Genomic DNA, 262,198 nt, shown 5'->3' on the forward strand with positions numbered 1-262,198 from the left:
GCAAAAGGACCGTGGAGTTGATGGAGAAGTCATAGCTAACAGGACCACCTCAGGGCTGTGTGCAGAAATGAGGACTGTACTCTCTACCTCTGTTCCCTGCTTATGCATGTCCTTTAGTTCAATTCTCTCAGCTCTACTTTAGTAATGTAAATAGCACGGAGTGGTGGTGCTGGTGAATTCAACATTTAGGTCGTGGAATTGTAGCATATCCACATTACGCTGGGATGATGACTGAGCAAGAGAAAGAGGAGACATCACTGGGAGAAGATTAACTGTAAACAGAGGCCCCATGACTTCAGCTCTGAGTATGACGGTGGAAGGTGTGTATATGCTGTCTCTGTCCGGTTACCTCTTGGTTTTATGTGGAGTGATCAAGTCATGGCAGGAGGGAGCATTTTTGGAATCGTATGAATGGAAGAAGGCTGTGTGGAAATGAAAGAGCAGCCGGTGATTATTGTCTATATTATTTTTCTGTCTACCTAACATCCCCTCCTTTGGGACCTGCCGAAAATCATGAGGCTTCACTACCCCAGACCACAGGAGTCGTTGAGGTAGAAACACAGCAGAGGGCCAGACATCAGCATCCAGTCAAGCCCCCGAGTATTGACATCCTGGCTTGTCGTGGAGCCTCCACCTTTTCAGACTTCAATACCTTGCCCTGAATCCTTCAGATTCTTTGGTTGAACCAAATGTGGCTTATGAACTTGGCCTCCGGGTTCCCAGGCAGTTTTCAGGAAGGATTTGAAGGGCAGCTCTTAGGTTTGCAGTAAAACTACCCAAACCGGGGACTTGTGGTCAGTCATGTCTCGAAGACAGAATGGATACCGGTCTCTGAGCACTCCCACCCCTACCCTGGGGACGAGGATTCTAGACAGAGGCTGCCTGCGTTGCTGGAGTGGGAAGCGGACGCCGGTAGTCATCAGGGTGCGAGCACCAGTTTGAGAGTGGAGGCAGTGAGGGAACTGTGTCCAGGGCAGGGGTCAAGGGTCACATCAGAGAGCCCAGGCTGTGGACCAGCCACAGGGAAGTGCAGGGCCCGGAAGCTGCCTCTGTGCCTGTAGAGTCGGAAGTCTGGTCCTATCGAGAGAGGACCTGGAGGAAAGGAAGGGGGAAATGATAGAGAAAGGTAGAAAAGGAATTCTGTTGATCTGGTGTCAGAGAGGAGCTCTGTCCCACGTGGTGCTCTCAGAGAACTACATCTTAGGAAAGCCTGAGGTAAAGGACGCGTCCTGTTGCACTCGGGGACTGTCAGCAGAGCTCCAGAGACAGCCCGTAACTGTCCAACGTAGCCTTCGGCAGACGTTGCCAGAGATACTCAGCTCGTGAGAGTGGGTCACGGAGGAGAACAGGCCATCAGTCCGAGGATGCTGGACTTTCGCTGCCTGTCTCCTTCTTCTGGCTGTGGGACGGGAGAAACAGCCCTGCCGTGAATCGGGGGAAAGGATTTGAAAAGTGAAAGACAAACCCAACGGCCTGTGCTCCTTGCAAGTGAAAATTTTTAACTGGACCTGTTGAGAAATATGCATGATTGATCTTGCTCTGTTAAGGGGTATACCCCAGCGTGTGCTGAGGAGAAAGTCGTATTTATTAGTGACATCTCCCCATTGAGTCCCGCTTGCTTTATTGGAGCCCCTGTGATAAGGAATGCTTTGATGTTTCGTTCCTGCTTCTCCTTCTGGTTAGAATTCACGTCCGCTCTAGGTGCCTCTGAGCTCCGCCTGAGCCTCCGTGAGTGTGTGCCAAGCAAGAACTTGGGAGGATCGACTGAGGTTGCAGAAATGGACTGCCCAGCCCTGCTTTCCCCAAATTCCAGCCCCCGTCGCGCCCACTTAGAGAGGGAATTTTACACGAAAATTTCAAAGGCGGCCTCACTCTTCAAGTAATAAAGATACGACTGAAAACGAATCATGACAGTGAATGTCTGGTATCAGTGGGCAGGATGATATGGTTTGCAGTATTTCGTCACTCGGGCACTATCCTTCTCTGTGCCTGGCTCCTCTCCTGCAACTCGGAGGTGATAACGGTCCGCATCTCTGAGTTGCTGTGAGGAGCACGTGAAATGATGTGTAGAAAGTGCTTAGGCCCCGGCCTGGCTTTTCGTCACAGTGCAATCACGTTCCCAGGTATCACTATGTCTCTACAACCAGGTGGAGTGTGTGAGTGCACGTGTGCACTCAGTCTCTCTCTCTCTCTCTCTCTCTCTCTCTCTGTCTCTGGTTCAATCGCTCGAGCTGGTGGTGAGGGGGCTTGACATCTATTAAAGTCATTCCACCCGGGTAAATTATTTCTCCTTATTTTTAATGGCTACATAGTGTTCTAGTCTATCAATGTACGTTTTTTCTTCAGCCAAGCTCCTAGCGTTGGACATTTAGTTTATTTCCGCTGTCTTGCTGTTATGACCAACACTAAAATGTGGGACCCTTGGATGATCACCATGGGGTATTTGTTGAGTGTTTCAGTTTTGAAAAGTTAATCACAATCTTTGTTTTGTTTTCACCTTATTGCTCACGCAAAGTTCCCTAGAGTTAGGAAGATCTGGGCTACCTGCAGATTACTGGCCATTTTTACTTTTAAAGCATTTCCTTATGGTCTATGATTTGCTTAGAAAGTACGGAAATCATATCTCGTGATACCTCAGGAACATTTTAGGACCTACATACACTATTAGACAGATAGGAAGGCAGAAGCCATCTGGCCTCATGTGCCACTCCCTAAAGTCCCCTCCCCCAATTTCCTTCTAATTCGAATTCCTTTTCCGTAAGCTTTAATTTTGATCAAAGGAATACACGCATAGATAGTTTTTAAAAGATCAAATAGTACACAAGGGCTTGTAGTGAAAGCAGTGAATTCCTGCCCCTCCTCTGCTCTCTCGGTTCCCCATCCCAGAGGCCAAAACTACACATGTCTTTTGAGCGGTTGCCTCCATTTTTCTCAATCATATGCTTTTATGAGTACTTCTTGACTTGTGACAGGAGGCATTTTCTGCTGCCTTCCTGCTGTCCCCTTGGCTCTCCACCCCCCTTGATACGCTGTGCCTTTTCTCACTTGGGGGGACCGCCATCCATCCAGGCAGCAGCTCCATCAAACTGGCAGTAGCCCCTGACTCCTTGACTGCCCGTCCTTCACATGGCTGCCACTGCACCTTCACCGCACGCCCTGTTGGCCCGTGTTTCCATTTAATCTTCACGGCACCTGGAGGAGCTCCAGCACTCCTTCACCCCCACCTCGACTCTAACAGCCTCCTTATGACTATATTGCCTCCCTTTTTCAGATGACTCTGTTTGGATCCACTCTGCACACTGACACCCAAATGATACATTTCTAAAGCAAATGGAATCTGTTACTCAAGGCCTTAAATTCTTAATGAAGCCTTCCACATCCCACCCAGGGTTGTGTGCTCTGCACTGCCTTTCCCCTCATCTTACATCCTGAACTCCCTTCTCCAATCAGACCACGATGTGCATTCTACCCTGAGGAGGCCATGTTGTTTCCGACCCCTGCTCCCGTGCACCTGCTCCTCCCTGGACCTTGAAACAGCCTCCTCTCTCTCCTGTGTAGCACGTCAACTCTGGGGCAGGACACGGTTCAGCCTGGTGCTTCGTCTCCTGACAGACTGGCCCGAGGGACGCAACCAAATCTCCCAGAACCGTTTGCCAATTTCTCTATCAGAACACCACTGACATTGAGTCTTCTGGCAAAACCAGTCAGCAGACAAGGGAGTTTGTGAATTCCTCCAGCGGGAGTATATCTGGAGATCTGCCAGTGAAAACCACTATTTCACTATCTACATGTGTACTTACAGAATACCCCTACATACCATGCTACATAAAGAGCTATCTGATCTTATTCTATAGAAGAAATTTGTGGTAACTTTGGAGAGGAGAGATGATATATGTATACACATATGTGTGCATATATATCTAAACACTTAGGACGATTAGATTTATCAATTAGCATGCAGAAATGGCCATACATGAAAGTGATAAAGATGTGGAACTAACAATGGGAGAATTAGAAAGTGCCTGGAAGATGTGAACCTGGAACCTGGAAGGTGCTTTCCGTGGTCATTAGAAAATGCAGAGTCATACGAGCTGCTTTAGTGGGGGAATGGCGCAGGTAAGAGTGCAGGTTTGCTTTGAAACATGAAGGATGATGATAACAAAATGACAACTATAGTTAGGTGAGAGCTTGGTATGTACCAGGCACCAAGAAAGGGCTTTGCATTAACTCAACGCATCTTAGAACAGCCCAGTGAGACGGTTCTTATTGGCTCACTGCTTTAACTCATGAAGAAATAGAGGCACAATAATCATGTCACGTTACCCATCTGATGAGAGGAAGAGCTGGTGTATGAATCCAGGGAGCAAAGGTGCAGCCCGCATACAGATCCAGTAGCCAAAATGAGTAGTCGGTGAGTAGCGAATGCCGAATCTTCCCAGACAGGCAGGAGCCCAGGGCATTGGCCTGGGATGAAGTGTGAGTGGGACTGGAAAGATTGGTGGCATAAAAATCAAGAGGGCATGGGTGATCCGAGAAGCAGGACCTGTGTGGTATTGGCCATCCTGTGGCAAGCACTGAGAGAGCCCAGCATGTGTCCATCCACAGAACCAGTCACAGAGATAAGCCTTAGTGCCAGGTGTTGAGAGAGCTGGCAGATCCTGGAGACAGGAGTCACATCAGGAGCTGGAGTTTCCCCTCTCTTCCCTCCACATGGCTTCAGTGATGGCTGAGAAAGCCTGCCACAGCTCTCCTGCCCTCTGGAGCTTCCTCAGAGTGTGACCCACGATCCCAGCTCTGGAAGAGGTCAGCTATCAGCTTTCTGTGCGCTGACAAACGACCAGCTTGACTCTAGCGGATAAGACCCCCATCGCGGCCAGTGGCTGTGTTCTGAGCACTGCCCAGATATCTGGCCGTCTGTTTCTGGTGTGTCCTTTCCTCATCCACAGTTTGGAACTCATGTTAACTTTTTGGATTTTGCCCTTTCTTCAGAGATCTACTTGAGGACTGGGAAGCCCTCTCTAACAGCAGCAGCGGATGCGAAATTCAAGGTATATTAGTCAGAGATATGCAGAGGAACAGCAAGAATAGGAGTATGATAAGTTATGGGAAAGGAGACTTGTTATGAGGATTTTGGTCACGCATCTGTGGAGGCTGAGAAGTCCCAGAGTCTCTCGTGTGCCAGCGGGAAACCCAGGAAAGCTGGCGGCATAGTTTAGTCCCGGTCTGAAGGCCAGAGAAGCAGGGGAGCCGATGGGATCAATCCCAGGCCAAGGGCAGGAGAAGATGAGATGAGATGTTCCACCTCGAGCAGTGAGGCGGGCAAAAAGGAGGCATGTCTGCCTTCGTCCACCTTTTGTTGTATTCAGGCCTCAATGGATTGGATAATGCCCACGCACCTGGGGAGGGCAATCTTCCTTACTGCGGCCACCTCCTCAAATGCCAACCTCCTCCCGCAACACCCTCCCAGACACAAGCAGAAGCCATGTTTAATCTGAGCATCCCGTGGCCAGTCAAGGTCACATAGAAAAGCCACCACTGTGGTGGGTAGGGCAACACCGTGGACTATGGCATGACACTGTTCCCACACCTTCGCCGCCTCCCCACCCCCACCACGCCGAAAATGACTTTTTCTGTGGGCAGGATAGGGTTCGCGTTATTGTGTCCTTCCCAGAGGCACTGTCCACTCTGAGCGTGCAGTCCATCGAGCCTCATCCCGTGGCTATGTGGTCCACCAACCAAGGGAGAGTGCAGGTGAGTTGATCATTCAAGGTAGTCAGTGCTAGCGGGGCCGCGCCCCTCTTTTCGTCCAACTCTCAAATTGAGAGCAGCTGCAAAAATTCCTCAGCAGATGGCCTCCTGAAAAGAAAGGGGTTTCCACTCTCACCTTCATAATCAGGAAGCTTAGTGACCTGGCAGCAGAGAAATGAAGTGCCCTTAACTTTCATCCTACAGCGACACAAGAAAGAACTCTGCTTGGGGTTGGGAGTGGGAACGTGAAACCAGAGGAGGACTCAGAGAGGTAGTGCCTTATGCCTGGGCCTTGGCGAGTGGGCAAGAGTTCCAGAGGTAGAAAGGTAGGAAAGGATATGAAAATCCTGAAAGGGGTGGTTGGGAGTTGTTTGAATTCACTGATGGGACCAATCCTGGGAGGCTGCTATGAGTCACTCTGTTGCTGGTTTTTCCCTGCTCTTCCCAAACGTGTGCAACAGTAACCGTCTTGCCAAGATTGCGAGTGCCAACTTGGGGTCCTTCACACTGTGCCCAGCAAGTACTCCGCGATCCCAGAGATGGCAGGATTCCCCTGAATCGCCGCTCGGAGGTGTCTTCATGTCCATGTCGAAGAGCAAAGGGAAATTCACATCGACCGCTGGGGATGGGAGGAGTGAAGCATGGAAGGCTTCCTGGAAGAGGATGGCACGGAGCTAGGCTTGAAGAGCCTGAGTGATCAAGATTTCCAAAGTCTGAGAAGACGGGAAACTAAGGAAAAGATACGTGAAAAGCCTCGAAGCAGAGCTAGGCGTTGAGGGATGGACATAGAAGAAGAAAGAAAGAACAAGAAGAGCCAAGATTTCAGTCAATAAGCAGAGCCTTGGGACATGAGCGGGGTTTGCGCTCTTGGAGCTGGAGCGAGTGGCCAGTCTCCCTGTCAATCGTCGCAGACCCGCCAATGACGACGTGTGAAGGCGGGGCCAAAGGAACGCTGTCCAGGGAAGCGAAACGCTTGACCGGGCTCTTTAAAATGTGGATTGTGCAGCGCGGCTTCCGTGGACCGTTTCCCTCCAGGATGGGGGAACATGGCGGCTCCGTCTCCTGCTGTCCCCAAAGTGTAAGTTCCCTTGACTTCCTACTTGGCTGTCTGTCGGGTGATTGGAGGGAAGCGGGGGGACGGTGTGTGCTCAGCTCCTCTGACAGGCAGTGTGCCCCGGGCGGGCTTCTGGGTGGACGGCAGAGAAGGCCCCTTAGCGGCGTCCGGGCCCCCGGTGGAGCTTGCGGCACAACCTGATGGAAGGCTCAGCTCGTCTGCTCGTGGCGATGTGGGCCTTGACCCCCCTGTTGGTGGTCTTCAGGACTGGAGGTGTCTGCAGCTTGGAGAGGAGGAAGGGGCTGGGGCGGAGGGCCGAGTGGCCGTGGGTCCAGGACGGGCCGTGGCCGTTGGCGGCCAGGGAGCGGGTGTGGCCTTTGGTTGTCCAGTGTCGCGGGCTGGAGGCTGGCCCCGGGTCTTTGTGGAAATCTGGGTCCTGTCCGTTTCCGTGAGCCCTTTCGTCAGGGTCGGGATCTCGGTGATTTTCGACTCGGACAGAGGGAGGTGACGCGCTCAGGGAGCGTGTGTGCGAGGGTGACAGCTGGTGGCCCATGGCCGCCTGTGAGCGCAGACTTGGGTTTCCCTGCCCAGCGTGAGTGCGCGTTTCCTTTCATTGGTTGCTCCCATTTCGGGATGCTCTTCTTCCCGTGCGGCTGAAAAAGAACGACACCCTGATAACGTCGGGGGAAAGAGTGAACAGCCGGCCTGCTCAGCTCGGGCTTGGCTTGTTCCCTGACCCCGCGAGTCCCCTTCAGTCAGCACTGCACGCTGTTTTACGTATTTCTGCAAAGCCCTTCTGGACCTAATGTCATCGCGCTGAGTGGAGAGTGGCCCAGACGCTGTCAGTGTGTTTGCATGCAAAGTGTAGTGTTCCCTACGCTTTTCCAGTGTGAAACCCAGCGGTGTGATGGGCGAGCCCTTGTTGCTTCGAGTCCCTGAGGGGCATCACGGCCCCGGGGCTTCTATTGCTGGTTTCATTCTGTAATCTCGTCCGTCCGTAGCGCGGGGTGTTTTTGTCTTCCTCGTGATTTTGCGGCCATTTGCATGTGTTTCATGTGGATTTCAGCTGGGTTTCCTAAGCATTCTTCAAACGATAGTCTCTTCCGTGTGCCCTTTGGGAAGTGATTTGTGCGGCTGAGCACCAGAAGTGTTCCAGTCTGTGTGAAGGCCCCTTAGCCACTCTTGTCAGCCAGGACTGGACCCTGCTGGGCACTGAATTTTGCATGCCCTTCCTCATGCGTTTAATGAGGAGGTCCTGGCCCTCCCCCATAAACGTCCTTTAAACGGTTTCGGGGAAATTTTAATTTACAGAGCTGGAATGTACCCTCTGATAGAGTGTCGTAAGTTTATAATAGAATTGCGTGTTTGACCTGATTTATATTGTTCTATTCTGGTGTTTCTCCGTCTTCCTAACTTTTCTTAAAAACTCAACGTTCTGAGGTCCTCTCCACGTACAGGGCCGAACTTTCAGTTGGCTGAGTCCTTGTTGTTTTACGACAGCGAATGCTCTTAACCGTATGTTGACGTGCGTCCCTGGCCCGGGGTGGGATTGTGTTTTACGGAACAATGGCGTTTGGGGTCATTTTATTCTGTTAAAGGAACGTCCTGATCCTTTTCGTAAGCTTCGTGTTAAAGTTTTTCATGTCACCTTCGACTGACAAATGAGGACACGATGGTCCTAATTGTGTCTGTGCGTTTTGCTTTACGACACTTAGCGGCTTCAAGCGGTCCGCTAACCTAATCTTGCATTTTATTTACTGTTAAGGGTTTTTCATACCATTAAAGTTTTGAAATTTTAGCCTTTAGGTTTCTTATTTCACAGCTCTAATAAAAATTAAGAAAGGTTTGTTTTCAATGTTAAAAATTCACACGTTGTCGATCTGGCTGAGCGGTGCTGTTTTACGACACTGAATTCCCGGAAGTGCGCCTCACTGGTCAACACTGGAAGTCATTTGGGTTCTTCGGGGACTTCATTTCCAGCAATCATTGTGTGTTGCGTGTCGCGTTATTCGATTGGGTTCTGTCCTGAGTCTTTTCATGCGTTTCCTGCTAAAATCGTGGGGCATTTTCCACTTACAGAGGTGGAAATTCACCTCCAGAATGAGTGCTGTTAAGAGGGAATGGCCCTTGCAGGTCATCGGGCATGCTTTTGTCTATTACTGGAGGGCAATAATTGTGCATTTATTCCGTTGTCATTTCTTTAAATGTTGGCCTGGTTCCTCCTTCCCTCGTGTTGTCGCAGAGAAGAAACGTTTTGTGTAGTTTCTGTGTCCAGAAAAGCAGGATAGGCCAATTCATGTCCTGACCGGTCTGCCCCAGGACCACTGCTATCCCATCTGTTTGAGGTCCTGGGCCAGACTGCGAGTGCCATTGCCCCACCCCCACGTCAAAGGGTGCTGTCCTTGCCTCTTTGCACACAAGTGCTGACTGTGCCTTAGTGGCTCAAAGTGCTACAATGTCGCGTTAAGAAATCGACAGTGCCCGTGTGTTTATCCTCATGCCTCCATCCTGCGACATCCACTGTGTATTCAAGGGGAGAATTAAATTAAAGGAACATTGTTGTTTTCCTCAAAATCCTGAGGACACTATTGCCTGGCAGTAACCTCAGAATTGTCAAGGAAAACAACTACTTCCTCTACGTAATGGTGATGGTTGAGTTGGCTTATGAGCCTTCTTGCAGGTTGATTCTTGATACTGACTTGAATTATGTATGTTAGCTCATGTAGAGATGATTTAATGACTTGAATATTGGTGGGGCATTGGTGTTCTCTAAATCCACCTTGATCACATTTAGAAATGGGACAGATGTATTGCTGGTATTTGCTTTACTGGTTGTATTGCTGGTCTTCCTTTATCTGTGCGGTTGGTACTGACAGGAATAACAATTTCCGGAATTGGGACACTCACTCACCTCGCCGGTGAGTCCTGCCTTTTCAGGCAGAGCCCCAGACCTGGATCAATACCTACGTGTGGAATGAAGGTGCTTTTAATCCGTGCCCATTGCCCATAGTACAGTAGGACGTATTGCAAATTAAGAGCAAATTCCCCAATCTGTGTATTTCCAGATGTCCAGTTTTTTCTGTTGTTTTGTCCTCAAAGACCTATGTTCGATATCGGATGGTAGTAACGTTATGTACTATATGAAATTCTTCATGAAATTGTTCTGAATTCAGTTAGCTCATGCCTAGTTTTAGCAGTCTTTGAACTTAATCTTTTACCAATTACTGAGACCAATATAACGACCCAGTTGTCTAATGTGCATCTCATGGTCTATTAAGTAGAAGACAGAACCCATGTGAATGAATTGTTACCCGTAATCTTGCGTGGCATGTAAGTGTCAGTAATTGGGAACACAGCGAGAGCAGGCACACATTCCAAAGGTTTGTTCCCATCCTTTTATGTGTGAGTCAGTTCCCTTATTACTGAAGAGAAAAAATGGAGTTGGGAGACCCCTCCCCCCCGCCCACCCCCCCCCCCCCCCACCCCTGGCTTCTAGCAAGTCACTGGTCACACCTGTCAACATAATGTTGAGTGAATCCCATCCGTGTTTGAGTAAAGCGGGATGAACCCTGGTTCACTTGAAGGGGCAATGAGGCCTCTAAAGCAGTGGCCTTATCTTGTGGTTTGACTCATGGAGCGCCTGTCTCACAGTGTCTTTCACTCTTTTGGCCTACCTCACACAAGGTGCGTGAGTGGGTCCTCTGGCCTCACCGACCATTTTCAGAAATTTCTCAGGATAAGGGAAAGAACAAGTTCGCCTGAGCCTCTTGACTTATATGAGTTGGCAAGTAAACTGTTTTTCCTGCAGTTGTGCTGGGCTGTCCACCCAAAGTCAAGTCTCCTTGCAGATTTCTACCATCACCATCCCCTTCAGGACCTGTGATGGCAAAGTCCAGTCCAGGTCATCCTGTGGGCCTGTACGGAGAAGAGAGTGGAACTGGAACCAACAGTCAAGAGCAGGCAGACAAGTAAGTGCCATCTCGTGTGATCGGAGGCCACAGGTGTTGGGAGGAGAGTAGCACTGATCTCCTGTTAGCTGTAGCGCTATTTCAGATGGTGTGGAAATCCCTTCCCTGAGTGTCTAAGAGGGGAATTTCCGGGAACGTCGGGGGCACTCCCTGGGCACTGCTTATGAACCCCATGGCTGAGATGCTAGGTCTACCACCAATTCTTGACTAGTCAGTGGCATCTTTTTCCAGTCCCTATTGGTGTTCCTCTGTTTCCTGTGGGTGCCACTGTTACAGCCACCTTGACTTTATTAGACTGTCAGATTTCAAAAAGAACCGATGTTGACATTTTCACGTCAAGGTTTTGATCTGTCTTATCCTTTGGAAAACCTTTGCCAGCCCAGGCAGAAGCAGGATGGACTAGATGGGACGGTCAAACACAACCTTCAGGAATCCAAAGATTGTGGGAGATTGCTCATGTGCTTTTTATCTCGGGTGTGAGATCGTGGATTTGGATGTAATTTAAGACCGGGTCTAAGTGGGAAACGGGGGAGAAGGTGAGACCCGTCCACCACGTGGGTGCCAGACAATGGCAATCTGCCAGTCTACCCCGGTTGTGGGTAGGTGAGCATTTATATAGCAGTGGCCCTGCAGGCATAGTCTAGCAATTGAAGTAATGAATAGGTCCGTACTTGTTCACGCGCTTACCCCTCCGTACATTGTTGGCCACTTTGTTGCCTAGCAGATGTTGCTGAGACCAGACGTTGTGTTTCGTGGACAATAGAGTTCTGGTATCTGAGTGAGAAAGACCCTTGGCCCTCTCTAGCTCTCATATTTGAGCTTGAGTTTCCACAGATGGAGACGGGGAGCACACCTTGCTATCAGGTATGTTGTGAGAATCAAGTGTGATGATCCTTGTAAGTGCTCGGCATGCAGCGGGTCCTGAAGGAAGTAGCTGAGCACTTCCAGAATCCATAGATTAGAGCAGACCCTTGTGGCTTGGTTGAGGTCCTCTCCCTCCCTGTGAGCCCCCGCTTCCACTTCAGTTCTTGAGACCTTTGCCATCATTTCAACGAAATGTTTTGTTTCCTTTCACAGGACCAGCAAATTTCCTCAGCGATTGCTTCAATCTCTCTAGAAACCAACTTCTCTACTTCTCCTGTGATGCCAGGGGAAAGCCGGGCAATTCGGACTTTGCCTTCTCTGAGCTGCAGTCTTTCTGGCCAACGTGGACACCTTTCGTCAAAGCTGACGTGGCTCAGCACCAAGTTCAGGCTGGAGGCTTCTTGTTCACTGGCAGTGCCACCAAGATCTCCTCTGTTCCCTGTCTGTATAAAGTCACTTGTTTTCTGGGGGGTGGTTAATTTGTTGAAACTTAAGTGAAGAGTTTGGGTAATTGGGAGGGAGTTCTTGATACAAATCTGCACTAGGTAAGGTGCGTTCCAAGACGCTTCTGCCCTTTAGTCTCATGGATGGCTCTGGTTCCCGGTTCCTCTATTGCTTTATTGGCACAGGTTTCATCCAGAAGGTCGCATCACAGAAGCTGAAGTTCACTCACCAAGGGTGAAAACAATCCACATTTCTTTGTGAGTAGAGACTAAAGTATGTTGCCTTTATGCAGCCCACTGACACTTCAAAGTCATTATTGATCCTTCTGATTGGTTGGATCACATAAGATTTGCAGAAGATAGGGGTCATTATGTTGTCTGCCCAGTGAAAACCTGAGACCTGAGATACTTAGAAATACCTGTGCTCAAGCCCATGTTCCTTCACCAAGTGACATGACGGTGACCATCACTGGCCTGGTTGCTAGTCAAAAACTCAACTTGTGAAACTTAACCGTAACTGCGATGCCTTCTTCCCCTTCCACATACACTAGGGCCCACTGCCCAGGACATTCATTTGAGGTCACTTCACGGCGGGAGGGGTGCGAAAGACCTAGATGAATGGTTTCAGGGTCAATCTGCTGAGTATTGGCACTTAAAAACAAGTGACGGCTTTGAGGATTCCAAAAGAGTGACTCTAATTGATGACATTCTCAAAATCAAGACTCTCGGGGAAAGAGAAGCTGACCCTCCTCAGACTGTAAGGTGGGATCGGGTTCTCTCCCAGGAGTTCGTTCTGAGGCGAGCCATGTCACTCACCCAGTGAGACATGTACTCATGAATGTCTGCTCACTCCTGGGAATGTTAATGTGCTGTAGCTTTTGGTGTGAAGCATTCCATGTCAAAGTCGCGTTTGGCGTATGTATTTTTTCATTCCTCTTGTTGCTGTGGGGGTTGGAAAGAGAAGGGATTATATTGGACCCCTTAAGGGTAGGCTCCTGAAATGGAGTGTATTCCTTGTTCTACTGGTTCCCTGTTCTGTGCAAAATGGCTATGGCGGAATAATATTCCATTGTATGTATGTACCACATTTTCTTTACCCACTGATCTGTTGATGGACACTGAGCCTGTTCCGTGTGTCGGCTGTCGTGAAGAGCGCGCCATTGAACACCGGGGTGCAGACACGGCTTTGAGACAGTGATTTCGTTTCCATTGGCTGTACACCCAGGGGTGGGATTGCCGGATCATGGGGTGGCTCTCCTTTTACTTCTTGAGGAACTTGCATACTGTTTTCCATTGTGGCTGAAGCAGTTTACATGGGGGAACACTTCTTGAACTAAAGAGATTTCATGACTGGTTCTCCAGCCACTTCTGATTGTCTGTTCTCTTGAGGAGAAGAATGATGGAGGTTGGAGGCTCACGTGGGGAAGGGGGTTCTGTGATCAGGAAAGATGGAAGGACTAACTCCTTGCTTCTGGTGCTTGAAGCCTAGAGCTGGGAAGGGGGCTGGACAGAGTGTCCTCTGTAGAGCTGCTCTCAGAGCAGGAGGACAAAGCAGAGAGGAGGATATGCTCCCTCAGTGTCAAAGGCGTGTTGGCCTTTGTATGTTCCAGAGTGCCTCCTGCCCGCTTGCCCATCCCTGGCACTACCAGGGATCAGCATGGCTGGAGGATAATAGATAACAATGCAGATGGTTGAGTGTGACATGAGAACATACGGCCCTCTGGCCAAGATGAAATTTTGATGATGGGGACTGTTGCTGACTTGTGCAATAGGAGTATTTTGGACTTTGCTGCTGAGGAATGCTTTGCTGTTTCTGCCTGATTCTGTGCACTGACTTAGCCTGTGAATAATGGCTCGAGGAACATTGGCTCTTTGCCCTCCTACGTTGTTGTGTAGAACATTAACATGAGGGAGTCTTCTGAGAGAGAACTGCTGTTGTCTCTGGGGAATAATCGCTCTTGGTTGAGGTGCCCAGTCACTCTTTCGTATTGTTGACGAGCTGTGTCCCCGTGGAGAGAATGATGAAAGCGAGCTGCTCTTGCTGCTGTTATATTTCCACAGACCACGCGGACACTTCTTCCTTCCACCATCACATGACTCAATTGCCTTTTTCAAGTCCCTCAAAAAGCGCATGCCGGCAATGGCCGAACGTGGGGTGTGGGAAATTCTGGGTCCCTGGGGAGAAATTGGCCATGGGCCGCGGTCAGGCTTGCGTGCTCTGACATGAAGGTGCTGAACAGAATGTCGTCCACCATGCAGGGCGATGGCATCTTAGGAGTCATTAGGGATGCTGAATTTCTGGATGGGAGTTGGGCTGGAGCTTTAGCCAAGCGTTTCCATGTGAGCTGTCGGCACTCTTCCGCTGAGTACACTCTGCACATTGGTAGGAAGAGGAGAGTCACTGGGCCCTGTCCATGAACAGTAGATGAGGCCGTGGACATTTAGATCCTCATGGATGTGCGCAGATGAGCCTGGATATCCAGGAATGTGCCTGGTGAGCTCTCCAGGCTGGAGGATTTTGCCCACCTATTCTTCATTGCTGAATAGGACAGCATGTAGTCAGTGGCTCTGGTTGTCCCTTCCCCTGTTTCTGTGAGAAGGTTTTGCTGCTTGGTGGTCTGCCCCTCTGCCCTTCTGGTCCTCTCACAGGGGTGGTGATGTTGCCTCGAGGGGACCTTGTCTGCACTCTCAGGGAAGTGGGTGCTGTCCACAACGGTGAGGGGCGTTGGCACAGTGTTGGGTGCTGCAGCTATGGAGGGGCAAGAGGGTGAGGACAGTCGCAATCAGAGGAGAGGAGACCCCCTCTGTTTTTCCTATTTCAGGCTTTTGATTTCTCCCCATTGGTGGAGTCTGGGGCTGGCACAGAAGTACCTAGCGGAGATATGATGACACTCTGAGGGTAGGAGGAAAACTTGAGAGTGTGGAGGACAAGGGACTTTGGTGCGACAGTCGTGAAGGGCATGGTGGGCGCATGGCTGTGTCTCGTGTCCCCTATGTGCCTTCTCCCACACCACCTTAGGGTCAGCATAGCGGTGGGACAGGAGGTCACAGTGGGCACTGATGGACATGCTGTGAGAAAATATGGCTCCCTTGTCAAGTTAAGACGTTTATTCTGCCAACAGGGTTTTACTTTCCATCTTCCCAGGGAACTGAGTGTTTGTCTGCAGGTGGAGTCAGAGGGTTGATCTCTGTGTGTTGTGACACACAGCAGGTGGCATGACACTTGGTAGGAGGAGAGGACTCAGATGGTTGTCTCTGGTGAATAATCGCTCTTGGTTGAGGTGCCCAGTCACTCTTTCGTATTGTTGAGCTGTGTCCCCATGGAGAGAATGATGAAAGCGAGCCGCTGTTGTTGCTGTGATATTTCCACAGACCACGCAGACACTTCTTCCTTCCACCATCACATGACTCAATTGCCTTTTTTAAGTCCCCCAAAAAGCGCATTCCGGCAATGGCCGAACGTGGGGTGTGGGAAATTCTGGGTCCCTGGGGAGAAATTGGCCATGGGCCGTGGTCAGGCTTGCGTGCTCTGACATGAAGGTGCTGAACAGAATGTCGTCCACCATGCAGGGCGATGGCATCTTAGGAGTCATTAGGGATGCTGAATTTCTGGATGGGAGTTGGGCTGGAGCTTTAGCCAAGCGTTTCCATGTGAGCTGTCGGCACTCTTCCGCTGAGTACACTCTGCACATTGGTAGGAAGAGGAGAGTCACTGGGCCCTGTCCATGAACAGTAGATGAGGCCGTGGACATTTAGATCCTCATGGATGTGCGCAGATGAGCCTGGATATCCAGGAATGTGCCTGGTGAGCTCTCCAGGCTGGAGGATTTTGCCCACCTATTCTTCATTGCTGAATAGGACAGCATGTAGTCAGTGGCTCTGGTTGTCCCTTCCCCTGTTTCTGTGAGAAGGTTTTGCTGCTTGGTGGTCTGCCCCTCTGCCCTTCTGGTCCTCTCACAGGGGTGGTGATGTTGCCTCGAGGGGACCTTGTCTGCACTCTCAGGGAAGTGGGTGCTGTCCACAACGGTGAGGGGCGTTGGCACAGTGTTGGGTGCTGCAGCTATGGAGGGGCAAGAGGGTGAGGACAGTCGCAATCAGAGGAGAGGAGACCCCCTCTGTTTTTCCTATTTCAGGCTTTTGATTTCTCCCCATTGGTGAAGTCTGGGGCTGGCACAGAAGTACCTAGCGGAGATATGATGACACTCTGAGGGTAGGAGGAAAACTTGAGAGTGTGGAGGACAAGGGACTTTGGTGCGACAGTCGTGAAGGGCATGGTGGGCGCATGGCTGTGTCTCGTGTCCCCTATGTGCCTTCTCCCACACCACCTTAGGGTCAGCATAGCGGTGGGACAGGAGGTCACAGTGGGCACTGATGGACATGCTGTGAGAAAATATGGCTCCCTTGTCAAGTTAAGACGTTTATTCTGCCAACAGGGTTTTACTTTCCATCTTCCCAGGGAACTGAGTGTTTGTCTGCAGGTGGAGTCAGAGGGTTGATCTCTGTGTGTTGTGACACACAGCAGGTGGCATGACACTTGGTAGGAGGAGAGGACTCAGATGGTTGTCTCTGGTGAATAATCGCTCTTGGTTGAGGTGCCCAGTCACTCTTTCGTATTGTTGAGCTGTGTCCCCATGGAGAGAATGATGAAAGCGAGCCGCTGTTGTTGCTGTGATATTTCCACAGACCACGCAGACACTTCTTCCTTCCACCATCACATGACTCAATTGCCTTTTTTAAGTCCCCCAAAAAGCGCATTCCGGCAATGGCCGAACGTGGGGTGTGGGAAATTCTGGGTCCCTGGGGAGAAATTGGCCATGGGCCGCGGTCAGGCTTGCGTGCTCTGACATGAAGGTGCTGAACAGAATGTCGTCCACCATGCAGGGCGATGGCATCTTAGGAGTCATTAGGGATGCTGAATTTCTGGATGGGAGTTGGGCTGGAGCTTTAGCCAAGCGTTTCCATGTGAGCTGTCGGCACTCTTCCGCTGAGTACACTCTGCACATTGGTAGGAAGAGGAGAGTCACTGGGCCCTGTCCATGAACAGTAGATGAGGCCGTGGACATTTAGATCCTCATGGATGTGCGCAGATGAGCCTGGATATCCAGGAATGTGCCTGGTGAGCTCTCCAGGCTGGAGGATTTTGCCCACCTATTCTTCATTGCTGAATAGGACAGCATGTAGTCAGTGGTTCTGGTTGTCCCTTCCCCTGTTTCTGTGAGAAGGTTTTGCTGCTTGGTGGTCTGCCCCTCTGCCCTTCTGGTCCTCTCACAGGGGTGGTGATGTTGCCTCGAGGGGACCTTGTCTGCACTCTCAGGGAAGTGGGTGATGTCCGCAACGGTGAGGGGCGTTGGCACAGTGTTGGGTGCTGCAGCTATGGAGGGGCAAGAGGGTGAGGACAGTCGCAATCAGAGGAGAGGAGACCCCCTCTGTTTTTCCTATTTCAGGCTTTTGATTTCTCCCCATTGGTGAAGTCTGGGGCTGGCACAGAAGTACCTAGCGGAGATATGATGACACTCTGAGGGTAGGAGGAAAACTTGAGAGTGTGGAGGACAAGGGACTTTGGTGCGACAGTCGTGAAGGGCATGGTGGGCGCATGGCTGTGTCTCGTGTCCCCTATGTGCCTTCTCCCACACCACCTTAGGGTCAGCATAGCGGTGGGACAGGAGGTCACAGTGGGCACTGATGGACATGCTGTGAGAAAATATGGCTCCCTTGTCAAGTTAAGACGTTTATTCTGCCAACAGGGTTTTACTTTCCATCTTCCCAGGGAACTGAGTGTTTGTCTGCAGGTGGAGTCAGAGGGTTGATCTCTGTGTGTTGTGACACACAGCAGGTGGCATGACACTTGGTAGGAGGAGAGGACTCAGATGGTTGTCTCTGGTGAATAATCGCTCTTGGTTGAGGTGCCCAGTCACTCTTTCGTATTGTTGAGCTGTGTCCCCATGGAGAGAATGATGAAAGCGAGCCGCTGTTGTTGCTGTGATATTTCCACAGACCACGCAGACACTTCTTCCTTCCACCATCACATGACTCAATTGCCTTTTTTAAGTCCCCCAAAAAGCGCATTCCGGCAATGGCCGAACGTGGGGTGTGGGAAATTCTGGGTCCCTGGGGAGAAATTGGCCATGGGCCGCGGTCAGGCTTGCGTGCTCTGACATGAAGGTGCTGAACAGAATGTCGTCCACCATGCAGGGCGATGGCATCTTAGGAGTCATTAGGGATGCTGAATTTCTGGATGGGAGTTGGGCTGGAGCTTTAGCCAAGCTTTTCCATGTGAGCTGTCGGCACTCTTCCACTGAGTACACTCTGCACATTGGTAGGAAGAGGAGAGTCACTGGGCCCTGTCCATGAACAGTAGATGAGGCCGTGGACATTTAGATCCTCATGGATGTGCGCAGATGAGCCTGGATATCCAGGAATGTGCCTGGTGAGCTCTCCAGGCTGGAGGATTTTGCCCACCTATTCTTCATTGCTGAATAGGACAGCATGTAGTCAGTGGCTCTGGTTGTCCCTTCCCCTGTTTCTGTGAGAAGGTTTTGCTGCTTGGTGGTCTGCCCCTCTGCCCTTCTGGTCCTCTCACAGGGGTGGTGATGTTGCCTCGAGGGGACCTTGTCTGCACTCTCAGGGAAGTGGGTGCTGTCCACAATGGTGAGGGGCGTTGGCACAGTGTTGGGTGCTGCAGCTATGGAGGGGCAAGAGGGTGAGGACAGTCGCAATCAGAGGAGAGGAGACCCCCTCTGTTTTTCCTATTTCAGGCTTTTGATTTCTCCTCATTGGTGGAGTCTGGGGCTGGCACAGAAGTACCTAGCGGAGATATGATGACACTCTGAGGGTAGGAGGAAAACTTGAGAGTGTGGAGGACAAGGGACTTTGGTGCGACAGTCGTGAAGGGCATGGTGGGCGCATGGCTGTGTCTCGTGTCCCCTATGTGCCTTCTCCCACACCACCTTAGGGTCAGCATAGCGGTGGGACAGGAGGTCACAGTGGGCACTGATGGACATGCTGTGAGAAAATATGGCTCCCTTGTCAAGTTAAGACGTTTATTCTGCCAACAGGGTTTTACTTTCCATCTTCCCAGGGAACTGAGTGTTTGTCTGCAGGTGGAGTCAGAGGGTTGATCTCTGTGTGTTGTGACACACAGCAGGTGGCATGACACTTGGTAGGAGGAGAGGACTCAGATGGTTGTCTCTGGTGAATAATCGCTCTTGGTTGAGGTGCCCAGTCACTCTTTCGTATTGTTGAGCTGTGTCCCCATGGAGAGAATGATGAAAGCGAGCCGCTGTTGTTGCTGTGATATTTCCACAGACCACGCAGACACTTCTTCCTTCCACCATCACATGACTCAATTGCCTTTTTTAAGTCCCCCAAAAAGCGCATTCCGGCAATGGCCGAACGTGGGGTGTGGGAAATTCTGGGTCCCTGGGGAGAAATTGGCCATGGGCCGCGGTCAGGCTTGCGTGCTCTGACATGAAGGTGCTGAACAGAATGTCGTCCACCATGCAGGGCGATGGCATCTTAGGAGTCATTAGGGATGCTGAATTTCTGGATGGGAGTTGGGCTGGAGCTTTAGCCAAGCGTTTCCATGTGAGCTGTCGGCACTCTTCCGCTGAGTACACTCTGCACATTGGTAGGAAGAGGAGAGTCACTGGGCCCTGTCCATGAACAGTAGATGAGGCCGTGGACATTTAGATCCTCATGGATGTGCGCAGATGAGTCTGGATATCCAGGAATGTGCCTGGTGAGCTCTCCAGGCTGGAGGATTTTGCCCACCTATTCTTCATTGCTGAATAGGACAGCATGTAGTCAGTGGCTCTGGTTGTCCCTTCCCCTGTTTCTGTGAGAAGGTTTTGCTGCTTGGTGGTCTGCCCCTCTGCCCTTCTGGTCCTCTCACAGGGGTGGTGATGTTGCCTCGAGGGGACCTTGTCTGCACTCTCAGGGAAGTGGGTGCTGTCCACAACGGTGAGGGGCGTTGGCACAGTGTTGGGTGCTGCAGCTATGGAGGGGCAAGAGGGTGAGGACAGTCGCAATCAGAGGAGAGGAGACCCCCTCTGTTTTTCCTATTTCAGGCTTTTGATTTCTCCCCATTGGTGAAGTCTGGGGCTGGCACAGAAGTACCTAGCGGAGATATGATGACACTCTGAGGGTAGGAGGAAAACTTGAGAGTGTGGAGGACAAGGGACTTTGGTGCGACAGTCGTGAAGGGCATGGTGGGCGCATGGCTGTGTCTCGTGTCCCCTATGTGCCTTCTCCCACACCACCTTAGGGTCAGCATAGCGGTGGGACAGGAGGTCACAGTGGGCACTGATGGACATGCTGTGAGAAAATATGGCTCCCTTGTCAAGTTAAGACGTTTATTCTGCCAACAGGGTTTTACTTTCCATCTTCCCAGGGAACTGAGTGTTTGTCTGCAGGTGGAGTCAGAGGGTTGATCTCTGTGTGTTGTGACACACAGCAGGTGGCATGACACTTGGTAGGAGGAGAGGACTCAGGTGGTTGTCTCTGGTGAATAATTGCTCTTGGTTGAGGTGCCCAGTCACTCTTTCGTATTGTTGAGCTGTGTCCCCATGGAGAGAATGATGAAAGCGAGCCGCTGTTGTTGCTGTGATATTTCCACAGACCACGCAGACACTTCTTCCTTCCACCATCACATGACTCAATTGCCTTTTTTAAGTCCCCCAAAAAGCGCATTCCGGCAATGGCCGAACGTGGGGTGTGGGAAATTCTGGGTCCCTGGGGAGAAATTGGCCATGGGCCGCGGTCAGGCTTGCGTGCTCTGACATGAAGGTGCTGAACAGAATGTCGTCCACCATGCAGGGCGATGGCATCTTAGGAGTCATTAGGGATGCTGAATTTCTGGATGGGAGTTGGGCTGGAGCTTTAGCCAAGCGTTTCCATGTGAGCTGTCGGCACTCTTCCGCTGAGTACACTCTGCACATTGGTAGGAAGAGGAGAGTCACTGGGCCCTGTCCATGAACAGTAGATGAGGCCGTGGACATTTAGATCCTCATGGATGTGCGCAGATGAGCCTGGATATCCAGGAATGTGCCTGGTGAGCTCTCCAGGCTGGAGGATTTTGCCCACCTATTCTTCATTGCTGAATAGGACAGCATGTAGTCAGTGGCTCTGGTTGTCCCTTCCCCTGTTTCTGTGAGAAGGTTTTGCTGCTTGGTGGTCTGCCCCTCTGCCCTTCTGGTCCTCTCACAGGGGTGGTGATGTTGCCTCGAGGGGACCTTGTCTGCACTCTCAGGGAAGTGGGTGCTGTCCGCAACGGTGAGGGGCGTCGGCACAGTGTTGGGTGCTGCAGCTATGGAGGGGCAAGCGGATGTGGACAGTTGCAGTTTGAGAAGAGGACGCCTCCTCTGGTTTTCCTATATTTCGCTGTTGATTTCTCTCCATTGCTGAAGTCTGAGGCGGGCACATAAGTGCCGAGTGGAGATATAAGCACACTGTGAGAGTAGAATGAAAAATTGAGAGTGTGAAGGAAAAGGGACTTTGGTGTGACAGCTGTGATGGGCATCGTGGGTTCAGGGCTGTGTCTCGTGTCCCCTACATACATTCTCCCGCACTACCTTTGGGTCATCTTATCTGTGGGCCAGAAGGTCACAGTGGACACTGATGGACGTGATATGAGATAATATGGCTCCCTTGTCCAGTTAAGATGTTTATTGTGGTGACAACTGTCATTTTCCGTTTTCCCAGCGAACTGAGTTTGTCTGCAGGTGAAGTCAGAGGGTTGATCTCTGTGTGTTGTGACACACAAGAGGTGACATGACACTTGGTAGGAGGAGAGGACTCTGATCCTGTTTTATGGATAGTTCGTGTGCTGTCCTCTCAAAAGGGTGGAAAGAATGTGCAAATGTGGGCACTCCCGTACCATTTGAATGATCTCCTCTGGACCCCGCGGGATTCGAGTTTGCCCTCTCAGTCCATCGTGCTGACTCCAGGAGCACAGTGTGTGGATTCCCGAGGGTGGCCGGTCAGGCCAGCTCCACGTTTATATTTGCCTTGGCCTTCTGAGCTTCCCTTGCCTCTCCTTCATGCGCAGACCTACCGTGCTGCTTCTTCTCCACTTCAGAGAACAGCCGTGGGCGCTGTGCAGTGAATCCTGAGGGGAGTCACTGCCTTTCTCAGTGTCCCCCAGCAGTCAGACACAGCGGCCTTCCAGAGGGCCGAAAGGCCCGTAGTCGAGCCAGCTCTCGGATCAACTGGGGGACTATTGTCGTGGGGGCGTTGCTGAGCTGCCGTGTGTGAAATATGGTTAAAGCCGGGGACCGCGCAGCTGGGCCACTTCTCCAGAGCCCAGGAGAGATGGGCTGGGTACTGAAAGATTTGCTACGTGTGTCCATTCTATGTTGTCTTCTTATTACACAAAATAATAATAATAATGGTAATTATTATTATTATTATTATTATTATTAGAGGGTGGACGGAAACTTTGGAGGGGATGGGTCTGTTTATGGCACAGGTTTTGGTAATGGTTCACAGATGTCTACCTATTTCCACAGTCTTTAAATCATATACATTAAATATGTACAGCTCTTTTGGGTCATTCTTTCCTTCATCCCTCAAGAAAGTGGTTTCAGAAAATAATATTAAAGGCCCTCCCGTGACTACAGATGAGCGCTCCCTCTCAAATGTCTTTAGCTTTAGGACTGAAGGGAAGACTGCTTCTCCATGGTTAAAGGGGTAACGGCGTTGACTGCGTGTGGATTCTTTTGGGCCTTGGATTTTCCACTTATGTGGAGCCTTAGCATTGGCCGTGTGTAAGGATAACTTTTAGTTCACAGGGTGTTGACTTTCCTAGACTCACAGCAGTTCTCCAGAACCCATGAACTTCACCTGAAGGACTTCGACTCAGAGATGGGGCCTGTGACATCAGCTACTTCTCATGTGACCAGAAATTGATGTTGGGGTACTGTGACTTTGGCATTAGGTTGGACTTTGGGTTGTTTTCCTTGTTTACAACATGTGCTTTTGTGCTTACTCAAGAAATCTTTTGAAATACTGTACATGTGGAGACGTGTCCAGCTGTGTGTGTCCTGTCCGTGTATTCTACAGGGTGAGCGCCGAGGTCTCAGGCTGAGTAGCCTTTCCAGTAGGAGCCTTTTCTCGGAGACCTTCCCTCACCCTCTGTTTACTGTGTGACTGAGTTCCCTGGCCATACCAACTCGGTGTGATACTTTTCTGCTATCCTCATTGCTGTGTCTTTACAATGTGTTTGCTGCTTGTGTTTCTTGCATTTTAAAGAACCCTTGTGTTCTCCCAATAAAATTCACTTGTTTCAGAAGATTCCACTTGTCGATTGTTTTCTTCACAGTCAACACCCTCAGGTCAAGGGAGCTGCGGCTGTGCCATGTGCATCATCACTTGCACCGGGGCAGAGCTCTGTGCCATAGATCCTGAGGCATCAAGGACAGGGGCCTGGTGGCAGGGGAAGGGGCTCTCCAGGCCCTGATGGAAGTTCTCCCCTTTGTTAAGCTGGCCCCTGTGTTTAGAGACGTACTCCCCTACAGGTGGTGGGTAATCTAATGCCTCCCCTTATGGGGTGATCCTTTGAGCCACTTCTTGAAGGCCATCAGCACAGATGTGGGGACTGTGGAGTAAGGGTGGGAGGTCTTCTGATAGGTCCAGGGGTAAGGCGGGGTAGGGTAGTCAGCATGCTTCTAGAGAAGGTCCGTTCAGAAGTGGTTGGGTCTTTGGGTCTGGTTCTCTTCCTGGGATTTCATACACGTCTTGGGCTGCAGGTGTCAGCAAGTGTTCTTGCCATCCAGTCTACAGGGACCCAAGCTGCAATGTCCCATTTGTAACGGGAGTTCATCGTTACGCAAAGTTCAAATCACTTCTCTTTGTCCTCACTGCAACTGAACCTTTATCGATATCCCTTTTCTTACCCTCTCTGGTGTCACCGAATGAGTCTCACGTTCGAATGTGACCATTTCCCCTTTTGGCCTTAGTTCAGGTTAGCGGGTATGACGCTACCAGAGACATTGGCTTTTCCTCTTTGCCAAAGACCAGCAAATCACATTGCTGCTCTGATGGCGAGGTTCCCGGTTGACACCAGGAGTTCATTTCCTCAGAGGGGGGTCCGGGTTGGTGAGGGCGGGGCCGTGGGCGGTAGCCAGCAACTGCGCAGTCTCTGCCCACAAAGTGTGTGGGCGCTCCAGCGCAGGCGCAGTAGGTACCCAAGGCAGTGGACGAGCGAGACGCGGGCGTGGCTCTAATGCCTGTTGGTGGAGGCCGGTCCAGAATCGCGGGAGGCGTGGCCAGAATCGGAGGGGAGGTGCTGAGGGTTTTCAGGAGGGGCCGTGGATGAGGACTGGGTCACAGGAGAAGACGTCAGGCCACTGGGCTCCATATGCATGGTGAAGGCGGGGGCTGCAGGGAGTGAAGAGGGGAGGATCCAAGTGCTCAGGCGCTGAGGCGTCCGCGTGGTGCCCCCCGTCCCTGTCCACCACCCACCTGTACTTCTGACATCCTCAGTCAACGTTGGCCTCCGGATGCCCCTTCTGGGAGGTTTTGCGAACACATTTTCCTGCTCATTCATGCGTCTGTCAGCCCAAGTTTTTTGGCCCACAGGCCACAGATACTGCCTCCAAGATTATTGGGAAGGCCCCAAACATCAGCCCACATAATTCACAGCAGCACATTCAACGAAGAATGCACCATGGCCAGGGAACGTCAGGGGAGTTCAATGCTAAGAAATGTATTCACTCACTGCGTTCAGAGAGAGAAAGAGGATATCATGCAATCACCTCCATAGATGTTGAAAAGATGAAAATCAGAGGAGTTATTGTTTGACCAGAGGCGTTTGCTTTTAATCGATCGCCAACACCAGAAAATGGAGTTACCACTCTGATCCTTCCATCACTTTGTCTAACTTCATGTACCATTTAGTCAGGGCAATGACACTCACTTCAGTTTCTTAAGTCCTGTGTTTTTATGAGATAATGGTGCAGGTCAACCCCGTGGATTCCCACAACAGCTCGGCCCAAAGCCGATTTGGCACCTGTTGTTCCGCTTTAAAATACGTAGTTGAATAATGACTTCAGAGTTGGAATTCACGAATTAATGTATCTTTCATGTATTGGCACATTTAAGGGAAACATTTGCGCTGAGTTTATAGGCTTCCTTTTGAAAATAAATAGAATTATTTAGTATTTGTTAAGGGTTTATTTACTAAGCCTTTGGTTGCTTTTTCTTATTCCCAAACTGCTGTTTCCTTGTCTCCCCCATCTCGACAAGTGGTAGTTCTTTCCTTCCTATTGTCCAAGCCAAACACCGTGGTGACCTCCTCAATGACCACGTTTCCTCATGGCCCACATTAGCTCCGTCAGCAAATCCTCGGCTCTACGTTCAACAGCAACCAGAATGTGCCCGGGTCATTGCACCTCCGCTGTCACTGCCCTTGTCTGAGCCTCCATTACCACTCTCCCGGATTATTCTAATGGCCCCGTCAGTAGTGTCTCTTCTTCCTCCTTGCTCTATGCAGTCAGATCTTGTACATATCTTTGGTTGAACATCTGTACACATTTGTGCGGGGTAAAGAACTTGGGGTTCCCATTGCTGGGTCACAAGGGATGCTTATGTTTCGCTTTGGTAGATGCTGCCCAGGGTTATTCCCCATACGGGGGGGAGGAATTTGCACTCCCTGCAGCGGTGCTGCTTCATTGTAAAGGCAAGGCAAGGCGAGGAATTGTGTGAGGAAGGAAACCCGGCCACAACCCCGCCCCGTGAATGCACCACGTGGATTCCTTGTTGCACACTCCTTTTCAGTGGGGACATACCTGCTTTGTGTCATTGGAATGACAGAGTAGCTCCTAGAAAGTGTATGTGAGTAGATGCTGGTGGCAGACCATGAGTGGGATATGGCACTGCTGGTGAGCCCACACGACAGAGGAGAAGAGCCCCTGTGGGCCAAGAAGAGCCAGGGCTGCCAATGGTGGGATGTGAGGGCAGGGCTGCCTGGGGTGGGATGTGAGGGCAGGGCTGCCTGGGGTGGGATGTGAGGGCAGGGCTGCCTGGGGTGGGATGTGAGGGCCGTGCCTCCTGTGCTGGGATGTGAGGGCAGGTCTACCCTGGTGGGACGTAGGGGCAGGTCTGCCTCTGTTGGGATGTGCAGACAGGGCTGCCTCTGGTGGCATGTGAGGGCATGGCCTGGGCTGAGCACCATGGGTGCTCCTTCCTTCACCTCACCTCGGTCTACTCATGCATGCCTTGATGCGACCGAATTCCAGGGAGGCAGGGAGCAGGCAGGGAGTAGGAGTTTACCCCCATCCTTCTCTTCCTAAGTCTTCCTCGCTGTGGTCCCTGCTCTCCCTGCTGGAACAGGGTGCTCCAGCCAGCCTTCGACTCGAGAAGTCTCCCGGTGGAGACAGGTGTCCGTCTCCTATACCTGCCCCCACACTGGCTGCCTGTGCCCTGGAGAAAGGGTATTAGGGTCAGAAGACACAAATGGAAGCTATTGGATCTCCCCTCGGACACACACTTGACTCATCTGCCACAGTTTGACCTCCCCGCCCTGCAACTCTGCTCTCTGCTGGTTAGAGGTTCTGGTCCCCTAGGAAGAAACCCATCCCGTATGGGAGGAAATATTGGTTCCACTATACTTGAAGCCGCTCTTAGCTGCTGGAGCCTCTCAAAACAGGTGCTTGTGGTGTTTACGCTATAGAATGAGGCCGAGGAGGAATACGGATGAGACTCAGGGGGTCCCCTCAGGTGGCTTCTTATCCTCCAGTCCTGAGTAGGTCCCGACAGAGTACTGCAACCCCAGAAAGGAGCACCAAGGACTCAGACCCCAGGAGTGAAGGACTGAGCCTCCCCAGAGGGTAAGGCAAAAGGACCGTGGAGTTGATGGAGAAGTCATAGCTAACAGGACCACCTCAGGGCTGTGTGCAGAAATGAGGACTGTACTCTCTACCTCTGTTCCCTGCTTATGCACGTCCTTTAGTTCAATTCTCTCAGCTCTACTTTAGTAATGTAAATAGCACGGAGTGGTGGTGCTGGTGAATTCAACATTTAGGTCGTGGAATTGTAGCATATCCACATTACGCTGGGATGATGACTGAGCAAGAGAAAGAGGAGACATCACTGGGAGAAGATTAACTGTAAACAGAGGCCCCATGACTTCAGCTCTGAGTATGACGGTGGAAGGTGTGTATATGCTGTCTCTGTCCGGTTACCTCTTGGTTTTATGTGGAGTGATCAAGTCATGGCAGGAGGGAGCATTTTTGGAATCGTATGAATGGAAGAAGGCTGTGTGGAAATGAAAGAGCAGCCGGTGATTATTGTCTATATTATTTTTCTGTCTACCTAACATCCCCTCCTTTGGGACCTGCCGAAAATCATGAGGCTTCACTACCCCAGACCACAGGAGTCGTTGAGGTAGAAACACAGCAGAGGGCCAGACATCAGCATCCAGTCAAGCCCCCGAGTATTGACATCCTGGCTTGTCGTGGAGCCTCCACCTTTTCAGACTTCAATACCTTGCCCTGAATCCTTCAGATTCTTTGGTTGAACCAAATGTGGCTTATGAACTTGGCCTCCGGGTTCCCAGGCAGTTTTCAGGAAGGATTTGAAGGGCAGCTCTTAGGTTTGCAGTAAAACTACCCAAACCGGGGACTTGTGGTCAGTCATGTCTCGAAGACAGAATGGATACCGGTCTCTGAGCACTCCCACCCCTACCCTGGGGACGAGGATTCTAGACAGAGGCTGCCTGCGTTGCTGGAGTGGGAAGCGGACGCCGGTAGTCATCAGGGTGCGAGCACCAGTTTGAGAGTGGAGGCAGTGAGGGAACTGTGTCCAGGGCAGGGGTCAAGGGTCACATCAGAGAGCCCAGGCTGTGGACCAGCCACAGGGAAGTGCAGGGCCCGGAAGCTGCCTCTGTGCCTGTAGAGTCGGAAGTCTGGTCCTATCGAGAGAGGACCTGGAGGAAAGGAAGGGGGAAATGATAGAGAAAGGTAGAAAAGGAATTCTGTTGATCTGGTGTCAGAGAGGAGCTCTGTCCCACGTGGTGCTCTCAGAGAACTACATCTTAGGAAAGCCTGAGGTAAAGGACGCGTCCTGTTGCACTCGGGGACTGTCAGCAGAGCTCCAGAGACAGCCCGTAACTGTCCAACGTAGCCTTCGGCAGACGTTGCCAGAGATACTCAGCTCGTGAGAGTGGGTCACGGAGGAGAACAGGCCATCAGTCCGAGGATGCTGGACTTTCGCTGCCTGTCTCCTTCTTCTGGCTGTGGGACGGGAGAAACAGCCCTGCCGTGAATCGGGGGAAAGGATTTGAAAAGTGAAAGACAAACCCAACGGCCTGTGCTCCTTGCAAGTGAAAATTTTTAACTGGACCTGTTGAGAAATATGCATGATTGATCTTGCTCTGTTAAGGGGTATACCCCAGCGTGTGCTGAGGAGAAAGTCGTATTTATTAGTGACATCTCCCCATTGAGTCCCGCTTGCTTTATTGGAGCCCCTGTGATAAGGAATGCTTTGATGTTTCGTTCCTGCTTCTCCTTCTGGTTAGAATTCACGTCCGCTCTAGGTGCCTCTGAGCTCCGCCTGAGCCTCCGTGAGTGTGTGCCAAGCAAGAACTTGGGAGGATCGACTGAGGTTGCAGAAATGGACTGCCCAGCCCTGCTTTCCCCAAATTCCAGCCCCCGTCGCGCCCACTTAGAGAGGGAATTTTACACGAAAATTTCAAAGGCGGCCTCACTCTTCAAGTAATAAAGATACGACTGAAAACGAATCATGACAGTGAATGTCTGGTATCAGTGGGCAGGATGATATGGTTTGCAGTATTTCGTCACTCGGGCACTATCCTTCTCTGTGCCTGGCTCCTCTCCTGCAACTCGGAGGTGATAACGGTCCGCATCTCTGAGTTGCTGTGAGGAGCACGTGAAATGATGTGTAGAAAGTGCTTAGGCCCCGGCCTGGCTTTTCGTCACAGTGCAATCACGTTCCCAGGTATCACTATGTCTCTACAACCAGGTGGAGTGTGTGAGTGCACGTGTGCACTCAGTCTCTCTCTCTCTCTCTCTCTCTCTCTCTCTGTCTCTGGTTCAATCGCTCGAGCTGGTGGTGAGGGGGCTTGACATCTATTAAAGTCATTCCACCCGGGTAAATTATTTCTCCTTATTTTTAATGGCTACATAGTGTTCTAGTCTATCAATGTACGTTTTTTCTTCAGCCAAGCTCCTAGCGTTGGACATTTAGTTTATTTCCGCTGTCTTGCTGTTATGACCAACACTAAAATGTGGGACCCTTGGATGATCACCATGGGGTATTTGTTGAGTGTTTCAGTTTTGAAAAGTTAATCACAATCTTTGTTTTGTTTTCACCTTATTGCTCACGCAAAGTTCCCTAGAGTTAGGAAGATCTGGGCTACCTGCAGATTACTGGCCATTTTTACTTTTAAAGCATTTCCTTATGGTCTATGATTTGCTTAGAAAGTACGGAAATCATATCTCGTGATACCTCAGGAACATTTTAGGACCTACATACACTATTAGACAGATAGGAAGGCAGAAGCCATCTGGCCTCATGTGCCACTCCCTAAAGTCCCCTCCCCCAATTTCCTTCTAATTCGAATTCCTTTTCCGTAAGCTTTAATTTTGATCAAAGGAATACACGCATAGATAGTTTTTAAAAGATCAAATAGTACACAAGGGCTTGTAGTGAAAGCAGTGAATTCCTGCCCCTCCTCTGCTCTCTCGGTTCCCCATCCCAGAGGCCAAAACTACACATGTCTTTTGAGCGGTTGCCTCCATTTTTCTCAATCATATGCTTTTATGAGTACTTCTTGACTTGTGACAGGAGGCATTTTCTGCTGCCTTCCTGCTGTCCCCTTGGCTCTCCACCCCCCTTGATACGCTGTGCCTTTTCTCACTTGGGGGGACCGCCATCCATCCAGGCAGCAGCTCCATCAAACTGGCAGTAGCCCCTGACTCCTTGACTGCCCGTCCTTCACATGGCTGCCACTGCACCTTCACCGCACGCCCTGTTGGCCCGTGTTTCCATTTAATCTTCACGGCACCTGGAGGAGCTCCAGCACTCCTTCACCCCCACCTCGACTCTAACAGCCTCCTTATGACTATATTGCCTCCCTTTTTCAGATGACTCTGTTTGGATCCACTCTGCACACTGACACCCAAATGATACATTTCTAAAGCAAATGGAATCTGTTACTCAAGGCCTTAAATTCTTAATGAAGCCTTCCACATCCCACCCAGGGTTGTGTGCTCTGCACTGCCTTTCCCCTCATCTTACATCCTGAACTCCCTTCTCCAATCAGACCACGATGTGCATTCTACCCTGAGGAGGCCATGTTGTTTCCGACCCCTGCTCCCGTGCACCTGCTCCTCCCTGGACCTTGAAACAGCCTCCTCTCTCTCCTGTGTAGCACGTCAACTCTGGGGCAGGACACGGTTCAGCCTGGTGCTTCGTCTCCTGACAGACTGGCCCGAGGGACGCAACCAAATCTCCCAGAACCGTTTGCCAATTTCTCTATCAGAACACCACTGACATTGAGTCTTCTGGCAAAACCAGTCAGCAGACAAGGGAGTTTGTGAATTCCTCCAGCGGGAGTATATCTGGAGATCTGCCAGTGAAAACCACTATTTCACTATCTACATGTGTACTTACAGAATACCCCTACATACCATGCTACATAAAGAGCTATCTGATCTTATTCTATAGAAGAAATTTGTGGTAACTTTGGAGAGGAGAGATGATATATGTATACACATATGTGTGCATATATATCTAAACACTTAGGACGATTAGATTTATCAATTAGCATGCAGAAATGGCCATACATGAAAGTGATAAAGATGTGGAACTAACAATGGGAGAATTAGAAAGTGCCTGGAAGATGTGAACCTGGAACCTGGAAGGTGCTTTCCGTGGTCATTAGAAAATGCAGAGTCATACGAGCTGCTTTAGTGGGGGAATGGCGCAGGTAAGAGTGCAGGTTTGCTTTGAAACATGAAGGATGATGATAACAAAATGACAACTATAGTTAGGTGAGAGCTTGGTATGTACCAGGCACCAAGAAAGGGCTTTGCATTAACTCAACGCATCTTAGAACAGCCCAGTGAGACGGTTCTTATTGGCTCACTGCTTTAACTCATGAAGAAATAGAGGCACAATAATCATGTCACGTTACCCATCTGATGAGAGGAAGAGCTGGTGTATGAATCCAGGGAGCAAAGGTGCAGCCCGCATACAGATCCAGTAGCCAAAATGAGTAGTCGGTGAGTAGCGAATGCCGAATCTTCCCAGACAGGCAGGAGCCCAGGGCATTGGCCTGGGATGAAGTGTGAGTGGGACTGGAAAGATTGGTGGCATAAAAATCAAGAGGGCATGGGTGATCCGAGAAGCAGGACCTGTGTGGTATTGGCCATCCTGTGGCAAGCACTGAGAGAGCCCAGCATGTGTCCATCCACAGAACCAGTCACAGAGATAAGCCTTAGTGCCAGGTGTTGAGAGAGCTGGCAGATCCTGGAGACAGGAGTCACATCAGGAGCTGGAGTTTCCCCTCTCTTCCCTCCACATGGCTTCAGTGATGGCTGAGAAAGCCTGCCACAGCTCTCCTGCCCTCTGGAGCTTCCTCAGAGTGTGACCCACGATCCCAGCTCTGGAAGAGGTCAGCTATCAGCTTTCTGTGCGCTGACAAACGACCAGCTTGACTCTAGCGGATAAGACCCCCATCGCGGCCAGTGGCTGTGTTCTGAGCACTGCCCAGATATCTGGCCGTCTGTTTCTGGTGTGTCCTTTCCTCATCCACAGTTTGGAACTCATGTTAACTTTTTGGATTTTGCCCTTTCTTCAGAGATCTACTTGAGGACTGGGAAGCCCTCTCTAACAGCAGCAGCGGATGCGAAATTCAAGGTATATTAGTCAGAGATATGCAGAGGAACAGCAAGAATAGGAGTATGATAAGTTATGGGAAAGGAGACTTGTTATGAGGATTTTGGTCACGCATCTGTGGAGGCTGAGAAGTCCCAGAGTCTCTCGTGTGCCAGCGGGAAACCCAGGAAAGCTGGCGGCATAGTTTAGTCCCGGTCTGAAGGCCAGAGAAGCAGGGGAGCCGATGGGATCAATCCCAGGCCAAGGGCAGGAGAAGATGAGATGAGATGTTCCACCTCGAGCAGTGAGGCGGGCAAAAAGGAGGCATGTCTGCCTTCGTCCACCTTTTGTTGTATTCAGGCCTCAATGGATTGGATAATGCCCACGCACCTGGGGAGGGCAATCTTCCTTACTGCGGCCACCTCCTCAAATGCCAACCTCCTCCCGCAACACCCTCCCAGACACAAGCAGAAGCCATGTTTAATCTGAGCATCCCGTGGCCAGTCAAGGTCACATAGAAAAGCCACCACTGTGGTGGGTAGGGCAACACCGTGGACTATGGCATGACACTGTTCCCACACCTTCGCCGCCTCCCCACCCCCACCACGCCGAAAATGACTTTTTCTGTGGGCAGGATAGGGTTCGCGTTATTGTGTCCTTCCCAGAGGCACTGTCCACTCTGAGCGTGCAGTCCATCGAGCCTCATCCCGTGGCTATGTGGTCCACCAACCAAGGGAGAGTGCAGGTGAGTTGATCATTCAAGGTAGTCAGTGCTAGCGGGGCCGCGCCCCTCTTTTCGTCCAACTCTCAAATTGAGAGCAGCTGCAAAAATTCCTCAGCAGATGGCCTCCTGAAAAGAAAGGGGTTTCCACTCTCACCTTCATAATCAGGAAGCTTAGTGACCTGGCAGCAGAGAAATGAAGTGCCCTTAACTTTCATCCTACAGCGACACAAGAAAGAACTCTGCTTGGGGTTGGGAGTGGGAACGTGAAACCAGAGGAGGACTCAGAGAGGTAGTGCCTTATGCCTGGGCCTTGGCGAGTGGGCAAGAGTTCCAGAGGTAGAAAGGTAGGAAAGGATATGAAAATCCTGAAAGGGGTGGTTGGGAGTTGTTTGAATTCACTGATGGGACCAATCCTGGGAGGCTGCTATGAGTCACTCTGTTGCTGGTTTTTCCCTGCTCTTCCCAAACGTGTGCAACAGTAACCGTCTTGCCAAGATTGCGAGTGCCAACTTGGGGTCCTTCACACTGTGCCCAGCAAGTACTCCGCGATCCCAGAGATGGCAGGATTCCCCTGAATCGCCGCTCGGAGGTGTCTTCATGTCCATGTCGAAGAGCAAAGGGAAATTCACATCGACCGCTGGGGATGGGAGGAGTGAAGCATGGAAGGCTTCCTGGAAGAGGATGGCACGGAGCTAGGCTTGAAGAGCCTGAGTGATCAAGATTTCCAAAGTCTGAGAAGACGGGAAACTAAGGAAAAGATACGTGAAAAGCCTCGAAGCAGAGCTAGGCGTTGAGGGATGGACATAGAAGAAGAAAGAAAGAACAAGAAGAGCCAAGATTTCAGTCAATAAGCAGAGCCTTGGGACATGAGCGGGGTTTGCGCTCTTGGAGCTGGAGCGAGTGGCCAGTCTCCCTGTCAATCGTCGCAGACCCGCCAATGACGACGTGTGAAGGCGGGGCCAAAGGAACGCTGTCCAGGGAAGCGAAATGCTTGACCGGGCTCTTTAAAATGTGGATTGTGCAGCGCGGCTTCCGTGGACCGTTTCCCTCCAGGATGGGGGAACATGGCGGCTCCGTCTCCTGCTGTCCCCAAAGTGTAAGTTCCCTTGACTTCCTACTTGGCTGTCTGTCGGGTGATTGGAGGGAAGCGGGGGGACGGTGTGTGCTCAGCTCCTCTGACAGGCAGTGTGCCCCGGGCGGGCTTCTGGGTGGACGGCAGAGAAGGCCCCTTAGCGGCGTCCGGGCCCCCGGTGGAGCTTGCGGCACAACCTGATGGAAGGCTCAGCTCGTCTGCTCGTGGCGATGTGGGCCTTGACCCCCCTGTTGGTGGTCTTCAGGACTGGAGGTGTCTGCAGCTTGGAGAGGAGGAAGGGGCTGGGGCGGAGGGCCGAGTGGCCGTGGGTCCAGGACGGGCCGTGGCCGTTGGCGGCCAGGGAGCGGGTGTGGCCTTTGGTTGTCCAGTGTCGCGGGCTGGAGGCTGGCCCCGGGTCTTTGTGGAAATCTGGGTCCTGTCCGTTTCCGTGAGCCCTTTCGTCAGGGTCGGGATCTCGGTGATTTTCGACTCGGACAGAGGGAGGTGACGCGCTCAGGGAGCGTGTGTGCGAGGGTGACAGCTGGTGGCCCATGGCCGCCTGTGAGCGCAGACTTGGGTTTCCCTGCCCAGCGTGAGTGCGCGTTTCCTTTCATTGGTTGCTCCCATTTCGGGATGCTCTTCTTCCCGTGCGGCTGAAAAAGAACGACACCCTGATAACGTCGGGGGAAAGAGTGAACAGCCGGCCTGCTCAGCTCGGGCTTGGCTTGTTCCCTGACCCCGCGAGTCCCCTTCAGTCAGCACTGCACGCTGTTTTACGTATTTCTGCAAAGCCCTTCTGGACCTAATGTCATCGCGCTGAGTGGAGAGTGGCCCAGACGCTGTCAGTGTGTTTGCATGCAAAGTGTAGTGTTCCCTACGCTTTTCCAGTGTGAAACCCAGCGGTGTGATGGGCGAGCCCTTGTTGCTTCGAGTCCCTGAGGGGCATCACGGCCCCGGGGCTTCTATTGCTGGTTTCATTCTGTAATCTCGTCCGTCCGTAGCGCGGGGTGTTTTTGTCTTCCTCGTGATTTTGCGGCCATTTGCATGTGTTTCATGTGGATTTCAGCTGGGTTTCCTAAGCATTCTTCAAACGATAGTCTCTTCCGTGTGCCCTTTGGGAAGTGATTTGTGCGGCTGAGCACCAGAAGTGTTCCAGTCTGTGTGAAGGCCCCTTAGCCACTCTTGTCAGCCAGGACTGGACCCTGCTGGGCACTGAATTTTGCATGCCCTTCCTCATGCGTTTAATGAGGAGGTCCTGGCCCTCCCCCATAAACGTCCTTTAAACGGTTTCGGGGAAATTTTAATTTACAGAGCTGGAATGTACCCTCTGATAGAGTGTCGTAAGTTTATAATAGAATTGCGTGTTTGACCTGATTTATATTGTTCTATTCTGGTGTTTCTCCGTCTTCCTAACTTTTCTTAAAAACTCAACGTTCTGAGGTCCTCTCCACGTACAGGGCCGAACTTTCAGTTGGCTGAGTCCTTGTTGTTTTACGACAGCGAATGCTCTTAACCGTATGTTGACGTGCGTCCCTGGCCCGGGGTGGGATTGTGTTTTACGGAACAATGGCGTTTGGGGTCATTTTATTCTGTTAAAGGAACGTCCTGATCCTTTTCGTAAGCTTCGTGTTAAAGTTTTTCATGTCACCTTCGACTGACAAATGAGGACACAATGGTCCTAATTGTGTCTGTGCGTTTTGCTTTACGACACTTAGCGGCTTCAAGCGGTCCGCTAACCTAATCTTGCATTTTATTTACTGTTAAGGGTTTTTCATACCATTAAAGTTTTGAAATTTTAGCCTTTAGGTTTCTTATTTCATAGCTCTAATAAAAATTAAGAAAGGTTTGTTTTCAATGTTAAAAATTCACACGTTGTCGATCTGGCTGAGCGGTGCTGTTTTACGACACTGAATTCCCGGAAGTGCGCCTCACTGGTCAACACTGGAAGTCATTTGGGTTCTTCGGGGACTTCATTTCCAGCAATCATTGTGTGTTGCGTGTCGCGTTATTCGATTGGGTTCTGTCCTGAGTCTTTTCATGCGTTTCCTGCTAAAATCGTGGGGCATTTTCCACTTACAGAGGTGGAAATTCACCTCCAGAATGAGTGCTGTTAAGAGGGAATGGCCCTTGCAGGTCATCGGGCATGCTTTTGTCTATTACTGGAGGGCAATAATTGTGCATTTATTCCGTTGTCATTTCTTTAAATGTTGGCCTGGTTCCTCCTTCCCTCGTGTTGTCGCAGAGAAGAAACGTTTTGTGTAGTTTCTGTGTCCAGAAAAGCAGGATAGGCCAATTCATGTCCTGACCGGTCTGCCCCAGGACCACTGCTGTCCCATCTGTTTGAGGTCCTGGGCCAGACTGCGAGTGCCATTGCCCCACCCCCACGTCAAAGGGTGCTGTCCTTGCCTCTTTGCACACAAGTGCTGACTGTGCCTTAGTGGCTCAAAGTGCTACAATGTCGCGTTAAGAAATCGACAGTGCCCGTGTGTTTATCCTCATGCCTCCATCCTGCGACATCCACTGTGTATTCAAGGGGAGAATTAAATTAAAGGAACATTGTTGTTTTCCTCAAAATCCTGAGGACACTATTGCCTGGCAGTAACCTCAGAATTGTCAAGGAAAACAACTACTTCCTCTACGTAATGGTGATGGTTGAGTTGGCTTATGAGCCTTCTTGCAGGTTGATTCTTGATACTGACTTGAATTATGTATGTTAGCTCATGTAGAGATGATTTAATGACTTGAATATTGGTGGGGCATTGGTGTTCTCTAAATCCACCTTGATCACATTTAGAAATGGGACAGATGTATTGCTGGTATTTGCTTTACTGGTTGTATTGCTGGTCTTCCTTTATCTGCGCGGTTGGTACTGGCAGGAATACCAATTTCCGGAATTGGGACACTCACTCACCTCGCCGGTGAGTCCTGCCTTTTCAGGCAGAGCCCCAGACCTGGATCAATACCTACGTGTGGAATGAAGGTGCTTTTAATCCGTGCCCATTGCCCATAGTACAGTAGGACGTATTGCAAATTAAGAGCAAATTCCCCAATCTGTGTATTTCCAGATGTCCAGTTTTTTCTGTTGTTTTGTCCTCAAAGACCTATGTTCGATATCGGATGGTAGTAACGTTATGTACTATATGAAATTCTTCATGAAATTGTTCTGAATTCAGTTAGCTCATGCCTAGTTTTAGCAGTCTTTGAACTTAATCTTTTACCAATTACTGAGACCAATATAACGACCCAGTTGTCTAATGTGCATCTCATGGTCTATTAAGTAGAAGACAGAACCCATGTGAATGAATTGTTACCCGTAATCTTGCGTGGCATGTAAGTGTCAGTAATTGGGAACACAGTGAGAGCAGGCACACATTCCAAAGGTTTGTTCCCATCCTTTTATGTGTGAGTCAGTTCCCTTATTACTGAAGAGAAAAAATGGAGTTGGGAGACCCCTCCCCCCCGCCCACCCCCCCCACCCCCGGCTTCTAGCAAGTCACTGGTCACACCTGTCAACATAATGTTGAGTGAATCCCATCCGTGTTTGAGTAAAGCGGGATGAACCCTGGTTCACTTGAAGGGGCAATGAGGCCTCTAAAGCAGTGGCCTTATCTTGTGGTTTGACTCATGGAGCGCCTGTCTCACAGTGTCTTTCACTCTTTTGGCCTACCTCACACAAGGTGCGTGAGTGGGTCCTCTGGCCTCACCGACCATTTTCAGAAATTTCTCAGGAAAAGGGAAAGAACAAGTTCGCCTGAGCCTCTTGACTTATATGAGTTGGCAAGTAAACTGTTTTTCCTGCAGTTGTGCTGGGCTGTCCACCCAAAGTCAAGTCTCCTTGCAGATTTCTACCATCACCATCCCCTTCAGGACCTGTGATGGCAAAGTCCAGTCCAGGTCATCCTGTGGGCCTGTACGGAGAAGAGAGTGGAACTGGAACCAACAGTCAAGAGCAGGCAGACAAGTAAGTGCCATCTCGTGTGATCGGAGGCCACAGGTGTTGGGAGGAGGGTAGCACTGATCTCCTGTTAGCTGTAGCGCTATTTCAGATGGTGTGGAAATCCCTTCCCTGAGTGTCTAAGAGGGGAATTTCCGGGAACGTCGGGGGCACTCCCTGGGCACTGCTTATGAACCCCATGGCTGAGATGCTAGGTCTACCACCAATTCTTGACTAGTCAGTGGCATCTTTTTCCAGTCCCTATTGGTGTTCCTCTGTTTCCTGTGGGTGCCACTGTTACAGCCACCTTGACTTTATTAGACTGTCAGATTTCAAAAAGAACCGATGTTGACATTTTCACGTCAAGGTTTTGATCTGTCTTATCCTTTGGAAAACCTTTGCCAGCCCAGGCAGAAGCAGGATGGACTAGATGGGACGGTCAAACACAACCTTCAGGAATCCAAAGATTGTGGGAGATTGCTCATGTGCTTTTTATCTCGGGTGTGAGATCGTGGATTTGGATGTAATTTAAGACCGGGTCTAAGTGGGAAACGGGGGAGAAGGTGAGACCCGTCCACCACGTGGGTGCCAGACAATGGCAATCTGCCAGTCTACCCCGGTTGTGGGTAGGTGAGCATTTATATAGCAGTGGCCCTGCAGGCATAGTCTAGCAATTGAAGTAATGAATAGGTCCGTACTTGTTCACGCGCTTACCCCTCCGTACATTGTTGGCCACTTTGTTGCCTAGCAGATGTTGCTGAGACCAGACGTTGTGTTTCGTGGACAATAGAGTTCTGGTATCTGAGTGAGAAAGACCCTTGGCCCTCTCTAGCTCTCATATTTGAGCTTGAGTTTCCACAGATGGAGACGGGGAGCACACCTTGCTATCAGGTATGTTGTGAGAATCAAGTGTGATGATCCTTGTAAGTGCTCGGCATGCAGCGGGTCCTGAAGGAAGTAGCTGAGCACTTCCAGAATCCATAGATTAGAGCAGACCCTTGTGGCTTGGTTGAGGTCCTCTCCCTCCCTGTGAGCCCCCGCTTCCACTTCAGTTCTTGAGACCTTTGCCATCATTTCAACGAAATGTTTTGTTTCCTTTCACAGGACCAGCAAATTTCCTCAGCGATTGCTTCAATCTCTCTAGAAACCAACTTCTCTACTTCTCCTGTGATGCCAGGGGAAAGCCGGGCAATTCGGACTTTGCCTTCTCTGAGCTGCAGTCTTTCTGGCCAACGTGGACACCTTTCGTCAAAGCTGACGTGGCTCAGCACCAAGTTCAGGCTGGAGGCTTCTTGTTCACTGGCAGTGCCACCAAGATCTCCTCTGTTCCCTGTCTGTATAAAGTCACTTGTTTTCTGGGGGGTGGTTAATTTGTTGAAACTTAAGTGAAGAGTTTGGGTAATTGGGAGGGAGTTCTTGATACAAATCTGCACTAGGTAAGGTGCGTTCCAAGACGCTTCTGCCCTTTAGTCTCATGGATGGCTCTGGTTCCCGGTTCCTCTATTGCTTTATTGGCACAGGTTTCATCCAGAAGGTCGCATCACAGAAGCTGAAGTTCACTCACCAAGGGTGAAAACAATCCACATTTCTTTGTGAGTAGAGACTAAAGTATGTTGCCTTTATGCAGCCCACTGACACTTCAAAGTCATTATTGATCCTTCTGATTGGTTGGATCACATAAGATTTGCAGAAGATAGGGGTCATTATGTTGTCTGCCCAGTGAAAACCTGAGACCTGAGATACTTAGAAATACCTGTGCTCAAGCCCATGTTCCTTCACCAAGTGACATGACGGTGACCATCACTGGCCTGGTTGCTAGTCAAAAACTCAACTTGTGAAACTTAACCGTAACTGCGATGCCTTCTTCCCCTTCCACATACACTAGGGCCCACTGCCCAGGACATTCATTTGAGGTCACTTCACGGCGGGAGGGGTGCGAAAGACCTAGATGAATGGTTTCAGGGTCAATCTGCTGAGTATTGGCACTTAAAAACAAGTGACGGCTTTGAGGATTCCAAAAGAGTGACTCTAATTGATGACATTCTCAAAATCAAGACTCTCGGGGAAAGAGAAGCTGACCCTCCTCAGACTGTAAGGTGGGATCGGGTTCTCTCCCAGGAGTTCGTTCTGAGGCGAGCCATGTCACTCACCCAGTGAGACATGTACTCATGAATGTCTGCTCACTCCTGGGAATGTTAATGTGCTGTAGCTTTTGGTGTGAAGCATTCCATGTCAAAGTCGCGTTTGGCGTATGTATTTTTTCATTCCTCTTGTTGCTGTGGGGGTTGGAAAGAGAAGGGATTATATTGGACCCCTTAAGGGTAGGCTCCTGAAATGGAGTGTATTCCTTGTTCTACTGGTTCCCTGTTCTGTGCAAAATGGCTATGGCGGAATAATATTCCATTGTATGTATGTACCACATTTTCTTTACCCACTGATCTGTTGATGGACACTGAGCCTGTTCCGTGTGTCGGCTGTCGTGAAGAGCGCGCCATTGAACACCGGGGTGCAGACACGGCTTTGAGACAGTGATTTCGTTTCCGTTGGCTGTACACCCAGGGGTGGGATTGCCGGATCATGGGGTGGCTCTCCTTTTACTTCTTGAGGAACTTGCATACTGTTTTCCATTGTGGCTGAAGCAGTTTACATGGGGGAACACTTCTTGAACTAAAGAGATTTCATGACTGGTTCTCCAGCCACTTCTGATTGTCTGTTCTCTTGAGGAGAAGAATGATGGAGGTTGGAGGCTCACGTGGGGAAGGGGGTTCTGTGATCAGGAAAGATGGAAGGACTAACTCCTTGCTTCCGGTGCTTGAAGCCTAGAGCTGGGAAGGGGGCTGGACAGAGTGTCCTCTGTAGAGCTGCTCTCAGAGCAGGAGGACAAAGCAGAGAGGAGGATATGCTCCCTCAGTGTCAAAGGCGTGTTGGCCTTTGTATGTTCCAGAGTGCCTCCTGCCCGCTTGCCCATCCCTGGCACTACCAGGGATCAGCATGGCTGGAGGATAATAGATAACAATGCAGATGGTTGAGTGTGACATGAGAACATACGGCCCTCTGGCCAAGATGAAATTTTGATGATGGGGACTGTTGCTGACTTGTGCAATAGGAGTATTTTGGACTTTGCTGCTGAGGAATGCTTTGCTGTTTCTGCCTGATTCTGTGCACTGACTTAGCCTGTGAATAATGGCTCGAGGAACATTGGCTCTTTGCCCTCCTACGTTGTTGTGTAGAACATTAACATGAGGGAGTCTTCTGAGAGAGAACTGCTGTTGTCTCTGGGGAATAATCGCTCTTGGTTGAGGTGCCCAGTCACTCTTTCGTATTGTTGACGAGCTGTGTCCCCGTGGAGAGAATGATGAAAGCGAGCTGCTCTTGCTGCTGTTATATTTCCACAGACCACGCAGACACTTCTTCCTTCCACCATCACATGACTCAATTGCCTTTTTCAAGTCCCTCAAAAAGCGCGTGCCGGCAATGGCCGAACGTGGGGTGTGGGAAATTCTGGGTCCCTGGGGAGAAATTGGCCGTGGCCCGCGGTCAGGCTTGCGTGCTCTGACATGAAGGTGCTGAACAGAATGTCGTCCACCATGCAGGGCGATGGCATCTTAGGAGTCATTAGGGATGCTGAATTTCTGGATGGGAGTTGGGCTGGAGCTTTAGCCAAGCGTTTCCATGTGAGCTGTCGGCACTCTTCCGCTGAGTACACTCTGCACATTGGTAGGAAGAGGAGAGTCACTGGGCCCTGTCCATGAACAGTAGATGAGGCCGTGGACATTTAGATCCTCATGGATGTGCGCAGATGAGCCTGGATATCCAGGAATGTGCCTGGTGAGCTCTCCAGGCTGGAGGATTTTGCCCACCTATTCTTCATTGCTGAATAGGACAGCATGTAGTCAGTGGCTCTGGTTGTCCCTTCCCCTGTTTCTGTGAGAAGGTTTTGCTGCTTGGTGGTCTGCCCCTCTGCCCTTCTGGTCCTCTCACAGGGGTGGTGATGTTGCCTCGAGGGGACCTTGTCTGCACTCTCAGGGAAGTGGGTGCTGTCCGCAACGGTGAGGGGCGTCGGCACAGTGTTGGGTGCTGCAGCTATGGAGGGGCAAGCGGATGTGGACAGTTGCAGTTTGAGAAGAGGACGCCTCCTCTGGTTTTCCTATATTTCGCTGTTGATTTCTCTCCATTGCTGAAGTCTGAGGCGGGCACATAAGTGCCGAGTGGAGATATAAGCACACTGTGAGAGTAGAATGAAAAATTGAGAGTGTGAAGGAAAAGGGACTTTGGTGTGACAGCTGTGATGGGCATCGTGGGTTCAGGGCTGTGTCTCGTGTCCCCTACATACATTCTCCTGCACTACCTTTGGGTCATCTTATCTGTGGGCCAGAAGGTCACAGTAGACACTGATGGACGTGATATGAGATAATATGGCTCCCTTGTCCAGTTAAGATGTTTATTGTGGTGACAACTGTCATTTTCCGTTTTCCCAGCGAACTGAGTTTGTCTGCAGGTGAAGTCAGAGGGTTGATCTCTGTGTGTTGTGACACACAAGAGGTGACATGACACTTGGTAGGAGGAGAGGACTCTGATCCTGTTTTATGGATAGTTCGTGTGCTGTCCTCTCAAAAGGGTGGAAAGAATGTGCAAATGTGGGCACTCCCGTACCATTTGAATGATCTCCTCTGGACCCCGCGGGATTCGAGTTTGCCCTCTCAGTCCATCGTGCTGACTCCAGGAGCACAGTGTGTGGATTCCCGAGGGTGGCCGGTCAGGCCAGCTCCACGTTTATATTTGCCTTGGCCTTCTGAGCTTCCCTTGCCTCTCCTTCATGCGCAGACCTACCGTGCTGCTTCTTCTCCACTTCAGAGAACAGCCGTGGGCGCTGTGCAGTGAATCCTGAGGGGAGTCACTGCCTTTCTCAGTGTCCCCCAGCAGTCAGACACAGCGGCCTTCCAGAGGGCCGAAAGGCCCGTAGTCGAGCCAGCTCTCGGATCAACTGGGGGACTATTGTCGTGGGGGCGTTGCTGAGCTGCCGTGTGTGAAATATGGTTAAAGCCGGGGACCGCGCAGCTGGGCCACTTCTCCAGAGCCCAGGAGAGATGGGCTGGGTACTGAAAGATTTGCTACGTGTGTCCATTCTATGTTGTCTTCTTATTACACAAAATAATAATAATAATGGTAATTATTATTATTATTATTATTATTAGAGGGTGGACGGAAACTTTGGAGGGGATGGGTCTGTTTATGGCACAGGTTTTGGTAATGGTTCACAGATGTCTACCTATTTCCACAGTCTTTAAATCATATACATTAAATATGTACAGCTCTTTTGGGTCATTCTTTCCTTCATCCCTCAAGAAAGTGGTTTCAGAAAATAATATTAAAGGCCCTCCCGTGACTACAGATGAGCGCTCCCTCTCAAATGTCTTTAGCTTTAGGACTGAAGGGAAGACTGCTTCTCCATGGTTAAAGGGGTAACGGCGTTGACTGCGTGTGGATTCTTTTGGGCCTTGGATTTTCCACTTATGTGGAGCCTTAGCATTGGCCGTGTGTAAGGATAACTTTTAGTTCACAGGGTGTTGACTTTCCTAGACTCACAGCAGTTCTCCAGAACCCATGAACTTCACCTGAAGGACTTCGACTCAGAGATGGGGCCTGTGACATCAGCTACTTCTCATGTGACCAGAAATTGATGTTGGGGTACTGTGACTTTGGCATTAGGTTGGACTTTGGGTTGTTTTCCTTGTTTACAACATGTGCTTTTGTGCTTACTCAAGAAATCTTTTGAAATACTGTACATGTGGAGACGTGTCCAGCTGTGTGTGTCCTGTCCGTGTATTCTACAGGGTGAGCGCCGAGGTCTCAGGCTGAGTAGCCTTTCCAGTAGGAGCCTTTTCTCGGAGACCTTCCCTCACCCTCTGTTTACTGTGTGACTGAGTTCCCTGGCCATACCAACTCGGTGTGATACTTTTCTGCTATCCTCATTGCTGTGTCTTTACAATGTGTTTGCTGCTTGTGTTTCTTGCATTTTAAAGAACCCTTGTGTTCTCCCAATAAAATTCACTTGTTTCAGAAGATTCCACTTGTCGATTGTTTTCTTCACAGTCAACACCCTCAGGTCAAGGGAGCTGCGGCTGTGCCATGTGCATCATCACTTGCACCGGGGCAGAGCTCTGTGCCATAGATCCTGAGGCATCAAGGACAGGGGCCTGGTGGCAGGGGAAGGGGCTCTCCAGGCCCTGATGGAAGTTCTCCCCTTTGTTAAGCTGGCCCCTGTGTTTAGAGACGTACTCCCCTACAGGTGGTGGGTAATCTAATGCCTCCCCTTATGGGGTGATCCTTTGAGCCACTTCTTGAAGGCCATCAGCACAGATGTGGGGACTGTGGAGTAAGGGTGGGAGGTCTTCTGATAGGTCCAGGGGTAAGGCGGGGTAGGGTAGTCAGCATGCTTCTAGAGAAGGTCCGTTCAGAAGTGGTTGGGTCTTTGGGTCTGGTTCTCTTCCTGGGATTTCATACACGTCTTGGGCTGCAGGTGTCAGCAAGTGTTCTTGCCATCCAGTCTACAGGGACCCAAGCTGCAATGTCCCATTTGTAACGGGAGTTCATCGTTACGCAAAGTTCAAATCACTTCTCTTTGTCCTCACTGCAACTGAACCTTTATCGATATCCCTTTTCTTACCCTCTCTGGTGTCACCGAATGAGTCTCACGTTCGAATGTGACCATTTCCCCTTTTGGCCTTAGTTCAGGTTAGCGGGTATGACGCTACCAGAGACATTGGCTTTTCCTCTTTGCCAAAGACCAGCAAATCACATTGCTGCTCTGATGGCGAGGTTCCCGGTTGACACCAGGAGTTCATTTCCTCAGAGGGGGGTCCGGGTTGGTGAGGGCGGGGCCGTGGGCGGTAGCCAGCAACTGCGCAGTCTCTGCCCACAAAGTGTGTGGGCGCTCCAGCGCAGGCGCAGTAGGTACCCAAGGCAGTGGACGAGCGAGACGCGGGCGTGGCTCTAATGCCTGTTGGTGGAGGCCGGTCCAGAATCGCGGGAGGCGTGGCCAGAATCGGAGGGGAGGTGCTGAGGGTTTTCAGGAGGGGCCGTGGATGAGGACTGGGTCACAGGAGAAGACGTCAGGCCACTGGGCTCCATATGCATGGTGAAGGCGGGGGCTGCAGGGAGTGAAGAGGGGAGGATCCAAGTGCTCAGGCGCTGAGGCGTCCGCGTGGTGCCCCCCGTCCCTGTCCACCACCCACCTGTACTTCTGACATCCTCAGTCAACGTTGGCCTCCGGATGCCCCTTCTGGGAGGTTTTGCGAACACATTTTCCTGCTCATTCATGCGTCTGTCAGCCCAAGTTTTTTGGCCCACAGGCCACAGATACTGCCTCCAAGATTATTGGGAAGGCCCCAAACATCAGCCCACATAATTCACAGCAGCACATTCAACGAAGAATGCACCATGGCCAGGGAACGTCAGGGGAGTTCAATGCTAAGAAATGTATTCACTCACTGCGTTCAGAGAGAGAAAGAGGATATCATGCAATCACCTCCATAGATGTTGAAAAGATGAAAATCAGAGGAGTTATTGTTTGACCAGAGGCGTTTGCTTTTAATCGATCGCCAACACCAGAAAATGGAGTTACCACTCTGATCCTTCCATCACTTTGTCTAACTTCATGTACCATTTAGTCAGGGCAATGACACTCACTTCAGTTTCTTAAGTCCTGTGTTTTTATGAGATAATGGTGCAGGTCAACCCCGTGGATTCCCACAACAGCTCGGCCCAAAGCCGATTTGGCACCTGTTGTTCCGCTTTAAAATACGTAGTTGAATAATGACTTCAGAGTTGGAATTCACGAATTAATGTATCTTTCATGTATTGGCACATTTAAGGGAAACATTTGCGCTGAGTTTATAGGCTTCCTTTTGAAAATAAATAGAATTATTTAGTATTTGTTAAGGGTTTATTTACTAAGCCTTTGGTTGCTTTTTCTTATTCCCAAACTGCTGTTTCCTTGTCTCCCCCATCTCGACAAGTGGTAGTTCTTTCCTTCCTATTGTCCAAGCCAAACACCGTGGTGACCTCCTCAATGACCACGTTTCCTCATGGCCCACATTAGCTCCGTCAGCAAATCCTCGGCTCTACGTTCAACAGCAACCAGAATGTGCCCGGGTCATTGCACCTCCGCTGTCACTGCCCTTGTCTGAGCCTCCATTACCACTCTCCTGGATTATTCTAATGGCCCCGTCAGTAGTGTCTCTTCTTCCTCCTTGCTCTATGCAGTCAGATCTTGTACATATCTTTGGTTGAACATCTGTACACATTTGTGCGGGGTAAAGAACTTGGGGTTCCCATTGCTGGGTCACAAGGGATGCTTATGTTTCGCTTTGGTAGATGCTGCCCAGGGTTATTCCCCATACGGGGGGGAGGAATTTGCACTCCCTGCAGCGGTGCTGCTTCATTGTAAAGGCAAGGCAAGGCGAGGAATTGTGTGAGGAAGGAAACCCGGCCACAACCCCGCCCCGTGAATGCACCACGTGGATTCCTTGTTGCACACTCCTTTTCAGTGGGGACATACCTGCTTTGTGTCATTGGAATGACAGAGTAGCTCCTAGAAAGTGTATGTGAGTAGATGCTGGTGGCAGACCATGAGTGGGATATGGCACTGCTGGTGAGCCCACACGACAGAGGAGAAGAGCCCCTGTGGGCCAAGAAGAGCCAGGGCTGCCAATGGTGGGATGTGAGGGCAGGGCTGCCTGGGGTGGGATGTGAGGGCAGGGCTGCCTGGGGTGGGATGTGAGGGCAGGGCTGCCTGGGGTGGGATGTGAGGGCCGTGCCTCCTGTGCTGGGATGTGAGGGCAGGTCTACCCTGGTGGGACGTAGGGGCAGGTCTGCCTCTGTTGGGATGTGCAGACAGGGCTGCCTCTGGTGGCATGTGAGGGCATGGCCTGGGCTGAGCACCATGGGTGCTCCTTCCTTCACCTCACCTCGGTCTACTCATGCATGCCTTGATGCGACCGAATTCCAGGGAGGCAGGGAGCAGGCAGGGAGTAGGAGTTTACCCCCATCCTTCTCTTCCTAAGTCTTCCTCGCTGTGGTCCCTGCTCTCCCTGCTGGAACAGGGTGCTCCAGCCAGCCTTCGACTCGAGAAGTCTCCCGGTGGAGACAGGTGTCCGTCTCCTATACCTGCCCCCACACTGGCTGCCTGTGCCCTGGAGAAAGGGTATTAGGGTCAGAAGACACAAATGGAAGCTATTGGATCTCCCCTCGGACACACACTTGACTCATCTGCCACAGTTTGACCTCCCCGCCCTGCAACTCTGCTCTCTGCTGGTTAGAGGTTCTGGTCCCCTAGGAAGAAACCCATCCCGTATGGGAGGAAATATTGGTTCCACTATACTTGAAGCCGCTCTTAGCTGCTGGAGCCTCTCAAAACAGGTGCTTGTGGTGTTTACGCTATAGAATGAGGCCGAGGAGGAATACGGATGAGACTCAGGGGGTCCCCTCAGGTGGCTTCTTATCCTCCAGTCCTGAGTAGGTCCCGACAGAGTACTGCAACCCCAGAAAGGAGCACCAAGGACTCAGACCCCAGGAGTGAAGGACTGAGCCTCCCCAGAGGGTAAGGCAAAAGGACCGTGGAGTTGATGGAGAAGTCATAGCTAACAGGACCACCTCAGGGCTGTGTGCAGAAATGAGGACTGTACTCTCTACCTCTGTTCCCTGCTTATGCACGTCCTTTAGTTCAATTCTCTCAGCTCTACTTTAGTAATGTAAATAGCACGGAGCGGTGGTGCTGGTGAATTCAACATTTAGGTCGTGGAATTGTAGCATATCCACATTACGCTGGGATGATGACTGAGCAAGAGAAAGAGGAGACATCACTGGGAGAAGATTAACTGTAAACAGAGGCCCCATGACTTCAGCTCTGAGTATGACGGTGGAAGGTGTGTATATGCTGTCTCTGTCCGGTTACCTCTTGGTTTTATGTGGAGTGATCAAGTCATGGCAGGAGGGAGCATTTTTGGAATCGTATGAATGGAAGAAGGCTGTGTGGAAATGAAAGAGCAGCCGGTGATTATTGTCTATATTATTTTTCTGTCTACCTAACATCCCCTCCTTTGGGACCTGCCGAAAATCATGAGGCTTCACTACCCCAGACCACAGGAGTCGTTGAGGTAGAAACACAGCAGAGGGCCAGACATCAGCATCCAGTCAAGCCCCCGAGTATTGACATCCTGGCTTGTCGTGGAGCCTCCACCTTTTCAGACTTCAATACCTTGCCCTGAATCCTTCAGATTCTTTGGTTGAACCAAATGTGGCTTATGAACTTGGCCTCCGGGTTCCCAGGCAGTTTTCAGGAAGGATTTGAAGGGCAGCTCTTAGGTTTGCAGTAAAACTACCCAAACCGGGGACTTGTGGTCAGTCATGTCTCGAAGACAGAATGGATACCGGTCTCTGAGCACTCCCACCCCTACCCTGGGGACGAGGATTCTAGACAGAGGCTGCCTGCGTTGCTGGAGTGGGAAGCGGACGCCGGTAGTCATCAGGGTGCGAGCACCAGTTTGAGAGTGGAGGCAGTGAGGGAACTGTGTCCAGGGCAGGGGTCAAGGGTCACATCAGAGAGCCCAGGCTGTGGACCAGCCACAGGGAAGTGCAGGGCCCGGAAGCTGCCTCTGTGCCTGTAGAGTCGGAAGTCTGGTCCTATCGAGAGAGGACCTGGAGGAAAGGAAGGGGGAAATGATAGAGAAAGGTAGAAAAGGAATTCTGTTGATCTGGTGTCAGAGAGGAGCTCTGTCCCACGTGGTGCTCTCAGAGAACTACATCTTAGGAAAGCCTGAGGTAAAGGACGCGTCCTGTTGCACTCGGGGACTGTCAGCAGAGCTCCAGAGACAGCCCGTAACTGTCCAACGTAGCCTTCGGCAGACGTTGCCAGAGATACTCAGCTCGTGAGAGTGGGTCACGGAGGAGAACAGGCCATCAGTCCGAGGATGCTGGACTTTCGCTGCCTGTCTCCTTCTTCTGGCTGTGGGACGGGAGAAACAGCCCTGCCGTGAATCGGGGGAAAGGATTTGAAAAGTGAAAGACAAACCCAACGGCCTGTGCTCCTTGCAAGTGAAAATTTTTAACTGGACCTGTTGAGAAATATGCATGATTGATCTTGCTCTGTTAAGGGGTATACCCCAGCGTGTGCTGAGGAGAAAGTCGTATTTATTAGTGACATCTCCCCATTGAGTCCCGCTTGCTTTATTGGAGCCCCTGTGATAAGGAATGCTTTGATGTTTCGTTCCTGCTTCTCCTTCTGGTTAGAATTCACGTCCGCTCTAGGTGCCTCTGAGCTCCGCCTGAGCCTCCGTGAGTGTGTGCCAAGCAAGAACTTGGGAGGATCGACTGAGGTTGCAGAAATGGACTGCCCAGCCCTGCTTTCCCCAAATTCCAGCCCCCGTCGCGCCCACTTAGAGAGGGAATTTTACACGAAAATTTCAAAGGCGGCCTCACTCTTCAAGTAATAAAGATACGACTGAAAACGAATCATGACAGTGAATGTCTGGTATCAGTGGGCAGGATGATATGGTTTGCAGTATTTCGTCACTCGGGCACTATCCTTCTCTGTGCCTGGCTCCTCTCCTGCAACTCGGAGGTGATAACGGTCCGCATCTCTGAGTTGCTGTGAGGAGCACGTGAAATGATGTGTAGAAAGTGCTTAGGCCCCGGCCTGGCTTTTCGTCACAGTGCAATCACGTTCCCAGGTATCACTATGTCTCTACAACCAGGTGGAGTGTGTGAGTGCACGTGTGCACTCAGTCTCTCTCTCTCTCTCTCTCTCTGTCTCTGGTTCAATCGCTCGAGCTGGTGGTGAGGGGGCTTGACATCTATTAAAGTCATTCCACCCGGGTAAATTATTTCTCCTTATTTTTAATGGCTACATAGTGTTCTAGTCTATCAATGTACGTTTTTTCTTCAGCCAAGCTCCTAGCGTTGGACATTTAGTTTATTTCCGCTGTCTTGCTGTTATGACCAACACTAAAATGTGGGACCCTTGGATGATCACCATGGGGTATTTGTTGAGTGTTTCAGTTTTGAAAAGTTAATCACAATCTTTGTTTTGTTTTCACCTTATTGCTCACGCAAAGTTCCCTAGAGTTAGGAAGATCTGGGCTACCTGCAGATTACTGGCCATTTTTACTTTTAAAGCATTTCCTTATGGTCTATGATTTGCTTAGAAAGTACGGAAATCATATCTCGTGATACCTCAGGAACATTTTAGGACCTACATACACTATTAGACAGATAGGAAGGCAGAAGCCATCTGGCCTCATGTGCCACTCCCTAAAGTCCCCTCCCCCAATTTCCTTCTAATTCGAATTCCTTTTCCGTAAGCTTTAATTTTGATCAAAGGAATACACGCATAGATAGTTTTTAAAAGATCAAATAGTACACAAGGGCTTGTAGTGAAAGCAGTGAATTCCTGCCCCTCCTCTGCTCTCTCGGTTCCCCATCCCAGAGGCCAAAACTACACATGTCTTTTGAGCGGTTGCCTCCATTTTTCTCAATCATATGCTTTTATGAGTACTTCTTGACTTGTGACAGGAGGCATTTTCTGCTGCCTTCCTGCTGTCCCCTTGGCTCTCCACCCCCCTTGATACGCTGTGCCTTTTCTCACTTGGGGGGACCGCCATCCATCCAGGCAGCAGCTCCATCAAACTGGCAGTAGCCCCTGACTCCTTGACTGCCCGTCCTTCACATGGCTGCCACTGCACCTTCACCGCACGCCCTGTTGGCCCGTGTTTCCATTTAATCTTCACGGCACCTGGAGGAGCTCCAGCACTCCTTCACCCCCACCTCGACTCTAACAGCCTCCTTATGACTATATTGCCTCCCTTTTTCAGATGACTCTGTTTGGATCCACTCTGCACACTGACACCCAAATGATACATTTCTAAAGCAAATGGAATCTGTTACTCAAGGCCTTAAATTCTTAATGAAGCCTTCCACATCCCACCCAGGGTTGTGTGCTCTGCACTGCCTTTCCCCTCATCTTACATCCTGAACTCCCTTCTCCAATCAGACCACGATGTGCATTCTACCCTGAGGAGGCCATGTTGTTTCCGACCCCTGCTCCCGTGCACCTGCTCCTCCCTGGACCTTGAAACAGCCTCCTCTCTCTCCTGTGTAGCACGTCAACTCTGGGGCAGGACACGGTTCAGCCTGGTGCTTCGTCTCCTGACAGACTGGCCCGAGGGACGCAACCAAATCTCCCAGAACCGTTTGCCAATTTCTCTATCAGAACACCACTGACATTGAGTCTTCTGGCAAAACCAGTCAGCAGACAAGGGAGTTTGTGAATTCCTCCAGCGGGAGTATATCTGGAGATCTGCCAGTGAAAACCACTATTTCACTATCTACATGTGTACTTACAGAATACCCCTACATACCATGCTACATAAAGAGCTATCTGATCTTATTCTATAGAAGAAATTTGTGGTAACTTTGGAGAGGAGAGATGATATATGTATACACATATGTGTGCATATATATCTAAACACTTAGGACGATTAGATTTATCAATTAGCATGCAGAAATGGCCATACATGAAAGTGATAAAGATGTGGAACTAACAATGGGAGAATTAGAAAGTGCCTGGAAGATGTGAACCTGGAACCTGGAAGGTGCTTTCCGTGGTCATTAGAAAATGCAGAGTCATACGAGCTGCTTTAGTGGGGGAATGGCGCAGGTAAGAGTGCAGGTTTGCTTTGAAACATGAAGGATGATGATAACAAAATGACAACTATAGTTAGGTGAGAGCTTGGTATGTACCAGGCACCAAGAAAGGGCTTTGCATTAACTCAACGCATCTTAGAACAGCCCAGTGAGACGGTTCTTATTGGCTCACTGCTTTAACTCATGAAGAAATAGAGGCACAATAATCATGTCACGTTACCCATCTGATGAGAGGAAGAGCTGGTGTATGAATCCAGGGAGCAAAGGTGCAGCCCGCATACAGATCCAGTAGCCAAAATGAGTAGTCGGTGAGTAGCGAATGCCGAATCTTCCCAGACAGGCAGGAGCCCAGGGCATTGGCCTGGGATGAAGTGTGAGTGGGACTGGAAAGATTGGTGGCATAAAAATCAAGAGGGCATGGGTGATCCGAGAAGCAGGACCTGTGTGGTATTGGCCATCCTGTGGCAAGCACTGAGAGAGCCCAGCATGTGTCCATCCACAGAACCAGTCACAGAGATAAGCCTTAGTGCCAGGTGTTGAGAGAGCTGGCAGATCCTGGAGACAGGAGTCACATCAGGAGCTGGAGTTTCCCCTCTCTTCCCTCCACATGGCTTCAGTGATGGCTGAGAAAGCCTGCCACAGCTCTCCTGCCCTCTGGAGCTTCCTCAGAGTGTGACCCACGATCCCAGCTCTGGAAGAGGTCAGCTATCAGCTTTCTGTGCGCTGACAAACGACCAGCTTGACTCTAGCGGATAAGACCCCCATCGCGGCCAGTGGCTGTGTTCTGAGCACTGCCCAGATATCTGGCCGTCTGTTTCTGGTGTGTCCTTTCCTCATCCACAGTTTGGAACTCATGTTAACTTTTTGGATTTTGCCCTTTCTTCAGAGATCTACTTGAGGACTGGGAAGCCCTCTCTAACAGCAGCAGCGGATGCGAAATTCAAGGTATATTAGTCAGAGATATGCAGAGGAACAGCAAGAATAGGAGTATGATAAGTTATGGGAAAGGAGACTTGTTATGAGGATTTTGGTCACGCATCTGTGGAGGCTGAGAAGTCCCAGAGTCTCTCGTGTGCCAGCGGGAAACCCAGGAAAGCTGGCGGCATAGTTTAGTCCCGGTCTGAAGGCCAGAGAAGCAGGGGAGCCGATGGGATCAATCCCAGGCCAAGGGCAGGAGAAGATGAGATGAGATGTTCCACCTCGAGCAGTGAGGCGGGCAAAAAGGAGGCATGTCTGCCTTCGTCCACCTTTTGTTGTATTCAGGCCTCAATGGATTGGATAATGCCCACGCACCTGGGGAGGGCAATCTTCCTTACTGCGGCCACCTCCTCAAATGCCAACCTCCTCCCGCAACACCCTCCCAGACACAAGCAGAAGCCATGTTTAATCTGAGCATCCCGTGGCCAGTCAAGGTCACATAGAAAAGCCACCACTGTGGTGGGTAGGGCAACACCGTGGACTATGGCATGACACTGTTCCCACACCTTCGCCGCCTCCCCACCCCCACCACGCCGAAAATGACTTTTTCTGTGGGCAGGATAGGGTTCGCGTTATTGTGTCCTTCCCAGAGGCACTGTCCACTCTGAGCGTGCAGTCCATCGAGCCTCATCCCGTGGCTATGTGGTCCACCAACCAAGGGAGAGTGCAGGTGAGTTGATCATTCAAGGTAGTCAGTGCTAGCGGGGCCGCGCCCCTCTTTTCGTCCAACTCTCAAATTGAGAGCAGCTGCAAAAATTCCTCAGCAGATGGCCTCCTGAAAAGAAAGGGGTTTCCACTCTCACCTTCATAATCAGGAAGCTTAGTGACCTGGCAGCAGAGAAATGAAGTGCCCTTAACTTTCATCCTACAGCGACACAAGAAAGAACTCTGCTTGGGGTTGGGAGTGGGAACGTGAAACCAGAGGAGGACTCAGAGAGGTAGTGCCTTATGCCTGGGCCTTGGCGAGTGGGCAAGAGTTCCAGAGGTAGAAAGGTAGGAAAGGATATGAAAATCCTGAAAGGGGTGGTTGGGAGTTGTTTGAATTCACTGATGGGACCAATCCTGGGAGGCTGCTATGAGTCACTCTGTTGCTGGTTTTTCCCTGCTCTTCCCAAACGTGTGCAACAGTAACCGTCTTGCCAAGATTGCGAGTGCCAACTTGGGGTCCTTCACACTGTGCCCAGCAAGTACTCCGCGATCCCAGAGATGGCAGGATTCCCCTGAATCGCCGCTCGGAGGTGTCTTCATGTCCATGTCGAAGAGCAAAGGGAAATTCACATCGACCGCTGGGGATGGGAGGAGTGAAGCATGGAAGGCTTCCTGGAAGAGGATGGCACGGAGCTAGGCTTGAAGAGCCTGAGTGATCAAGATTTCCAAAGTCTGAGAAGACGGGAAACTAAGGAAAAGATACGTGAAAAGCCTCGAAGCAGAGCTAGGCGTTGAGGGATGGACATAGAAGAAGAAAGAAAGAACAAGAAGAGCCAAGATTTCAGTCAATAAGCAGAGCCTTGGGACATGAGCGGGGTTTGCGCTCTTGGAGCTGGAGCGAGTGGCCAGTCTCCCTGTCAATCGTCGCAGACCCGCCAATGACGACGTGTGAAGGCGGGGCCAAAGGAACGCTGTCCAGGGAAGCGAAACGCTTGACCGGGCTCTTTAAAATGTGGATTGTGCAGCGCGGCTTCCGTGGACCGTTTCCCTCCAGGATGGGGGAACATGGCGGCTCCGTCTCCTGCTGTCCCCAAAGTGTAAGTTCCCTTGACTTCCTACTTGGCTGTCTGTCGGGTGATTGGAGGGAAGCGGGGGGACGGTGTGTGCTCAGCTCCTCTGACAGGCAGTGTGCCCCGGGCGGGCTTCTGGGTGGACGGCAGAGAAGGCCCCTTAGCGGCGTCCGGGCCCCCGGTGGAGCTTGCGGCACAACCTGATGGAAGGCTCAGCTCGTCTGCTCGTGGCGATGTGGGCCTTGACCCCCCTGTTGGTGGTCTTCAGGACTGGAGGTGTCTGCAGCTTGGAGAGGAGGAAGGGGCTGGGGCGGAGGGCCGAGTGGCCGTGGGTCCAGGACGGGCCGTGGCCGTTGGCGGCCAGGGAGCGGGTGTGGCCTTTGGTTGTCCAGTGTCGCGGGCTGGAGGCTGGCCCCGGGTCTTTGTGGAAATCTGGGTCCTGTCCGTTTCCGTGAGCCCTTTCGTCAGGGTCGGGATCTCGGTGATTTTCGACTCGGACAGAGGGAGGTGACGCGCTCAGGGAGCGTGTGTGCGAGGGTGACAGCTGGTGGCCCATGGCCGCCTGTGAGCGCAGACTTGGGTTTCCCTGCCCAGCGTGAGTGCGCGTTTCCTTTCATTGGTTGCTCCCATTTCGGGATGCTCTTCTTCCCGTGCGGCTGAAAAAGAACGACACCCTGATAACGTCGGGGGAAAGAGTGAACAGCCGGCCTGCTCAGCTCGGGCTTGGCTTGTTCCCTGACCCCGCGAGTCCCCTTCAGTCAGCACTGCACGCTGTTTTACGTATTTCTGCAAAGCCCTTCTGGACCTAATGTCATCGCGCTGAGTGGAGAGTGGCCCAGACGCTGTCAGTGTGTTTGCATGCAAAGTGTAGTGTTCCCTACGCTTTTCCAGTGTGAAACCCAGCGGTGTGATGGGCGAGCCCTTGTTGCTTCGAGTCCCTGAGGGGCATCACGGCCCCGGGGCTTCTATTGCTGGTTTCATTCTGTAATCTCGTCCGTCCGTAGCGCGGGGTGTTTTTGTCTTCCTCGTGATTTTGCGGCCATTTGCATGTGTTTCATGTGGATTTCAGCTGGGTTTCCTAAGCATTCTTCAAACGATAGTCTCTTCCGTGTGCCCTTTGGGAAGTGATTTGTGCGGCTGAGCACCAGAAGTGTTCCAGTCTGTGTGAAGGCCCCTTAGCCACTCTTGTCAGCCAGGACTGGACCCTGCTGGGCACTGAATTTTGCATGCCCTTCCTCATGCGTTTAATGAGGAGGTCCTGGCCCTCCCCCATAAACGTCCTTTAAACGGTTTCGGGGAAATTTTAATTTACAGAGCTGGAATGTACCCTCTGATAGAGTGTCGTAAGTTTATAATAGAATTGCGTGTTTGACCTGATTTATATTGTTCTATTCTGGTGTTTCTCCGTCTTCCTAACTTTTCTTAAAAACTCAACGTTCTGAGGTCCTCTCCACGTACAGGGCCGAACTTTCAGTTGGCTGAGTCCTTGTTGTTTTACGACAGCGAATGCTCTTAACCGTATGTTGACGTGCGTCCCTGGCCCGGGGTGGGATTGTGTTTTACGGAACAATGGCGTTTGGGGTCATTTTATTCTGTTAAAGGAACGTCCTGATCCTTTTCGTAAGCTTCGTGTTAAAGTTTTTCATGTCACCTTCGACTGACAAATGAGGACACGATGGTCCTAATTGTGTCTGTGCGTTTTGCTTTACGACACTTAGCGGCTTCAAGCGGTCCGCTAACCTAATCTTGCATTTTATTTACTGTTAAGGGTTTTTCATACCATTAAAGTTTTGAAATTTTAGCCTTTAGGTTTCTTATTTCATAGCTCTAATAAAAATTAAGAAAGGTTTGTTTTCAATGTTAAAAATTCACACGTTGTCGATCTGGCTGAGCGGTGCTGTTTTACGACACTGAATTCCCGGAAGTGCGCCTCACTGGTCAACACTGGAAGTCATTTGGGTTCTTCGGGGACTTCATTTCCAGCAATCATTGTGTGTTGCGTGTCGCGTTATTCGATTGGGTTCTGTCCTGAGTCTTTTCATGCGTTTCCTGCTAAAATCGTGGGGCATTTTCCACTTACAGAGGTGGAAATTCACCTCCAGAATGAGTGCTGTTAAGAGGGAATGGCCCTTGCAGGTCATCGGGCATGCTTTTGTCTATTACTGGAGGGCAATAATTGTGCATTTATTCCGTTGTCATTTCTTTAAATGTTGGCCTGGTTCCTCCTTCCCTCGTGTTGTCGCAGAGAAGAAACGTTTTGTGTAGTTTCTGTGTCCAGAAAAGCAGGATAGGCCAATTCATGTCCTGACCGGTCTGCCCCAGGACCACTGCTGTCCCATCTGTTTGAGGTCCTGGGCCAGACTGCGAGTGCCATTGCCCCACCCCCACGTCAAAGGGTGCTGTCCTTGCCTCTTTGCACACAAGTGCTGACTGTGCCTTAGTGGCTCAAAGTGCTACAATGTCGCGTTAAGAAATCGACAGTGCCCGTGTGTTTATCCTCATGCCTCCATCCTGCGACATCCACTGTGTATTCAAGGGGAGAATTAAATTAAAGGAACATTGTTGTTTTCCTCAAAATCCTGAGGACACTATTGCCTGGCAGTAACCTCAGAATTGTCAAGGAAAACAACTACTTCCTCTACGTAATGGTGATGGTTGAGTTGGCTTATGAGCCTTCTTGCAGGTTGATTCTTGATACTGACTTGAATTATGTATGTTAGCTCATGTAGAGATGATTTAATGACTTGAATATTGGTGGGGCATTGGTGTTCTCTAAATCCACCTTGATCACATTTAGAAATGGGACAGATGTATTGCTGGTATTTGCTTTACTGGTTGTATTGCTGGTCTTCCTTTATCTGCGCGGTTGGTACTGGCAGGAATACCAATTTCCGGAATTGGGACACTCACTCACCTCGCCGGTGAGTCCTGCCTTTTCAGGCAGAGCCCCAGACCTGGATCAATACCTACGTGTGGAATGAAGGTGCTTTTAATCCGTGCCCATTGCCCATAGTACAGTAGGACGTATTGCAAATTAAGAGCAAATTCCCCAATCTGTGTATTTCCAGATGTCCAGTTTTTTCTGTTGTTTTGTCCTCAAAGACCTATGTTCGATATCGGATGGTAGTAACGTTATGTACTATATGAAATTCTTCATGAAATTGTTCTGAATTCAGTTAGCTCATGCCTAGTTTTAGCAGTCTTTGAACTTAATCTTTTACCAATTACTGAGACCAATATAACGACCCAGTTGTCTAATGTGCATCTCATGGTCTATTAAGTAGAAGACAGAACCCATGTGAATGAATTGTTACCCGTAATCTTGCGTGGCATGTAAGTGTCAGTAATTGGGAACACAGTGAGAGCAGGCACACATTCCAAAGGTTTGTTCCCATCCTTTTATGTGTGAGTCAGTTCCCTTATTACTGAAGAGAAAAAATGGAGTTGGGAGACCCCTCCCCCCCGCCCACCCCCCCCACCCCCGGCTTCTAGCAAGTCACTGGTCACACCTGTCAACATAATGTTGAGTGAATCCCATCCGTGTTTGAGTAAAGCGGGATGAACCCTGGTTCACTTGAAGGGGCAATGAGGCCTCTAAAGCAGTGGCCTTATCTTGTGGTTTGACTCATGGAGCGCCTGTCTCACAGTGTCTTTCACTCTTTTGGCCTACCTCACACAAGGTGCGTGAGTGGGTCCTCTGGCCTCACCGACCATTTTCAGAAATTTCTCAGGAAAAGGGAAAGAACAAGTTCGCCTGAGCCTCTTGACTTATATGAGTTGGCAAGTAAACTGTTTTTCCTGCAGTTGTGCTGGGCTGTCCACCCAAAGTCAAGTCTCCTTGCAGATTTCTACCATCACCATCCCCTTCAGGACCTGTGATGGCAAAGTCCAGTCCAGGTCATCCTGTGGGCCTGTACGGAGAAGAGAGTGGAACTGGAACCAACAGTCAAGAGCAGGCAGACAAGTAAGTGCCATCTCGTGTGATCGGAGGCCACAGGTGTTGGGAGGAGGGTAGCACTGATCTCCTGTTAGCTGTAGCGCTATTTCAGATGGTGTGGAAATCCCTTCCCTGAGTGTCTAAGAGGGGAATTTCCGGGAACGTCGGGGGCACTCCCTGGGCACTGCTTATGAACCCCATGGCTGAGATGCTAGGTCTACCACCAATTCTTGACTAGTCAGTGGCATCTTTTTCCAGTCCCTATTGGTGTTCCTCTGTTTCCTGTGGGTGCCACTGTTACAGCCACCTTGACTTTATTAGACTGTCAGATTTCAAAAAGAACCGATGTTGACATTTTCACGTCAAGGTTTTGATCTGTCTTATCCTTTGGAAAACCTTTGCCAGCCCAGGCAGAAGCAGGATGGACTAGATGGGACGGTCAAACACAACCTTCAGGAATCCAAAGATTGTGGGAGATTGCTCATGTGCTTTTTATCTCGGGTGTGAGATCGTGGATTTGGATGTAATTTAAGACCGGGTCTAAGTGGGAAACGGGGGAGAAGGTGAGACCCGTCCACCACGTGGGTGCCAGACAATGGCAATCTGCCAGTCTACCCCGGTTGTGGGTAGGTGAGCATTTATATAGCAGTGGCCCTGCAGGCATAGTCTAGCAATTGAAGTAATGAATAGGTCCGTACTTGTTCACGCGCTTACCCCTCCGTACATTGTTGGCCACTTTGTTGCCTAGCAGATGTTGCTGAGACCAGACGTTGTGTTTCGTGGACAATAGAGTTCTGGTATCTGAGTGAGAAAGACCCTTGGCCCTCTCTAGCTCTCATATTTGAGCTTGAGTTTCCACAGATGGAGACGGGGAGCACACCTTGCTATCAGGTATGTTGTGAGAATCAAGTGTGATGATCCTTGTAAGTGCTCGGCATGCAGCGGGTCCTGAAGGAAGTAGCTGAGCACTTCCAGAATCCATAGATTAGAGCAGACCCTTGTGGCTTGGTTGAGGTCCTCTCCCTCCCTGTGAGCCCCCGCTTCCACTTCAGTTCTTGAGACCTTTGCCATCATTTCAACGAAATGTTTTGTTTCCTTTCACAGGACCAGCAAATTTCCTCAGCGATTGCTTCAATCTCTCTAGAAACCAACTTCTCTACTTCTCCTGTGATGCCAGGGGAAAGCCGGGCAATTCGGACTTTGCCTTCTCTGAGCTGCAGTCTTTCTGGCCAACGTGGACACCTTTCGTCAAAGCTGACGTGGCTCAGCACCAAGTTCAGGCTGGAGGCTTCTTGTTCACTGGCAGTGCCACCAAGATCTCCTCTGTTCCCTGTCTGTATAAAGTCACTTGTTTTCTGGGGGGTGGTTAATTTGTTGAAACTTAAGTGAAGAGTTTGGGTAATTGGGAGGGAGTTCTTGATACAAATCTGCACTAGGTAAGGTGCGTTCCAAGACGCTTCTGCCCTTTAGTCTCATGGATGGCTCTGGTTCCCGGTTCCTCTATTGCTTTATTGGCACAGGTTTCATCCAGAAGGTCGCATCACAGAAGCTGAAGTTCACTCACCAAGGGTGAAAACAATCCACATTTCTTTGTGAGTAGAGACTAAAGTATGTTGCCTTTATGCAGCCCACTGACACTTCAAAGTCATTATTGATCCTTCTGATTGGTTGGATCACATAAGATTTGCAGAAGATAGGGGTCATTATGTTGTCTGCCCAGTGAAAACCTGAGACCTGAGATACTTAGAAATACCTGTGCTCAAGCCCATGTTCCTTCACCAAGTGACATGACGGTGACCATCACTGGCCTGGTTGCTAGTCAAAAACTCAACTTGTGAAACTTAACCGTAACTGCGATGCCTTCTTCCCCTTCCACATACACTAGGGCCCACTGCCCAGGACATTCATTTGAGGTCACTTCACGGCGGGAGGGGTGCGAAAGACCTAGATGAATGGTTTCAGGGTCAATCTGCTGAGTATTGGCACTTAAAAACAAGTGACGGCTTTGAGGATTCCAAAAGAGTGACTCTAATTGATGACATTCTCAAAATCAAGACTCTCGGGGAAAGAGAAGCTGACCCTCCTCAGACTGTAAGGTGGGATCGGGTTCTCTCCCAGGAGTTCGTTCTGAGGCGAGCCATGTCACTCACCCAGTGAGACATGTACTCATGAATGTCTGCTCACTCCTGGGAATGTTAATGTGCTGTAGCTTTTGGTGTGAAGCATTCCATGTCAAAGTCGCGTTTGGCGTATGTATTTTTTCATTCCTCTTGTTGCTGTGGGGGTTGGAAAGAGAAGGGATTATATTGGACCCCTTAAGGGTAGGCTCCTGAAATGGAGTGTATTCCTTGTTCTACTGGTTCCCTGTTCTGTGCAAAATGGCTATGGCGGAATAATATTCCATTGTATGTATGTACCACATTTTCTTTACCCACTGATCTGTTGATGGACACTGAGCCTGTTCCGTGTGTCGGCTGTCGTGAAGAGCGCGCCATTGAACACCGGGGTGCAGACACGGCTTTGAGACAGTGATTTCGTTTCCGTTGGCTGTACACCCAGGGGTGGGATTGCCGGATCATGGGGTGGCTCTCCTTTTACTTCTTGAGGAACTTGCATACTGTTTTCCATTGTGGCTGAAGCAGTTTACATGGGGGAACACTTCTTGAACTAAAGAGATTTCATGACTGGTTCTCCAGCCACTTCTGATTGTCTGTTCTCTTGAGGAGAAGAATGATGGAGGTTGGAGGCTCACGTGGGGAAGGGGGTTCTGTGATCAGGAAAGATGGAAGGACTAACTCCTTGCTTCCGGTGCTTGAAGCCTAGAGCTGGGAAGGGGGCTGGACAGAGTGTCCTCTGTAGAGCTGCTCTCAGAGCAGGAGGACAAAGCAGAGAGGAGGATATGCTCCCTCAGTGTCAAAGGCGTGTTGGCCTTTGTATGTTCCAGAGTGCCTCCTGCCCGCTTGCCCATCCCTGGCACTACCAGGGATCAGCATGGCTGGAGGATAATAGATAACAATGCAGATGGTTGAGTGTGACATGAGAACATACGGCCCTCTGGCCAAGATGAAATTTTGATGATGGGGACTGTTGCTGACTTGTGCAATAGGAGTATTTTGGACTTTGCTGCTGAGGAATGCTTTGCTGTTTCTGCCTGATTCTGTGCACTGACTTAGCCTGTGAATAATGGCTCGAGGAACATTGGCTCTTTGCCCTCCTACGTTGTTGTGTAGAACATTAACATGAGGGAGTCTTCTGAGAGAGAACTGCTGTTGTCTCTGGGGAATAATCGCTCTTGGTTGAGGTGCCCAGTCACTCTTTCGTATTGTTGACGAGCTGTGTCCCCGTGGAGAGAATGATGAAAGCGAGCTGCTCTTGCTGCTGTTATATTTCCACAGACCACGCAGACACTTCTTCCTTCCACCATCACATGACTCAATTGCCTTTTTCAAGTCCCTCAAAAAGCGCATGCCGGCAATGGCCGAACGTGGGGTGTGGGAAATTCTGGGTCCCTGGGGAGAAATTGGCCATGGGCCGCGGTCAGGCTTGCGTGCTCTGACATGAAGGTGCTGAACAGAATGTCGTCCACCATGCAGGGCGATGGCATCTTAGGAGTCATTAGGGATGCTGAATTTCTGGATGGGAGTTGGGCTGGAGCTTTAGCCAAGCGTTTCCATGTGAGCTGTCGGCACTCTTCCGCTGAGTACACTCTGCACATTGGTAGGAAGAGGAGAGTCACTGGGCCCTGTCCATGAACAGTAGATGAGGCCGTGGACATTTAGATCCTCATGGATGTGCGCAGATGAGCCTGGATATCCAGGAATGTGCCTGGTGAGCTCTCCAGGCTGCAGGATTTTGCCCACCTATTCTTCATTGCTGAATAGGACAGCATGTAGTCAGTGGCTCTGGTTGTCCCTTCCCCTGTTTCTGTGAGAAGGTTTTGCTGCTTGGTGGTCTGCCCCTCTGCCCTTCTGGTCCTCTCACAGGGGTGGTGATGTTGCCTCGAGGGGACCTTGTCTGCACTCTCAGGGAAGTGGGTGCTGTCCACAACGGTGAGGGGCGTCGGCACAGTGTTGGGTGCTGCAGCTATGGAGGGGCAAGAGGGTGAGGACAGTCGCAATCAGAGGAGAGGAGACCCCCTCTGTTTTTCCTATTTCAGGCTTTTGATTTCTCCCCATTGGTGAAGTCTGGGGCTGGCACAGAAGTACCTAGCGGAGATATGATGACACTCTGAGGGTAGGAGGAAAACTTGAGAGTGTGGAGGACAAGGGACTTTGGTGCGACAGTCGCGAAGGGCATGGTGGGCGCATGGCTGTGTCTCGTGTCCCCTATGTGCCTTCTCCCACACCACCTTAGGGTCAGCATAGCGGTGGGACAGGAGGTCACAGTGGGCACTGATGGACATGCTGTGAGAAAATATGGCTCCCTTGTCAAGTTAAGACGTTTATTCTGCCAACAGGGTTTTACTTTCCATCTTCCCAGGGAACTGAGTGTTTGTCTGCAGGTGGAGTCAGAGGGTTGATCTCTGTGTGTTGTGACACACAGCAGGTGGCATGACACTTGGTAGGAGGAGAGGACTCAGATGGTTGTCTCTGGTGAATAATCGCTCTTGGTTGAGGTGCCCAGTCACTCTTTCGTATTGTTGAGCTGTGTCCCCATGGAGAGAATGATGAAAGCGAGCCACTGTTGTTGCTGTGATATTTCCACAGACCACGCAGACACTTCTTCCTTCCACCATCACATGACTCAATTGCCTTTTTTAAGTCCCCCAAAAAGCGCATTCCGGCAATGGCCGAACGTGGGGTGTGGGAAATTCTGGGTCCCTGGGGAGAAATTGGCCATGGGCCGCGGTCAGGCTTGCGTGCTCTGACATGAAGGTGCTGAATAGAATGTCGTCCACCATGCAGGGCGATGGCATCTTAGGAGTCATTAGGGATGCTGAATTTCTGGATGGGAGTTGGGCTGGAGCTTTAGCCAAGCGTTTCCATGTGAGCTGTCGGCACTCTTCCGCTGAGTACACTCTGCACATTGGTAGGAAGAGGAGAGTCACTGGGCCCTGTCCATGAACAGTAGATGAGGCCGTGGACATTTAGATCCTCATGGATGTGCGCAGATGAGCCTGGATATCCAGGAATGTGCCTGGTGAGCTCTCCAGGCTGGAGGATTTTGCCCACCTATTCTTCATTGCTGAATAGGACAGCATGTAGTCAGTGGCTCTGGTTGTCCCTTCCCCTGTTTCTGTGAGAAGGTTTTGCTGCTTGGTGGTCTGCCCCTCTGCCCTTCTGGTCCTCTCACAGGGGTGGTGATGTTGCCTCGAGGGGACCTTGTCTGCACTCTCAGGGAAGTGGGTGCTGTCCGCAACGGTGAGGGGCGTCGGCACAGTGTTGGGTGCTGCAGCTATGGAGGGGCAAGCGGATGTGGACAGTTGCAGTTTGAGAAGAGGACGCCTCCTCTGGTTTTCCTATATTTCGCTGTTGATTTCTCTCCATTGCTGAAGTCTGAGGCGGGCACATAAGTGCCGAGTGGAGATATAAGCACACTGTGAGAGTAGAATGAAAAATTGAGAGTGTGAAGGAAAAGGGACTTTGGTGTGACAGCTGTGATGGGCATCGTGGGTTCAGGGCTGTGTCTCGTGTCCCCTACATACATTCTCCCGCACTACCTTTGGGTCATCTTATCTGTGGGCCAGAAGGTCACAGTGGACACTGATGGACGTGATATGAGATAATATGGCTCCCTTGTCCAGTTAAGATGTTTATTGTGGTGACAACTGTCATTTTCCGTTTTCCCAGCGAACTGAGTTTGTCTGCAGGTGAAGTCAGAGGGTTGATCTCTGTGTGTTGTGACACACAAGAGGTGACATGACACTTGGTAGGAGGAGAGGACTCTGATCCTGTTTTATGGATAGTTCGTGTGCTGTCCTCTCAAAAGGGTGGAAAGAATGTGCAAATGTGGGCACTCCCGTACCATTTGAATGATCTCCTCTGGACCCCGCGGGATTCGAGTTTGCCCTCTCAGTCCATCGTGCTGACTCCAGGAGCACAGTGTGTGGATTCCCGAGGGTGGCCGGTCAGGCCAGCTCCACGTTTATATTTGCCTTGGCCTTCTGAGCTTCCCTTGCCTCTCCTTCATGCGCAGACCTACCGTGCTGCTTCTTCTCCACTTCAGAGAACAGCCGTGGGCGCTGTGCAGTGAATCCTGAGGGGAGTCACTGCCTTTCTCAGTGTCCCCCAGCAGTCAGACACAGCGGCCTTCCAGAGGGCCGAAAGGCCCGTAGTCGAGCCAGCTCTCGGATCAACTGGGGGACTATTGTCGTGGGGGCGTTGCTGAGCTGCCGTGTGTGAAATATGGTTAAAGCCGGGGACCGCGCAGCTGGGCCACTTCTCCAGAGCCCAGGAGAGATGGGCTGGGTACTGAAAGATTTGCTACGTGTGTCCATTCTATGTTGTCTTCTTATTACACAAAATAATAATAATAATGGTAATTATTATTATTATTATTATTATTATTAGAGGGTGGACGGAAACTTTGGAGGGGATGGGTCTGTTTATGGCACAGGTTTTGGTAATGGTTCACAGATGTCTACCTATTTCCACAGTCTTTAAATCATATACATTAAATATGTACAGCTCTTTTGGGTCATTCTTTCCTTCATCCCTCAAGAAAGTGGTTTCAGAAAATAATATTAAAGGCCCTCCCGTGACTACAGATGAGCGCTCCCTCTCAAATGTCTTTAGCTTTAGGACTGAAGGGAAGACTGCTTCTCCATGGTTAAAGGGGTAACGGCGTTGACTGCGTGTGGATTCTTTTGGGCCTTGGATTTTCCACTTATGTGGAGCCTTAGCATTGGCCGTGTGTAAGGATAACTTTTAGTTCACAGGGTGTTGACTTTCCTAGACTCACAGCAGTTCTCCAGAACCCATGAACTTCACCTGAAGGACTTCGACTCAGAGATGGGGCCTGTGACATCAGCTACTTCTCATGTGACCAGAAATTGATGTTGGGGTACTGTGACTTTGGCATTAGGTTGGACTTTGGGTTGTTTTCCTTGTTTACAACATGTGCTTTTGTGCTTACTCAAGAAATCTTTTGAAATACTGTACATGTGGAGACGTGTCCAGCTGTGTGTGTCCTGTCCGTGTATTCTACAGGGTGAGCGCCGAGGTCTCAGGCTGAGTAGCCTTTCCAGTAGGAGCCTTTTCTCGGAGACCTTCCCTCACCCTCTGTTTACTGTGTGACTGAGTTCCCTGGCCATACCAACTCGGTGTGATACTTTTCTGCTATCCTCATTGCTGTGTCTTTACAATGTGTTTGCTGCTTGTGTTTCTTGCATTTTAAAGAACCCTTGTGTTCTCCCAATAAAATTCACTTGTTTCAGAAGATTCCACTTGTCGATTGTTTTCTTCACAGTCAACACCCTCAGGTCAAGGGAGCTGCGGCTGTGCCATGTGCATCATCACTTGCACCGGGGCAGAGCTCTGTGCCATAGATCCTGAGGCATCAAGGACAGGGGCCTGGTGGCAGGGGAAGGGGCTCTCCAGGCCCTGATGGAAGTTCTCCCCTTTGTTAAGCTGGCCCCTGTGTTTAGAGACGTACTCCCCTACAGGTGGTGGGTAATCTAATGCCTCCCCTTATGGGGTGATCCTTTGAGCCACTTCTTGAAGGCCATCAGCACAGATGTGGGGACTGTGGAGTAAGGGTGGGAGGTCTTCTGATAGGTCCAGGGGTAAGGCGGGGTAGGGTAGTCAGCATGCTTCTAGAGAAGGTCCGTTCAGAAGTGGTTGGGTCTTTGGGTCTGGTTCTCTTCCTGGGATTTCATACACGTCTTGGGCTGCAGGTGTCAGCAAGTGTTCTTGCCATCCAGTCTACAGGGACCCAAGCTGCAATGTCCCATTTGTAACGGGAGTTCATCGTTACGCAAAGTTCAAATCACTTCTCTTTGTCCTCACTGCAACTGAACCTTTATCGATATCCCTTTTCTTACCCTCTCTGGTGTCACCGAATGAGTCTCACGTTCGAATGTGACCATTTCCCCTTTTGGCCTTAGTTCAGGTTAGCGGGTATGACGCTACCAGAGACATTGGCTTTTCCTCTTTGCCAAAGACCAGCAAATCACATTGCTGCTCTGATGGCGAGGTTCCCGGTTGACACCAGGAGTTCATTTCCTCAGAGGGGGGTCCGGGTTGGTGAGGGCGGGGCCGTGGGCGGTAGCCAGCAACTGCGCAGTCTCTGCCCACAAAGTGTGTGGGCGCTCCAGCGCAGGCGCAGTAGGTACCCAAGGCAGTGGACGAGCGAGACGCGGGCGTGGCTCTAATGCCTGTTGGTGGAGGCCGGTCCAGAATCGCGGGAGGCGTGGCCAGAATCGGAGGGGAGGTGCTGAGGGTTTTCAGGAGGGGCCGTGGATGAGGACTGGGTCACAGGAGAAGACGTCAGGCCACTGGGCTCCATATGCATGGTGAAGGCGGGGGCTGCAGGGAGTGAAGAGGGGAGGATCCAAGTGCTCAGGCGCTGAGGCGTCCGCGTGGTGCCCCCCGTCCCTGTCCACCACCCACCTGTACTTCTGACATCCTCAGTCAACGTTGGCCTCCGGATGCCCCTTCTGGGAGGTTTTGCGAACACATTTTCCTGCTCATTCATGCGTCTGTCAGCCCAAGTTTTTTGGCCCACAGGCCACAGATACTGCCTCCAAGATTATTGGGAAGGCCCCAAACATCAGCCCACATAATTCACAGCAGCACATTCAACGAAGAATGCACCATGGCCAGGGAACGTCAGGGGAGTTCAATGCTAAGAAATGTATTCACTCACTGCGTTCAGAGAGAGAAAGAGGATATCATGCAATCACCTCCATAGATGTTGAAAAGATGAAAATCAGAGGAGTTATTGTTTGACCAGAGGCGTTTGCTTTTAATCGATCGCCAACACCAGAAAATGGAGTTACCACTCTGATCCTTCCATCACTTTGTCTAACTTCATGTACCATTTAGTCAGGGCAATGACACTCACTTCAGTTTCTTAAGTCCTGTGTTTTTATGAGATAATGGTGCAGGTCAACCCCGTGGATTCCCACAACAGCTCGGCCCAAAGCCGATTTGGCACCTGTTGTTCCGCTTTAAAATACGTAGTTGAATAATGACTTCAGAGTTGGAATTCACGAATTAATGTATCTTTCATGTATTGGCACATTTAAGGGAAACATTTGCGCTGAGTTTATAGGCTTCCTTTTGAAAATAAATAGAATTATTTAGTATTTGTTAAGGGTTTATTTACTAAGCCTTTGGTTGCTTTTTCTTATTCCCAAACTGCTGTTTCCTTGTCTCCCCCATCTCGACAAGTGGTAGTTCTTTCCTTCCTATTGTCCAAGCCAAACACCGTGGTGACCTCCTCAATGACCACGTTTCCTCATGGCCCACATTAGCTCCGTCAGCAAATCCTCGGCTCTACGTTCAACAGCAACCAGAATGTGCCCGGGTCATTGCACCTCCGCTGTCACTGCCCTTGTCTGAGCCTCCATTACCACTCTCCCGGATTATTCTAATGGCCCCGTCAGTAGTGTCTCTTCTTCCTCCTTGCTCTATGCAGTCAGATCTTGTACATATCTTTGGTTGAACATCTGTACACATTTGTGCGGGGTAAAGAACTTGGGGTTCCCATTGCTGGGTCACAAGGGATGCTTATGTTTCGCTTTGGTAGATGCTGCCCAGGGTTATTCCCCATACGGGGGGGAGGAATTTGCACTCCCTGCAGCGGTGCTGCTTCATTGTAAAGGCAAGGCAAGGCGAGGAATTGTGTGAGGAAGGAAACCCGGCCACAACCCCGCCCCGTGAATGCACCACGTGGATTCCTTGTTGCACACTCCTTTTCAGTGGGGACATACCTGCTTTGTGTCATTGGAATGACAGAGTAGCTCCTAGAAAGTGTATGTGAGTAGATGCTGGTGGCAGACCATGAGTGGGATATGGCACTGCTGGTGAGCCCACACGACAGAGGAGAAGAGCCCCTGTGGGCCAAGAAGAGCCAGGGCTGCCAATGGTGGGATGTGAGGGCAGGGCTGCCTGGGGTGGGATGTGAGGGCAGGGCTGCCTGGGGTGGGATGTGAGGGCAGGGCTGCCTGGGGTGGGATGTGAGGGCCGTGCCTCCTGTGCTGGGATGTGAGGGCAGGTCTACCTCTGGTGGGACGTAGGGGCAGGTCTGCCTCTGTTGGGATGTGCAGACAGGGCTGCCTCTGGTGGCATGTGAGGGCATGGCCTGGGCTGAGCACCATGGGTGCTCCTTCCTTCACCTCACCTCGGTCTACTCATGCATGCCTTGATGCGACCGAATTCCAGGGAGGCAGGGAGCAGGCAGGGAGTAGGAGTTTACCCCCATCCTTCTCTTCCTAAGTCTTCCTCGCTGTGGTCCCTGCTCTCCCTGCTGGAACAGGGTGCTCCAGCCAGCCTTCGACTCGAGAAGTCTCCCGGTGGAGACAGGTGTCCGTCTCCTATACCTGCCCCCACACTGGCTGCCTGTGCCCTGGAGAAAGGGTATTAGGGTCAGAAGACACAAATGGAAGCTATTGGATCTCCCCTCGGACACACACTTGACTCATCTGCCACAGTTTGACCTCCCCGCCCTGCAACTCTGCTCTCTGCTGGTTAGAGGTTCTGGTCCCCTAGGAAGAAACCCATCCCGTATGGGAGGAAATATTGGTTCCACTATACTTGAAGCCGCTCTTAGCTGCTGGAGCCTCTCAAAACAGGTGCTTGTGGTGTTTACGCTATAGAATGAGGCCGAGGAGGAATACGGATGAGACTCAGGGGGTCCCCTCAGGTGGCTTCTTATCCTCCAGTCCTGAGTAGGTCCCGACAGAGTACTGCAACCCCAGAAAGGAGCACCAAGGACTCAGACCCCAGGAGTGAAGGACTGAGCCTCCCCAGAGGGTAAGGCAAAAGGACCGTGGAGTTGATGGAGAAGTCATAGCTAACAGGACCACCTCAGGGCTGTGTGCAGAAATGAGGACTGTACTCTCTACCTCTGTTCCCTGCCTATGCACGTCCTTTAGTTCAATTCTCTCAGCTCTACTTTAGTAATGTAAATAGCACGGAGTGGTGGTGCTGGTGAATTCAACATTTAGGTCGTGGAATTGTAGCATATCCACATTACGCTGGGATGATGACTGAGCAAGAGAAAGAGGAGACATCACTGGGAGAAGATTAACTGTAAACAGAGGCCCCATGACTTCAGCTCTGAGTATGACGGTGGAAGGTGTGTATATGCTGTCTCTGTCCGGTTACCTCTTGGTTTTATGTGGAGTGATCAAGTCATGGCAGGAGGGAGCATTTTTGGAATCGTATGAATGGAAGAAGGCTGTGTGGAAATGAAAGAGCAGCCGGTGATTATTGTCTATATTATTTTTCTGTCTACCTAACATCCCCTCCTTTGGGACCTGCCGAAAATCATGAGGCTTCACTACCCCAGACCACAGGAGTCGTTGAGGTAGAAACACAGCAGAGGGCCAGACATCAGCATCCAGTCAAGCCCCCGAGTATTGACATCCTGGCTTGTCGTGGAGCCTCCACCTTTTCAGACTTCAATACCTTGCCCTGAATCCTTCAGATTCTTTGGTTGAACCAAATGTGGCTTATGAACTTGGCCTCCGGGTTCCCAGGCAGTTTTCAGGAAGGATTTGAAGGGCAGCTCTTAGGTTTGCAGTAAAACTACCCAAACCGGGGACTTGTGGTCAGTCATGTCTCGAAGACAGAATGGATACCGGTCTCTGAGCACTCCCACCCCTACCCTGGGGACGAGGATTCTAGACAGAGGCTGCCTGCGTTGCTGGAGTGGGAAGCGGACGCCGGTAGTCATCAGGGTGCGAGCACCAGTTTGAGAGTGGAGGCAGTGAGGGAACTGTGTCCAGGGCAGGGGTCAAGGGTCACATCAGAGAGCCCAGGCTGTGGACCAGCCACAGGGAAGTGCAGGGCCCGGAAGCTGCCTCTGTGCCTGTAGAGTCGGAAGTCTGGTCCTATCGAGAGAGGACCTGGAGGAAAGGAAGGGGGAAATGATAGAGAAAGGTAGAAAAGGAATTCTGTTGATCTGGTGTCAGAGAGGAGCTCTGTCCCACGTGGTGCTCTCAGAGAACTACATCTTAGGAAAGCCTGAGGTAAAGGACGCGTCCTGTTGCACTCGGGGACTGTCAGCAGAGCTCCAGAGACAGCCCGTAACTGTCCAACGTAGCCTTCGGCAGACGTTGCCAGAGATACTCAGCTCGTGAGAGTGGGTCACGGAGGAGAACAGGCCATCAGTCCGAGGATGCTGGACTTTCGCTGCCTGTCTCCTTCTTCTGGCTGTGGGACGGGAGAAACAGCCCTGCCGTGAATCGGGGGAAAGGATTTGAAAAGTGAAAGACAAACCCAACGGCCTGTGCTCCTTGCAAGTGAAAATTTTTAACTGGACCTGTTGAGAAATATGCATGATTGATCTTGCTCTGTTAAGGGGTATACCCCAGCGTGTGCTGAGGAGAAAGTCGTATTTATTAGTGACATCTCCCCATTGAGTCCCGCTTGCTTTATTGGAGCCCCTGTGATAAGGAATGCTTTGATGTTTCGTTCCTGCTTCTCCTTCTGGTTAGAATTCACGTCCGCTCTAGGTGCCTCTGAGCTCCGCCTGAGCCTCCGTGAGTGTGTGCCAAGCAAGAACTTGGGAGGATCGACTGAGGTTGCAGAAATGGACTGCCCAGCCCTGCTTTCCCCAAATTCCAGCCCCCGTCGCGCCCACTTAGAGAGGGAATTTTACACGAAAATTTCAAAGGCGGCCTCACTCTTCAAGTAATAAAGATACGACTGAAAACGAATCATGACAGTGAATGTCTGGTATCAGTGGGCAGGATGATATGGTTTGCAGTATTTCGTCACTCGGGCACTATCCTTCTCTGTGCCTGGCTCCTCTCCTGCAACTCGGAGGTGATAACGGTCCGCATCTCTGAGTTGCTGTGAGGATCACGTGAAATGATGTGTAGAAAGTGCTTAGGCCCCGGCCTGGCTTTTCGTCACAGTGCAATCACGTTCCCAGGTATCACTATGTCTCTACAACCAGGTGGAGTGTGTGAGTGCACGTGTGCACTCAGTCTCTCTCTCTCTCTCTCTCTCTCTCTCTGTCTCTGGTTCAATCGCTCGAGCTGGTGGTGAGGGGGCTTGACATCTATTAAAGTCATTCCACCCGGGTAAATTATTTCTCCTTATTTTTAATGGCTACATAGTGTTCTAGTCTATCAATGTACGTTTTTTCTTCAGCCAAGCTCCTAGCGTTGGACATGTAGTTTATTTCCGCTGTCTTGCTGTTATGACCAACACTAAAATGTGGGACCCTTGGATGATCACCATGGGGTATTTGTTGAGTGTTTCAGTTTTGAAAAGTTAATCACAATCTTTGTTTTGTTTTCACCTTATTGCTCACGCAAAGTTCCCTAGAGTTAGGAAGATCTGGGCTACCTGCAGATTACTGGCCATTTTTACTTTTAAAGCATTTCCTTATGGTCTATGATTTGCTTAGAAAGTACGGAAATCATATCTCGTGATACCTCAGGAACATTTTAGGACCTACATACACTATTAGACAGATAGGAAGGCAGAAGCCATCTGGCCTCATGTGCCACTCCCTAAAGTCCCCTCCCCCAATTTCCTTCTAATTCGAATTCCTTTTCCGTAAGCTTTAATTTTGATCAAAGGAATACACGCATAGATAGTTTTTAAAAGATCAAATAGTACACAAGGGCTTGTAGTGAAAGCAGTGAATTCCTGCCCCTCCTCTGCTCTCTCGGTTCCCCATCCCAGAGGCCAAAACTACACATGTCTTTTGAGCGGTTGCCTCCATTTTTCTCAATCATATGCTTTTATGAGTACTTCTTGACTTGTGACAGGAGGCATTTTCTGCTGCCTTCCTGCTGTCCCCTTGGCTCTCCACCCCCCTTGATACGCTGTGCCTTTTCTCACTTGGGGGGACCGCCATCCATCCAGGCAGCAGCTCCATCAAACTGGCAGTAGCCCCTGACTCCTTGACTGCCCGTCCTTCACATGGCTGCCACTGCACCTTCACCGCACGCCCTGTTGGCCCGTGTTTCCATTTAATCTTCACGGCACCTGGAGGAGCTCCAGCACTCCTTCACCCCCACCTCGACTCTAACAGCCTCCTTATGACTATATTGCCTCCCTTTTTCAGATGACTCTGTTTGGATCCACTCTGCACACTGACACCCAAATGATACATTTCTAAAGCAAATGGAATCTGTTACTCAAGGCCTTAAATTCTTAATGAAGCCTTCCACATCCCACCCAGGGTTGTGTGCTCTGCACTGCCTTTCCCCTCATCTTACATCCTGAACTCCCTTCTCCAATCAGACCACGATGTGCATTCTACCCTGAGGAGGCCATGTTGTTTCCGACCCCTGCTCCCGTGCACCTGCTCCTCCCTGGACCTTGAAACAGCCTCCTCTCTCTCCTGTGTAGCACGTCAACTCTGGGGCAGGACACGGTTCAGCCTGGTGCTTCGTCTCCTGACAGACTGGCCCGAGGGACGCAACCAAATCTCCCAGAACCGTTTGCCAATTTCTCTATCAGAACACCACTGACATTGAGTCTTCTGGCAAAACCAGTCAGCAGACAAGGGAGTTTGTGAATTCCTCCAGCGGGAGTATATCTGGAGATCTGCCAGTGAAAACCACTATTTCACTATCTACATGTGTACTTACAGAATACCCCTACATACCATGCTACATAAAGAGCTATCTGATCTTATTCTATAGAAGAAATTTGTGGTAACTTTGGAGAGGAGAGATGATATATGTATACACATATGTGTGCATATATATCTAAACACTTAGGACGATTAGATTTATCAATTAGCATGCAGAAATGGCCATACATGAAAGTGATAAAGATGTGGAACTAACAATGGGAGAATTAGAAAGTGCCTGGAAGATGTGAACCTGGAACCTGGAAGGTGCTTTCCGTGGTCATTAGAAAATGCAGAGTCATACGAGCTGCTTTAGTGGGGGAATGGCGCAGGTAAGAGTGCAGGTTTGCTTTGAAACATGAAGGATGATGATAACAAAATGACAACTATAGTTAGGTGAGAGCTTGGTATGTACCAGGCACCAAGAAAGGGCTTTGCATTAACTCAACGCATCTTAGAACAGCCCAGTGAGACGGTTCTTATTGGCTCACTGCTTTAACTCATGAAGAAATAGAGGCACAATAATCATGTCACGTTACCCATCTGATGAGAGGAAGAGCTGGTGTATGAATCCAGGGAGCAAAGGTGCAGCCCGCATACAGATCCAGTAGCCAAAATGAGTAGTCGGTGAGTAGCGAATGCCGAATCTTCCCAGACAGGCAGGAGCCCAGGGCATTGGCCTGGGATGAAGTGTGAGTGGGACTGGAAAGATTGGTGGCATAAAAATCAAGAGGGCATGGGTGATCCGAGAAGCAGGACCTGTGTGGTATTGGCCATCCTGTGGCAAGCACTGAGAGAGCCCAGCATGTGTCCATCCACAGAACCAGTCACAGAGATAAGCCTTAGTGCCAGGTGTTGAGAGAGCTGGCAGATCCTGGAGACAGGAGTCACATCAGGAGCTGGAGTTTCCCCTCTCTTCCCTCCACATGGCTTCAGTGATGGCTGAGAAAGCCTGCCACAGCTCTCCTGCCCTCTGGAGCTTCCTCAGAGTGTGACCCACGATCCCAGCTCTGGAAGAGGTCAGCTATCAGCTTTCTGTGCGCTGACAAACGACCAGCTTGACTCTAGCGGATAAGACCCCCATCGCGGCCAGTGGCTGTGTTCTGAGCACTGCCCAGATATCTGGCCGTCTGTTTCTGGTGTGTCCTTTCCTCATCCACAGTTTGGAACTCATGTTAACTTTTTGGATTTTGCCCTTTCTTCAGAGATCTACTTGAGGACTGGGAAGCCCTCTCTAACAGCAGCAGCGGATGCGAAATTCAAGGTATATTAGTCAGAGATATGCAGAGGAACAGCAAGAATAGGAGTATGATAAGTTATGGGAAAGGAGACTTGTTATGAGGATTTTGGTCACGCATCTGTGGAGGCTGAGAAGTCCCAGAGTCTCTCGTGTGCCAGCGGGAAACCCAGGAAAGCTGGCGGCATAGTTTAGTCCCGGTCTGAAGGCCAGAGAAGCAGGGGAGCCGATGGGATCAATCCCAGGCCAAGGGCAGGAGAAGATGAGATGAGATGTTCCACCTCGAGCAGTGAGGCGGGCAAAAAGGAGGCATGTCTGCCTTCGTCCACCTTTTGTTGTATTCAGGCCTCAATGGATTGGATAATGCCCACGCACCTGGGGAGGGCAATCTTCCTTACTGCGGCCACCTCCTCAAATGCCAACCTCCTCCCGCAACACCCTCCCAGACACAAGCAGAAGCCATGTTTAATCTGAGCATCCCGTGGCCAGTCAAGGTCACATAGAAAAGCCACCACTGTGGTGGGTAGGGCAACACCGTGGACTATGGCATGACACTGTTCCCACACCTTCGCCGCCTCCCCACCCCCACCACGCCGAAAATGACTTTTTCTGTGGGCAGGATAGGGTTCGCGTTATTGTGTCCTTCCCAGAGGCACTGTCCACTCTGAGCGTGCAGTCCATCGAGCCTCATCCCGTGGCTATGTGGTCCACCAACCAAGGGAGAGTGCAGGTGAGTTGATCATTCAAGGTAGTCAGTGCTAGCGGGGCCGCGCCCCTCTTTTCGTCCAACTCTCAAATTGAGAGCAGCTGCAAAAATTCCTCAGCAGATGGCCTCCTGAAAAGAAAGGGGTTTCCACTCTCACCTTCATAATCAGGAAGCTTAGTGACCTGGCAGCAGAGAAATGAAGTGCCCTTAACTTTCATCCTACAGCGACACAAGAAAGAACTCTGCTTGGGGTTGGGAGTGGGAACGTGAAACCAGAGGAGGACTCAGAGAGGTAGTGCCTTATGCCTGGGCCTTGGCGAGTGGGCAAGAGTTCCAGAGGTAGAAAGGTAGGAAAGGATATGAAAATCCTGAAAGGGGTGGTTGGGAGTTGTTTGAATTCACTGATGGGACCAATCCTGGGAGGCTGCTATGAGTCACTCTGTTGCTGGTTTTTCCCTGCTCTTCCCAAACGTGTGCAACAGTAACCGTCTTGCCAAGATTGCGAGTGCCAACTTGGGGTCCTTCACACTGTGCCCAGCAAGTACTCCGCGATCCCAGAGATGGCAGGATTCCCCTGAATCGCCGCTCGGAGGTGTCTTCATGTCCATGTCGAAGAGCAAAGGGAAATTCACATCGACCGCTGGGGATGGGAGGAGTGAAGCATGGAAGGCTTCCTGGAAGAGGATGGCACGGAGCTAGGCTTGAAGAGCCTGAGTGATCAAGATTTCCAAAGTCTGAGAAGACGGGAAACTAAGGAAAAGATACGTGAAAAGCCTCGAAGCAGAGCTAGGCGTTGAGGGATGGACATAGAAGAAGAAAGAAAGAACAAGAAGAGCCAAGATTTCAGTCAATAAGCAGAGCCTTGGGACATGAGCGGGGTTTGCGCTCTTGGAGCTGGAGCGAGTGGCCAGTCTCCCTGTCAATCGTCGCAGACCCGCCAATGACGACGTGTGAAGGCGGGGCCAAAGGAACGCTGTCCAGGGAAGCGAAACGCTTGACCGGGCTCTTTAAAATGTGGATTGTGCAGCGCGGCTTCCGTGGACCGTTTCCCTCCAGGATGGGGGAACATGGCGGCTCCGTCTCCTGCTGTCCCCAAAGTGTAAGTTCCCTTGACTTCCTACTTGGCTGTCTGTCGGGTGATTGGAGGGAAGCGGGGGGACGGTGTGTGCTCAGCTCCTCTGACAGGCAGTGTGCCCCGGGCGGGCTTCTGGGTGGACGGCAGAGAAGGCCCCTTAGCGGCGTCCGGGCCCCCGGTGGAGCTTGCGGCACAACCTGATGGAAGGCTCAGCTCGTCTGCTCGTGGCGATGTGGGCCTTGACCCCCCTGTTGGTGGTCTTCAGGACTGGAGGTGTCTGCAGCTTGGAGAGGAGGAAGGGGCTGGGGCGGAGGGCCGAGTGGCCGTGGGTCCAGGACGGGCCGTGGCCGTTGGCGGCCAGGGAGCGGGTGTGGCCTTTGGTTGTCCAGTGTCGCGGGCTGGAGGCTGGCCCCGGGTCTTTGTGGAAATCTGGGTCCTGTCCGTTTCCGTGAGCCCTTTCGTCAGGGTCGGGATCTCGGTGATTTTCGACTCGGACAGAGGGAGGTGACGCGCTCAGGGAGCGTGTGTGCGAGGGTGACAGCTGGTGGCCCATGGCCGCCTGTGAGCGCAGACTTGGGTTTCCCTGCCCAGCGTGAGTGCGCGTTTCCTTTCATTGGTTGCTCCCATTTCGGGATGCTCTTCTTCCCGTGCGGCTGAAAAAGAACGACACCCTGATAACGTCGGGGGAAAGAGTGAACAGCCGGCCTGCTCAGCTCGGGCTTGGCTTGTTCCCTGACCCCGCGAGTCCCCTTCAGTCAGCACTGCACGCTGTTTTACGTATTTCTGCAAAGCCCTTCTGGACCTAATGTCATCGCGCTGAGTGGAGAGTGGCCCAGACGCTGTCAGTGTGTTTGCATGCAAAGTGTAGTGTTCCCTACGCTTTTCCAGTGTGAAACCCAGCGGTGTGATGGGCGAGCCCTTGTTGCTTCGAGTCCCTGAGGGGCATCACGGCCCCGGGGCTTCTATTGCTGGTTTCATTCTGTAATCTCGTCCGTCCGTAGCGCGGGGTGTTTTTGTCTTCCTCGTGATTTTGCGGCCATTTGCATGTGTTTCATGTGGATTTCAGCTGGGTTTCCTAAGCATTCTTCAAACGATAGTCTCTTCCGTGTGCCCTTTGGGAAGTGATTTGTGCGGCTGAGCACCAGAAGTGTTCCAGTCTGTGTGAAGGCCCCTTAGCCACTCTTGTCAGCCAGGACTGGACCCTGCTGGGCACTGAATTTTGCATGCCCTTCCTCATGCGTTTAATGAGGAGGTCCTGGCCCTCCCCCATAAACGTCCTTTAAACGGTTTCGGGGAAATTTTAATTTACAGAGCTGGAATGTACCCTCTGATAGAGTGTCGTAAGTTTATAATAGAATTGCGTGTTTGACCTGATTTATATTGTTCTATTCTGGTGTTTCTCCGTCTTCCTAACTTTTCTTAAAAACTCAACGTTCTGAGGTCCTCTCCACGTACAGGGCCGAACTTTCAGTTGGCTGAGTCCTTGTTGTTTTACGACAGCGAATGCTCTTAACCGTATGTTGACGTGCGTCCCTGGCCCGGGGTGGGATTGTGTTTTACGGAACAATGGCGTTTGGGGTCATTTTATTCTGTTAAAGGAACGTCCTGATCCTTTTCGTAAGCTTCGTGTTAAAGTTTTTCATGTCACCTTCGACTGACAAATGAGGACACGATGGTCCTAATTGTGTCTGTGCGTTTTGCTTTACGACACTTAGCGGCTTCAAGCGGTCCGCTAACCTAATCTTGCATTTTATTTACTGTTAAGGGTTTTTCATACCATTAAAGTTTTGAAATTTTAGCCTTTAGGTTTCTTATTTCATAGCTCTAATAAAAATTAAGAAAGGTTTGTTTTCAATGTTAAAAATTCACACGTTGTCGATCTGGCTGAGCGGTGCTGTTTTACGACACTGAATTCCCGGAAGTGTGCCTCACTGGTCAACACTGGAAGTCATTTGGGTTCTTCGGGGACTTCATTTCCAGCAATCATTGTGTGTTGCGTGTCGCGTTATTCGATTGGGTTCTGTCCTGAGTCTTTTCATGCGTTTCCTGCTAAAATCGTGGGGCATTTTCCACTTACAGAGGTGGAAATTCACCTCCAGAATGAGTGCTGTTAAGAGGGAATGGCCCTTGCAGGTCATCGGGCATGCTTTTGTCTATTACTGGAGGGCAATAATTGTGCATTTATTCCGTTGTCATTTCTTTAAATGTTGGCCTGGTTCCTCCTTCCCTCGTGTTGTCGCAGAGAAGAAACGTTTTGTGTAGTTTCTGTGTCCAGAAAAGCAGGATAGGCCAATTCATGTCCTGACCGGTCTGCCCCAGGACCACTGCTGTCCCATCTGTTTGAGGTCCTGGGCCAGACTGCGAGTGCCATTGCCCCACCCCCACGTCAAAGGGTGCTGTCCTTGCCTCTTTGCACACAAGTGCTGACTGTGCCTTAGTGGCTCAAAGTGCTACAATGTCGCGTTAAGAAATCGACAGTGCCCGTGTGTTTATCCTCATGCCTCCATCCTGCGACATCCACTGTGTATTCAAGGGGAGAATTAAATTAAAGGAACATTGTTGTTTTCCTCAAAATCCTGAGGACACTATTGCCTGGCAGTAACCTCAGAATTGTCAAGGAAAACAACTACTTCCTCTACGTAATGGTGATGGTTGAGTTGGCTTATGAGCCTTCTTGCAGGTTGATTCTTGATACTGACTTGAATTATGTATGTTAGCTCATGTAGAGATGATTTAATGACTTGAATATTGGTGGGGCATTGGTGTTCTCTAAATCCACCTTGATCACATTTAGAAATGGGACAGATGTATTGCTGGTATTTGCTTTACTGGTTGTATTGCTGGTCTTCCTTTATCTGCGCGGTTGGTACTGGCAGGAATACCAATTTCCGGAATTGGGACACTCACTCACCTCGCCGGTGAGTCCTGCCTTTTCAGGCAGAGCCCCAGACCTGGATCAATACCTACGTGTGGAATGAAGGTGCTTTTAATCCGTGCCCATTGCCCATAGTACAGTAGGACGTATTGCAAATTAAGAGCAAATTCCCCAATCTGTGTATTTCCAGATGTCCAGTTTTTTCTGTTGTTTTGTCCTCAAAGACCTATGTTCGATATCGGATGGTAGTAACGTTATGTACTATATGAAATTCTTCATGAAATTGTTCTGAATTCAGTTAGCTCATGCCTAGTTTTAGCAGTCTTTGAACTTAATCTTTTACCAATTACTGAGACCAATATAACGACCCAGTTGTCTAATGTGCATCTCATGGTCTATTAAGTAGAAGACAGAACCCATGTGAATGAATTGTTACCCGTAATCTTGCGTGGCATGTAAGTGTCAGTAATTGGGAACACAGTGAGAGCAGGCACACATTCCAAAGGTTTGTTCCCATCCTTTTATGTGTGAGTCAGTTCCCTTATTACTGAAGAGAAAAAATGGAGTTGGGAGACCCCTCCCCCCCGCCCACCCCCCCCACCCCCGGCTTCTAGCAAGTCACTGGTCACACCTGTCAACATAATGTTGAGTGAATCCCATCCGTGTTTGAGTAAAGCGGGATGAACCCTGGTTCACTTGAAGGGGCAATGAGGCCTCTAAAGCAGTGGCCTTATCTTGTGGTTTGACTCATGGAGCGCCTGTCTCACAGTGTCTTTCACTCTTTTGGCCTACCTCACACAAGGTGCGTGAGTGGGTCCTCTGGCCTCACCGACCATTTTCAGAAATTTCTCAGGAAAAGGGAAAGAACAAGTTCGCCTGAGCCTCTTGACTTATATGAGTTGGCAAGTAAACTGTTTTTCCTGCAGTTGTGCTGGGCTGTCCACCCAAAGTCAAGTCTCCTTGCAGATTTCTACCATCACCATCCCCTTCAGGACCTGTGATGGCAAAGTCCAGTCCAGGTCATCCTGTGGGCCTGTACGGAGAAGAGAGTGGAACTGGAACCAACAGTCAAGAGCAGGCAGACAAGTAAGTGCCATCTCGTGTGATCGGAGGCCACAGGTGTTGGGAGGAGGGTAGCACTGATCTCCTGTTAGCTGTAGCGCTATTTCAGATGGTGTGGAAATCCCTTCCCTGAGTGTCTAAGAGGGGAATTTCCGGGAACGTCGGGGGCACTCCCTGGGCACTGCTTATGAACCCCATGGCTGAGATGCTAGGTCTACCACCAATTCTTGACTAGTCAGTGGCATCTTTTTCCAGTCCCTATTGGTGTTCCTCTGTTTCCTGTGGGTGCCACTGTTACAGCCACCTTGACTTTATTAGACTGTCAGATTTCAAAAAGAACCGATGTTGACATTTTCACGTCAAGGTTTTGATCTGTCTTATCCTTTGGAAAACCTTTGCCAGCCCAGGCAGAAGCAGGATGGACTAGATGGGACGGTCAAACACAACCTTCAGGAATCCAAAGATTGTGGGAGATTGCTCATGTGCTTTTTATCTCGGGTGTGAGATCGTGGATTTGGATGTAATTTAAGACCGGGTCTAAGTGGGAAACGGGGGAGAAGGTGAGACCCGTCCACCACGTGGGTGCCAGACAATGGCAATCTGCCAGTCTACCCCGGTTGTGGGTAGGTGAGCATTTATATAGCAGTGGCCCTGCAGGCATAGTCTAGCAATTGAAGTAATGAATAGGTCCGTACTTGTTCACGCGCTTACCCCTCCGTACATTGTTGGCCACTTTGTTGCCTAGCAGATGTTGCTGAGACCAGACGTTGTGTTTCGTGGACAATAGAGTTCTGGTATCTGAGTGAGAAAGACCCTTGGCCCTCTCTAGCTCTCATATTTGAGCTTGAGTTTCCACAGATGGAGACGGGGAGCACACCTTGCTATCAGGTATGTTGTGAGAATCAAGTGTGATGATCCTTGTAAGTGCTCGGCATGCAGCGGGTCCTGAAGGAAGTAGCTGAGCACTTCCAGAATCCATAGATTAGAGCAGACCCTTGTGGCTTGGTTGAGGTCCTCTCCCTCCCTGTGAGCCCCCGCTTCCACTTCAGTTCTTGAGACCTTTGCCATCATTTCAACGAAATGTTTTGTTTCCTTTCACAGGACCAGCAAATTTCCTCAGCGATTGCTTCAATCTCTCTAGAAACCAACTTCTCTACTTCTCCTGTGATGCCAGGGGAAAGCCGGGCAATTCGGACTTTGCCTTCTCTGAGCTGCAGTCTTTCTGGCCAACGTGGACACCTTTCGTCAAAGCTGACGTGGCTCAGCACCAAGTTCAGGCTGGAGGCTTCTTGTTCACTGGCAGTGCCACCAAGATCTCCTCTGTTCCCTGTCTGTATAAAGTCACTTGTTTTCTGGGGGGTGGTTAATTTGTTGAAACTTAAGTGAAGAGTTTGGGTAATTGGGAGGGAGTTCTTGATACAAATCTGCACTAGGTAAGGTGCGTTCCAAGACGCTTCTGCCCTTTAGTCTCATGGATGGCTCTGGTTCCCGGTTCCTCTATTGCTTTATTGGCACAGGTTTCATCCAGAAGGTCGCATCACAGAAGCTGAAGTTCACTCACCAAGGGTGAAAACAATCCACATTTCTTTGTGAGTAGAGACTAAAGTATGTTGCCTTTATGCAGCCCACTGACACTTCAAAGTCATTATTGATCCTTCTGATTGGTTGGATCACATAAGATTTGCAGAAGATAGGGGTCATTATGTTGTCTGCCCAGTGAAAACCTGAGACCTGAGATACTTAGAAATACCTGTGCTCAAGCCCATGTTCCTTCACCAAGTGACATGACGGTGACCATCACTGGCCTGGTTGCTAGTCAAAAACTCAACTTGTGAAACTTAACCGTAACTGCGATGCCTTCTTCCCCTTCCACATACACTAGGGCCCACTGCCCAGGACATTCATTTGAGGTCACTTCACGGCGGGAGGGGTGCGAAAGACCTAGATGAATGGTTTCAGGGTCAATCTGCTGAGTATTGGCACTTAAAAACAAGTGACGGCTTTGAGGATTCCAAAAGAGTGACTCTAATTGATGACATTCTCAAAATCAAGACTCTCGGGGAAAGAGAAGCTGACCCTCCTCAGACTGTAAGGTGGGATCGGGTTCTCTCCCAGGAGTTCGTTCTGAGGCGAGCCATGTCACTCACCCAGTGAGACATGTACTCATGAATGTCTGCTCACTCCTGGGAATGTTAATGTGCTGTAGCTTTTGGTGTGAAGCATTCCATGTCAAAGTCGCGTTTGGCGTATGTATTTTTTCATTCCTCTTGTTGCTGTGGGGGTTGGAAAGAGAAGGGATTATATTGGACCCCTTAAGGGTAGGCTCCTGAAATGGAGTGTATTCCTTGTTCTACTGGTTCCCTGTTCTGTGCAAAATGGCTATGGCGGAATAATATTCCATTGTATGTATGTACCACATTTTCTTTACCCACTGATCTGTTGATGGACACTGAGCCTGTTCCGTGTGTCGGCTGTCGTGAAGAGCGCGCCATTGAACACCGGGGTGCAGACACGGCTTTGAGACAGTGATTTCGTTTCCGTTGGCTGTACACCCAGGGGTGGGATTGCCGGATCATGGGGTGGCTCTCCTTTTACTTCTTGAGGAACTTGCATACTGTTTTCCATTGTGGCTGAAGCAGTTTACATGGGGGAACACTTCTTGAACTAAAGAGATTTCATGACTGGTTCTCCAGCCACTTCTGATTGTCTGTTCTCTTGAGGAGAAGAATGATGGAGGTTGGAGGCTCACGTGGGGAAGGGGGTTCTGTGATCAGGAAAGATGGAAGGACTAACTCCTTGCTTCCGGTGCTTGAAGCCTAGAGCTGGGAAGGGGGCTGGACAGAGTGTCCTCTGTAGAGCTGCTCTCAGAGCAGGAGGACAAAGCAGAGAGGAGGATATGCTCCCTCAGTGTCAAAGGCGTGTTGGCCTTTGTATGTTCCAGAGTGCCTCCTGCCCGCTTGCCCATCCCTGGCACTACCAGGGATCAGCATGGCTGGAGGATAATAGATAACAATGCAGATGGTTGAGTGTGACATGAGAACATACGGCCCTCTGGCCAAGATGAAATTTTGATGATGGGGACTGTTGCTGACTTGTGCAATAGGAGTATTTTGGACTTTGCTGCTGAGGAATGCTTTGCTGTTTCTGCCTGATTCTGTGCACTGACTTAGCCTGTGAATAATGGCTCGAGGAACATTGGCTCTTTGCCCTCCTACGTTGTTGTGTAGAACATTAACATGAGGGAGTCTTCTGAGAGAGAACTGCTGTTGTCTCTGGGGAATAATCGCTCTTGGTTGAGGTGCCCAGTCACTCTTTCGTATTGTTGACGAGCTGTGTCCCCGTGGAGAGAATGATGAAAGCGAGCTGCTCTTGCTGCTGTTATATTTCCACAGACCACGCAGACACTTCTTCCTTCCACCATCACATGACTCAATTGCCTTTTTCAAGTCCCTCAAAAAGCGCATGCCGGCAATGGCCGAACGTGGGGTGTGGGAAATTCTGGGTCCCTGGGGAGAAATTGGCCATGGGCCGCGGTCAGGCTTGCGTGCTCTGACATGAAGGTGCTGAACAGAATGTCGTCCACCATGCAGGGCGATGGCATCTTAGGAGTCATTAGGGATGCTGAATTTCTGGATGGGAGTTGGGCTGGAGCTTTAGCCAAGCGTTTCCATGTGAGCTGTCGGCACTCTTCCGCTGAGTACACTCTGCACATTGGTAGGAAGAGGAGAGTCACTGGGCCCTGTCCATGAACAGTAGATGAGGCCGTGGACATTTAGATCCTCATGGATGTGCGCAGATGAGCCTGGATATCCAGGAATGTGCCTGGTGAGCTCTCCAGGCTGCAGGATTTTGCCCACCTATTCTTCATTGCTGAATAGGACAGCATGTAGTCAGTGGCTCTGGTTGTCCCTTCCCCTGTTTCTGTGAGAAGGTTTTGCTGCTTGGTGGTCTGCCCCTCTGCCCTTCTGGTCCTCTCACAGGGGTGGTGATGTTGCCTCGAGGGGACCTTGTCTGCACTCTCAGGGAAGTGGGTGCTGTCCACAACGGTGAGGGGCGTCGGCACAGTGTTGGGTGCTGCAGCTATGGAGGGGCAAGAGGGTGAGGACAGTCGCAATCAGAGGAGAGGAGACCCCCTCTGTTTTTCCTATTTCAGGCTTTTGATTTCTCCCCATTGGTGAAGTCTGGGGCTGGCACAGAAGTACCTAGCGGAGATATGATGACACTCTGAGGGTAGGAGGAAAACTTGAGAGTGTGGAGGACAAGGGACTTTGGTGCGACAGTCGCGAAGGGCATGGTGGGCGCATGGCTGTGTCTCGTGTCCCCTATGTGCCTTCTCCCACACCACCTTAGGGTCAGCATAGCGGTGGGACAGGAGGTCACAGTGGGCACTGATGGACATGCTGTGAGAAAATATGGCTCCCTTGTCAAGTTAAGACGTTTATTCTGCCAACAGGGTTTTACTTTCCATCTTCCCAGGGAACTGAGTGTTTGTCTGCAGGTGGAGTCAGAGGGTTGATCTCTGTGTGTTGTGACACACAGCAGGTGGCATGACACTTGGTAGGAGGAGAGGACTCAGATGGTTGTCTCTGGTGAATAATCGCTCTTGGTTGAGGTGCCCAGTCACTCTTTCGTATTGTTGAGCTGTGTCCCCATGGAGAGAATGATGAAAGCGAGCCACTGTTGTTGCTGTGATATTTCCACAGACCACGCAGACACTTCTTCCTTCCACCATCACATGACTCAATTGCCTTTTTTAAGTCCCCCAAAAAGCGCATTCCGGCAATGGCCGAACGTGGGGTGTGGGAAATTCTGGGTCCCTGGGGAGAAATTGGCCATGGGCCGCGGTCAGGCTTGCGTGCTCTGACATGAAGGTGCTGAATAGAATGTCGTCCACCATGCAGGGCGATGGCATCTTAGGAGTCATTAGGGATGCTGAATTTCTGGATGGGAGTTGGGCTGGAGCTTTAGCCAAGCGTTTCCATGTGAGCTGTCGGCACTCTTCCGCTGAGTACACTCTGCACATTGGTAGGAAGAGGAGAGTCACTGGGCCCTGTCCATGAACAGTAGATGAGGCCGTGGACATTTAGATCCTCATGGATGTGCGCAGATGAGCCTGGATATCCAGGAATGTGCCTGGTGAGCTCTCCAGGCTGGAGGATTTTGCCCACCTATTCTTCATTGCTGAATAGGACAGCATGTAGTCAGTGGCTCTGGTTGTCCCTTCCCCTGTTTCTGTGAGAAGGTTTTGCTGCTTGGTGGTCTGCCCCTCTGCCCTTCTGGTCCTCTCACAGGGGTGGTGATGTTGCCTCGAGGGGACCTTGTCTGCACTCTCAGGGAAGTGGGTGCTGTCCGCAACGGTGAGGGGCGTCGGCACAGTGTTGGGTGCTGCAGCTATGGAGGGGCAAGCGGATGTGGACAGTTGCAGTTTGAGAAGAGGACGCCTCCTCTGGTTTTCCTATATTTCGCTGTTGATTTCTCTCCATTGCTGAAGTCTGAGGCGGGCACATAAGTGCCGAGTGGAGATATAAGCACACTGTGAGAGTAGAATGAAAAATTGAGAGTGTGAAGGAAAAGGGACTTTGGTGTGACAGCTGTGATGGGCATCGTGGGTTCAGGGCTGTGTCTCGTGTCCCCTACATACATTCTCCCGCACTACCTTTGGGTCATCTTATCTGTGGGCCAGAAGGTCACAGTGGACACTGATGGACGTGATATGAGATAATATGGCTCCCTTGTCCAGTTAAGATGTTTATTGTGGTGACAACTGTCATTTTCCGTTTTCCCAGCGAACTGAGTTTGTCTGCAGGTGAAGTCAGAGGGTTGATCTCTGTGTGTTGTGACACACAAGAGGTGACATGACACTTGGTAGGAGGAGAGGACTCTGATCCTGTTTTATGGATAGTTCGTGTGCTGTCCTCTCAAAAGGGTGGAAAGAATGTGCAAATGTGGGCACTCCCGTACCATTTGAATGATCTCCTCTGGACCCCGCGGGATTCGAGTTTGCCCTCTCAGTCCATCGTGCTGACTCCAGGAGCACAGTGTGTGGATTCCCGAGGGTGGCCGGTCAGGCCAGCTCCACGTTTATATTTGCCTTGGCCTTCTGAGCTTCCCTTGCCTCTCCTTCATGCGCAGACCTACCGTGCTGCTTCTTCTCCACTTCAGAGAACAGCCGTGGGCGCTGTGCAGTGAATCCTGAGGGGAGTCACTGCCTTTCTCAGTGTCCCCCAGCAGTCAGACACAGCGGCCTTCCAGAGGGCCGAAAGGCCCGTAGTCGAGCCAGCTCTCGGATCAACTGGGGGACTATTGTCGTGGGGGCGTTGCTGAGCTGCCGTGTGTGAAATATGGTTAAAGCCGGGGACCGCGCAGCTGGGCCACTTCTCCAGAGCCCAGGAGAGATGGGCTGGGTACTGAAAGATTTGCTACGTGTGTCCATTCTATGTTGTCTTCTTATTACACAAAATAATAATAATAATGGTAATTATTATTATTATTATTATTATTATTAGAGGGTGGACGGAAACTTTGGAGGGGATGGGTCTGTTTATGGCACAGGTTTTGGTAATGGTTCACAGATGTCTACCTATTTCCACAGTCTTTAAATCATATACATTAAATATGTACAGCTCTTTTGGGTCATTCTTTCCTTCATCCCTCAAGAAAGTGGTTTCAGAAAATAATATTAAAGGCCCTCCCGTGACTACAGATGAGCGCTCCCTCTCAAATGTCTTTAGCTTTAGGACTGAAGGGAAGACTGCTTCTCCATGGTTAAAGGGGTAACGGCGTTGACTGCGTGTGGATTCTTTTGGGCCTTGGATTTTCCACTTATGTGGAGCCTTAGCATTGGCCGTGTGTAAGGATAACTTTTAGTTCACAGGGTGTTGACTTTCCTAGACTCACAGCAGTTCTCCAGAACCCATGAACTTCACCTGAAGGACTTCGACTCAGAGATGGGGCCTGTGACATCAGCTACTTCTCATGTGACCAGAAATTGATGTTGGGGTACTGTGACTTTGGCATTAGGTTGGACTTTGGGTTGTTTTCCTTGTTTACAACATGTGCTTTTGTGCTTACTCAAGAAATCTTTTGAAATACTGTACATGTGGAGACGTGTCCAGCTGTGTGTGTCCTGTCCGTGTATTCTACAGGGTGAGCGCCGAGGTCTCAGGCTGAGTAGCCTTTCCAGTAGGAGCCTTTTCTCGGAGACCTTCCCTCACCCTCTGTTTACTGTGTGACTGAGTTCCCTGGCCATACCAACTCGGTGTGATACTTTTCTGCTATCCTCATTGCTGTGTCTTTACAATGTGTTTGCTGCTTGTGTTTCTTGCATTTTAAAGAACCCTTGTGTTCTCCCAATAAAATTCACTTGTTTCAGAAGATTCCACTTGTCGATTGTTTTCTTCACAGTCAACACCCTCAGGTCAAGGGAGCTGCGGCTGTGCCATGTGCATCATCACTTGCACCGGGGCAGAGCTCTGTGCCATAGATCCTGAGGCATCAAGGACAGGGGCCTGGTGGCAGGGGAAGGGGCTCTCCAGGCCCTGATGGAAGTTCTCCCCTTTGTTAAGCTGGCCCCTGTGTTTAGAGACGTACTCCCCTACAGGTGGTGGGTAATCTAATGCCTCCCCTTATGGGGTGATCCTTTGAGCCACTTCTTGAAGGCCATCAGCACAGATGTGGGGACTGTGGAGTAAGGGTGGGAGGTCTTCTGATAGGTCCAGGGGTAAGGCGGGGTAGGGTAGTCAGCATGCTTCTAGAGAAGGTCCGTTCAGAAGTGGTTGGGTCTTTGGGTCTGGTTCTCTTCCTGGGATTTCATACACGTCTTGGGCTGCAGGTGTCAGCAAGTGTTCTTGCCATCCAGTCTACAGGGACCCAAGCTGCAATGTCCCATTTGTAACGGGAGTTCATCGTTACGCAAAGTTCAAATCACTTCTCTTTGTCCTCACTGCAACTGAACCTTTATCGATATCCCTTTTCTTACCCTCTCTGGTGTCACCGAATGAGTCTCACGTTCGAATGTGACCATTTCCCCTTTTGGCCTTAGTTCAGGTTAGCGGGTATGACGCTACCAGAGACATTGGCTTTTCCTCTTTGCCAAAGACCAGCAAATCACATTGCTGCTCTGATGGCGAGGTTCCCGGTTGACACCAGGAGTTCATTTCCTCAGAGGGGGGTCCGGGTTGGTGAGGGCGGGGCCGTGGGCGGTAGCCAGCAACTGCGCAGTCTCTGCCCACAAAGTGTGTGGGCGCTCCAGCGCAGGCGCAGTAGGTACCCAAGGCAGTGGATGAGCGAGACGCGGGCGTGGCTCTAATGCCTGTTGGTGGAGGCCGGTCCAGAATCGCGGGAGGCGTGGCCAGAATCGGAGGGGAGGTGCTGAGGGTTTTCAGGAGGGGCCGTGGATGAGGACTGGGTCACAGGAGAAGACGTCAGGCCACTGGGCTCCATATGCATGGTGAAGGCGGGGGCTGCAGGGAGTGAAGAGGGGAGGATCCAAGTGCTCAGGCGCTGAGGCGTCCGCGTGGTGCCCCCCGTCCCTGTCCACCACCCACCTGTACTTCTGACATCCTCAGTCAACGTTGGCCTCCGGATGCCCCTTCTGGGAGGTTTTGCGAACACATTTTCCTGCTCATTCATGCGTCTGTCAGCCCAAGTTTTTTGGCCCACAGGCCACAGATACTGCCTCCAAGATTATTGGGAAGGCCCCAAACATCAGCCCACATAATTCACAGCAGCACATTCAACGAAGAATGCACCATGGCCAGGGAACGTCAGGGGAGTTCAATGCTAAGAAATGTATTCACTCACTGCGTTCAGAGAGAGAAAGAGGATATCATGCAATCACCTCCATAGATGTTGAAAAGATGAAAATCAGAGGAGTTATTGTTTGACCAGAGGCGTTTGCTTTTAATCGATCGCCAACACCAGAAAATGGAGTTACCACTCTGATCCTTCCATCACTTTGTCTAACTTCATGTACCATTTAGTCAGGGCAATGACACTCACTTCAGTTTCTTAAGTCCTGTGTTTTTATGAGATAATGGTGCAGGTCAACCCCGTGGATTCCCACAACAGCTCGGCCCAAAGCCGATTTGGCACCTGTTGTTCCGCTTTAAAATACGTAGTTGAATAATGACTTCAGAGTTGGAATTCACGAATTAATGTATCTTTCATGTATTGGCACATTTAAGGGAAACATTTGCGCTGAGTTTATAGGCTTCCTTTTGAAAATAAATAGAATTATTTAGTATTTGTTAAGGGTTTATTTACTAAGCCTTTGGTTGCTTTTTCTTATTCCCAAACTGCTGTTTCCTTGTCTCCCCCATCTCGACAAGTGGTAGTTCTTTCCTTCCTATTGTCCAAGCCAAACACCGTGGTGACCTCCTCAATGACCACGTTTCCTCATGGCCCACATTAGCTCCGTCAGCAAATCCTCGGCTCTACGTTCAACAGCAACCAGAATGTGCCCGGGTCATTGCACCTCCGCTGTCACTGCCCTTGTCTGAGCCTCCATTACCACTCTCCCGGATTATTCTAATGGCCCCGTCAGTAGTGTCTCTTCTTCCTCCTTGCTCTATGCAGTCAGATCTTGTACATATCTTTGGTTGAACATCTGTACACATTTGTGCGGGGTAAAGAACTTGGGGTTCCCATTGCTGGGTCACAAGGGATGCTTATGTTTCGCTTTGGTAGATGCTGCCCAGGGTTATTCCCCATACGGGGGGGAGGAATTTGCACTCCCTGCAGCGGTGCTGCTTCATTGTAAAGGCAAGGCAAGGCGAGGAATTGTGTGAGGAAGGAAACCCGGCCACAACCCCGCCCCGTGAATGCACCACGTGGATTCCTTGTTGCACACTCCTTTTCAGTGGGGACATACCTGCTTTGTGTCATTGGAATGACAGAGTAGCTCCTAGAAAGTGTATGTGAGTAGATGCTGGTGGCAGACCATGAGTGGGATATGGCACTGCTGGTGAGCCCACACGACAGAGGAGAAGAGCCCCTGTGGGCCAAGAAGAGCCAGGGCTGCCAATGGTGGGATGTGAGGGCAGGGCTGCCTGGGGTGGGATGTGAGGGCAGGGCTGCCTGGGGTGGGATGTGAGGGCAGGGCTGCCTGGGGTGGGATGTGAGGGCCGTGCCTCCTGTGCTGGGATGTGAGGGCAGGTCTACCTCTGGTGGGACGTAGGGGCAGGTCTGCCTCTGTTGGGATGTGCAGACAGGGCTGCCTCTGGTGGCATGTGAGGGCATGGCCTGGGCTGAGCACCATGGGTGCTCCTTCCTTCACCTCACCTCGGTCTACTCATGCATGCCTTGATGCGACCGAATTCCAGGGAGGCAGGGAGCAGGCAGGGAGTAGGAGTTTACCCCCATCCTTCTCTTCCTAAGTCTTCCTCGCTGTGGTCCCTGCTCTCCCTGCTGGAACAGGGTGCTCCAGCCAGCCTTCGACTCGAGAAGTCTCCCGGTGGAGACAGGTGTCCGTCTCCTATACCTGCCCCCACACTGGCTGCCTGTGCCCTGGAGAAAGGGTATTAGGGTCAGAAGACACAAATGGAAGCTATTGGATCTCCCCTCGGACACACACTTGACTCATCTGCCACAGTTTGACCTCCCCGCCCTGCAACTCTGCTCTCTGCTGGTTAGAGGTTCTGGTCCCCTAGGAAGAAACCCATCCCGTATGGGAGGAAATATTGGTTCCACTATACTTGAAGCCGCTCTTAGCTGCTGGAGCCTCTCAAAACAGGTGCTTGTGGTGTTTACGCTATAGAATGAGGCCGAGGAGGAATACGGATGAGACTCAGGGGGTCCCCTCAGGTGGCTTCTTATCCTCCAGTCCTGAGTAGGTCCCGACAGAGTACTGCAACCCCAGAAAGGAGCACCAAGGACTCAGACCCCAGGAGTGAAGGACTGAGCCTCCCCAGAGGGTAAGGCAAAAGGACCGTGGAGTTGATGGAGAAGTCATAGCTAACAGGACCACCTCAGGGCTGTGTGCAGAAATGAGGACTGTACTCTCTACCTCTGTTCCCTGCCTATGCACGTCCTTTAGTTCAATTCTCTCAGCTCTACTTTAGTAATGTAAATAGCACGGAGTGGTGGTGCTGGTGAATTCAACATTTAGGTCGTGGAATTGTAGCATATCCACATTACGCTGGGATGATGACTGAGCAAGAGAAAGAGGAGACATCACTGGGAGAAGATTAACTGTAAACAGAGGCCCCATGACTTCAGCTCTGAGTATGACGGTGGAAGGTGTGTATATGCTGTCTCTGTCCGGTTACCTCTTGGTTTTATGTGGAGTGATCAAGTCATGGCAGGAGGGAGCATTTTTGGAATCGTATGAATGGAAGAAGGCTGTGTGGAAATGAAAGAGCAGCCGGTGATTATTGTCTATATTATTTTTCTGTCTACCTAACATCCCCTCCTTTGGGACCTGCCGAAAATCATGAGGCTTCACTACCCCAGACCACAGGAGTCGTTGAGGTAGAAACACAGCAGAGGGCCAGACATCAGCATCCAGTCAAGCCCCCGAGTATTGACATCCTGGCTTGTCGTGGAGCCTCCACCTTTTCAGACTTCAATACCTTGCCCTGAATCCTTCAGATTCTTTGGTTGAACCAAATGTGGCTTATGAACTTGGCCTCCGGGTTCCCAGGCAGTTTTCAGGAAGGATTTGAAGGGCAGCTCTTAGGTTTGCAGTAAAACTACCCAAACCGGGGACTTGTGGTCAGTCATGTCTCGAAGACAGAATGGATACCGGTCTCTGAGCACTCCCACCCCTACCCTGGGGACGAGGATTCTAGACAGAGGCTGCCTGCGTTGCTGGAGTGGGAAGCGGACGCCGGTAGTCATCAGGGTGCGAGCACCAGTTTGAGAGTGGAGGCAGTGAGGGAACTGTGTCCAGGGCAGGGGTCAAGGGTCACATCAGAGAGCCCAGGCTGTGGACCAGCCACAGGGAAGTGCAGGGCCCGGAAGCTGCCTCTGTGCCTGTAGAGTCGGAAGTCTGGTCCTATCGAGAGAGGACCTGGAGGAAAGGAAGGGGGAAATGATAGAGAAAGGTAGAAAAGGAATTCTGTTGATCTGGTGTCAGAGAGGAGCTCTGTCCCACGTGGTGCTCTCAGAGAACTACATCTTAGGAAAGCCTGAGGTAAAGGACGCGTCCTGTTGCACTCGGGGACTGTCAGCAGAGCTCCAGAGACAGCCCGTAACTGTCCAACGTAGCCTTCGGCAGACGTTGCCAGAGATACTCAGCTCGTGAGAGTGGGTCACGGAGGAGAACAGGCCATCAGTCCGAGGATGCTGGACTTTCGCTGCCTGTCTCCTTCTTCTGGCTGTGGGACGGGAGAAACAGCCCTGCCGTGAATCGGGGGAAAGGATTTGAAAAGTGAAAGACAAACCCAACGGCCTGTGCTCCTTGCAAGTGAAAATTTTTAACTGGACCTGTTGAGAAATATGCATGATTGATCTTGCTCTGTTAAGGGGTATACCCCAGCATGTGCTGAGGAGAAAGTCGTATTTATTAGTGACATCTCCCCATTGAGTCCCGCTTGCTTTATTGGAGCCCCTGTGATAAGGAATGCTTTGATGTTTCGTTCCTGCTTCTCCTTCTGGTTAGAATTCACGTCCGCTCTAGGTGCCTCTGAGCTCCGCCTGAGCCTCCGTGAGTGTGTGCCAAGCAAGAACTTGGGAGGATCGACTGAGGTTGCAGAAATGGACTGCCCAGCCCTGCTTTCCCCAAATTCCAGCCCCCGTCGCGCCCACTTAGAGAGGGAATTTTACACGAAAATTTCAAAGGCGGCCTCACTCTTCAAGTAATAAAGATACGACTGAAAACGAATCATGACAGTGAATGTCTGGTATCAGTGGGCAGGATGATATGGTTTGCAGTATTTCGTCACTCGGGCACTATCCTTCTCTGTGCCTGGCTCCTCTCCTGCAACTCGGAGGTGATAACGGTCCGCATCTCTGAGTTGCTGTGAGGATCACGTGAAATGATGTGTAGAAAGTGCTTAGGCCCCGGCCTGGCTTTTCGTCACAGTGCAATCACGTTCCCAGGTATCACTATGTCTCTACAACCAGGTGGAGTGTGTGAGTGCACGTGTGCACTCAGTCTCTCTCTCTCTCTCTCTCTCTCTCTCTGTCTCTGGTTCAATCGCTCGAGCTGGTGGTGAGGGGGCTTGACATCTATTAAAGTCATTCCACCCGGGTAAATTATTTCTCCTTATTTTTAATGGCTACATAGTGTTCTAGTCTATCAATGTACGTTTTTTCTTCAGCCAAGCTCCTAGCGTTGGACATTTAGTTTATTTCCGCTGTCTTGCTGTTATGACCAACACTAAAATGTGGGACCCTTGGATGATCACCATGGGGTATTTGTTGAGTGTTTCAGTTTTGAAAAGTTAATCACAATCTTTGTTTTGTTTTCACCTTATTGCTCACGCAAAGTTCCCTAGAGTTAGGAAGATCTGGGCTACCTGCAGATTACTGGCCATTTTTACTTTTAAAGCATTTCCTTATGGTCTATGATTTGCTTAGAAAGTACGGAAATCATATCTCGTGATACCTCAGGAACATTTTAGGACCTACATACACTATTAGACAGATAGGAAGGCAGAAGCCATCTGGCCTCATGTGCCACTCCCTAAAGTCCCCTCCCCCAATTTCCTTCTAATTCGAATTCCTTTTCCGTAAGCTTTAATTTTGATCAAAGGAATACACGCATAGATAGTTTTTAAAAGATCAAATAGTACACAAGGGCTTGTAGTGAAAGCAGTGAATTCCTGCCCCTCCTCTGCTCTCTCGGTTCCCCATCCCAGAGGCCAAAACTACACATGTCTTTTGAGCGGTTGCCTCCATTTTTCTCAATCATATGCTTTTATGAGTACTTCTTGACTTGTGACAGGAGGCATTTTCTGCTGCCTTCCTGCTGTCCCCTTGGCTCTCCACCCCCCTTGATACGCTGTGCCTTTTCTCACTTGGGGGGACCGCCATCCATCCAGGCAGCAGCTCCATCAAACTGGCAGTAGCCCCTGACTCCTTGACTGCCCGTCCTTCACATGGCTGCCACTGCACCTTCACCGCACGCCCTGTTGGCCCGTGTTTCCATTTAATCTTCACGGCACCTGGAGGAGCTCCAGCACTCCTTCACCCCCACCTCGACTCTAACAGCCTCCTTATGACTATATTGCCTCCCTTTTTCAGATGACTCTGTTTGGATCCACTCTGCACACTGACACCCAAATGATACATTTCTAAAGCAAATGGAATCTGTTACTCAAGGCCTTAAATTCTTAATGAAGCCTTCCACATCCCACCCAGGGTTGTGTGCTCTGCACTGCCTTTCCCCTCATCTTACATCCTGAACTCCCTTCTCCAATCAGACCACGATGTGCATTCTACCCTGAGGAGGCCATGTTGTTTCCGACCCCTGCTCCCGTGCACCTGCTCCTCCCTGGACCTTGAAACAGCCTCCTCTCTCTCCTGTGTAGCACGTCAACTCTGGGGCAGGACACGGTTCAGCCTGGTGCTTCGTCTCCTGACAGACTGGCCCGAGGGACGCAACCAAATCTCCCAGAACCGTTTGCCAATTTCTCTATCAGAACACCACTGACATTGAGTCTTCTGGCAAAACCAGTCAGCAGACAAGGGAGTTTGTGAATTCCTCCAGCGGGAGTATATCTGGAGATCTGCCAGTGAAAACCACTATTTCACTATCTACATGTGTACTTACAGAATACCCCTACATACCATGCTACATAAAGAGCTATCTGATCTTATTCTATAGAAGAAATTTGTGGTAACTTTGGAGAGGAGAGATGATATATGTATACACATATGTGTGCATATATATCTAAACACTTAGGACGATTAGATTTATCAATTAGCATGCAGAAATGGCCATACATGAAAGTGATAAAGATGTGGAACTAACAATGGGAGAATTAGAAAGTGCCTGGAAGATGTGAACCTGGAACCTGGAAGGTGCTTTCCGTGGTCATTAGAAAATGCAGAGTCATACGAGCTGCTTTAGTGGGGGAATGGCGCAGGTAAGAGTGCAGGTTTGCTTTGAAACATGAAGGATGATGATAACAAAATGACAACTATAGTTAGGTGAGAGCTTGGTATGTACCAGGCACCAAGAAAGGGCTTTGCATTAACTCAACGCATCTTAGAACAGCCCAGTGAGACGGTTCTTATTGGCTCACTGCTTTAACTCATGAAGAAATAGAGGCACAATAATCATGTCACGTTACCCATCTGATGAGAGGAAGAGCTGGTGTATGAATCCAGGGAGCAAAGGTGCAGCCCGCATACAGATCCAGTAGCCAAAATGAGTAGTCGGTGAGTAGCGAATGCCGAATCTTCCCAGACAGGCAGGAGCCCAGGGCATTGGCCTGGGATGAAGTGTGAGTGGGACTGGAAAGATTGGTGGCATAAAAATCAAGAGGGCATGGGTGATCCGAGAAGCAGGACCTGTGTGGTATTGGCCATCCTGTGGCAAGCACTGAGAGAGCCCAGCATGTGTCCATCCACAGAACCAGTCACAGAGATAAGCCTTAGTGCCAGGTGTTGAGAGAGCTGGCAGATCCTGGAGACAGGAGTCACATCAGGAGCTGGAGTTTCCCCTCTCTTCCCTCCACATGGCTTCAGTGATGGCTGAGAAAGCCTGCCACAGCTCTCCTGCCCTCTGGAGCTTCCTCAGAGTGTGACCCACGATCCCAGCTCTGGAAGAGGTCAGCTATCAGCTTTCTGTGCGCTGACAAACGACCAGCTTGACTCTAGCGGATAAGACCCCCATCGCGGCCAGTGGCTGTGTTCTGAGCACTGCCCAGATATCTGGCCGTCTGTTTCTGGTGTGTCCTTTCCTCATCCACAGTTTGGAACTCATGTTAACTTTTTGGATTTTGCCCTTTCTTCAGAGATCTACTTGAGGACTGGGAAGCCCTCTCTAACAGCAGCAGCGGATGCGAAATTCAAGGTATATTAGTCAGAGATATGCAGAGGAACAGCAAGAATAGGAGTATGATAAGTTATGGGAAAGGAGACTTGTTATGAGGATTTTGGTCACGCATCTGTGGAGGCTGAGAAGTCCCAGAGTCTCTCGTGTGCCAGCGGGAAACCCAGGAAAGCTGGCGGCATAGTTTAGTCCCGGTCTGAAGGCCAGAGAAGCAGGGGAGCCGATGGGATCAATCCCAGGCCAAGGGCAGGAGAAGATGAGATGAGATGTTCCACCTCGAGCAGTGAGGCGGGCAAAAAGGAGGCATGTCTGCCTTCGTCCACCTTTTGTTGTATTCAGGCCTCAATGGATTGGATAATGCCCACGCACCTGGGGAGGGCAATCTTCCTTACTGCGGCCACCTCCTCAAATGCCAACCTCCTCCCGCAACACCCTCCCAGACACAAGCAGAAGCCATGTTTAATCTGAGCATCCCGTGGCCAGTCAAGGTCACATAGAAAAGCCACCACTGTGGTGGGTAGGGCAACACCGTGGACTATGGCATGACACTGTTCCCACACCTTCGCCGCCTCCCCACCCCCACCACGCCGAAAATGACTTTTTCTGTGGGCAGGATAGGGTTCGCGTTATTGTGTCCTTCCCAGAGGCACTGTCCACTCTGAGCGTGCAGTCCATCGAGCCTCATCCCGTGGCTATGTGGTCCACCAACCAAGGGAGAGTGCAGGTGAGTTGATCATTCAAGGTAGTCAGTGCTAGCGGGGCCGCGCCCCTCTTTTCGTCCAACTCTCAAATTGAGAGCAGCTGCAAAAATTCCTCAGCAGATGGCCTCCTGAAAAGAAAGGGGTTTCCACTCTCACCTTCATAATCAGGAAGCTTAGTGACCTGGCAGCAGAGAAATGAAGTGCCCTTAACTTTCATCCTACAGCGACACAAGAAAGAACTCTGCTTGGGGTTGGGAGTGGGAACGTGAAACCAGAGGAGGACTCAGAGAGGTAGTGCCTTATGCCTGGGCCTTGGCGAGTGGGCAAGAGTTCCAGAGGTAGAAAGGTAGGAAAGGATATGAAAATCCTGAAAGGGGTGGTTGGGAGTTGTTTGAATTCACTGATGGGACCAATCCTGGGAGGCTGCTATGAGTCACTCTGTTGCTGGTTTTTCCCTGCTCTTCCCAAACGTGTGCAACAGTAACCGTCTTGCCAAGATTGCGAGTGCCAACTTGGGGTCCTTCACACTGTGCCCAGCAAGTACTCCGCGATCCCAGAGATGGCAGGATTCCCCTGAATCGCCGCTCGGAGGTGTCTTCATGTCCATGTCGAAGAGCAAAGGGAAATTCACATCGACCGCTGGGGATGGGAGGAGTGAAGCATGGAAGGCTTCCTGGAAGAGGATGGCACGGAGCTAGGCTTGAAGAGCCTGAGTGATCAAGATTTCCAAAGTCTGAGAAGACGGGAAACTAAGGAAAAGATACGTGAAAAGCCTCGAAGCAGAGCTAGGCGTTGAGGGATGGACATAGAAGAAGAAAGAAAGAACAAGAAGAGCCAAGATTTCAGTCAATAAGCAGAGCCTTGGGACATGAGCGGGGTTTGCGCTCTTGGAGCTGGAGCGAGTGGCCAGTCTCCCTGTCAATCGTCGCAGACCCGCCAATGACGACGTGTGAAGGCGGGGCCAAAGGAACGCTGTCCAGGGAAGCGAAACGCTTGACCGGGCTCTTTAAAATGTGGATTGTGCAGCGCGGCTTCCGTGGACCGTTTCCCTCCAGGATGGGGGAACATGGCGGCTCCGTCTCCTGCTGTCCCCAAAGTGTAAGTTCCCTTGACTTCCTACTTGGCTGTCTGTCGGGTGATTGGAGGGAAGCGGGGGGACGGTGTGTGCTCAGCTCCTCTGACAGGCAGTGTGCCCCGGGCGGGCTTCTGGGTGGACGGCAGAGAAGGCCCCTTAGCGGCGTCCGGGCCCCCGGTGGAGCTTGCGGCACAACCTGATGGAAGGCTCAGCTCGTCTGCTCGTGGCGATGTGGGCCTTGACCCCCCTGTTGGTGGTCTTCAGGACTGGAGGTGTCTGCAGCTTGGAGAGGAGGAAGGGGCTGGGGCGGAGGGCCGAGTGGCCGTGGGTCCAGGACGGGCCGTGGCCGTTGGCGGCCAGGGAGCGGGTGTGGCCTTTGGTTGTCCAGTGTCGCGGGCTGGAGGCTGGCCCCGGGTCTTTGTGGAAATCTGGGTCCTGTCCGTTTCCGTGAGCCCTTTCGTCAGGGTCGGGATCTCGGTGATTTTCGACTCGGACAGAGGGAGGTGACGCGCTCAGGGAGCGTGTGTGCGAGGGTGACAGCTGGTGGCCCATGGCCGCCTGTGAGCGCAGACTTGGGTTTCCCTGCCCAGCGTGAGTGCGCGTTTCCTTTCATTGGTTGCTCCCATTTCGGGATGCTCTTCTTCCCGTGCGGCTGAAAAAGAACGACACCCTGATAACGTCGGGGGAAAGAGTGAACAGCCGGCCTGCTCAGCTCGGGCTTGGCTTGTTCCCTGACCCCGCGAGTCCCCTTCAGTCAGCACTGCACGCTGTTTTACGTATTTCTGCAAAGCCCTTCTGGACCTAATGTCATCGCGCTGAGTGGAGAGTGGCCCAGACGCTGTCAGTGTGTTTGCATGCAAAGTGTAGTGTTCCCTACGCTTTTCCAGTGTGAAACCCAGCGGTGTGATGGGCGAGCCCTTGTTGCTTCGAGTCCCTGAGGGGCATCACGGCCCCGGGGCTTCTATTGCTGGTTTCATTCTGTAATCTCGTCCGTCCGTAGCGCGGGGTGTTTTTGTCTTCCTCGTGATTTTGCGGCCATTTGCATGTGTTTCATGTGGATTTCAGCTGGGTTTCCTAAGCATTCTTCAAACGATAGTCTCTTCCGTGTGCCCTTTGGGAAGTGATTTGTGCGGCTGAGCACCAGAAGTGTTCCAGTCTGTGTGAAGGCCCCTTAGCCACTCTTGTCAGCCAGGACTGGACCCTGCTGGGCACTGAATTTTGCATGCCCTTCCTCATGCGTTTAATGAGGAGGTCCTGGCCCTCCCCCATAAACGTCCTTTAAACGGTTTCGGGGAAATTTTAATTTACAGAGCTGGAATGTACCCTCTGATAGAGTGTCGTAAGTTTATAATAGAATTGCGTGTTTGACCTGATTTATATTGTTCTATTCTGGTGTTTCTCCGTCTTCCTAACTTTTCTTAAAAACTCAACGTTCTGAGGTCCTCTCCACGTACAGGGCCGAACTTTCAGTTGGCTGAGTCCTTGTTGTTTTACGACAGCGAATGCTCTTAACCGTATGTTGACGTGCGTCCCTGGCCCGGGGTGGGATTGTGTTTTACGGAACAATGGCGTTTGGGGTCATTTTATTCTGTTAAAGGAACGTCCTGATCCTTTTCGTAAGCTTCGTGTTAAAGTTTTTCATGTCACCTTCGACTGACAAATGAGGACACGATGGTCCTAATTGTGTCTGTGCGTTTTGCTTTACGACACTTAGCGGCTTCAAGCGGTCCGCTAACCTAATCTTGCATTTTATTTACTGTTAAGGGTTTTTCATACCATTAAAGTTTTGAAATTTTAGCCTTTAGGTTTCTTATTTCATAGCTCTAATAAAAATTAAGAAAGGTTTGTTTTCAATGTTAAAAATTCACACGTTGTCGATCTGGCTGAGCGGTGCTGTTTTACGACACTGAATTCCCGGAAGTGCGCCTCACTGGTCAACACTGGAAGTCATTTGGGTTCTTCGGGGACTTCATTTCCAGCAATCATTGTGTGTTGCGTGTCGCGTTATTCGATTGGGTTCTGTCCTGAGTCTTTTCATGCGTTTCCTGCTAAAATCGTGGGGCATTTTCCACTTACAGAGGTGGAAATTCACCTCCAGAATGAGTGCTGTTAAGAGGGAATGGCCCTTGCAGGTCATCGGGCATGCTTTTGTCTATTACTGGAGGGCAATAATTGTGCATTTATTCCGTTGTCATTTCTTTAAATGTTGGCCTGGTTCCTCCTTCCCTCGTGTTGTCGCAGAGAAGAAACGTTTTGTGTAGTTTCTGTGTCCAGAAAAGCAGGATAGGCCAATTCATGTCCTGACCGGTCTGCCCCAGGACCACTGCTGTCCCATCTGTTTGAGGTCCTGGGCCAGACTGCGAGTGCCATTGCCCCACCCCCACGTCAAAGGGTGCTGTCCTTGCCTCTTTGCACACAAGTGCTGACTGTGCCTTAGTGGCTCAAAGTGCTACAATGTCGCGTTAAGAAATCGACAGTGCCCGTGTGTTTATCCTCATGCCTCCATCCTGCGACATCCACTGTGTATTCAAGGGGAGAATTAAATTAAAGGAACATTGTTGTTTTCCTCAAAATCCTGAGGACACTATTGCCTGGCAGTAACCTCAGAATTGTCAAGGAAAACAACTACTTCCTCTACGTAATGGTGATGGTTGAGTTGGCTTATGAGCCTTCTTGCAGGTTGATTCTTGATACTGACTTGAATTATGTATGTTAGCTCATGTAGAGATGATTTAATGACTTGAATATTGGTGGGGCATTGGTGTTCTCTAAATCCACCTTGATCACATTTAGAAATGGGACAGATGTATTGCTGGTATTTGCTTTACTGGTTGTATTGCTGGTCTTCCTTTATCTGCGCGGTTGGTACTGGCAGGAATACCAATTTCCGGAATTGGGACACTCACTCACCTCGCCGGTGAGTCCTGCCTTTTCAGGCAGAGCCCCAGACCTGGATCAATACCTACGTGTGGAATGAAGGTGCTTTTAATCCGTGCCCATTGCCCATAGTACAGTAGGACGTATTGCAAATTAAGAGCAAATTCCCCAATCTGTGTATTTCCAGATGTCCAGTTTTTTCTGTTGTTTTGTCCTCAAAGACCTATGTTCGATATCGGATGGTAGTAACGTTATGTACTATATGAAATTCTTCATGAAATTGTTCTGAATTCAGTTAGCTCATGCCTAGTTTTAGCAGTCTTTGAACTTAATCTTTTACCAATTACTGAGACCAATATAACGACCCAGTTGTCTAATGTGCATCTCATGGTCTATTAAGTAGAAGACAGAACCCATGTGAATGAATTGTTACCCGTAATCTTGCGTGGCATGTAAGTGTCAGTAATTGGGAACACAGTGAGAGCAGGCACACATTCCAAAGGTTTGTTCCCATCCTTTTATGTGTGAGTCAGTTCCCTTATTACTGAAGAGAAAAAATGGAGTTGGGAGACCCCTCCCCCCCGCCCACCCCCCCCACCCCCGGCTTCTAGCAAGTCACTGGTCACACCTGTCAACATAATGTTGAGTGAATCCCATCCGTGTTTGAGTAAAGCGGGATGAACCCTGGTTCACTTGAAGGGGCAATGAGGCCTCTAAAGCAGTGGCCTTATCTTGTGGTTTGACTCATGGAGCGCCTGTCTCACAGTGTCTTTCACTCTTTTGGCCTACCTCACACAAGGTGCGTGAGTGGGTCCTCTGGCCTCACCGACCATTTTCAGAAATTTCTCAGGAAAAGGGAAAGAACAAGTTCGCCTGAGCCTCTTGACTTATATGAGTTGGCAAGTAAACTGTTTTTCCTGCAGTTGTGCTGGGCTGTCCACCCAAAGTCAAGTCTCCTTGCAGATTTCTACCATCACCATCCCCTTCAGGACCTGTGATGGCAAAGTCCAGTCCAGGTCATCCTGTGGGCCTGTACGGAGAAGAGAGTGGAACTGGAACCAACAGTCAAGAGCAGGCAGACAAGTAAGTGCCATCTCGTGTGATCGGAGGCCACAGGTGTTGGGAGGAGGGTAGCACTGATCTCCTGTTAGCTGTAGCGCTATTTCAGATGGTGTGGAAATCCCTTCCCTGAGTGTCTAAGAGGGGAATTTCCGGGAACGTCGGGGGCACTCCCTGGGCACTGCTTATGAACCCCATGGCTGAGATGCTAGGTCTACCACCAATTCTTGACTAGTCAGTGGCATCTTTTTCCAGTCCCTATTGGTGTTCCTCTGTTTCCTGTGGGTGCCACTGTTACAGCCACCTTGACTTTATTAGACTGTCAGATTTCAAAAAGAACCGATGTTGACATTTTCACGTCAAGGTTTTGATCTGTCTTATCCTTTGGAAAACCTTTGCCAGCCCAGGCAGAAGCAGGATGGACTAGATGGGACGGTCAAACACAACCTTCAGGAATCCAAAGATTGTGGGAGATTGCTCATGTGCTTTTTATCTCGGGTGTGAGATCGTGGATTTGGATGTAATTTAAGACCGGGTCTAAGTGGGAAACGGGGGAGAAGGTGAGACCCGTCCACCACGTGGGTGCCAGACAATGGCAATCTGCCAGTCTACCCCGGTTGTGGGTAGGTGAGCATTTATATAGCAGTGGCCCTGCAGGCATAGTCTAGCAATTGAAGTAATGAATAGGTCCGTACTTGTTCACGCGCTTACCCCTCCGTACATTGTTGGCCACTTTGTTGCCTAGCAGATGTTGCTGAGACCAGACGTTGTGTTTCGTGGACAATAGAGTTCTGGTATCTGAGTGAGAAAGACCCTTGGCCCTCTCTAGCTCTCATATTTGAGCTTGAGTTTCCACAGATGGAGACGGGGAGCACACCTTGCTATCAGGTATGTTGTGAGAATCAAGTGTGATGATCCTTGTAAGTGCTCGGCATGCAGCGGGTCCTGAAGGAAGTAGCTGAGCACTTCCAGAATCCATAGATTAGAGCAGACCCTTGTGGCTTGGTTGAGGTCCTCTCCCTCCCTGTGAGCCCCCGCTTCCACTTCAGTTCTTGAGACCTTTGCCATCATTTCAACGAAATGTTTTGTTTCCTTTCACAGGACCAGCAAATTTCCTCAGCGATTGCTTCAATCTCTCTAGAAACCAACTTCTCTACTTCTCCTGTGATGCCAGGGGAAAGCCGGGCAATTCGGACTTTGCCTTCTCTGAGCTGCAGTCTTTCTGGCCAACGTGGACACCTTTCGTCAAAGCTGACGTGGCTCAGCACCAAGTTCAGGCTGGAGGCTTCTTGTTCACTGGCAGTGCCACCAAGATCTCCTCTGTTCCCTGTCTGTATAAAGTCACTTGTTTTCTGGGGGGTGGTTAATTTGTTGAAACTTAAGTGAAGAGTTTGGGTAATTGGGAGGGAGTTCTTGATACAAATCTGCACTAGGTAAGGTGCGTTCCAAGACGCTTCTGCCCTTTAGTCTCATGGATGGCTCTGGTTCCCGGTTCCTCTATTGCTTTATTGGCACAGGTTTCATCCAGAAGGTCGCATCACAGAAGCTGAAGTTCACTCACCAAGGGTGAAAACAATCCACATTTCTTTGTGAGTAGAGACTAAAGTATGTTGCCTTTATGCAGCCCACTGACACTTCAAAGTCATTATTGATCCTTCTGATTGGTTGGATCACATAAGATTTGCAGAAGATAGGGGTCATTATGTTGTCTGCCCAGTGAAAACCTGAGACCTGAGATACTTAGAAATACCTGTGCTCAAGCCCATGTTCCTTCACCAAGTGACATGACGGTGACCATCACTGGCCTGGTTGCTAGTCAAAAACTCAACTTGTGAAACTTAACCGTAACTGCGATGCCTTCTTCCCCTTCCACATACACTAGGGCCCACTGCCCAGGACATTCATTTGAGGTCACTTCACGGCGGGAGGGGTGCGAAAGACCTAGATGAATGGTTTCAGGGTCAATCTGCTGAGTATTGGCACTTAAAAACAAGTGACGGCTTTGAGGATTCCAAAAGAGTGACTCTAATTGATGACATTCTCAAAATCAAGACTCTCGGGGAAAGAGAAGCTGACCCTCCTCAGACTGTAAGGTGGGATCGGGTTCTCTCCCAGGAGTTCGTTCTGAGGCGAGCCATGTCACTCACCCAGTGAGACATGTACTCATGAATGTCTGCTCACTCCTGGGAATGTTAATGTGCTGTAGCTTTTGGTGTGAAGCATTCCATGTCAAAGTCGCGTTTGGCGTATGTATTTTTTCATTCCTCTTGTTGCTGTGGGGGTTGGAAAGAGAAGGGATTATATTGGACCCCTTAAGGGTAGGCTCCTGAAATGGAGTGTATTCCTTGTTCTACTGGTTCCCTGTTCTGTGCAAAATGGCTATGGCGGAATAATATTCCATTGTATGTATGTACCACATTTTCTTTACCCACTGATCTGTTGATGGACACTGAGCCTGTTCCGTGTGTCGGCTGTCGTGAAGAGCGCGCCATTGAACACCGGGGTGCAGACACGGCTTTGAGACAGTGATTTCGTTTCCGTTGGCTGTACACCCAGGGGTGGGATTGCCGGATCATGGGGTGGCTCTCCTTTTACTTCTTGAGGAACTTGCATACTGTTTTCCATTGTGGCTGAAGCAGTTTACATGGGGGAACACTTCTTGAACTAAAGAGATTTCATGACTGGTTCTCCAGCCACTTCTGATTGTCTGTTCTCTTGAGGAGAAGAATGATGGAGGTTGGAGGCTCACGTGGGGAAGGGGGTTCTGTGATCAGGAAAGATGGAAGGACTAACTCCTTGCTTCCGGTGCTTGAAGCCTAGAGCTGGGAAGGGGGCTGGACAGAGTGTCCTCTGTAGAGCTGCTCTCAGAGCAGGAGGACAAAGCAGAGAGGAGGATATGCTCCCTCAGTGTCAAAGGCGTGTTGGCCTTTGTATGTTCCAGAGTGCCTCCTGCCCGCTTGCCCATCCCTGGCACTACCAGGGATCAGCATGGCTGGAGGATAATAGATAACAATGCAGATGGTTGAGTGTGACATGAGAACATACGGCCCTCTGGCCAAGATGAAATTTTGATGATGGGGACTGTTGCTGACTTGTGCAATAGGAGTATTTTGGACTTTGCTGCTGAGGAATGCTTTGCTGTTTCTGCCTGATTCTGTGCACTGACTTAGCCTGTGAATAATGGCTCGAGGAACATTGGCTCTTTGCCCTCCTACGTTGTTGTGTAGAACATTAACATGAGGGAGTCTTCTGAGAGAGAACTGCTGTTGTCTCTGGGGAATAATCGCTCTTGGTTGAGGTGCCCAGTCACTCTTTCGTATTGTTGACGAGCTGTGTCCCCGTGGAGAGAATGATGAAAGCGAGCTGCTCTTGCTGCTGTTATATTTCCACAGACCACGCAGACACTTCTTCCTTCCACCATCACATGACTCAATTGCCTTTTTCAAGTCCCTCAAAAAGCGCATGCCGGCAATGGCCGAACGTGGGGTGTGGGAAATTCTGGGTCCCTGGGGAGAAATTGGCCATGGGCCGCGGTCAGGCTTGCGTGCTCTGACATGAAGGTGCTGAACAGAATGTCGTCCACCATGCAGGGCGATGGCATCTTAGGAGTCATTAGGGATGCTGAATTTCTGGATGGGAGTTGGGCTGGAGCTTTAGCCAAGCGTTTCCATGTGAGCTGTCGGCACTCTTCCGCTGAGTACACTCTGCACATTGGTAGGAAGAGGAGAGTCACTGGGCCCTGTCCATGAACAGTAGATGAGGCCGTGGACATTTAGATCCTCATGGATGTGCGCAGATGAGCCTGGATATCCAGGAATGTGCCTGGTGAGCTCTCCAGGCTGCAGGATTTTGCCCACCTATTCTTCATTGCTGAATAGGACAGCATGTAGTCAGTGGCTCTGGTTGTCCCTTCCCCTGTTTCTGTGAGAAGGTTTTGCTGCTTGGTGGTCTGCCCCTCTGCCCTTCTGGTCCTCTCACAGGGGTGGTGATGTTGCCTCGAGGGGACCTTGTCTGCACTCTCAGGGAAGTGGGTGCTGTCCACAACGGTGAGGGGCGTCGGCACAGTGTTGGGTGCTGCAGCTATGGAGGGGCAAGAGGGTGAGGACAGTCGCAATCAGAGGAGAGGAGACCCCCTCTGTTTTTCCTATTTCAGGCTTTTGATTTCTCCCCATTGGTGAAGTCTGGGGCTGGCACAGAAGTACCTAGCGGAGATATGATGACACTCTGAGGGTAGGAGGAAAACTTGAGAGTGTGGAGGACAAGGGACTTTGGTGCGACAGTCGTGAAGGGCATGGTGGGCGCATGGCTGTGTCTCGTGTCCCCTATGTGCCTTCTCCCACACCACCTTAGGGTCAGCATAGCGGTGGGACAGGAGGTCACAGTGGGCACTGATGGACATGCTGTGAGAAAATATGGCTCCCTTGTCAAGTTAAGACGTTTATTCTGCCAACAGGGTTTTACTTTCCATCTTCCCAGGGAACTGAGTGTTTGTCTGCAGGTGGAGTCAGAGGGTTGATCTCTGTGTGTTGTGACACACAGCAGGTGGCATGACACTTGGTAGGAGGAGAGGACTCAGATGGTTGTCTCTGGTGAATAATCGCTCTTGGTTGAGGTGCCCAGTCACTCTTTCGTATTGTTGAGCTGTGTCCCCATGGAGAGAATGATGAAAGCGAGCCACTGTTGTTGCTGTGATATTTCCACAGACCACGCAGACACTTCTTCCTTCCACCATCACATGACTCAATTGCCTTTTTTAAGTCCCCCAAAAAGCGCATTCCGGCAATGGCCGAACGTGGGGTGTGGGAAATTCTGGGTCCCTGGGGAGAAATTGGCCATGGGCCGCGGTCAGGCTTGCGTGCTCTGACATGAAGGTGCTGAATAGAATGTCGTCCACCATGCAGGGCGATGGCATCTTAGGAGTCATTAGGGATGCTGAATTTCTGGATGGGAGTTGGGCTGGAGCTTTAGCCAAGCGTTTCCATGTGAGCTGTCGGCACTCTTCCGCTGAGTACACTCTGCACATTGGTAGGAAGAGGAGAGTCACTGGGCCCTGTCCATGAACAGTAGATGAGGCCGTGGACATTTAGATCCTCATGGATGTGCGCAGATGAGCCTGGATATCCAGGAATGTGCCTGGTGAGCTCTCCAGGCTGGAGGATTTTGCCCACCTATTCTTCATTGCTGAATAGGACAGCATGTAGTCAGTGGCTCTGGTTGTCCCTTCCCCTGTTTCTGTGAGAAGGTTTTGCTGCTTGGTGGTCTGCCCCTCTGCCCTTCTGGTCCTCTCACAGGGGTGGTGATGTTGCCTCGAGGGGACCTTGTCTGCACTCTCAGGGAAGTGGGTGCTGTCCGCAACGGTGAGGGGCGTCGGCACAGTGTTGGGTGCTGCAGCTATGGAGGGGCAAGCGGATGTGGACAGTTGCAGTTTGAGAAGAGGACGCCTCCTCTGGTTTTCCTATATTTCGCTGTTGATTTCTCTCCATTGCTGAAGTCTGAGGCGGGCACATAAGTGCCGAGTGGAGATATAAGCACACTGTGAGAGTAGAATGAAAAATTGAGAGTGTGAAGGAAAAGGGACTTTGGTGTGACAGCTGTGATGGGCATCGTGGGTTCAGGGCTGTGTCTCGTGTCCCCTACATACATTCTCCCGCACTACCTTTGGGTCATCTTATCTGTGGGCCAGAAGGTCACAGTGGACACTGATGGACGTGATATGAGATAATATGGCTCCCTTGTCCAGTTAAGATGTTTATTGTGGTGACAACTGTCATTTTCCGTTTTCCCAGCGAACTGAGTTTGTCTGCAGGTGAAGTCAGAGGGTTGATCTCTGTGTGTTGTGACACACAAGAGGTGACATGACACTTGGTAGGAGGAGAGGACTCTGATCCTGTTTTATGGATAGTTCGTGTGCTGTCCTCTCAAAAGGGTGGAAAGAATGTGCAAATGTGGGCACTCCCGTACCATTTGAATGATCTCCTCTGGACCCCGCGGGATTCGAGTTTGCCCTCTCAGTCCATCGTGCTGACTCCAGGAGCACAGTGTGTGGATTCCCGAGGGTGGCCGGTCAGGCCAGCTCCACGTTTATATTTGCCTTGGCCTTCTGAGCTTCCCTTGCCTCTCCTTCATGCGCAGACCTACCGTGCTGCTTCTTCTCCACTTCAGAGAACAGCCGTGGGCGCTGTGCAGTGAATCCTGAGGGGAGTCACTGCCTTTCTCAGTGTCCCCCAGCAGTCAGACACAGCGGCCTTCCAGAGGGCCGAAAGGCCCGTAGTCGAGCCAGCTCTCGGATCAACTGGGGGACTATTGTCGTGGGGGCGTTGCTGAGCTGCCGTGTGTGAAATATGGTTAAAGCCGGGGACCGCGCAGCTGGGCCACTTCTCCAGAGCCCAGGAGAGATGGGCTGGGTACTGAAAGATTTGCTACGTGTGTCCATTCTATGTTGTCTTCTTATTACACAAAATAATAATAATAATGGTAATTATTATTATTATTATTATTATTATTAGAGGGTGGACGGAAACTTTGGAGGGGATGGGTCTGTTTATGGCACAGGTTTTGGTAATGGTTCACAGATGTCTACCTATTTCCACAGTCTTTAAATCATATACATTAAATATGTACAGCTCTTTTGGGTCATTCTTTCCTTCATCCCTCAAGAAAGTGGTTTCAGAAAATAATATTAAAGGCCCTCCCGTGACTACAGATGAGCGCTCCCTCTCAAATGTCTTTAGCTTTAGGACTGAAGGGAAGACTGCTTCTCCATGGTTAAAGGGGTAACGGCGTTGACTGCGTGTGGATTCTTTTGGGCCTTGGATTTTCCACTTATGTGGAGCCTTAGCATTGGCCGTGTGTAAGGATAACTTTTAGTTCACAGGGTGTTGACTTTCCTAGACTCACAGCAGTTCTCCAGAACCCATGAACTTCACCTGAAGGACTTCGACTCAGAGATGGGGCCTGTGACATCAGCTACTTCTCATGTGACCAGAAATTGATGTTGGGGTACTGTGACTTTGGCATTAGGTTGGACTTTGGGTTGTTTTCCTTGTTTACAACATGTGCTTTTGTGCTTACTCAAGAAATCTTTTGAAATACTGTACATGTGGAGACGTGTCCAGCTGTGTGTGTCCTGTCCGTGTATTCTACAGGGTGAGCGCCGAGGTCTCAGGCTGAGTAGCCTTTCCAGTAGGAGCCTTTTCTCGGAGACCTTCCCTCACCCTCTGTTTACTGTGTGACTGAGTTCCCTGGCCATACCAACTCGGTGTGATACTTTTCTGCTATCCTCATTGCTGTGTCTTTACAATGTGTTTGCTGCTTGTGTTTCTTGCATTTTAAAGAACCCTTGTGTTCTCCCAATAAAATTCACTTGTTTCAGAAGATTCCACTTGTCGATTGTTTTCTTCACAGTCAACACCCTCAGGTCAAGGGAGCTGCGGCTGTGCCATGTGCATCATCACTTGCACCGGGGCAGAGCTCTGTGCCATAGATCCTGAGGCATCAAGGACAGGGGCCTGGTGGCAGGGGAAGGGGCTCTCCAGGCCCTGATGGAAGTTCTCCCCTTTGTTAAGCTGGCCCCTGTGTTTAGAGACGTACTCCCCTACAGGTGGTGGGTAATCTAATGCCTCCCCTTATGGGGTGATCCTTTGAGCCACTTCTTGAAGGCCATCAGCACAGATGTGGGGACTGTGGAGTAAGGGTGGGAGGTCTTCTGATAGGTCCAGGGGTAAGGCGGGGTAGGGTAGTCAGCATGCTTCTAGAGAAGGTCCGTTCAGAAGTGGTTGGGTCTTTGGGTCTGGTTCTCTTCCTGGGATTTCATACACGTCTTGGGCTGCAGGTGTCAGCAAGTGTTCTTGCCATCCAGTCTACAGGGACCCAAGCTGCAATGTCCCATTTGTAACGGGAGTTCATCGTTACGCAAAGTTCAAATCACTTCTCTTTGTCCTCACTGCAACTGAACCTTTATCGATATCCCTTTTCTTACCCTCTCTGGTGTCACCGAATGAGTCTCACGTTCGAATGTGACCATTTCCCCTTTTGGCCTTAGTTCAGGTTAGCGGGTATGACGCTACCAGAGACATTGGCTTTTCCTCTTTGCCAAAGACCAGCAAATCACATTGCTGCTCTGATGGCGAGGTTCCCGGTTGACACCAGGAGTTCATTTCCTCAGAGGGGGGTCCGGGTTGGTGAGGGCGGGGCCGTGGGCGGTAGCCAGCAACTGCGCAGTCTCTGCCCACAAAGTGTGTGGGCGCTCCAGCGCAGGCGCAGTAGGTACCCAAGGCAGTGGACGAGCGAGACGCGGGCGTGGCTCTAATGCCTGTTGGTGGAGGCCGGTCCAGAATCGCGGGAGGCGTGGCCAGAATCGGAGGGGAGGTGCTGAGGGTTTTCAGGAGGGGCCGTGGATGAGGACTGGGTCACAGGAGAAGACGTCAGGCCACTGGGCTCCATATGCATGGTGAAGGCGGGGGCTGCAGGGAGTGAAGAGGGGAGGATCCAAGTGCTCAGGCGCTGAGGCGTCCGCGTGGTGCCCCCCGTCCCTGTCCACCACCCACCTGTACTTCTGACATCCTCAGTCAACGTTGGCCTCCGGATGCCCCTTCTGGGAGGTTTTGCGAACACATTTTCCTGCTCATTCATGCGTCTGTCAGCCCAAGTTTTTTGGCCCACAGGCCACAGATACTGCCTCCAAGATTATTGGGAAGGCCCCAAACATCAGCCCACATAATTCACAGCAGCACATTCAACGAAGAATGCACCATGGCCAGGGAACGTCAGGGGAGTTCAATGCTAAGAAATGTATTCACTCACTGCGTTCAGAGAGAGAAAGAGGATATCATGCAATCACCTCCATAGATGTTGAAAAGATGAAAATCAGAGGAGTTATTGTTTGACCAGAGGCGTTTGCTTTTAATCGATCGCCAACACCAGAAAATGGAGTTACCACTCTGATCCTTCCATCACTTTGTCTAACTTCATGTACCATTTAGTCAGGGCAATGACACTCACTTCAGTTTCTTAAGTCCTGTGTTTTTATGAGATAATGGTGCAGGTCAACCCCGTGGATTCCCACAACAGCTCGGCCCAAAGCCGATTTGGCACCTGTTGTTCCGCTTTAAAATACGTAGTTGAATAATGACTTCAGAGTTGGAATTCACGAATTAATGTATCTTTCATGTATTGGCACATTTAAGGGAAACATTTGCGCTGAGTTTATAGGCTTCCTTTTGAAAATAAATAGAATTATTTAGTATTTGTTAAGGGTTTATTTACTAAGCCTTTGGTTGCTTTTTCTTATTCCCAAACTGCTGTTTCCTTGTCTCCCCCATCTCGACAAGTGGTAGTTCTTTCCTTCCTATTGTCCAAGCCAAACACCGTGGTGACCTCCTCAATGACCACGTTTCCTCATGGCCCACATTAGCTCCGTCAGCAAATCCTCGGCTCTACGTTCAACAGCAACCAGAATGTGCCCGGGTCATTGCACCTCCGCTGTCACTGCCCTTGTCTGAGCCTCCATTACCACTCTCCCGGATTATTCTAATGGCCCCGTCAGTAGTGTCTCTTCTTCCTCCTTGCTCTATGCAGTCAGATCTTGTACATATCTTTGGTTGAACATCTGTACACATTTGTGCGGGGTAAAGAACTTGGGGTTCCCATTGCTGGGTCACAAGGGATGCTTATGTTTCGCTTTGGTAGATGCTGCCCAGGGTTATTCCCCATACGGGGGGGAGGAATTTGCACTCCCTGCAGCGGTGCTGCTTCATTGTAAAGGCAAGGCAAGGCGAGGAATTGTGTGAGGAAGGAAACCCGGCCACAACCCCGCCCCGTGAATGCACCACGTGGATTCCTTGTTGCACACTCCTTTTCAGTGGGGACATACCTGCTTTGTGTCATTGGAATGACAGAGTAGCTCCTAGAAAGTGTATGTGAGTAGATGCTGGTGGCAGACCATGAGTGGGATATGGCACTGCTGGTGAGCCCACACGACAGAGGAGAAGAGCCCCTGTGGGCCAAGAAGAGCCAGGGCTGCCAATGGTGGGATGTGAGGGCAGGGCTGCCTGGGGTGGGATGTGAGGGCAGGGCTGCCTGGGGTGGGATGTGAGGGCAGGGCTGCCTGGGGTGGGATGTGAGGGCCGTGCCTCCTGTGCTGGGATGTGAGGGCAGGTCTACCTCTGGTGGGACGTAGGGGCAGGTCTGCCTCTGTTGGGATGTGCAGACAGGGCTGCCTCTGGTGGCATGTGAGGGCATGGCCTGGGCTGAGCACCATGGGTGCTCCTTCCTTCACCTCACCTCGGTCTACTCATGCATGCCTTGATGCGACCGAATTCCAGGGAGGCAGGGAGCAGGCAGGGAGTAGGAGTTTACCCCCATCCTTCTCTTCCTAAGTCTTCCTCGCTGTGGTCCCTGCTCTCCCTGCTGGAACAGGGTGCTCCAGCCAGCCTTCGACTCGAGAAGTCTCCCGGTGGAGACAGGTGTCCGTCTCCTATACCTGCCCCCACACTGGCTGCCTGTGCCCTGGAGAAAGGGTATTAGGGTCAGAAGACACAAATGGAAGCTATTGGATCTCCCCTCGGACACACACTTGACTCATCTGCCACAGTTTGACCTCCCCGCCCTGCAACTCTGCTCTCTGCTGGTTAGAGGTTCTGGTCCCCTAGGAAGAAACCCATCCCGTATGGGAGGAAATATTGGTTCCACTATACTTGAAGCCGCTCTTAGCTGCTGGAGCCTCTCAAAACAGGTGCTTGTGGTGTTTACGCTATAGAATGAGGCCGAGGAGGAATACGGATGAGACTCAGGGGGTCCCCTCAGGTGGCTTCTTATCCTCCAGTCCTGAGTAGGTCCCGACAGAGTACTGCAACCCCAGAAAGGAGCACCAAGGACTCAGACCCCAGGAGTGAAGGACTGAGCCTCCCCAGAGGGTAAGGCAAAAGGACCGTGGAGTTGATGGAGAAGTCATAGCTAACAGGACCACCTCAGGGCTGTGTGCAGAAATGAGGACTGTACTCTCTACCTCTGTTCCCTGCCTATGCACGTCCTTTAGTTCAATTCTCTCAGCTCTACTTTAGTAATGTAAATAGCACGGAGTGGTGGTGCTGGTGAATTCAACATTTAGGTCGTGGAATTGTAGCATATCCACATTACGCTGGGATGATGACTGAGCAAGAGAAAGAGGAGACATCACTGGGAGAAGATTAACTGTAAACAGAGGCCCCATGACTTCAGCTCTGAGTATGACGGTGGAAGGTGTGTATATGCTGTCTCTGTCCGGTTACCTCTTGGTTTTATGTGGAGTGATCAAGTCATGGCAGGAGGGAGCATTTTTGGAATCGTATGAATGGAAGAAGGCTGTGTGGAAATGAAAGAGCAGCCGGTGATTATTGTCTATATTATTTTTCTGTCTACCTAACATCCCCTCCTTTGGGACCTGCCGAAAATCATGAGGCTTCACTACCCCAGACCACAGGAGTCGTTGAGGTAGAAACACAGCAGAGGGCCAGACATCAGCATCCAGTCAAGCCCCCGAGTATTGACATCCTGGCTTGTCGTGGAGCCTCCACCTTTTCAGACTTCAATACCTTGCCCTGAATCCTTCAGATTCTTTGGTTGAACCAAATGTGGCTTATGAACTTGGCCTCCGGGTTCCCAGGCAGTTTTCAGGAAGGATTTGAAGGGCAGCTCTTAGGTTTGCAGTAAAACTACCCAAACCGGGGACTTGTGGTCAGTCATGTCTCGAAGACAGAATGGATACCGGTCTCTGAGCACTCCCACCCCTACCCTGGGGACGAGGATTCTAGACAGAGGCTGCCTGCGTTGCTGGAGTGGGAAGCGGACGCCGGTAGTCATCAGGGTGCGAGCACCAGTTTGAGAGTGGAGGCAGTGAGGGAACTGTGTCCAGGGCAGGGGTCAAGGGTCACATCAGAGAGCCCAGGCTGTGGACCAGCCACAGGGAAGTGCAGGGCCCGGAAGCTGCCTCTGTGCCTGTAGAGTCGGAAGTCTGGTCCTATCGAGAGAGGACCTGGAGGAAAGGAAGGGGGAAATGATAGAGAAAGGTAGAAAAGGAATTCTGTTGATCTGGTGTCAGAGAGGAGCTCTGTCCCACGTGGTGCTCTCAGAGAACTACATCTTAGGAAAGCCTGAGGTAAAGGACGCGTCCTGTTGCACTCGGGGACTGTCAGCAGAGCTCCAGAGACAGCCCGTAACTGTCCAACGTAGCCTTCGGCAGACGTTGCCAGAGATACTCAGCTCGTGAGAGTGGGTCACGGAGGAGAACAGGCCATCAGTCCGAGGATGCTGGACTTTCGCTGCCTGTCTCCTTCTTCTGGCTGTGGGACGGGAGAAACAGCCCTGCCGTGAATCGGGGGAAAGGATTTGAAAAGTGAAAGACAAACCCAACGGCCTGTGCTCCTTGCAAGTGAAAATTTTTAACTGGACCTGTTGAGAAATATGCATGATTGATCTTGCTCTGTTAAGGGGTATACCCCAGCGTGTGCTGAGGAGAAAGTCGTATTTATTAGTGACATCTCCCCATTGAGTCCCGCTTGCTTTATTGGAGCCCCTGTGATAAGGAATGCTTTGATGTTTCGTTCCTGCTTCTCCTTCTGGTTAGAATTCACGTCCGCTCTAGGTGCCTCTGAGCTCCGCCTGAGCCTCCGTGAGTGTGTGCCAAGCAAGAACTTGGGAGGATCGACTGAGGTTGCAGAAATGGACTGCCCAGCCCTGCTTTCCCCAAATTCCAGCCCCCGTCGCGCCCACTTAGAGAGGGAATTTTACACGAAAATTTCAAAGGCGGCCTCACTCTTCAAGTAATAAAGATACGACTGAAAACGAATCATGACAGTGAATGTCTGGTATCAGTGGGCAGGATGATATGGTTTGCAGTATTTCGTCACTCGGGCACTATCCTTCTCTGTGCCTGGCTCCTCTCCTGCAACTCGGAGGTGATAACGGTCCGCATCTCTGAGTTGCTGTGAGGATCACGTGAAATGATGTGTAGAAAGTGCTTAGGCCCCGGCCTGGCTTTTCGTCACAGTGCAATCACGTTCCCAGGTATCACTATGTCTCTACAACCAGGTGGAGTGTGTGAGTGCACGTGTGCACTCAGTCTCTCTCTCTCTCTCTCTCTCTCTCTCTGTCTCTGGTTCAATCGCTCGAGCTGGTGGTGAGGGGGCTTGACATCTATTAAAGTCATTCCACCCGGGTAAATTATTTCTCCTTATTTTTAATGGCTACATAGTGTTCTAGTCTATCAATGTACGTTTTTTCTTCAGCCAAGCTCCTAGCGTTGGACATTTAGTTTATTTCCGCTGTCTTGCTGTTATGACCAACACTAAAATGTGGGACCCTTGGATGATCACCATGGGGTATTTGTTGAGTGTTTCAGTTTTGAAAAGTTAATCACAATCTTTGTTTTGTTTTCACCTTATTGCTCACGCAAAGTTCCCTAGAGTTAGGAAGATCTGGGCTACCTGCAGATTACTGGCCATTTTTACTTTTAAAGCATTTCCTTATGGTCTATGATTTGCTTAGAAAGTACGGAAATCATATCTCGTGATACCTCAGGAACATTTTAGGACCTACATACACTATTAGACAGATAGGAAGGCAGAAGCCATCTGGCCTCATGTGCCACTCCCTAAAGTCCCCTCCCCCAATTTCCTTCTAATTCGAATTCCTTTTCCGTAAGCTTTAATTTTGATCAAAGGAATACACGCATAGATAGTTTTTAAAAGATCAAATAGTACACAAGGGCTTGTAGTGAAAGCAGTGAATTCCTGCCCCTCCTCTGCTCTCTCGGTTCCCCATCCCAGAGGCCAAAACTACACATGTCTTTTGAGCGGTTGCCTCCATTTTTCTCAATCATATGCTTTTATGAGTACTTCTTGACTTGTGACAGGAGGCATTTTCTGCTGCCTTCCTGCTGTCCCCTTGGCTCTCCACCCCCCTTGATACGCTGTGCCTTTTCTCACTTGGGGGGACCGCCATCCATCCAGGCAGCAGCTCCATCAAACTGGCAGTAGCCCCTGACTCCTTGACTGCCCGTCCTTCACATGGCTGCCACTGCACCTTCACCGCACGCCCTGTTGGCCCGTGTTTCCATTTAATCTTCACGGCACCTGGAGGAGCTCCAGCACTCCTTCACCCCCACCTCGACTCTAACAGCCTCCTTATGACTATATTGCCTCCCTTTTTCAGATGACTCTGTTTGGATCCACTCTGCACACTGACACCCAAATGATACATTTCTAAAGCAAATGGAATCTGTTACTCAAGGCCTTAAATTCTTAATGAAGCCTTCCACATCCCACCCAGGGTTGTGTGCTCTGCACTGCCTTTCCCCTCATCTTACATCCTGAACTCCCTTCTCCAATCAGACCACGATGTGCATTCTACCCTGAGGAGGCCATGTTGTTTCCGACCCCTGCTCCCGTGCACCTGCTCCTCCCTGGACCTTGAAACAGCCTCCTCTCTCTCCTGTGTAGCACGTCAACTCTGGGGCAGGACACGGTTCAGCCTGGTGCTTCGTCTCCTGACAGACTGGCCCGAGGGACGCAACCAAATCTCCCAGAACCGTTTGCCAATTTCTCTATCAGAACACCACTGACATTGAGTCTTCTGGCAAAACCAGTCAGCAGACAAGGGAGTTTGTGAATTCCTCCAGCGGGAGTATATCTGGAGATCTGCCAGTGAAAACCACTATTTCACTATCTACATGTGTACTTACAGAATACCCCTACATACCATGCTACATAAAGAGCTATCTGATCTTATTCTATAGAAGAAATTTGTGGTAACTTTGGAGAGGAGAGATGATATATGTATACACATATGTGTGCATATATATCTAAACACTTAGGACGATTAGATTTATCAATTAGCATGCAGAAATGGCCATACATGAAAGTGATAAAGATGTGGAACTAACAATGGGAGAATTAGAAAGTGCCTGGAAGATGTGAACCTGGAACCTGGAAGGTGCTTTCCGTGGTCATTAGAAAATGCAGAGTCATACGAGCTGCTTTAGTGGGGGAATGGCGCAGGTAAGAGTGCAGGTTTGCTTTGAAACATGAAGGATGATGATAACAAAATGACAACTATAGTTAGGTGAGAGCTTGGTATGTACCAGGCACCAAGAAAGGGCTTTGCATTAACTCAACGCATCTTAGAACAGCCCAGTGAGACGGTTCTTATTGGCTCACTGCTTTAACTCATGAAGAAATAGAGGCACAATAATCATGTCACGTTACCCATCTGATGAGAGGAAGAGCTGGTGTATGAATCCAGGGAGCAAAGGTGCAGCCCGCATACAGATCCAGTAGCCAAAATGAGTAGTCGGTGAGTAGCGAATGCCGAATCTTCCCAGACAGGCAGGAGCCCAGGGCATTGGCCTGGGATGAAGTGTGAGTGGGACTGGAAAGATTGGTGGCATAAAAATCAAGAGGGCATGGGTGATCCGAGAAGCAGGACCTGTGTGGTATTGGCCATCCTGTGGCAAGCACTGAGAGAGCCCAGCATGTGTCCATCCACAGAACCAGTCACAGAGATAAGCCTTAGTGCCAGGTGTTGAGAGAGCTGGCAGATCCTGGAGACAGGAGTCACATCAGGAGCTGGAGTTTCCCCTCTCTTCCCTCCACATGGCTTCAGTGATGGCTGAGAAAGCCTGCCACAGCTCTCCTGCCCTCTGGAGCTTCCTCAGAGTGTGACCCACGATCCCAGCTCTGGAAGAGGTCAGCTATCAGCTTTCTGTGCGCTGACAAACGACCAGCTTGACTCTAGCGGATAAGACCCCCATCGCGGCCAGTGGCTGTGTTCTGAGCACTGCCCAGATATCTGGCCGTCTGTTTCTGGTGTGTCCTTTCCTCATCCACAGTTTGGAACTCATGTTAACTTTTTGGATTTTGCCCTTTCTTCAGAGATCTACTTGAGGACTGGGAAGCCCTCTCTAACAGCAGCAGCGGATGCGAAATTCAAGGTATATTAGTCAGAGATATGCAGAGGAACAGCAAGAATAGGAGTATGATAAGTTATGGGAAAGGAGACTTGTTATGAGGATTTTGGTCACGCATCTGTGGAGGCTGAGAAGTCCCAGAGTCTCTCGTGTGCCAGCGGGAAACCCAGGAAAGCTGGCGGCATAGTTTAGTCCCGGTCTGAAGGCCAGAGAAGCAGGGGAGCCGATGGGATCAATCCCAGGCCAAGGGCAGGAGAAGATGAGATGAGATGTTCCACCTCGAGCAGTGAGGCGGGCAAAAAGGAGGCATGTCTGCCTTCGTCCACCTTTTGTTGTATTCAGGCCTCAATGGATTGGATAATGCCCACGCACCTGGGGAGGGCAATCTTCCTTACTGCGGCCACCTCCTCAAATGCCAACCTCCTCCCGCAACACCCTCCCAGACACAAGCAGAAGCCATGTTTAATCTGAGCATCCCGTGGCCAGTCAAGGTCACATAGAAAAGCCACCACTGTGGTGGGTAGGGCAACACCGTGGACTATGGCATGACACTGTTCCCACACCTTCGCCGCCTCCCCACCCCCACCACGCCGAAAATGACTTTTTCTGTGGGCAGGATAGGGTTCGCGTTATTGTGTCCTTCCCAGAGGCACTGTCCACTCTGAGCGTGCAGTCCATCGAGCCTCATCCCGTGGCTATGTGGTCCACCAACCAAGGGAGAGTGCAGGTGAGTTGATCATTCAAGGTAGTCAGTGCTAGCGGGGCCGCGCCCCTCTTTTCGTCCAACTCTCAAATTGAGAGCAGCTGCAAAAATTCCTCAGCAGATGGCCTCCTGAAAAGAAAGGGGTTTCCACTCTCACCTTCATAATCAGGAAGCTTAGTGACCTGGCAGCAGAGAAATGAAGTGCCCTTAACTTTCATCCTACAGCGACACAAGAAAGAACTCTGCTTGGGGTTGGGAGTGGGAACGTGAAACCAGAGGAGGACTCAGAGAGGTAGTGCCTTATGCCTGGGCCTTGGCGAGTGGGCAAGAGTTCCAGAGGTAGAAAGGTAGGAAAGGATATGAAAATCCTGAAAGGGGTGGTTGGGAGTTGTTTGAATTCACTGATGGGACCAATCCTGGGAGGCTGCTATGAGTCACTCTGTTGCTGGTTTTTCCCTGCTCTTCCCAAACGTGTGCAACAGTAACCGTCTTGCCAAGATTGCGAGTGCCAACTTGGGGTCCTTCACACTGTGCCCAGCAAGTACTCCGCGATCCCAGAGATGGCAGGATTCCCCTGAATCGCCGCTCGGAGGTGTCTTCATGTCCATGTCGAAGAGCAAAGGGAAATTCACATCGACCGCTGGGGATGGGAGGAGTGAAGCATGGAAGGCTTCCTGGAAGAGGATGGCACGGAGCTAGGCTTGAAGAGCCTGAGTGATCAAGATTTCCAAAGTCTGAGAAGACGGGAAACTAAGGAAAAGATACGTGAAAAGCCTCGAAGCAGAGCTAGGCGTTGAGGGATGGACATAGAAGAAGAAAGAAAGAACAAGAAGAGCCAAGATTTCAGTCAATAAGCAGAGCCTTGGGACATGAGCGGGGTTTGCGCTCTTGGAGCTGGAGCGAGTGGCCAGTCTCCCTGTCAATCGTCGCAGACCCGCCAATGACGACGTGTGAAGGCGGGGCCAAAGGAACGCTGTCCAGGGAAGCGAAACGCTTGACCGGGCTCTTTAAAATGTGGATTGTGCAGCGCGGCTTCCGTGGACCGTTTCCCTCCAGGATGGGGGAACATGGCGGCTCCGTCTCCTGCTGTCCCCAAAGTGTAAGTTCCCTTGACTTCCTACTTGGCTGTCTGTCGGGTGATTGGAGGGAAGCGGGGGGACGGTGTGTGCTCAGCTCCTCTGACAGGCAGTGTGCCCCGGGCGGGCTTCTGGGTGGACGGCAGAGAAGGCCCCTTAGCGGCGTCCGGGCCCCCGGTGGAGCTTGCGGCACAACCTGATGGAAGGCTCAGCTCGTCTGCTCGTGGCGATGTGGGCCTTGACCCCCCTGTTGGTGGTCTTCAGGACTGGAGGTGTCTGCAGCTTGGAGAGGAGGAAGGGGCTGGGGCGGAGGGCCGAGTGGCCGTGGGTCCAGGACGGGCCGTGGCCGTTGGTGGCCAGGGAGCGGGTGTGGCCTTTGGTTGTCCAGTGTCGCGGGCTGGAGGCTGGCCCCGGGTCTTTGTGGAAATCTGGGTCCTGTCCGTTTCCGTGAGCCCTTTCGTCAGGGTCGGGATCTCGGTGATTTTCGACTCGGACAGAGGGAGGTGACGCGCTCAGGGAGCGTGTGTGCGAGGGTGACAGCTGGTGGCCCATGGCCGCCTGTGAGCGCAGACTTGGGTTTCCCTGCCCAGCGTGAGTGCGCGTTTCCTTTCATTGGTTGCTCCCATTTCGGGATGCTCTTCTTCCCGTGCGGCTGAAAAAGAACGACACCCTGATAACGTCGGGGGAAAGAGTGAACAGCCGGCCTGCTCAGCTCGGGCTTGGCTTGTTCCCTGACCCCGCGAGTCCCCTTCAGTCAGCACTGCACGCTGTTTTACGTATTTCTGCAAAGCCCTTCTGGACCTAATGTCATCGCGCTGAGTGGAGAGTGGCCCAGACGCTGTCAGTGTGTTTGCATGCAAAGTGTAGTGTTCCCTACGCTTTTCCAGTGTGAAACCCAGCGGTGTGATGGGCGAGCCCTTGTTGCTTCGAGTCCCTGAGGGGCATCACGGCCCCGGGGCTTCTATTGCTGGTTTCATTCTGTAATCTCGTCCGTCCGTAGCGCGGGGTGTTTTTGTCTTCCTCGTGATTTTGCGGCCATTTGCATGTGTTTCATGTGGATTTCAGCTGGGTTTCCTAAGCATTCTTCAAACGATAGTCTCTTCCGTGTGCCCTTTGGGAAGTGATTTGTGCGGCTGAGCACCAGAAGTGTTCCAGTCTGTGTGAAGGCCCCTTAGCCACTCTTGTCAGCCAGGACTGGACCCTGCTGGGCACTGAATTTTGCATGCCCTTCCTCATGCGTTTAATGAGGAGGTCCTGGCCCTCCCCCATAAACGTCCTTTAAACGGTTTCGGGGAAATTTTAATTTACAGAGCTGGAATGTACCCTCTGATAGAGTGTCGTAAGTTTATAATAGAATTGCGTGTTTGACCTGATTTATATTGTTCTATTCTGGTGTTTCTCCGTCTTCCTAACTTTTCTTAAAAACTCAACGTTCTGAGGTCCTCTCCACGTACAGGGCCGAACTTTCAGTTGGCTGAGTCCTTGTTGTTTTACGACAGCGAATGCTCTTAACCGTATGTTGACGTGCGTCCCTGGCCCGGGGTGGGATTGTGTTTTACGGAACAATGGCGTTTGGGGTCATTTTATTCTGTTAAAGGAACGTCCTGATCCTTTTCGTAAGCTTCGTGTTAAAGTTTTTCATGTCACCTTCGACTGACAAATGAGGACACGATGGTCCTAATTGTGTCTGTGCGTTTTGCTTTACGACACTTAGCGGCTTCAAGCGGTCCGCTAACCTAATCTTGCATTTTATTTACTGTTAAGGGTTTTTCATACCATTAAAGTTTTGAAATTTTAGCCTTTAGGTTTCTTATTTCATAGCTCTAATAAAAATTAAGAAAGGTTTGTTTTCAATGTTAAAAATTCACACGTTGTCGATCTGGCTGAGCGGTGCTGTTTTACGACACTGAATTCCCGGAAGTGCGCCTCACTGGTCAACACTGGAAGTCATTTGGGTTCTTCGGGGACTTCATTTCCAGCAATCATTGTGTGTTGCGTGTCGCGTTATTCGATTGGGTTCTGTCCTGAGTCTTTTCATGCGTTTCCTGCTAAAATCGTGGGGCATTTTCCACTTACAGAGGTGGAAATTCACCTCCAGAATGAGTGCTGTTAAGAGGGAATGGCCCTTGCAGGTCATCGGGCATGCTTTTGTCTATTACTGGAGGGCAATAATTGTGCATTTATTCCGTTGTCATTTCTTTAAATGTTGGCCTGGTTCCTCCTTCCCTCGTGTTGTCGCAGAGAAGAAACGTTTTGTGTAGTTTCTGTGTCCAGAAAAGCAGGATAGGCCAATTCATGTCCTGACCGGTCTGCCCCAGGACCACTGCTGTCCCATCTGTTTGAGGTCCTGGGCCAGACTGCGAGTGCCATTGCCCCACCCCCACGTCAAAGGGTGCTGTCCTTGCCTCTTTGCACACAAGTGCTGACTGTGCCTTAGTGGCTCAAAGTGCTACAATGTCGCGTTAAGAAATCGACAGTGCCCGTGTGTTTATCCTCATGCCTCCATCCTGCGACATCCACTGTGTATTCAAGGGGAGAATTAAATTAAAGGAACATTGTTGTTTTCCTCAAAATCCTGAGGACACTATTGCCTGGCAGTAACCTCAGAATTGTCAAGGAAAACAACTACTTCCTCTACGTAATGGTGATGGTTGAGTTGGCTTATGAGCCTTCTTGCAGGTTGATTCTTGATACTGACTTGAATTATGTATGTTAGCTCATGTAGAGATGATTTAATGACTTGAATATTGGTGGGGCATTGGTGTTCTCTAAATCCACCTTGATCACATTTAGAAATGGGACAGATGTATTGCTGGTATTTGCTTTACTGGTTGTATTGCTGGTCTTCCTTTATCTGCGCGGTTGGTACTGGCAGGAATACCAATTTCCGGAATTGGGACACTCACTCACCTCGCCGGTGAGTCCTGCCTTTTCAGGCAGAGCCCCAGACCTGGATCAATACCTACGTGTGGAATGAAGGTGCTTTTAATCCGTGCCCATTGCCCATAGTACAGTAGGACGTATTGCAAATTTAGAGCAAATTCCCCAATCTGTGTATTTCCAGATGTCCAGTTTTTTCTGTTGTTTTGTCCTCAAAGACCTATGTTCGATATCGGATGGTAGTAACGTTATGTACTATATGAAATTCTTCATGAAATTGTTCTGAATTCAGTTAGCTCATGCCTAGTTTTAGCAGTCTTTGAACTTAATCTTTTACCAATTACTGAGACCAATATAACGACCCAGTTGTCTAATGTGCATCTCATGGTCTATTAAGTAGAAGACAGAACCCATGTGAATGAATTGTTACCCGTAATCTTGCGTGGCATGTAAGTGTCAGTAATTGGGAACACAGTGAGAGCAGGCACACATTCCAAAGGTTTGTTCCCATCCTTTTATGTGTGAGTCAGTTCCCTTATTACTGAAGAGAAAAAATGGAGTTGGGAGACCCCTCCCCCCCGCCCATCCCCCCCACCCCCGGCTTCTAGCAAGTCACTGGTCACACCTGTCAACATAATGTTGAGTGAATCCCATCCGTGTTTGAGTAAAGCGGGATGAACCCTGGTTCACTTGAAGGGGCAATGAGGCCTCTAAAGCAGTGGCCTTATCTTGTGGTTTGACTCATGGAGCGCCTGTCTCACAGTGTCTTTCACTCTTTTGGCCTACCTCACACAAGGTGCGTGAGTGGGTCCTCTGGCCTCACCGACCATTTTCAGAAATTTCTCAGGAAAAGGGAAAGAACAAGTTCGCCTGAGCCTCTTGACTTATATGAGTTGGCAAGTAAACTGTTTTTCCTGCAGTTGTGCTGGGCTGTCCACCCAAAGTCAAGTCTCCTTGCAGATTTCTACCATCACCATCCCCTTCAGGACCTGTGATGGCAAAGTCCAGTCCAGGTCATCCTGTGGGCCTGTACGGAGAAGAGAGTGGAACTGGAACCAACAGTCAAGAGCAGGCAGACAAGTAAGTGCCATCTCGTGTGATCGGAGGCCACAGGTGTTGGGAGGAGGGTAGCACTGATCTCCTGTTAGCTGTAGCGCTATTTCAGATGGTGTGGAAATCCCTTCCCTGAGTGTCTAAGAGGGGAATTTCCGGGAACGTCGGGGGCACTCCCTGGGCACTGCTTATGAACCCCATGGCTGAGATGCTAGGTCTACCACCAATTCTTGACTAGTCAGTGGCATCTTTTTCCAGTCCCTATTGGTGTTCCTCTGTTTCCTGTGGGTGCCACTGTTACAGCCACCTTGACTTTATTAGACTGTCAGATTTCAAAAAGAACCGATGTTGACATTTTCACGTCAAGGTTTTGATCTGTCTTATCCTTTGGAAAACCTTTGCCAGCCCAGGCAGAAGCAGGATGGACTAGATGGGACGGTCAAACACAACCTTCAGGAATCCAAAGATTGTGGGAGATTGCTCATGTGCTTTTTATCTCGGGTGTGAGATCGTGGATTTGGATGTAATTTAAGACCGGGTCTAAGTGGGAAACGGGGGAGAAGGTGAGACCCGTCCACCACGTGGGTGCCAGACAATGGCAATCTGCCAGTCTACCCCGGTTGTGGGTAGGTGAGCATTTATATAGCAGTGGCCCTGCAGGCATAGTCTAGCAATTGAAGTAATGAATAGGTCCGTACTTGTTCACGCGCTTACCCCTCCGTACATTGTTGGCCACTTTGTTGCCTAGCAGATGTTGCTGAGACCAGACGTTGTGTTTCGTGGACAATAGAGTTCTGGTATCTGAGTGAGAAAGACCCTTGGCCCTCTCTAGCTCTCATATTTGAGCTTGAGTTTCCACAGATGGAGACGGGGAGCACACCTTGCTATCAGGTATGTTGTGAGAATCAAGTGTGATGATCCTTGTAAGTGCTCGGCATGCAGCGGGTCCTGAAGGAAGTAGCTGAGCACTTCCAGAATCCATAGATTAGAGCAGACCCTTGTGGCTTGGTTGAGGTCCTCTCCCTCCCTGTGAGCCCCCGCTTCCACTTCAGTTCTTGAGACCTTTGCCATCATTTCAACGAAATGTTTTGTTTCCTTTCACAGGACCAGCAAATTTCCTCAGCGATTGCTTCAATCTCTCTAGAAACCAACTTCTCTACTTCTCCTGTGATGCCAGGGGAAAGCCGGGCAATTCGGACTTTGCCTTCTCTGAGCTGCAGTCTTTCTGGCCAACGTGGACACCTTTCGTCAAAGCTGACGTGGCTCAGCACCAAGTTCAGGCTGGAGGCTTCTTGTTCACTGGCAGTGCCACCAAGATCTCCTCTGTTCCCTGTCTGTATAAAGTCACTTGTTTTCTGGGGGGTGGTTAATTTGTTGAAACTTAAGTGAAGAGTTTGGGTAATTGGGAGGGAGTTCTTGATACAAATCTGCACTAGGTAAGGTGCGTTCCAAGACGCTTCTGCCCTTTAGTCTCATGGATGGCTCTGGTTCCCGGTTCCTCTATTGCTTTATTGGCACAGGTTTCATCCAGAAGGTCGCATCACAGAAGCTGAAGTTCACTCACCAAGGGTGAAAACAATCCACATTTCTTTGTGAGTAGAGACTAAAGTATGTTGCCTTTATGCAGCCCACTGACACTTCAAAGTCATTATTGATCCTTCTGATTGGTTGGATCACATAAGATTTGCAGAAGATAGGGGTCATTATGTTGTCTGCCCAGTGAAAACCTGAGACCTGAGATACTTAGAAATACCTGTGCTCAAGCCCATGTTCCTTCACCAAGTGACATGACGGTGACCATCACTGGCCTGGTTGCTAGTCAAAAACTCAACTTGTGAAACTTAACCGTAACTGCGATGCCTTCTTCCCCTTCCACATACACTAGGGCCCACTGCCCAGGACATTCATTTGAGGTCACTTCACGGCGGGAGGGGTGCGAAAGACCTAGATGAATGGTTTCAGGGTCAATCTGCTGAGTATTGGCACTTAAAAACAAGTGACGGCTTTGAGGATTCCAAAAGAGTGACTCTAATTGATGACATTCTCAAAATCAAGACTCTCGGGGAAAGAGAAGCTGACCCTCCTCAGACTGTAAGGTGGGATCGGGTTCTCTCCCAGGAGTTCGTTCTGAGGCGAGCCATGTCACTCACCCAGTGAGACATGTACTCATGAATGTCTGCTCACTCCTGGGAATGTTAATGTGCTGTAGCTTTTGGTGTGAAGCATTCCATGTCAAAGTCGCGTTTGGCGTATGTATTTTTTCATTCCTCTTGTTGCTGTGGGGGTTGGAAAGAGAAGGGATTATATTGGACCCCTTAAGGGTAGGCTCCTGAAATGGAGTGTATTCCTTGTTCTACTGGTTCCCTGTTCTGTGCAAAATGGCTATGGCGGAATAATATTCCATTGTATGTATGTACCACATTTTCTTTACCCACTGATCTGTTGATGGACACTGAGCCTGTTCCGTGTGTCGGCTGTCGTGAAGAGCGCGCCATTGAACACCGGGGTGCAGACACGGCTTTGAGACAGTGATTTCGTTTCCGTTGGCTGTACACCCAGGGGTGGGATTGCCGGATCATGGGGTGGCTCTCCTTTTACTTCTTGAGGAACTTGCATACTGTTTTCCATTGTGGCTGAAGCAGTTTACATGGGGGAACACTTCTTGAACTAAAGAGATTTCATGACTGGTTCTCCAGCCACTTCTGATTGTCTGTTCTCTTGAGGAGAAGAATGATGGAGGTTGGAGGCTCACGTGGGGAAGGGGGTTCTGTGATCAGGAAAGATGGAAGGACTAACTCCTTGCTTCCGGTGCTTGAAGCCTAGAGCTGGGAAGGGGGCTGGACAGAGTGTCCTCTGTAGAGCTGCTCTCAGAGCAGGAGGACAAAGCAGAGAGGAGGATATGCTCCCTCAGTGTCAAAGGCGTGTTGGCCTTTGTATGTTCCAGAGTGCCTCCTGCCCGCTTGCCCATCCCTGGCACTACCAGGGATCAGCATGGCTGGAGGATAATAGATAACAATGCAGATGGTTGAGTGTGACATGAGAACATATGGCCCTCTGGCCAAGATGAAATTTTGATGATGGGGACTGTTGCTGACTTGTGCAATAGGAGTATTTTGGACTTTGCTGCTGAGGAATGCTTTGCTGTTTCTGCCTGATTCTGTGCACTGACTTAGCCTGTGAATAATGGCTCGAGGAACATTGGCTCTTTGCCCTCCTACGTTGTTGTGTAGAACATTAACATGAGGGAGTCTTCTGAGAGAGAACTGCTGTTGTCTCTGGGGAATAATCGCTCTTGGTTGAGGTGCCCAGTCACTCTTTCGTATTGTTGACGAGCTGTGTCCCCGTGGAGAGAATGATGAAAGCGAGCTGCTCTTGCTGCTGTTATATTTCCACAGACCACGCAGACACTTCTTCCTTCCACCATCACATGACTCAATTGCCTTTTTCAAGTCCCTCAAAAAGCGCGTGCCGGCAATGGCCGAACGTGGGGTGTGGGAAATTCTGGCTCCCTGGGGAGAAATTGGCCGTGGCCCGCAGTCAGGCTTGCGTGCTCTGACATGAAGGTGCTGAACAGAATGTCGTCCACCATGCAGGGCGATGGCATCTTAGGAGTCATTAGGGATGCTGAATTTCTGGATGGGAGTTGGGCTGGAGCTTTAGCCAAGCGTTTCCATGTGAGCTGTCGGCACTCTTCCGCTGAGTACACTCTGCACATTGGTAGGAAGAGGAGAGTCACTGGGCCCTGTCCATGAACAGTAGATGAGGCCGTGGACATTTAGATCCTCATGGATGTGCGCAGATGAGCCTGGATATCCAGGAATGTGCCTGGTGAGCTCTCCAGGCTGGAGGATTTTGCCCACCTATTCTTCATTGCTGAATAGGACAGCATGTAGTCAGTGGCTCTGGTTGTCCCTTCCCCTGTTTCTGTGAGAAGGTTTTGCTGCTTGGTGGTCTGCCCCTCTGCCCTTCTGGTCCTCTCACAGGGGTGGTGATGTTGCCTCGAGGGGACCTTGTCTGCACTCTCAGGGAAGTGGGTGCTGTCCACAACGGTGAGGGGCGTCGGCACAGTGTTGGGTGCTGCAGCTATGGAGGGGCAAGCGGATGTGGACAGTTGCAGTTTGAGAAGAGGACGCCTCCTCTGGTTTTCCTATATTTCGCTGTTGATTTCTCTCCATTGCTGAAGTCTGAGGCGGGCACATAAGTGCCGAGTGGAGATATAAGCACACTGTGAGAGTAGAATGAAAAATTGAGACTGTGAAGGAAAAGGGACTTTGGTGTGACAGCTGTGATGGGCATCGTGGGTTCAGGGCTGTGTCTCGTGTCCCCTACATACATTCTCCCGCACTACCTTTGGGTCATCTTATCTGTGGGCCAGAAGGTCACAGTGGACACTGATGGACGTGATATGAGATAATATGGCTCCCTTGTCCAGTTAAGATGTTTATTGTGGTGACAACTGTCATTTTCCGTTTTCCCAGCGAACTGAGTTTGTCTGCAGGTGAAGTCAGAGGGTTGATCTCTGTGTGTTGTGACACACAAGAGGTGACATGACACTTGGTAGGAGGAGAGGACTCTGATCCTGTTTTATGGATAGTTCGTGTGCTGTCCTCTCAAAAGGGTGGAAAGAATGTGCAAATGTGGGCACTCCCGTACCATTTGAATGATCTCCTCTGGACCCCGCGGGATTCGAGTTTGCCCTCTCAGTCCATCGTGCTGACTCCAGGAGCACAGTGTGTGGATTCCCGAGGGTGGCCGGTCAGGCCAGCTCCACGTTTATATTTGCCTTGGCCTTCTGAGCTTCCCTTGCCTCTCCTTCATGCGCAGACCTACCGTGCTGCTTCTTCTCCACTTCAGAGAACAGCCGTGGGCGCTGTGCAGTGAATCCTGAGGGGAGTCACTGCCTTTCTCAGTGTCCCCCAGCAGTCAGACACAGCGGCCTTCCAGAGGGCCGAAAGGCCCGTAGTCGAGCCAGCTCTCGGATCAACTGGGGGACTATTGTTGTGGGGGGGTTGCTGAGGTGCCGTGTGTGAAATATGGTTAAAGCCGGAGACCACGCAGCTGGGCCACTTCTCCAGAGCCCAGAAGAGATGGGCTGGGTACTGAAAGATTTGCTATATGGGTAAATGCTATGTTGTGTTCTTATCACCCTTAACAATATTTAATATTATTAAGTATTAATAAGTACTTGGAATGAAAGTAATGGAGAAAGTAGGTGAAGTAAATCTCTGGAGAGGATAGAAATGTTTATGGCATAGAATGTGGTCATGGTTCCCAGATGTATACTTAACTCCAAACTCATTAAGTTGTATACCTTTAATATGTACTGTGTCTTGTATGTCAGTCACACTTTCATACCTCAGTAAAGTTGTTTAAAATAATAATAATAAAGACCCGTGCATGATTATATATGAGTGCTCACCCCGAGGACTTTTTAAATTTTAGAACTGCAGGGAAGATTGCTTCTACATGGATAAATAGGTAATACAGTCTACTGTGTCTCTATTCTTATTTTGCCTTGAATTTTCCACTTATATGTAGCATTGGCATTGGCCGTGTATAAGGACAACCTTTAGTCCATACGGTGTTGAATTTCATGGACTGAGGTGAACTGCAGAAGGTTGACTCCAGGAGTGGCCCTGTGACACCAACTATTCATCATGTGACCAGAAATTGACGTCAGAGTACTGTGACTTTGGGATTAGCTTGGGCTTTGGGTTGTTTTCCTTGTTTACAATATGTGCTTTTGTGCTTACTCAAGAAATCTTTTGAAGTATTTTTCATATGTGGATGTGTCCAAATATGTCTGTCTTGTATGTGTATTCTACAGGGTGATGGCCGAGGTCTCTGGCTGATTGGTCTCTCCAGGAGGCACCTTTTCTCTAAGACCTTCCCTCACCCCCTGTTTACTGTGTGACTGAGTTCCCCGGCCATAGGTGTTTGGTTTGATACTTTTCAGTTTATCCTGGTGAGCTAATCATACTTTTGTTACATTTAGAGTTTGTGACTAGATCCCAAGCATGAGTGGAAGCCTGCAAATAATCATTAATATCCTTTCACTGCAGAGCATATAATTTAAAAGACATAGTGTTGAGTTTCCCTGAGCAATCCTCATTTCTGTGTCTTTAAAATATGTTTGCTCTTAAATTTCTTGCATTCTATGGAACACTTACGTTATTCCAATAAAATTTACTTGTTTCAGAAGATCCCACTTGTCGATTCTTTTCTTCACAGTCAACACGCTCAGGTCAAGGGAGCTGTGGCTGTGCCATGTGCATCATCACTTGCACCAGGGCAGAGCTCTGAGCTATAGAATCTGATGCATCAAGGACAGGGGCCTGGTGGCAGGGGAATGAGCCCTCCAGGCCCTGATGGAAGTTCTCCCCTTCGTTAAGCTGGCCCCTCTGTTTAGGGAAGTACTCCCCTACAGGTAGTGGGTAATCTAATGCCTCCCCATGTGGGGTGATCCTTTGAGCCACTTCTTGAAGGCCATCAGCACAGATGTGGGGACTGTAGAGTGGGGGAGATATCCTGATATTTTCAAGGGTAAGGCAGGGTGGGGTAGCCAGCATGCTTCTAGAGAAGATCAGTCCAGAAGTTGTTGGGTTTTTGGGTGTGCTTCTCTTCCTGGAATTTCATACAGATCTTGGGCTGCAGGTGTCAGCAAGTGTTCTTGTCATCCATTCTAGAGGGACCCAAGCTGCAATGTCTCATATCCTGCCTGAGGGAGTTCACCTGTATGCATAGTTCAAATCACTTCTCTTTTTCTCCACTTGCAACTGGACCTTTATTCATATCCCTTTTCTTATCCTCTCTTGTTTTACAGAGTGAGTCTCACAGTAAACTCCGACCATTTCCCCATTTGGCCCTAGTTCAGCTCAGTGGGTGTGATGCTACCAGAGGCATTGGCTTTTACTCTTTACCAACGACAACCAAATCACATTGCCACTCTGCTCATGACATTCCCAGTTATCACCAGAAGTTCTTGTCCTTGGAGGTGGACCCAGGTCAGGGGATAGCTAGGCCAGCACAAGGCACTTGTGCAGGGTTAGCCTAGGAAACTGGTAGTCCCTGATGTGCAGGCATAATACTTAGTTCTGGCAGGGGACTAGCAAGATGCAGGGGCGGGTCTAATGCGGGCTCCTGGAGGTGGAGTTGGGTCAGAGTTTCCTGGTGGAATTGGTGGGGCGGGGCTGAAGTTTCCCAAGGCAGGCTTTGGATGAGGGCTTGGGACCAGGGGAGGAGCCCAGGATACCTGGTCCCATACACATGGTGAGGGAGAAGCCCACTGTAAGTGGAGAACAGAGGGTCCAAGTGCTCTGGATGTGAGGATTCCCCTCTGTGCTCACCTTGCGTACCTGCCACTCACTTGCCCTTCCCAGTTCCTCAGTGGACCCTCAGTCTCCTGACGCCCCTCCTGTGAGGCCCTGTGACCACATTTTCCTGCTTATTATGCATCTGTCAGCCAGAGATTATTGGCACCCAGGCAGCAGATGTAATTGCTTGGCACGTTAATAGGAAAACCCCAAATATTAGCTAACATAATCCAGAGCAGCATATTTAAAAAATGTAAGGAAGAATGTTAAATTGTTTCTTAAATATTAATGATTCTTAAATGTTAAGAAATCTCTTAATTTGCTATATTAAGAGACCAAAAGAGAATAATCAATATAGAAACTGAAAAACAAACATTAGAGAGGTTGGATGCCTCCAAACATGACTTTATACATGTTCATATGTAAGAATAAAAGAAATGTGTGAGGAAACAGAGGAGGTATGGACTTAGTTGCTACCCTAGGAGGTGCACATGCTGCTTCAAGAGTTGGAGAAGTTGAGAGCCACCCTTGATGACCTAGTGCTTACAGTTCGGCACTCTCACTGCTTTGGCTGCCTCGGTTCAGTTCCCAGTCATGGAGCCACACCACTTGTCTGTCAGTTGCCATACTGTGGCAGCGGCTCACATAGAAGAATTAGAAGAACCTACAACTAGAATATACAACTATGCACTGGGGCTTTGGGGAGGAAAAAAAAAGAGTTGGAAAAGTTGAAGGAGTAGACTCAGCTGGAACTAGATGAGCTACAGAGCCAGCTGCTGTCCCATACTAACAAGGTGACAGCAAATTTGCCTCCACCTGCTTGAGTTGCAATAGTACCTGGTGTCCCTATGACCTTCCAAGAGCAAAATATCTCTTGTGGACCTGGCTAACCCAGAATAATTCGCAAGTGAAAATAAAACATTGTAAGTATATGAAACAACAGTTTTCTGACATTGCACATCAAGTAGCCAGCCAGGGTGGTGTTCCCTAAGAGTGAAAAAACACGTGAGGTGAACCCTGATTGTCTCAGCTTTCTGTCAGGAGCAAACACCAAACCTGCCTGTTTTGTTTATTTGTTTGTATGTTTATGTGTATGTTTGTTTGTTTATGCTTGCTGATCCAAAATGAAGAGCAGGTGTGAGAAGTCCCCCAAGACTCCCGAAGTTTTCTCTTGGTTCTTGCCCTGCAGGTCCCACCTTTATATTGAGGGTGTTTAAAACACTCCCACCCCTGCCCCCACTCCTAGTAATGTCTGTTTCCCCAGGCCCAGGCCCCCTCCATCCGGTCTGACACCTCTTATTGCCACTTGAAGTCTCTCTGGGGAAGTTAGGGTGGCAGAGTGAACCAGCCCTAAGTACTCCCTGGTCTCTGGATGGTGACAGCTGAGAGAACTGCCAAAAGCTGAGGGAGGACATCATACACTTGGCTAGGCAGCCAGTGAAGCAAGGATCCACGCCACATCTGAATTTTGACAAAGATTCATTACAGAATTCCTATCACAAGCTTGAGAAGGCCATCTGTTGCCACCTGTGGCTGTGCCAGTGCTGACATGGAGTCTGGTTAGTAGTAATACCCTACATGTCATTGACCATCTGCTCATCTAACTCCTTAGTCCCTTACAAGCTGCTCACCACCCAGAACAGTATTTCTGAGAATCTCTAGAAAGAGGGACACACTACGGAGACAGTATACTATTTGGGGTGAGGCTGAGTGTCGCTGGATGGGAGTAGCCTACAGCCTAATGGGAAACCCATTCCTTAACATAGAAAGGGTGATGATAGGGATGTAAATACATTTCCAGCTGCTGTAGGAGACCAGGGAAGGTTCTTTGAGCTCTGCATGCTGAGGAACCCCTCAGGCAGGACATGAGACATTGCAGCTTGGGCCCTTCTAGACGGGATGGCAAGAAGAGAGTTGCTGACACCTGCAGCCCAAAATCTTTATGAAATCTCAAGGGGAGACCAGTGTCCAGCCACCCAGCATGGCACATCTTGAGGTGGGACAGACTGCCGCAGTCTTGTTCTCCTTTCTTGGGAGGCGCGGAATTTTAATGACCACGATGATCAGGTTATTTGATGAATGTTTAAACTATGGCAAGCTGTACAGAGAACATACAATTTTAGTCAACTGGAAATTTTATGCAAGTAGTGGAAAAGGTATTGATATTTTTAAGGGACAATGCCACGAATAATCTTTCACTGACCTGCCTCTCTGGATTCTGCCCTTACTAAGACTTTATAAGACCAGGTAGTGTGGTACAATGAGAAACATTTCAGACTTAAGGGACCAAGATTCTAATGCAGGCTTTACCGGGAATTAACTGCATGCCTGCTGCTTCTGGTTTTGATCCTCATGACTTCTCAACTGGTGTTCTGCAGAACCGTGCTGGTCACTCTATCTCTGCCTCACCCATGAGCAGCAACAGAATATGCCCCACCACCCCTAGAATATCTGAACATGCATTTGGGGTCTTCATGTAGTGGCCAAAAGGATCACTTTTCATAGAAAGGTGACAGATTACCTGCTACCTTTTTTTTTCAAGATTGGCACCTGAGCTAACATCTGTTGCCAATCTTCCTTTTTTTCCCCTCTTCTCCCCAAAGCCCCAGAGTACATAGTTGTATATTCTACTTGTAGGTCCTTCTGGCTCTGCTATGTGGGATACTGCCTCAGCATGGCTTGATGAGCAGTGCTAGGTCTGCGCCCAGGATCTGCACTGGTGAAACCCTGGGCCGCTGAAGCGGAGTGCGTGAACTTAACCACTTGGCCACGGGGCTGGCCCCTCTACTACCTTTTTTACCTTAACAAGGAGAGAACTTCAATCTGGCCTGGAGACCCCTCACCTTGACTCAAACCCCTGACATCAGTGCCCCAGATTACAGAGTTCGGAACTCTGACATTGTACACCCTTGATGACAGAACCACAAGCTTCCTTGATCACACTTGTATACATTGCAAATAATAAAAATCTGCGAGTGGGAGCTTCTCCAACAAACAAATTTTATTAGAACACAAGTATTTTACAAAATCCAAGAAACCAAAGCAACAAAAGGGTGTCACGAGGATAACTCAGGAGAAATCAACAGTAGGTCTCCTAAGTAAAATTCTCTAAAGAAATGGCATTAGAGAGACTTAGCAGGAAACCACTCAGTCTTGGGGTCTAGTTCAATACTCTGAAATTAATAGGACAAAGACTATAATTGGCTCAACTAGGGTGAGGTAACCAAACAAGTATCAAACCAAGTAGTTATGGCCGGGGGACTCAGTCACACAACCAAGAGAAGGGTGTGTATGCAGTGGGCAGTTCTCAGAGAAAAGGTGCCTGCTGGAGAGACCAACCAGCCTGTGACTACTGCCTTCACCCTGTAGGATACAAATACAGGACATAGATGTTTTGACATAGTTCCATATATAAAATTCCAAGATCCTTTGTGTAAGCACAAATGCATGTATTGTAAACAATGAAAACAATGGAAAGACAAAGACAAACCCAAAGTCACAGCCCCCAAAGACAAAGCAGGTCAAATCCATCAAGAGCTGATGATTTTCTAAATAAATGTTTCTTCATTTGCTGTATTTCCTTAGCACCATTTCCAGAGATTTTAAATGGCTGGTTTTGAAATAATTTTCACTAATTTCGGTCAGGAGTGGGTCTGTGGAGCTCCTTATATTGCCATGCCAGAAGTAGATCTCTGACTTACCTATTTCAATTCTGTCCTTACAAAGATTTTATAAAACCAGGCACTGTGATGTAATGAGAAACTCTTCAGAGATAAGGGACCAAGCCTCTGATATCAATTTAAACAGGATTTAACTGTGTGCCCACTGTTTTCAGTTCTGGTCCTCCTGACTTTTTTTTCCACGTGAAAATGATCCCATAATCCCATGGCCAACTGACCAGACTGCAATGGGAGTCTGGCTTCCAGTTTGTGGAAATTAATGAGAAACCTTAACTAAGTTGGAGTTGAGAAGGCCTGTGGGGGAACTCACCCCCTATCACACATCCTCAGTTACACCAAACAGGAAGACAGAGACGCTTACATCTTCCTCGGGAAGTAAAACTACCTTCATGAAGGAAGATTTTTCTCCCCACCTGGCAACAGCCCTGCCAATGAGAAACCCCACAGCTCAGCCAATGAGAAGCTGTTGCTGCCCTGAGCTGTTAACTTTCTCCAATGGACTTTCTTTTAAAACAGCCCTTTCCTACTCTCTCTCTTTCTCTGAAAAAGCAGCTGCCCTCCCTCCTTGGTTTTCTGGATTTGCTTATGGTTTGCGGTAGCTTGCACATCCTAAATTGCAATTCTTTTGGCTATTCTCAAATAAACTTGTTTTGAGGGTTAAATAACTGGCAAATTTGCTTTTTAAGTTGACAGGTTCCATCCCATTGCCTGAAGTTAGATCTGAAGTTACATGCATCTGAAAACACCTGGGCAGCTCTCTACAGAAGAAATGTGTGTGTGTATGCGTGTGTGTATCAGATGGGTATGCTGAAAGCACTCCCACAGAACAGCATTCCTAAGAAAATCTCATAAAAATCTATAATATATAAAGAGAGCAGCAAAGCTTGCTAAATTTGCTTTCGCTTGGCTATCTCCTGATTAGGTCTGGCTACACAGTCTGATTTACATGGTTGACTTCAGTACGTCCTCAGAGGTAAATAACATGCACTAAATCCACTATGACATTTTCATTCCAAAATCAAACACAGTGAGTCTTCTGTTTCCATATTGTTTTATTTACTTTTTTTTTAAGTTCTTTCATAGGGGGAAGGGATTTGGGGGTTGATTTTTGTTGTTTTCTTTTTACAAGGATGTGGAGAGCAAAGCAAAAGGAATAGTAGCTTTGACAGTGAGTTGAATCCAAGTATTGGCTGAGAATAGGTGTATGTGTGTGTTTTTAATGACCCTAAGAATGGATATATAAAAATATAAGAAAAATAAATTAAGACTCTAGAAGGCTAATTGTAAACACTGTGTTTTTTAAGGACCAGTTTTTCACTTTTCAGGAAGGTGAGAATATGTCTGAAAATTGTAGTGATTTCAGAAATTCTGCCTGATTCCTTTTGCCATGAGTATACTACTGTTCACTGTAATATTAGTCCCAACTATGTGGTTGAAGCTGCCAATTTGGATGATTTTATATAGAGCCTCAAACTCCATGGCTGCCAAATTCAACTGAAGACCAAAGTTGTGTCTACATGACCAAGTAGAGTTAGAACAAAATAAGCTGGGTGCATTTCTCCAAGGCATGTCTATGTTAGGAGAAGAGGGACCCTAAAAGGCTGGCCTCACTGTTCAAGGAGCTGTCCTAACAATCCAGTGAACTGCGTCAACTCAATAGATACCACCCTAAGAGAGGTCAAGAAAAAGGTTGATTTGCATCAGTTCAAACCAGAAAAAAGTCACAACCTGAAATCTGGTACAGTTATCTTTAATAAAATTTAATAGTGACGATGATATATTGTTTAGCTATTCCAATATATGACTGCTAATAATAATTTTTAAATATCATTAATAAGATAAATCTCTGGGCCAGCCCAGTGGTGTAGTGGTTAAGTTCACATGCTCCGCTTCGACAGCCCAGAGTTCTCCAGTTCGCACCTGGGCGTGGACATAACGCTCCTTGTGAAACCACACTGTGGTGGCATCCCACATAAAGTGGAGGGAGATTGGCAGAGATGTTAGCTCAGTGCCAATCTTCCTCAAGCCAAAAGAAGAAGATTGGCAACAGATGTTAGCTCAGGGCCAATCTTCCTCACAAAATAAATAAATAAATAAATAAAATCTCATTTATAGCACTTCTAAGACTTTTTTCTTTCCAATAAGAATTATTTAAACTCATACTTTTATGTTCATTAGCACAGTCTTGTGTTTAATATTTTGCCCCTGGTTTATTGCACTTATTTATAAGATTACTTCTCATCTTCATAGTAGTTTGTGCTGAGCAACATTAGAAAGAATTGTGTTCATCTACAGAGTATAATGCTCCAACCAACAATTCAAATTATTTATTCAACTTTATTTGAACTTAGAAATCATGACGTCTATATTTCAAGAAGTTTCTCCTGATGATATAGCTGCTTTATCTAGAAATACAACTAAGATGGAAAAAAAAGATAGATACCATCTGAAACTATTGGAACTCAAATGGTGCCCCTCCACCCCAACTCACTAAGTATAAGGGTAACGAAAAATATATATGCTTAGGGCTTTTTAAAAAAGCTCTCATTCTCCTTTCCTCTTTTTTTTCTCTTTCCTTTCATTAATACAAAGTTCATTTTACACATAAGAACATAGATTTATTTACAAAAGCACCCTGTGTAATGAATTCTCATCTACTAGGGGTCTGAGAAGATCATCTGGAAGAAAGAGTATGCATTAGTCAGTAGGTCCCCACAGCTGGCACTCATATACAAGCCTTCTGCCACTCTCCTTTGGATTTTCACTGCTGAGTTATTGCATTTCTAAATACACCATTCCTTTTTTTTTTTTCAATATTTAAACTAAAAAAAAAAGCAGTTCACTCATTTCTCCTGCCCCCCCCCCCAGCAATCATCAATCTAATCTGGTTTGTGTATTTATGAGCTTAGTTTTGTTTATATATATGTATGTTCATACATATTTGATATATTTGTTCATATATCATATATATATACATCCACATAAATATATATATATTAGATTCCATATATAAGAGGAATATATGGTATTTGTTTCTTTGACTTATTTCACTTGGCATAATGCCCTCGAGGTCCATCCATGTTGTCACAAATGGCAAGATTTCATTCTTTTTTTATGGCTTAATAATATTCCATTGTATATATATACTACAATTTCATTATCCATTCATCCACTGATGGGCACTTAGGTTGTTTCCATATCATGACTCTTGTTAATAATGCTGCGGTGAACCTGGGAGTGCAGATATCTTTTTAAATTGCTGTTTCTGTTTTCTTTGGATAAATACTGAGAAGTGGGATTGTCAGATCATACGGTAGTTCTATTTTTAATTTTTTGATGAACTATCATACTGTTTTCCACAATGGCTTCATCAATTTACATCCCCACCAAGAGTGCACAAGGGTTCCCTTTTCTCCACATCCTCACCAACACTTGTTATTTCTGGCTTTTTGATAATAGCCAATCTGACAGGAGTGAAGTGATATCTCATTGTGGTTTTGATTTGCATTTCCCTGATGATTAATGATGTTGAGCATCTTTTCACGTACCTGTTGGCCATCTGTATGTCTTCTTTGGAAAAATGTCTATTCAGAGCTTCTGCCCTTTTTTTCTTTTTGCTTGAGGAAGATTGTCACTGAGCTAACATCTGTGCCAATCTTCCTCTATTTTGTATGTGGGACACCGCCTGAGCATGGCTTGGTGAGCAGTGCATAGGTCCAGGATCCGAACCCACAAACCCTGGGTCACTGAAGCAGAGCATGCAAACTTAACCACCACACCACTGGACTGGCCCCTTCTGCCCATTTTTAAATCGGATTTTTTTTTTGCCATTGAATTGTATGAATTCTTCATATATTTTAAATATTATCCCCATATCCCCTTATATGATTTGCAAATATCATCTCCCATTCAGTAAGCTGTCTTTTCATTTTGTTGATTGTTTCCTTTGCTATGTAGAAGCTTTTTTGTTTGATGTAGTCCCACTTGTTTATATTTGCTTTCATTGCTTTTGCTTTTGGTGTCAGATCCTCCTAACTTGTTACATGATCTTGTATAGGACCATACTAGTCACCCTACCTCTGCCTTACCCTTAGCAGGGTCAGGAGATTTCCCTCCATACCCCTACAATCCTCGAATAAGTATCTGTGGACTTCATGAAGTGGCCCAAAGGACCACTTCTCATAGCGAGCTATTAATTTACCTACTCCCTTTCTTTCCTTAATAAAGTGTTAAACCTCAGGAATCATCAGTTGTGCAGGGCAGCCTGGGGGACCTGGTGTCACATGGTGGGGCGTTCAGTCTTCTAGCATCAGGGCCTAGTATTGATCCAAAGGGGATAATGAAAAGATGAAGAGAGCATGGGCTTCCTCTAAAACACTAGTATACGTTAGGAAGAATCTCCTCTTGTGGCTTGCCATGGGCTTCATACGGCAACCTGATATGCAGTGCAGCACCCTTATGCCCTGCATCACACTGCCTGGTACACTGGCTTGCATCACAGCCAGTGTGGCCTGCAAAAGTTTCTTCTCCTATAGGGCTGGATACCTTTCATGTACCTAGACACAAAAAATTATCCCTGCAGGGGCTGGCCCCGTGGCCGAGTGGTTGAGTTCGCACGCTCCGCTGCAGGCGGCCCAGTGTTTCGTTGGTTCGAATCCTGGGCGCGGACATGGCACTGCTCATCAAACCATGCTGAGGCAGCGTCCCACATGCCACAGCTAGAAGGACCCACAACAAAGAATATACAACTATGTACCGGGGGGCTTTGGGGAGAAAAAGGAAAAAAATAAAATCTTTAAAAAAAAAAAATTATCCCTGCATCAGCCACCCCAGCAGCCCCGTTCTGGCTTGGGGATGTCTGAAGTATTTCACAAGCCAATAAAATGGATGACTACAACAGATCTGAAAATTGCATACTTAGTGTTATTCATAAGACTTTCTGGTTCTCTTTTTGAAAGCAGCTTTTTTATACATACTCATACAGGATGTATGGGATTGGTTTGAAAATAATCTCATGGTAGTAGGAAAGGGGAGGGGGCAGAGATCAAACCCGATTGACCATGGGTTGATAATTATTGTACATAGATGATGGGCACATGCAGTTTCTCTGCATTATTTTTCAACTTCCACGCATTTGATCATTTCCATGATGTTTGTGAAATGCAATCTGCCTTGGAGAGCAACCACGAATTCAGGACTTCCTGAACATTAAGCACTTTTTTAAGTTTGTTATTCTCTGGGAAACAAACCTCCCAGTGACCACTGTGCACTGCAAATTGGACTCAGAGGCTCTGGAGATGTGGCCCATTCTTAAACTTTGAGATTTGTTGAAAGATGTTTGAGAGAAGACTAGCACGGCCAAATTTATGTTTTCCATGAATCACATTATCCAGGATGAGGAGAATGAATTTGGCATTGGTGGAGGGGTGGGGCTGAAAACCTTGGAACAAGTGGACAGTGACAGGAAACTTGTAGAGAGTAAACATGGAGATAATTTGTATCTAAACCAAGGCAAGACTGATAGATATGGAAAGTGGGGATGGATTCCGGGAACCAAAGGAGGTAGAGTCTTACTAACTGGATACATGACAGAGATGGACACAGCAAACTCAGAGATGACTCCCGATTTTTGGGTGGATGGTGGTGACAACCAAGGAAGAAAAGAGGATATTTTTTGATTTTAGAAAAGACTAGTTCAACTTGGAACATTTTGAGTTTGAACATTTGAGTGTGCCATAGACAGTTGGATCTATGATCGGAACCTGCTTGTCTGCCATGTCTAAGGGCTAATGCTCTGAATTGCAGAGTAATGAACTCATTTTTGTGAGTCAAGAATTGAAGCAAGAACCAGCCTTGATGGCTTAGTGGTTAAAGTTCGGCGCTCTCACTGCTTCAATGGCCCAGGTTCCTTTCCCAGTTGTGGAACCATACCACCCATCTATCACTTGCCATGCTGCGGAACCAGCTCACAAAGAATAACTAGGAGGACTTGCTACTAGGATATACAAACACGCACTGGGGCTTTGGGGAGGAAAAAAAAAAAGAATTGAAGCAAACTCACAGGGATTGATCTACGAACTAGAATACTAATCAACTTTTGTGATTGAGAACTATAATGGTCAGGATAAACTACCAATATGAATTAGAAAACAGAAGGTGTTCCTGAGGGAAAAGGATCCCAGGAAAGGTGTATTTTAACTGGATAGTGGAGACATAAAGACCTCAGGAGCCCCAGGTGAGGCATAGGATCTAAAGTTACCTGAGGGTTCCAGAGAAAGGAAATGTGGCTGACTTTGCAGTTTTAAGCCCTCTGTGGCATAAGAGGCTGAGCAAATCCCTATGCTCCTTGGAAGACAGAGGTGATGGGAAAGCATAGAGAGGGATGGATAGAGGCAGAGGGAAGAAGGGAGTGGGGGCAGGAATGTGGCCAAGCTCTTGTCCTTCAGTTGTCCTCGCAGAGCAGCTGGTGAGGAGAGACAGCAGCAAGAGGCTTGCTCCCGTGGCTGCCGGAGGCCAGGGGTGCAGGTACACTAGGTCTCAGGACGTTTCTAGCAAAACTGGGAACCAGCAGAGGAAGACTGTGAGCTTCAGGGAGGCTCATTGTGGATTCAAGCAGTAGTACAACCGTCAAAGTGTGACTTTGTCTTTTCCAAAGCTGGAAAACTGTGCATGGATAGAATTCCCTCTGTTTTATGTTTCCTTTTTTCTCCTATTCGATGTCTGCTACCCCTCTTTGCAGCCGAGAACGAGCCGATGAGAAATGGATGAAGGAGGTGCAGACAAGGCGGAGGGAATGAGTTGTTTCTGCGGGCTAGTGCGTTGTGGTGGTGCCATTGCTGTGCAGGTGGCTGCTCCAGCCACCACCTCTAGGCCCTTCCTACGTGCCAGGCACTTGCACTCACACAGCCGCCCCTGATCCCTATGACATCCTGCGAGGCGGCCACTGCACATACTGCTTTTACCAGTCACGAAGCTGGGCTTAGAGAGGCGGAGTGGTATTCCCACAGCCCTTATAAGGTGGTGGAGCTGCTGTATCTAAGGACACAGTTTGCGCCCTTGCTACTGACACAGCGTGGCCTTTTGCCATCCCTGAGACTGAACAGCTCGTAGGACTCACTACGAATAAGGTTAATGGCTAGTAAAGACTAGCCCTCATTTGCTGGCCGCTTCCACCTGCCAGGCAGCGTGCTCAGTGTTTACTGACAGATTGCGTTATTTCACTGATTCCTCAGAGAATTACTAGTTATTTTGAATTACTAATCATTTTGCAGATGGAGAAAGTGAAGCTCAGAGAGTGTAGGGGACCTGGACAGTGTCCCCCCACTCATAACCGGAAAGCCAGGGTTCAAACCCCGCTGGTTTCCCCCTCTGGAGCCTGCTGGAACCGCATTGCGCCTAGTTTAAAGATGAGACTGACCAGCTCCCCGTGTTAATGGTGTTCTGAAAAGACCCTGGTGCCTTCCGGGGCAGCCTTGCTCCTGGTTGTGTGTGAGAATCACTGTTGTGGCCTGCAGAGAAATCGGAAGCACATAATCAGTTCGTAGGTTCTTATTTGCTCAAGATCTTGCACCTTGTATAACTTTTGAAAACCTACGTATCTCATCTTCACGGCTTATTCATTTACGGAAAGTTAATAGTGTCAAAGCAGCGTGAAATGCTCCTTGCGCCAGCCCTAGTCTGGCCTGTGCTAGTGGAGCAGCGCCATCTACTGGCTGCTCCCTTGACCTACATCAGAGAGCCCCGGCGCGTGGGAGGGGAGGGGAAGTGGTGGGGTGGGGTGGTGGTCCTAAGGCCTTCCGGGAGAGGGACAGTCACCCTGGCAAGCAGGTTTGGGTAAGGGGAAGGGAAGAAAGATCTTGGGGCACAGGAAGGGAGTGAGGGCAGTGAGCGTCAGTGTGAAACTGCAGAGCCTCGGCTTTAGCCCGTTTGGCTGCGACTCCCAGGGTGATGTGGTCTGACTTTTTATTAAATGTCACATCGGGGCTAAGCGCGCCCAGCAGAGCGTCCTCGAACTGCACTAACTCGAAGGTGGCATGTATTACGGTTTTGTCTCTTACATGTATGTCATGATTTTGAGTTAATTTTCATATATGGTGTGAAGTAAGGGTCAAGTTTCGTTTTTAAAGAGATGCTTTCCCAATGTTTCCAGCACTATTTGTTGAAAATATTATCCCTTCTCTGTTGGATTGCCTTGACGCTTCTGTCAAAAGTCAGTTGTCCACATAGTTGTGAGAATGTTCTGGACTCTCTGTTCTGTTCCATTGATCTCTGCTTTATGCGATACCACACTGCCTGCATTATTGTTGTTCTATGGCGAGTCTTAAAACCAGGTGGTGTAAGTCCTGCAACTTTGTTCTTTTTCAAAATTGTTTTGCTGTCCCAAGCCTTTTGCATTTCTATGGAAACGTTGGAATCACCTTTCGGTTTCTTTAAAAAGTCCTGCTGTGACTTTATTGGGAATGCGCTGAATCGACAAATCAGGTTGGGAGAGCTGACCTCTAGCAACATTGTCTTCAAATCTGTGAGCATGGTATATTTCTCCATTGGTTTGTGGATGTATTCTTTAATTTTTTGTAGTTTTCAGTTCTTCCATATCTTTTGTCGAATTTATCCCTAAGTTCATATTTCTACAAAAAAGATACAAATGGCCAACAAGCAAATGAAAAGATGTTTGACATCATTAGTCTTTAGGGAAATGCAAATTAACATTACAATGAGATGCTACTTCACGCTAGGATAGCCATAATTTTAAAAAAGGAAAATAACAAGTGTTGGAGAGGATGTGGAAAAATTAGGACCATCATCCATTACTAGTGGGGGTGTAAAATGGTGCAGCCTCTCTGTAAAACAGTGTGGTGGTTCTTCAGTGAGTTAAACACAGAACTACCATGTGACCCAGTAATTCTAATCCTAGATATGGACCCCCAACATTAAAATCAGGTGTTCAAACAAAACTTGTACATGAATGTTCACAGTAGCACTATTCACGATGGCCCAAAGGTGGAAACAATACAAACGTCCATCACCAGATGAATGGATAAACAAAATGTGGTCTATCCATAAAATGGAATATCATTTAGCCATAAAAAGGAACAAGGTACTGATACACACAACAATGTGGATGAACCTCCAAAACGTTACGCTAAGTTAAAGAAGCCAGATATAAAAGGTCACATGTCATTTGATCCCATTTTTACGAAATATCCAGCATAGGCATATACACAGAGACAGAAAGCATATTTGTGGTTGCCAGGGGCTGGGGTGGGGAAAGAACATGGACTGACTGCTTAATGGGTATGACGTTTCCCTTTGTGGTGATGAAAATGTTCTGGAACTAGATAGTGGTGATGCTGCACAACATTGTGAATGTGCTTCATGCCACTGAATTGCCTACTTTAAAATGGTTAAAATGGCAAATTTTATGTTATATGTGTTTTGCCACAATAAAAAGGTCAATTGATCACGAATGTAAGGCTATGTTTATAGTCTCTCAGTCTGTTCCCTTGATCGTGCACCTATCTCTGCACCAATGCCACACTGTGTTCATTACTGTGGCTCTCTAAGAAGTTCTGAAATAGATGCAGTAAGTCCTGCAACTTTGTTCTTCTCTTTCAAAGTGTAGGGCTGTTTAAGTTAATATACATTTCCACATACATTTTAGGATCAGCTCATCGATTTCTACAGGAAAGTCCGCTGAGATTTTGATAGACATTGTGTTCAATCTACAGATAAATTTGGGGAAGATTGCCATCTTGACAATATTGAGTCTACCAATCCATGAAACGTCTCCTCATTTAGAGCTTCTTTAAATCTTCCCAGCAATGTTTTGTGATTTTTAGTATGCAAGTCTCACACATATTTTATCTGACTTCTCCCTAAGTCTTTTATTCTTTTTAAGGCTATTGTGAATCAAATTATTTTCTTAGTTTCATTTTTGGAATTTTTGTTGCTAGTATATAGAAATACAATTGATATTGTAATATTGATCTTGTGTCCTGTGACCTTGCTAAATTTGTTTATGGGTCTTATAGCTTTTTTATGTGTGTGTATGTCTTGGGATTTTCTCCATATAGGATCCTCTGTGAGTAAAAACAGTTTTATTTCTTCCTTTCCAATCAGTAGGGTTTTGTTTTGGTGTTGGTGGGGGGCTTATTCCACTGGCTAGAACCTCCCGTACAATGTTTAATAGAAACGGCAAAAGTGGACATTCTGCATTGTCCTCAATATTAGGGCAAACATTCACTCTTTCACCAGTAAGTACGATGCACGCTGTGAGTTTATGTAGACACTTTATTAAGTTGAGGAAGTTCCCTTCTATTCCAAATTTGTTGAAAGTTTTTTATCATGAATGGGTGTTGGATTTTGTCAAATCTGTTTTCTGCATCTACTGCAATGGACATGTTTCCCCCTCCTTGTTCTATTAATATAGAGTATAACATTAATTGATTTTCAGATATCAAACCAACTTTGCATTCCTGGGATAAATCCCACTTGCTCATGGTATATATCCCTAGGGTGTTTGGACCAGGTCTTCCCTGGTCTCCTTAATTCCCATTCACAGAGGATGTTGTCTATGAGGCAGAAGAAAAAGACTCCCAGTGTAGGGGGATGTGGAGCCACCAGCCTCTTCTAAGACTGCAGCCCTGCTCAAAAAGCCATACCTTCCATGCCAGGCTCCTATGCTCCCAGGGACCCCACAGAGGAGCCCCTCTACCCCTGAGGCACACAGAGGAGCCCAGACTCCAGCCTATTTCCCTATGGCTGCCATATTTGTGCCCTCACCAGTGATGGGAGGTGCCAGAATGTCCCGGCCCACCAGCTCTTAGTGACTGCAAGAGCCCACCCACTCCACCCCCATTGGCTGGATGGCAGTGGGGGTGGGCCCCGCATGACACGTGCTCAGAGGCACCGAGCGTGGGGAACGTGCCAGCTCCTATGGTGAAAGCAGTGTCCAGTGGGGCAGGAGCACAGAGACTGAGGAATGGAAGCAGGAGGCGCTGGTTCTTAAAAGGCCACTGTGACTAGCGGGCATCTGTGAGGCAGCAGCTGCCACAGAGGCAGGCCTCGTGCTTGGTCTCTGTGGTGTGTGCCCAGGCCTTGGGGACATCAGGACCATGCTCAGGCTTCTGCCCAAGGTTGTGACCTTCTTCCAGAGGAGGGTGGACTCTGCGGAGGAGGAGTGCTCGAGGCAGCCTGGGGTCCCACCAGGTACCCTCTCGGTCCCCTTGTCTCCCACACAAGTACCCTCCCCAGGGGGCTCCCCCACTCCTGCCCGGGAGGTAGGGCGTGGCTCCATCTTGTGTGCATGAGAGGGGGGGGTGTCCCTGAGTCCCAGGGAGCTGGGTCTGCACCCACCCAAGCGTCAAAGTCCCCAATCGGTCCAAAGGGGCGAGGGAGGTGGCAGAAAAGCCCGCGGGAGCACTTCCCCTCCCCTGCATCTCCCCAGAAGCTCCTGCAGCGGATTCGTCCCCATATTTCCAGTAGAGCTCCTCTCCCTGATTTGAGGGTGCATTTGACTTTGTGTCACAAACATGCGTGTATTTGAAGCCAAGTGGACAGTCATCCATCTGTCACCTCTAGGAGTGCAGAGGTGTGTTTAACTTGCTCACCTGTGTATCCTAAAAACCTGCCCCAGAATTGACACTGAGTGGATGACTGGGGACACTTTGAAGGCGTCGTTTTGTGGGTGGGGATCCGTTAAAGCTGAGGTTTGCTGGGGTGATGGCATCCCTGCTCTGAATCGCATCAGTTCCAATGTGTGTCGAGTCCTTGTCTGCGCCAAGCACTGGGCCCGAGGCCTCAAGGGCATTCGTGTCATTTAATCCTCAAAACACTCCCAGGAGAGCAGCCAGAGTCTTGTCAAGTCCGTTTCACAGCCGAGTCAGGGAGACACAAGCAGGAAGGAGAGGACACGGGGCCAGTCTCCCCCAGACCCTGAGGCCCAGCAGCTGTTTCCTGCCCTGGGCAATCCCCGCCCCAGAGGCCCTTCCTCCCACAGGAGTCACTGCCCAGTGTGCTCAGGATGGGCCTCTGGAAGAGACGCCTCTTTGGTGAGCATTATTCTCTCAGTGGAGACCCGGCCTTCCTGCTGCCCGACTCCCCCTGCAGCTTCTGTGCCAGCCAAGTCTGAATGCCTGCAGAGCTGGCTGAGTCTCAGCAAAATTTGCCATAGAAGGCCGCTGCTTAGCCCTTTCCTCTCCCCAAGCCTGCCTTCCTTGGAGGGTTGGGCCCCAAGGGTAGAGTGGTGGCTGTGAGTCTGCCCCCAAAAGGTGTGAAGGCAGCCTGGTGGAAGCCAGGGCCTGTGAGAGGAGAGAATGAGAGGCTAGTGGGAAGACTGCCCGAGGGTCAGAGTGCACGCAGGAGGACTGTGCACAGTAGCAAATGTGCGAGGAGGCTGGGAGGCAGTGGTCTCCATGTCTGAGGGAGCTAGAAACACGGAATGGTGGAAAGTGGGCAAAACCTGGGTGATCCCTCTGCTCTTGGACTGATATGAGAGGTACTGATGCAATCTCAGGGTTTTCAATGGATATAGAAATAAGATCTTGGTTTCTAAACACTAATTTCTCCAATAAACAGGGCCACAGAACCTTGGAGAAATGGTTGATGAAATGGCATTTTTAATTCCCGACAAAACAAGTCAAAGAACCACACATGAAACATGACAAAGAGGGTTTTTAATCCTGATAAAACATATCTATTAGGAAGATGGACAGTCCAACCTGTATGCGTCTAACGACAGCAGTGAACACAGAGGGCAAGGAGAGACTGCAGAAAGAGGCAGACCACTCCAGATTGGTAGGTGGAAGTTTTAATAAGCAAGAGAACTTACATACTAGGCCTGTCTTGGGAGGCTGAAAGATGAGTAGATCTGTGCCTCCACCCATCTGAATCTTAAAAGTTTATATAGAGGCCTTAACTGGGTTCAGTCACGTATACGGTCCAGACAGTCTCAACAACACCTTACTCTCTCAAGGCTGCGTCACTCAAACAGCTCTGGCTGTGGCAATAGTGGGAGGAATGTCCATTCCAAGGACAGGGGAGAGAGTGAGGAGCTTCTGATTGCCCAGGTCCAGGTCTGGTCAACTGGAGGTCACATTGTCTCCATGACCTCCTCCAAGACACCACCCCTCGTGACTGACTCTTACAATCTTACAGTACGCCCTCCTCTTTCACAATGTGCCCTAGGCAGTCAGCAAGGAGTTTTATTAGCATGGAGGTAGCTCGTTCGGCAGCTGTCTGGCTGCATTGAAGGCAGATACCACAGCAACAGTATAGGCACATGCAAGAGAAAACACAGATTAAGGCAATGATTCCCAATATAAGTAACAGGTTTTCCCACCAAGAGCCCCATGATTTGAACCACTGATTTATTAAGGCCCCTAGGCTGGGGGTCAGATCACTCAGGGCATTCACTTGCATCCTCATGTGATTTAATAAGGATGATACAGGGGCTGGCCTCATGGCCTAGTGGTTAAGTTCACGTGCTCCGCTTTGGTGGCCCAGGGTTTTGCCAGTTCAGATCCTGGGTGCAGACATGGCACCATTCATCAAGCCATGCTGAGAAGACGTCCCACATAGGACAACCAGAAGGACCTACAACTAGAATATACAACTATGTACTGAGGGGCATTGGGAAGAAGAAGAAGAAAAAAATAAAAAGAAGAGGACTGGCAACAGATGTTTGCTCAGGTGCCAATCTTAAAAAAAAATTCCTTAAAAAATATGGATTTACATTAGCAGACTCATCAGGTATGAACACACAACATTCTGTTTGGATAATGGCACAGGTGACTCCTTGCATGGCAGTAGTAATATCCAAGGCCGTCTCGTTTTGGAGAACAGCTTTTCTCATTAGAGACATTTTGATGTTCAGTAAAGACGGACTTGGCTGGCTGTCATTTAAGGCTTCCTGGCTGAATGTAGTAAGGGCTTCTATGTGTGCTATAATGTCCTCCAGGCTGATGGAGGGAACAAAGACAGTGGCAAAATGATCGTATCAATGGAAAACAGAATGTGCCCACCTGGCCTTGAAGAGAGAGATTGGCAGCTTTAGGAGTCTGACATGGTTGTGCATACCATACATGTTGCCCGGGAGAGGAAGCACTGTCAAATGTGAGGAGATAGACTGGGGGCAGGATGTGCCAGACCAGGACCCTCACCTTCTCCCCTCTTTCAGTGGTGCATGTTGCATTCCAGGTATAGTGCGTTTCCACAGGTCCGGCTTGCAGCAGGATAACAGGATCCCAGTGGAGATTGAGTAGTTCCCCTCACCTAGGGGTGAGAAGTAACTCACGCATCCTGGTGGGACATCCCATTTCAAATTCCAGTAGATGACCCCTTTCTCAGGTGTGATGGGGCATGGTGTTCTCAGCAGCATAGCATGTTGATCCAAAGTGAGAATCGGGGCACTGGCTGTTTCCTGCAACTTCCATACCTGTATGATGGTGGGCATCTCGGCAGGAGTCCCCAGTCTGGTATATGGGGCAACAGCTACTGGTTGATCATTCACGTGTAGTAAAGCCTAGGACAGTACTTTAGTCCACCCAGCCAAGGTGGTTTTACCTGTTAGTAATTTAATCTGTTGCTTTAACATTCCATTCTTCCTTTCTACCAACCCTACTGCCTGCAGGTTATAGGGTGGATGGAACCTCCATTCAGTGTCATGTTCTTTTGCCCAGTCTTGCATATCATGACCTTTAAAGGTGACCCCCCCCCCATCAGTGTCTGTTCGATGAGAGTACTTGTACATGGTACTTAGCTTTTCTAATTCCATAATGGTGGCACCCTAGTTTGCTCAGCAGGGGAAAGCTTGGGTTAGGCCAGATGTAGTATCCGCACAAACCAAGGCATATTTAGAACCCTCACTTGAAGGGAGGGGGCTGATAGAATGAATTTGCCAATCCCTTACTGGTTGGGAACTCTGGTGAATGGCCCCAGACTCTTTTGGCAGTTGCCTTGGGCATTGTTTAGAACACACAGGACATGCTGTTACTGCATTAACCAAGTCACTGTATTTCAAGGGCCATCTGGTATCCTTGTCAATACACCATCCCACCCAGCACTGCGGTGGCCGCTCTTCCTATGCACCCAATCTACTGTACCTACTGAAGAATCAGTTGCTAGAGCTCATACCCAAGCTAGGACATTGGCTTCCTGATTGCCAGGGGATGTCAGCGCCTTATGCACCTTATGAATGCCTTATGAGAGCCTTATGGAAGACAGTGAGGACTACCTCAGGCTCTTGCAGGTGAACCCAAATGTCTTTCCACATATCTTACCCCCACAAGGGCTTATTCATGATCATCCTCCACTCGGCTTCCCATTGTCCAAGCCACAGGGTTAATCCCTTTAGAATAGCCCAACTGTCAGTGCAAAGGGTTAACTGCTAGGGCTCATGAGTGATCACCAGCCAAAGCGCTCTGAGTTCAGTGCACTGGCTGCTACATTTGTACCTATTTATTTCCATCCAGATGGTGTCAGTATTTGGCTGAATAGCGACTCCAGTCCATGTGGAGGGGTTGCCCCTAGACCCATCTGTATACGAGGCATCAGTGGGAATTTCCCCCACTCCTTCTCTACAGTGGCCACCACAGGAATAGGGGAAGGGCATTTGGAGGAGCTATATACTACACAGGGCCTAGTAGTACCAGCACTTCTAGAGACAGTGGGCTGGTGGACAGGGTGCTCCTCTGCTGCAAATAGGCATGCCACTTAGTAAAAGTGGGAGTTTGAGCCATGGCAGAGGTGAGTCGATGGAATATATTCTCAAACCACACCTTGATAGGAAGGGAAGTTCTTACCATGATATGCTGTTTCTTCATGAGAACCCCTGCCTGGAGCAACACTGTGTACACTGCTAGGAGCTGTTGATCTATGGGGGTAGATTGAGTTTCTGCTCCCTTCCAGGTCTGGGACCAAAATCTTGGGGGTACTGTCTCCTCCTGTTGTCTCTGCCAGAGTGTCCAACCCATGCCTTCTGGAGTCACAGGTACATCTAAGTCAAATGGTAGCCCAGCTTAGGAGATGCCTAGAGCTTTAATCTGATTCACTAGTATTTTTGCTTTCTCAAAGGTGGCTTGCTTCTCTGATCCCCAGTCCCACACATGCCCTTTATTTACCAGGCAGTGTAAGGGTGGAGGCACTGTGCCAGGTGGGGAATAAAAGTTCTCTAAAACCCCGAAACCTCCACAAAGGCTTGCACTTCTTTCATGTTCTTAAGGGTGGGATAGGCTTGCACCTTATCAATTATAGCTTCTGAGACAACGTGCATCTTACCCAACCAAACGACTCCCAAAGACTGTACAGCAGTGCCTGGGCCTTGAATTTTCTGTGGGTTCACTACCCATCCTCTGTCTCACTATATTCCAGCAAGGTCTGCAGAGTGTACTGCAGCAGAGGCAGGCCTTCACATAGTAACATTATACCATCCATGCAATGTGCCCGTTTTACTGATGTGGGGAAGGAGAACAGGGACAGATCTCAGGCTACCATCCCATGACATAGCGTGAGGATGTGCAGGTAGCCTTGTGGAGGCACTTGAAAGGTCCATTGTTGCCCCTCTCACATGAAGGCAAATTGAGCTTGTGACTCAGTGGCCAAGGGTATACTGGAAAAAGCATTTGCTGAGTCTAGTACAGCATGGTTCACTCCTAGGACCGTGGCCAAGGCGTCTAAGATGGTGGCACTGTTGGGCACAGCCACATGGGGGCCCTACCTCGTTCAATTCTCATTAGTCTATGGTCATCCACCACGAGCCATCTGCTTGTTTTTTACTGGCCATACCAGGCTGTTGAAAGCACTATGGGCAAGGTATACAATATCCACTTGGTGCAGCTCTTGGATAATGTCTGCTGTGTCCTTATGCACCCCCCCCCACCCCGCTCCAGGCACTTTATATTGTTTGACAGTTACTACTCTTCATTGAGGTGGTAGACTTACTGGTTGACGTTTCCCCTCAGCACTGGTTTGATTACTTTAACACAGAAGCAGAATTCACCAATAGAGATTTGCGAAGTTTGACCTTATAGGATATCAATACCCAGTATGTTCTTTGGTATTGAAGAGATAACAACCTCATATTCTTGTGGGGGAGAAGGCCCAATTTGCAGTGTCAAAGGGACCTTCCTGATCATAACCATTTGCCCTCTGTAACCAGCGATGGTGTTGAGGGGTCCAGAAAAATTCTGAGGGTTACCATGTATTAGAGTACATTCGGTTCCAGTATCAACTAGAGCCATCACTTTTTTTTCATTTCTAAGGGATCAGTGAATAGTGAGCTCAACATGAGGCCCCCGATGGCCACCAGTGGCCCTCACCTGGAGGCGATCTTGGCCTGCATGTTATACCCAAGGCATGAGAGGCACCTACCCTGAATAGGACTGTAGCCTTGAGGTCTCTGCTGGAGCGGGTGAGGCATCAGAGGTGGTAGGGGCAGATGGGGCAAGTCTGAATTGTTCAGATTTTAAGGCTTTCCATGGGCTGACCAACACAGCATTGGGTTGTCGGTCTATCTACTCAGGTGGGGTCCCGGCAGCAATGAGGTTAAATCACATTTGTTTCTGGGTTACTTTTACTGGACCCTTTACAGGCCATTGAGATAGCCTTTTGACTTTTTGAGCTCCCTCTGTCTTGGGTCTTTCCTGCAGCCAGTACCCATTCCTAGGGTTTTTCAGTTTCCCCCAGATCAGCAGTGGACTGCCCAACATCATAAATATTTTGTCCCACCACTGGGCTCAGCTGGATATCAGTATTCCATACCAGGTGCTGAGGGCAGACTGGAGTATCTTGGCTTTCATTCCTGCAGTTTATGTGGTCCGATCAGGCCTTCAGAGACAGGGTCATAGATGGCTTGTCTCATTCCCAACTCCCTAAGAATTTGTTGTACCTTCTCTATAGATTTCTAGGGTCCGCATGCCCAGGGAGATCCCCCTCATGGGCCAAGCCTCCCTGCAGGTTAGAATAACCCAATCTATAAGGGAGTGAGTACCTTGAACCCCCCGAGCACCATGCAGGTGCTGCCAATGGGGGGCAAGGTATGTGGTGGTATTGCTAATTTTCTCTGTCTCCTGCCCCATTAGAGAATGCCATAGCCCCCTCATATCCCATAGCCATGCTAACCATGCCTGGATACTTTGCCTGGCCTTTTGCTGAAATGTGGCAGCTATATCAATAAGCTCAGCGGGAATATATTATCTCATCAAGAAAGTTTTCTGAACTGGGGGCTGCCCCACTGATTGGGGTTGTTGTTGCTTTCTTTTGTATTAGGGGTTGGACAACATGGGGCACTTTGTCCGTTTCACTGGCAATCACCACAACATCCTCCTCTTTGCTCTCCTCACTTTCCCAGGGATTCTACCTCTCAATGTCCCAATCAGGCTTTGTCACCAGCACTTGGACCTTAATCGCAGCAACTGGTACTCTCCTAGCTTTGCAAAATGGTACAATAAGGTCTCCAATTTATTATCCTGCTCTCCTACCTTGTCTGCCAGCCCTGAATGTACTAGAGTAGTGGACAACTGCATGTCCTTCTCTAATCTCGGCTCTTCTTCCAACTTTCTAACTCAAGCTTCAGCTTCTACTTGGGCATTGGAGGTCAGCTGAACTGCCTACAGTAGAGGCCAGCCCACTGTAGCAGCCATTTGTCTCCCTTCTTTGCCGCAGTGTACTATGCACAGTTCTTCAAACAAGTGCATCAAACTGGCTGGCAATCTCTGGGCATCCCTGTACCCATATGGCAGTCCACAAGCATCTAACATAGGGGCCACCGTTCCCCACATAGAGGTTGATGGCCAACTTGGGATTTCCCCCACAGATGCCTCTTTCCAAAGACCCATTTCTCTGGTCTCCTGGCTGGCTCACCAAATTGTTGGTTCACAAACTGGCCCCCATACACAGAGGGCAAGGAGAGACTGAAGAAAGAGGCAGACCACTCCAGATTGGTAGGTGGCGGGTATAATGAGCAAGGGAACTTACATATGAAGCTTGTCTTGGGAGGCCGAAAGATGAGTAGATCTCTGCCCCTGCCCCCGACCCCCAGAATCTTGAAAGTTTATATAGAGGTTAAATGGAGTTTGTCACATGTTCTCAACAACACCTTACTCTCTCCTGGCTGTGTCCTTGAAACAGCTCCAACTATGGGAACGGTGGGCGGAACATCCATTTCAAGGACAGGGGAGGGGGTGAGGAGCCTCTGATTGCCCAGATCCAGCTTGTGGGTCAACCAGCAGTCATATCCTCTTGATGACCTCTTCCAATAGGCAGCTGTGGTGACTATGATGAGATTGTGGAAGCAAAGCACCCAGCATGTGCCTGGCACTGGGTGGGCTCTTATCACATGTTGGTTCCCTTTACTTGGTTTCTTCTCCTCATAGTGACAAGGCTGCTCCAGGTGAGACATGAGGACAAACATTGGATAGGCATCATCATACTGAATGCCCACAACCACCCTGAAGGCTCCTTGCTGAAAATGCGTGAGTGCACAAGGCTGGCCTGGGGCCACGCCGTGCTCAGTGGAAGGGCTAGGCTCAGGGTTCCACTCTTACCCAGAGCAGGACGACCCTGCCTGCCTTCTTCCATAGCAGGAAAGGGTGGCCCTCCCTCCTCAGCGGGACTTGGACCCCGAGCTCTGGTCTGATCCTGTCCTGTCTTGGTTGTGCCAGCCTACATGAACCCTGGAGTGGGTGCGGGACCATCAAGGACTGAACAGGATCATCTGGACAAAGGAGAGTGAAGCTCAGGGCACTGGCAGGGACTGGGGTCCATCCCTCCTATGGTGTGGGAATAGAAGAAAGATGGAGTCTCTCATGTTAAGGCACAAAAATGGAGCTGGGCGGACAGGAAGAGGAGAGGAACAAATTCCTCCTTCAGGATGAATACTTGAACTCATTAGGTGACTGAAATGCATCTGCAAGTCTTCTCAAGGATGATAAGATTATCAAGACAGAGACCTCATTCCAAGGATGATAAAATTATCGGGACAGAAACCTCATTCCTATCAGAGTCATCTCCCACATTCCTAAGTTTAATGGCTTGTTTCAACTGACCCTCACACTGATGATTAATCACCTTGTGCCTGGAATTTGTTAAAGGACATTCCTTCCCTTTTTTTTTCTTTGCCCTTGTTAGCCACGACTGTAAAACCTTCCTTCTCCCTTTCAGTGGCAGAAAACACAATTCAAGGGCTACTTGAATTTGTGTTTTTCCTGGGCTGCAGTCCTAACAAACCCCAAATAAACTTATCTTTTTAAGTCTATCAGAGTCTACCTCATAATTGGTTGACAGGTGGCAGATATTGGAAGGGTCCCTCTTGTCAGGGTGCCTTGCCCCAGGCTGTGCTCCTCAGTGGCCATAACCCCGTGTCCTCAGGCCACCTCCCTCCTGGGGCCTGTGAGCCTTCCTTCCTCGGTTGCAGATGCTGCGCTCCGCCCCGGCCTCCCTCATCCAGCCCTCTGCCCGCCTGCCCACCCTTACCCTGCAGCAGCCTCAGCGCCCCTGGCCCGGCTTCTCTGGGGAGGCCCTGAGGGGGGCTCTGAAGAGGCAGGTTGGGTCTAGAATGGGGGAAGGGAAGCAGGTTTCTGGTCCTGGTGGTTTATCCTCTCCAAAACTCCGCATCCTCCTAGCCAGCAGGGAGGCAGGGGACCTTGCCATCTGCTGCCGCTGGGGGGCCTCCAGGTGACACAAAACCATCTGCAGTCTATTTCACCTCACCTCCCCCAGCCCACCCTCGGGGTTGAACTGAAGTAAGTGCTTTCTAACACCAGGCTCTACAATGAAGACTTAGGTATTAGGTTATTCAAACGAACGTTCTGTATGGGACAAACTGTCACCTCTCGGGCCAGGCCTATGCTGCTGACTTCTCCTCACGGGGACAGTGGTCCAGGTCAAGTCGGGCCTCCGAGCATCCTCTGAACAGGCCCGACATCCCCGCCACAGCCCGACCCCCCTACAGCCCTCTGAGGGTGCTCCCCTCCGTAGCTCCTGGCCATCAGCAGGGTGACCTCACCACCCGCCCCTCTCTCCTCCAAAGCTACAAGCTACAGCATCACACCAGAAACAGGAGGCCTCCAGTTTTATTGTATTTTATTGAACTCAAGGACTTATTATTTTTTACTTAGACAACAAGATGTGACAACACCAGGAACAAGACCATTATCTCTGACCAGATTGTGCTGCCAGTACAGAGTTCACACACAGAAAAGTGAAAGTCGTCTTACTCAGGTCGGTCTTTGATTTTGTAGAAGCTCTGCTACCTGAAAAGCAGGCTGCAAATAAATAAAGTGCACTGAGAGCCCGTCGAGCAGCCAGGGCCCAGGGGAGGAGGGAAGGGGGGAGAGCAGAAGCGTGCTAACTACTCAAGGCCAGACGGTAAGGAAAGCAGGGGCAGGAACTCAGGCTGAGGACCCACCCACCGCCAACCCCTCTGAGCCCAGCCAGCCAGAGCCAGAGCCATCTGGACTTGCTGCGCCCCTCTGTGTGGGGTGGGGCTCTCTGAGGAGAGGAGGTCTCTGAGCCAGGGACCCTGAGGCTGTGCCCTGTCTGTGGGGAAGTGGCCTCCTAGGCCCCAGGCAGGTCGAGCTGAGCCGCTTGCCCAGGGAGGGCCAGGCACCCAGTGTGCTCATCCTGCCCCACAGCAGCACCCCACCCCACCACACACGCGCACACACTCACACTCGCACACACGTTGAGTGAAGAGCCTCCCTCATGCCATTCTCAGGCCTTCCTCCTCCCCGCCTGGCTGGCTCAGAAAGATGCTGGAGTCACCCAGAGGGTGACACCTGGGCTTGAAAGGGGCACATCTGTGTGTCAGCCCCAAGGAGGCCCCTCGTCCTCCTCTCCTCTCATGCAGCCCCGTGTTGCTCTCATCTCTCAGAGGCTGCCCCGGAGATCGATGGATGGAGTCAGCAGGCTGGCAGGCTCCCAGAAGTGGTCCTGGGTGGACAGAGTTGGGGTGGAAGGGGACCACTGGGACGGGGGCTCCCAGGAGACTTGGCACAAGGAAGGAAGCCATCAGGCCCCGTCTGTGGGAAACTGCGGGGGCCACATGGTGGCTCTGGTCCAGCCTCAGTCCCTGGGATGAGAGGCGGAGATCTTCACCCAGGACTCAGGCTCCTGCTGGGCAGCTGAAGAGGGCACATGGTGTGGGAGTGGGCCACTGTCTCTGGGCTTGAACAGGCTGCTGCGGTTTTCAGTCCCAGGGACTCTGAGTACATGGGCCTGGAGCAACCAGTGTCAGAGCAGCTGTGGGAGCGGGGTGGGTGGTGAGGGCCAGGGTCTCTCCTGGCGCCCCTCTGGGCTGCCCCTGGCCATCCTGGTATGCCAGTCAGCAGCACACCCAGGGCCTCTAGGACCAATCCAAGCCCATCCAGAGGAGATTCTCCTGTGTGATCCTGGGCTGAGACTGGGGACAGAGAGATGGGGTCATGTCCCATCCCACCCCAGGGTTAGCCCTTCACCCTCCTGGTTACATCATGTCCCACCCCCACCCCTCCACCCAAACTCAGAGGCCTGTGCCACCCAACTGCTGTGGAGCCCTTGGTCAAGCCTGAGGTAGGGGTGGGGATTGGGGAGGCCAGGCTCTGTGGGTGAGGACCTGGGCTCCCTGTGGGGGGCGGGGGGGGGGGTGCTGGGATTCATCTCTCTTGCGCCCTTCTCAGCTCAGACTGGCCTCCTGGTTTTCCCTCTGACCTCTCATACGGCTCCAATGAAAGCTGGTTCCACACCTTCCCCACCCTGGACCTCTCTCCCCCTAGGTCCCCTGGGAGCCTTGTGCTCCCCTCCCACATCCCACTGTGCCAGGTCTTGGAGAAGCCTGAGGGTCAGCGGGGGGAGTGCAGGCCTAAGGGCAGATTCAGCTCCACCACTTCTTATCTGTGTGACAAGGGACAATCCCTATCTCCCACAGAGCCCCAGTTTCTCCAATCCATAGGGGAGAACAGAACCCCTTCATGGTATTGCTGGGAGATCTTAGGGCCCAGATGACAGGGTCTGTCCTTCCGCATGCCGGAACCTGACCACTGGGCTACCTCACCCTTCAGGGCCTCTGCCTGGAAGGCCCTTCCTCTCCTCCTCCATCAGGCCCTTCCCTCAGCTGCTCCCCAGGCAGCTCTAGGGCCAGGGGCGCCCCTGGGCAGCAATTTGACTCTCTTGACAAGGCCAGAGAAGGGGCGGGTCACCACCTACACACAGCAGTTCCTGAAAGATAGAAAGAGAGGGAGACTTGAGAGTTGCCCGCCACCCCGAGAGGTCCCTGTTTCCCCAACTGTTGATTCCTCTACAAGCCCCTTCTCCCTCTGCTCTCCCCACCCAGCCGGAGAGCTGCCCTCTGCTCAAGGAGATTCCCATTTCCCCAGATCCTCTGGGTACACGGTGGGCTGCTGGAGGCCGTCCAGGGCTGGCGGAGGGCATTCTGTGGCACCGGGAGGGCCCCGGGAGGGCTGGAGGGAGCATGGCTGAGATGGTGGAACAGCAAGACCCTAGGGGGAGGGCGAGAGAGGAAGAGTCTTTCCCACTCTTCCCTGTCTGCAAACGCAGGGCTTTGGGGGAGGTCCTCAGAGAGGGCGGAGGGGAGCAACCCGGACAGCAGGAGCAGGCAGAGAGCGGTCCCTGGCCCCAAAGACAGGGCAGGAGGCAGTCTGCAAAGGGCTGTACCAGGAGCTGCAGAGAGCCCCAGGGGCCTGAGGACCCAGAAGGGGACAGACCTGGGGAATGTGTGGCCAAGAATACAACCATCCTTCCAGGTGGTCTACCCCAGGGGGTGGAGGAGAAGGGTGGCAGCATCTTTTCTCCTCTAGGGTCTGCTCCGGGCCCAGGGGGGTGGGGACTGGGCTGTGGACTGGAGGGGACGCCCCGGTCTCTGTCGGTGATGGGCTGACCCTCCGAGATGCAGATGCGAGCTGCCTAGGCTGCCGCCGCCCCTCCCCCCATCTTGCCATCATGACACGGGGATCCAGAGAGCCTGCGTCTGCCCTGCCTTGCCCCTGCTCGGCTCCGCAGCTTTGCGGGAGGGCTTCCTGGGGTCCCTTCCCCCAAACCCCCAAGGGACTTGGACATCTAGATGTCATGGCAACCGCCTCCCTCCAGCCCGCCAGTCCAACCTCTGGTCACCTACCTTGGTGGTCAGGGCCAGCTGAGTCGAGCTCCTGCTGCAGAATTGCTTCTTTCTGGTCCCCTCCCCCCTCGGCCAATGTGAGGCAACAGGTTGGCTGCACTCAAATAATTTTCTCCAGCCCGACCGAAAGGGCCCGTCTTGCGAGTTTCTGTGCAATCTGTCATCAGCCGCGACGCGTGTGGGCTGGTGACGGCCCAGGCTGGAGCTCGGGTCTGGCGCAGGGGGTCGGCGGCTAGGGGTCGGGGTCTGGCGCAGGGGGTCGGTGGCGGTAGGGGGTCGGGCCGGGCCGCTGTGGCCGCGGGCGCTCACTCGATCCGCACCTGCAGGCGGACGTTGAGCATCACGGAGGCCACGACGTAGAAGTAGGGGAAGTTCATGCGCAGCCGCCAGGCCAGGTCGAAGAAGGTGAGCAGCGTGCGCGTGAGCCCCTTGCAGAAGGCGCCATAGGAGCCCCGGGCCGCCACCGAGCGCGACAGCCGCACCGCCAGGCCCGACAGGGCCGCCGCCGCCGCCGCCGCGGTCAGAGCCACCGACGCCGCCATGGGCCCGGGCCCGGGCAGGCCCCGCCGACCGGCCGGAGCGCGAGCGGGCGGGCAGGTGGACGCGAGGTCTAGAGCGACCCGCCCCGGCCAGCCCTCAGCCTCCGGCTCCCCGGCTGGGCTCGGGCCACAGCCAGCGCCGCAGCCGCCACCCCTCCTCCGCGGCCCAGGGACACCTCCGCCCCCTCGCCGGCTCCCTAAGTGGAGGCCGCCGGCGGAGCCCCGCCCCCAGCGGAGCCCCGCCCCTTGCCGGGGGCCGCAGAGCCGCCGCCGACACAGCCCCGCCCACGGCCACGCCCACGGCAAGCCCCACCCGTGAGGCCGTCCCCTCCCGGGCTCCTGCAAGCGGAGCCCAGGGCCTGAGCGGCTTGGAAGTCGGTGACCCGCGGAGATCGCTCTAGCGGAACGCTCTAGGGCAGAGTGGAGGGCCGGGGGTCTGCACCGCCATGCTGATTCTGTACAGCGCGCTCCGCCGTTCACACCATTCCCCCGCCTCTCCGCAGAAAACCCGGCCAGCCAACCCGTTGTAGCTTTCTCTAATTCGCATTCATTTCTCTGGTAACTCTGTGGAGAGTCAGCAAACCCACACGAGCGTTTTTTCCTTTCTGGTGTGTTTGCTGCTCATGTGTATTTCTTTATTCGTGAATTGCCCCATTGTCCTTCCTTTCACCTGTAGGGGTTGAAACACTTTCCCTCTACTCTCCTAGGTTCAGTACCCCTCTTCGGTCTGTGCAATAAACCCACTACAGGCAGATTAACAGGAGAAAAAGGATACACATTCATTAATTCTTAATATTACGTGCACAGGAGCATCACAGGGAAAAAACAGTGAACACTCAGAAAGGCAGTGAGATTTGCAAGCTTATATACTGTAATCTTAAAAGGGGAGGAGGAAGGAAGATGTAGGCAATTTCGGGGAGAGAATGATTTTCAGAAAAGATGAATGGGTCCTTAGAAGAGCAGATGGAAGGCGCGGTGATTTGTGCCAGTTTGCCTGGGGTGGTGTGCACTAATAGGCCCCTCTCCTCTAGTAAGAGGCTATCTTCCCCGGCTGATGAAACTTCCAAGGAAGGGACTTAGGCCGGTCAAGTTCCTTCTGGAGGATCTGTCTTTAGGCAGATAAGGGGATTTCAGAGAAAGCCTCTCCCTGCATTTGCTGTTTTTCAAGTGGCTTCAGCTCAAAATAATCAAAATATCTAAGGTGGCATACTTTGGAGTGGCATGTCCTGAACTCCTTGCTCCCCCCTAGTGATTTCTAAACGCTCCTCTTCATCCATTGTTTGCCCTGCGAGCTGCACAGAAGCTTCTCAGGGTCTCATGTGCTCTGGTTCATAGCCTTTTTCTTGCTCCTGGGCATAAAGGCCTTTTCACTGTTGCATCTAAACTTGTTAGTCTAAGCCAAATCCAACCGAAACTCCATCATGTTTTCAAGACTGTTGAAACGCTCATGCTTCCTCATAGTCATGAGTTTTAAAAGCCGTCTGCAAGAAGTAGATTTACCAGGACCCCATCCCAGTTTTCACAGGGAAGGCTGGGCTGAGTATTAAGGCCCTCTCAAAATGCCTGTTCACTGTCACACCTGAACATCTCTATGAAGTTGGGGACCTCAGGGTTACTGTAAATATTTAATAAGAACATGATTACCCTTCATCCTTGATCCCCACACAGACACAGATGAAAAGAAGTTAATCTTGTTAACTTGCTGTTTTCTTGTTTAACCGGAGGAGTGACTTGTGGGTCACAAGGATTTATGAGCTTGTTTTACAGAAGAAAAAATACCTTTAAAGAAGTTATGATCACCAGATAACCAGCCCCCAGCTGCTGTTGATGCCCAGAATTCTGATTGTCCAAGGGCTTACCTGGAGTGAAAGAAAGACAAATTTCCCCTTTGTTTCTCTGAAACTCCTCCTCCCAAGCCCCTTAGCTCTATAAAGACCCCCTGCTTTCTTCTCTCATTAGGAAAAATTTGAGAGAACCTATCTTCCTGCCTTCTTGTTTTGGCCAATTTTAATAAGCCTTTCTCCATCTCCAAGCACTGGTATCTCAGTGATTGGCTTACTGCCTGTTGGGCACACGAACTTGAGATTAAGAGGTTCGGTATCATCTATGGTATCCATGTGACTATTTAAGAAACCCAGCAGATTCATATACACTGATTGGGCAGTTGTCCTAGCCACAAGGAAAAAAAGGCAAACCTGAAGTATCAAGAAAACTGAAGGAGAGCCAGCCCTGATGGCCTGGTAGTTAAAGTTCGGCATGGTCGGCTTCAGTGTCCCAGGTTCAGTTCACAACTCACAAGCAAAATATACAACTATGTACTGGGGTTTGGGGAAGAAAAAAAAAGAGGAAGACTGACAACAGATGTTAAATCAGAGCAAATCTTTCCCAGCAAAAATAAATAAATAAATAAATAAATAAAGCATGTTTACAAAGAAAGAAAAAAGAAAACTAAAGGAGGTGGTATGGAGCAAGACTAATTGGTGATTCAGTTTAGCATCCATACACAAATGTTATGTCTGTAAATACATGCTTCAAAAATGAAGGGAAATAAAGATATTCTCAGATGAAGGAAAAGAAAAATTTTGACAAGCAGACCTACCCTCAAAGAATGGCTAAAAGAAGTTCCCTAAACAGAAAGGAAATGATAACCTAAGGAGAATGGCACTTTAGGAAGGAAAAAGAAAAACTGGAATGGGTAAAAGTAGGGGTAAATATAATAGACTATGTTCCTCATGAATTTTTAAAATTATTTTGATGGTTGAAGCAAAAATTATAATGTCATCTAATGTGGTGCTTAATGTATGTAGAGGAAATACTTGACATTTATATTTAAAAGTAAGGAAATTAAATAGACCTAAATGGAAGTAAGATTTCTACACCTCACTGGAAGTGATTTACCTTGTCAATATCAGTAGACTATGACCAGTTAATATGTATATTGTAATGCCTAGAGTAACCATTAAAAAACTATACAAAGACATATATTCTAAAGCACTATAGACAAATCAAACAGAATTCTAAAGAATGTTCAAGTCACTCACAGGAAGATAAGAAAAGGGAAATAGAGGAAGAAGAAACAATAAATAAACAGAAAACGTATAATAAAATGTCATACTTAAGTCCTAATATATTAATAATTACTTTAAATGTAAGTGGTCTAAGTATACCAATTAAAAGACATAGATTGGCAGAGTGGATTAAAGGACAAAAACAGGGGCTGGCCTGGTGGCGCAGCCCTTAAGTGCGCACATTCCACTTTGGCGGCCCAGGCTTCACTCGTTCAGATCCCGGGTGGGGACATGGCCCTGCTTGCCAAGCCATGCTGTGGTAGACGTCCCACATGGAAAATAGAGGAAGACGGGCACGGATGTTAGCTCAGGGCCAGTCTTCCTCGACGAAAAGAGGAGGATTTGCAGCAGTTAGCTCGGGGCTAATCTTCCTAAACATAAAAAAAAAGGACAAAAACAAAAACCATGACCCAACTATATGCTGTCTACAAGAAACTCACTTCAAATTTTCTTCTGTAATTTTAAATATTTACTCATTCTTAAGCATGATTTTACGCTTACTATAAACAAACCATTTTCCCCAAGGTCCATAGGTAATTGTATGATGAAAATAAGTATCAGAAATTGAACTTGGAAGCACAGAATCTGGAATTGGTAAAGACCTCTCAGGCCATATAGTTTAATGTTTCGCATCATGGAGAACTTATTTTAACAATATCCCTGACCGATGAATAATTTTCAGCTGGTGTTAGGACAACTAAAATGACAGGAACTTTATTGATTTTTAAGAAAGCCCATTCCTTATGTTGGACAAAAGCAGTTTCGATCTATCGGTCTAAACTCTAAATTTTGGAAAACACAGTAGCGGGTTAATCCTTCTTCAGCATAGTATACCTTCAGATGGTTGAAGGAGCACTCATGTCTCCTTACTAAGTATTTGTTCTCTAGACAACATACTTTTCTTTCAATCATTCTTCCTGGGACAACCTCCTTTATTGTTTTCTTTACCTTCCTCTGGAAACACTCCACTTCGTCAGTGTACCTCTTAAAATGAGGCATCGACAATAGAGCACTTTATTACATATGGTGGGTACTGGTATTATTATTATCATTATTATTATTGGTGAGGAAGATTTTCCCTGAGCTAACATCTGTGCCAATCTTCCTCTATTTTTTGTATGTGGGATGCCACCACAGTGTGGCTTGATGAGTGGTGTGTAGGTCTGCACCTGAGATCCAAACCTGTGAACCCTGGGCCACTGAAGCAGAGTGTGCACACTTAACTACTATGCCACCAGGCTGGCCCCTTATTTTTTTTCCATCCAGATGTTTGGCTTCAGAAAGAATCAGATTAGGAAATATTTATAAACACACTAGTGTTTTTTTTAAATAACAGTTTTATTGAGATATAATTCATCTACCATAAAATTCATCCTTTTAAAATGTGAAATTCAATAATGTGTGGTATATTCACAAAGTTGTGCAACCATTACCCCTGTCTAATTGTAGAACATTTTCCTCATCCCAGAAAGAAAACCCATACCTCTTAGTAGTCAAACTCCATTCCTCTCTTCTCTCAGTCCCAGGCAACCACTAATGTACTTTCTATCTCTGTGGATTTGCTTATGTTGGACATTTCATGTAAACAGAACATAAATTATGTGGTTGTTTGTAACTGGCTTCTTTCACTTAGCATAAAGTTTTCAAGATTCATCATGTTGTAGCCTATATCAATATTTCATTTTTTATGGCAGAATAATATTCCATTGTATGAATAAAACAAATTTTGTTTATCTACTCATCTACTCATCCATTGATGGACATTTGAGTTGTTTCCTCTTTTTGGCTATTATGAGTAGTTCTGGTATTCATGTACAAATTTTTGTGGTGGACATACATTTTTATTTCTCTAGGGTATATACCTAGCTGTGGAATTGTCAGGCCATATGGTAACTCTATGTTTAACTTTCTGAGGAACAGCCAGAGGGTTTGTCAAAGTGGCTGCACCATTTAACAATCCCACCAGCAATGTATGAGGGTTATAATTTCCCCACGTCCTAGCCAACACTTGCTATTGCCTGTATTTTTTATTATAAATATTCCAGTGGGTGTGAAGTGGCATCTCATTGTAGTATTGATTTTTATTTTTCTAATGACTAATGATGTTGAGCATGTTGTCATGTGCTTATTGGCCATCTTTGGAGAAATATCTATTCATATCCTTTGCTGACTTTTTAAAAATTATAGTAAAATAGATGTAACAGATGTGACATAATAAGAAATATATATTTGGTCTTTGACTCTGCTTCCTGACATAGAGCTCCTAAAACCCTTGTAATGTCCTGGATGATAGGGGTGCCAAAATTATCTTATACAGAGCTCCTAAATCCCTTTCTGGGGGTGATCTGAGTGTCTTTTGTTCTAATGCAGTGACTCTTGATGAGTTCCTGTATAGCTTCAGGATGGGGGCTGGTCACCAGAAAGATCAAGTGATGATTACAGGCTTGGCGCTTTCAGCCACACTCCCCATCCCCCAGGGAGAAGAGAGGTGCTAGACATTGAGTTAATAGTTAGTCATGCCTAAGTAATGAAGCCTCCATAAAAATCCTTAAACTAAGGGGTGTGTAGAGCTCCCAGTTTGGTGAATGCATCCATGTGCTGAGAGGATGGTATACCCTAAATTCCATGGGGACAGAAACTCCTGTGCTCAGGACCCTTCCAGAGCTCTCCCTAAGTACCTCTTCATCTGGCCATTCATTTGTATCCTTTATAATTTCCTTTATCATAAACTGGTAAATGTAAGTAAGATGTTTCCCTGAGTTCTCTGAGCCCTTATAGCAAAGTACTGAATCTGAGAAGGGGGTCATGGGAACCCCTGATTTGTAGCCAAGCTGAAAAGAAGTGTGGGTAACCTAGGAATTCACTACTTGTGATTGGCATCTGAAGCGGGGGGCAGACTTGTGGGACTGATCCCTTAATCTGTGGGGTTTGTGCTAATTCTGGGTAGTGTCAGCATTGAATTAAATTGTAGGACACCAAGTTGGTATTCACAGAGAATTGGAGAATTGCTTGGTGTATAAAACTCACACATTTGGTGTCAGGATTGTTGAGAACGGGGAATGTTTTCCTTTACATAAAATTTGCCATTTTAAAGTGTACAATTCAATGGCCTTAGGTACATACACAAACTTGGGCAACCATCACCACTATCTAGTTCCAGAACTTTTTCTCACCCTAAATAAACACCCCATACCCATTAAGCAGTCACAACTCATCCCCACTCCCCCCTGACATTCCATGGCAACTGCTAATCTGCTTTCTGTCTCTATGGATTTGCCTATTCTGGACATTTCATATAAATGGAGTCATACAGTATGTGGCCTTTGTGACTGGCTTCTTTCACTTAGCATAATGTTTTCAAAATTCATCCATGTTGTAGAAGTATGAGTGCTTCATTTCTCTTTTTTATTGTGGTAAAATTGGTATACAACATTATATGTATATTTCAGGTGTATTTTATAATTCGATATTTGTATACACTACATAGTGTTCACTGCTGTAAGTCTAGTTAACATCCATCCCCATACAATTGATCCCCTTCACTCATTTCACCCTCCCCACACCTCTTTCCCCTCTGGTAACCGCTGATCTGTTCTCTGGGTCTATGAGTTTGTTTTTGTTATGTTTGTTCATTTGTTTTGTTTTTTAGTTTCCGCATATGAGTGAAATCATACATTATTTGTCTTTCTCTGTCTGACTTATTTCACTTAGCAGAATACCCTCAAGGTCCATCCATGTTGTCTCAAATGGCAAGATTTCCTTCTTTTATGGCTGAGTAGTATTCCTTTGTGTATATATGTCACATTTTCTTTTTTTTCTTTTTTTCTTTTTTTTTTGAAAACAATAATTTATTGCTTTTCCTTCCAAAGCTTTGTGAATTTACCAAAAAAGGATCAAAGTATACAGACTGCTCAGTTCAGACTGAGAATGCAAGAGGTGAGAACCCGGGCCACCATGGCCACTGGGTGTTCACCAGCAGGTACGCACTAATATCTGAAACACGCCCCCCCAGGTTGGTTTTGTTGCCTTCGGAGATGCTGCATTCCTTACACACCATCTCACACGACAACTTGGGTCATTAGTCAAGTCACTGGAATGGTACAGAGGTTTTGTGGTTGTTTTTTTTTTTTTGCCCTTCTGCTATAAAATGAAATTTTCATTTCTGAAAAATAAATTGGTCAATAAATTCATTTTGTTCTGCTTCTACTTTACACAAAGCTTCATATTCAACCCGATACCTTTCGAGCTGCATTTTCTTTTCTGCTATTAGTGCTTGGAGTTGCTGCTGTTGGGCTTCTCTCTGCTTTGCTATAGATTTGAGCAAGTTCCGAGCACCAATGACCTTCATCTTGTCATTTTCTGCTTCTTTTGCAAGTTGGTCAACAAGCTCAATTAAACCACCAACTATTTTCTGAAACTGGCCAATTTTGTCCACAAAGTCCTTGCACTCTTCTTTGAGCTCTACGGTCTGTTGGGTAACCTTTGGGTCCAACACCTGCAGCTTGTTCAGCTCATCAAAGTGCAGCCCTGCTTCGCCCAGGATGTCTTGGCCATAGCTGTTTCCCTTCTGGCTTCTCTAGGGAAGTTCTGCTCTGAAGGGTGATAGTGGCAGCCAGGAGGAGATGTGTCATAGGAGCAAGGGTCAGGAAAGAATAAAGTCTGGTTGCTTGTCACAGGCATTGCTCATTCAACACACATTTCTTGAGTGCCTATGACATGCCAACACCGCTAGATGCTGGGGGTACAAAGATGAGTGCAACATGGTGCCTGCCCTGGAGGACCACACAGTGTAGCTGCCCCCCCCCGCCCCCCCGGTATGGCGGCATGCTGCAGCCCAGGCTGACGGCGGCGGGCAGCTCCCCTCTCCGGTCAGCGGCAGCCAGTCCCTCGCCCACCCACATCAGCTCCTCCACATTTTATTTATCCTTTAATCCATCCATGGACACTTAGGTTGTTTCCATATCTCAGCTATTGTAAATAATGCTGCAATGAACATAGGGGTACCTATATCAAATGTTCCAAGTGCCCTTAAGAAGAATGTGTATTCTGCTGCTTTTGGATGAAATATTCTCTACATATTATTAAGTCCATGTGGTCTAATGTGTTATTTAAGGCTGATCTTCCCTTATTGATTTTCTGTCTAGATGATCTATCCATTGATATAAATTGAGTATTAAACTCTCCTATTATTATTGTATTGTTGTTGATTTCTCCCTTTAGGTCTGTCAATATTTGCTTTATATATTTAAGTGCGCCTATGTTGGGTGCAAATATATTTTTTAGAGTTATTTCTTCTTGTTGGATTGACTCCTTTATCTATGTAATGTCTATCTTTGTCTTTTATTATATTCTTTGTTTTAAAGTCTACTTTGTCTGATATAATAGCTCCAGATTTCTTTTGGTTTCCATTTGCACAAAACATCTTTTTCCATCCCTTCACTTTCAGTCTGTGTGTCTTTACATCTGAAGTAAGTCTCTTGTAGCTGGCATATTAAGGTCTTGTTTTTCTATCCATTCAGCCGCTCTATGTCTTTAAATTGAAGAATTTAGTCCATTACATTAAAGTAATTATAGATAGATATGTACTTATTGCCATTTTCTAGCTGTTTCGTAGTTCCTGTCTGTTCCTTTCTTCTTCTCTTGTTCTCTTTCCTTGTGATTTGATCACTTTCATTAGTGTTATGTTTAGATTCCATTCTCATTATTTTTTGTGTCTCTACTGTAGGTTTTTGCTTTGTTGTTACCATGAGCTCGCATGTCAGTCTGTATATATTCCAGGCAATTTTAAGTTGATAGCAAGTTAAGTTTGAATGCATTCTAGGACTCTACATTTTTACTCCCCCTTTCCCACATTTTATATTTTTTGATGTCATATTTTATATCTTTGTATTTCATGTGTCCCTTTATTAATTGATGTGGTTATAGTTATTTTTACTACTTTTATCTTTTAACATTCATATTGGCTTTAAAATTAATTAGTCTGCTACCTTTACTATATATTTACCTTTACCAGTGAGATTTTTACTTCCTAATGTTTTCTTGTTACTAATTAATACCCTTTCTTTTCAACTTAAAGAAGTCCCTTTAACGTTTCTTGTAAGGCCAGTTTAGTGGTGGTGAACTCCCTGAGTTTTTGCTTATCTGGAAAAGTCTTTATCTCTCCTTTGATTCTGACTGATAACCTTGCCAGGTAGAGTAGAATATTCTTGGTTGGAAACTTTTTGCTTTCAGCTCTTTTTTTTTTTTTCTAGAGGAAGATTAGCCCTGAGCTTACATCTGTGGCAATTTTCCTCCACATTATATGTGAGTCACCACCACAGCATGGCTGATGAGTGGTGTAGGACCACACCCAGGATCTGACCCCACAAACCCAGGCCACTGAAGTGGAGCACACTGAACTTAACCACTACACCATGGGGCTGGCCCTACTTCCAGCTCTTTGAATATATCATGCCACTCCCTTCTGGCCCACAAGGTTTCTGCTGAAAAATCTTCTGATAGTCTTATGGGGGTTCTCTTGTAAGTAAAATGGGTTTTTTTCCTCTTGCTGATTTTAAGATTCTTTCATTATCTTTAACTTTTGACATTTTTCTTTTTTAGGAAGGTTAGCCCTAAGCTAACATCTGCTGCCAGTGCTCCTCTTTTTGCTCAGGAAGACTGGCCCTGAGATAACATCTGAGACCATTTTCCTCTACTTTATATGTGGGATGCCTGCCACAGCATGGCTTGCCAAGTGGTGCCATCTGCACCCTGGATCCGAACCGGCAAACCCCAGGCCACTGAAGCAGAACATGCGAACTTAACTGCTGCGCCACCGGGCTGGCCCCTTGACATTTTGTTTTATAATGTACCTTGGTGTGGATCTCTTTGGGTTCATCTTATTTGGAACTCTAGAGTCTCCCTTGATCTGGATGTCTGTTTCCTATCCCAGATTACTGAAATTTTCAGCCACTATTTCTTCAAATAAGTTTTCTGTTCCTTTCTCTCTCTCTTCTCCTTCTGGGACCCCCATAATGTGAATGTTGTTCTGCTTGATGTTGTCCCCATAGGTCTCTTAAGCTATCTTCACTTTTTAAAATTCTTTTTTCTTTTTGCTGCTCTATTTGGGTGAGTTTCATTGCCCTGTCTTCCAGATCACTGATTCTTTCTTCTGCTTTATCTAGTCTGCTGTTGAACCCCTCTAGTGTATTTTTCAATTCAGTTATTGTATTCTTCAGCTTTGTGACTTCTTTTTGGTACTTTTTATATTTTTTTACCTCTTTATTGAAGTTCTCTATGTGTTCATTCATTCTTCTCTTGAGGTTGCTGAGCATCTTTATGACCACTATTTTGAACTCTTTATCAGGTATATTACTTGTCTCCATTTCATTAGGGTTTTTTCTAGTGTTTTATCTTGAACTTTCTTTGGGAACATGTCCCTTTGTTTCCTCATTTTGCTTGACTTTTTGTGTTTGTTTCTATGTATTAGGTGAAGCAGCTGTCTCTCCTAGTCTTGAAGGAGTGGTCTCTGGAAGACTGGGAATGTGTTTCAATCTGTTGTCTGTGCAGTGTCCTGAGGGTTATAGCCTGCCAAGAACTCGCCAATTGTTTCAGTCCTGTAGGGCCCAATAAATGCAAGGCCCCCTGGCCACTAGCACCAACTATTCAAGGAGTGTATCCTGTGTGGAGTGTGTGCACTCTCTGGTTCTGGTGGGGTGAGAGCCACTTTGGAGGGGCACTGGGCTTAGCAGAGCCCACTCATGAGGTCTGTCATTGAGAGAGCTGCTTTGGAGGGGCACCAAACCAAGCAGAGCCTGCTTTCTGGGTGTGGTGTGGCAGGAGTCATTTTAGAGGAGTGCTGGACCAGTTGCCATAGTGGAGGAGCACCAGGCTGGGGTGGATGGGGCCCCACTGGAACACAGGGATGGGGTGCCAGTGCTAGCAAGTTAGATAGAGAGTGTCAAAAATGGTAACTTCCAGTGCTGGGCTAGCCAAGTAGAAGGAGATTTTTAAAAATGGCGCCCAACAGTGCTTCTGTTCCCTGGGAAAGTTCCAATAGATCACTGCCTCTCCAGCACACACTCTAAGATTAGTCAATGAATCTCCTTCACTTATGGCCCAGGAACTTTTCAAACTGCTGCCTCTGTGCTAGATCTTGGAGTGAGTGAGTCTGTGTGCAAGCCCTTTAAGAGCAAAGTCTTAGTTTCCTACAACCATTTGGTTGTTCTGGATGTAAGCCCCACTGGTTTTCAAAGCCAGACATTATGGTGGTTCATTTTCCCGGTGCAGGCCTCAAGTGCTGGGGTGCCTGATGTGGGGCTCAAACTCCTCACTCCGCAGGGAGGGGCTCTGCATTTGTGATATCCCTCCTGCTTTTGGGTCGCTATGTCAGGGATGTGGATCCTGACAAGACCGCATTTCTGCACCTCCTACCTGTCTCAATGTGTATTTTTCTTTTTATTCTTAGTTGTGGAAAAGCTGTTCTGTTAGTCTTTAGGTCATTTTCAGAGAGAGTTGTTCTATACATAGTTGTAGTTTTGATGTGTCCATGGGAGAAGGTGAGCACCAGCTCTTCCTACAATGCCATCTTGAAGCCTCTGAAAATCACTACTTTATTTCTTTTTATGGCTGAATAATATTCCACTGTATGGATAGATCACATTTTGTTTATCCATTCATCTGTTGCAGGACATTTGAATTGTTTCAACCATTTGTGTATTGTGAATAGTGCAGCTATGAACATTGTGTACACGTATTTGTTTGAACATCTGTTTTCAATACTTTTGGGTATATACCATGGAGAGGAATATGGTAATTCTAGGTTTAACTTTTTGAGGGACTGCCAAATTCTTGTCCACCATGACTGCACCTTATCTTCCCCCCGCCCCCTCCTTCACACCTTAGCCTCTGGAAGGTCTCATGCAACAAGGGACTTTCCCTTACATGCAAACCTGTCACAGCATTGCCCAAATGAAACTTGTTGTGTACTACTTCCTCGTAGTCATATTTTCCTCTTGATCAGCCCTATAATCCCTCAAACTCACTACATTGTCCCAGTCCAGATTTGTTTTAGGGAAACTTTAGTGAAATAGGAGCCCTGGCTGGAGTAAATGCACCCCAACATGGCCCTGCCCCCAAAAAGTGCAACCCAGTCCTCCTATTCTCTTGCCTCCTTTACAGCGCTGAATGGCCTCTAGCAACGGAGCATTGCAGCTGGAGGAAGGAAAATGCCTTTGCTTCAGAAGCAACTGAGTATCAACTCTTCATAAATCAGCCTTTTATAAATCAGCCTGGACTCCCAGCAACTGTGCTGGGGGCACTCAGCACTCAGGCTCTGCCTGCTTGGACCCCCCTCCTATCCCCTGTATGAGGGGTACTCTGTACCCTGGACAGGGTGATGTTTTGTTGGTGCCTTTTGGAATGCAACAGCTAGTGCAGTTTCTTCTGTGCAGCCACAGGCAAATGGAGCCTTGTAACTTTCTGGTGACAGCTGAGATTTAGAGGAAGCATCACCTCCTGCCTCCCCTCCTCACTTTCCTTTCCCTCTATTTACAGTATCCATTCTCAAATGCCAGAATTCTGGCAGAATCTGTTGAACATTCATTTCCATCCCAGAACTAATGGCTTTTGTTTTTCCATCCCAAGAGAACTTTGGCCTCAGGAAGGTGGCTTCTGCAATCCATTGAGAGGATTATGTAAGTCATCTTATGTGTCTTTTTCAATTATTTTGTTTCAGATAAGAGAAGTGCCCTCCTCTTTTATGAGTTTTTAAAAATATTTTTGTAAGTGTATTAAAAAATTGTTGCCTACCAGCTGTTGAAACTCCAAATCCTGCAGGGTTTTCACACACCCAATTCCCATTGTCTGTAGCCAACTCTATGAGCAACTTGGCTGTGGGAATAATTTAGAATTGGGTCCAAAGAAATTGTGTTAGCTTCATTTTTCTTCTCCAGGTACCGTGCTGGCTGGCACACAAGGGGAGGCATGGTGGTAGCATCAGGTTTCTACCAAGTCATAAAATATTTCCATTTAAAGAATCTGATCATCGTATTCATGCCTAGTATTATATTAGTATACTAGTAGTACTAGTCTTGTAGTATATTTTAAATTTTCAGCAGCCATTATGAAGGGTAATCATCATCTAAAATCTAGTAGTTTGGAAGGGAGGGAACTAAGGAGTTGTGACTGGTCCATGTTGCCTGGACTTGCAGTAGAGGGAGCTTAAAAGGAGGTGGAAAGTGGGGCTCTGGAGCAGGATGGGTGGGGGTCTGTGAACCCAATTAATCCAAATTCACAATCAGCATTATTATTTAATGGATAACTGCAATTCACATATGGGACCCTTAGCCAAAGAAAAAGATGTTTGGATAAAGGATTATTAACCATTATGATTGCATAAAAATGAGAAATATTCTACTGTCAGAAAACAGCCAAAGTCAAAGGGCATACATCATACTGGTGAAAATATTCACAGCAAATACAACAGACAGAAGGCTGACATCTTTCTTGTATAAGGAACTCCTAGGAACTGATTGGATAAACAAAGGAAAGAAACACACAATTTACAACATGAGAACTACAACTAGTTTACAGATGTGGAAAAATGTTCAGTCTCTCTGGTACAAAAGAAATGCAAATTCAAATGATAATGAGATACTCTCTTTATCTATTATGTTAACACGATTAAAAAATATATACTGCCATCACCAAACAAAAAAGGATAGTACCCAGTGCTGGTAAGAATGTGGTAAATACCATAATTCTCATACATTGTTGGTGGGAATAAACTAGGTAATATAAAGAGAACCTTAAAAATATTTATATTAATTTGTTATATTTATATCTAGCAACCTTATTAAACTCTGTTATTCATTCCAATGATTAATATCTGATTCTTTGTGCTTTCTCAGTAGAAAATCCTATCATCTGTAAAGAACAACAGCTTCGTATCTTCCTTTCCTACCCTAATATTCATTTTTGCTGCATTACAAGCCTGGTTGAGACCTTCAGTCTCAGGGGCTTCCTTTGTCTTTATCGTGATCTTAAAGGGGATGCTTTCAAAGTTTCACACTGGATAGTTCTTACTCCAGGTATCTACCTCATTAACTCTCTAACTCCTTCAAGTCCTTGCTCAACTATTATTTTTTTTTAATGAAGTTTACCTTCACCACCTTACTCTAAAATACAACTCGCCACCCCTCCCCAGCACTCCAGAACTTCCTTGCTCTGCTATATTTTTTATGTAGCACTTATTACTTTCCAACATACCATATGTTTTACTTATTCACTGTTTTTATCATCTATCCTTCCCTCAACCCATGAGACTATTAGTTATACAAGGACCAAGGTTTTTGTCTCTTTGTTCACCGATTTATTCCAAGTGCTCAGAAGAGTATCTGGCTTATAGTCAGCACTCAACAAATATTAATTAAATGAGTGAATAAATGGAAAGTATTTGGAAAAGTAACTGGCTGGTAATGAGGTAAGCACTCAATAAATGGTAGTAGTGATTAAGAAAGAATTCCATGATAAATTACCATTGGGCCCCATAAAGGGATTCAGAGTATAAAAGACAGGTATTGGCCATCCCTAAGATGTTACATGCCCACATGACCACACACACACACTTCACCCAAGCAACAAGTAATTACTTCTGGGTTTTGTTTTCATTTGGTCCCAATCTCATGTCCATAACCCCTTGCAGGCAGAGTTCTAGTCAGAGACTACTCTGAAAGGCACAGCTGCAATATGTGGAGGCCAGAAGGGATGCATTCTTTCTCTGGCACTGGTGCTGGCAGGCTAGTGCAGGCTTAAGGGGTGAGGGTTCCTGCAGCTTTCTTGGACTCCACATTTTCCTTTCAGTCTCCAGCTCTGAGGCATCAGGGAAGCTCTGGCTTTGGCACAGCTTCCTGCACTGTCTTGATTCCTCGGTGGTACCCATGGCCCTTGGCCTTTGCTCCTCTAGACATTAAACAGATTAGTCAATATCTAACTCCAGCATTAGATTCCTTTCTTTTTGAAATGTCTGTAGTGTTTTCTCTTTAACTGACTGTTCTTGACTAATCCAGGGAGCAAGGCAGATGCAAGGTCCTGCCTTCACTGAACTTCTAAAAAGGGGGATATAGCCAAGGGAATAGGCAGCTAAAGGGTCCATCAGTCAGTTTGTCAGTCAGTCAATAAAAATTGGTAAGTTCTTACACCAGAGTCCAAGGCACTATGCTAAGAAATATGGAGAAATTAAGCTCAGTGTCTGGAGGAAAGAGAGACATCAAACAAATGAGGAATGAATAAACAATTCAAGGCAATGTGTGTTTATAGGAGACTTTCAGAGTGCTGGTGTCTCTGAGCTCCTAAAGTATGCCTGGGCACCTTGGCAGCTGACCCAGTGTAAAGGGCCCAAAATGAAGGCCACCAACCCCAGGGCCCACTGGGGTCTTGAGCCTTATTATGAGAGCAACTAAGAGTATTAGGGGAGAATCACTTCAGAAATTGCAGAGTAAGAACAAAGAAAGATATCAGATCAATAACTTAACCTTCCACCATAAGAAACTAGAAAAAGAAGAGTGACCTGAATTCAAGGCAAACAGAAGGAAAGAAATTATAAAGATCAAAGCAGAAATAAATGAAATAGAGAATAGAAAAACAATGGAGAAAATCAATAAAACCAAAAGTTGGTTCTTTGAAATGATCAAGAAAATTGATAAACGTTTAGGTAGACTGACCAAGGAAAAAGAGAGAAGACACAAATTACTAAAACCAGGAAAGAAAGTGAGGACATGCCTATCTATAAAAAGACTGTAAGAGAATTCTATGAACAACTGTATGCCAAAAAAATTAGATGACTGAGATAAAATGAATAAACTCCTAGAATGACACAAATTATCAAACTAACTCAATAAGAAATAGACATTGAATTGTGGGTACTATGGTATATGAATTATATCTCAATGAAGTTGTTATAAAAAATTAAAAATAAAACCCAAAATCCTTATAAAAAAGAAATAGAAAATCTGAATAGACCTATAACAAGTAAAGAGATTGACTTAGTAAGTAAAACACTTCTAACACTCACACACACAAAATAAGCCCAGGTCTAGATTGATTCACTGGTGAATTCTACTAATCACTTAAAGAATGAATACCAATACTTCTCAAACTCTTCCAAAGAAACAGAAGACGAGGGAACACTTCCCAACTCATTCTATGAGAGTAGCATTACCCTGATACAAAAACTAAACAGAAACATCACAAGAAAAAAAAATAATTACAGACCAATGTCCCTCATGAAAATAGAAGCAAAATTCCTCAAATGATCCAGGAACATATAAAAGGATTGTACACAATGACTGTATTACTTGGCCAGGACTGCCATAACAAAGTATCACAGGCTTGGTGGCTTAAGCAAGAGAAATTTATTTTCTCACAGTTCTAAAGGCTAGAAGTCCAAGATTAAGCTGTCAGCGAGGCTGATTTTTTCTGAGGCCTCTCTCCTTGGCCTATAGATGGTGATTTTCTCTCTGTGTCTTCACATGGTCTTCCCTCTATCTATATCTGTGTCAAAATTTCACCTTATAAGGACACTGGGATCAGGGCCCATCCTAATCACCTCATTTTAACTTAATTACCTGTTTACAGACCCTATCTCCAAATATAGTCACATTCTGAGGTACTGGGGGTTAGGACTTCAGCATATGAATTTAGAGGGACACAATTCAGCTCATAAAAATGGCCAAGTGGAATTTATCCCAGGAACACAAGGTTGGTTAAACATGAAGATCAGTCAATATTCTATAGCATATTAATAGGATAAAGGCCAAAAACAGATGATCATCTCAACAGAAAAAGCATTTGACATAATCCAACATCCTTTCATGACAAAGTCACTCAAAAAACTGAGAGTAGAAGGGAAAATCCTTAACCTGATAAATGGAGAGGGAACAGCTAGGCCCACTAGATGCCCTAGATGTTAAGCTGCCCAGTGTCGAGGGCCAGTGGAATATGGAGATAGTGTGTACTGCCCCATGCTCAGGAATCTGGGGCTATTTCTTGGGCCGGTCAGAACCAGGTGGAGACAGGTCCAGCCTGCAGCAGCTTTAACAATATTGGCAAAAATAGCAGATGTGATTTTTTCTGAGCTGGAGAGGGCGGGCTATTAAGGGATTTAGTGGTGGAGGAGGCATTAGAGGGTCCCCAGAGAGCAGGCTGATGAGGATTCTGAGTGATGTATCTGAGAAGCACAAGGGGCAGTGGGCAGTGAGAGTGGTCCAGAGGAGGGTACTGGAGGTGAGGAACTCTGGCAACCTATAGCCCAGGAGAACTGAGAAGTTGGCATCTCCTGAGGTTGAGAAGACATCCATGACAGGAGGGTTGGTGAGGTGGGGAGTGAGGCTGTAGGGCCTGGGTTTCAGAAAGCGCCATCACAGATGGGTAAATGCTTCTACTCTCCTTCCACCACAGGATACTTCCTAGGGTCCAGAGCACTTGGCTGGCCAGGGCTTCCTGGAGAGAGGGTGGGTATGTGGGGGCAATGCAGGGTACTGAGGGTAGGGGCTCGAGGTGCAGAAGGCAAGCCCTGGTCCTAGGAAGTAGCCTGGAATTCAGGATGGATACTGGTAAGAAAATGGGACAGGGAGGCTGATTCAGGTCTCTGTCTTAGATCCCAAGACCCTGAGGAGCCCTTGACTGGCCATGATGTTGAAAGAATAGTACCCACCAAATTATATGCTGGTGGGCTTTGGGAAGTAGATACTCTGCCTCTACAAGTTTTTCACAGTTTTGAGGGCACATTGGAGACATCTGAGTCTTGTTCCAGACATTTTCATGTAAATGGCCTCCACTATGACCTAGAAATGGGAATTCTTAAAGCTACACAAATGGTTTAGAAACAGATTTTTGGTAAGTGGTACATTGAAGACAACCCAAATCCTCATTTAATTTTTTTTTTTTTCTGATGAAGATTCTCCCTGAGGTAATATATGCCGCCAATCTTCCTCTTTTTGCTTGAGGAAGATTCGCCCTGAGCTAAGTGTTGCCAATCTTCCTCTATTTTGTATGTGGGTCACCTCCACAGCACGGCCGTGGACCAGTGATGTAGGTCCGTGCCTGGGAACCGAACCTGGGCTGCCAAAGGGGAGCATGCCGAACTTAACCACTAGGCCACAGGCTGGCCCCCTCATTTAATATTCTTAATGTGACCATGTCTGCATGGTTCCCAAAAGAAAATAGTAGTGATATAATCCAAACTCCCTGCATGGCGCTACATCACCTGACCCTCCTCACCTAGCCATCCTCATCTCCAGATCACACTTAAATGTGTCTCTCAGGACCATAATGAGTGCTTTGCTATAAAGCCGCAGTTGGCCCCAGCTTCCAAGCAGAGCGGGTCACAGCCTATGTTTTGAGGCCTAAGTAGATGTGAAAGTTTGGCTTTTTCACAACATTATTATATCACTTAACATTGAACAGAAAGCCATTGCTTAGAGCTGACCAGTGAACTCTCTGTGGAGTGGATGTAGGGGTGAGGAGGTAGGGCTGTTGTGGGGAGGGTGAGTAGAGGGCGCCAAGAAGCAAAGGAAGAGAAAAGAACTAAGGTAGTGAGGAGTCGGGGCTCGACACCTGGGAGCCAGAACCTGGAGCCTGCCTCCATCCTCGGAGTGAGCTGCTGTAGCACCTTCCAAGACAGGCATCAGGCCCTCTCTGCAGAAGCCGGCAGACAAGACCCTCTACCCTGAGACATACAAAAAGGGGTCGGACTGGAAGAGCTTTCCGGTAGGCCACCATATTTCCACCCTCACCTGTGGTGGGAGGAGCTACGAAGTCCCGCCCACCAGCCCCCTGCGTCTCAGTGGCCTCCACCAAGTGCACTACGCCCCCATTGGCTGGATGGTGGGCGCCGGAAAACTAAAGTACCTCAAGTGGCAGCTGCAGTCAAGGCTTGTGTGAGCCCCTCTGGCTAGAGGTTGGGCGGTACGAGGAGCTGGCACGACCTCTGAGCAACTGCCGTGACCAGAGTGAAGCTGCGGGGCAGAGACTTAGAAGCAAACCTCGCGCCCATTGTCACACGGGGCCCAAGCTGCCCTGTCGACGGGACCATGTTCCGGTTTATTTCCAGGGCTCTTGCCTTCTGGAGGAGAATGTACTCGTCGGAGTCACAGAGAGCTCAGTATCTGAGGCTCTTGGAAGGTACTGAACTCACCCCCTCCCTCTCCAGGGACCTGCACTTAGGCGTGCGCCCCACTCCTAGTTCTGGGCCTCAAGGGCTCAGGAGGGCGCTGCATGCCCCAGGCGGCGCCACCTTGTGGGTAGGGCGTCCCTGGCCCCTGAGCACACCCGGCACTCTCCTGTCTGAAGCGGCCATGGTGTAGACAGAGAAGGCCCCTGGGGAGATGTGCCCCATCCTTGCATTTCCCCAGATGCTTTTGGAACTTACATTGTGCATATGTTATGCAAATATGCAACAGATTCCTCCTCATATTTCCAGTAGAGTGCATCTCCGTGATTTGAGGGTACATTTGATTTTGTTTCCCAAATGGGCATAGGTTTTGAAGCCAAGTGGACAGTCATATAGCTCGTCGGTAAGAGTGCAGAGATGTGTTTAACTTGCTCACCTGTGTATCCTAAAAACCTGCCCCAGAATTGACACTGAGTGGATGACTGGGGACACTTTGAAGGCGTCGTTTTGTGGGTGGGGATCCGTTAAAGCTGAGGTTTGCTGGGGTGATGGCATCCCTGCTCTGAATCGCATCAGTTCCAATGTGTGTCCAGTCCTTGTCTGCGCCAAGCACTGGGCCCGAGGCCTCAAGGGCATTCGTGTCATTTAATCCTCAAAACACTCCCAGGAGAGCAGCCAGAGTCTTGTCAAGTCCGTTTCACAGCCGAGTCAGGGAGACACAAGCAGGAAGGAGAGGACACGGGGCCAGTCTCCCCCAGACCCTGAGGCCCAGCAGCCGTTTCCTGCCCTGGGCAATCCCCGCCCCGGAGGCCCTTCCTCCCACAGGAGTCACTGCCCAGTGTGCTCAGGATGGGCCTCTGGAAGAGACGCCTCTTTGGTGAGCATTATTCTCTCAGTAGAAACCCGGCATTCCTGCTGCCAGACTCTCCCTAAATAAATCAAGATAAAGCACAGATGCTCACAGACACAGTGCAAAGCTATGGCAGCTTGGTGCTGAGATACTGAGTATAGTTCCCCAGGAAGGAGTTTGGCGGCGCCCCTCTTGCTGCCCGGGATGTGCGCTGGCTCTATAATGGCTCACTGCAAAACAAACGCAAAACACTATTTTCCATTTTTGCCTTTTTTCATAAAAGGTAAAATCCTCTTCGGTTTGCCTTCAGTTAGCGAAAGCAGGTACTCCTGCAGGTCTTTCGTAAAAGCAATGTGGCGTAAAGCGAACTTTCGGATAAGACGGGGGTGCAGGGGCAGGGGACGGGGGCAGGTACCTGTACAGTATTTTCATGTGCCTAAGTGACAGTTGTCACCGTTGTTCCTTCCACTTTTTTGTATTTTATGATTTCACCTGACAAATTTGACCTATTTTTTCCAAATTTTCAGGATTTTCTTGGCGTCTGATTCCATAATCTATTATAATCAAGATTTTCCCCAGCCATCCTGTCAATTCCCCCAAGTCTTTGGGGAAGTACCTAAGGCATTGTGGTTCATAGTGTGGGCTCTGCAGGCTGACTCTCTAGGTTCAGATCACAAGTTATGGCTTACTAGCTGAGTTTGTTCAGAAAAAACTAAACCCAAGTGATTCAGATGCTTATTTGGGCTAGATTTAAATCTCCAGATTTCTTTGTATGCTTTGTCTGGTGAGATGTTTAAGAATCTCCAGATACTGCTGCTGATGCCATTGTTGATAATGGTGAAATTATATAACAACAATGCATGCTTAAAGACTGTCTAGATGCAGATACCATGACAGCAACTAACATATAAGCGCTACCCTGTGGGAGACATTCACAATTCCAAGCAGTTGATGTGTATGTGTCAGTTAATATTTATAGCAACCCTTTTTTCCCCAGCTTTATTGAGATATAATTGACATATAGCATTGTGTAAGCTTAAGGTGTACAATGTGATGATTTGATATTTGTCTATATTGTGAAATGATTACACCATAAGGCTAGTTAATACTTCCATCACCTCACATAATTATCTTATTTTCTGTGGTGAGAACATTTAAGATCTACTCTCTTAGGCAGATATTGTTGTTGTCCTGGTGTTACAGATAAAGACAGGCTCAGAGAGGTTAAGAAATGTGCCCAGGGTTACAGAGATGGTAAGTGGAAGAGCTGTGGTTCCGAACCAGGCAGTCTGGCTCCAGACTCAGTACTCTTAACAATGACACTGCGCCGCCTTGGGCATGGAGCCGCTCTGCTATCCAGAGAAACGGTGGAACCAGAATTTAAATCTGAACATTCTGCCTCTAGAATCCTGCACACTTACCCACTATGCTCTACTGTCAGTGTCACCTGTGTCTCACGTCCCGCCCAGTTTATTTCTAGATTTAGATCATTGTCTACCATATCTTTTTCTGGTAGGACTTATTTGTAATGTGTATTTGCTTTTGAGATTAATTAATGAAAAACTTTTGTTTACTCATCTTTTAGATGACACCAGGTTTAAAACTGTGCAGGGAGTTGTGACAAAGTTCTGTAATGATTATGGCTTGATTGATGAGTTGATCTACTTCAGCAGTGATGTTGTAACTAGCAGTGTGCCTCTGAAGGTTGGACAAAAAGTTACTGCAGTTGTGGAAGAAGATGAAACATCTCATGGATTGAAAGCGATCAAAGTAAGATTAGTACGAGTTTGGGGACTGTCTTTATTCCTGGGGAGTTTTCAACCTTGCTACTATTTATTCAGCCTATCTGAAGTACCCTGGTATAGTGGAGCCAGAGTGGAATTTGAAGTCCCATTTACCGTATTGTGTGGGAATTTGTTCTTATCTTTGTAGTGGTTTCTGTTTGTAAAAGTATAAATTGTATATCTACTCTTCAGCATTTACAAATGTGCTTACCAATGATAATTATTAGAGTCTATACTATCCTGAAACTTACTTTTTTCACCCAAGTAAAGGAATTTTGCATTTGTTGAAATGTAATTGCTAGGTGAACAGACATATGTTTTAATCTCTTTTTAAAAACAGCTTTATTGAGGTACAATTTATATACCATAAGATTCTCTGGTTTTAAGGGTGTAATTCAATAACAGTTTTAGTAAATTTACAGAGTCATGCAACCATTACCTCAGTGCAGATATTTACCATTTTAATAGGTGTAGTCAGATTATGCTTCAGCTTTATTGTACTAATTGACAGTTTGCAGCAGGCTGTGAAGCTGCCTGTTTGCCAGTATTGACAAGAATGAAAATATTATCAATCTTCGAAATCTTTGCCAATCTGAAAAGTGAAAAGCAGTCTCATAATTTTGTTTTGCATTTCTTTAAGTGTTGGTGAGAGTAGAGAAACTTTCCTTTTCTTAGAGCTATTTATGTATTAGGAACATCAGAGCTATTTATTAGAGCTTTGTTAGGAAATTTTTCATGTAAACGTTTTGTAAAATACTTCCACCAAGACTGTCTTTTAACTTTTGTGGAGTTTAATTTTTATATACTATAAATGTGTCCATCTTGTCCACGTGGCTTTTCTGTTCCAAAAAAATCCTTACGAAGGCTTATTCCACTTCATAATTTACACAAATATTCACATACGTTTTCTTCTGAAAGTTATTTATTTATTTACATCCAAATATTCAGTCTGATTGGAGTTAATTTGGGTATAGTGATTAAGAGAAGGATCCAGATTTTATTTTGTTATTGGCTACCCTGTTGTCCCTGTACCTTTAATGGAATAATCCACTTTTTCCCTACCGAGTTAAAGTGCCACTTCTATCATGCGCTGCATTCTTATAGACGTTTGCATCTGTGGGGACATCCTATTGTGTTTATTTGATTGTATTATCTTGCCCTGGAGGTATGATCAAATGGTTTGAATTACTGAAGCATTATAACATATTTCAATGTTTGGGAGCCTGGTTTCCCTGTCAAAACTTTTGCTTAAGTTTTTGGAATTTTCCTGACCATTCCTGTATGTTAGTTTTTCTGTATCAGTTCAGAAACATTGTGTTTAGTTCCCCTACTCCTAACCACAACAACCACAACAACACCTGTGGGAGTTTTAAATTGGGATGACTGAGTTTATAGATTTAATTGAGGGAGCGCTGACATAACAATAATAGTCTTTTCCTCCAAAAAGCATGTCTCTCCTTTTATATGCTTCTGAATTGTTTTATACTTTTCTTCAAATGGGTTCTATATATTTCCTGCCAATTTTGTTTCTCAAATTTTTAATATTTTTGTTCCATTATCAATATACATTTCAATTTAAATCATTTATGTAACGTTTAAGAATAAAATTTTAACTTAAGAATAATTTAAATCATTATTAGTATATTTATGTATTATATGTTCAAACCAATTTTGTCTACTATTATATAGTATTGATTTCTGTTATACAATTTGGTAGATGGCAAACTTACTGAACTCTTCTTTGTGTCTTTCTTCAATGGTTGAGATGTACTTTATCATTATTATTACTATTATATAGCAACTGTCAGCTGAATGCTTAATATAAACTTTCTCTACATTTGAAAAGTTTTATATATATGTAAAAATCATACATAAATAATTAAAACCCTAGAAGGATATAAAATGAAAAGTAAAAATCACCCTTCACATCCTCCTGGGCAACTTTTACTCCTCAGACATGGTGCTTTTTGTGGTTTTCACTTTTAGAAATAGAAGCCCTCTTGTCATGGGCACCTGGATAACACACATAATATTCTTACACCTTTTCTTGATTTAGCAAGATTAGCCAATATTTGCTGACTTTGCATCATGAAAGATGTGGAATTTGGCTAAATTGCATTGTCCATTTTTCTGTTCCTTTTATCAGTATTAATTTATACAAACACACGTGTGCACATTCTTTTTAGTTCTTTTGTAGATTACGATTGTAACTTCAAAATCAACAGAGTTTTTTGACATGTATAATGCAAAATAGTATGGTTCAGGATCTTAAAAGGGGATCTTAACATCTAGAAAGTACAGTATTTATGCTTATTCAACACTGATTGGCCTTTTCAAACAGAATCTCATTAGTTTTTAAGACCTCTGTGAATTTTAGGGCACACCAATAATTTAATAATGGAAATTTAGAGTATACATTAATTGTGGTTGCTCTCTTGGTTTCAGAAATGTTAAAATGTGAAAAAAGGAGCCTCTTGAAATACAAGAAAGACTAGTTATAGCCTTATCTGGTTTCCATTTTATTGGAATGCATGATACTAACAGATGTTTTGAAATATCTTAGGTATGTTAAAGAAGTGTCCTCTGTATTACATTTCTAGATCTTTTTGAAAATTAAGGATGATGAATTTTCCAAATGTTTTTCAGTACCCTGAAGATCTTCATCTAGTTTTTCTTTCCTTTGAGCTATTGATATGGATGAAAATATGAATCATTGTCCTAATATTGAGCTATTCTTATTTTATGTGAATGATCCTCATTTGGTTATGATGTATAATTCTTATAATGTGCTGCTAGATTTGCTTGCTTATTTTATTTAGATGTTTGGATTTCCATATTGATCTAAAGCTGTCTCTTTTATACTATGGTTATCAGTTTTTGAAGTCACTGTTATATTAGATTTATAAAAGGAATTGTGAACTTTCCTTCATTTTTTATATTTCTGCACAATTTAATATCAAAATTTTATATTCCATGAAGATTACAAGGAAGTCATCTGTCAAGCCACCTTAGGACTGGCAGTCCACGGGGGATAGGGTTGGGTAGCTTTTCATTTCCTTCCAAAGCTGGTCTTTCTTGTTTGTTTTAACAAACAACATAAATCTACCCATGTCTTCACTTATCCCTTCCTCCTCCTTCTGTCCTGCTAAAACAGAAAAGGTGTCTTTCCTTCTGAGCCAACTCTCCATACCTGTATTTTGGATCCCATTCTCTTTGCTTTCTTAGAACCCTTTCTCGCATATTGAGTATCTCTTCTCTTCCTGTCTTTTTATGTTCTCCCTCTTTTAAAGACCAGTATCCATCAACATTTGAACACGCTCAAATCTTAGCTCACAAAATACAAGTCCTGGCCCCTCAGATTGCTTTTTCTTTTAGCTTCCTCTCTTCCCTTTGCAGGCAAGGCAACTCACAGAATTATCTGTCTCTGTTGCCATCTCTTCCTGTCATGTGTCAATCCACTTAAATCTGACTTCCTCTTCCACCTACCCGCCATGAACCCAAAACTATCCTTGCTCAGGTATACAGAAATCACTTATCAGAAAATGTGGGAGAGGTGGGCGGAGCAAAATGGCGGGGTGAGCTGACCCGGGATTCTCTCCCCTCCAAAATACAACAAAAGATTGGAAGAACTGAATTTCAGAGAATAAACATAATGCCAGCTCGTTAGAGACCTACAATACCAAGAAGGCGGAGATCATAAACCTAGCTTTACACCTTCGGAGGCGCTGGAACGTAGGAGAGAACATCGCTCCCTCCCCTAGAGTCTGCGATCGCTGCGGCGGGGGTCGGGAAGGAGTGAGGGAGGGGCCGCGTGACCAGGGGATCATCCAGGACTCCTGCCGCTGATTCAGTGGAGACCCGCTGACAGGGGCAAGCTTCCGTCCGTGGGGACCCCATAAATCAAGGGCCTTGGGAGACCAGAGAACAGAACTGATCTGAACCCAGACCGGCGCGTGTAACAGCCCCTCCCCCCCAGCGAAGCCAGTGGGCGCAGCCATCTTGCCCCAAGGCGGAGAGCTAACACGCCGCTCTCGACCCCCATCTAGTGGCGACAGGCTGTAACTGCAACTGAATTCTACCACCATGAGAAACAACCGCTCCTCTACCATCCAGCAATTTATAAAAGCCCCAGACCAGAAGGAAAACAATAAAAACACAGAATTAAGTCCTGAGGACTTGGAATTAGGTAAACTAAGTGATAATGAATTCAGAGCAGCTATAATCAAAAAACTCAATGAGGTAGAGAGAAAGATAGAGAAACAAGCCGAGTTCTGTAGTTACTTCACAAAAGAGATTGAAATCATAAAGAAGAATCAAACAGAATTACTTGAGATGAAAAACACAATGGACCAGATAAAACAGAATACGGATTCCCTGAATGCCCATGTAGACAACCTAGAGGAGCAAATCAGCATAATCGAGGACAGACAGGCTGAATGGCGCCAGAAAGAGGAAGAAAGAGAACTAAGAATTAAAAAAAATGAGGAAAATCTCCGAGAGATAATGGATTCAATGAGGAGTAAGAACATAAGGATCATAGGAATTCCCGAGAATATGGAAAAGGAAAATGGAGCAGAAAGTGTGCTTAACGAAATTATTGAAGAGAACTTCCCAAATCTAGGGATCAACGGAGAAATGTGTGTAGAGGAGGGTTTTAGATCTCCTAGATTTGTCAATGTAAAAAGACCCACCGCAAGGCACATAATAGTAAAGTTGGCAAATAGGAATGATAAGGAAAGAATACTCAGGGAAGTAAGAAAAAAAAAGAGAATAACCTATAAAGGAGCCCCTATCAGACTGTCAGCGGGTTTCTCTACAGAAACCCTACAAGCTAGGAGAGAATGGAGTGATATATTCAAAGCTTTAAAGGATAAAAACCTTCAGCCAAGAATACTCTATCCAGCAAGAATTTCCTTCAGATATGAGGGAGAAATTAAATCTTTTCCAGACAAACAAAAGTTAAGGGAATTTGTAACTAAAAGCCCTCCATTACAAGAAATCCTCAAGAAGGCTCTCATACTTGAAAAAAGAAAAAAGGGAGAAAGGGGACACAATCCACAGACTAGGGAGACCAATGGATAGAACCAGAACAGGATAGCAAATATTCAACTATAGCATTAGGGTAAAAATAAGGAAACTACCAAAACAAGGACGATCTTAGCACTCTAACTGCAAACTAATAAGATGAGTTGGAATAAAAAATGAAAATAGCTATTTAGGAGGGGAAGAGCAAAGGGTCTAAATCAGTATTGGTCAAGTAAGTAAGAGACCACCAGAGAATAGACTATATTATACACGAGATTCTAAATACAAACTTCAAGGTAGACACTAAAATAAAATACAGAACAGAGTCACAAATCATAGATAAGGAAAAATCTAAGAAACCCAGCATAAGAAATTGCAGTATTAAATGGATAGTCTAAAGCACACAGGAAAAGAAACACAGGAAAACAAGATAATGAGCGACAGATTGACAGCATTAAGTCCACATGCATCAGTAATCACTCTCAATGTGAATGGATTGAACTCTCCAATAAAAAGACACAGAGTGGCAAAATGGATTAAAGAACAAGATCCAACAATTTGTCACCTCCAGGAAACACACCTCAGCCCCAAGGACAAACACAGACTCAGGGTGAAGGGGTGGAGGACAATACTTCAAGCAAATAGCAAGGAAAAAAAGGCAGGTGTTGCAATTCTCATATCAGACCAAGTGGATTTCAAAATAAGACAGGTAAAGAGAGACACAGAGGGACAATATATAATGATCAAAGGGACACTTCATCAAGAAGAAATAACGCTTATAAATATCTATGCACCCAACACAGGAGCACCAAGATTCATAAAGCAACTATTAACAGACCTAAAGGAAGATGTTAAAAACAGCACAATAATAGTAGGGGACCTCAACACCCCACTCACATCAATGGAAAGATCATCCAGACAGAAAATCAACAAGGAAATAGTGGAGCTGAATGAAAAACTAAAACAATTGGACTTAATAGACATATATAGATCACTCCACCCTGAAGGAGCTGAATACACATTCTTCTCAAGTGCACATGGAACATTCTCTAGGATAGACCATATGTTGGGAAACAAGGCAAGCCTCTACAAATTTAAAAAAATTGAAATAATAACAAGCATCTTCTCAGATCATAGTGCTATAAGGCTAGAAATTAATTACAAGAAAAAAGCTGAGAAAGGCACAAAGATGTGAAGACTAAACAACACACTACTGAACAAGCAATGGATCATTGAAGAAATTAAAGAAGAAATAAATACCTGGAAACAAATGAAAATGATAGCATGCCATACCAACTCATATGGGATACAGCAAAAGCTGTATTAAGAGGAAAATTCATTGCAATACAGGCACATCTTAACAAACAAGAAAAATCCCAAATAAGCAACCTTAAAGCACACCTAACTGAACTAGAGAAAAAAGAACAAATGAAGCCCAAAGTCAGCAAAAGGAGAGAAATAATAAAAATCAGAGCAGAAATAAATACTATTGAAACGAAAAAGGCAGTAGAAAGGATCAATGAGACAAAGAGCTGGTTTTTTGAGAAGATAAATAAAATTGACAAACCACTAGCCAGACTTACAAAGAAAAAAAGGGAGAAAGCTCAAATAAACAAAATCAGAAATGAGCGAGGAGAAATAACAACAGACTCTGCAGAAATACAACAGATTATAAGAGAATACTACAAAAAACTATATGCCAACAGAATGGATAACCTAGAGGAAATGGATAAATTCTTGGACTCCTACAATCTCCCAAAGCTCACTCAAGAAGAGGCAATTTGAACAGACCAATCACAAGGAAAGAGATTGAAACAGCAATCAAAAACATCCCAAAGAATAAAACCCCAGGACCAGCTGGCTTTCCTAGGGAATTCTACCAAACTTTCAGAGAGGATTTAATACCGATCCTTTTCAAGCTATTCCAAAAAATTAGGGAAGATGGAACACTTCCTAACACATTCTATGAGGCCAACATCATGCTGATAGCAAAACCTGACAAGAACTACAGGCCAATATCACTGATGAACATAGATGTAAAAATTCTAAACAAAATTTTGGCAACCAGAATTCAGCAATTCATCAAAAGAATCATACATCAGGATCAGGTGGGATTCATACCAGGGACACAGGGATGGTTCAACATCCACAAATCAATCAACGTGATACACCACATCAACAAATTGAGGAATAAAAACCACATGATCATCTCAATAGATGCAGAGAAGGCATTTGACAAGATCCAACAGCCATTTATGATAAAAACTCTGAACAAAATGGGCATAGAAGGAAACTACCTCAACATAATAAAGGCCATATACAACAAACCCATAGCCAACATCATACTCAATGGGCAAAAACTGAACCCCATCCCCCTGAAAACAGGAATGAGACAAGGATCACCACTCTTATTTAACATAGTACTGGAGGTCCTGGCCAGAGCAATCAGGCAAGAAAAAGGAATAAAAGGAATCCAAATAGGGAGGGAAGAAGTGAAACTCTCACTGTTTGCAGACGACATGATCTTATATATAGAAAACCCCAAAGAATCCATTGGAAAACTGTTAGAAGTAGTCAACAACTACAGCAAAGTTGCAGGGTATAAAATCAATTTGCATAAATCAGTAGCATTTCTATACTCCAGTAACAAACCAACAGAAAAAGAACTCAAGAATACAATACCATTCACAATCGCAACAAAAAGAATAAAATACCTTGGGGTAAATTTAACTAAGGAAGTGAAGGACCTATATAATGAAAATTACAAGGCCTTTCTGAGAGAATTGGATGACGACATAAGGAGATGGAAAGACATTCCATGTACATGGATTGGAAGAATAAACATAGTTAAAATGTCCATTCTACCTAAAGCAATCTACAGATTCAACGCCATCCCAATCAGAATCCCAATGACATTCTTTACAGAATTAGAACAAAGAATCCTAAAATTCGTATGGGGCAACAAAAGACCCCGAATTGCTAAAGCAATCCTGAGAAAAAAGAACAAAACGGGAGGCATCACAATCCCTGACTTCAAAACATACTACAAAGCTACAGTAATCAAAACAGCATGGTACTGGTACAAAAACAGGTGCACAGATCAATGGAACAGAATTGAAAGCCCAGAAATAAAACCACACATCTATGGACAGCTTATCTTTGACAAAGGAGCTGAGGGCATACAATGGAGAAAAGAAAGTCTTTTCAAGAAATGGTGCTGGGAAAACTGGAAAGCCACATGTAAAAGAATGAAAATTGACCATTCTTTTTCACCATTCACCAAAATAAACTCAAAATGGATTAAAGACCTAAAGGTGAGACCTGAAACCATAAGGCTTCTGGAAGAAAACGTAGGCAGTACACTCTTTGACATCAGTATTAAAAGGATCTTTTCGGACACCATGCCTTCTCAGAGAAGGGAAACAATAGAAAGAATAAACAAATGGGACTTCATCAGATTAAAGAGCTTCTTCAAGGCAAATGAAAACAGGATTAAAACAAAAAAACAACCCACTAACTGGGAAAAAATATTTGCAAGTCATATATCTGACAAAGGCTTAATATCCTTAATATATAAAGAACTCTCGCAACTCAACCACAAAACATCAAACAACCCAATCAAAAAATGGGCTGGAGACATGAACAGACATTTCTCCAAAGAAGATATACTGATGGCCAATTGGCACATGAAAAGATGCTCATCATCGCTGATCATCAGGGAAATGCAAATCAAAACTACACTAAGATATCACCTTACACCCGTTAGAATGACAAAAATATCTAAAACTAATAGCAACAAATGTTGGAGAGGTTGCGGAGAAAAAGGAGCCCTCATACACTGCTGGTGGGAATGCAAACTGGTGCAGCCACTATGGAAAACAGTATGGAGATTCCTCAAAAAACTAAAAATAGAACTACCATACGATCCAGCCATCCCACTACTGGGTATTTATCCAAAGAGCCTGAAGTCAGCAATCCCAAAAGTCCTATGCACCCCAATGTTTATTGCAGCACTGTTTACAATAGCCAAGACGTGGAAGCAACCTAAGTGCCCATCAACAGATGAATGGATAAAGAAGTTGTGGTATATATATACAATGGAATAGTACTCAGCTGCAAAACAGAACAAAATCATTCCATTTGCAATAACATGGATGGACCTTGAGAGAATTATGTTAAGTGAAATAAGCCAGCGAGGGAAAGATAATCTGTGTATGACTCCACTCATATGAGGAATTTAAAACTATGGACCAAGAACAGTTTAGTGGATACTAGGGGAAAGGTGGGGTGGGGGGTGGGCACAAAGGGTGAAGTGGTGCACCTACAACATGACTGACAAACATTAATGTACAATTGAAATTTCACAAGATTGTAACCTATCAATAACTCAATAAAAAAATAATAATAAAAAAAGAAAAAAAAGAAAATGTGAAAGTTGAGCTCAAGGTGGTGCCTATTTTTATCCCACTGCTGCTCCCTCCCCAAAAGAGTGCTCCATCTACTGCTCCTCAGTCCACTTGGATGACTTGCTCTCTTATGTCTGAGTGTGTCAAGTCAAGCCCCTTGTTCACTAATGATGTGATTTTTTAAAAATTTGATTTAGATTTTAGGCAGTCCAAAAGGGGATGTGTGTTTGAGAAACAGAAAGATGGTCCAAGATGCTGGAGCCTGGTGAGGGACAGTGAGAGTAGTAGATGATGAGAGCGAAGAGGAAGAGATCACGTAGGATCTTCTAGATTGGGGTAAGCAGTTTGGACTTTACCTGAAGTGTAGCAGAAATCCATTAGAAGATTAAAACAGAGAAAAGACAGATTTCATGCTTCATTAAAAATAAACATTGGCTGCTGTGTGGAGAATGGATGGTAGTGAGTGAATAGGGAAGCAGAGGGGTGAGGTCGAAAGCTTTTGCAATGTTGTAGGTGTAAAATGCTAGTGGCATGGACTGGAGTGGTAGGAACAGAGTGGTGGGAAGTGATCGGACCACAGATATATTTTGAAAGTATTGATAGGATTTGCTAATGGATTGAATGGGGGTGTGAAAGAAAGTGAAGGAGTTAAAGGTTACACCAGGGATTTTGTGTTAAGCCTATATGAGCTGAATTGTCATTTCCTGAGATGGAGAAGATGGAGGGAGTACAGTTTTTTTGTGTGTGGGAAGTTTCTGACATGTTAAATTTGTATGTGCTAAGCTTGAGATACCTATGGGACATCCATGTCTGTAATTTAGCCTTCTAAGTCAGGGATAGGAAACAGGAGAAAGATCTAACAAAGGAGGCTGAACTGGACCCTCTCCAGGAGAGGGTGGTCACAAAAGCCAGGCAAAGTATTTCAAGAAGTAGGGAGTGATCAACTGGATCAAATGCTAAGAGGTTTAGTGATGAGAGCACAGAAAATTGACCATCGAATTTGGCAACCTGCAGGTTGCTGGTGAACTTAAGAGCAGTTTCAGAAGCATATTGGGGATAAAAGCCTGATTGAAGAGGAATGAGGAGGGAATGGGAGATGAAGAAGTGAGTACAGATGATTCTTTAAATACCTTTTGCTTGGAGGAGGAGCAAAGAAATGAGACTGAAGGGGAAATAAAGCCAAAGGAGGTTTATTTATCTCTTTTTTTTTTGAGATAGGAGAGTCTAGAGTATGTTTGTATGTTGATTCATTAGAAAAAGAAAAATTGTTGATGTAGGAGGAAGAGAAACAATAACTGTAGGAGCAAAGTCCTCATGGAGGCAAGAGGGAATGGTACCATGTGCCAAGTGGAGGAGTCAGCCTTAGGTAAGGGCTTGGACATCCCTCCAGTGTTATAGGAGGGAAGGCAGAGAAAGCCAGGACAGGTGCCAGGAGGTTGATACAGGAGCTCCTATCCAATGGCCTTTATTTTCTCAGAGAAAATATCTGTGTTTACTAATTTTACATCAACGAACATAAAATATTTGTGTAGTTAAAAAAAATAAAATAGTGATGTTACAGTTTTGAGGTGTAGATAGTTTTAGATTGTGGGCAGGCATATTTTACCAGGTATGACAGAGTTAGTGTGGGGTCAGGGAACAGAGAAGTCAGGGAATCTCGTGGATCATCTACTGGGATATTGACAGAAGTGTTGGTGGGTAGACAGTTGGAAGCCTGGTGCTTCATTCCTCAACGAAAGTGAATGAGGGGGAAATAACCATGAGATTGGCATTGGCAGCTGGAAAGACATGGATAGAGAATTGGGAATAGACCGTGAATTAGGCTATTCAAAAAATAAGTGTGAAAACAAATTTACACCTCCATGGATCAAATTTCCATTAGTAATTTTTGAAAAAGAAATTCCACTCCTAGGAGTTCATTCTACAGAAAAAATCAGGCAAGTAGGCAGTGTGTTTGGATATAAGCCAAATGTTCAACTATGGAATTGAATCAACAAATTATGGCACTTCAGTGGGATGCCATATTATCTTTTAAAGTAATGTTTCAACAATCTGTTGCCATATTTGTGATCATTTGGTGATACATTATAATCATATAATGTTAAATTTTCCCTTAAAATAGTGCATAGATATATATGCATAGTAAAAGCATGTGGAGCAGGGTAAGTACCAGAATGTGGTCAGTGGTTCTCTTTAGATAGGTAGTAGATTTATAGATTATGTGTAATTGTTTTTTGCTTTTTTTCTTTTCTGTGTCTTTTATATTTTTTGTATAATGAAACATGTTCTATTTGTATAATTAGAAAAGCAAAATATAAAATAAAGGCTATTACACTTCCAATAATAAAAGTTTTGAATGCCTCCCTATTGTACATAAATTAAGCCCTAATTTGACTTGTCTTTTTTAAAGCCTCCCCCTGCCCAGTTATTCTCCCAATTTTGTCTCATGCTCTGTCCCCACAGGTGCCCTGATCTGGAATCTTATGTTTTTCTTTCTTGTTCCTCTAGCTTGACATGTGTTTTCTCTCCTCCTTGCTGTCACCCTACCCCTGTCCTCAACCCTACCCCCATTTGCCAGGTAAAAATCATTCTCTTCTTGCACAGACCAGGTCAAATCCCACTTTCTCCAAGAAATTTTCCTATATTCTCTCACTTTGAAATTCGTTCCCTACTGGGAATTTCCAGAAGCCAATTTTTGCACTTGTTTTCACAGTTTGTCACAACTTACTTTGAATTAGTTACTTTTGTCTTTTATTCCCCTTTGATTGTGAATTCCTGGAAGGGAGAAACAGTATACGTCTTATCTTTGAATCTAACACTATCAGTGCATTAAACCTGGCTGGTGCACAAATAATGTTTTTAGGCATGCTTTCAAAATATGTATGACAGTACAGTACAAAGAGTGAACCCTCATTTAAACTATGGACTTTAGTTAAATATAATGTATCAATATTGGCTCATCAATTGAACAAATGTACCATTTGGACAAATTTATCAATTGAACAAATGCAAGATACTAGTAGTAGGGGAAACTGAGGGTGGAGAGGACTATATGGGAAGTTTCTGCTCAATTTTCCTAAACCACTCTAACAAATAAAGTAAAAAAGATATGAAGCTCAGGTATTATGTTATCCTCATCTCATCTCTATGATATGTTTGTCAGGTGAAATGTACTCACCACTGTTTATTATAGTTGTTTAAACCATTTCTTGAACAACAGTGATTTAAGCATATGTTTCTGATTTTTAAACTTTTGTTGTGTTTGGAGTAACTGTTTCTTTATCTCACAGGTGGATGCTTTCTATGATGATTGCCATGGTGATGGGCTGTCAGACTCCTATTCTAGAGTTTCATTTGCCTGTATTGCCTCTCCAATGGAAAGTGCTGACTACCTTAATCATACAACTTACTTTTCTCTAGACGTTGTTTGTAAAGGTACAATTTGCATTTTTTAAAAGTTAAAATTAGTTTTTATCTATGTTTTAGTTTTATAGATTGGATTTGGAGATGATTACAGGGATCATTTCCAGGGTCAAATTTAGAACGTGCTTATTTAAAGAGGATTTTAGTATTAGAAGTACTTCTCCAGAGTCTTTGGCTCCAGTCGGAGGCTCTTTCATACTTAAGGCGGATCTTTGGAGTTTAAAATAATACATAGCAAGGGATGGATATATAATGTTTTTGAAAACTCATGCCATCATTTATTGCATTTTCATTTATTGGTGTAGTTATTAGTATTTGTGTAATTTTTCCATTCATATAGGCGTTGAATCTAACTGAAAAATATTACAAGTATACAGGGATACTATTTTTTTAAATACTTCCAAGCTTTAAAATAAGGTTTAGAAATAGCCTTGTACCTTTCACAAGCTGGTTGACAAACTGGCCCCCATACACCGAGGGCAAGGAGAGACTGAAGAAAGAGGTAGAACCCTCCAGACTGATAGGTCGCAAGTTTGATAAGCAAGGAAACTTACATACGAGGCTTGTTTGGGCAGCCGCAAGATGAGTAGATCTTCATACCTGCCCACCAGAATCTTAAAAGTTTATACAGAGGCCTTAACTGGGTTCAGTCACGTATACGGTCCAGATGGTCTCAGCAATACCTTACTCTCTCAAGGCTGCGTCACTCAAACAGCTCCGGCTATGGGAACAGTGGGCAGAACGTACATTCCAAGGATAGGAGACGGGGTGAGGACCCTTCAATTGTCCAGGTCTAGCTTGTGGGTCAGCCAGCGGTCGTGTCCTCTTGATGACCTCCTCAAACACTTTCTGTGTGTGTGTGTGTGTGTGTGTATCTATCTATTGTCGAATTCTATTTGTAATTATCGGGTGTAACATTTTGTTGTTTTATGCCTAAAGCAATAATTTGTTAATTTGTTTATACTATTTGAGTTTAATTCAGCTCAAGATAGAGTGCTAAATATTGGCAAGACCAAGATAAATAAGACTTTCTTAAACCCTGCCCACAAAGAGCTCATAGTCTAATTGAGAGAGACAAACATGTGAATACATTAAAAGAACGTGATGAATGCAACATTACTGAGCAGAGGAGAGAGAATGATTGACTGTTATGGGGAGAACTGAGGAAGGCTACCTGGTGAGGTGCTCTGTGAATTGGACTCCATACTCCTGCAACCTTTTGCCAGGCTGGATTTTGAAAGATGAAAGGACGTAAAACTTTTGTACCTGTTTAAGCCTAATCAGTCACCATTTAGCTTGGGAAAAAAGGGGACGATAGTTCGGCCACACCAGGCAGCTTTCCATTTGACTTTTCGTGGATGTAAAGGCCAGGACCTGACCTTAGTTGTTAATTCTGGAAGTCTCCAAAGATGATTGTCTGGTGGCAGCTACTATTTTAAGACCTGTTTAGTCAGAAATACCCAATTTTAGGAGAAAAGGCCCCTGTGATTGCTTAGCTCCAAAGGCAATTTCTTGGTCCCTATAACCACACCAACAGGAATTGTAGCCCTTGCTAGGAGAATTCTTTTCAAGATAAAAACACTTGAACATGTTTGTATCGCCAAAGGATTAATTGAAGGTGCAGAAGAGATCAGGAAGGACTGATGGAAGAAGGTCCCTGGGAGTAAAGAGAGGGTGGGACCCAAAGCATAGGTGGAGGGATTTACTGCTACAAAATAAATTGAGTGAATCAGAGTAATAGACCTCTCTAGGATGAAAGAGAAAGTAGGTGAAAAAGATCTGAGCACCTAATCAGTCATACTTAGAATTGGAAGAGTCCCTACTATTAATCTTATTATGAAACCCAATGAAAATGGCACACAAAATATTCCAATTTATAACATAATGGGAATCTGAAAGAAGGAAAAATTGTGTTAAACTTTTTGACCTACATAATGGGGAGTCAGTACATGTTCTTTTCTTGTTGATGATCATTCAACAGAATGATCATCATGCCTTACTCTGTTCCAGGTATTATTTTCATATTTGCATTCTAACGAGGTAGACCTCAGACAATCAGCAAGTAAGCCAAAAAAAAAAAAAAAAAAAACCCCAAGAAACCAGAGAGTGTCTTGCTCAGTCCAGAGATAACTTCCCTGTTTCAATATGCCTCTGTAGTGACCAAAGAAGTCACTAAAGGACCCTGTTCTTTACCTGATGACATTTTTATGATTGGATTTAGCCAATGGGAAGCACAAGAGGAGACTGGAGTAAGCACGGAGATGTTGGACTATTTATTCCCCTAGCTACCTCATTGCTAGGCTGCACATTGGCAATGATTTTATCCTTCTATCAAAGGTCATAACTTCTGTAGGGCAACCCTGTCTTACAGCTATAGCTGTCAGGGGTGACCATATCCTCTATTGTCCAATCTGAGTCATTTTTGAGACTAAAATGGTGTGACAATTGATTAAAATTAAATTGGCTTTTTTTAAAAAAGATTTTATTTTTCCTTTTTCTCCCCAAAGCCCCCCAGTACATAGTTGTATATTTTAGTTGTGGGTCCTTCTAGTTGTGGCCTGTGGGACACTGCCTCAGCTTGGCCTGACGAGCGGTGCCATGTCCACGCCCAGGATCCGAACCAGCAAAACCCTGGGCCGCCGAAGCAGAGTGCACAAACTTAACCACTCGACCAAGGGGCCGGCCCCCTAAATTGGCTTTTGAAGTATTTATATATGACTAAGAGATTGGTTTTATGTTTCAATCTTTAAAATAGTATTATTCATAAATTTTTCAAATGTAAAATTATTTCTAAAAAAAGAATATCTGTGTACATTAATGGAAACTTTGAATGCTTCATCAAATTGCAATCTAGTGGCAAATTTGTAAGTTTTCTTAATTTCCTTCCATTCTATTATAGAATATAAATGTCTGCAATACAAAATAAGAGCTATATTCAAACATTCTTACCACACACTGAAATATTCCCAAGTACAATCATGTGATTTCAAATTTGTACACCACGTGAGCTCCGATGGTTCAACTTGTTCCCTTCCTCAATTTTTTAGGGAAAAATTTCAATGTCTCTCTCTTTGCAAACTTCATATCAATAATGTAATTCGCCAAAAGTTTCAAAACGTGAATTTTGGTACTATGTTTGTTGAATGTTTTGATTAAAGATTTCCAACTGATTTTTAAAAGACTGTAACCAAAATTGAAAAGACTCATTTCCAAAAAAAATTCCTACTGGGATAAAACACTTGGGCTGATTCATATAGTCCTTCAAAGGCTCAAGCATGCCTGAAATCCGATTGATGAGTGCAGCAAAAAGAGAAAACTAGTGAGAAAAAAAGAGAAAATAACCATGCTGAGTCATTATCCTTTTGTATTCAGTATTAACTTTGTCCCAGAAGCTTTGTAGTTCAGTTATTTTGAATATATAAATATACAACATACACACACACATAGACACGCACACACTTAACTTCTAAATTTTGGTTACTATGACTTCGGTTTCAGCTGGTTGAATATCATAGTATGTATGAACTATGAGTGGTTATGAATTACACTTGCACCACAACCAATTACATTTCTGTTACATCAGTTTTTTTTAATTTCTAGGAATCTTATGTTTACTATGATGCTTTGTTCCAAATTTGTATTTGTATTAGCACTGCAAAAACAAATAATTTTACCCCCTGTGTAGGACTTTTAAACTGAATTTATAATAGCATTTATGCTAATATTAGATCTTTCACGTTTGCCAGAGAGAACGTTCATAACTTTGTCAGTGCTTTTCAGCCAAAGGCCAAGTTAGTTTTATTACTTGTTTCAGAAAGGGACAGCAGACACCATGGTGGAACCATGGCATCTCTCAGTAAGAGAGTATAGAAAGAGCCTATTAAAGGATTTGAGATTTAGTTGGGTGACTTGGGGAGGGTCTAAGGAAGCAAGGGTTAGTCCTGGATTGGATGCTGTCAGAAAGCAGGGGTGATTCTATGATTGGGTATTTTGTGGATGGCACAGTGGCCTTGTTTTTTTTCTGTGCTTGGATAAAATTATGAACTGGCCTTATTTAGTTTCATTTTGTTGTGGTCTCAGGGTGACTTTATCTGAGGTTGTATATTATGAGATTGTTTATGTCTAACAGGAAAACAAAATGGCCTGGCTGTGAGTGTCAAACCAGCTAGTTATAATATCGAGGTCTAGCTGTGAGCAGTTTTAGACATCAGGGGCTAGTGTTTTTCTTTCTCACTTTGATTCTGTGATTTGGATGGAAGGAATCAAACCATTATGGGAATTCCGTCAACTCTTTTCTTCTTTAAAGCGTCTGGCATCATTTATCTGTTTGTGAAGTTCTTTTCGGAATGGAGCTAGCATAGTAACAGCTGTTATTTCACTTTTCCAATGTACCTGAGAAATATTGGAATAAAACATTGTTGAAATTATGTTAGAACAGTTATTTGATAAAAGAAAAGTCATGCATCATAGAATTATATGTATATGTACTGTTTGTAGCTTCCACTGTTTACTTGGGATCTTTGGGCATTGTTTCTTAAAATATCTAGTAATTTATAAAGTAAATGCTTTAGTAGATTTGGGTCTTCTATTTTCCTTGTGGTTACTCATATCACTATGGCCCCCATGGTGGAGAGTAAATATTTGACAGACTAAGTGTTGTTTTAGTCTACTCGGGCTGCCCATAATGAAATAGCATAGACTGGGTGTCTTAAACAACAGAAATTTATTTTCTCACAGTTCTGAAGGCTAGGTGTCCAAGATTGAGGTTTCAGCCAACTTGGTTTCGTTTTTTTTTTCCCCCTTTTTCTCCCCAAAGCACCCCCGGTACATAATAGTTGTATATTTTAGTTGTGGATCCTTCTAGTTGTGGCATGTAGGACATCACCTCAGCATGGCTTGACAAGTGGTGCCATGTCCGCGCCCAGGATCCGAACTGGCGAAAATGCAAACATTTACATAGCATCTCCTGAATACTTCAACGTGTATAATCAGCAACTCAGGTTCAATATTTGTTTATAGTTGTTTCCTGAGTTTCTTTGGTTTTAACAAATGGGTGTACCTAAACATTACCCTCATCAATCCCTGTCCCCATCCCCCAGGCAACCACTTTTCTGGGTTTTTTTTTTCCCCCACCATAGATTTAATTTGCCTTTCTAGAATTTTATATAATGGAGTCAGACATACATACTCTTTTTTTACTCAGAAGAATATTTTTATATTCATCTCTGTTGTTGCATGTGTCTGTGGTTCATTCCGTTATATTGAATATATCACAGTTTCTCCATTTTCCCATTGAAGTTCATGTTGGCTGTTATCAGCTTTTGGCTATTACAAATAAAACTGCTAAAAAATATTTTCGTACAAGTCTTTTTGTCAACCTATGATTTTCTTTGTCAAAGCTAAGTGCATGGGACTAGGACTGAAACTACTTAGTCACAGTTTAAGGGGAAAAAATATAGGGAGCCATGGGTTGAAATTTTAGAGTGTTCAGGGAAGGTTTTAAAGAAAAAGTAAAGTTTCAGTAAAGACATGAATGGGGAGAGTAAGAAGGTGAGCCATACAGGGATTTAGAGGTCATTGTAAGGATTTGGCTTTGGGCGGGGGGAGGTTAAGCAATAATGTGATATGAAGTGAATAATATTTTTTTTAAGATTGGCACCTGAGCTAACATCTGTTGCCAATATTTTTTTTTCCTTCTTCTCCTCAAAGCCCCCCAGTACATAGTTGTATATTGTAGTTGTATGTCCTTCTAGTTGTGGCATGTGGGATGCCACCTCAGCATGGCCTGATGAGCAGTGCCATGTCCACGCCCAGGATCTGAACCAGTGAAACCCTGGGCTGCAGAAGTAGAGTGCTCAAACTTAACCACTCGGCCACAGGGCCAGCCCCTTGAGTTATGTTTTACGATGTTCACTCTGCTGTCATGTTGAGAACAGGCTATATGGGACAAGAATGGAATTGGGAAGACAAGTTAAAAATCTGTTGTAATAGTCCTGGTGAGCAATGATGGAGACTTGGCTAAGGCTAGTAGAAGTGGAGGATATAAGGATTGATTTGTTTCTAGAATATTTTGAAGGTAGAAGGGAAAGTATTGGCTGATGGATTGGACATTTGATGTGAAGGAAGGGGGAGTCAAGGATTACCCCTAAGTTTTTGTTTGAGCAATGGTAAGGGTAGAGTTTCCATTTTTGAAATGTGGAAAGACCAAGGAGCAAAATTGAGTGCATGAGAAGAATAGTAAGAGCTCAGCTTTAGACATAATAATTTGAATAAGCGCTTGGATATGTGAGTCCAAAGTTGATTAGAGCTGCAGTCATATACATTTTGGAGTTATCAGCCTATGGATTATTAAATAAAGCCATACAAAAGAAATGTGTATAGAAAAGAGAGAGAGGAGCAAGGAAAGAACTATGAAGGAACTAGGAAATGCTGAGTCATTGGATACAGAAATGTTTAACTTTAGTAGGTATTATCAGCTTTCTGAAGTGGTTGTACCAGTTTTCACTTCCAGTAGGAGTATTTGAGAATTCCATTTGCTTCAAATCCTCCTTGGTACCTTTGTATCCTGTGACTTGCTTTTAACTTATTGTGAAAATGTGTAAATATTTGTTTGTCACTGTAAAATAAAGACGTATAGAGTTCATCATCTATCCAAACACCTGAGAAAATTGTTTCTTCCTGTAGCAATATGTCCCGCTGCTGCTGCTACCACTAATAGTGTTACTGGACCAAACGTGGGCCCCTTTTGGCGAGTTAAATCAAATTGCACCAGAAGTAGTTGTCTGACAAAGCAAAAGTTTTATTTGCAGCATACAGCAAAGAAAATGGAGACCATAGGGAATAATTTCACAAAGCTATTACTCCCTGAGCACAGGGAGGTGGGTACCTTTATTTGGGATAGGAAATGAATATTCAAAGGGGAAGTTTCATCATCATATGTAGAGGTGGGCATAAGCTTGCACATGCGTAGTTTGAAATCATGCTTTGACATATATCACTTGACCTAAAAACGGCTTCTTTGCCCCTCCCAGAGGAGGAGAATTTACAATGTTAATGGAGGACAGATTACTTTAGCACAACTTTCTGCCTATCTGTGCAGGTGTCCATCTTGCAGTTGTGGTCTGGGCCCGTTCAGTGTTCCTTGGTCCAGGGTGGTTGATGCTTAGAGCTTCTTCCTGGAGCATAGCTGAAACCGCATAAGCTCAAGACTCCAAATTCATTAGTGAAAGGAACATCTGCACCTTTCCAGAAGACAAGAGAATTAGGTCAAACACAAAAAGGTTGGAGTTTAGGTAAGACAAGAGAAGTGGCTTAGAGTCCATGGCTGGTGACAATAGCAATTAATATTTATTTGGTGCTGATTATGTGCCAGACACTATTCTATGAGTTCTATATTTATTGATTAATTGTCCCTCCAACTCTATGTGGTAAGTACTGCTATTATGCTTCTCATTTCATAGATGAAGAAATCAAGGCACAGAGACCTAGATTGCAAATTGAGCAAGTGAAAGTATAAAGATTTGAACACAGGCAGCCAGATTCATACTTGTGCTCTTACTTACCTATTTTCCTGCCTCTCCAAAAGGAATTGTGAATGTGACCAATGGTTTAATAAATCCCGTGCTACTCTCAAAAAGATTCTCTTGTGATGTACAGTTGATGCTTTTCCCTAACTGACTTTGTTAGATCAGTAGAGAGAATCTAAAGGATTATAGAGAGAGAGACTAAAGGATTATAAACTCCTTTTCTGACAGGAAGACTTACAGATTACCTGTTTTAAAATGTTAATAATGTACCGTTGATGTAATAGAGACTATTTTAGGGTAGTACAATGTCAGAGTAACTTGTAAAATTTAATATTACCAAAAATAAGTGATATGTCCAACTCGATTTCTCTCCATGGCTGTTTCAGGTTTTGAGCCTTATCAGGGTGACCGAGTAGAAGTTGACTTTTCCATCCAGCCAGACACGCAGAGCAGAAAGGCCCTCTCAGTGAAGCCTCAACGACATAAGCATGTGCATGAGGTAGTTCATTTGCATGTTGCTCTTGTTGTTTGTTTCTGCTTATCCTTCCTATAGTGATAATTTTTGCTGCTCAGGATTCTATTGAGCATGTTAGGAAACTTAAAAGAAAATGCATTTTTTGCCAAATAGGAGTCTATTTTCTCTTTGAAAAAGCTGTGCTTCTAAAAGGAAATAATTAGAGAATGATATAGAGCACACATATAATTAAGATCTAAATTATGTAGTTTATGTAGAAATATTAAAATGTTCTGAGAGCAGTAAGAACAGAAAACAAATTGTGTTCACAGAATTGTTGGGAAGAATGAGTGGAGTGGGTGGCAGGACTAGAACTTACAGTAAATGCTGGGTATGATTGGGTGGTGGAGACCGAAAGTGAGTGGGAAATTCAGTTTGCATAAAGATACAGCTGAAGCTTGGAATGTGACAGAGGAAGTAGGGAAAATGATGTTCTATTTGCCACCACACTCCTTTCTCACTCAATCTCTTTCACTCTTTCAGCTGTAACTATGGAGGTTGGTGGACATTGTGTGTTATCTTTAGAGCAGAGTTTCTAGTCCTTGACCTGGGCCCCGTCAGCAGAGATTCTGACTTAATTGGTGTGAGGTGCGTCTGGGCATAGGTAGTTTTACAAAGCACTGCTGGTGTTTCAAATGTGCCAGACAGTTGGGAATGACTGATTTGGGGTGGCCTACAGCTTAGAGGCGGAGCGAGGAAGGGCGGACTTGTTACAGTGTATGATGCTTTTACATCAACATTTCCATTATTTGTAATTACAGGTCTGTATTACTAGCCTACATGGAAGAAATGGGGTAATAGATGAGTGTATCTTTTTCACCTTGGATTCTCTGAAACTCCCTGATGGATACATACCTCGAGTATCTGACATTGTTAATGCGGTTGTGGTGGAGAGCATTCAGTCCTGCTATAATTGGAGAGCAATTTCTATGACTCTAGTGAAAAGGTGGTAATAAGAAAACAATGTTTTTACTCCCTATGCAGCTTTTCTTCTCTTGGCAATGAAGGGCCTGGTTTAAATGTGTTTTGAAAAAACTAGTTTAGTAAACCTCAACAATTAATTCAAATTCAACCTGTCAAATCCTGTGTGGGTTGGCTAAATAGAGTGTATCTTCTGGAGAGTGTTCAGCAATTTTATTATTGATTAAAGACATTTTCAGCTTAATCCATTGTAATAATGTTATGTTCATGATTTTCTCTTTTTAGTGGATTTATTTATTTTTTAAAATTATTCTACATTCTCTGTTTTCTTTCACCTTTAGGACAGTGTTTCTAATCCAAGAACCTTTTTTGTTAGGACACATTGTGCATCAACTATTTTTTTTTTATATTCTGAGTTTGCCTTACAGGTCCAGTGGGACCACCCAACCATCTAGTGGTTAGTTTCTCACTTTATGAGTCAGGTTTCAATATCTTCTAGATTTTAGGTATTCACTCGTTGGTTCACTTAAAAAGTAGTGATTGCCTTCTATGTGCCAGGTGCTGGGGTTATAGCCTTGAACACAGAGTCCAAAATTCTGTGCCCTAATAGAACATGTTCTATTAATGCCCACGTTGGCTTTCTGACTCATGGAGTAGTAGCTCCTAAAAAGAAAGGAGCAAGTGGGAGGTGCTGGGGCTCCAGGTCCCCGTGAAAGTTGTCATCCCAAAGCAGCACCACGCCCTGTGGGAACTGCGGAGAAGTCCACCATTGCACTTGAGGGATGCACGGGCCATGCCCCATTGAATCCTCCTGTTGGTTGAGGTGGCAGAGCGTTCTCTGAGAGCCACAGTGGGTTGTCCGAAGCCATAGGGGGTGTAAGTCATCCCAGCTGCTGCTTCACACACATCCTCACTGGAGGGAGTGAATCTGCACCTGGTGTGCAGAGCTCAGGCAATTGAATGGTTTCCTTTCATGCTTTTCAATGGCAAACTCCAGAAGCCAATTGCTTTCACAGGTCAGGCCCAGCAGCAGGATACTTTGAACATTTGTCTCAGGGATGGGTCAACTCTGAGGCTCTTTGCCATAATTTCCAATGCAAGTCCTTGGTCAGCTCACCCTCATCAGGACATTACTCTGGTCTCCCTAGATGGGTGACATCATGGCGCTAGGACAGGGGAGCAGGAGGTATCAGTCTGGGCTGCATTATAAACGGGGTCTTAATAAATGGCATGAAAGCACAGGGACCTGCCACCAGCAGTTTCCGGGGCTCCGGTGTCCTGCGGTAGAGCTCCCCAACCGCTGTGCTGGGAACGGGCAGCAGATGTCCTGATGTGGAGAGTCCCCTCAGCTCGTTTAGGGAGAAATACAGTGAAGGGAGTAAGACAGTCATGTTGAGCAACATCAGCCAATTGTAGACCTTGGGCCAAATCTAACCTGCACCTTTTTTATTTTAAACAGCTTCACTGAGACGTAATTCACATAACATACAATTCACCCATTTAAAGTGTACAGTTCAATGGTTTTTAGTATATTTGCAGTGGTATGCAACCATCACCACAATCTTAATTTTAGAACATTTCACCCCGGCTTGAAAACACCCCATATCAGGAATAAAAATCAGGTTGTACGTTTCCCCTTTTTGATAGAGTCACAGACATATTCACTCCTTTTCCTCATTTTAAAGTCAGGCTTTCAGGTAGTTCTGAAGCCTTATAACCATTGAGACTCAACTGTGTTCAACTGGTCACAGACATGGCATCAGACACCACTTGTGATCTGAATTTCAAATCTCCATTCCCACTCAGGTGTGGTGCCTCAGTTTCTTAAATGTGCAATCAATTGCCTACTGCAATCTATCTCGAGCTCAAACTCAAGTGTTAGAAAACAATTTTTCAGCTCCTATCTTTGGAACAACACCTTGGACTCACTATATTCAATGTCCCAGTGACTAGAACCAGTGAACTCCTCATCCAAAGGTGACATGAACTGCTCTTGCAACATGCGTCGTGCTTTCCTTGTGCTTTACTTTTGTTAATGCTGTTCACTTTTTCCTAAAATTTCATCTCTATAGTCTTTACAATTCCATCGTTGCCTGTAAAAATCCCATCTAGTTCAGGCTAAAGGCAAATATAAATGTGAAATAGAGACTTAAACAGAATTTCAGTTAGGAAAGTGTTCATTAGTTCCAAGTTCCACACATATTACCTTCCTATAGTATCAAAGAACACTGTTTGCATTGCATTAACCAGAAAGTATGACAAGGACTCTAAAATGGTGGCTAGTCGGTATGAGAATGGGACTAGGGCTCTGCTGTCGTGGGGCATAAAGAGAGCAAAATGGTCATGAATTTTGACTGCCTAATATATTCACAGCATTTGGCTAGGAACTTACATTCACTATCTCATTTAATCCTCAAAAACACAATCAGAGTTAAGGAGTACAGAGTTAGTGTTAAACACAGGCACAGAGAAGTCAAGTGACTTTGTAAAGGACAGAGATTGTTTAACCAATAGAGCTGGGAATCAAATTCATCTGTCTGTCTGTCTGTCTCCAAACTTGTAAACTCAGTACATTTGAAAAGAGGAAATTCTCCCTACAGAGTTCTAATGGTCCTCACTCATTCATGCAAGAGCTATTTCTTTGGATTCCAGGATGAATGTCTGTTCCTAACTCAAAGGTGAAAAAAAGAGGCCATGGCTTAGACATCAATGACACTTTGGTTTAATTGGAAAGGTGTATGTGATCACATAAGTAACCATGAAAGTAAAAATTATGATGATCTAGGAAGGAAGAAATAGGCTTCTCTGAATGTGAGATAATAGTTGTGGTGGTCTGGGACTATGTTAAATTAAGTGTTCAGAGAAGACCACTTGAGGAAGCCATATTTAAGTTGAGAAAGGAAAGATAAGTAGACATTTACTGAGCAAGGGATTATGAGTAGAGAGGACAGTATGTGCAAAGGCCCTGAGGCAGAAAAGAGCTTGCTGCATTTAAGAGAATGGAAAGACTTTGGGGTTGGCCAAGTGACTTGATTCAGTCGGTGGGTTGTGATAGTATGTGATATGAGTAAATGCCCTTGATGTTCTGGTGACCCACCATGAGAAGCACATGCCCCTTTCATCCTAGGCTCATAATGATAACACATGGAGCTGATCCAGCCTGGAGGTGAAGTCAAACCCAGCCAACTTACATCTGAAGCAGGACTGCCCAGCCAAGAACTGAAAACCCTAGTTCATGAGCAATGTACAGAACTATGAATGTAAAACTAAATGCTTATTATTATAGGTCACTGAGTTTGGGCATTACTGCAACAATAACTAATACAGACTTTTAACATAAAAAATGACCCTCACTAACACACACACACACACACACATACACACAATCTGCTGTTTGCTCTGCACTGGCTCATCATCAGGCTTGACTAAAGCAATAACAGGAAAACAATGACTAGGGGTCTATGCAGGGTGTGAAGCATGATTATTAACTGTAACAACGCTAGATGATGGGCAGCTAAGTCATAATTTTGTCATTGAATTTAAACCAGGCTGCCACTGTCGAATGCACTGCTCCAGGCTTTTTAATAAGCCCATTATACAACATAGTTCAGATATTCTGCAAAATGATTTCACTTGAAAAAAGGTAGGATAATAGCACAGTGCCATGGTAAAAAGAACTGCATTGACAAGCTACCACATACATGATCTTAATTTCTGGTTTAGAGAAGCCTCGGTCTTTTCTAGCACATTTTTTTCTTCACAGTCAACAAGATGCTGCCACTTAAAGGTATTATTTTTCTTCTTTCTATATAGCCAATGGATTTTATGTTGCTTTAATGCTTCCCACTTCTTAAGGGCTTTTGGGGAACAAATCTTTTTCTTTTTTTGTATTATTTGGTTGTATCTAATTTTTTAAATTCTTTCTTTATTATTATTTTTTTTTTTTGGTGAGGAAGATTGGCCCTGAGCTAACATATGTTGCCAATCTTCTTCTTTTTGCTTGAGGAAGATTGTTGCTGAGCTAACATCTGTGCCAATCTTCTTCTATCTTATATGTGGGATGCCACCACAGCACGGCTTGATGAGTGGTGTGTAGGTCCACGCCCAGGATCCAAACCCGTGAACCCCAGGCTGACGAAGCAGAGATTGCAAAACCAAGCACTATGCCACCAGGCTGGCCCCATTGGGAAACAGATCTTTTAACAGTGAAATTTTACTGCATGGACTCTAGGATGATATTGAAGAGCATCTAAGAGAAAATTACACTGATATATTTTGCCATTTGTTAATGATTGAACTGGTCTAACATCTAGATGTGATTTTATTAAAATGTATCTGATGTCACTTAAGCATTATCATAAGATAAGAATATAAATACATTCAAAATGAATTGTTCATGAAATCTGGAGTCCTTGCCACAGTGCAGGGAGTTCTTACTATAGGAAATTATATTTCTTGTTCTTAGGTATATAGGTTTGTAGAGGAGGAAAAACTTTTCCTCTACCCTCTTATGTTCTTTCCCTGAGTCCTGAATATTAAACAGACGAAAGCAAGATTAACAGGATAAAATGCATACAGGACAAATTTAATTTTAATTTTATGTACACAGAAGTTTCACAGAATAGAAGTGAAAACTCAAAGAAGCTGTTAGACTCAGAAGCTTGTATACCATTTTAACAAAGGGTGATAAATTATGGAGAAGTGACTAGACAAAGGAAAGGGTGTGAGTAGGGGTTCTAAGGGCAGTAAATTGTGGGAAGGTAAAATATGGGAAATTATGGAAGATAAAGGGTAATTTTAATAAGTTTGTACAGACTCATCTTGATGCTATCTTTCCATGTCTAATGATAAGGGTTGTTTTCTTCATCCTGGTACAAGAGAGGGGAGGATACACCTTCACAAAAGGAAATTTATGTCCTGCTTCTGGCAGATAGGGGAGAGGCAAAGAGCTCTTCTTGTGTTTGCTTTTTTCAAAATAATCTTTATGCCAAAGTGGCATATTTTGGGGTGGCATATTCTGATCCCCTACAGATTTGTAGAATTTTAGAACTAGAAGAGGCTTTAGAAATCCTCTAATCTAGTGTATCTTAAACTTTTGTGAGTCATTAATGACTTTCAGAATCTAGTGAAACCTATGAACTACCTCCCCACAAACAATTTCAAATAAAAATTTGGTATATACTTACCAGAAGTTCGAACCCCTCCTAAAATGTATCAATGGATGCCTTTTGAGCACATGAACTCCATAATACGAGCCCCAATTGTGTCACATGATAAATGAGAATAATTTTTCCTGTCCTTGTCCAGCTAATTCTCCAGTGCCCTACAAGCTTAGTGGCAGCCAAAAATACAATGAGAGGCTGGATGATTGCATGATTACTGTTTAAGTCATTAGCTTGCTTTTGATTAATTTCTTAATTTTTATTATGAAAAATTTAAACGGTCATAATTTTTAAAAGACAAGTTTAATGAGTTTCCTGTATCTGTCCCCAAGCTTCAATAATTGTCAACATTTGGCCACCTTGTTTCATTTATCCTTCCCCCGATATTTTTGACTGAAGTTCTTTAAAACAAATCCAAGGTATTATTTCGCCCAGGATTACTGCATTATGCATTACTAAATCATAAGGCTATGCCAGATCCCAGTTAATAGTAATTCTTGGGCCAATTAGTAGAAATCACCTAATTCCAAATTCACATTCAAATTTCTCTTAATTGTTTTGTTTAACACGAGAATCCAAATAACATCCACATATTTAATTTGCTTTTTATATCTAAGTATCTTTTGCTCAATAGTCCCCTCCTGACATCCCTTTTTATTGATTTGTTTTAAGAAAGAGGGGTTTTTTTCTTGAACAATCTCCCACATTCTGGAATTGGTCGATTACTTCCTTGTGCCATTGTTTTCTTTGTTCCTCTATTCCATGTATATCATAAAACCTAGGAGTTATAGATAGATGATGCTTTTTTTTTTTTTTGCTGTATTTTATTTAATAGAAAAGGGGAGCAAGAGTCTATGAGAATCCTCTCACCTTATAGAGAGTGAGAAAGACATATTATATCTTTTGATCCAAACTTTCCTTATCTCTTGTATAATATGGATTGTCTCATTACTTTGCTAGTTTATTTCTCTACTAAGGAAGAGAGGCCTTCCCTGATAAAGGGACCCACCATTTCCTACACAGGTCCTATTCTGAAGAGCGTGTAGGCTGTATTAAAATGTATTCCAAATCCTGCACTGAAACAATGGGTATGGAAGCATGTGGCACAATACCTAAGACATGGCAAGCTTGTAAATGTTATTTGGTGCTGAAGCAAAATAAATTTCTTCCTCACTCAAAATAATTGTATGTATAGTTATTAAAATAAATAATCATTATCCTGATTGAGGTAAACAAAATCCTCTAGAACACATCACAATATAAACTAAGATATAAGATATTCTCTGCATTGGGTATGGAATAAGAATACCAATTCCTATTCATTGACACAGACAATTTCAACTTCTAGAGAATTTTGTGATTGTCTGATACCCAAAAATTGATCATGAAAAACCAACCAACAAATAAATGACAACAAAGAATGTCAAAAGGCTGAAGGCTCAGCACACAACTTAGGAGGGTGGAGTCAGCATCTCAGTTAGTTCACATATAATAGTTGTAGGAAAAATGAATACTCCATGTAATTATCACATTTGTCAGCTTATTTACTTCAATGGCAATATATTCTAAAATACGTATTGAACACCCTGCTGTGAAGTATACAATGTTAAATGCGTCTCAGAGTAGATTACAATCTTAACCTGAAGAACATAAATAGAATTGATTTTTTAGTACTTTCTTGGGTAGAGTCAAAATTTGCTACTCAGAGAAAGCTAAAGATTATTATTATTATTACTATATAGACAAAACCCAATGAACCCTGATGTAAGGAATGCATTTGGCAGCCCATAAGCACTTCAGTCATCAGCATCTCTAATTTTGCAATTAATTGACCTTGTGATATCTATTTTATTGTATTTTTTGTTTGTGCTTCTCAAGCATGTTTCAAAGCTCCTTAAAAACAGAATGAATTGAGTGAATTAAGGAAGACAGGGGCTGTCTGATGATTCATTTGTTAACTTTTTAAAGCAATATTCTTAACATGCTCTGATAATCCTAGTGAAAAAAAAGTGAAAAGGTACAGTTTTCGTCCTTATCAGGCTTACTTCTTCGAATTCCTCATCAACTCATTCCTGGTGGCTGAGGGGAAGCCCCAGAGCTTCATGTGCTCTGAGCATAAAGCAGGAACCCCCAAGACTGACTTGGAGCCTCAAGACACTGAGGACGACACCTAAGAACTCTGTATGTTTCTGGAATATACTCCCACCTTTGTCTTCCACACCAGCACTCCCTGCCTCACCACCACGATCTATCCTGAGACCCTCATGTCAATCCCACAAAAAGCCCAGGAATCCTGGGACTGCATCAGCCACTAAACCATCATCCTCATAGGGCTTTGTATATCCTCTTTTCTAAGTCCATCTTCTAAGCCTCCCATCTCCTGCAAACCCTCCCACTGTGTTCTCTTCTCCTGTCTTTACAGAAAGATTGAGAAAGAAGTTCTTAATTCAAAAGATTATTCTTAAGGAAAACATGAAAGAGAGGACCTTGAAATACAGGTAGAAATTTTGTGGTCAGAAGTGGATGCAAAGTGTATTCCACACAAAGGGAATACAATGACTAGAGTATTGGGAAAGTGAATGCATACATTAAAGAGTGTGATTTGTATTTTAATGTTAAATATGAACTCAAATAACAGTTTTGATAATATTTATAGTGTATGAAAATTTAATTGACATGTGGATTATTATACCCACCACAGAATTAGTATCAGTGTATGAAACTGTATAAAGCAAGATAAAGAAGCCTACAAATCATAGCAAGAGAGCATTTATGACTTCACAGGGTCCAGTAAGAAGTTCTCAGTGCAGCTTGCATGCGTCCCTTCAGCAGTCACTCAAAGACAGCCTGCAAATGCTATGCATGCAGGGAGAGCACTGCTTGTCATTTCTCCATCATATCAATTGTATGAACAAGGTAAGGGTATATTTATATGTTTAATCCAAGTTGTGAGTCTGTTTCTTGGCATATTCTGCTCTGAGAAAACAAAATTATGACTATAAACTCTTTATTTCTCCTAGGATATTATATTTAATTTGTGAATAGTGTCCTCAATTGAAAGATCAATTGTGTATGTGTCGGGGAGGGGAAAATTTCCCCCCCATCCTTCCTGGTTCTTTTGGCTAGTCTAATAATTAAATTGACACAAGACAGATTAACAGGAGAAAAAACAAATTTTAATTTCATATGTACAGGAACCCGAAAGATATGAGGCTCAGAGAAGTGATCAGAGCAGGCAACTTTTGTACCTTTTAGACAAATATACAATAAATTTGTGAAGAACTGACAAGACAAAGGAACTTAGGCTTGGGTACTAATTAGTGAAGAAACTAAGCAGAGTTTGTTTACATAGCCTTCTCAGCCCTCAATTCTCCATCTCTGGTGATAAGGATGTCTCTCCAGCTCCTGGTACAGGGAGGGTACTTTTCACATGGAAGATTTATTTCCCACTTCCAGGGGGACGAAGAAGAGGGTCAGAGTGTTCTCGCACTGGCTATTCCTCAAGTAACTTTAATTCAATATAATCAACACGCCACTTTGGCATATTTTGGGGTAGCTTACCCTGAGCCCCATCATATGTGTCCCTAAATATCACAGGTGACTTTTTTTTGTTTTTGAGTGGCTTTATTTTATTAACTGCAACAGCATACACATAATGTAAGAAAAGGTCCATATATATGCATGTCACATTAATTTTTCAGTCTACCTACAATACTTGGTGTGTGTGTAGATTCGCCTGCACAGATGAATTTTTTGAGGTTTTCATACATTGCTTTACACTTTTGCGTTTAGTTTTTATTTTGGACAAATTTTATTACCTGTTGTCCGCAGTCACAAAGGGCAAGGAATGACAGGTACCGCCAAGGCTACTTGGTCGTTTAAACACTCAAAGTTTATTGATAAAGGGAAAAAGAATGAGGAGCAGGGATAAAGGGTAACAATAAATCGGTACTTACAACATCCACACCACAGTCAGCTGGGGTAGTCCCAATAGTTTGTACGGCGGGTGGGAGTGCCGATTGTCCGGGTCTGAGGCAAAGCATCCTTTCCTCAGTGAGACTTCCAATTGTTCTATGTCTGTGACTCCCTTTTATCCTAAAGTTTCTCTAGGTTTCAACTCAGGGTTTCAGACATTTGGATACTTTGAGTTATTTCTTCTTGTTCCCATGGATGGGGTGCTTCTATCTTTTTTGTTCCCACCAATGGGATGTTTCTAAAGTCCAGTCAGGTGCCCGTCAGGGTGGCCAGCCCAGACAAGGAACATGACGCAGGACATGTTCTTTGGAACTTGTGCCGTGGAGTCAGGGCGGAAGTGGCCATCTTTGGCCCCCAGCCCAGACACATTCCTTCAAGTAGGGCCCAGGCCCAGTGTCCTTGGAAGGCGGGGAGGTCAATGAATGTACACCTGTCAACCAAATGGTAATAAACTTTCAAAACACAATAATAAAGGCATCTTTGCTAGGGATTCAAATGGCACAGAGAGGTGCTTTATGATATTATTTTTATTCAAAAGCAACAATGCTGTGCAGCTTTAACCTCACACAAAGACAGATTTCATCATGAGAGTGTGAACACAATGAGCATTCACCTACACTTTAGGCAAAGCAGAGGAAGTTGCAGAGCTCAACATACTCTGCAATTAGATTGGGCACTATTTGTCTTTCTGTTTATACATACTTATACCCTCCATGAGACTTGTGCGTGCCTTGTGATGATTATTTATGGAACGAAGAAGGATATTATAATGAATAGGAGATAGAAAAAAATCTAAAACAAAATAAAACCTCTCTTTCCAATCCCTGATATTGGGAGAGGAAGCCGTTCAGAGAGTAGTGCAATATGGAAATCTCCAAGAAAAACCCTGCAAGTTACATCAAATTAGTATTTACATTTAAATGATTATACTGTTACGTCATCCTGAAAGATGGTTATCATAGTACAAAAGATATAAATAAGAGAGAAAAAGTATCATTCCATTTATAATCAATGGTCCCTGGAAGCTAAAATACACTTTTGGTCATGATTTGTAACTTGCATGAGAATAAGATAATTATATAGGGTACAAGCAGACTGCTTGATTCTCCCCCACTGCACGCCCCTTCTAAATTTATTTGAACCCTCTCTGTGGGTACAAACTGTCTCCACTCTTTGTGTAAAATCATAGCCAGGTCCTATACCATTATTATTATTATTATTATTATCATCATTATTATTATTATTTTGATTACTTTTAGATAGTAATAAGTTCTATGGTCACTATTAATCATAAAAATAAGATAATTTCAGTAATTAAAGTGTCCAGTCTCTTTTAACAGTCAAAATGCCAAACTATATGTAAAATTTAATCATGTTACTGTCTCAGATAAGACCTGCTTAAGTTGGAAAGCTTCTGGCAGCAAAGTGGAGCTGTGGTTGCCTTCTAAGCTGTTTCCCTGCCTTGAGAATCTTTTTCTTCACACCCATGCTTGCTCATGGGGCTTTACACATCTCTAGGGCAAAGGTGGGATGGAGAAGTGTGACTGTTGAGGATGTGAGAGTCTTACTTGAAGGGCAGTGTTATGACTTGGCCTTGATGCTATCTGGTCTGAGTGGCTATTGAGAGTTGACTCTTTCCTTCATGGGATGCATTTCATGTGTTTCCTTGAGATTCCTCCACAAAGAACATCTGACAACCACTCCTTCAACAATGGGACCTGGACAACCCCTCTCCTCTGTTGCTCCCATAAGACACACTCCCACTCCCTGCATCTGACAGTGCACCTCCAGCCTTTTTTGCTAAGGTTTCCCTGCTCCTGGCAGTTCTCTTGGACAGGATTGATGAGTAAATAAAAAGCAATAGGATATATTGGAGTACATGAGGAAGCCATTTAGTTTAAAACTAATTTGGCTTGACCTTGTTTTTCCAAAAAGGCCTGACGTGGCCTGTTGAGCATGCATTATACATCTGCTTTAAACACTTACAGTGTCCCATATAGAAAAATGATGCCTTAAAGATAGGGATGTATCTTCCTCCCATATCAGCATTTCTTTAAGGATGAGCATCTCTTCCTAGAAACTAAGGATTTATTACTGACCTCCTATGCTCACCTTGTGCCATTGACCTACTGACCACCGACCTGCTGTGCTTACCTCATGACTACTGACCTGCTGTGCCAGCTAAGCATCTCATGACAGTAGTAAAAGAGATATTCCTGTCATATGTAATACATGCTCTTTGTTCCAAGATGGTATATAACCACTCTATACACCCCACTTCTTTGGGGTGCCTCCTTCCTTGAAGAAGGAAGCCCCGGGCTATAGACCTCAGACCTGGCTTATAATAAACTCACCCCAATTTTGATTTATAGATTGATTATAGATTATTTGCGTTGATAGGGTCCTTTTCCAAATGACCCAGTAAGGCTCCCACTCATAGAGTCTGCATCTGGCCCAGGCAGGGAAGCATCCCTCTTTTCACCCTGCAGTCCCAAGGCGGGGACAATTTTCTCTTCCCATGCTCCTGCACTCTGCTACCATGGGCCCCTTTCCCCAGTTTCTTGCCTGGAGGCCTTGTGTAAGCTTGAATCAGAGTACAAGCTAGTGAAATATTTATGTGAAAAGAGAATTGATCCTTTTATAAAAACTAGATTGAATGCTTTGGAAAGGCATTATCAAAAATTGTTGAATTATGCGTAAGAAAAAAATGGCAAAAGATTAAAAGAATCCCCCCAAAATCAAGAAGTTCTCTGTATTCTGAGTTGCTTCACAGTGACTCTAAGATCTCTTTCTCTTTAAAGAAATCCAGACTAGAAGTGGTGGAGATTATATTATGAATGCAGTTTATACAGGACAGACAATGAGGAAATGCAACTAGCAGGCCTGCATGTAAAGAAAAAGCCTTGGCTCCTCAGCAAAAAGTTGGTAAATAAATGAATAGTTACATGTTTCATATTAAAATAAAATGCTTAATGTATGCAGATATCATTATTTATATGATTTTCTGTTTGAATCAGCTTTTTCCATCGATGGATCATCTACTTACCAATTCTGACTTTGTAAGAACAGAGTGCTTTCACTATACAGATAATACCCTTCCCTCAGGCTGTAGAATTAGGAAGAAAACCTGTGAGACAGAAAGCAAAAGACAAAACTCTCTCTTCAACTTGGCTTCTCCCTTGAGCCATCCTCTCATATCTGTCTTCCTTTTTATGCTCAAAATTCTAAGTATAGTAGTTTACATATATCTTCATATTTGCACTTCACATTCTCTCAAAAAGTCATGACAAGCCAGTTTCTATGAAGATAATTAATTACACCAAAATTTATAGAACTCAACACGTCCTCTCAATATTCTTTCACTTAATTATTTTCTGGAATACTTGACAGAGTTGACCACTCTCTTTCTTTAGTTCACTTGCCACCTGGATCGAGTTTTCTTCCAATTTCTCTGGATATTTATTTTCCCTATTCTTGAGTGTTGCTTATTCATGAACCCAACCCAAAATTCTTCACTTTAGCCTCTTTTCCTGTTGCTCACACTCATTGATTCACTCCATTATTTTTTTAAAATTTTTATTATTTTTTTTGAAGATTAGCCCTGAACTAACATCTGCTGCCAATCCTCGTCTTTTTGCTAAGGAAGACTGGCCCTGAGCTAACATCCGTGCCCATATTCCTCTATTTTATGTGGGACTCCTGCCACAGCATGGCTTGACAAGCAGTGCATAGGTCTGCACCCGGGATCCGAACCAGTGAACCCCAGGCTGCTGAAGTGGAACTTGTGAAGTTAACCTTGCGCCACTGGGCTGGCCCAGTCCATTGTTTTAATTCCCACTTCTAGAGTCATGCCAATGGCGTTTGTGTGCTTACAACTCAGAGCACTGTGCTTGGACATTGGCAGGAGTTCAATAAAAGCTTGTAGAATAAACTTCCAAATATAGTTAGCTCTGATTTTTCTCCTAATCTCCAAAACAACCTATTAGGGAGCTAATATAGGGCAGTGGCCAATAGGGTGGGCCGTAGGGTAAGACTGCTTAGGTTTAACCTTGGCTCAGGTATTAGCAAGTTGTGTGGCTTAGAGAAAGTTACTGAATTTTTCTAAAGCTCTTTTTCTTGATCTATAATAGAGAGATGATAACAAAACCTGCTTCATAAAGCCAGTTTTGGGCAATGTAATGCATGTCAAGGGCTTAGCAAAGTGCCTGACACATAGTAAGCTCTCTGTAAACAATAGCTTTAACTGCTTGGTAGATATTGCCTCACTGATGTCTCCTGAACACCTTAAATCTACCCAAAAGTTAATCCATTACCTTAAACTGAAAAAGTGTTTCTCCTTCTTTGTGGCCTACTTCAGTTAACAAAATTACCACTGTTTCAGCCACTGAGGCCAGTAATTGATTTCTGAGTAGATTTCTACTTCCTTCTCAATTCTCACATCTAGTGAGTTGCTTAGCCTTGTCCAGAAGAATGTTTTGTTAAATTGTTGACCTAAAACAAATAAATAGCCAGTTATTTTACCAGAAAAGTGGGTTTATTCAGAAACAGCAAAGAATTGCAATTTGGGACTTGCAGCGTATGGCCAACCACGCTGCAAGTCAGGAGAAACAAAGGAAAGGAACTTTCTTGTATGAAGCTGGGAGAGGCTCTTGTAAACGAAGAGTACATTAGAAAAGACTGGGAGTTCCAGGTATTGTGGTTTTCCATTGGCTGAGTTGTGGCCATTGCTGAGCTGTTGCTGGACAAGAAGGAATTTCTTTCTTCCTTCTGCTGAGGTAGTACAGTAGTATCACTTCCTGTCGGAGATGCAAGGTGCATCTCTTCCTGTTGGGATCAGTAGTGTGCCTTGAGTGACGTGCATGAAAGTTCTCTTTTCTGGCCTCCCAGCTCCATTTTAAATGAGGTTTCTGTTTAAGTTTCACAAAATTAGATCTTAAAACTGAGCTGTGTCCTTCTTTCTTTTCATACAGTCATCAGTTTGGGCCCTCATCATCTTTCATCTGGACCACTCTGATAGGCCTCTATTGGGATATTGTACTTGGATTGCCTTGTAGTGTGCTAGTCCATAATAATTTTTCTTTGTCTCTAACATATCCTTCAAACTGTTACTGACAATGTTTCTGCACAGTATTTTTAAATGAGTCAGAAACTTTCAATGGCCATTCACTGCCTAAAGAATCAAGTCCAGATTTCTAAACACTCAATGATCTGACCACAACCCACCTTTCCAGTCTCTTCTCTCACTGTGCAGGCTTCTCAGGTGCAGGCAGACAACCGATTCCCTGTACATTGCACACTTTCTCACATTTCCAGTCCTCTAGGCATTGTATCCTCTTAGTGTGGAACATACTTTGCTTCCATTTCTGACTATAGATTTCCTACCTATATTTCAAAGCCCATCACTTTCCTGGCCTTCTCCATAACAACCTTTTGTTTGGAATTAAGAGCTTCCTTCTCCAGCTTTCCATGATATTTCCTTAAAACACTTATTTTTCCATGTTTAATAGTAATTTGTGGGGCCGGCCCCGTGGCTGAGTGGTTAAGTTTGCGTGGTCTGCTGCAGCAGCCCAAGGTTTCGCTGGTTTGGATCCTGGGCACGGACATGGCACCACTCGTCAGGCCACGTTGAGGCAGCGTCCCACATGCCACAACTAGAAGGACCTGCAACTAAGATATACAACTGTGTGCCAGGGGTATTTGGGGAGATAAAGCAGAGAAAAAAAAAAAAAGATTGGCAACAGTTGTTAGCTCAGGTGCCAATCTTTAAAAAAAAGGAAATAATGAGTTAAAAAAATAATTTGTGTATATAGCTATCTCATCTAATAGATTGTATCTTTATTGAAAATTTTACTTATCTTGATATCAACCACAGGGCTTAACACAGTGGTGGATGGGTTAAAAAATGAATGAGTAAGTGTATGAATGTATTCTAGTATATAAATTAAATTACGAATAATGGTATTTTGAAATGCATTGTAAAATATGTGGCAGGAAAGACACAGTTTTCAAAATCATATAAAATGAAACCCAAAAGTTGCTAGTTAACACTGACCTATTTATAATCTACATAAATTTATTGGTTGAAAAAATCAAGACCAGAGTTCAAATGAGTTCAAATTAGGCTCATTTTGTGTGGGAGGATTCATATATTGCTGTTATAGTGGTAGAAATCATGTAGAACATCCTAGTGACTATAAGAGAATTATTCCAGGTTCCCTCCATCTCTCCATTTTCAGCATTCACTGCCTTCTGACCCCTCCTCTTTCAGGCCTATCCCATTTCTGGCAGTTTCTTCCTCTCTGTATAAGCCCTACAGGTTCGCAACTCAGGGGATGGTCCACCTGACACTTTGATTTGGTTTTTCCTTTAGATATATCCCCTTGCCTCCACACAACACAACCTTGGGACAAGCAAACTGTGTTCAACTCAAATTTCCAGAAACAAACTCTTCTCCAGAAACTTGGTACCCTGTCTTCCCAAAGACAGGTAAACTAGAAAAAGAGGTCGAACGCTACAGACCGGAAGTATTCCATTCATAACACTTCAATCACTTGTTTCTTTTTAATTGTGGTAAAAAACAAATAACATAAAATTTACCAGTGCAGTAGTGTTGAGTATATTCACATTGCTGTGAAATAGATCTCCAGATTTTTCATCTTGCAAAGCTGAAGCTCATTACACCCATTAAACATACCCATTAAACAAGTCTCTATTTCCCCTGCCCACTGCCTGTGGTAACTACCATTCTACTTTCTGTTTCTATGAATTTGGCTACTTTAGATACCTCATATAAGTGGAATCATACAGTATTTGTCTTTTTGTGACTGGCTTACGTCACTTAGCATAATGTCCTTAAGGTTCAACCATGCTGTAGCATGTGATAGGATTTCCTTCCTTTTATTGTTTTTTTTGACTGAGGAAGATTCACCCTCAACTAACATCTGTGCCAGTCTTCCCTTATTTTGTATGTGGATCGCCACCACAGCATGGCTGCCAACAAGTGGTATATGTCCACACCCAGGAACCAAACCCGGGCCGACAAAGCAGAGTGCACCAAACTCAACCACTAGGCTGTGGGGCAGGCCCTGATTCCTTTCCTTTTTAAGGCTGTATAAGATTCCATTGTATGTATATACCACATTTTGTTTATCCATTTATCTAGCAAAGGACATTTGGGTTGTTTCCACCTCTTGGCTATTGAAAATAATACTTCTATGAGTTTGGTATGCAAATATCTCCCTGAGACCCTGCTTTCAATTCATTTGGATATATACCCAAAAATGGGATTGCTGGATCATTTGGTAGTTCTAATATTCATTTTTTTTGGAGGAAGATCAGCCCTGAGCTAACATCTGCCACCAATCCTCCTCTTTTTGCTGAGGAAGACTGGCCCTGAGCTAACATCCATGCCCATCTTCCTCTACTTTATACGTGAGATGCCTACCACAGCATGGCGTGCCAAGCAGTGCCATGTCCACACCCGGGATCCGAACCTGCAAACCCCTGGCTGCTGAAGTGGAACATGCGAACTTAACCACTGCGCCACCATGCCGGCCCCTAGTTCTAATATTAATTTTTTAAAGATTCAATCACTTAAGCTTTTAAAAAGAAAGATGGTGCATTTAAATATTTTTATAACCATTTAGGTTTGCTTTTTGAATTGTTGCAAGAAAACATTATTCTCAATTTAAAGAGCAGAGTGTACTTAAAAATAACTATTTAGGCTTTTGAAAAAATATTTTTCCCCATTTCATCTGCAGTCATCCTTCTGTGCGAGATAAACAATCCTTAAATGCTCAAAAGAAGAAAATTCTTTTCTGTTCCTTGTCCCATAAATCAGCAATAGGTCAGAGTTGTTGATTAATAAACCCAGATTATCTCCTAACAATAAAAATATACACACCTATATATAGACCACAATCACTCTGTACCTGATTCTCTCGCAGAAGTCAATGTTTGTGAGTGTCTTCAACATACTCTGGAAAGTAAGATAGTGGGTCTGATAGTGTGCTGGAGCTGATTGGCACCGGTTCCTGAAAGGACAACTGCCAAGAGCTGACTGGATGTTTAGTGACACAATGTTGGTGGCTTGGAACTGACTGTGAGAAAAGTGTTTACACAATAGAAATTGGTAAACACTTCAAATCAGGATTTTTTATTTATTTACATACTTTTTAGAGAGCCAGTTGTTAACTATTTACCAGCATACCACTAAGTACTAAGGAACTTTCAGTTCACTGTCTTGGAGATTAGTAAAATGTGTCCTTATGTAAAATAGATGAGAGTAAGAAAGGAACCTTGATTAAAATTGAATTAAATGAATTAAATGTCCTGGAGGAGGATGAGCTTCCTTGCCATAAATAGAAGTTTCAGTTTGGTTGTTTTTTTAAAAATTAAAATAGAACATATTTAAAGTACTTACGAAATATACTACTAAATTTTAAGAGGCATTTTTTCATAAATGTTCATCTGATATTATATACCAATACATCCGAAAATTGACATAAACATCTAAAAATTAACTATTACCCAACAAAATTAAATTTTCTGCAGCAAAAACAAATTTATAGACAAATTTATTTTCTTAAGTTTGCTAAGTTGTATTATTTTACCATAGAAGATATATATACATATATATATATATATATATATATATATATTTTTTTTTTTTTTTTCAGAAAGATTAGCCCTGAGCTAACATCCACCACCGATCCCCCTCTTTTTGCTGAGGAAAACTGACCCTGAGCTAACATCTGTGCCCATCTTCCTCTACTCTATATGTGGGATGCCTGCCACAGCGTGGCGTGCCAAGCGGTGCCGTGTCCGCACCCAGGATCTGAACCAGCGAACCCCGGGCTGCCAAAGCGGAGCACACAAACTTAACTGCTACACCACTGGCTGGCCCCTAGAAGATATATTTTTGATATTTTTTTCTACTTAAAAACAAAAATTAAAGCTCTAGTACTCCATGTGTCTTTAGAGGAGTGACTATTGAGCCAGTGTTTGCAGTAACAATCATAGTTTACATCAAAATCCTTTCCTTAACCGATGCCTGGAGTCTATTAACCTGCTATAAGAATCTGTTGTGAGACTCAACAATGTGGCGTTTGATAGTGATCTCCCTTTCACAATACAACGATGCACAGTCTGATTAGAAAGTCACTCTTTGGGACAATAAAAGCAATGTTCAGATTATTTGTTTAATCAAAGCCATGTGGAAAAGAGCTGTAAAAAAATCTCACTGAAAAGAACCTTGCATAAAGATGGTCTAATTATGATTTGTGTCTATACTTCAGTAAACATTCAATGGATATATTTAATTTTAGTTTATCTACATCCACTCATTCTCTTTAGGCTATACCAATGTACGATGAAGTTAGTATGATGCTGACTGCAGAATATTTATCTTCCAACCCTCACTTCAGACAGCACTCTTCGGAAGACCATCTCTGACCCACCCTGGTGTACCTCTAACAATGCTTTACTTCATAACTTCATTTTAATATTTATCACCCAATTGTGCATTACACGCTTGACTGTCTCCTTCTCTAGGAGATTTTGAGTCCTTAGAGGAAAGAAAGAAATTTTATTTTCATATATATATATCTCCTAATGCTATTAAAATTCCAAGGACAGAGTCACTGTCACTTAAATGTTTGTGGAATGACTGCCTGAAAGAATGAAGGGTTCCATACCATCTAAATGACTAAACCTCAGATTGGAAAATAACTGCTCATTCTTTATCCTGAAAATTTTTCCCAGAATTCTCAAATGGCTAATTCATTTTGGGGGAACAAGTCAGATACCTTTTGGAGCGTGCAATCATTTTCCTGGCATGGTTAATATCCTGAGATAATTATGACTTTATGGTTCCATCATGAATAGGGGTCCTTTTCGGGACAGGATCTTGGAATTTTTGAAGCTGAAATGCTGCAATTATCAGTATTGCAGTTCCTGCACTTTACACTGACAAATGGAATTTGACTTTGCAGAAGGCTTCTTTTTAGGGTGGGATCACTCTGGGGAGCCTGATCAGTCATTCAGATGCTAGGCAAGTGTGAATCCAGAGCTACTGCAGACCAGAATTCTAAGTGTTGTTTAGTAATATAAATTGGGTGTCTTTTTAACCAGATTATGCCTATGCAGAGTCACATTCTGGACTAAAAGTGTCCTATGCCTGAGATCATTGTCAAGTTTGAGAGATGCCCATAAATACTCCAAAAAGTTCTCAGGAAATCAGGGGGCATATGGTGGTCTTATCTTCTCTTGGCTTACCACTAAAGGAAAACCTGTGACTAGAAATTAGACTGAGTTTGATCCCACACAACCTGGATTGAACTATAAGAGGTCTATATGGTGTAATTTAAGTTGGGAATAGGCCAAATCTTGGCCAAATGCTGTATATTGTGATGGTCTTGTTCAGGCCACAGGGTCCAGAGTTCCTTCTATAGAGATGGGTGAGGGATTCCCTCTGACAAATTGAATATCCCATCTCCATCATCCAGAGGCAGAAAATGAGTTGTGTGTTAGGGGAAAGAATTTCCTCCTTTCTCTGTGGCAGGAGTCATTCCATATGGGTTTTGGGGTGTGGCGAGGAGGCATGCCAGGGCTCCCCACCAGGAAGATGCTGAGATGCTTAGAATGGGTTCATGACCAGTAAGCAGTCTTGTCTGGGAGTAGGTATAAGCTGTTTTCTATGTAGGGTCTTCCCTAAGCTTCCAGCAAGGTCTTTACAAGGCTCACCTTCATGTGATCTGTGCTCTGAGAAACTCAATGGAGCAGGGTCCTGTCCTACAACCTGGAGTTGGAGGAAGAGTGACCATCTACAGTGGAGGAACAACAGCTGTGACCACACACCCCTCAGTGTTATCAGCAGCAACAGAGGCCTGAGGACAACAGATGTCAAAGGGCAAGCAATGAAGCAACATGTCCCAGAGCACAGGTGAGCAGGTCCCATGTGCAATGCTCAGGAATACTTAATGATGACTCTTTGAGTGGGCTGAACTCCAGCAAATAAGGATGGGTAAGTAATTACGCCATGATGATTTGAGCATGAAAAGAAGTGTAATTTTATGTTTTGGCATTGGCTCTTGAGAAAGGTGACACACAGTTACATTACTTGTTATATAGTAGTCCCCTCTTATCTGCAGGGGATGCGTTCCAAGACCCGCAGTGGTTGCCTGAAACTGCAGATAGTACCGAACCCTATACACACTGTGTTTCATCCTATACATACATACCTATGAGAAAGGTTAATTTATAAATTAGGCTCAGTAAGAGATTAACAAAAATAATAATAAAAAAGAACAATTATAGCAATATATTTTAATAAAAGTTATATGAATGTGGTATCTCTCTCTCCCAGTCCAAACCTATTTCTGAATCTGTGTAACAATCCCTTATTTGCAGTAACTTGGTGTCCTGAACGGAACCGAGTGGGACAGTGCCATATTTTATCACAGTACTCAGAACGGTGACAATTTAAAACTTATGAATTGTTTCTTTCTGGAATTTTCTATTTAATATTTTTGGACTGTGGTTGACCTCAGGTAACTGAAACTGCAAAAGGCGAAGCTGTGGATGGGGAGAGATTACTGTATTACTTTGTCTTCAGGTCCTCAATTTTATCTTATGGCTATTGGGATTTAGTATTACTTTAAGTATATGAAATACTATTTTCTTTGGGGAGTTATTTTCAAGGAATAATTCAGCTACCAAAAAATTCTGGCTTCGTCCTCTGACCAACAGAAATTTGCTTATAAACATTTCCTTTGTTATAGACAAAACCAAGAATTTGCTTTGGTGTTAAAAGTTCTCTCTTTCACACATGTATTTGAGTTCAAGGGTTTAGGCTGCTCTGGGACCTGACTTCCTTGCACTTATGTTGATCTGCTAAGCAATTACCATGTCCGTGAGGCTTCCGGTAGAAACAATAGATGTAGAGCTAGAGAGGAAAAGTGTTTCTTCTGCTTCTGACATGATGGTGCAGAAGAGAAAATTGGTTTTCTTTAATGTAGCCCCAAGCATCATATAACAAAACATTATCAAATTAAATACTGACCCTAGTTGGATGATTTCTTTCTGAGTTATAAGTTGCTATTTAACCATGGATAATCATAACTTTCATAAAATCTAAAGTATGTATTTATAACACACCACTTTTTACTAAAAACAGTTATTAAAATGCTACAATGGTTCTTTGATAAAACTGCCACATGGAAAATGGCACGTTAATCCTTAAAACTGCTTTTTGTTTAATTTGGTTGTTTGGCTTTTACTATATCAATATTTAAGTCACTGAATAAAGTGAACTGACAACTGTGGGGCCAGAAATAAATTATTACTGTGTTTTCTACACAAAAACTCAACTTGAATCGTTAAAATTTTAGCTAAAATCATCATAAAAACAACATTAAGAATGAAAGCATTTAAAAAATAAATACGTTGTTGGCACTTTTTTTTTTTACCTTTGCTGTGTTGTCTGCAAAGAAATGGTTTTTAAATACTTCAAAACTATAGTCTGGGCAAACAAAGCCAAAAGGTCAATTTTCTCTCATTCCCCAGGCAACTGTGCAGGCTGTTTCAGGCATTCTGCTTGTCTGCTCTTTCCTCCCAGCACCATGGCTAAAATGAACCATAGATTTAAAAATCACAAATGTAGTAGAGGAATAGCTGCTAAAAGTCAGGACACTGAGTTAACATTGTTTAATTTCTACTTCCATTCTCAGTTTCAGAGAAAGCAAAGGAAGATGCATCAGAGATACCACAAACCAAGTGGTTGCCATTTTAAAAAAGAGAAGAATAGATTTCAGCCAGGCACAAAGGTCTCCATAACAACAGTGAATTTAGATCCAAATCAACATCATTTATGCAACATTTTATTGCAAAAGATCCATTCCACTAGTCTGCCTAGCAAATTCTAATTTTCTAATTTTCCATTTCTTTGTCCTGAACTTGTACCTGGATACTCAGCTATCTGTAGCTCATTATTAAAAATCCTGGAAAATTGTAAAATAATTTAAAAACTGAATTTAAGACTTTGATTCCTTGATATTCAAAGGGAAGAGAGATTGAAGATTGTTTAGAGTTCATATTTAAAGCCAGTTTAGTTTCAAAGATGGACAGTTGTTTAACAGACATGAGTTTATTCAAATTATTTCATTTTTTGAAAGGAGATTGCAATTCAACAGAAGTAAAAAATGTGCTTGGTTGGTAAAATGTAACCAAGCAAAGGCTCACAGAAAAGAGAATTTGTTTGGATGCTGATTTAAAGCTAAATTTTATATACTCATGTCCGCCCATCCACCCATACCTAGCATTATTATACTACCTCAAAGAACTCCTTTGAGTGTTCTTTTTAGCCAAGACTTGCACAATCATAAATTCAGCAAAATATTTTCAACATGTCTTACTGAACTGTATACTAAATGGATTCCAGGTTCATATTTTATAGCTAAATAATCTGATGCAAGATATTTAAAACAGAGGTAACGTACATGCACCAATGTAATTAGGCTGCTGTGAGGATTAAGACGATACTGTAAAATTGTTTTTTAATTCTATAGCAATATATGAATATAAATTGTTAAGATGATATTTGATGTTGTTCAAAGAAAACAGTGCTCATTTGAAAAGACTTGTAAAGACTTGTATTTAGTAGTATTAGCTTAAATAAGAATTAAACAAAGTGACTTTTAAAAATTAGGTTTTGATTATAAAATAAGACAATCTTGCTATAAAAGTATTTGAATAGTATACTTTTATAAAGTAAAGGGTAGTTCTTATTCCACACACTTCCAACCACAATCCCACTGTCCCTTAATATGTTTGTTCGTCCAGTCCTAAATCATTTTGCTTGATTTAGGTAGTGATTGACTTTCATTTGCCTTTAGGACAATTTTGCAAGACAGCTTCATGGGTGCCTATATTTCCTGTGTTAGTGCATATTTGAGAAAATTTCCTATTGCCTGCAATAGAGGCAAATGCCTCTGTTATGTAACCCCAGGGGGCATTTTTCACCTAGAATGGGATGTGCATGGTGCCTCCAGAAGAACAACTTGCCTTGCATTCTCTGAGAACACCATGTGAAGATGAAGGCAGAGATCAGGGTGATGCAACAGAAGCTAAGTGTGGTGGTTAATTTTATATGTCAACTTGACTGGGCCACAGGGTACCCAGATATTTGGTTAAACATTATTCAGGGCGTCGCCATGAGGGTGTTTTTGAATGAGATTACCACTTGAATAGGTGGATTAAGTAAAGCAGATTACCCTCCCTAATGTGGGTGGATCTCATCCAATCAGTTGAAGACCTGAATAAAACAAAAGGGCTGAGCTTCCCTGAATAAGAGAGAACTCCTTCTGCTTGACTGTTAGGACATTGATCTTTTCTGGCCTTGGACTTGGACTGAAGTATCAGTTCTTCTTGGATCTAGCCTGCTGGCTTATGGACTAGAACTTACACAGTCAGCTATCTTGCTTTCTCAGGCCTTTGGACTCAGACTGAAACTACACCATTGGCTCTCCTGGGTCTCCAGCTTGCCAACTCACCCTGCAGATCTTCGGAATTCTCAGCCTCCATAATCACATGAGCCAATTCTTTATAATAAATCTGTCTGTCTGTCTGTCTCTCTCTCTCTCTCTATCCATCCTGTTGGTTCTGTTTCTATGGAGTACCCTAACTAATACACTAAGAAATACCAAATATTGCCAGCAAACCACCAGAAGCTAGGGGAGATGCCTGGAACAGATTATCTCTCCCAGCCCTCAGAAGGAACCAACCTTGCTGACACTTTGATCTCAGACTTCTACTTTCCAGAACTGTAAGAAAATACATTTCTCTTGTTTAAGCCACTAAGTTTTTGGTAAACAAATGTACCTTCTGAGATTAAAAACAGTAGAAGAGAATTTAAAAACTAGCCTGATATTTTCCCCCTTGTAAAAAAAAATGACTTTTCCAGTGGAGAATTGTTGTAGGAATAACAACCACCCATAGGTTAATGCCTTGTTCTCTCACTTCCATTTCTATTGCTTTCTTTTAGTGGCTTTTATTTCTTTGGGTTTTTTTCCTTGTCTATTCTGTTTCCTCATACCAGTCCTCTTTTTTTCCAGCACTATCCATTCTGATTCTTGATGCTTCTAATGTGGTTTCATTTCAGCAATGACTTTATTTTTTCCTATTTTTACATGAGCTTTGCCAGCTCATTGTTATCTCTTTAATTCCTTCTTTATCTTATGATTTCTTCTTTAATTTCATTTTTTTTCATGATTGGAAATTTCTCAGTGCTATTAAAGAATATGCCTAACTTTTTCTTACACATGTGGGAGTAATTCTTATTTCTAGAATTATACTTTCTCTGCTTTTTGTATATTATTGTTATATTACTTTGTTCTCTTTCTTATTTCTTTAATTTTTACTTTTTTTCAAGTGTCAACCTGTTATCACACAAAAATGGAGTTATTCTACCTAATGCACATAAACAAGTCAATTAAATATGGCATCAGCTTTTGGGAAAAGAGATCAGCTTTATTTTGTGAGATCAACCTGCAGAGAGACAGGGGGCATGTGCCCTCGGATCTGTCTCCCTGATTCAGGATTTGGGGCAAAATTTAAAAGGTTAAAGAGAACAGGCTGGCATGCAGAAATGCTGGCACGACAGGTTTTGATTGATGGGCTTCAAGCATTTGTGGTAAGGTTCTCAACATTTATGATGAAGTGGGGAAGGAATTTTAACACTGGATCTTCCTGAATGATGGACGCCTTTTTCCTAGACATAACACAGTTGTAGAAACCTTTTTAAAATTTGTCTCTCTTCCCTGAAATAATTCAATCATGATTCATGAAATCACATTTACTGTCATAACATTTTAGAACTGTTGAAAGCTTAGAACGTGCAGCCTCTCCCCTCAACTCCCCAACTGAACTTGGAGGGAAAGTTTCCATTATTTATCTCAGTATCCCTAGTGCTTTGTGCAGTATTCAACATACAGTAATAGTTTAATAAAGAATAAGTGAATATTGAAAGAATGAATGAAACATGAGCAATGCATTTTTAGAAGATGAAAAAAAAGTCAATACCATAGTGAATTGTGTGTACTATATAAGGTTTTCAAAATAGTGATGGAAAATAAGTATTTATCTTCCCCTGACACCATATTGGAATTTTCCGTAATTTCAGCCATAAGGTTCAAAAGATGCAAGACTACTTTTCTAAACTTCCTCGGTTCATAATTTTAATTCTTGCATGTGTTATTTTCATCTTTCTCAACAATATCAAAATCTGTGCTTTCCAGATTTAAGTATCTCCAATTTTCAAATAAGGAAGCTGAGGCCAAGAAAATCAAAGTAATTGTGGCAGACTCAGTGCTAGAATTCAGGACCTCTCTCTCTCCAATGAGAAGGCCCTGCTGCTTGTATGGAATAGCACTGCTTCTTATAGCACAGAGGGCATGATAGAGCATCCATATTGGAATGGCTGCTGCTTAATGAGCTGGTGTAAGGCAGGAGAAACTGTAACAACAGACAGATAATGAAACAATACTTGGGGTCACGGGGAAGAACATAAGCAGAAAATAACTCTTTTATATTCAGTAATCGTAGATGGAGTTGCCCTCTTGATAAAGGAGACAGTGAGAGACAACGAAATAAAAGTCGCTGTCAACAGCTGTCAAGGTGACTCGGAATGGACAGTATTTACAACAAAGTTCTTACTGATGGTGTCTGTTTTCCATATACTAATGTCGAAATTAATAAAAGACATCTGAACTAAATTAGAACGAGAAGGCCTGTAGGGGGAGCTCTCACTCCCATCATCCATCAGTTACACCAAACGCGAAGAGAGCAAGAAGCTTGGACCTCGGTAGGGAAGTAAAACTACTTTACTACTGAAGGAAGATGCCTCTCCCCACCTGGCAACAGCCCAGCCAATGAGAAACACCACAACTCAGCCAATGAGAAGCGTTGCCGCCCTGAACTGTTACTTTCCCCCAATGGCCTTTCATTTAGAACAGCCCTCTCTACTCCTCCTTTTTCTCTATAAAAGCAGCTCTTCTCCTTTGTTTTCTGGATTTGCCTATGGTTTGTCATAATATGCACATCTCAAATTGCAATTCTTTTGGTTATTCCCGAATAAACTCATTTTGAGGATAAAAATAACAGGCAAATTTGCTTTTTAAGTTGACGCTAGATATTTTATTTTTGCTAATTTCTAATTCTTGAGTAGCAGCACTATCTGTAACACATAATGTATAGCAACTGTCACATCAATCAAAAACAACAAAACAATAAAAAACAACTACTTGGATCCAGAAATGTCTTTTCATTTACTACATACGAGACCTTGGATATTCTTTTTCTTTATTTAATCCTGGATTTTCTATCTGTAAAATAATAACAATATCTTTTTTACAGATTTGTTACAAGATGAATAATGTGGTAGAATATTAAAAATTATTCTACAAAGGTAAGATATTATTAAAGTCTCTCTTTTACTCTTTCTTTCCACATATATATGTGGTTTAAATACGTTGCCTTAAAATCTTTGAGATATTTTACTAAGTTTTGTTAATTACAAAATATGTTAAAGAATTTTTCTAGTATTCAAATAATAACCAGTACCTAAAAGCAGAATCACACTCTACACTCTTTCATATCTTAATATCACTTTTAAATCAATCAATCAATCAAGTTTTGAATACCATAGAAGAGAATATTGAAATTTACATATTTTCACACATACTGTGGATAATTCATATGCCACAGTTTTATGTAGCTAATAATCACTGTGTTACAGAAATAGATGTTTCATTCAGCAACACCACCTCTATATTTATTAAGGAGATATTGTGGCATTTGATAAGAAGCTATACGAGTCTGTCATCAAAAAGAAATAAGAGATCAGTTACATCAAATTACCTTGAAACCTGAAGTAATGAAATTTATTTCCTCCAATTTCATATGAGGATGCTGATCCTCTTGTCTGTTTTCAATAGTGTATAATGTACTGCAATGGGAATTATTTTGCTACAACAGTGTTAAAATCTGGAGCCTTGAGTCTAGGACAGTAAATGAACACACGGTTGAATCGCCATTCTTCTTCCTTCCTTCACAACAATGTGAAGAATATTTAGCATTAGTCAAATATCAAGAGAAATCTGTCTTGTTATCTTAAAATTAATAACCTAGATATAAATTGTAAAGGATTATCATTCTAAATTTGCAGATTTTCAAATTGCTGCAGTTGAAGATTGACTTAAGCGAAAAGTGACAAAGACAAGGAGAAAAGTGACGGAGACTAAGATGTGCATCGATGGGGTAGACGAAATTGATGCCAGGAATGGTCTGGAAGAGAAGGCAATCTAATATTTCAGCCCACTGGCACACGAATACAAAATCAGGAAACTGTTGACGAGTATTGAGCAGCAACCCAGCAACTTAAATGTATAACTGAAAAGAAAAGGCAAAGACATCTGGAGAGTAGATTGAAAGTGCATTTGTCAAACGAATAAGAAAGCATGTTTATTGAAAGTGACATGGACCTCCAACGCTACTTCATTTCTGTGGTAACACAGAGACTTCCAACAAAGTGAAACAGCACCCGTGACTCCACAGCCTCTTGTACTTATCCAAGCAAACAATAAAAAAAGCTTTTCCACAAAGTCTGATTATTTACAATTACGATATAAAGCATCACTGTATACACTATGGGTTTAATATGAAATAAGTAATCCCATTCGGAAGAATTGTATCGTATAAACATGAAAATATGTTGAAAGAAAAAAATTAAAAATTTAATTAACAAAATGTAATGATGTTGGCCATCATGACGGCTGCATTGTTTTGATTTTTATCCATCAGACAGTGAATCTCCATTAGACAAAATCAGAGGACTGTGAATAAAGCAAATATCTTGAAAGAAATTATGTCGAGGTACTTTATCATAAAGTGTGGAATTTTTTGTGAATTTTGAGGATTATATGTTCCCCAAGCATACAAGTACACAACAGAAACTTCAATGTTTAGAAAGGTGATTTTCATTTCAAAGGTACATATTTCGGAGAAAAAGAAGAAATAGTTTGGTCCTTAATTATGTAACCATACTCTTTTAAATGTGTTCAATGCCCTTTCCGTACTCTGTTAATATATTCATTTAATTAGTTCTCTAAAATCTAAAGCTTACGTAGTTACTAATTAAATTGCAAAATATAAAAGTATATGGTTGAAACTTCGTTTAAAAATGATTAGTTAAGGGCCGGCCCAGTGGTGCAGTGGTTAAGTGCACACATTCCGCTTCTCGGTGGCCCGGGATTCGCTGGTTCGGATCCCGGGTGCAGACATGGCACTGTTTGGCAAAAGCCATGCTGTGGTAGGCGTCCCACATATAAAGTAGAGGAAGATGGGCACGGATGTTAGCTCAGGGCCAGTCTTCCTCAGCAAAAAGAGGAGGATTGGCAGATGTTAGCTCAGGGCTAATCTTCCTTGAAAAAAAAAGATTAGTTACTTTACATAATATGTCAAAAACACCGTATAGGTTAGAGCACATAATAGGAGCTCCATAAATATATTTTTATGAATGAATGACTATTATGCAGTCACTAAAACACTATGTCCTCTGGCAAGTATTTAATCATATAGAAACATGGTTGTAATGTATTTCTGAATTTTAATTCTAGTTAATTCTGAGCATATAATTATAGAAAATTTTAATTTTTTTCTTTTACATTTTCTTGTTCTAAAAAGTCCACCAAAAACCAAATTATTTTTAAAATATGGGAATATGATTTTTAAGCTATTATAAAATATAAAATATAAGATCCAAACTGCAAAAATATTTGTAAAGTGTAATGTGTTTAACTGAAACTAGCCAGAGGCACAATGAGACTGGCTGTCAAGCGTATCTGCTTTGCTGAAATCTCATTGCTAGCGTTTGACTTATTAGGTAGGCTGGCAAACCAAATTTTGACAAAAGGCTATAAAAAGACTGAGAAAAGTCATAAAGACTTAGGGTAGCTCAGGAGGAGGTTAGGGGCATGTGTGAGAGAGAAGACGCTGATGCTGAAATGATAAATGCCATTATCAGGTGAAATTTGGGAAACTAGAGAGATTTTTAGAAAGTTTAACTGCGTGACGTGATATAATCTCTTCTTATCTCCCCAAAACTTTAGTAAATATCTCCATTCTTCTTCAAAGGTTAATTGAGGAGGCGGCCCCGTGGCCAAGTGGTTAAGTTCGCGTGCTCCGCTGTGGCAGCCCAGGGTTTCGCCGGTTCGGATGCTGGGCATGGACATGGCACGGCTCATCAGGCCATGCTGAGGCAGCATCCCACATGCCACAACTAGAAGGACCCACAACTAAAAGTACACAACTATGTACCGGGGGCCTTTGGGAGAAAAAAGGAAAAATAAAATCTTTGAAAAAAAAAGGTTAATTGAAAAAAACGTCTGTATTGTTTTACATTATCATACATTTCATACATTGCCAACATAAATTCACAAAGTGCAGAAAAGAATCTACCAAAGGCAATACAAAATTAGTTCCACAATATAATATTCATCTGAGTGATCGGCTCTGAGGAATTGCTATTCTGTAGCAGTTATTAAATAAAACTTAAATACTCAGTAGTCATGTGCATTTTCTATGACTATATATCCAGCTATAGTTTTAGGTAATTTAAAATTTATTGGTGACATAACACAATAGTATTTAAGAGCGCAGACTTTAAGCTCGACTTGGATTTGAAACCCATTTTTGCAAGATACTGTGTTTGATCTTAGGCAAATTATTGAAGTTATTTGAATCATTTCCTTATCTACAAGATAGGGCTAAAAGTACCTACTTCATAGCATTATTGAAAGGATTACATAATATAAATGAGGTGTTTGACACAGACCCTGAGAAATCAATAAATCCTAATTATAATGTAAGCTCAATGAGGGCAGAAATGTTTATGTCTTTCAATCACTGTTGTATGCCTGGCACATAGAAATGCTCAAGAAATATTTGTTGAATGAATTGATGAGTAACTATTGCTATTATTAGTAATTATTTCAATGATTAGAGTGCCAACCTAAATACAATGTATCTGGAAATACATATGTATACAGGGAATATACGATGTTTATATAAGGACTGTACTTTCTAATTTTGTACATTTCCTCCCCCTCCCAGCCCCCGTTGAATAATATCTTGAACCCTTCTCGGCAAACAGTAAACACCCAGTCAGTGCTCAGGGAATATTAGCTGAGGATTTTCAGTCCAATGGAGACGAAATACACAATGAGAGTAAGAATCCTACAAATTTGTTTACTTTGAATATCTATGTTAGAATAGTTATCCAAAAATATTGTATACAGCACGTCAGTTTAAAAGATGTTACTTACAGAGGTATGGCTTTGAAGGAACGTTATTCGGTTGTGAAGGAGTTAGAAATATGATGGATGAGGTTGAGTAAAGATAGAAAACTACTAGCATCAGTCACAGATTATAAGAGGTTATGATTGTGAAAAGCTTAGATGAGGAAGAAACAGCATAGAAGAAGAGAGATAACACAATGGAGGAAGTTGGTTTATATAGTATGTTATTAAAATGCTCATTCTCTTGTATCCTGTCACATCCTTTATTGTTCAAGACAAGTATCTAGTAATTGACCTTAAAGGAAAATGATACCCTATCATAATCTATCAAATCCATTGTTCAGTGACATGCGTGGATCAGAAAATATTTTTTGTCTCAACAGCTTTGTGTCCTGTGCATAAGTTTAGGACTTTTCACTCCATTAAAACTCAGAGTAAGGGGCCAGCCTGGTGGCGCAGTGGTTAAGTTTGCACATTCCACTTTGGTGGCCTGGGGTTTTCAGGTTCAGATCCCAGGCACGGACCCACGCACCGCTTGTCAATCCACGCTGTGGCAGGCGTCCCACACATAAAATAGAGGAAGAAGAGCATGAATGTTAGCTCAGGGCCAATCTTCCTCAGCAAAAAGAGGAGGCAGCAGATGTTAGCTTAGGACTAATCTTCCTCCAAAAAAAAAAAAACTCAGAGTAAATTATTCTCTATACAATCATGAAGAACTAGGGACAGAGTGCCCCACCTCTTTTGTTTCCTTCTTTTGTAATGGAATGGATTACACAAACCGTTCAGAGCTGATTTCCTATTTATGTGTTATAACAGTGCTTTCCTAGTTCTTAAAGATAAATGAAATATTTTTATTCCATAATAATGACATATTCTTGTTTACTTGATGAATGAAGACTATGAAAACTTCCTTTTATTTACCGGTTTTTGCATAAGTTTGATGTTATACGTATTATTATGTATAGTCTTGTTCTGTTGAAACTGAGGCATGCTTATTAGGAACTGAGAATAAACACAGAAAAGTGAAACATTGCTCTTTCCAATCTCTTAATATGCTTCACTTCTCTGTCTTGTCACTCCTCTCTTTCTCTCCACCTCTTGTGTTTCTCTGTGTCTCTCAATGGTTTCTTTTTTCTCTTTCTCAGGAAATATAATCAAAACTTCTCAAAATGAGAAACTGAAGTAACTTCTGCAGTCATCCATTTGCTCCCAATCTTTCTCAAACTCGCCCATTCAATCTGAAACTCACTCCATTTAGATTTTGCTCCCATTACTCTACTAAAACTGCTTTTATCAGGGTCCTTAATGATTATCCTCTTTCTAAAACTGTAGTCAATTCTCAGGCCTTCTTTTACTTTATCTCCTCTCAGCATTTGATTAATCTGCACTTGTATACAGGTACGGCACATTCTGCTGGTTTGCCTCCTACTTCACTAGTCACTCTTTCTCACTCTTTTTGTCCTTTCCTTCTCTACGGGACCTCACAATAATACAGTGTGCCAGGGCTCAGTTAGTCCTAAGTTCTCTTTTACACTCACTCCTTTAGCAAATATCATGCATGTGTTAATGCATCTCAAATCCCCATCTTCAGTCTGGACTTTGCCCCAGAATTAAAGACTCATATATCCAACTGCTTAACCCATACTGACATTTGCATGTCCAACACATGTGTTAAAATTTTTATGAATCTCTACTAAGTATTGCAAAAGTTAAGTATAACAATAACAAATATACCCACCTAGTGTACAAGTCTATAAGATTTTTTTCTCCCTCCTTTAACAAAAATTTCAGGGTACTGAGGCAAAAGATGATTTGGCCTTTTACAGTCAGTATTTTTTTGATTAATTATTTTTTTACTGAGTTCATAATAGTTTACATCATTGTGAGATTTCAGTTGTACATTATTTCTTGTCTGTCACCACATGAGTGCTCCCCTTCACCCCCTGTGCCCACCCCCACCCCCCTTCCCCTGGTAAGCACTGAACTATTTTCTTCGTCCATCTGTTTGTTTATATTCCACATATGAGTGAAATCATATGATGCTTGTCTTTCTCAGTCTGGCTTATTTCGTTTAGCTTAATTCCCTCCAGGCCTATCCATGTTGTTGCAAATGGGATGATTTTGTCTTTTTTATGGCTGAGTAGTATTCCATTGTGTATGTATATACTACAGTCAGTATTTTTTAAATTGATGTGAAATTCTGATAACATAAAATTAACCATTTTAAAGTGTACAATTCAGTGACATTTAGTACATTCACAATGTTGTGCAGTCATCACCTCCATCTAATTCCAAAACATTTGCGTTACCTCAAACAGATCAGTTCCATTAAACCATCATTCCCCATTCCCTTCTTCTCTCAGGCCCTGACAACCACTCATCTGGTTTCTCTCTCTATGGGTTTGCTTATTCTGGATATTCACATGAAAGGAATCATACCATATGTGGCTTTATATGTCTGGATTCTTTCACTTAGCACAACGTTTTAAAGGTTCATCTATGCAGTAGCATGTATGAGTACTTCATTACATTTTATGGCTGAATAATATTCCCTCGTAATTATGCACCACCTTTTGGTTATCCATTCATCGGTTGGTGGATATCTGGGTTGTATCCACCTTTGGGCTATTGTAAATAGCACTGCTATGAACGTTTGTGTACATGCTTTTGTTTGAACACCCGTTTTCAGTTTTTTGGGTATATACCTAGTAGTGGAATTTCTGGGTCATATGGTAATTCTACGTTTAACTTTTTGAGAAACTGTCAAATTGTTTCCCACAGCAGCTACATCATTTCACCTTCAAAGCAGAATGTATGAAGCTTCCAATTTTTCCACATCCTCACCAACACTTTCTATTTTCTTTTTATTTTTTTATTATGGCTATCCTACTGTAAAGTGGTATCTCATTGTGATTTGTATGTGCATTTCCCTAACAATTAATGATATTGAGCAACATTTCAAGTGTTCGTTGATCATCTGTATATAATCTTTAGGGAAATCTATTGCCCGATTTTAAATTTAGATGTTTGTCTTTTTGTTGTTGAATTGAAAGTTCTCTTTATATATCCTGGATATTGGTCTGCAGTTTTCTTTTCTTGTAGTGTCTTTTTTCTGACTTTGGTATCAGAGTAATGCTGGCTTCTTGGAATGAGTTAGAAAGTGTTCCATCCTCTTCAATTTTTGGAAGAGTTTGAAAAAGATGGGTGTTAGTTGCTCTTTAAATGTTTGGTGGAATTCACCAGTGAAGCTATCTGGTCCAAGGCTTTTCTTTGTTGGGATATTTAAATTACTGATTTAATCTTACTAGTTAAAGGCCTTTGCAGATTTTTAATTTCTTCATGATTCCGTCTTGGTAGATTTTTTTGATCTAGCAATTTGTTCATTCATCTGGAGTATCCAATTTGTTGGTGTACAATTGTTCAGTACTCTCTTATAAACCTTTTTTTAATTTCTATAAAATCATTGGTAATAGTCCCACTTTCATTTCTGATTTTAGTTATTTGAGTCTTCTCTTTTTTCTCAGTCAATCTAGCTAAAGGTTTGTCAATTTTGTTGATCTTTTAAAGAACCAATTTTTCACCTTATTGATTTTATTGTTTTTCTATTCTCTATTTTACTTATCTCTGCTCTAATCTTCATTATTTCTCTCCTTCTGCTAGCTTTGGGTTTAGTTTGTTCTTTTTTTCTAGTTCCTTAAAGTGTAGAGTTAGGTTGTTGATTTTAGACCTTTCTTCTCTTTTAATGTGCTTGTAGCTATAAATTTCCCTCTTAGCACTGCTTTCACTGCATCCCAGAAGTTTTAGTGTGTTGTATTTTCATTGTCATTCGTCTCAAGGTATTTCTAGTTTCCCTTATGTTTTCTTCTTTGACTCATTGGTTGTTTGAGAGTGTGATGTTTAATTTCCACGGTGTGTGAATTTTCCAGTTTTCCTTCTAGTTTTGATTTCTAGTTTTATTCCATTGTGACCATAAAAGATACCTAGTATGATTTTTATCTTTTAAAATCTATTAAGACTTGTATTTTGGCCCAACATGTGGTCTATCCTGGGGAATACTCCATGTACACTTGAAAAAAAAAAGTGTATTTTGTTGTTTTGGGATAGGGAGTTCTGTGGATGTCTGTTGGATACCAGTTGCCCCTTTCTTGAACAAGTATTTGCTTGGTTTCTGTTAACCTTTGACTATTTTCCAGAGTTCTGACAAAGTTGATTCTGACGGTTTTTGCCTGTATTTTCAGTGCTTCCGTGGAGAGATGGGTCCTTGGGTTTCCTACTTTGCCATTTTCACTGAAATTACTCTTGACTCTTTAGTTTTTATACAAAATGAAACGTGAAGTGATTAACCTAGGGTGGGTGAACTTTGGGTTTGGTGACACTACTCTGAATATACTTGTGCATATAAAGAATTTAAAAGATAGAGATATCAATTGACCTTAAAGTTTGGAAATCTCTGTGAAAACATTTCATAATAGTTCATGTTTATAGTTAGCCTTTTTGCCCTCTCCCTCAATTGTCACATATCTTCATCTGATCTTCAACAAATTAATCACCACCCAGAAATGGTATGGCTTTCTATAGGTTAGGGAAGAGGGGAGATGTTTCTAGCACTGTCTGTTAACAAACATCTTCCAACCTGCAAGCTTGACAAGCCCTAGAAGTTTCTGATTGCCACTTAGTCGCTTCAGCCTTGATGCAAGGTGTCTAAGTTGTCCAGAAAAGAGCTGGCTCAGAGCAAAGAAATGCCCAGTTTCTTGGACTCCATTTTGCTTTACAGCAAATTTACAGAGGTACAGCTTCCAGTGTATGGTTCCAGAAATGTCTGCAAAGCAAGGACATGGTGAAAAATGTATAAAAGGATAAAGGTTTGGAAGAGTATTGACCTATATATTACTTTATTTGTTGGCGTATGCCTCCAGGACCCTTACTAAATAATGTCCACCCCACCATGCTAGGCATTCTACCACTCCATGCTCCCATCTTGGTCTATGGGTCCCATCGTTAAACTTTTTCATAGATAGAATTGGCTTCAAAATTACCTTTAGATTCAAATTCTCACCCCTGAAACAAAGGCACCTGAGTAGCACTCCCACAATCCTTAGTCTCTTGATTTTTGTTTTCTATAATGCATTCCCATGCATACTGCTTCTGAATGCTATTGCAAGGTTTTTCAAATAGTATAAAAGGAAATGCCAAAGTTTTGATTTTAAAAAGTCAAGGTCAAGTTTATTTAAAATTTGAACCATCTGACAAAGTCAATGTCTCTGAAACAGTGGTACCCACAGTGTGTAAAACACAAACACAAATGGGTAAAAAGTTGTGCCAGCCTAATTAAAGGAACTGGTTGTAGAGACAGGGTCTCTACCATGGAGCTAGCCGGCAGTGCCCAGGAGTGACGCTGCCACTGCTGGTAGTTCCTATCTCATAGGGACACAGGGAAGGGGTTTTAACACCATCTTTAATGATGGCACAGGGGACAGGAGAGGGGGGCTGCCCTCTGCCCAACACACCACACGTCCCACTATATAGAGGTGCGCTTATTCATCTGGCTCGTTCTGACTATTGATTCTAGTTCCATCTTCACCTTATAGGCCCACAGACTCATCAGTCATGGACTTTCCCATCCCAGGTCCTAAAGAAGGTGGTGATTGTACAAATCTACAAGGAGACTTGCCTGTGGGTGGACAGCTTTGCACCACTGCAGGAAAGTTACTTTACTTGGGAACTCATTTAGGTGGGTGGCTGGGACAAAAGTCCCCTTTCCCTTATCCAGAGGAGCTCCTGAGAATGGTTGTTGACTGTAGGGTATGGGTCATGCAGCCTGTGTGAGGTGTTAGATGATTGAGTTCTGCATTTGTGAATCGAGAGTATTCCAAATTGTTTGTTTTTGAGAAAATTTATGAAGAGGGATCAAGACCAAAATCTAAACAAATAAAGTAGGTCCAACACACAATTTTATTATAACATAAAAGGCACTCAATCAGACAGTTAATTTCTTCCTCTTTAAGTTGAAATTTACACAAAATCTTTCAAAAGAAAGGAAGAACCCAAAGACCAAAATCTAATTAAAGGCAAAGAGGATAAAATTAAACAAAATTTTAATTAAACAAAGATCAAAATTGAAAGAAATAATTATAATGCACCATTATAATGTAAAATAAAATGCAAAATAGATCTCCAGGGGCTTGTTTCAGGGCATTGCTTAGTTGAATAAAATGATATTTAGTACACAAATATATTACATAAAAATGCAAAACAGCAGCTAAGGGTAACTAAAGGTGATTATGGTGGTCAATGAACAAGCCCTGAGCCAATGAGACTGTTCGTTTCCTCATTTTCAAGTTGAGGATGAGAAGAAACATTTTTTTAATCTTTTTAGAACAACCAATGAAGAGGACTGATTCTGAAAATTAACAAATAAATCTCATTAAGTACACTGTTGTAAGGAGGAACCTGACTCTATTTTTTGACATTTGGCAGCTGACAACTTTTAAACCTCAACCACCCACTCCCCTTGTGTCCCATACCTGTGCAAAACAATTAGTAAGCCTGGGTGCTCCCTCTTTGGCTCTGGTGAATGCCCAAGGCTTGCAGGAACTCTCACTCCGGCCCCACCCCGGAAACACAATAAAACCCCAGGCCAGTCTCCTTTTCTTGCTGTCTCAAGTCATTTCAAACCTGCTTGAGAGGCCTACCCTGTTCCATCTAGAAATCTCAATTATGTAAATAATAAGCCTTTTCATGCTTATTTGGGGGTGTGTGTGGCATCATCAGTCCTGACATTCAGACCAAATCTTGGGTAGGGGTCCATCTGCCTCTGTAGGTAACCATAACACTTGGCACTGTGAACAGGATGTGTAGATACTGACCACCACCACTGTGGGTCTGTCTTCTCCTGCTTTGGCTTGCTAACCTGCTCTGCTGCCTGAATGCAAGCATGCACATGTTGAGCTGCTGTATGCTGGCGAGCTTGTGCTTCCAGCTGTGCTGCTTTTTGTTGAGGCCTATTGAGCCTCTGTTACTTATAATCATTTTGCATTTAGGGGCAGGAATATGGGATTGGGGCCTTCCTTAGAGTGGCCCTGGGTCATGTATCTTAGCGTGGACCTATCTGTGTGTTTCAAAATAAAGCTATGACTTACCTTAGGCTCAGGGGAAAAAACCATACCCTGCGACCAATTGGGTGTGTCTCAGGCAGGTGTTGGCCTCCCACTACAGAGCATCTAGGGCAAATACCATACCCTGAGTGAAATATGGGCCCATCTGGTGGTTGGAATGAAAGAGCAGTCTTTAGCGAAAGGGGAGGGAGTGAGGGAGGGGGAGAGAGAGAGAGAGAGAAGAGGGAGGAAGAGAGAGGAGGGAGGGAGAGAGAGGGGAAAGATTGAGGGAGGGGACAAAAAGAGAAAAAGAAAAGAAAATAGAAAAGAGAGAGAGAAAAGTGAAAAGGAATGGTGCATATAATTCATTCACCAGTAGGTGGCATGCTGACATACACACTGCTAAGAGCAGATGGCTCGCCAGAACTCAAATACCTCTGCTGCTGCTGCTGTTGCTGCTGCCTCTGCTGCCTGTGCAGTGCCTCTGTCATAACGAAGATCCTGCTCCTCAAGGTTATAAGGAAAAACATCTGTGGCACAAAAGAGGGGTTAATTCAACCATTGCCATGGGGAAGGCCCCTAACCCTGATGATAATGATTTGAGACTCTCTGAAGGAAAAAATTTATAAATATGAACGGGGTAAAGAGAACCCCTTAAAGTATATCCAGTGGGGGGAAAGGGAAGGAAAGAAAGATTTATCTGTTTGGGGGCTGATTGGCTTTTGTGTGTTTACAAGATAGGAGCTGACTTAGTTTTCACATCTGCTGAAACGCACAAATTGGCAAACTTCATGGTCTTAATCAATACTGGGGCTCAAACTGCAGTTATACCTGGCGATCCCATTAAATTTAAACAAGATTTCCTCTATGATATTAGGGGAGTTACATACTGACTGTAAACTAGAGGCCAGGTATGCCTTATCTTAACCATCAGAAGAGTTTTCTTGCCTCAATTCCCCATGGTGATGACTATGACGCTCATTCCTCAATGCTCAGCTCTACTCTTCTGGCCTTTGCACAAACTCTTGCCTCTGGTTTCTGTCACCTCTGAAAAATAAGCAGGCAACATGCCCATTTGTTTATTTATACTTGCTGAATCTGTGTCGAATATAGATGTAAGAAGAACTCCCAAATCTCACACAGTTTTTTCCTTTCTGTTCTTGCCCTGTCGGTCCTACTTCTGTCTTGAGAGAATTTAACACAGCTTGCTCCTCTTGTAATGTCTCTTTCCTTAGTCCCTGCCCCTCTCTATGCAGGCTGGGAACCTCTCATTGCCACTTAAAGTCTCTCCGGGGAAGTTAGGGTGGCAGGGCGAACCAGCCCTAAGTACTCCCTGGTCTGTGGATGGTGACAACTATTAGCTTTATTATGTCGATTTATTAATGGACAAAGTTGCAAAATTGTTTTAATAACTTTTCGTGGATTTTGATCATCTAATTGCAAGCCCAGAAATGAAATCTATAGTCTTAGAATTCTTCTATTTTTACGATAACAAGTTGTCCTACTGTTTCTCAGAATCCACATTTTTAGATATTATGTAGAAATACTCCTTAACCCAGTTTTGTAACAGCTTAGTGAGAGAAAGGAAGACATACCTTGAGCTGAGAACTGAAAGAGGGGAGTTGGTGAATATGGTTAGTGGTGGACTTTGTATGCCCAGGTGAGTTCCAAAGAACCTGTACTGAAATACCTACACTTGTGTGGGCTCCCAGGGGCATTAGTTCATCTCCAATAAATATGGCATGGCCTGCGTGTGAGAGCAAGAAGGCAATGGTCTACAAGTGTTGGAGGAGAGTTGTGAGAACTGGAGAGATGATAGAAGTAGCACCAGGATGCTCTAAAATTCCTTGCATTGTAGGTACACCAAAAAATCAAGCCAGGTCCCACGTTTGTTAGCTTCTACACCCACCTCTCTTCCAGACTGCCTCACTGCTGTCAATTGCTGAGCGCACTCTTAAAATCTCAGCCTTCTTTGGAGTTCTTTGACTCACTCTTCCATCCCCAGCGATTTCATCCACTGCTGTGCATTGCAAGGCCTGAAATTGCATGTGCTGCCTTGACATCTTTGAGCCTCACGGGGTCCCAAAGGCCTAGCCCTGACTTCCCCTGCTTTTGCCAGATATGCTCCCTATCCAATCGGAATAGTTCCACGCCCAGATAGTTCCAATATTGGCCAGACCAGCTGCATTCCACAAGGTCCTCAGCCAGGATTATTCAAACAAGCCAATTACATCCTCCCTTATGAAAGGAGGGGTAATTCATACTCTTGTCACTATAAAACTTACCTCCCCCAGCTCCTACTGGTTCACTCTGCCCCTGAGTGCAACCCCTGTGTGGTCCTGCATGATATGCCACGTCTTCCTCCCCTGGGCTGTGAATATATGTGACTAATAAACTGCTGCCAATCTAATCTGTCCAGTACTGGGTGTCGTGTATTCAGGCATCTCATGCTATTTAGGGCAGAGAATCTCTCCTTTACCAACTCGGGGAATAGGAGGCAATCAGAACATGCTGTGACTATCACTTTGACCCTTGTGCAAGGGTGCTGAGATCAACGTATCATTCATCTGTCTAGAGAGCCACTGGCTTTGTGAGAGATTAGTGGAAGTCAATTCTGGCTCAGAAGACCATAAGATTGGGGATTGGCTCACTTCTACTCATTTCCCTAGAGAATAGCACTTTTAAAGTTCTGAAATTGAGAGTTACCATTTAGTACCTCCTTAAGTTCTTATCAAATACCCATTGTGTGTCTGGCTTTAATTCACTGTGGAGAGCTGTTTAAATAGTCTACAAAAGAGTAGACATCTATTCAGGATATAGATTTGCCTTCCTTGTTCTTATCCTATGAGAGCCACAATTCTTGGACTCATGAACAACTTTTCCAACACCATAGTTTCCTCAGAACATTACTTTTGTCTAGTAACTATTTTTGTGGCAACTGAATTTATATGTGAGCTCAGGCCTTGTAATCCACCCACCTTACCATCACCCAGAAGCATCTGGCCTCATACGGTGCTGGAATGGTGTGCTGAAAACTCAGCTACAGCACCATAGGGAAGACAGAAGCCTGCAAAGTTGGAGGGCTATCCTAGAGGATACAGATCAAGCTGTGGACCTGCAAACAACCTATGGTGCCACTCCTCCAGACCAGGATAGGGTAGAGAGTGACTCATCCCACTCTTACCCAAAAAACCATTTACAGGTTTTTTTCCTTTCCTTCCCCTCAAAGTTGAGCTTGGAGGATTTGGAGGTTAAAGTACTCAAGGCAAGAATGCCTCTCCCATGGAACATATCCATGGTTCTATTAAATCAGAAACTAACACTGACTCATTGTCTCCTGCCCATCTTCAGTCCTTTGGGCAAAAAACTGATAGCTGAGAAGGGGTCACTGTACTGAATGGGTGAATGATCTAGATTACCAAGTGGAATTTGGGTTGCTGCTTCACAGCGCGGGGAGAGCAGATTACTTCTGGAACTGAGGGGATTCACTGGGGTGCCTCCTAGCACCCACGTATACTTCTAATGTTCAATGGAAAACCCATGCAACTCAATAACAGCATCACCTCCAAGAATACAGATCCTTTGGCAATGAATGTCTGGATCACTCCACCAGGTAAAGCTCCACCAACATTTCAAATTGCCAGCAGAGTATAAAAAATTGATTTATATGAAGGGAGGTGGGATGACTTTTCCCTTATCCATTCCATGATAATATGTAGAAAAATTTCTTGTGACCGCTAAGGTTATAATTTCGGTTCCAGGTGGGGCTATGATCAAATTGATCTCACCTTTCAGTGATAAGGTGGCTGACAGCATTATAGTACCCTGTCTTGGGCAAAGGATTTCTTCATCTGAGCAAAGCAACCGTGGGTGCTGGCTGTGGAAAAAGTGGTCGATTGTTTCAATATTCTCAGTTGGTCCATCTAGGTATATCCTACTCTCTTCTCTCCTGACACCCGTAGACCGCATTACTGTGGCTTCCTAGCTCTCTGCCTAGCAGATGAGTTTGGCCAATGAGTGGCAGGAGGCAGAAATTAAAGAGTGGAAAGAGAGTGTTTCTGTGACACAGTGTGAGGCCCTCTCCAATCAGCCTCTATCCCTGAGGCTCACCTGCATCCAGATTTTTCCCTGTTAAGGCTACATGTTGCCTACACAAGAGTCTTTTTTCTTTCTTTTCTTTTCTTTCTTTCTTTCTTTTTTTTTTTTGAGGAAGATTAGCCCTGCGCTAACATCTGCCGCCAATCCTCCTTTTTTTGCTGAGGAAGACTGGCCCTGAGCTAACATCCGTGACCATCTTCCTCTGCTTTATATGTGGGACGCCTGCCGCAGCATGGCTGGACAAGCAGTGCCACGTCCACACCCGGGATTTGAACTGGCGAACCCTGGGCCACTGAAACAGAACATGTGAACTCAACTGCTGCACCACCAGGCCGGCCCCCACAAGTGTCTTTTGAGAAAAATTCTTATAGGAGAATTCCAGCCAAAGCTCCTCTCATTCTCTCTCTCTCAGTTAGCCTCTCCCCTTTTGAGTTCCTTCCACGTGATTCTGACTTCTGAAGAGACAAATCACACCCTCCAAGTGGACACTTTGAGACCTCATCCCCCAGTAGGTGAAGGACATTTTCCTCCTGTAAGCTCAGCTCACCACCGAGCCTCTGTGAAGAGCCTCCGTGGTCTTCAACCCACCCAGACTCTCCCGTGTTAGTCCACGCCCTCCTGTGGGAGGGTGGTCAGAACTCACACTAGTGGATGTGATTGCCTTCCTTCCCAGTTCTCCGTGGATGGTCAGGGACCCCTGTGAGATGGGGGGTAGTCATAGCCAATTGTTCTGGGGGGTCAGCCAAGTCTGAGATGAGAGAGAGCTCCACCTGAACATCCTGCTGCTCTCCCTGGGAGACCTTTACTACATATGTCCACGTTCAAGACTGCTTGGCACGTTTCAGTTACCCTTGGCTACATTCCTCCCCGCTGCTTCTTTTTTCACTCACTATGCTGATTGTGAGCTTTACCCATGTTGGTACGTGAAGCTTTATGGTCTACATGTTACGTCTTCTCTTGGATGTCAGTGGACTGTAGGAGGTTGGCTATGATTGGTCTCTGCTTCCTGGTGTGTCTCCTTCTTGCCCTACCCTCTGGTCTCCAGCCTTAGGTCTTCCCTTTCCTCAGCTCACAGTCTCTGTTTGCTCATGAGCAGTAGGTTATAGTCACCTACACAGGGGTGTTGAGACCCTCCCCTCTACCCCACAGCCACACCTGAGCCACTGAGAAGAGACTAGCGGCTATATTTGACAATGCCACAGCAGAGTGTGCACAGCCAAGGGGACAGGAACAGGGTGGAGGGTGAAAAGTGTTCTGCATAATTGTGTCAATTGTTGTGCATAATAAAGAGCTGGGAGAGACTGGGCTAAGGGGAGAGAGAACAACAGCCCCTGAGACATGGCTGGAGGAGGAGAGACAGGAAGGGTGTTGTAGAAATGCTCTACAAGCTGTGAGGACACAGAGGATGGAGAAGAGAGGAGCGGGGAGAGAAAGGCGCCTGGAGTTTCCCTTTAGATCTCCCTGTACAGAACAAATAAGGGTCGTGCTTGGAGTATGTGATGGTTTGAACTTTTCCCCCTTGATCAGATGTAAGCTTACTCATCATCTAGGCTTTCTCACATCCCCTACCCCTTAGCTCTCCCTGTCCTTCTCTCAGCTTAGCCCTCACTTCTGAATGCCCCATTTCCTACAGTTCCCATTTCCAGTTTCTCCCAGTGAGACCTGACTTTTCCAGCACGTGCCTTTGGGGAGCCTTCTTCGTGGGAGCCCTCGCACAAGTCTTGTGGAGAAGGGCTGGCTTCGCTTCTGACAGATGACTTCTCTTCAGTCAGCTGTGGCCTGAACTGATTTATTTCACGTGGCTCAAATAAGGGGCCCTGGGGATTCCACTTGTTTGGGGACGGTGAGAAGAGATTCCCTTTAGAAGGCCCTGAAGGTATGATGTTCCCACATTAAAATGCCTTGTGCTCTGATCTTTTAACATTAAATAGAACAGCCAAGACACAGTGCTGCAGTTTCTAAATGACACTCTCATAAACATCATAATAATAAAAAGGCAGATGTCTTAAACCTCCCACCCGCTCGGGGCCTGTTCTCACCAGGGGAAGCAACTAGGTTTTAGAGCGGAGCACAGTGGAGGTCTCTCCAAAACGCCTAGGGAGAGGAGTCTGGGGTCTTGGAGCGACCTAATACTTCATAACTATCCCCTTCCTGTTCTTCAGACTAAAGGTGGAAGAAATCTGATATGCAGCGTGATCTCACCACCTCCCAGAGTCTGAGAGCTCCTGCACAGAATGTCAGAAGGAATGGGCTCCCCTCTCCAGGGTAGCCCAGGAAAGCTGTATGGCCATAAAAACACATCAGACCAAAAGGAGTGAACACACAGCTTTTATTTTAACAGCTGAAACAAGGCAGGAGTTTATTTTAGATCTTTTTCGTTTCCCAAAAATTCTGGGCAGGCATAAGCCGGTAAATCACATGATTTTTTGGCAAAGGCCAACTCCACCCTGGCGTGTCTCTTGCCAGCATCCACAGCTACTTTGACAGATCCACATCACTTCTGTGCCTCCCCAGCGGCCTACTGAGTAAAAAGCTCACCACGCTTTAGGAGGCAAGGTTTTGGGGCTTTAAGTATTCAGGTCTCTTCCTCAGGATGTTCAGTGTGGTGCTGCTAGGCTTAACTTCAGAGTCTCCTGCATCCATGATGGTTGACACCACAGGTGGATTCAGGAAGAGAGGACAACTGAGAAAGCCTGAAAAAGAAGATGAAACCCACTTAATCCAGTGTAGCCAAGGGCCTCTTCCCCCTGCCACCTCCCCGCCACACTCACACTTATTTCCAGCTTAGACATAAGAGATTGCTTTGCCGCATCGTTGACTTGAAATGCCAACCTTATCATTTCTTTCATTTTTTATATGCATGAGTCTCCACCAGAAATCCATATTCTGTTTCATTGACATATTTTCGACTCTTGTTCAACTGCTAAATGTGTAGGCCCTCACTGATTTTTATCAACTGAGAGACTAACTGACAAATTGACCAATGGACACTTCGTGCTATGTGGTAACTGCCTGTTTCCTTGGCCATATTCCCTTTTATTAGAAGTTTGGTAAAGGTAGACTTTCTCTGCCTTGTTCCCTGCATCAGTCAAGAACAGTCAGCTAAAGAGAACCCACTACAGGCATTTCAAGAAGGAAAGGATCTAATGCTGAGAACTAGGGGCTGGCAAATCTGTTTAACGTCTGGAGGAGCAAGGGTCAAGGGCTCTGAGTGCCATTGAGGAATCAGGACAGTGCGGGAAGCTGTGCAAAGGTGAAATATGTCCTGAGTCCCCAGAACAGGAGACTGACAGGGGAATGTGGAGTCCAAAAAAGCTCCAGACCATCCCTCCACTGCGAGCCTGCACCATCTGCCACTACTACTCCCAGAGAAAGAGTCAACTCAACCTCCATTGTAGCTTCCACGTCTCTCATGAGATCCTCCTAATGTAGACTCTGAAACTTTCCTAGCGAGGAATTCTGAGAATACAGTTTCAAGGATTTCTGCCACTGGGATACTAGGGGAAGCAAAGAAGGATGCAAGAATGGGGCCAAGTGCAAACAGAAAGTCTGGCACTCATCATTGTATCCACAGTGCTTAGGACAGTACCTGGCAACAGAGTAGGTGGTTAGCAATTTTTTGTTGCATAGATCAATTGGATTTATGTGTGAGTGTGTGAGGTATTGTCACTACAGAACACTTTAGGAATGACCAATACTTGTCTGTTGTACTCTGACTCCATTTATGCGGCCCACTAGAAATTTATCACACAACTCTTTGATCATCATTGATACCACTTTTTCGCTGTCTACTTACTTATGCCACATACTCTGCCATATTTAACATATTTTTTCATTCCTTTAATAAATATTTATAGAGTAGTGACTATGAACCAGGCACCAATTTAGGCTCTTGGATTCAATCAATGAATAAGAGAGGCAAGAATCTTGGCCCTGTGGAGGTAATTTTTTACAGAGGAGGGAAAGGAAGACAATAAACATAATAAATAATAAAACACATGATATGTTGGACGGTAATGGGAAAATATAGCTGGAGCAGGGGGTCCCTGAGTGCTGGGAGGGGGTTGGATTGCATTTTAGCGTAGGGTGGTCCGAGTAGGCTTTGCTGGAAAGCAACAGTTGAGCCAAGTGCTGAAGGAGGTGATGGAGTCACCAGGCAGCTATTTGACGGAGGAGCCATCCGGACAGAGGGAGCAGCCCGAGCACAGATTGAGGCAAGAGTGTGCCTGACGTGTTCAATGAACAGCTAAATGGTTGGAGCAGAGTAAGTGAGAGCTAGAGTAGCAGGAAATGTGGTCAGAGAGGTAACAGGGAGCCAGGCCGTGCAGGGCCTTGTAGGCCACTAGAAATTCTTTGGCTTTTGCTGTACGTGAGATCTGAAGTCCCCGAAGGCTTGCCTTCTTAGAGGAGTGACAAGTTCTGAATTGCGTGTTGCTAGGAGCCCTGTGGCTGCTTGGTGGTGAGGAGGCTGGAGTTGGCCTCGGGGTGAAGCAGAGAGACCAGCTAAGAGGGCGCTGCCCAGAAATCCTGGTGACAGATGGTGGGCCCTGTGGGTGAAGCCTGTGTGCCCTTGTTGTCCTGCAGAGGGAACAAGCAGGACGAGGAGGAGAACCAGGTGAGAGCAGTGCTGGGGCACTGAGGGAGGTCCACAGGGAGTGGGGGGCGCGGGGGCCCAGCGCAGTGGGCTGGAAGTGCTCCCGGGCTCAGGCCATCGCCGGCCGTTGTGAGTGCATCGGGGCAGCAATAGGTCACGACGGGAGTGTAGAGACCACGGCCTGTCCTTTCTCAGGTGTCAGCGTGAAGAAAATGAGAGCGCTGGGGAGAACGAAGGCAGGCTGTTTCCTTCAGGTATGTATTAGTAATCGCTGACAACTGTGGAGTGTGCACTCTGTGCTGGGGACTGTGCTGAGCACTTCACGTTCTGTACACGAGGAATCTGAGGCCAAAGGAGGTGGAGAACTCGCCTGAGTGCCCTAAGCCAAGGAGAGGCAGCAGTGGGATGTGGGCCTGAGCAGCCTGGCTCCTTCTTCGCTGCCCAGAAGCACAGGGTGGCGCTCAGTGGCCAGAGCCTGGTGACCTGCTGTGTGGAGACACCCATCCTTCTGCTCCTTCCTCCCTTCACTCCAGAAACACTCCTGGGCGTAGAGGCAACGACCCTCATTGACAGATCAGCACAAGATCAGGCGAGTCTGTGGCAACTCAGAGACATGGTGGAGGCTATTAGACTCACCGAGAGGGAGGTGACAGGAATCCTTCACTGGGGCTCCATGACTTGGCTTCCGGGGCTCTATGAATTACACTACACAGGTGGTGGGTCAGGGCATTTTCTGGGGCAAAGGTCCACTTTTCTCATCAGATTTTCAACAATAGAAAGCCTACCTCTATGCCAGGCCCCCAGAATAGAAGTGGGAAGCTGCTGCTCTGAGCTCTGGGGAGGCTGTTAGAATGGTGGGTGTGGTACAGCAGGGGCCCCCAACATCTACCAAGTTAGAGCATGATGAGCCCAGGGACATTGTGGACACATTAGTGGATAACTCAAATCACCTGACACACAACAAGTTGTTAGGTTGTAGTCAAAGCGTTAGGCCATTTCTCAACTGGTGACTTAATCTGCATACCCGAACTTATTTTTACTTGAATATTTACTGCTCTTTTGAAGAGTTGCCTTCTCGCCTCTGAGTTTTCCCTGTCCCTGGGAAATAGTTTTCTTTCTGATCTGGATTATTGATGTTGTGAAGCAGGTTAAATGAGCCATTTTCTTTTGTTAAATCTATCAGTAACAAAGTTCACTATTTTACATTTGAAATCTGCACTCTGAAATGTACAGGCTGCTACAATTTGTTTCCTCATTCTAAAATCTCCTATTACTTTAGCTTCAAATAAAATTTAGCTACTTTGAAAATCATCAGTGAAACAAGTGTAGATCTTATTCCACAAACCCCCATGCAAGAAATATAATTTTAAATTCTAAAGGGTTACTTATTTTGTTTCCTGCTGAGCCAGAGGATACTTAATCTTAGTGGTTTGAAGACTGCAGTAACCTTTGATACCTGTGCATGACCACCCCCGCCAAGTTTTGTGCAGTACTTTTTTAATCTGACACAGTGCCAAAGTGGGGAATGGGTACCCCTTGTGTTTTCAATTCTTGGCTCACAGGAGAAATTAAGATACTTGCCCAAAGTTACACAGAGCTGGGATTGGAACAGAGAAAGCCTGTATCTAGAGCCTGTGCTCCTTCCCACTTCTCTCTAGAGCATCTCTGTGCCAGTTTGAGCAAATGACAGTCCCATACCTTCCCCATTTTAGCCAGCAAGGTTGGGATTGATCAGGCGGATTAGTGTGATGATGGCAGAAAATAATACTGCATTATCTTGGTATATCTGGATGTTTTACCTCCCAGACTACTCAGGTTTCTCTGGAAGAAGCATCCAGAAGACAGGGCAAGGAGTGAGAAGGAAAATTCCTTCTCTCCTTGTCTTGTTCTCTTTTCCTGAGTCCCAGGTTCTGATTGGTTAAGCACCAAGAGGAATGATCATGACTCACAATGTGGTCCAGAACCTAGTAATCACATCTATTTACAGAATCCAAGCACTAGCCACAACCACGTGGGTTACTCCGTGTTCAGAGCTGAATACGGTGAGTGAGAGGTGCTGGAAGAGGGGGCACATACTACCTATGTTTGGGTACCATCTCCACAGCTGTTCCCTGGATAGGATACTCAGCTAGCTTGGCCTTGGAGCTCTTCCTTGGCTCCAGCAAAATCCCTCCACTCCAACTTCTCCTGTGGGAGGAGTTACCAAAATGTCCTCACAGTGTTCTCTGTATTTCAACAGGTCCACTGGACAACGGACAGTGATTGTGGCCTCAAGATCCAATCACTCAGAGAGAGGTGCGAGGGAACTCAGCTCCAGGTAGGAGTTTCTGCTCTTTCCCCATCTCAGCATCCAGCCTTGGCCACAGTTCTGAGATTACTACCAATTTAAAATACCAAAATATTGGCTTAAATACCAATTCACATCATAAATGGGTGTTTAATTGTAGAAATTTCTGCTGAGTGGTCGTACTTCTCATGCCGTATTACCTTGTGAGTCTCTGATATGGAACAACTATAGAGTTAACATTGAAGTGTGACCCGTGTGCGTATTGTCTAGAGGTAGGACATGGATTCTGACGGGATGTCAGAGGGATAATGGCGAGGACAGGGCTTTGTGTGCTTTATGGAGCTGTTCCCCTGAGGAACTAAAATGACTGTTATGAGGAGATGTGACTTGGCCCCGCGCTGGCTGCCCCCTCAGTCCCACATAACCACTGAGGAAATTGAGGCACAGGTGCCTGTAAGAGGGACGCAGGCCACACGCCCTTCCTTGAGTGGCAGGGAAGGCTCAGTTACCCAGGTTTCCTCCCATCCCATAGAGAACCATGGAAAGACACTGAGATATGTGTTCAGCATCTAAAAGAAATTGGAGAGAGATGAGAACTATTATTAGTGTACAGTATTTGATCAACAAAAAGAAGTGGCAAAACTGCCTTGCTTTTAAAGGATTGCCTTCCTGTAAAAACCTTAGCAATCACCTAGGAAGTAGATCGGGAAAGATTGGTTGATATAAGTTAAAAATATATTTTTCATACTCTTCTAATAATTAGGAAATATAATAGAAATAAAATATCCTATTTAAATTGGTCACAAACATTGTAAAACCCTTAAAATTATAACTAAGTTTTTAAAAACATAGAAATACGCATGAAACTTTTTATAAGCTTTCTGTTTGGACACTAAAATAATATTTTTAAATATTTTTGGGGGAGGAAGACTAATTTGTGATATGGTACAATTCTACTGTAATTTTATTTATGAATTCAGTGAAATTCCAAACATAAATCACAACAGGATTTTGAGTGTGTGGAACTAGATGACTAGATTATAAAATTACCTTGAAGAGAAAATGTGAGGGATTACCTAAGAGAGGGAGCTCGCCACATTGTATACTAAAACTTACTCTATAGGATTAACAATTGAAACAGGAATGGATAAATATGTCAATGGAACAAAATAGAGATTCTAGACATATTTTCATATATATGTGGGAATCAAAGAAATGATACAGCTGGCATTTCAAATCAGATGTTGCCTCAAGGTGTGTGTGTGTGTGTGTGTGTGTGTGTGTGTGTGTGTATTAGGGAGATGGAAGTGCACAGGGGCTTCTGGAGCCACCTGGTACTTCTCTTGTAGGTAATTCTGGATTTCATTAACTTTGCCGGGTTTTTCTTGGTTGTGCTCTCTTCCTGAAGCCCTCTGTGGTGTCAGCCAGTCATGGATAAACGAGACTCTGAAGTGAAGCCCAGCACCCCGACACTGTGCATCAAGAGGAAGGCAGATGAATACCTAAAACCCGCCCTGGTCTACAAAAACGTGCTGAGCTTTTTACTCGGTAGGCAGCTAGGGGGGCACAAAAACGATGTGCATCTGTCACGGTGGCTGTGGATGTTGACACAAACCACACCAGAGTGGAGCTGGCCTTTGCCAAAAAGTCCTGTGGCTAACCCACCTGTTCTCCTTGGGGATTATGAAAAATCCCAGAAAATGATGTGGATCAACAAATCCTTCCCCTGATAGAAGCATTAAAATTGAAGCTATGTTTTCACGTCTTTGGGTTTGATGTGTTTTTGTTCATGTGGTCTCCGTACTTCTGACCCTTCTCTGTGCTACCCAAAGGCCACAAACATGTGAACTCTGGCTACTTAGAGAATGTTTACTAACATTGCAGAGTCTGGGGGATTTGGAGTCAAGAGGGGCCTTCTTTAGAGAAGCTGAAAAAGCTGCTGAGTTTATGAATGGAAACACCCTACACCTCAAATTTACTGGAGGGATGGGGCTTCAATGAGGCCATTCAGAGGTCTTGATTTGTCTCCCCCTAACTTTAAGGGAGACAGTGGGAAGAAGTCAGAATCACAAATAAGGAATTTAAAATGGGAGTGACTGGGAGGGTTGGGGGAGTACTCCTCTGTGTAGAGGCCACGTTTCAGGGAACTGTAGGGCTCAAGGCCCAGAGATGGGGTCTCCAAAATAGCCGTGAAAGCCCCTACCAAGGGAGAAAAAGATTTAAACAGCTGCTAAACTCCATCCAGATAAGGGAGATGTCATGACCCTGACTTCTTGTGCCTCCCAGTGCTCGATAGACCCTGGGAGAGACAAGTAGTTGCAAAAGGGGAGGGTGGCAGATGCTGGTGGAGTCCCAGTGGAAGGACTATGCCACACCTCCCCTTTCTACTGCAGGCCTGAGCTGGAGTAAGGGAGAGGCTTTGACATTGAAAGAAGATTAGAGTTGTCATTATCACCTTGGACAGGACATACAAACTGCTGAACACTGACCATGAGGAATATTAAGCTCACTGAAGATATTCTATTACCTGCTAGTGATCAAAAAAGTCATGAGCCTGACCCTGGGATTGATGATTGGGAGCAGAGAAGAAAGAAGCCAGCAGAATGGACTCAGCTAGGGCATCAGAAGGGGTTAGGGGACAAAATTATTGGGTTTTGGCCCCTGCTTGTTCTATATAACAGTTACACAGACACGGGAATGGCGAATCCCCAATTCAGGATGGTGCTTCCGTGAGGGACAGATGGAGTCACTGTTTTTGAAGTTTTATTTCCTTAGCTGGGAGGTGAGGATACAGGCATTCCTTGTACCATTCCCTACACATTCTATACATTTCTATGTTCCTGACATACTTCATCAATAGAGAAAAGAGAAAGGGAGATAACGAGGCAAGCAGAAATGCCCAAGAGAAAAAGAGTTGTGTAGAACATATCTTTCAAGTATAGGTGGAAAATAACTTTGAGCCTAGAATTCTACTTCCAGGCAAACACTGGTGTGTGAGGGTGAATTAAATGCATTTTTAACATACATAGTGTCTGTGTGTGAGTTTCCAGGAAGCAGACCCCGAGACAAACCTGGGAGTACAAAGAGCTTACTTGAGAGGGAATCCCAGGTAGCACCAGTAGGAGTGCGGGGAAGAGAGCTTAGAACGAGGGAAGCCAACTAAGGGGGATGATCTAGCAAGTCACCACTGTGGGCAACTGGGGCTTATTCCAGGGAGGAGGGCACTATGGGAGGCCATGTAGAACATACATCCCAAGTGCAGGATGAGGAAGCTGGAGTATGTAGCCACCAAAAACCCAGCGGTTATTATTAAAGGAATAGCTACTTCCGGGGACAATAAATTTGGCACTTCCAACTGGCCTTGTGTCACGTTCATCATGTTCCAAAGGTGAGAAAAAAATCCTTCAGGCAGAGAGTCACACGTGATTGTAATAAGCAGCCTTGTGGGTGTAGATGTGAAACCTAGTCTTAAAGGACAAGAATCAAAATACATAAGTCAGTGTCAGAATCTTTTTGACATTGTCTGTTCCTTAAATATGTCAATACTGCACCCACTGCGTATTTTCAATTAACTAGAATTATCTTTCTTCTCTAAAGTTGAATATGTATTTACCAATTGGCAGTTTTAGTTGAAAACTGGTTCCAGGAACCCGGGTCCCAGAGCATTTTGAGATAAGTTTTCAGCTGCCTAAAGGAACATTTGCATTGTAGGCATTAAAATCTTCTCCCAGAGGAAAAGAAAGCAAGACTTTTGTAGTCTGCTCTGCTTGAAGATGTGCCATGCTGGGTGGCTGGGCACGGGTGTCCCCCTAGGATTTCATAAAGATCTTGGGCTGCAAGTGTCAGCAACTCTATTCATGCCATCCAGTCTAGAGGGGCCCAAGCTGCAACGTCTCATGTCCTGCCTGAGGGGTTCCTCAGCATGCAGAGCTCAAAGAACCTCCCCTGGTCACCTGTAGCAGCTGGAAATGTATTTACATTCCTATAATTACCCTCTCTATGTTAAGGAATGTGTCGCCCAGTAGGCTGCTCCCACCCACCTGCACTCATCCAAACCCACACCCAGCATAACGTCCTTGTAATGCGTGCCCCTCTCCCCAGGGATTCTCAGAAATGGTGTTCTGGGTGGTGACTCCATTTCAGCACCAACACAGTCACTGGTGCCTACAGACGGCCTTCTCAAGCTTTGATGGGAGTCCAGCAACGAATCTTCATCACAGTTTAGATGAGGCTTATAATGCCCAGCTCCACTATTTGTTGTTTTTACCTATTTCCAGTCCCATCAATCATTGATTATTGGCAAAACGCCTAAGAGCTATGACAGTTTCAGGCTGCAGTTTTGGGGCATCATGTGAGTGATTGGGGACTCCTAGAGGCTTGAAGGACCCCAGCTGCTTGTCCTCTGGATTAACTTTAAAAGAGTTGGATTCGACCAAGCATAATCCCTGTTTCCAGCAAATCAGGCTAGTAGAGCTTGGAAAGAGCTATGCTTAAGTGGGGACATACCTTCAAAGAGAAAACCCAAGAAGGGGTTTCAGACCACAACTGGCCCAGAGTCAGTCAAAGCAAATCTGAGAAGAAGAGAAAGTATCTTTGGAGTCTCACTACTTATTCTTTAGGGATCCCCATCACTTCCCATCTGTGTCCTAGGCCCTGATATGCTGTTCACCACCTTAAACTATAGATCCATATTTCCCAAACTCTTTCAGGGATCTATGAGATATTAATAATGGTTCTGTAAACAAAGTACTCCCTTGACCAGTATGTTTGGGAAACTCTTTATACTGTGTTACAGCCTTCTACGAGTGATGTACAATGTCCATCAGCATAAAAGAAGCCTGCTTTTACTCCTCCATCTCTCCTCCTACTCTTCACCTTCCTCTGTCTCTTCTTTTCCTCCTTCTCCTTTCTCTCCTCCTCTCCCTTCCATTCATCCTCCTCTTCCTTTCCAAGAAGGTAGCTGGATACAGAGGGAGCTTACATAACATGATTACAGGAAAAGAACAGACTGTCTCTTTTGCTCTCTCCTCCTCCTTGGTCTTTGGGTGTTGGCCATTGTATAACTGGGTCTGGCTGACTGTAGGCACACCCCAGTGATTCTGGCGTCTGTGGTTGCTGTTGTGGCTTCCAATAAGGAGAGATGCACACCTTAGGCCATCCTCTTCCCTATCTCAAGCCTCTTCCTGTTGACTAAGACTCTTCTCAGCACCTCTATAGAGTCTCTTTCTGAGGCCTGCAGCTGGAACTCATTCATATTACAAATAAGCCATGGGGAACCCAAAGGCACCATCTCAGGGCCTCTCCTAAATGCTAGGCTGTCATTTCTAACCTCCTGTTGCCCCCTCCTGTTGGTGTGGGGCACTGAGAGAATGTCTTCCTCCCAGAGCTCCAGGTAGAATGTGGGGCCAGGTGCCTTTCTGCTCTGGGACTCCCAGCCTGTTTTGAATCTCTGTTCATGTTTCCCGTCCTGATAGTCTCCCCTTCCTTTCCAAGTCTCTCAACACTTAGCCTTTTCTCTCCAGTGTCACTGCATACAGTTATACAGGAGTGTGTACCTGGGGAGAAGCTCCTTGGGGAACCTGGTGGTTGAAGCGGGATATGACGGAGCCATGGAGCCACCAAGAGTGGAGTCAGGGATATCTGGGCAGGCCAGGGGCTTGGGTGAAAGAGTGAGGCAACGGAGCAGGGGTGCAGGTCAAGCAGGTCCAAAAACCTGCACAGCATCTCCTGGGGGCTCTGTCAGGGGAAGGAGACAGAAATCCAGTGGGAAGTGGAGCAGGAAAAGAGATAGCGTCCATAGCACTAAGCTTGCCAGGCAGAAAGGAAGCAAATTCTCTCTATATTTAAAATATTTCAAAATTTAAAAGTTGGAGGATGAATGAAAAATAAAAATAAAATTGGAAGGATAGGGTAAAGACAAAACTCTGTACCCAGGTTGGTAAATTCTCATGGGAGTGTAGAAGAACATTTCTGAAACTGCTTTACAGGTACACTGGTTGAACAAATAAGCCAATGGATGGTGGGCGGTGGGAGCCAGGTTTCTTATTGTTGGTGAGGGAAGATATAATTAAGTAAGAAGATAGCTCGAATAATTCATATGGTAATGGATTAGAGTTGGAAACACCAGTATGAAGTCATGTTTATCTCAATATAGACACAGATGGATAGATGTAGAAATATTTGTAGATATGTGTGTATACAAGTTATTAGTTTCCTATTGCTGCTGTAACAAAGTACCACAAACTCAGTGGCTTAACATGCAAAAAATTTTTTCTTAGCCTTCTGGAGGTCAGAAATCTAAATTCAAGTTGTTACTAGGGCTGCATTCCTTCTGGAGGTTTCAGACGAGATTTCTTTTCCTTGCCTTTTTCAGTCTGCATTCCTTGGTTCCTGAACCCTTCCTGGCATCACTCCAACTTCCTGCTTCTGCAGTAATATCTCCTCTGCTCACTCCGCTCCTCCTGTCTCTCTCATAAGGACGTGCGGTGAGTTCAGGGACTTGGGGTGATCCAGGAAGAGACAGGACCATGAGAGGCAGTAGCACACAAGCCTTATTTGGGCAGCGCTCCCACAGACTTGTACGAAAGCAGAAATCTCTCTCAGCGGGAGACCTTCCAGAGACAGAGGCATGGGGCCACCACCCAGGTGGGGAATAGGGGAGGGAATTGCCAGGGAAGACGGGGACATTGAAGAGCAGACTTTCGTATCTAGGCAATGTCACTCAGCAGCTTAGTGGGGAGCCTCTGGGTCAGACAGCTCTGAAGGGCAGCAGCCCTTTGGGGTCTTTTACAGCCCCAGGACTTGACTTATCTATGGTTAGCAGACGTTGGGTGAAGTTTTATGGTGTATGTGACATAGGTAGGCTCCAAATGACTTTTTAAAAATGTTTTTTGGGTTATATTTAAGTCAGCTGGATGTGTGAGAATTTGAGTTTGGCAACAGAGGGCTTGGAGCTAATGGTCCCAGCCTGCTGTGAAGAAGCAGATGACATAGGGGCTCGTGGGGAGGAGGCACCTACAGCTGAGGAGAGGGCAAAAGGAGAGAGGAGAGGCAGCAGTGGTTACCAGAGGGCATACTTAGCTCTCTCAATTGCTCACTTTTCACCAAAGCCCTAAAGCTGCAGATCCTCAAGTTGGTGGGGGGTTTGAGAGTCTGATCAAAGCCGTGGATGCCCTTCCTGGAAAAACCAAAAGATTTAGAAAATGTCCAAGCCCATCCACGGACCCTCCAACACTGCGCTGTCCAATATGGTAGCCACTAGACCCACGTGGACCTGGTTAAAATAAAAATTCCGCTCCTACGCACGTTTCCAGCGCTCAACAGGCCGCAGGTCAGAGGGTTCTATGGGCAGCTCTGCTCTAGAAGCCCCCAGCCCCAGCAAGGCTGAGAAGCCCTGCCCCTAAGGAGGACCCAGCATGCTGGGCAGGTCCGCAGCCCCACGCCCAGTCTAAGCCGGGCTGGCCTGTGCTTCTGAATACAGGCAGGCGCAGAAGAAGCCGAGCAGCAACACTCATAACCCCGGTGAATAAGCCTGGACGTCCATCCAGCCTCGGGGAACCCTGAGTCTCCTTCACCCACGGCCCCTCAGCCAGAGCCACGACTGGCAAAGGCGCAAATCCTCAACCCCTCCTTGTTCTCCCCTCGAGGTGTGCGCAGTTCAGCCGACATCACCGTGCCCCTCATCCTGCTGTAGCCTCCCAAGGGGCTTTCTCAGGAGAAAAATACGCGGCAGTAGGGCGGGCCACCAGGAATGTGGTCTGCGTCAGTAACGAAGGACACTTCTCAGGTTCATCAGGCCGGGAGCAGGCGCTGCTCTAAGCCTCCTCGTCCACTAGTTCATGGAGCCCTCGCCCCGTGGTAGGAGGTGGGCACTAGCATCATGCCCGGAATACAGAGGAGGGCGTAGAGGGGTGAGGATTAGGAGGACTGGCTCACTTGTCCCAGGTCACAGAGCAAACACCAGAGGGACGTGGTGACGAGGCCAGACTCCATAGATTCCTGCCATGCCCATGTCTACAAACATCCAAGTGTTCTTAGCGCAATCTCTGAGGTCACAGAGGCGTTCACACACGTCTCCACAAGTCTCCAGATGAGGCCCTGCCTACGTGCTATGGGGCCTCTCTTCCTGTATTTGTCCACCCGGCTCATGTTCCTGTCCACTTTCCTGGGGGGAGGGGGGGGATCAAGAAAAAAATACTCAGGACGCTTCCCATTGAGTCATCCCAAATGGACACTGTCCCCCTATCACCCTTTCTCTTGATGGTAGCCTGGACTTCAGCGGCAGACGGATGGAGGTGTGATAACCTGCTAGCTGTGTGACCCTGACACCCAGGTCTTCTGTCCGTCACATGAGATAATCATAGCATCTATTTCACAAAATTTCCTGCGGCAGAGCCCATTGCCTGGAAGAGCGGACAGCAGTGTGCCTGGCACGGAGGAAGCGCTCAAGAAAGGTCATTGCTCCTGGGGACTCATTCCTAGGCAGCTTCTCTTCCCCCCTCCCAAGCAGTTGACCGTCACTGGAGGGCAGCCAGGAACCGTGTGGCTTTTGCCTGTCACCCTCCGTTACCCACTCCTGCCTCACAGCTGGGCAGCCCTCCCCCAACTGACCCCAACTTTCCACCACGTCTCCCGGGGAGTCGACCTGATCCTCCGCGTTTCCCTCCGTGGGCCCTGCCAGATGAAAACTCCACTCCACCCCGGGCTGGTGGCTTCTCCCCAAACCCTCCTTAATGAAGCCGCGCTCCCAGGGCCCATGGATAAGGAGCTGTGTGAAAAGAGGGCACTCGGGGAGAGGCAAGGGGGACGAGCCCCTGAAAGCTCTCGAAGAGGGTGGAAACTCGGATGCAGGGGGTGCGGGCGCGGCCCCATCGCGCCCCTGGGTGAAGATGTCCCGCCGCAGGAAGGGACGCTCCCAGCCCCGGACGACCCCCGGGAAGGCCTGGCTGGGTCGCAGGGAGCAGCGGCAGGGACCCGGGCCGGACAGGGTCCCGCCGCCCTTCGTTCCTCCCTGCACCCGCTGCCCGCTCAGGGCTGGAGGCGGCCAGTTCGCGGAGCAGGAGCGGGACCCGAGCTCCGCTACCTGCGCCCGCACCCGCGCCCCAGGGACGGCCACCCCCTCTGGCTGCTCCGGGACTCACTGCCTCGGAGCCCAAGGCTCTCCCAGGCTCACTGAGTGCAGCTGCCCAGGGCGCAGGCGCGCAGCCGCGCTGCAAACTACATCTCTGAGTCCCACATCTCTGAGACCCACCAAGGCCGAGGTGCCCGACCTGGCTGCCAGGGTCAGAGTTGGGCTCCTTTGTCTGGACTTGAACCTCTGGGCCCCTGGCTCCTGTCAATGCCACCCATCCTTGCAAGGGTCCCTGGACACCTTCGGAAGTGGGCGCGGCTGACTTTTTTCCCAGGAGGAGAAGGGCCTGTGATAGTGGAAGTCCAGGAGCTCCCGCCCATAAGACGGTACTGCTTCCAGGAGGTCGCTGATCCCGGGGAAACCCCCCGGCGGCTCCTGAAGCTTTGCTATGGATGACTTCGACTTGCGATGCCTACCATGTCATCTGCTGCTGTTGGTATTGGAGCGGTTCCTGACCATGCTGTCCCAGGAGATTCTGCAGGGTGCAGAAGCTGCGTCCGCAGAGCTGTGAAGAAGCTGTGACTCTTTTAGAGTCTAAGCAGAGAGAGCTTGCGAGACTAAGACAATAAGTGAGTGAGTGAGTGAGAGACAGAGACAGACAGAGACAGAGACAGAGAGACAGAGAGAGTTTTATCTGTGGTTTGGTTGGACTCGAAGACTGGAACATCACAGAGTCTTATTTCCCCATTTGGATTTTCTTGATTGCCCCGAGCAGACCTCACATGGGCGAGTGACTTTGTGGAGTTTAGTCTGGAACGTCCATCCTCCAGATTCTCCCCCAGCGCACAGAGTGAGCAGCAAAGAGCGCCTGTTTCCACCGGAGGCAGCTTTGCTGCTGCAATAGTTACTGTCCGCGCTGGAGCGCGATCTAAGGGCTTCAAATCCCGGCTCTTGTTCGCTGCCCACCAGCTATGGGACTTTGGGCAAGTTACTCTTCCTCCTCGGGCCTCAATTTCCTTGTTGGTAAAATGGCTTCTGGGATTGTTTTGAGGATTAAAGGGAGAGCAGCATGTACGTTTTGATCACACTGCCGCCATGATCATACTGCTGGTACACAGTGATTAAAGCCGTTAGCTGTTGTTGTATTGGGGTCAGCAGTCTGGTCTCCTCTGCAGCGCTGGGTCTCAGGTAATGGTGAACTTAGAAAACCCATTTGGCACTGAGGTTCGAGGTCACTGGCCCCAGGACCCCCCAAGTTAGCTTATCTAGCAGTGAGGAACGGAGCATCTGGGAAAGGGGGAGTGAAGTACTTGAGAAGATCTGGGGGGAAAGCCGTGCCCTGGGGAGTGATGTGGATTAAGGCTGCCCCAGGTAGAGAAGCCCAAGGTGACCTGGCCTACATGCCGATCTATATGACCCAGTGGATTTTTATGGTGTGAATTAGGGCTGCCCCAGGGAGAGAAGCCCAGGGCATCCTCACCTACATGCCGATCTATACGACCAGATTCATATCTAAAGTTATACGACCGCACAATAACCAGATCCCATCTGCACTGAAATCATTTAATGACTTTTTACATCATCTTTTCTTTTTCCAGTAAAAATAAGTCACGTACCCGTGCCTTATAAATTTGGCTCTAACCCTCAACTCAGGGCAGCAGCAGGAGCTCTGACTGCCCATGGGTCCTGTCCCCATGCAGCAGCGGCAGCAGCTCTTCACTGCCCATGGGTCCTGTCCCCATGCCTGCAGCTCTTCACTGCCCATGGGTCCTGTCCCCATGCTATTCCATACTATTCTCTAAATAAAAGAGCACTACTGCCAGACCTTGAGAGTCCAAGAAATCTTTCTTTCGACTCTTCGGCTCGCCGTCCCCGCATCACCCTGACTTCCTCTTCACTTCATAAAGCTTTAGGTTGAATACGCCTGAGCTCAGGAACACAGCTTTGAAAGAACCATTCTGAAAACGATTCTCTGGTGAAGCAAACGTCTTTGCTAGGTTTATATATCACAGATAATGATGCACTGTGTCCTCTTGCACACTTTTGGGTAGCTTTGCTTTTCAAATGAGGATGGCCTTTAGCTTATCAGTCTCATCTGTGTTTACATGTAAAAAGTTTGACAGGTGCTCTTTGTTTATTTTCCTCCTGGGCACGCAGACATCTTTTCTGCTTGGCTGAGTGGTTTCTCACACTGACTTCCAAAGACGTCAATTTCATTCCCACTGTAACTGCGCTACAAAGTTTCTCCTCATTAATACATATGGACAATTTCTGTCCAAATGGTGCAACACTAGGTAAACATTGATAATTTGGAGACACTG

The 262,198-nt window shown here is 46.4% G+C and overlaps 2 protein-coding genes, 6 long non-coding RNA genes and 1 pseudogene across 15 annotated transcripts; 7 read left to right on the top strand and 2 right to left on the bottom strand.

Annotated features, from left to right (window-relative positions):
• Positions 1 to 2,245: 2,245 nt before the first annotated feature.
• Positions 2,246 to 14,165, top strand: LOC139042709 (uncharacterized). Its single transcript, XR_011499767.1, has 4 exons — positions 2,246 to 6,826; positions 10,611 to 10,770; positions 11,495 to 11,634; positions 11,848 to 14,165. It is a non-coding gene; the product is annotated as an uncharacterized lncRNA (long non-coding RNA).
• Positions 14,166 to 29,151: 14,986 nt separating this feature from the next.
• Positions 29,152 to 41,317, top strand: LOC139042704 (uncharacterized). The gene is made up of 4 exons (XR_011499753.1): positions 29,152 to 33,733; positions 37,511 to 37,670; positions 38,395 to 38,534; positions 38,748 to 41,317. It is a non-coding gene; the product is annotated as an uncharacterized lncRNA (long non-coding RNA).
• A 5,205-nt stretch (positions 41,318 to 46,522) lies between these two features.
• LOC139042702 (uncharacterized) lies at positions 46,523 to 61,571 on the top strand. Its single transcript, XR_011499750.1, has 4 exons — positions 46,523 to 54,067; positions 57,845 to 58,004; positions 58,729 to 58,868; positions 59,082 to 61,571. It is a non-coding gene; the product is annotated as an uncharacterized lncRNA (long non-coding RNA).
• Positions 61,572 to 71,301: 9,730 nt separating this feature from the next.
• On the top strand, positions 71,302 to 83,229 carry LOC139042708 (uncharacterized). Its single transcript, XR_011499756.1, has 4 exons — positions 71,302 to 75,722; positions 79,500 to 79,659; positions 80,384 to 80,523; positions 80,737 to 83,229. It is a non-coding gene; the product is annotated as an uncharacterized lncRNA (long non-coding RNA).
• Positions 83,230 to 92,785: 9,556 nt separating this feature from the next.
• On the top strand, positions 92,786 to 104,884 carry LOC139042691 (uncharacterized). Its single transcript, XR_011499726.1, has 4 exons — positions 92,786 to 97,377; positions 101,155 to 101,314; positions 102,039 to 102,178; positions 102,392 to 104,884. It is a non-coding gene; the product is annotated as an uncharacterized lncRNA (long non-coding RNA).
• Positions 104,885 to 112,319: 7,435 nt separating this feature from the next.
• On the top strand, positions 112,320 to 202,470 carry CT55 (cancer/testis antigen 55). Of its 7 annotated transcripts, none has more exons than XM_070502488.1 (4): positions 112,320 to 119,032; positions 193,154 to 193,298; positions 201,199 to 201,311; positions 202,088 to 202,470. In XM_070502488.1, the coding sequence occupies exons 1-4, from the start codon at positions 118,874 to 118,876 to the stop codon at positions 202,277 to 202,279; spliced, it is 609 nt and encodes a 202-aa protein (XP_070358589.1). In that variant the 5' UTR covers positions 112,320 to 118,873; the 3' UTR covers positions 202,280 to 202,470. The 7 variants fall into 7 exon arrangements, 2 of the variants coding, with proteins under 2 accessions (XP_070358589.1, XP_044619747.2); XR_011499722.1 differs by lacking the exons at positions 193,154 to 193,298; positions 201,199 to 201,311; positions 202,088 to 202,470 and adding exons at positions 122,850 to 122,969; positions 123,691 to 123,833; positions 124,047 to 126,591 and having other exon boundaries at positions 112,323 to 119,032; XR_011499720.1 differs by lacking the exons at positions 193,154 to 193,298; positions 201,199 to 201,311; positions 202,088 to 202,470 and adding exons at positions 122,810 to 122,969; positions 123,691 to 123,833; positions 124,047 to 126,591 and having other exon boundaries at positions 112,328 to 119,032.
• Positions 154,986 to 158,799, bottom strand: LOC106830394 (small integral membrane protein 10-like protein 2A). 2 transcript variants are annotated; one of them, XM_070502608.1, is made up of 3 exons: positions 158,042 to 158,799; positions 156,962 to 157,125; positions 154,986 to 156,331 (listed from the first exon to the last, which is right to left on the bottom strand). In XM_070502608.1, exon 1 carries the CDS (start codon positions 158,581 to 158,583, stop codon positions 158,347 to 158,349), a length of 237 nt encoding a protein of 78 aa, XP_070358709.1. In that variant the 5' UTR covers positions 158,584 to 158,799; the 3' UTR covers positions 154,986 to 156,331; positions 156,962 to 157,125; positions 158,042 to 158,346. The 2 variants fall into 2 exon arrangements, with proteins under 2 accessions (XP_070358709.1, XP_070358708.1); XM_070502607.1 differs by having other exon boundaries at positions 154,986 to 156,171; positions 158,042 to 158,718.
• LOC106830423 (intraflagellar transport protein 20 homolog pseudogene) lies at positions 165,776 to 166,448 on the bottom strand (annotated as a pseudogene).
• A 17,598-nt stretch (positions 202,471 to 220,068) lies between the features above and the next one.
• On the top strand, positions 220,069 to 230,510 carry LOC139042785 (uncharacterized). Its single transcript, XR_011499889.1, has 3 exons — positions 220,069 to 222,326; positions 228,794 to 228,845; positions 229,605 to 230,510. It is a non-coding gene; the product is annotated as an uncharacterized lncRNA (long non-coding RNA).
• Positions 230,511 to 262,198: the final 31,688 nt, after the last annotated feature.

Source organism: Equus asinus, chromosome X (genome assembly GCF_041296235.1).
Source record: "Equus asinus isolate D_3611 breed Donkey chromosome X, EquAss-T2T_v2, whole genome shotgun sequence".
Classification (NCBI taxonomy): domain Eukaryota; kingdom Metazoa; phylum Chordata; class Mammalia; order Perissodactyla; family Equidae; genus Equus; species Equus asinus.

What these genes read in the sequence shown, in the direction of transcription:
- LOC106830394 (XM_070502608.1), bottom strand. Translation starts at nt 158,583, where the DNA reads ATGGCGGCGTCGGTGGCTCTGACCGCGGCGGCGGCGGCGGCGGCCCTG.
- CT55 (XM_044763812.2), top strand. Translation starts at nt 179,987, where the DNA reads ATGGAGCCGCTCTGCTATCCAGAGAAACGGTGGAACCAGAATTTAAAT. An exon ending in TCTAGACGTTGTTTGTAAAG is followed by an intron (nt 193,299 to 201,198) that starts GTACAATTTGCA and finishes TGGCTGTTTCAG; the next exon opens with GTTTTGAGCCTTATCAGGGT. An exon ending in GACATAAGCATGTGCATGAG is followed by an intron (nt 201,312 to 202,087) that starts GTAGTTCATTTG and finishes TTGTAATTACAG; the next exon opens with GTCTGTATTACTAGCCTACA.